This window comes from Talpa occidentalis, unplaced genomic scaffold (assembly GCF_014898055.3).
Source record: "Talpa occidentalis isolate TD23 unplaced genomic scaffold, MPIMG_talOcc4v2.1 talOcc4.12, whole genome shotgun sequence".
In the NCBI taxonomy this organism is placed as follows: domain Eukaryota; kingdom Metazoa; phylum Chordata; class Mammalia; order Eulipotyphla; family Talpidae; genus Talpa; species Talpa occidentalis.
The window spans coordinates 121,644-365,436 of record NW_023601212.1 but is presented as its reverse complement, the minus strand read 5'-3'; the positions used below and the strand labels follow the sequence as shown (position 1 = coordinate 365,436).

The following is a 243,793-nucleotide window of genomic DNA, read 5'->3' as shown; positions in this document are numbered from 1 at the left end:
GCCGGGCTCAGCCTGCTCATTCCTGCCCCGCACGAGAGGACTCCATTTGGCAAAAGCAGGGCTTTGAGGAACGTGCAAACAAACGTGTGAGGAGTTCTCGCGCGCCCCGGGGCTTCCAGAGACACGCTGAGCCGTCCGGCCCCCGTCCTCCTAAGCAGGCCTGGGGCAGGAGAGGCCAGGCCCGGGAGGGCAGCGTGGGCGTGACGGGGCGCGGTGCTGGGGGCCGCCCACACCCACGGGTGCTCCCCCGTCCTGGCAAGGAGGGGACAGCGGGGTGCAGGAGGGAAGGGGCCGCGTCCAGGAGGAAGCGCGTCCCCACAGAGGCCCTGAGGGAGGCTCGCACGTCCTGTGCCCGCCCCCTCGCTCTCCCCGGAGGCTGCAGCTCTGCGCCCACGGCTTTCCGTCCTCGCGTCACGAGCAGGGCTTCGACCCCAGACATTCGGTCGTTTTCTCCATGATTGATGCAAATGTGCTTCTCAGGTCAGAAAAACACCAAGGCCTCAAGAGCAGCCTTAGTGCGGTCACTTACTCCCAGGCCCCGGGGTCTGCGCGGAGAGGCGGCTGGAGGGGTGCGGGCTGAGCGGAGCCCCTGGGCCCTGCACCAGCGTCCCGGGCGCCTCCCCGGTCAGTTCTGGGGACGCGGGCCGGCGCCCAGGCAGCTGCGATGCAGCGGGTCCGAGCGAGGCCAGTCGTCACCTCTGCTCAGACTCAGGTTCAGGGGTGACCGTTGTAACCAAACGCCATGTTTTTTTTCTTTTGTGGCGCAGCTTTGACCCGGGGGTATAAATGGCCGTGCCCAAGTCACGTCGGCGGGACGAGGAGGCAGGGTCCGGCGTTTCTCTACCGTCACAGAGGCCGAGGCAGGCCGGCCCGGCAGGGACACGGCAGCGCCCGTCAGCTGCGCGGAAGGGCCCCTCGGCGCGAGCACCCCCGGGCCCGACACGCCCCCTCGGTCCACGCGCGGGCCCTGCTCGGCTTTCTTCTCTTTAAAACAACACCGCAGTGCAACCAACGACGGCGCTGCCGGCTGGGACAACACGAACGGCTCCGCGCCGGCGAGGCTGGCGGGGATCGGGCGGAAGGCGTCCAGCAGACCCTGCTTCCTCCAGGGAGCGAGTCCCGGCGACACCAGAGCCCCCACCCGCGGCGCCGTGGCCAGGCCGGCCCTCCCTTCCCTGGCGCCCGGCGCAAGGGCGGCCGCTGCAGCCCCACCGGGCCGCGGCCGCCAGGACCAAGCGCGCAGCCCCGCAGAGACCCGAGCCGCCGCCCGGCTCTCCCTCGGCGCCTTCCTCAGGGTCCAGCAGCGCCCACCCCGGCCCTGAGCGCGCCCAGAGGGGACGGTGAGCCAGACGCCGCCCCGCCCCGCCCCGCCCCGCCCCACCTGGACAGCGGCGGCCGCTTGACACGAGGGTTTTAAAGGCTTCGGCCAATCCTCTCGTTCCACGACACGTGTTTCTCTTTTCTTTCGCCTAAAAGACTGACTTTCCCCAATCGCAGCGACTGTCTTCACGGCCCCCTCGCCGGCTGGGAGTGACCCCACGGGGCCGGCCGCTGGGCTGCGCGGGCCCCGCCGGGGCGAGGCAGAGCGTCCGCCAGAGCACGCGCGGCTTGCCGCAGCCGCAGGCCCGTCTCCGGGCGGCCTGCCTGGACAGGGGCCCCCGAGTCCCGCGGGGCCGCCGTCCTCCCTCCACCCCGGCCCTGCCCCTCGCCTCCCGGGCTGACCTCACACCTGGGTCTGGTGCTGCGTCTCCAGGAAGGGCAGGTGGCAGCCGGGCTCGCTCCCACCCCCACTGTCACCCACGGCCAGCCCGGGCCCGTCCAGGCCGCAGCTGGAGGACACGTCCGGGGCCCAGGCGCCTCTGGGGTTGTGCAAGGACAGGGGGTCGCCGCTGGGGGGGCGGCCGGCTCCGGGGCCCTGGGCAGACTCCCTGCGAACGTGCTGAAGGGGCAGGTGGTGGGGTCGGGGGCGTCGTGGGGGCAGGGGTGGGGCGGCAGGTACTGGCTGGGGTGGAAGTGTGGCCGGCGGCGGCAGCCCGGGCTCAGCGGCCTGGCCAGGGCCAGGGCCTCGTCCTGGTCGGGGCCGTCCCTGGGCAGCGGCGGCGGCAGCTGGTCCTGGCTCAGGAAGTCCTCCTCGGGCGGCGGCGGGTACTCACTGTCCACGTCGTAGCCGCCCAGGTAGTACTCGCTGTCCAGCTCCCGCGCTGCCCCGGCCGCCGGCGTCCCCTCGGGGCCCTCGTAGTGCGGCGCCTCCTCGATGTCCGGCAGGCGGGCCCCCGGCATCCAGTCCGACGTGTCCCAGTGGTAGGCTGCGGGGCGGGGAGCACAGTGACCGGGGTGGCCAGCAGCCGACCCTGCAGCCCAGGCGCTGGCTTCCCGGGCAGGGTGGCGCCTGGGGCCGTGACCTCACACACCGCTGGCCACCCCAGGCCCCTCCCCGCCCCCCTCAGGCCACTCGCCACATGCGGAGCTTGTGGGCCACATGCGCGGGGAGGCCCTTGGGCGGGGGGGGGCGGGGGGAGCCGTGAGACGCGGCACATGCACAGCCCAGAGGAGAGCAGCTGGGGGGGCACAAAAGGAGCAAGCAGAACGCTACTCTGGGCCTGCCTGCCGGTCACCTCGGTTGTAGTTCTGTCCTTGATCCACGATGGACACTGTTCAGACACAAAGCGAGAGGCGAGGCTGACGGGGGCCGCGGGCAGGGCAAGAACCCCGGCCGGTGCCGGAGGATGGCAGGCGGCGGCCGCCCGCCCCGGGCCCGGCCTCCAGAGCCGCGGGGCCGCGGCCGGAAGGCGGTCAGCCTGCAGGCTGCAGCCCCACGTCCGGGGCCCGCCCCTTGGACCAGCCGCTCAGGAGCCCACGAGAGGCGGATTCCACGCTCCCCGCCGCCAGTGGGACGGACGTCTCTCGGCGGATTTTCAGAAGAGCCCGCCGTGCAGGCCGCCCGCCCGGAGCAGCATGCAGGGCCCTGGAGGCCGCCTGTGCCCGCCGCTGGCCGCGTCCACCCCACACTAAGCCACACGCTGGCACCCCGGGACCCTCCGTGGAGGCCATGGTGGGAGCAAGTACCTTCGTCCTCTATAGTGTCAACGACATTGCTGACAAGCTGAATGACAGTCACTATGGAGGCTTGTGGCCGGAAGAGAAGGCGGGAGGAGAGGACAGGTCAGGTGAGTGACACGTGGCGCCCACAGCGGCTCTCAGCCGCCGCCCCCCCCCCGCCCCGACGCCATGGCGCGGCCGCAGCACCGCAGCCCCCACGGCCTCGCAGGGACACCGGGCAGGCGGGGTCTCCAGCCCCGAGCCCTCAACAGCAGCAACGCCGGCCGGTCCTCCAGAAAGGCTCGCTGGGCAGACAGCTGGGCACCGTTCTGCCGGAATGTCGGGGACGTTCTTTGAGACACTGAGCTTCTCAGGGGCCGAGGCTTGGGGGAGAACACCCCCTGCCGCGCGGGACAGTGCCTGCTGTGGGCAGGGCCTCTGCAGCCCCTGACCTCCCGCCCATGGAGCCCCGCCAGCCCGCTCCTGGCACAGCGGCCTCAGCCTCACAGACCGCTGGACGGCCGGGCTGTCCACACGCCGCCTTGGGGCTCTGGGGGCCTCTGGGCTTGGCACTCGTCCGCGAGAACTGGACACTCCTGCTCGTGGGGCGGCCGGGCACGCCCTCCGGCAAAGAGCTAAGCGGGGCGCACGGGCAGCCGTAGGGGCTGCCTGGAGGGCAAACGCTCCGGCCTCTCCTGCGGTGGGAGGGAGGCAGGCCTGCACACGGGGCAGGCGTGTGGCCATTGTCCCCGGGAGCTGCCTGCAGCCACGGTGCACGACGCAGGCGCACGCCAGGGGCCAGAGTGCTGTGGGGGGCAGTTGCATGGAGGGGCCGTGGGGATCAGGCTCTGGGGGGGTGTGCACGCACAGAGGAGGTGGAGAGGCGCCCGCCGTCGTGTTGTGTCCCGGGGCAGAGCCGGCCCCTGTGGCATCACAGCCTACACTGACCACCCTGGCCCGCCACGCCCCCCCCCCCCCCCCAGGACGGGAGCCCAGGCCCGGCCTCACCGTTGTCATCTCCCGAGTCCGACTGGAAAGAGCTCAGGGACTGCACTTCCGAGCTGCTGCCCTTGTTGCTGCCTGAGAAGCACGTCCCGTCCCCGGGGTCCTCGGCCCCTCTGTCCTGGTGGACTGCAGGGATAGAGCAGAGTAGCCCAGTCACTGGGGCCCTCCTGGCCTGGCCCCAGGCACGTTGCTGCCAGGAGTAACCTCGCTGTACGGTTCTGGACCCGGCGACCCCCATCGGCGCCCTCGGCCCCGCGAGCTTTGAGCGGAGACTCCCGGATGGACGCTCAGGGCCTCAGCAACAGAGCCCAGACCTGCCTCCCGCCTCCGGGCGCCTTTCCCAGATCTCCCAGCCAGCCTTCCTGCCGGCGGACCCCGCAGGAGGGCCCACGGGAAGACGCCCGGCTGCCCGCCCTCCTGCGCATCTGGGGCTGGTCTCGGTCATCAGTCAGAGCTGGCTTTGGCCTCTGCCCTCGCTGCTGCCCAGCTGCCCTGCAGCACCAGCTCCCCTCCTCAGCTGGGATCCCCAACACGCCACCCGCCCCTCCCCGGTCCTGTAGGCGTCTGCCTGGACCAGACCACTCTCCTCCCGACCGCCCAGGGCACAGCCCGGGTGTGGGGACCGAGTGCGCTTGGGCGCCTGCAGCCGGCACGGGCCCCACCCCCGCTCCGGGGTTTAGCTTTCCCCAAGCCGGGCTTTTGCGGGGCACACTCCAGGAGAATGTCCGTAGGCCGGGGACTTGGCTGTCTCCCCAGCCCCTCCGTGCGCCCCACTCACTGTCGGGGCCCGCGTCCCAGCCGCCCTTGCGGATGGAGTCGCAGTCCGAGCGGCAGGGCGACACGGTGGGCAGGTTGGGCGCCACGCTGCACACCACCACGCCGCGGCGCGCCGGCAGGATGCGTGGCGACTCGGGGTGGAAGGTGGTCATCTCCTGGTGCTCGGCCCCCAGCGCGTCGGCGGCCTTGTCCAGGTTGCCCCTGGAGTCGCTCTGGAAGCAGGGCGTGTAGGCCATGGGGCGCACGGGCACCTGCGGGGGCTCCCCGGCGCGCAGGCCGCGGAAGGCTGCGCCGTTGGTCTTGCGCAGCAGCGCGGCGGCCGCGGGGTCCCGCACCAGCGCGATGTTGTTGCGCGAGTAGTGCTTGCGGAAGACCTTCCTGCGGAAGGCGGCGAACACCGCCACCAGCACCAGGATGACCAGCAGCACCGTGGCGAGGCCCACCAGCTCCTCCTTGCCCACGTAGGCCTGGCCGGCCCGGATGTCGGGCACGAGCACTGGCCGCAGCGCGCAGCGCGGGCCCACGAAGCCACGCGTGCAGTTGCAGGCGAAGGAACCGAACACGTTCACGCAGGCGCCCCCGTTCTCGCACTCCTCGCGCGCGCACTCGTCCACGTCGTCCTCGCACCTGCGGCAGACACGTGTGCTCAGCGCGGGGAGGGGTGTCCATGTGCCCCACGCCCAGGCCACCGCCAGGCACCAGCGCCCCCAGCACTGCCTCCCGTGCAGCCGTGGCCCTTACCTGAGGCCCGTGAGGCCCGCGCCGCAGCTGCAGGTGAAGGCGCCGCCCGCCACGTGGCAGGAGCCGCCGTTGCGGCATGGGTTGGGGAAGCAGGCCGTGACCTCCGCCTCGCAGTTCCTCCCGGTGAAGTGGGAGAGGCAGGCGCACTGGTAGCCTAGGGAGGGTGGCCCGTGAGCCCTGTGGGTCGTCCCCCCGGCCCCCCCACCGGCCTGTGCAGGGGCCACTCACCTCCCGACGGCAGGCCGCTGCAGCTGCCCCCGTGCTGGCATGGGCCGCGCGCGCAGGCGTCGGGGTAGAGCACGCAGCCCAGCCGGAGCTCGGTCAGGCCCACCACCTCGGCGAAGCTGCTGCGCTTGTTCTGCAGCGGCAGCTCGTGGCCGTTGAGCACCACGGCGTCCAGGCAACCCTGGAAGCCGCTCAGCACCGGTGCGGCCCGCGCCTCCGCCGCGCCGCCCACCTGCACCTGCGCCCCGAAGTACACGGCCGTGTCAGCGCGCAGCTTCTGGAAGTAGAGGGGCGCGCGGCGGCGCTCCACGTAGCTGTCGTCCAGGGACAGGCTGGTGGAGTTGCGGTTGAGCTCCAGGGACACCCAGTGCCAGCTGCCGTCGTTGACCGCGCGGCCCGAGATGCCCAGGATGCCCGGGCCCGTGCCGCAGTCCAGCTGGAACCACAGCTTGCCGTCCACGATCTGCAGAGGGGCACGCCACGTCAGGCGCCCGCGCAGGGTCCTGGCCCGCCCGGCCCGCCCGGGGCACCTCCTCTTGGCCAGCAGGGGTGACGGGGGAGCAGGGTAGCGGCTCAGGTCCACCTCCAGGTGGGGTGCGCCCCAGAGCCGCGTGCAGTGTGCTTTCACGGCGACAGGTGCTGTGGGCTGAGCACGAATCTGGGGGGTTTCTGAGGTTGGAGACAACCCTGCGTGGGCCATGCGGAATCTTCTCTGGCCGGGTCTCCAACAGGGTGGTCGGGCACAGGCGTGAGGCCCAAGGGCTGTGCCGTGGGCCCCGGCCAGCCCCGAGGGAGGTGCACACACGGGCCGCTGCCCCGGGTTGGGACCCCTCCACGTGCCGGACACAGGGCCCCAGCGCCCCGCCCCAGCGCCTGTTACCTTGAGGGTGAGGCAGGGGCCGGCGCGCGTGTGCATGACGACCCCGGAGCCCTGCAGGGTGCGCAGCCGCAGCGCCAGCCGGAAGGCCTCCTCCCTGCTGTCCTCCGAGAGCCGGTACTTGATGTAGCTGTTGCCCGCGAAGCTGAGCGACGAGTGTCCTGAAGGGGCCGGGGAGAGGACGGGCGGCTGCAAACACCCGCTGTGGGGGCAGCCACGCGCCAGGCGGGGTGGAGGGGGTCGTGGGGGGCGAGGCGGCGGACCAGGCCTGCGTGTGGGAAGGGGTCGGCGGCCAGCTCTGGGCTCAGGCTGAGCCGGGGCCGCCAGCGGGACCCTCCCCTCCCCGCAGCTGCGTCCGGGCGCCTGCAACGGGAGCGCCCTGGCTGCCACGGTCAGGACCCTGGGCCGGGTGCCTGGGCCCCGAAGCTCAGCAGAGTGCTGGGCCAGCGGCGGGCATGACCGTCTCTGATTCGCACTGAAAGCCCTGTCAGAGCCACCCTCGCTTCCTCCTACGAGGCCAGCTGCCGAGCCCCAGGACAGCCCCTCGCGGGCGCGGGCCCGAGAAGCACTGAGACGGGGCCGTCAGGGTCGCGGGTGGAGACATCCCACCCACGGAGTCCCCTCTGGGGCCACGGCTGCCTCTGCGTTCCGGGACCCGCCTGCGCCAGGGGCTCCGGACTGGTGGCTCAGCCCCCCGAGTGGCCTCTGCTCCGCGCTGTGGCTTCATGTGGCCATGGCAGCCCCAGAGCGGGCCAGGGAGCTGGATCCGCGACCCGAGCAGTGGCCCCTGCTCTCCCTGATGTGGCAGCCTCACCACGACCGGCCCCGGGAGCGCGGTCCCTGTCCTGGCAGCGCCCGGCACACCTCCCCAGCAGCCAGGCTCTCGCTGGGGCCCACTGGGAGGAAGTCGAGTGGACATGTGCTGTCGGGGCCAGCATCCTGACTCAGGCGAGGCGTGGACCCCGTCCGCACCTGAGCACTCGCCGAGCTTCCCCGGGGGACACTGGCACAGGAACGGCCGCGGGCTGGCCTCGTAGCCCACGCACTGCATGTCTCCCGGACACGGCTTCTCCACGCAGGGGTCGTCGGCGCCCGGACACAGTCCTCCTGCCACAGAGAGAGCCACGGTCAGTGCGAAGGGGGCAGGGCGTGGCCAGCCACGGAGCTGCTCCGGGCTGAAGCTGCAGCGGGAGTTGCCCCCTGACCAGGGCCGGGGAAGCTGCAGGGCTTCCCAGAGCGGGCGCGGCGAGGAGTGGAATGCCCCCCCGAAACTCAGGGTGGACTGATGTGGCTTAGAAGGGTGTGGGGTTCAGGGAGGGGGGCTGAGGCCCCTCCAGGAAAAGCTTCTCCAGAGTCCTGTCAGAATGAGCGTCCCTGGGGGGACCCTCCCACCCGCAGAGGCAGGTTCATCACGGAGACGGGCCGGACCCCTGGGCCGGAGGGTGGGAGGGCGGGTGAGCTCGCCCTGCGGGGCCTTCTCCGGGCTCGGCCTGTGGCTGCGTCAGGCCGGGGCTGCCTGGGGGCCGGGCTCCCTGCGCGCCCGCGCCTCCGCACTTCCCGCGGCTCCCACAGCCGTGGCCTCCCCCCTCCCCACCGGGTCTGCCCGCGAGCCCCCAGACTCAGCCTCCACCGCAGACGTCGCAAGGGGCAGCTGCTTCTGGAGAGGGAGACATTTCTGAGGAAAAGCCTGACCGGTCTGATGTGCTGGGCCGCGTGGCCCTTGCGTCCTAACCACCCCCCCCCCGCCCGGCCCCTGTCCTGGTCCCGGTGGCTGCGCCCTGCCAGCTGCAGGCGCCCGCGACGGGGAGGCTCCTCTCCGCCTGTCTGAGGCTCACACCCGAGAAGAAGGCCCAGAGGGAGGTCCCGGGAGCACCCGCGAGGAGGCGGCACTCAGGCCCCAGTGGGTGACCCGCACCCAGCGTGACATACTTCACGCGCAATCAGGCTGCTGCCGGGGGGTGAGTTTAGGTGGGCGAAGACCACAGAGAAAGGGGGTACCCCCGAGCAGCCTGCCGCCGGCTGCTCAGGCTCTCTTCACCCCTGGGTTAAAGCAAAAGCTGCAAGGCAGCTGGCGGCAGCCAGCCCCGGCTCCTGTTCCTCTGCTGGCCTCACGCAGACCCAGGTCCCCCCCCCCCAACCCCGCCCCACGCCGGCCCCGCGATCCCGCTGGGCGCACAGGAGCGGCGACGAGACAGGTGTGTCCTGGGTTTAACGACATTCGAGCGAGCCCGGCGGTGCTGCCGCCAGCGCTGGCCCCAGAGGCTGCTTTTCCTTTCCTCCAAACAGGCGTCCGGGCCGGGGTCTGCCTGCTGAGGCTCTGAACATCCTCTGGGGTCCCCCTGGTCCCCCTGCCAGAAGGCCCAGAGTGGGGCTCCAGCTCTGCTGTGTGTCCACTCAGCCACGCTTCGCTCCCTCGTGGCTCCAGAGAGCCTGAAGGCCGAGTGGCGCCCGGGTGGTGAGTGACCGCCCCCAGCTGGACATGGATGTGGGCAGAGTGGCTCCTCCCTGGGGAGGCGGCTGCCACGACAGAGCAGGCTCCCGCAGCCAAATGGGGTGAGGGCACCCGCGTCCCCATGCTGGGCGGGAAGCCAGGCTCCTCTGGGACGTCCAGGGCCTTGCCCCCGTGGCGTTTAGCTCATGGACTGTCACCGGGTCGTCCAGGCCTGAGTAGGCTGCTAGGTGAGCAAGACGGCCTTGCCTGGCGGTCTGGACGCGGCCTGCTCTCGGCGGCCGTCAGGGCCAAGCGCAGCTGGAGCGACCCCAGCCCAAGGAGCAGGCTGCACGCCCCGCTCCGGTGGCCACCCCAGCAGGTGGTGGGAGCTGGTCAGAGAGTGGACATGCTTGCGGAAGGTGAGGCGGGTAGCCGTCCTCTCGGGCCTCCCTTCCCCGCTGAATCCAGCGCTGCTCTCCCCGGGGGTGTGGATGTGCCCCCTCAAAGGGGGCGAGCAGCCCAGGCGGGCACCTCCAGCCCAGGCGGCCCAGGGCGTCGGCACCGTGGCTTCCGGGAGGGGTCGGGTCGCAGGACGAGAACCGGACCCCACAGAGCCAGGGCTCCCTGGGAGTGCGCACCTGACGGGGTCCCGAGGGTGCAGCGCTGCCCCCACGCCCCCTCCAGGAGGCCCTGCAGTCTGCCTCCTGCCCCGCCGGTGGGCTCGGGCGAGTCCTTGGACCTGGCCTGGGGCCCCTGGCACCCACGTCCCCGAAAGCTCTGCGCCATCCACAGAGGGCTGTCCCCCGCCCCACCCGCCCCTGCCCCTGGCTTCTCCCCGATTCTGCTGCAGACTCCCCTGCGGCAGACGCCAGGCAGAGCTCCCGCGGCCTTTCACTGGGGTGGCGCCCGGAGCGCGGGGATTAACGAGCTGGGTGGCCCCCGAGCCCTTGAGCCCGCCGTCCCTCTGGTAGCCCGCTCGCCGGCCTGGCCTGGGCACGTCAGTCTGGCCACAAGGAGGCCCAGGCGGCAGGGCGGCGGCTCACTCCACACACGCTGGGCGCCTGGTGGGGAAGGCGTACCCCGGGCTGCGTGCTCCGGGCCCACACCTGGCCACAGCGGGGCCATCGTGGAGCGACACCCAGGAGAGGCGGAGAGAGGCCGGGACACGCCGGTCTGTGAGGCACTGAGGTTCCTCTACCGCGCCTGCTCGCCCAGCGCTGCCGAGAAGCTTCCAGAGGGACGCGGCCAGGGCCCTGCCCTCCCCGAGAACATAAAGCCACGTTCTGCAAATGCCTCTCCCTGGACAGAGGCCTCCCAGCCACGCTCTCTCAGGTGGTACCAACGCCTTAGTCGAGGGCAGTGAACTCACGGCTCCCGGTCAGGGAGGGGCCGGCGGGGCCAGCAGAGGAGCTGTGCTCTCCCGGGGCCAGGCAGGTGGCCAGCAAAGGCCGGGGCTCTGGCACTCAGCTTGCGCTGGCCTGACCTCGGCTGCCCAGGAGACTCCGCCCCCACGGTGCTCCCGGGCCTCGGGCCTGTCCTCCAGGCAAGCAGACCTGCTGCCCCCGCCTGTGCACAGCCCCCCGCTGCCCCGCTGCTGTCCGGAGTCTGGCACCCCTCTGCGGCCGGCACCTTCAGTGGGGTGCGGAGCCCACATGCCCCCCACACTGCCTTGCCCCCCTGCCGCAGGCCGGGCCGAGACGCTGGGTCTGCTCCAGCTGGCCGTACTGCCCAGGGGCAGGGCCTCTCCCCGCCACTCCAAGGGGCCCGCAGGCCCTGAAGCCGCCCTGGCCTTGGCCCCGTCCGCCGGCTCTCGCTCCCCGCCCGCTCCCAGCCTACTTCTCATGCGGGGTGCAGCTCCACCCCAGCGCCCCCAGTGGCCTCCCTGGCTTCGGGGCTCCGCCTCTGCTGGGGCTCCGCGCGTGTCCGCCTGCCTGTGTGCTGGGAGCTGCCGGCTCAGGGCACGCTGTCCTGGCACCCCGCGCCTCCCTGCTCCCTCAGGGAGCCCCAAGGGCTCAGCGGGGGTGGGGGGCGGGCGCCCCAAGGCACGTGGGCGCACTCACCGTTGCAGGCACAGCGCGCGCTCCTGTGGAAGCGCGGGCACACGAAGCTGGTGCGTGCCGTGCTGTAGGTCAGCAGCGCGTGCGAGTCCAGCGACAGCGTCTGCTCGCAGTGCTGCTCCTGGCAGTCCAGCCCCGAGCAGTTCTTCTCCAGGATGGCGGCAATGCGCACGGTGCTCTCCAGGTGCCGCCGCGCGCCCGACAGCTTCTGGATCAGGTAGGCCGGCTTGTAGAAGTCGCGGGGGCGCCTCTCCACGGCGAACAGCATGTCCAGCTGGCGTGCGCCGGGCGCGGGCTGGATGCTGGCGATGCGCAGGCTGTCCTGCTTCTGCGTGAGCACCGCGGCCCGCAGCGCGCGCCGGAAGCCGTGCAGGTGCAGCCCCACGAAGTCCTCGGGGGACACGTCCTCCAGGCGCAGCGTGACCGTGTGCGGCAGCATCTCGCGCGCCAGCTGCTCCACGTGCACCACCACGCCCACCGGCACCTGGAAGCGGCCGTCGCTCACGGACACGTTCAGCACGTACTTGCCGCTGTCCAGGCCGCCCAGGGCCGTGATGCGCCCGTCGCGGCTGTCCACCTTGAACAGGCTCTTCTGCTCCGACGTTAGCGTGAAGGTGAGCGTGTCGTAGGCGTCCTGGTCGGCGGCGTGGACCTGGCCAATGACGCCCCCGGGGAAGTCGTCCTCCAGGGCCACGACGAAGACCTCCAGGGGCGTGGCCGTGGGCCTGTGCACGCTCTCCTGGATGACCCGCACGTGCACATAGGTGTGCGAGGCCTGCGGCGGCCGGCCCGAGTCCACGGCCTGAAACAGCCGGGGGAGAGGCAGGCTGAGGGCAGCCGAGGCGGCCCCACGGCCCCTCCGGCCCTGTCCAGCATCCAGTGGGGGTGATTTGCCACGCTGGCCAGTGCGGACACAGCGGGCGGGGGCAGGAGGACACAGGTGCCGCGGCCCTGGCCGGCAAGAAGTCTGTCTGGGATTCCTGGCGCTTCCCCGGGGGCCTTTCCATACCCTTGGGAAACCTCCTGGGGCGGCACGGTCTAGAGTGAAAACTGGCTCCCCCGGGGTACCACGGAGCCCCTTCTCCTCCCCGCCCCGGGGTTGGGCGGCCTCCCGATGAGACGGGGAGGGGCGCTGGGGAAGCCCGGGTGCACCCTGAGCTGCAGCCAGCCTCTGCGCCAGGTGGGGTAAGCGCCTGCGTCGCTGACCCCTGGAGTCCTTACACAAGACTGTGGCTGCTTTTGGGCAGTTCTCTGCGCCCCACTGGCCATCTGCCCCCCGTGATGGGCCCAGGGACCAGAGGGGCTGAGCGGACAGTCAGGAAGGAGACCTGGATGCCAGCTGGCCGGTCTCAGGAGAGGGTGAGCTGGGGTGTGGGGCAGAGGTCGCCGCCTCTCAGCCTCACCGGAGTCAGGTGAGAAAGAGGCCAGGAAGGCAAAGGGCGACAGACAGGCCTGTGCCCGAGAAGGGCTGAGTTCAGTCTGCGAAATGACCTTGGAAGGTCAGACCTGGAGGAGCAGCCAGACACCCCCTGGGGCACAGGCTGGTGGGGGGGGGGGCAGGAAGCCGGCAGGGGGCGTGCGGGGCGGGACTGGCAGCCGTTCTCACACTCCAGGTGAGGCCGACCAGGCTGCGGTCCGTCAGCCACTGTCCATCCCCCCAGGGGCAGCTGCCAGGAAAGTCTGGGTCCCAGTGAGGTTCCATTCATACAGAGCCAGGCCAGGGCTCGCCTGGGGTTTAGAGGGCGGTCAGAGGAGGGACGCGGCCTGGTGGGCACTGTAGTCAGGGACGGGTCAGAGGCTGAAGCCCGAGGGCGGCGTAGAGCAGGGAGGTGCCGGCTGGTGAGGCCCATGCTGGGTGAAGGCCGACTGACACGTGGCCAGGGGAGGAGGCCGTCTAGTGTCTACCAAATCCGGGCTGTGGAACCTGCTCCCTGGGGCCAGCGAGGCTGTGCTGGCCATGCAGCGCTCTGCGGGCTCCACCCGAGACAGGTGCCAGCCGTGCTCGGGCAGTGACCCTCAGGCCATGGTGCAGGGGCCACACGGGAGGGATGCAGGGCCGCACATGCAGGGCACAGGCACTGTCCCCACCCCAGGACATGGGTGCCCCGGGGGCCGGTGTGGCCGTGACAGCCCCTCAGCTTCTTGGAGGGGGCCTCGGCGCTGGCAGCTCAGCCTGGGCATCCGTGGGGCGCCTGCCGTGGCTCCGAGCCAGTCCACCACGCCTGCCCACAGGCTCCTGCTGGGTTCCCTCGAGGATGCTGGGACTCCAGGCCCTGGGGACCCAGCGGCCAGGATGCGGCAACTGCCGCTCTCCCCCAGGGACGTCCTCCCTGCCCCCGGCCCCCTCCGCCCGGGCGGCTTCTACGGGTGTGAAACAGCCTGAGCTGAAGCCCCGCCGGCCGCACCTGCACGCACAGCAGGAACTCGGGCGCCTGGGCCTGCCGGAACACCACGGCCGAGCGCAGCGTGCCCCGCGGGTCCACGGCGAAGGCCTGCTGCTCGTTCCCCGACAGGATGCCGAAGGAGAAGGGCGGCCCGTTGTGGAAGGAGTCCCTGTCGGCCACCACCAGCTGCACCACGCTGGTGCCCACCGGCTGGTTCTCCTGCGGGAGGGCGGAGGAAGGGGCGCTGTCACCTGAGTTGCGCTCACAAGGCCCCGGCCGCGGGCACGGCGCTGGGCCCGGGGAAGGCAGGGCCAGGGCGTCCCGAGGGCAGCAGGTGTTCCCTGGGGCTCCGCCGCGGACGTCCCGGAGGCCGGGGCCTGGTGTGCGCGGATTCCTCTGCGGCATTTCCAGGCGCCCGAGCCCACAGCTCTGCTGGGGCCGTGGAGGACTCTGTCGTCGAGGAGACGCCCGCTCCGCCACGCTTCTCGGGGGCAGAGACAGGTAGGGGCACCCTGGCTTGGGGGTGCTGCTCCGGGACCCCTGGGCCCCTGTTGTTGCCATGGAGACACAGGCCCGTCCTACTGCTTCCCGGGACCCGGAGACGCTGGGGGGGACGCTGTCTGAGGGGGACATGCAGCACAGACCTCAGAGAGACACAGCCTTGGCACCCCTTAGTTTGCCCCTGCTCTCAGTGGCCGTCTGGTCATCAAGATCGGGATCCCGGGCCTCTGGACACCAGGCCCCTGGAAGCTACAGCGGGAACTGGGTGGGCCCAGCCGGAACTGGACTGGGGCGGGCTGGAGAGGAGTGTGGGAGCCCAGTGCTGGGCAGCGTGGTCAGGCTGGTGGACGTGGCGTCACGTCCAGTGTGGAGCAGAAAACCGTTGTTTGGGGCTGGCAGACGGGGAGGGGAGGCTGAGAGCGGCCTGGAGGGGGGCCGGGGGGGCTGCGGGAATGCTCGCAGCTGGGCCAGGTTCACTTGCCTTCCCTCTGCCCATGAAGCCCCTGAACTCGGGGTTGATCCTGAGGCCAGAGTGGACCCGGCGGCTGGTTCTCCAGCGTCTCCGGGCCCCAGGTGAGGAGGGGTCCCCTCCTCTGTGTGCCCAGGAGGCGACCCTGCACTGGGCCCACCTGCTGCCCTTGGGCTTCCAGCTCTGGACACGCGGGTGAGATGCCCCGTGCCTAGAGCTGGGGCAGCTTTAGAATCAACTCGGAGGCAGGAAGAGGGTGCCCCTGACGGCAGGCCCGGCGGTCAGCGCTGTGCGGAAGGCTTGGGCTGACCTCCAGGGCTGGGGGCAGAGCTGTGTTTGCAGCGGACACAACTGCTTCCCAGGCCCTGCCACCCCTTCCCTGTGCCGTGGGGCCAGGGTGCGGGCACGACCTGGAGCGGCCCTCCTGGTGGGCGTCTGGCGGGGACCGTGGGTGAGTGGCGGCTCCGGCCCTGGCCCATAAGCGTCCAGCATGGGGCGGCAAGAGGCCGGGGTGGCTCACCTGGATCACGGCCGTGTAGTTGGTGGGTGTGAACACCGGCCCATTGTCGTTCACGTCGGAGATGTCGATGTTGACGGTGGTGGTGGCCGACATGGTGGGAAGGCCGCTGTCCACGGCCCGGACCAGCAGCGAGTATCCAGACACCTGCCGGGTCAGGGCTGGTCAGAGGGCAGCCTGCTCTGCACGGGTGACGGGCTCATGGGCTCGGGCTGGCCAGCACCCTCGGGGCCCCAGGCCAGGCCGCCTCGGCCACAAGCCAGGTTTGGGCCTTGTCCCGCCCGTGGCTGACCTGTGCCCTGCAGGTGTTGAGAGCTTTCTGGTCTCCACCCAGAGAGGCCAGTAGCACCTCTGCCCACTCGGGCCACCGTCCAGTGTCCCCTGGGGGGCCCGCCCAGCCCACTCCCTGCGCAGGCCATGCCCAAGCAGTGGCCGTCGCACAGGCCGGAGGGCACAGCCCCAGGGCCTTCTGCTCTCAGTGCTGACACGCGCTTCTTCTCTAGTCAGTGTACGCTGCAGACACGTGTTTTTGGTTCCAAAAGACAACGTTCAGGACCTGGTGGAAGTGGGCACGGGCCTCTGGCGCATACTCTCTGCTTTTTCTCTGAAGTCTCTGTGGCCAGACACTGGCCGCCCCAGGGGCAGCAGACCCACTCAGTGTCCAGCTCCCACCCGGTGCGGCGCGTGAGGCATTGAGACACCCCCCAGCCCCGCCCCACAGGACTGGCCTGACGCCAGGGAGGGGTGTCGGGGAGAGCCAGGCGCCTACCCGCTCCCGGTCCAGTTTCTTCTTGACCCTCACGAGTCCCAGGACAGGATCCACGGCAAACTCCTCGTCCCGATCACCACCCGCAATGGAGAAGCGGATCTGCGCGTTGGGCGGGCTGTCCGCATCCTCGGCGAGCAGCTGCCAGGGCAGAGCAGACGGGGCGGGGGTGACAGAGGCGGGCACGGTCCGCTCTCAGGGCCCAGCCGATGGCTGCAGAGCCCGCAGGACCCCGTGCCCAGGGCTGCCCGATCCTTCGGCGCATCTTTACAGCAGGCCGTCCGACGCCGACCGTCTGACGGTCTTCAGTGAGGACAGAGGCAGAACTGACGGCAGAGATGCCGCTGTGGCCTCCCGTGTCCACAGAGGGTCAGAGAGGCCACAGGTGGACACCGGGGAGGACCCCGCCCCCAGCAGACGGGCGCCCCCAGTCTGCCCCACCGTGGCAGTGCCGCAGCCTCCACGAGTAGGAGGTGGTGGACGCTGCCTCGAAAATACTCACGCCCCAGCGGGCTGCGGGCAGCTGGGAGGGGTGGGGGCTGCCTCAGGGTGGTGGGGTGCCGAGCACAGGGCTGCGCCTCACAGAGGCGCCTGCAGTCCTGGCGCCCGCGGCCTCTGAGGACATGCTCCTCCATGCTGGCCTTCGAGCTGCGCAGCCCCGGGCCGAGCTCGGCGAGGACGGCTCCTGTGGTGACCGTGTGTGACGTGCAAGCCCGCGTGTCACGTGTGCCAGGGCATGGGAGCCCGTGTGCTGCGGGTGCACCGTGCATACATGCAGATGTGCACAGGTGTGCACGCCACACAGCACACGGCATTGCGCATAAGTGCACACATCATGCGTGTCTGCGCATGTCTCACACGCACACTGATGAGCACACGTGCACCACCACACATGTCACACGGGCACACACGTGGCCTGCAGTGCCGGTATGTCACGTGTGCACAGGTCTGCAGGGCAGGTGTCTGTGCGTGTGCACAGTGCCACGTGTGTGTGCAAGTGTGACGGTGCCACAACACACCACGCATGCCCACAGCGTGTCATCCGCGTGCTCGCACATGTGCAGGCCCCCGCTCACGCCAGGCCCCTGGGACTCACCAGGACGACGGAGGCCCCGACTGCGGCGTCCTCGCTGACGACCGCGCTGTACACGTCCTGGCTGAAGGCGGGCGGGTTGTCGTTCACATCCGTGAGCTCGATGCTGACTGTGGCCAGGGCGCTGAGGGCCGGGGTGCCCCCGTCTTTGGCTTCTACCACCAGGTAAAACTTCTTGCAGGACTCATAGTCCAGGGCCTCAGAGACGGAGATGCCCCCTGGGAAGAGGAACGGGGGCTTTAGGTTTGGGGGGGCGCAGCGGCAGCGGGCGGGCCGGGGTGTCCCCACAGCGCCCTTCTGGGCATGCACCGCACTGCACATTGCCGGGGCCGCGGGGGCAGCTCCCAGGCCAGGCCCTCTCCCCCGACGGCGCCGGCCCGAGGCGAGGGCACACGCTCAGGCCCAGGCAGCGTCGCGCTGAGCCGGGGCCTCTCCTGAGCAGGGACCACCCTCGGGCTTGGCTTGCAGCTGGTCTTGTCATCGGTGCTCCTGTTCGGAGTGCCCCCCAGCGTTCCTGAGTGGACAGGATCCGGCTAGACAGACCCGTGGGGGCCCCGCACAGCCCCACCCACCCGCACGCGTGCGCCGGCTGCCCTTCCTGGCCAGGGGCGGGAGCCTGGAGCTGCTGGCCTCCCCCGAGGCTGCCTGGGTGAGGCCTGTGACTGGGGGAGCCCCAGGCACGTCCACACGCTCAGAGAGACACGAGGGTGGCCGGCCCCACCCCCGGTCATGTGCAGCCCCGTCTCCCCCCGGGGCCCAGGATCCTGCAGCCCCACACGGAGTCTGGGAGCCCAGGCTGGAGGGTCTTCCCAGCGAGGCCTGGGGGGCGGAGCGCCCAGGGCGGGGGAGGGCGGGGCGCGTCTCGGGGGTGGCCTCACCCACCTGTCCGCGGGTGGATCCCAAACTTGCCAAGCTCGTTCCCCGAGCGGACGAGGTAGGTGATCTCGGCGTTGGTGCCGATGTCTCTGCTGGCGGCAAAGACGGTGAGGACTGGGGTGCCCGGGGCCGTGTCCTCGGCCACGGCCGCCAGGTAGTCCCGCCGCTCGAACACGGGGGGGTTGTCGTTGACGTCCAGGACGGTGATGGCCAGGGTGGCCAGGGAGGACAGGGCGGGGCCGGGGCCCTGGTCGCTCGCCTGCACGCGGACGCTGTAGGAGGGCTGCAGCTCCCGGTCCAGCGGCCGCTCCAGGATCACCAGGCCGGACGCGCCGTCGATGGAGAAGACGCCGCCCGCCGAGTCGGCCAGCGAGTAGGTCACGCTCCGGTTGGCGCCTGCGGGGGACGGGCCTGAGTGGGGGGGCCGCGGGGGGGGGTCTGTGGGGGGCTGTGTGGGAGGCTTCATGGGGCACAGATCTGGGTTCAGGGCCACAGCAAATGTGAAGTGGCCCCGAGTGTCCAGGTGGTGGTTCAGGAGGCTGGAGGCCACGGAGCGTCCAGGCTGGAGCTGGACCAAGGCCCAGCACATGACGGACTCGGAGCCATGAGAAGGGAGAGGGTGCGGGTGGGGAGGGGAGAGCAAAACCCAGGGCTGGAGGCTGGGCCTGTCCATGGTTAAAGGACACACTTGGGTCCCCGACACCACTGACCCGAACACACTGCAGCAGGGCGCACTGGCTGGGGTGTCCGGCCGCAGCCCACACGCGGCGCAGTGGGCAGACGGGCTCACCGTCTCCGGCAGAGGGTCCCCTGAGCCCCGACGGCTGCGCAGGATCTGGGGAGCACTCCCGCAGCTGGAGCAGCCCCGCCCGGCCCCCCGGAGGCTCGTCCACGCAGGCCCCGGGGGAGGGGGGCTCCGGGCCTTGCCGGGGTCCAGCCTCTCCTGCGGGGGCGCCTCGCCGGCTGGCAGCACAAAACCTCACACCTACTCAACGTGCCGCTTCCCGTGAGCCAGGACTCCCCGCGGGCCGGCGAGGGTCCCACATGGCGCGCAGACCTCTCCTGTCTCCCCGCTGTTCCCCTCAGCATGTGTTTCAGTCAGCCTGCCTGTTCTGTGCCCTGCTCTATCTCTGGTGGATCCTCTCACCCTCCTGCGCATCTGGCCTGTATCCCGGTTCTTGTGTAAATAAATAAATCTTAAAAAAAAAACCACTGTCCGGCCCAGCCTCCTGCCAGCACGTGCTCCCCCTCAGGCCGGGGGGCTGTCCCAGGAGACGGCGACTTCGGGCTGCTGCAGGGGCCGGGGCGCACGGCTCATGTGGGGCCGGGGCTGGGTTTGCAGGAGGCTGCTCTTGGCAGCAGGGCCTGCCGGGCTGGTGCTCTGCAAGGGCCCTTCGCTGGACAGAGTCACAGGGAACCTCCCTCCCCTGCCGCGCCCTGTGGCACGCCTGCCCGCAGCCGCGTTCATGCTGCGCCAGGAGGCCGGGGCCCGTACACGTGAAGTGCTGGGGCTCCGGTGGCGTGAAGTGCCCGAGTCCCCTCCTTTGCTCCGTTCCTGACCCCTCTTTAGCCCCAGCTGCCCTGACGTCTGTGTCAATTCATCGTGCGTGCTTCCGCCAGCGCCTGCGCCCGGCAACGGCCTCTTCACACCGGCGTCGCGGGCGAGGGGCAGCACGTCCTCGCAGGGCCTCCGCGTCTACCAAGCGTGGCGTCAGTGTTCAGGTCAGCACACGCCGCGGCCAAAGGCTGAGGGGCAGGTGGGCTGCCCAGAGGGCAGCAGCAGCGGCAACAGCCTGGCACAAGCAGGACAGCGCAGCAGCGGGACGGTCCCGAGCCATGGCCCCAGGGGCTGCTCGCCCTTGGCGCCCCCGACGGGCCTTCTCCAGCCACCGCAGCTGTTTCTACTTCCTCAGAGCCCCACAGACCTGGAACGAGCCTGGGAGCCGCGTTCTGGTCTCTGGAGCCGACGCAGAGCCCCGGGAGGCCCTCGTAGCCGGCAGCGGCTGTCGGCCTATCTCCAGGCGGAGCAGGCAGGCGCGGCGCCACCAGAGGCCGGTCCCTGTCCCTGGACTTGTGAGGTCCTGCTTCCCCGCAGCCAGGCCGGCCGGCCAGGGTGGTGATTTCGGACCCGGCCAGGCTCCCGCCGCACCAGCTCCCTCCTCTCCTCGAGGCCCGCTGCCTGGTAGAGGGGCCGCAGGAGACGCCAGCTCCTTAAAGCTAGAATTCTAATTCAAGGCAAACTTGAAAAATCGCTTAAACCTTGAAACTTCATGTCTGGCTCAGTCCCCGCCTCAAAGTCGAGTCTGAATTACTGGGAGCCCCGTTCGTATGATCTCGTCCACACCCCCAAAGCTGCCAATGCGCCGAGACCGTTTCCTGACGCACCTTCGAGCAGGCGGGTCTGTGGGATCGGGTGGCACCGCGGGGACGGGCGTCCTCCTGGCTTCACCCAGCTCGGCCCTGCACAGCGTGTCCAGGGCTGCCCCTCGGCATCGGAGCCTGCCGACGAGGAGCCAGCAGGGCTCTCAGCAGCCACCGGTGTCTCGGGACAGTCACAGAGCCCCTGGGCCTGCGTGTTTTCAACTGATCATCGTGTTTTCACTTTTCCGTTACCCAGTATTTTCCTTCCAGCTCAGAATTAAACGACGACGACGAGTCCACAAAGACCCGTTTAGCACAACAGACGCCCCCGCCCCCTGCGGCGCTGGGAGGGAGCCCGTCCGTGCTCCCCGCGGCACCACGTGTGTCCTCGGGGCTGCCGACCTTACACCCGCCCCTCTGCCTCACCAAGCCTCGTGTGACGCGCGTTTGGACGCCAGCCTTATCAGTGACTTTGCATCCTCGTCCACCGTCCCCCACCCGCCTGCACAGTAAGGCCGGTCGTGGGAGCAGAGGCCTGGGCGCTCCGTGGGCTTTGCCCCGGGCACTGTGCCCTGAGGTGGGGGTGCAGTCTCGTGGGAGGAGGTGGGATCTTGTAAACGCAGCCACAAGAGCGATGCGCTGGGGCCCGAGGAGGGCGGCGGCTGCTTCCTCCTAAAGGCTGGGCCTCGGCAGCAACGACCCACCCACTCCCTGGTGACCTGGTTCCTCCGGTACGCTCTCAGGTCCCAGCACAGAAGGAGCCGCCCTCGTGTTCCCAGCGTGTTCCCAGCCGGGCCTGCCCAGCGACTCACCCAGGTCGGGGTCCACGGCCTGTACCCGGGCCACCAGCGCCTTGGGGGCCGTGTTCTCGTAGACGCAGGCCTCGTAGCGGGCGGCGGAGAAGACTGGGGGGTTGTCGTTCACATCCTGCAGGTGCAGGCTCAGCCGGGACTCGCAGGACCTGCCGCCCCCGTCGGTGGCCCTGGCGACCAGGCTGTACACGGGGACCCTCTCCCGGTCCAGGGGCGCCAGGGTCTTCAGCTCCCCTGCGGAGGCAAAGGAGGCGAGGTTGGCCGGGCCCCGCGGACATGGCTTCCGAGGAGCGCACGCGCCCGGCACACAGAGCCCTGCCCAGGCTGGACAGGACGCTTTGCTCAAGCACCCCTCCCCCCCCGGACACGGAGCCACGTCAGCCACGTGAGCGCCAGGGAGCCATGTGCAGGATTTTGGACGCGGCTACTCTCCAGCGCAGCCTCCAAGTCACCGAGGCCAACGCCAGGCCCTGGCCCTTCTTTCTGCCACGTGGAGGCCTCACTCAGCAGCTTGGGGCCAGCCGCATCCGGCTTTCTGCTGTGAGGATGGATGAGCTGAGAACTGACCTCTCCTGAGTCCCCGAGGGTCATTCACGCATCACCCGAGGCCCCAAGGGCAGGCCCCTGGGCTCCCAGACTGGCCTCCGGCTTTCAGAGGAAAACGCAGAGGTCTCCGGAGTCCCGGAGCCAGCGCCCACAGCGCTGGGGATGTGTGGCCGGAGGGGCCAGCGGAGGGACCGCACGTCTGTGGGTGTGGGGGGGGCTAGCAGCCAGGCTCGAGTGGCCTCTCTGGCCCCGCAGGCAGGCGGTGCAAAGCTGCGGCCGGGTCGGACTTGGGGACTGTCTGGGCTCAGAGGCTGCCGGCGCCCCCTGACCTTGCCACCGCCCCTCCCTGCTCCCCGCTGCCGGCTGGGCCCAAACCCCAGAGTCCTGGGGCTTTGCAGGGGGACACGCAAGGCCGGTACAGCCAGCTCCAGCTACCCCCAGACCCTTCTACCTCCAGGCCCTCCTTGCAGCCCCTGCGGCTCCACTCCCACGTCCTCTCCCCCTCCGGCCCCCGGGGCTGGGTTCTTGGCTCCTCCACGTCACTCGTGCTGTGGCCACGCTCAGCCACCGCCCCACAGCCACAGCTTCCCAGGCCTGCCCACCCTGATGTGTTCACAGACTGGTCTCCAGATGCGGGGCCACGGCACTGGGCTGCTGCGTCGGTCAGCCTGGGCTCCTGCAGCCGGGGCGTCTCCCGAGGGGCAGCTGACGGGGCTGGGGGCCCCTCAGCAGCTGTTGACATCCACTTGGCCCAAGGGGACCCTGGAGACGTGGGAGCTGCTCGCCTGTACCCCTGGGGGCCCCGGCGCAGAGCTGAGGTGGCTGCCTCTGCAGCACTTTCCTTGCAGCGGGTAGGGAGGCCACAGCAGAGCCCACATGCCGGCCCCGGCCCCGTGCCCAAGCCATGCCGGCAGGGACTCCGCTGAAGACTGGATGGAGGCTGTGACCGGGCGGGGAAGGGCCTCGTGCACCGCCTGCGAGGAACCCCTCCCCCCAGGGCCCTGGCACCGTCCCCTTGGGAGTGGCCGTGGCGTCCACACAGGGGCCACCCCACCTTACCAGTTTCTGGATCTAGAAAAAATTCATCGTTTCCAGGCCCGTGGAGCGAGTATCGGATCTCCCCGTTGGCCCCAGCGTCGGCGTCCCGGGCGCCCACCCGCAGGAGCACCTCGTCGGGGGCAATGTCTTCGGGGAAGGAAGCTGTGTACGTGACCTGGACGGGGCACCAGGTGGGCTGGTCACGGCGGGGCTGAGGGCCAGCGACACCTTCTGCGCGCCCAGCTGCCTCCCGCCCGCCCCCCCAGGCAGAGCACCGCCCTGCCCGCCACGCTGAGCGCCTAATGCACCCGGGGGCAGGCACAGCACGGAGACCGCCCCCCGCCCACCCGGAGTCTCGAGGGCCCTGGTCTGCTGGCCAGAGTCCTGGGCTCCTGGCTCTCAAAGGGCCAGACGAGCCCGGGCCAGGGAGAAGGGGTGGTGCCCCCCGCGGCTGCTCCCTCCATCACAGGCCGCGCGGGGGACGGGGGACGCAGCCGTCACGGGGCTCCAGGAAGGCCCCAGGCTTTGTGCGGCCAGTGGTTTCCGGAGCAGCAGGCGTCCGGCCCCACTGCGTGTGGCCAGCAGCCAAGCAGCCCGGGCAGAGCCGCAGCCGCCCTGGGGCAGGCCCTGGGCTCAGACACGCGTGTCCCGGCCGCGGTCCCAGGAGTCCCTGCCGGCCCGGGGGCGCCAGCCTCAGGCCACCGAGAGCAGCGGGAAGCCGTCCCCCCCACCTGGTCGCAGACGGGGCTGTTGTCGTTCACGTCGGTGACGGCCACCTCCACCGCGGCCCGGGAGACGAACAGCCCGTCGGTGGCGGTGACGTTGAGCAGGTAGAGGCCCTGCTCCTCTCTGTCCAGCGGCCGCTTCACGTACACCTTCCACTCGCCCTGCACCAGCCCCAGCGCGAAGCTCCCGCGCGGGTCCCCGCCTGCAGGGGCGGAGAGAGGCTGTGCCGGGAGGCCTCCCCGCCTCCCCGGCCCGCAGAGCCCCAAGCGGACGCCTCCTGCCGGGGCCCGGGCGCTCCCCACGGACCACCAGAGTCGTGCCGACAACACTCGGCCTCGAGCGGCCAGGCAGGGTGTCCTGTGTCCCCGACGCCTCGCTGGCTACTGACTCTTGACCAGGGCGCAGCGTCCGCTCGGCCTCTCCCACCGGCTGCGTCACCGGCCACGCCAGGACCGCGCTGGGGCTGGGACCCAGGGGCCCGAGGGTCACTCACTCGAGCCGCGTCTGCAGCCCAGCACTGTGGCCGGCTCAGGGCCGCTGGCAAAGAATCCGGAGAGCGAGCACACGGGGAAGGGCCGGGGCCGCGGACCCCACCCCGAGGGCTGAGCGCCGGGAGGAGATGAACGCAGACCCAGCCCGCCAGCGCTGGAGTCGCCAGGGCGGAGTCCAGAGAACACCCGCCCGCCCAGAACAGCCTCCCGGGATGTCCACAGCCCAAACCAGCAGGGAGAGGCCTGTCGGGCAGCTTGGGCCTGGGGGAAACCCCCTGGCCAGGACCCCCTTGTGTGATCGCTGCTTCAGCCCCGCGGGTCTGGCCTCTGTGAAATGCCAGGTGCACCCCCGGCCCGCAGTGGACGCTAAGCCCGATTGATCATCTGGGCCCACCCCGCCCACGGCCAGGTGGCCACTCTGCGGGCAGTGCCCACGGCCTCGGTGGGGGCCCTTGAAATTCTTGTCTGAGAATCAAAGTGTGAGAGAGTCAGCCGCCCTGGCACTAGCAGAGACCCTCGGGGGGCCGCCCCACCCGCGCCAGGCTCCGCCTCCACGCCCCCCCCGCGCCCCCCACCACTCTGTACCCCACACCACGACCCTGCCCCCGCCCAGCCCCGCCCCCAGGACCAGCCCCGCCCACCCCACCGCCCTGGGAACTGAACCTCCACAGGCAAGGGCCGGGCGGGTGCCGAAGGGGCACAGGGCGCAGGTGGAATGGGGGGCCAGAGCTGAGGCTGAAAGCATCAGGTCCCCTGAGGCCGAGGCCCCGCCCAGGCGCCTGCGTCATCCCTTCTCCCCTTGGAGAGAGTTGTCCCCACAGCGGGTCACACCGCAAGGAGGGTTCCCCAAAGCCGGCCCCGCGCCCCCAGCCACCCCCAGCTCAGCCCCTCCCACGGCCGGGACCTGCCCACGCGGGAGCCACCTGGGACCACAGTCTGTGTCCACTCCCAGGGCCTCGGGGCGCAGTGCAGGGCTCCGGGGGACGGGCCCTGGCTCAGGGATCAAGCTGGCCCTTGTGGGGACTTTTAAACCGCAACAAGCACTCTGAAAAAGGAATCTTAGCTACGTCACCCCAAAAGCCGCTGTCTCCTCACCGAGCAGAGAGGTCTCAAGGCCGGCGCTGGCGGGCGCCGTCACAGCAGCCGAGCAACCCCACACGCAGGCCCAGCCGGCAGTGCCCCGGCAGCGTCCACGCGGCCGGGGACACCGGCCCCAGGAGCACGCTGGCCCCTCCCCGGCAGCGGTGGCCGGGGCCGCTCACCTGTGATGTGGTAGCTGACTTGGCGGTTGGCGTCGGAGCTGTCCCTGTCCCGCGTGCTGAGCACGGCGACCACCTGGCCTGGGGGGTCGCTCTCCTTCACCTCCCCCCGGCACAGCTCCCGGGCGAAGACGGGCGGGTTGTCGTTGACGTCGGTCACCCGCACGGACACCGAGGCGGTGGAGGACAGCGAGAAGGCCTCCCCCAGGTCGGCGGCCACCACGGTGAAGGTGAAGGCGGGGCCGGCCTCATGGTCCAGGGCCTTCAGCGTGCTGATCCAGCCCGTGCTGCTGTCGATGGCGAACGCCTCCAGGGCGGCCGCGGGCTGCGCGTCCGCGAGCAGGGCGTAGGTGACCTGCCCGTTGGCACCCCCGTCCGGGTCGGCGGCCCGCACCTGCGCGAGCTGGGTGCCCGCGGGCATGCCCTCCATGACCACAGCCTCGTAGCGCGCGCTGTCAAAGACCGGCCTGTTGTCGTTCAGGTCCAGCACCCTGACGTCCACGTCCACGGTGACCACCACGTCCACTGTGTCCTGGGGGACGGTGGCCGCCACCTTGAAGTGGAAGGCTGGGGTGGCCTCGTGGTCAAGCCGCTGGTCGAGTTTGAGGGTGCCCGTGTCTGGCTCTATGACGAAGACGCCGCCCCCATTGTGCTCTGGCCGCTCCCCGTTGACGGTGCTGAACCTGGCGCTGTGGCCGGGCAGGATGCGCAGTGTGTCCACCGCGCTCCCGAGGGGGGCGTCCTCCGGCACGGAGAAGGAGTACTGGGGCTGGGGGAAGGAGGGCAGCGGCGTCTCTGGAGCCACGACGTGGACATAGACGGGCACGAGCGAGTGCCTGACCGGGACGCCCCCGTCCACCGCCCTGACGAAGAAAGACAGCACCGTGCTCCGCAGCTGCTGGAAGCTGCCCTTGGTGACCAGCCAGCCGCTGTCGGGGTCGATCTCCAGGAGGTCGGCCACGGAGACCGAGGCTTCGCTGTACAGGGAGTACGTGAGCCTGGCGTTGGCACCGTCATCGGGGTCTGTGGCCTGAACCTGGGCGACCAGGTGGCCACTGCCCACGTCTGCCCTGACGCTGGCCCGGTACTCCACGGCCGCGAACTGGGGCGCATTGTCGTTCTCGTCCAGCACGATCACCCGCACGGCGCAGAAGGCCACCCTCCCCCCACCATCCAGCGCCCTCAGGGGGATGCTGACGTCCGCCTCCAGGGGGTTTTCCCGGTCCAGCCGCTCGGTGGTCACGAGCTGCCCACTGCCATCCACCAGGAACCGGTCTCTGGCGAAGTCGCTGAGGATGGCATAGCTGAGCTGCCCGAAGGGGCCCGGGTCCTCATCTGTGGCGCGGACGAGGGCCACCTTGGTCCCCGGGGCCGCGTTTTCCCTCAGCTCGGCCACCTGCGTGGTCTGGGCGAAGGCCGGGCTGTGCAGGTTGGCCCCGAGCACCCTGACGTGCACCTGCGCGGTGCCGGCGAACAGCCCGTCGGACACGGACACGTTGAGGCTGTACAGGGGCTCCATGCGCTGCTTCCGGTGGCCAGACAGGGAGAGGACGCCGCTCCTGGCGTCCATCAGGAAGCCCGCCCGGTCGTTGCCAGACAAGATGCTGTACTCCAGCCGGTCGGCGTCGGAGCTGTCCGCGTCCCAGGCCTGCACGCGGGTCACGAAGTGGCCCCGGGGTGCCAGCTCGCTCACGTAGGCCTCGTAGACGAGCTGGTCAAACGCAGGTGCATTGTCGTTCACGTCCATGACGTGCACGTGCACCAGGACCTCGCTGCTCAGCGGAGGGACGCCGCCGTCGGCCGCCCGCACCTGCAGTGTGCAGTGTGGCAGCGCCTCGCGGTCCAGCGCCCGGGCCGTCAGGATCAGGCCGCTCGCGCCGTCCACGTGGAAGTGGTCGGAGCCGTTGTGCGAGGCCTGCACAATCTGGTAGTGCACAGCCCGGTTGTGGGCCGCGTCCGCGTCGCTGGCGGCCAGTTGCAGGACGGGCGTGCCCACCAGCGCCGCCTCGGACAGCGTGGCGTTGTACGCGGGCTGCGCGAAGACCGGTGGGTTGTCGTTCACGTCTCTCACCAGCACATCCACAGCCACCTCGGCCTTGGCGCCCGTGAGAGTGTCGCTGGCTCGCACCGTCAGTCTGTATGCGGGCATGACCTCATAGTCCAGGGGGCTGACCACCCGCAGGACGCCGGTGTCGAAGCCCAGACTGAACTGGCCGAGCGGGTCCCCGTCCACCAGGACGTACACGAGGCCCTGGCCCTCGGGGCTGCTAGCATTGACACTCAGCACCGGCGTGTCCAGGCCCACGTCCTCGTCCACGGACACGGTGTAGAAGGGCCGATCGAACACGGGCATGGCCTTGTTGACGACGGTGACGGGCAGCTCCACGGAGGTGGACAAGGAGGGCTCCCCGCCGTCGCTGGCCAGGATGGTGACGCCGTACTCAATGCTGGAGAGGTCGGCATCGAAGGCCTCCTTTAGGGTGACATCCCCCGAGTGGGGATTGATCTCAAAGTGGCCATAGTCGTCCTGCAGGACGTAGGTCACGGCTCCGTTTGCGCCCTTGTCTTTGTCGACGGCGGTCACCTGGTAGATGAGCGTCCCTGGTGCGGCGTCCACCTGCACGGCAGCGTAGTAGGGGAGGCCCACGAATACCGGCGGGTTGTCGTTGGCATCTTCCACGCTGACCCTGACCACCACCCGGGCCACGTGCAGGCGGCCCAGCTCGCGGCTGGCCTCCACCACCAGCTCGTAGGACTCCCGCTCCTCGCGATCAAGGGGGACACCTGTGGTCTGGATGACCCCCGAGGTGGGTTTTATCCTGAACTTGTTTCCGGGGTTCAAGATGCTGTACCGCAGGGGCTCGTTGAGGCGGCTCCCCACAGCAGTCACGACGGCGACCTTGGTCACGTTGGTGCTGTTCTCGGGGACAGAGGCGGAGTATAGGCTCTGCGTGAAGCGGAGGCCACTGTCCATGGCCTCCTTGACCAGGACTGTGACCGTGGCCATGCTGGAGAACTTCCCATCCGACACCCTGACCACCAGCACGTAGTGGTCCTTGGTCAGGCTGCTGTTGCTGACGGTGAGCACCCCGCTGTCGGCGTCCATCAGGAAGTGGCCCGAGCCGCCCTCTGCGAGGCTGTAGGTCAGCTCTAGGGGCACCTCGGAGTCAGGGTCTGTGGCGCTGACGGTCAGGACCTCCACACCCACGTAGGTGGGCAGGAGCAGGATGGCCTCGGGCGCGGCCTGGGTGAAGGCGGGCGGGCTGTCATTCTCGTCCGCCACCTCCACGCTCACCTCCGCAGGGCTCTCGGCGGCCAGCTGGGGGCTGCCGCTGTCCCGCACGTGCACGTGGAAGAGAAAGCGGGCGACACTCTCGTGGTCCAGGGGGGCGATGGTCCTCACGGCGCCGGTGCTGGCGTCTACGGCAAAGACCTCCCTGGCCGCGGGCTCCAGGATCTGGTACACGAGCAGAGCGTTGCGGCCGCTGTCGGCGTCGGAGGCGCGGATCACCAGGGGGCGGCCGTCCGGGCCCCCCACGACACTGCCCACCGGGGCGGCCTCGCTGAGGCGGCCTGAGAACCGCGCAGAGAGGAAGCCCGGGGCATTGTCATTCTCGTCCAGCACCTGGATGCTGACTGTGGCGTTGGCGGCCATCCCCGCCATGTTGGTGGCCTGCACGGTGAGCTGGTAGGAGGGCGTGTGCTCAAAGTCCAGGCCCTTCCGTGTGCTGATGACGCCTGAGTAGGGGTTTATGCTGAAGACCCCGCCCGCGTTCCCGTCCCTGACCTCGTAGACCAGGGTGGACAGGCTGGCAGCGGAGACCAGGACCACCGAGGTCCCGACGTCCACATTCTCGCTCACTTCGGCCTGGTAGTCCCTGGGCGTGAACCTGGGGCGGGCGTTGTCAGACATGGTGATGGACACACGCACGATGGTGGTGGCGGACATGGGCGGGGAGCCCCGGTCCGTGGCCCTGACTGACAGGACGAACTGCCCCATCGCCGCCATGTCCAGCTCCTTGGCGACGGAGATGATGCCCAGGACGGGCTCGATCTTGAATGTGCTTCCCGTGTTCCCTGCAACACAGAAGCCAATGGGGACGGGTTACCCGGGCCACCGACTCCCCCCGTGTGGCCACGGCTGGCCACAGCAGCTCCGTGTCACCCCACCTCGCCCCAGGTCACGCCAGAGCTCCGTCCAGAAGGTTTCGAAATAGCCGAAAGGACTTTCCAGCGAGAGTGCGGACTTCACATCAGTGCAGCCGGGGGCTGCTGCCGGGGCTTGTCCTCCTGCACAGGCGGCGGGAAGAGGGCGGGTGGGGCAGGCTCCACTGAGGCCGCAGGCAGGAACGTCCTGGCCTGGCTTCCAGCGGAGCCCAGGGGACGCTCTGATGACTGGAGGAGGGGCCGGCACGCCCGGGGCCTCCCGTGGGCACGCCACCGTCTGCAGGCTGTGGAGGCAGCGGGGGGGGGGGGGGTAGGGGGGTCGGGGGAGGCTGGGGACTTGCCCTTCGGCTCTTGGAGACCCTCCAGGTGGGCCTACGAGTGACCTGGTACAAGGACGGGTGCGGCGGCCTGGCTGGCAGGGGCACGGGCAGGGCCAGGGAGGCTGGCGGGAGGGCCGAGAGCAGCCGGGGGCCTCAGACGGGCCGCATGGTGGGCGGGACACCCACAGCAGGAAGCCGCCACCGTCGCGCTAGGCAGCGTCCCGTGACCTGGCAGGTGTTTGTTTTTGAAAAAGGCATTTTGCCCGCTCGGTTACCGTGGAACCAGAAGCAGTGGACTCTGGGGCCAAAATGTAAAACCACCCGCAAGACACCAGCTGCAGGCGGCATGAAACCCGAGAGCCGCCCGGCGGGGCAGCGGAGCCAGCACAGCCACAGAGCCCGAGCCCATGCAGGAGGCTGCCGGCTGCCGTCCAAAGCGGGGCTTTGTGGAAGGTTGCCGGCTCCTCATCTTCTGGTGGTTTTTTTTTTTAAAGATTTATTTATTTATTTGCACAAGAACCGGGGTACAGGCCAGATGCGAGGGAAGGTGAGAGGATTCACCAGGGACAGAGCGGGGAGCAGAGCAGGCAGAGGGACTGAAACACACTGCTGAGGGAGCAGCGGGCGGCAGGAGAGGTCTGCGCGCCATGCGGGACCCTTGCCGGCCGGCTGGGAATCAAACCCACGCTGCAGAGGCTGAGGGCAGCTTCACAGCACGGCGCTCAACCGCCTGCGCCACCAGTGAGGCCCTCATTTTCTGGCGTTTTTAGCCCCAAACCGTCATTCTAGCCTTCGTACTTTAATTCAACCCCTCGCAAAATCGCTTGCAGTGAAACCACGACAGGAGCCCCCAGCCTGGCACGGAGACAGGCGTTGGGTCAGATTCGACAGGCAGAATGTCGCAGAACGTTGTGGAAATATGTGAACTGAGTGTTCAAAAAGGACAGACCCAGGGCGGGAAGCAAGGCAGATGCTGGACAGCAGTGCCCGGCTCCAGCCAGCGTGGGCACTCCCTGTGGCCGGTGTCCCGGGCCGTCCCCCAGCTAGCCTGCGAGCCACCGTCTCGCCTTATCGGCGTTTGAGTCTTAGGTCATCTCAAATTTAACAGAACAGGAGCCTGCACTTCTTGTCCTCCAGGCTAAGTGGGCAGGTCAGAGGCCACGGCACGGGGCCATCTGCCCTGCCGCGAGTCTGCGCTGTCCAGGGCCGCCAGGGTGCAGGCTTGTCCAGCTGGCAGTGGCCACGGGTGGTGGTGGCTGCGGCTACCCTGGCTGTGGTCCAGCCTCTCGGCGCGCACCGCTTGTCTCAGCCCAGGAAACGGAGATTGAGCACAGCTGGAAGACGCGCTCCCAGCCCCCTCGGACACCACCGAGCCACCGCCCACCTGCTTCGATGCTGTACACCAGCTCGGCGTTCTCGCCCCGGTCTCTGTCCAGCGCCGTCACCTGCAGCACGGCCGAGCCGGGCGCAGCCGACTCGAACACAGACGCCTCGTACAGCGGGTGGGGGAAGCAAGGGCTGTGGTCGTTGGCGTCCTCCACGTGCACCGTCACGCGGGCCAGGCTCCTCCGGTACGGGAACTCCTGGTCCCGGACCTGGGCGAGCACAAGAAGCCGGGACAGGGCTGAGGCGGAAGAACACACACGCCGCCCCGTAGGGACCAGTGGCCGGGGCGAGGCCCAAGGCCCAGGCAGCGTGGACGCCGGACGCACCCCCGAGACAGGCCAGGACCATGCTTCGCGCCGGCTGACAAACCCCTGCCTGGTGCTGACGCTGCTTCCCGCCAAGCTACGGCTTCCTGGCCCAGCGCCTCCTCCCCAGCCAGCGGCAGGACGTCCACGGTCCGTCCCTGCCTCCCCCACGTGCCGGTCGGTGACAATGGCCCCACCCCCGCAGCGAGAGGCCAGGGGGCGATGCCGCTGCCCGCCAACCCCTGGCGACTCACTGAATGAGGGGCTGTCTCCAGGAGACTGCGGCCGGCCCCCCAACGCCGGGCCCTGGGCGGCGGGCAGCCGGGCCTACCATGACGGTCAGGAGGTGCCTGTCCTGGGCCTCGTGGTCCAGCCTCTCGGCTGTGGAGAGCACGCCGGAGCTGGGGTCGATGCGGAACTTGCGCATGCTGCTCGCGTCCAGGCTGCTGTGCACCGTGAAGCTCAGCCTGTGCTGCTCGTCCCTGTCCGTGGCCTCGAGCCGCAGGATCTCCGTGTCGGGAAGTGCGTCCTCGGAGATGGTCACGTCGTAGTGCGCCTGGGAGAACTCGGGGCCGTTGTCGTTGCTGTCCAGCACTCTGATGAGCACCTGCGGGACAGCGAGGGGTGACTGGCCCCGCCCAGGCGCTGGCCTCAGCCCCTCCCTTGTTCACCGAGGCCCCCACAGCCCGGCCGACCCACCCCAGGGGACAACGCCCAGGTCAGGCCAGGCTGCCTGACAAGTCCCCAGTGTATGCAGTCTCCCAGGGGTCCTCCCCTATGTCCATTACGGGGCCTGATCCTGCGGCAGTGACAGGTGGGGAAGAGGTGGCAGGGTCTGGCAGAGCACGTGGTTTTGATGACAGGTAAAGTGGGATGTCCCGAGCTGTTTTCTTTATTAAGCACTTTGTTCTGGAAACCTCCAGGCAGAGGTGAGCGCTGTGGACCGGCCTGCGTAGCCCGTCCTTGGCCGCTCCCACCTGCGCCTGTTACCCGGGATCCCCCGCGCCCCTGCAGCGTGTCTGGAACATGGGCCCTGAAAATGGGCCCCACCCAGAGCCCCCCGAGCCCAGCGCCCAGCCCCCAGCACACCCAGCACCCGGCGCCCAACTGTCAGCACTGTGCTGGCACCCTGACAGGAAGCAGCATTCCGTGGCACAGGTCCTCGTGTCTGTGCTGTTCTAGTGTGGACCAGCTGGCGCTCGGGTGCATGTGTCCGCGCACAGTGGGGGACGAGCAGGCCAGTGCGCCCCTCGTGCAGCACGCAGCACAGCAAACCAGGGGACGACGTAACAGGAAGATGAGCTTCAGGAGACCACGCGCGGGCCACGGCAGGGGTGGGCGGGCCTGGACACGGCGGGACACAGGAGCTTCGACAGCGTCCAGAGACAGCGGAAGAGCACGCTGCACGCCAGAGACACGTGGGAAGGTAACAAAGGGTGCAGCGGCCACGGGGCGGCGCTCGGCCCTGCTCACCCTGACGAGGAAAGCGGCCACTCCACACGCCGCGGGCCGGGTTCGACGCGAGCACTGGCTGCCTCGTCTGACCAGGCATGCAGGGGAGGCCATGCTGACTCAGCTGGGCGTCCTTCGGCATCTTCTGTCTCACAGACTCCTGCTCGGGCCCCGACTCCCTGGCACGAAGCCGCAGCGCTGCCTCCTCCGGTTCCCGCGGCCTCCGCCGTGGCCCTGAGCTCTCTCCGTGCCTCCGCCGCGCTCCTTGCAAGCCGGAGGGGCCTAGGCAGCTCACGAGACTCCAGTCCCCCCTCCCCCGGCTCCCTCCTCTCCGCCTCCTCGTCCTCGGCTGGCCCAGCCCTCTGCAGCCACACGCGTCCACCTGGGGCGTCCACCTGGGGCGTCCACCTGGGGCGCCCCCGTCCCCTTCGTCCTGACGCCACCAGTGGCCACATCGATCGTCACAAATTGCAAAACTGTGATTCCGTGACTGTCCCTCTCACTCGCTACTCCAGCAGCTCTAAGAGCCGCGCCTCTCCGACGACCCGGCCTCGGGAAGCTCCCCAGCGCCTCCAGGCTGACCACCTGCCCAGCGTCGCCAGTCAGTGCCCGCAGGCCAGGGCTCAGGTGTGCACACCCGGCGTCCCGCAGCTGCCCCGCACCGGCCGGCGTGTGCAGACCCTGCCTCGGCCTTGGGGGACTCTCCCAGGTGGCTCTCGGGGTCTGTGGACACCTCCGTGCTGGCCTTGGGTGACGTCCTGCCCTCTGGCTGCCATGGCGTGTTCCCAGGGCCCTGCACGCTTCCGCGGCCGTCCTGGATGTCCTGGATGGCCGTCTCTCCGAGGCCTCGCGTTCCCCTTGGCAGCAGCTCTGAGGCCGCCGCTGTGGCCCGCGCCCGGTGCGCTTCCGGGTCAGCCCGTTCCGGCCTCGGGCTGATCCCGCCTCAGCCTCGCGCTTCAAAGCTGTCCCTGAACCGCGCTCTTTCTCCACCCATCTTCGCTTCCGTATTCGGGCCTCCTGCCCTCGGTGCCGGCACCTGAGTCACCCATGGCTTTACCGGAAGTTCACGCCCCAAGCTCTCAGCAAACCACCGCCGAGTGGCAGCCACGACGGCCTCAGAGCATCAGCCTCACACTGCAGCTCTGTCTTCAGGGCCTCCTTCCGGCCGCTCACGCCCGGGCAGGCAGCCAAGTGGCCACACGGTTTGCCCACCCACTCCTGTTCAGGCTGTGGACGCGCCTTTTCAACATTTAGCTGGCTTTACATTATGTAAAGGCGCCAAAGCCGAGCTCCCAGAAAATATAAAGTCAAAGGAATCTAGTTTCCGTGTCCCGCGCTCCCTCCTGCGGGGAGTGTTGAGAGCTGGTGCCACGCCTGGCCCGTCCGCCCTGGGCCTTTCCTCCGACGCGCTAGTCCAAAGAACATCAAAATACCTAAGGATCGTGGCGAGGCTGCTCCTCAGCCAGGAGATGGCCCCACGGAGGACGTGTGGCCACGTGGGAGACGGTTTGGTCGTCGCAGCGGGGGGCCTGGCTCCATTGGGCGGAGGCGGATGGCGCCAATACCCACCGCAGACAGGCCAGCCCCGGGGGCATCGCTGCGCGGGGCCGCAGACCCGCGGCCGTGCAGATCGCAGCGTCTCTCCGGCTGAGGAGCCACGGGGTAAGCTGCCCCGGAGCTCCCAGCCTGGGACGGGCCTAGGCTCTGCTCCCCGGGAGAGTGCAGTAGAGGATGCCTGTCCCACCTCGGGGCCCAGGGCGGGGTGGCTGAGCTCTGGCTGTGGCCTGCGGGGGGAGCTCCTGCCCCCCCCCCCCCCCCCGTGTTTCTTGCCTCTTCCCATCACTCTGTGTCCACCGCGGCCGGGACCGTCTGCCCGCAGCGGCCGGCGGAGACCAGAGCGGGCGTTCCCCCAGGGCCGGCGCCCCCTTCCCACCGAGGCAGCGCGTCCTGGGCCGTGTCCTTCCCTGCGCGGTGCCCGGGGCTGGGACACCCTCTGGGCGTGCTCCTCTCGCTGTCCCGGGCCCGCTCGCGGCGTGAGAGGCCTTTACTTCCCGGCCAAGCATGTCAGGCCGCGCCCTGCAGAAGGCCCACGAGGCACTGGGGATGGGGAGAAGGGGGTGGCCGGGGTGCAGCTGCCTTCCTGGACTGCCGAGCGCTCTGGGCTCATCTTCAGGGTGGCGCTGCCCACACAGACGCACCTGCACTGTCCAGCCCCTCCTCCTCTCCTCCTCTCCTCCCCTCGCCCCTGCCCCGGGCTTCCCCAGGCAGTGCCGGTGCCGTCCCTGTCCTGCTGCTTAGGGGTCACTTAGGATCTCTGGGTGGGGTCCAGGCCTCCTGGCTCTCCCCCCAGCAGGGGGCTCCACCTTGCAGGCTGGGCAGGAGCCTGGAGGAGGCTGGAGGGTGTGGAACGGGCGGGTGTCAGCCTGGGTCGCCTCGGCCGTGTGGCCTGGGGACAGTCCCGGCTTGACTTAGCTCGTCAATGGGCCTCCAGCTCTGACTTCCCGTGACCACGGTGAGGCCGTGTAGATCGCCAGGCCTTCGCTCTGACCACACACAGGCCGCCCCCGCAGACTCGGGGGTGACTCCACTGTCACGGAGACAGAGCTCGGTAAGTGCCGGAGCTGGCGTCTGCGCTCCCGGCACGAACAGCCCCGCCGCACAGGCGGCAGGGCTTCCGCCACCACCGGAGGAACCTGTCTCCAGGGTGTTCCCGCCAGTGCTGTCTCGGACAGCGCTTCTGCGGCCCAGCCCCTCGGCTCACGGCACCGCCCCGCGCCCAGGGCTGCAGGTACCTGGGTGACGGCCACGCTGGTCCCGTCTGTGACCTCCACGGTCATGTTGTAGACAGACCGCAGCTCCGCGTCCAGGGGCTTGGCGATGACGATGGTGCCGGCGCCCTTCTCCACGTCAAAAGCGCTGTCAGAGTTGCCCCCTGGCGGTGTCACGAAACAACAGGGATTAGCGCGTCTAAGAAGTGGGTCTGGGACGCGGCGTCTCCCTGCAAAGGCGGCTCTCACACGCATGCGCACGTGTGCGCACGCACATGCACACGCTCACACACATGCACTCAAACACGCACGCCTGGCTTGGTTCCTCTTTCAGAACACAGCTCCCCACGCCCACTACCGCCACAGACGTGGAGCTGAACTGTGAGCCCCGGGGCTCTGGGGCAGCCCTGCCGGCCCACGGGGACGTGAGGCCTTTGCTGCTCCCAGGGGACGAGCGGCTGCCGAGCAGACGGCCGGCCCCCGCGGGCGAGGCGGAGAAGGCGCCTCCGCTCAGCCGGGTTGGTGGTGAACATCTGGCCGGGGCGTTCAGACTCCCTCAGCGGGAGGCCAGGAGCACGACCGCTTCAGAGCAGCAAGAAACATGGGGTTCCACGTGAAAAACTTTATCTGCAAGGACGCGTGTAGATTTTTTTGCGTGGTGATGGTGTGGTGACTGTTCTGCTCCCCAGCAGCAGAAAGTTGATGGGCTTACAGAAAAGCTGGGAGAGGAGCAGAAGCAGAGGTGACGTCGGCTCCTGCATCCAGACGCCAGGAAGCCCTGCTCCCCGCTCACACACGCGCCCCCGGCCGTGGGGTTCAGGCCACACGGGCCTCCTGCGGCCACGGTGCTGCCTCCGGGAATCAATGAGGTCTGTGACCCTTCCAGAACGAGAGGTGCTCGCAAAGGGAGGAGAACACAGCAGCAGTGCTGGAGCGGGTTTCATTAAACACCAGCCCACGCTCGCAGCTGTATTTACGTTAGTCTGAAATCTCACGATGTTGATTAATTTTGTTCCTGGACAGGGGCTTGATCTGACACCAGCACACGGTGACGCGTTCGCTGAATGTTGCATTTGGCTTCGCTCACAGTCAACAGCCTCTTCATCTCATTGTGCTGCGGGAAGAGCAAAGCTCCCGCGGGCTCTGCGCCGTCCACGCGAGCAGGGCGTCCAGGAAAGGATCCCTTGGCCCGCAGGACTAGAGTCTGGGGCCCAGGGATACGCTCAAAAGTCCCAATAAATGTCCTTAAAGAGAAGCCCTGGCCGCACACGGCTCGCGGGGTGTCCCGGCGGCGGCCACCACGCCAGGCGTAGCTGCTTGCTGAGAACAGAACTGCCCTTGACATTTAGCGCCAGTCGGAGATGCGGCGGCTCCAGCGCGGCTGGGACGAGCTGTTCTTTGAAAATTCCATCTAAAAAGAGATGCTCCTTCCGGCTAATAGCTCTGATGAGCTGAGGGCGCAGCACATGAACGCGTACAACCCTTTAGGGAACAGGCGGGAGGACCCCAGCCGGAGCCCGCCCAGCCCGCCCAGGGACCCGGGCGTCTCCGCAGCCCGAGGCGGACTCCGGTCTTAGCGCTCGCGGCAGCAGCTTGTGCCCTCAGGAGGCACGTCTGGAAGGGCCCGACGGGCGTGGGAGGGCCGTCACCTTGTCCAAACCCGCAGCAAGTGCAGGCGATGATCTGGGGGGAGAGGGCGTCTCTCCTCGGCTAGCGCAGGAAGTGAAAACTTGAAAGTCAAAGCAAAATAGAAATTACGCACGTCAGAAAGCCTGGCTGCCTCGTCGGGGTGTGCGGGACGCGGCGCCCCTTCCTGCCAGATGCCATTTCCCAGAGTCTTGCTGGTTGGCTTCATTTGTGTAGTTCGCGCCCATGGCCCAAATCCCCCACATCGTTGGGGGTGCCACTCGCCCGGCCGAGCGGCGTCTCACATGGGGGCGCCCCAGTCTCTGGGAGTCCCGGGTGCATTTCTGACGAGGGACACAGAACCTGGACCAGAAGTTCACCATCAAGCCGGCAGCCCGGGGTCCCCCTCAGCCTCGCCACGGCCTATGGGCACCCCCCCCCCACAGGGTGCACGTTCCGGGGCCTCTGAGCGAGACCCGGGGCAAGAACCCGTGGAGCCGTCCGGGCAGCGCCCACAGGACAGGAGTGGCCACTCAGAGCCAGCAGCGGACATGCAGAGCAGCAGCGCGGGGGCCAGTGTGGAGCAGCCAGGGCCGGCAGGCGAGCGGGTGCACAGTCACAGGCCACATCTCTGGCTGTGGGGACGGGCGGGCGTCAGCAGGCAGCAGGAGAGGCCCTGGGCACGTCCTGCTGCAGGGAGCCGGACTGTCCCCATAAACTCGCAAACAGGACGGGGCGCAAGCTCCAAGCAGGCTGGCGTGGGGGCTCCGTAAGCCCCTCGCCCTGAGCCGGGGCACGTCGGGGCGTGGGGGTGGGGCTCTGCGGGGGGTGCAGGGCAGGGGCCTCCATGCAAGGGGTGGGCTGAGCCCGGAGAGGGCCCTGTCTTGGATGAAGCAAGAGAGCTGGCTGAGGGAGCTGGGGGGCCCGGTGCCAGATGGGGAGCCCTCCAGGAGGCGCCCCCTCTAGAACCCAACGCAGGACTCCTCCTCAAGCAACCAACCCTCAGGCATGGCAGCTGCGCCCCAGGCTCCTGGGAGCCGCTCCTGGGGCGTCTGGTGGCTGTGGTGGAACCACGTGTGGGGACGCAGCCGGGGCTGCCGCAGAGGCCAGCCCGGACTGACCTGAGCCGTCTTGGCCAGCGGCCCCAGTGGGCAGGCACAGTCCCGGGACGGGTGAGCACCAGCAAACGGGGTCACGCCTGAGACCCTGGCCCTGCGGCTCCACAGCCACGGGTCGGACAGGCCAGGGGCTCCCGAGGAAGAAGTGGGGTGTGCGGGGCGGGACTCGACTCACGGAGGTGGCGGTTGCCGCACACCGAGGGGGCAGGGCGCGGGCACCCTTCCTGGCCGGTTCCCACAGGGAGGACGCCTGGTTGGGGGGGCGCACGACTGGCAGCCGTGACACTGGGGACGGGCTCCTGCCCCAGGGGAATCAAGTGCTTCGGGAGGCCACGTCGGCTGGAGGCAGCGACAGGTCAGATCGCGTGGGGTCTGGGCGCCTGGCCGGGGACTGAAACCACGGGGCCCGGCTGTGCTTGCGTTTGCAGCGGCCACGGGGCCTGCGTCCAGGGGAGCCCTGCCTGGGGGTGGCCCGCTGCTCAGCCCTCGGGTGCCAGGGTGCTCGCCTGGCCAGGCCTGCTCCCAGCGGCAGCACTGGGGAGGCGGAAGGGGACAAAAGCCTTGACCTGAGGAGTGGGAGTAGAGGGGACGCCCGGGGCGTGGCTGGGGCTCAGCAAGCGACTGGGGGTCAGGCGAGGGCTTGCTCGTGGGTGGGCAGTGCCAGGGTGTGGAGAAGGACACGCCCTGGGCCACGCCAGGCCAGCCGGTCGGCAGGAGACCGCGACGGGGTGAGGTGGGGCCCCTGCAGCCCCACTGCTCAGGGCCTTGCATCTGTTGGGACTTGTCCGTGCTCTCTCGGGTTAAAAGAAGTCACGGCTGCAGGCGCCAAGGGCCCGGGCCAGGGCCAGGGTGGGCCGTCGGGGTGCTGGGAGGGGCCGTGGCGGGAGACGGCTCTGGCTCCACCCGGGCTCGCGGGGCAGGAGAGGCCCCTCCACGCGCTCCGTGAGGAGGCTGTGGGCGTGGACTGCGGGGGTGGGGGACGCTGCCAGCCACCGAGAGGACGGGGTGAGACAGGCGCTTTCCTGCGGGGTCCCCGGGACCCTCTGTGGAAGCTCCGGGGGCGGGCGCTTTCCTGGCCTCACTGAGACAGATGGGGGACCTGCTGTCGCCCCGACCCAGCCATTGCGGGGTGGTCCTGCCTGTCCTGCCTAGGCTTCTCTGCGGCCTCCCTGCCCGTGCTGGAGCCTGGGTCACCTCTGGCCGCTGGGCCGCGGCACCCACTCCCCGGTGCCCCGGACAGACGGGCTTCTGCCCTCAGCATTCGGCCCTCCCTGCTGGGCCCTCGCTAGCCGCCGGCGCCCACTTGCTGTCATTCAAGGAGCTCACGGGCCGGCGGGGCGGCTGCTCTCCAGTTCCCGCCGCCTGAGAAGCCCCCCGCTGGCTCCCCACACACAGAGGCTCTGTTTCCTGCCCTTCTTGGTGCGGATGCGGCCGGGGACCTGCCTGGGCCGTCTGGCCTGGGGAGGTGCTGCTGCTGCCCAACAGAGGCCGAGAGCGGCTCTGACCTGTCTTGGCTGGGGAGGCCCAGCCAAGCGCAGCCCCTCACAGAAGGGACACGAGGGGCAAAGCCCACACACCGCAGAGCAGAGTTGAGCCCCCCCAAACCTGCCACCGCGCTGAAGGCTGCCTGGGCGGGAAGGCGGCCCCCAAGGTGGGGTGGCCGCGGCCGCAGGCAGGGGGGCCGTGGGGGCGCCGGGAAGGCCCGCCCCAGGCAGGCCGGTGGGCGGGCGGGCGGCGCGGAGCTGGCGCGGTACCTTCTGTGGAGCAGTTCTGCCCACAAGCTGTCTGCAGAACAGAGAACATCTCTCGGGCATGCTTGCCGCCTTGAAGCAGTCGGGAGCAGGAAAAAAAGAACAGAATGCAGAAAACAGGTGAAGAAAAGAGAGAAGTGAAGGACAGAGAGTCTCGTTCCGTGGACACACTCAGACACGAGGCTGGCGAGGGCGACACAGGTCACGGCACACGGACACCGGCCGCGGCGGCGGCAGCAGCGGGGAGCGTCCACCCATGCGGCTCTGCCCGGCGCGGCCCCGGGGGCAGCCGGGCCCTCTGCTGACTCCTTGGCGGGGAGGGTCCCCTGCCCTGGCTGCGCTGCCCGGGCCCCACCGGCCAGGCGGGCTTACCCACGATGTCGAACCACAGCGGGGCGCCGGCCGGCTGCGCGGACACCACGCCCACGATGTCGGCCACCCTGTCGCTCTCCATCACCGTGAAGTTGTAGAAGGGCTCCTCGAAGGCCAGGGGCAGGGGCGAGGGGGGCGGCCTCTTGATCCACTCAATGTGCAGGCGCGCGGTGGACGACTTCTGGGGGCGCCCGTTGTCCACCGCCTTGATCTGCCCAGAGAGAAGCTGGAGCCTCAGGGGCCAGGCCGCCCAGGGCCCCCGCAGCGTCCGTGCAGGGACACAGGGCCGGGGCCGGCTCTCGGCACCGCGCTCTGCCCGCAGGTCACGGAAGCAGACGCCAGGAGGCGGCCAGGATGGGGCGGGGACAGCGGGGCCGGGGCGCTCGGTCTGCCGCGGTGGGGGCCGGCTACGTCCACCTCCACGGAGGGGGGGCCCCCTCCCCGGCACAGGGCCCAGTCTGGGGGACGGGGCTCCTTGGAGGTGGAGCCAGTCTCTGTCCCGCGTCTCTGCTCGGGCTCTCGCCCCGCGGCGGGCAAAGGACCTGGCTCCTGGGGCACACACAGTCCGCTCTGGGCTCAGCGCCACTGCTCCCGGAGGGGGGCGGCGGGCAGTGCGGGAGGGGGCCGGAGGGGGCCCGGCGCTCACCGTGAGGATGTCGTAGCTGCCGGCCGTGAACTGCCTCCTGGAGGAGACCAGGCCGGTCTTGGGGTCGATGAAGAACCTGCCGTCCCCGTTGCCGTCCACGATGCTGTAGGAGATCTCGGCGTTGGCGCCCTCGTCCCGGTCGAAGGCGAAGGCCCTGTAGATGGGCTCGGCCCGCCTCCGGCGCTCCCGCTCGGGCAGCCGCACCTGGTACACCTTCTGCGGGAACTGCGGCCGGTTGTCGTTCTCGTCCAGGACCCGCACCAGCACCCAGGCGGTGGACTGCTTGGGGGAGGGCCCGCCGTCCGTCACGGTCACCTGGGGCAGAGGGCGCCAAGCGTGGGGAGGCCGCCCGGCGCCCGCCTCCCGCCTCCCGCCGCAGCCCCAGAGGCCGGAGCCAGGCCAGCCGGGGAGGCAGGGAGGAGGGCAGCTCCGCCTCCCACGCGCCCTGCACCCGGCCGCGACAGCTCCAGGGCGGCCCCACAGCCGCAGGACACGCTTCTCCTCCCTGCGCGTGGGAGGGCGGCAGACGCTCTCCTGAGGCCAGGAGGGAATGGCGGGGGCCGGCCGCCCGGCGGCTTGTGCACTCACAGGGCCTCCCTGCCCTCCGCAGCGCCTCTTGGCGGGTGGCGGGTGGCCCCACTCCCGCCGTCCCCAGTGTCCCCCGGAAAACCCAGGTGCCTACGTTTAATCCTAAACCATCTCCTGGACTGAGACCGTTGTCACCCCAAGACAGGCCCCGAAGCGGGAGCACGTGAAGGGGACTCGGCCTCACCAGGGCGAACAGCCGCGTGGCTGGGCCTGGCCTTGGCGCCCAAGGTCGGCGCCGCCTGCTGGGAGGGGCGGGGGGGGGGGAGGGTTGGGCGGGGGGACAAAGTGCGAGAAAACCAATGAGACGGTTTTCGCAAAACCGAGCCTCCATCTGGTGCAGTTTCCCGTTCCGGCCGCCCAGGAGGAGCCTAAGGCGGGTCCTCGCAGACCTTCTTGCTTCCTTTGGAAAATCAATCGCGTTCTCTTCCACGGCGACTTCCCAACCGGCCTGTTCCCCTACACAGACGAGGCACGCGGGGGCCGCCTGAACGGTGGCCGCGGCCTGCAGCGAACTCGGGCGCCCTGAGCCCGGAGAGCTGCGCCCTGGGCCATGCGTCCCCCGGGGCGATCCGAGTCACTCAGCACCTCATTTCTTGCTGCCCCCCACAGCCCTTCCCACGTGTACACACAGCTTACAGGTGCTCACCCCGCGGCCCAGCCCTGGCTCTCTGCAAAGACCCCACGGGCGAACCGGGCGGGCAGCGGTGGCTCCAGGCTGAGCCCCTGGCCAGTTCCCCACTCCAGGGGGCTCTGCAGAGAAGGTGCTGTGCTCTGCTGCACCCGGCTCCCCACGCCCAGCCCCAGCATCCACCCAGACCTGCAGGGGTGCTCCTGCGGCAGGCGGTGCTCCCCACTGCCCCCACCTGGCACAGCCCCAGATGCCAACAGATGTTGGTCAATCAACTTAAAGCTGCTTTACCCAAAACTTTTCCCAGGGCGGGACGGGAGCAAACTCCAGGTCCTCTGTCTCCTCCTCTGCAAGAAAGGACACTGATGTCGCGTCCTCCTGCCAAGACAGGTCCCCGAAGCGGGAGTGTCCCAGCTGCGGGACACTGTGGGCGATGCTGCTTCGTGAGGACGCTTGCCCCCCTCACCCCACTGCCCCCGCTGGCCCTGCACAAGGAAAGGCAGGGTCCTCCCTGGGACCGGCTATGCCCGGCAGGGGCTGTGGAGCTGCCCGGCCTGTCACTGCCCCTCCAGACACTCGTGTGCGCTGACCCCAGGTACTGGACCCCCGAGTCCTCAGGCTGCCCTTGGCGCGGGACCAGACGTTGGGAGAGGAGCTGGCTGGACGGGGAGGGACGCTGCCGAGGCGTGGAGGCCCTGGCGCCGCAGCACTTCTCGCGAGCTGCACGGGGCTCACCGCCCGCCCTGGGGCCCTGCCGAGCGCCAGCCGCCCGGCCCCGGCTCCTGCTCTCCAGACGGACAAGGCCGGCCGAGGGCTGTGCCCTACACCACCTCCTGGGGGACGGCTCCGTGGTCACTCAACCGTGCCCCGACGGGAACACCCTGCAGCCGTCCACCTGTAGCCCCCACCCCCCCGCCACGAGCCTGCCCTCAGCCGGCATCGCCTCTGGACGGCCTGCCCGGGCGGGATTCGGGGTCTGCGTCAGGGGAGCAATTATTTTTCGGGCTTTGTTTTTCTACTTCCAGCCGGTTATTTTAATTTCAAGTCGTAGCGAGGCTCCCAGATGGCCAATAAATTAGGATGAACGAGGCAGGCGCCCTGTTGGCGGAAAGAAACACCATTCGTCTGCCATTAACAGCCGTGGGGGCCGGCGCCCGTCGCGCACACCAGGGCCCTTGTTCTCTGCCGAGCCCCAGTGGGGGCCCCGGGGAGACCCGCCTCAGGATGCGGCGGCCCAAAGAAGCACTGCATCTTGGTTTCTAAATGTCTTCATTACTCTCCCTGGGCGAAGGGGAGCGGACGTCAGTTTTGGATAAAGATCAGCTCAGCAGAGCTGCCCACGTGCAGAAGGCCCCGTTCAGCCGTGACCTGTGTGATGGAGTGCAGGACGCACTCCGCCCCCGCCCTAGACCTGCGGCTCTTCCGTGCGGCCCCCAGGAGGCCAGCCGCACGCCTGTCCCGGCCGCACCGTCCCCTGCCCATGCCTGTGGGTCACCTGCCAGCCTGCCTCACGCTGGGGGCTCCTGGCGGGAGGCGGGTCCTGGGTCCTGGGTGGGCCCTCCCGTGGGCCCTCCCCTCTGGGCGCGGGCGGTGAAGGAAAGCTGTGTGCGGAGAACACGGCCGAGGACATGGATGTCCACACAGAAAGCCAGCAGCAAGGTAATTCAGCGTCGTGTCCAGCAGTTGCAGCTGACCACGCTCACCCAGCGCCAGGCCAGCCACGGGGGACCGTGTGGATGTCGGCACAGGGGCGGGACGTCGGTGGTCACGGTGCTGGGCATGTCGCTGGCTCTGAGGACACGGATGGCGGGAGGGACGCCGCCGCTGCACGCTGTCCCGCCTCTCAGAGGTGAGGGGGGCAGGTCACCACTGGCCGTGACGCTAAGCAGATTCAGAGATGCGGTAGCTGCAGAGAATGACTAGAACGTCGCCGTGCCTCTGGTTCAGTTCTGCTGGACGGCCCGAGGCTCCCGACCCCGTGATCGGGGATGTGCTTCTCAGCAATCGCTTGGCGCACACCTGCATGGGGGCAGAGGCTGGCGCACCCTGGCCGGCCGTGGGCAGGCACTGGGCTGGGCCAGGGTGGGGGGGTCAGCCCGGCGCCACTGCAGGGCTGAGCGGCACTTTCTGGGCCACTCCTTGGCCGCTGTGTCGGGACGGAGCAGGCTGCTCGCGAGGCCTCACCGGCTCCTCAGAGCAGCCCTGACCCCTGACCCAGCACGTGGGGAAGCCAGGCCGGAGCTCACGGGCCTGTGTCCGGAGCGGAGGCAGCACCCACTTCCCCACGGCCTGGCACATGCTCTCCATGCATGGCGGGTGGTGACTGGACACAGAGGCGTCCCTGTCTGTTTTCTGAAAGCTGCAATCAAACGCTCTCTGAGGGCCTCCCTGGTGGTGCAAGGGGTTGAGGCGCAACCTATGAGGCTGTCCGCAGCCTCTGCAGCACGAGTTCGATCCCCGGCCGGCCAGGGAGCTACCCACACGGCGTGGCAGACCTCTCCTGTCCCTGCTGCCCCCCTCAGCAGTGGATTTCAGTGGATCTGCCTGTTCTGCTCCCCGCTCTGTCTCTGGGGAGTCCTCTCACCCCCACCCTCCCCGCATGTCTGGTCTGTACCCCAGCTCTTGTATGCATAAGGAAAAATAAAGTAAATCTTAAAAAAACCCAAAACGCTCTCTCAGCAGAGGGCACCTTTTTGGAAAGGCGTAAGGGAAAAAAATAGCCGTCGGAGGAAAGGATTCCTGGTTAAGGCGCTTCCTTCCTCCCGAGCCGCCTCCTCCCAGGCGAAGGTCTGCGGCGCCAGCCCAGCTCTGCGGCGAGGGGCGGGCACGGGGGCCACCGAGCGGCCAAAACGGGCTCCAAGGGGCAGATCTAACCAAGGAAGTGGACCCGGTTCCCACCCCACGGCCAGCCCTCGGGGTCCCCAGGCAGCAACGTGCATGGGCCGTGTCCAGAGTCCGCAGTCCGCGAGGTGAGGCCAGGCCAGGCCCCGTGGGGGCCGGGGCCCAGGGGGAGGCGCAGGCTCAGGCTCCAGGTCCTGCCAGGTCTGGCCCACGCCAGGGGCCGAGGGACCACGACTCCCCACTACTCAGCACCCATGGCCGTGGGGCGGGGAGACACCCCTGGGCGGCCAGGCCGTGTCGCGCCCCTGCGCCGCCGACCACCACCGACCTCCGGCGTGTTCTTTGAATCGTGTCTCGCTGCCTGCCTTGCCGAGCCCGCGCGAGGACGAGATGGAGGAAGGGGCGGTTCTGAGGACTCACGCGGCGGCGCGCACGTCGGCAGGGCGGTTCTGCTCGTAACTCAGCGAACGCTTGAAGCACCAGGACGGGGCCAGACTCCCCGATTCCAGGACCCCCAGCGCTGTCCAGCCCCACGCCCCACAGCCCCGGGCCAGGCGCCGAGGCCGCCGGTTCCCGCCAGATCCGGGCTAGCTGCGACGCCATTCTCTGTAATTTTAACATCTACTCGTTTCTCTGCTTTCAACCAGAGCGACTTTATGGCCTTAATTGGGTGCTCCCGGCAATTTACTTGTTAAATCTTATCAATACCTCGGGTCCGGGCTTCTTGGGGCTTCTCCCTGAATGTTACATTATTCCAGATTTTATTTAGAAATCACTGTTGAGCCCGGTGTCTGGCAGCCCTGAAGGCGACCAAGAACATCCGGCTGCCTCTGAGGGCGCGCCCTGCAGGGAACAGCAGCTCCGCTCCCGGTCCAGCACAGGCGAGGGCCTCTTCCCTCGGAGACTCGGGCCCTCCTGACCGGCGTTTCCCGAGTCCGCCCCCCAGGGCCTTCCCAGGCACCCGCCCAGCCCCTTCGGGGCTTCCTGCGGGTCACCTGACGCCCTGGGGCCACGTGTCACACCGCGTCTGGCCTTGGGCGGTGAAGCCTTCCCCAGGGAGTCCGCTCTGGCTCCCATCTGCTGGGCTGGCTCCTGGGGCCGGCCCCCGAGGACGTCCGGAGCCGGCGCGGAGACAACTGGGCACGCTGAGTGGCACCGCTTGTGGCGCATCCTGCTGCGGTTCCTGGGCAGTCGGGATGCTTGTCCGACGTCTAGAGTTTGGCGTTTCTGTTCCTGGAAACATCTGGGCCCCGGGTGGTGAAGCCAACCCCCTCAGGAGTGAAGGCGGCAGCTAGAGATCCGGCTCCTCCTCCGCCTGCACCTCAAGGCAGAGGGGCTGAGTTTTCAGACTCGCTTGGACCCCTGAACAATCCGTGTGGCACCGGCGGACAGGAGGAGAGTCGGGGGCCTGGACCCGACCGCCCCGCAGACACGCACCCCCAACTGTCTGGACACGGCCCTCGTGGGGGCTGCAAGGCACGTGTCCCATCTGCTCCCGGAGCCACGTCTCACGGCGCTGGAGATCCCCGGAGCCTCTGCGCGGAGAGCGCGGTCCCGGCGCCCGGAGCCCCCAGCCCCGTGCTGGCGCGTCCACCCACATCTGTGTTTCCACAGTCCACCCAGGGGATGGCTGTCAGGTGGTGTTTGTGCTGAAATGTTAGACTGTGGGGTTCACCGGCATTTTTGCAGGAAGGTGCTTACAGGCCACTTTGCCTTGAGGGAGGAATCGTCGGGGAAGCCGAGCTGGGGGGAGACGCTGCGGCGTCTGATCTGACTTCCCGGATCACACGGCTGCTGCGCTGCGGGCTCTTCCAGCTGCTCCCAGACACGTGCCGGGGAGCTCCTCGCGCTGCATAATCTTCCCTCCCGGAGTGCAGCACCCGCCATCCCCGCTGCGTGGGGGCCACCATCTGCTCGAGGGCTGGGACATCTGCTAAGTGACTCCCTCCGCGTCTGCCTTCAGCGGGCCGGGGCAGAAGGCGGCCAGTGAGCGCCAACTGTGTGGCGGCGTGTGGACGCAGGGTCAGTGCAGACCTGACACCCTTGGGCACCTCACGGCCCACCTTCGTCCCCTGCAATGGGTCACACCCGGGGCGACCTGGGCAGGATGGAGCAGGGCCCGGTGCGTGGGGTCGCTGGCATGGAGGTGAACAGGACCGGCTCCCAGCCTGGCATGGCTGCCCGCCCCAGCCAGGCCAGTGGGCCGAGGCCACCAGGCACTGAGGAGGCTTCCTGGGGCCGCAGCCCTCGCCTAGGGCGGCCCCCTACATGGGAGGGCACGAAGGGCCCACACAGCGCTCCGGGGCGCAGAGTCCAGAGTCTCCTCCCCGAGCTCCCTGGTGCCATGCGCGGGCTCACTGGGGGCGGCCAGCCGGAGATGTGGCTGGGGCAGCACGGCACCCGCTTGGCCAAGCACCCACAGGACCCAGCAGGGAGACCCTCGCGGAGTCTCTGGCAGGAGCCCGCGTGCTCCCCCACTTCCGAGTCCTCAGAGGGCACATCGTGAAGGAACGCGGGTGGCACAAGACACGCCCACCCCTGTCCCGGGTTCTCCGCCGGCTCGGCCAGCGGCTCCGGTCGCCGTGGGTCGGCCCCACCGGGGTCTGGCAGGTAAGAGGGTTTAGTCCCGTGTCGGGAAAACGGGACTTTCTGAGGCGCGCACCTGCCGGCCCCCGCCACCCGCCCTTCGCATGCCGCCCTGCCGTCTGCTCCAGCACACTCGCCGCGGCCGACGCGCGCCTTGAACGATGAGCGTCTGTTCACATCCACTCTCCGCCAGCGGGGAGACAAAGGGGCCGACACGTCTCACGCGGGGGCTTCCCCGAGGACCAGCCAACCCGCTGCTTCGAGACCCGACCCGCAGACAGTGGGGTGTGCGGGCCCGGCTCCTGCACCTCCTCCCGCACCTCCATGTCCTCCACGTCCTCCACCTCCTCTGTGCCCAGTGTGGGGTGGGGGCGCCTCCTCTGCCCAGTGTGGGGTGGGGGCGCCTCCTCCGTGCCCAGTGCGGAGGTGGGGGCGCCTCCTCTGTGCCCAGGCACGAGCAGTGCAGCCTGGGGCTGCTGTGATGGCGCCGGTGGGTGGGGCAGAGGCGGGTTCAGGGCTGTGCTGCCCGCACCCCCCACCCAAGGAGGCCTGTGCCCGGCACCCTGGCAGGGCGGGGTCTGCTCGAGGGCGGCTGTGCCTCTCTGCGTCATTCCTGACACCCCTGGCCAGATGGGAAGGCGGCGGCCAGGGGCCAGCTGTGCTGTCTCCTAAGCGTGCCCACGCCCGGTCTGGCCTGCGGCCGGCTCGCACTCCTGGCTCTCCCTGGGCGCAGGGACGCTGCACGGCCAAGGAAGGCGCCTCGGAAACACGCGGCACCTCTGGGAGCCGGGGCCGGGGCTCGAGCTGGTCGGGGGGCCCCGGGGCGCGCAGGGCCTGTGAACTGGCGGAGCCGAGGCCAGCGCTGATGGAGCAGGACAGCAGCACGTGTGAGGGGGTGTATGCACGTGCGTGCGCACAGGGAACGTGGCCGGCGTTGAGTGTGTGAGAGCACAGATGTGAGTGGTGAGCGTGGCGCAGGCCGAGAGGATGGTCTGGGGGCTCATGGCAGACGCGGCAGTGGGGGGCGTCCTCGCCAGCTGCGGGGTGAGGGTGCCCGGGCCCGGCCACGGCCGCTGGGAGCCGCGGGAAGCACGGAGGTGGCCAGGGCAGGCACGGCCGCACGCGGGGACCGTCCCCCGGACCCGCCCAGGCACCCCTGGCCTGACGCAACCACAGGACTCCGCGCCCACAGGCTGAGCCCAGAGAAGGCCCCTCCGGGCGCGCTCACCCGCCCTCCCACCCGCGGCCCAGGCGTCCGGCCCGCCTCCGAGATGGACCCGCCCCTGCTGTAGGGGTCCCTGGGGCTCGCGCTGACAGGGCTCTGGAGCTCTTCCCGGAGGGCCCCCTCCCTGAACCCCACACCTCAGCAGAGGGCCAGGCCCGAGCGTGGGGAGAGTGCGTGTGAGCACGGCCGCCTGTGTTTTCGACTCAGAAGATTTATTCTTCTTACGTGACGGGACACAAAAGTCACAGCTTCTCGAAACTGCCCAAAAGCAAAACCTACACCTCTGTAGGCAGCAGATGTGGGAGCTCACCAACAGTGGGAGCCCCTCCCAGAACCCGGGGCGCAGGTCAGGGCGCGGGTGGCGCTTACCTCCAGGAAGTGCTCCGCCTGCTGCTCCCGGTCCAGCTTCCTTGAGGTCGTGGAGATCAGGCCTGTGTGGAGACCAGAACACATGGCTTTAGGGGCGCAGCTCCCCACGGCGGCGGGGGGGGTCCAGGCCCAGGGTCTGAGGGTTCCCAGCGTTCCCAGGGCAGGGAAGAGTCTCCCCGGCCTCTCCCTGGTCCTGCATCCAGGCTGCCCGCAAGCCCACTCCCCGCCCCCCGCCCTCCAGGAGCTCGCAGTGGCCTCCTCCGTGGCGGGGCGTCTGCCTCTTACCACCCGGTAAACGAACAGGCCGGAGGGGTCTCCGGGGACGTTTAATGTGCCCGCGACAGACACTGGCCGGGCCCCGTGATTCTGCCAACCCCCGGCTGCTCTCACGGCAAACAGCCCTGTGGCCTCGCCCGCCCGGCGGTTCCGTCCGGGGCACTGGCTGCGGCAGGTGAACCTGCCGTGTGTACTCGAGACAGAAGCTTCCTGAAATGCCCGGAGCCCGTGTGGAGCTGCCCATGCCCTCTTGGGGAGCCTCGGGGTTCAGGGGCTCCGGGGCTCACTCCGCTGGGGAGACTGAAGGGGCCGCCAGCGCGAGCCCCTCCCTGCGACACAGCGACAGCCCGTGGGCAACGCCGCACGCCCTCACCCGGCGACACGCGCGTCTCCTCCCACGAGGCGGGGCCTGGGAACCCCGGGCTCCGCAGAGACCCGCCCGTCATGCAGCGCCCTGTGCCTCTCGCTGGTGCCCCCTCGGCTCCCCGGCACCGGGTGGTGCTCTCCCCTGCCGTGTCAGCCGGGCCAGCAGGTGTCAGGAGAACCGGCCCTCCGGGAAGCCGCCGGGGGAGGGTCCGGCCGCTGGGTGTGGCCCTCAGCGCTTAGGTCAGGCCGGGGCCCGTCCGAGCCGCTGGGAGAACCTCCCAAGTGCCCTGACGGCTGCTCGGGGCTCAGCCCTCGGGCCCCGCCTGCAGCCGGTGTCCGCTTTGTTTCTCTCTGGCCTTTGCACTTTGTTTAACCAAACCACGCGACTGACCGAGGTCGGGGGGCTGCTGTGCCGGCGAGGGCACTCCGCCCGCTGTCGCCCAAAGGGCAGCAGAGGTGTCCACATGCACCCGGCCAGGTGGACGGTGGTCCGAGGGCTGCGCGGCCACGCTCGGGGCTCTGGGGACGGCCCAAGTCCTCCCAGGCGGGGGACGCCGGCCCCGAGCAGGGGGCCAGGGGAGCCTCAGCTGCGCCCACTGCCGGGGCCACGGCGGTTGCTGTGCCGTCTTGTCCAGAGAGAGGAGACACGGGGTGCTGGCAGGGTAGTGGGGAGCTCGCAGAGCGAGGGCGGGACCCTGCTGGGCGGCGGCCTCATGGGGCACCCCGCGGTGGCCTGGGCGACCAGTGCAGATGTGGCACCTGGGCGGCGGCCGCGTCCTCTGTGGCCGCCCCCGGCCGGCGGCTCCCGAGTTGCCCGAGTTGGAGGGCGGGCCTCGTCTCTCCCGCCTCCCGCCTCTCGGCTCTGCAGCGCGCCGCATGGGTGTGTAGACGGACACTCTAACTGCAATCAATTTAGAAAATGAGCCTGATCTTCAGATTCGGGGACCGAAGAGCAGCCCGACCCGGAGCCTAATCAGACCAACGCGTGGCTTTTAATGAGAAGCAAACAGGACCGGATGACCAGCCCCACCAGCCGGCAGACCTTCGGGCCCCCTCTAGAGCCGGGAGCTGCTGGCAACATCCGCCCAGCTGGCCCCGGCTCCCCAGGCCCCCTGCTGCCCGGGCCGGCCTTCCCCTGCGTGCGGCCCCGTCCACCCAGCGTGGCCGCGTCCACAGCACCCCCGCGACGCTGCCCTTCACACGGGTCCCTCCTGACTCTCAAAGGCCGCTTGTCCCCAAATCAGGAACTTGAGGTCAGATACCATCACGGTCACCCCCCTGGCAAGCCCCTGTCTGGGTACTGGATCACACTGACAACCGACAATCAGGCTGCCCCACCCCTGCCACGCCGTGTGCCTCATCAGCCTGGACGCCGTAGCCAGGGACTGTGCGCCGTGAATCGCGGCTCGAGCTCCAGCGTGCTCCAGCCTTCGGGAACCTGGCTGGGCCTCTTCTGCCAGAAACCCGCCTCCGTGGGCTCCTGGCGCCCCGCCACGGGCAGGGGCGGGCCACGGTGGGCGGGCCCCCCTGCAAGTTCACCCTGACTAATCGGCCGCTGAGGCCTTGTCCAGCACCCGGGAGGTCGGACATGAGCCTGTTTCCGCCCAGCTCCTCGCTCAGATCCAAGAGGGTCTAGCAAAGGGCAAAAGAGGGGCAGCCCGGCCTGCGGGACTTACAGCCTGGTGGGAAGCCAGCGCCGGGCGGCTGAGCCACGGGCAGGGCTGTGCCCACAGCAAGGCTGGCACGGGGGTGGGGGCGGCAGCAGGGGCCGGCATAGGGAGGGCGCAGCTGACCCCCTGACCCCCGCTGCCCCCTCAACCCTGGGTCTCAGTGGATCTGCCCATTCTGCTGCCCGCTCTCTCTCTCTGGGGAGTCCTCTCACCCCCGCACCTCTGCAGCCCCGCTCTTGTGTGCATAAACAAATAAATATATTTTTTTAAATACTACAACTTTAAAAAAAGAAAGGGGCCTCAGAGCAGCCTCAGGTGGGACAGCAGGAACGGGCGGAAGCCGGGCTCAGAGCCAGGAGGCAGGGTGGGCTACAGCAACCGGAAGGCCTTAGGGCTTCTGAGGAGAGCGCCATGCCCAGGGGCCAGCACGGCGGCGGCTTCTGAGGCCACCTGTCCTGCGTGAAAGCCTGCGGGCAGGAGGCTTGAGTCCAGACGACGCGCCCACCACCCATCTCGCCTCCTGCCACAGGGCGCCCATCCATAAAGAGCTTCTTCTCTGCTGAAATCCAAGCTGCTTCGTCTGCAGACGCGCTCACCGTGGGAACAGTCGGCTCCGCTTGGGCTCAGGACTCCAGCGTGCAGTCGGGGCGCTGGGCTGGCCCGATTCCCGGGCTGGGGACACCTGATCGGCCAGGACGCGGCCCTGTGGGCTGCTCGGCCAGCGCTTCCCCCAGGCACTCGGGCGCGGTCTCAGGCACCTAAATCGCGGGACATGCGGCATCCAGCGCCCGACGGGGGGGCAGCGGCCGCCGGCGGCCCACAGATGCAGCAGCTGCATCTTGTGAGATCTGACGTCCTCTGATGGAGAAGACCCCGGCCAAGGGGCCAGTTCTCAGAGCTGACCCCGTGGGGGCAGCCGCGCCCGGGACACCAGCCGCCCCCCAGGCCTGCCTCGTGCCCGCACAGCCCCACCTCACCAAAGTCCCCAAACCCCTGCAGACCCGCGTGCTGCAGGCAGCCGCTCCCCGGGCCCCAGCGTGTCCTGCAGATCGCGGCACCACGGGCCAGACAAGCCGGGGCCTTTACAGAGGCGCTTGGGGTACACAGGGGGTGGTGGGGAGCATGTGAAGATGTTCGCCCCCCAGAGCAGCGTCTCTCTGCCCTGCAACTTTTACTGGGAAGGGGGCAAGACCCGAGTCTTCAGAAGCACGGGCGGGCGGACCCTGCCCTGCCCCGGGGAAGTACAGCTTCCTCAGCTCAGCACCCAAACAACCCAGAAGAAATAATTACAGACAGCGCAGGGCTGCGAGCCGGTCGACCAGATGGTCCTTTGTATTTACGGCTTTCCTGGTGCATACAAATGCCTCGGGGATCCAATTAGCCTTCCCCGAAACTCAAACTGGGTAATTACTATCATTATCCCCTTTTCAAATAAATCTGAGGTCTAAACTGCAATTATGTTTCTTATCTTATGTTGGGTATTCACACGTTTCAAGAACTGTGCTTTGCCATCTTCTCGGGAAACTCCTGAAACCGACTCGAGTGGACCGGGCAGCACCGGGAGCCTTGGCAGGGCCAGTCTGTGCCTGCCGCCTCCCGCCCACCGGGGCGCTGCCTGGCCAGCGGAGAGCAGGTCCTGGGGGGCCGGGTGCTGGGGCAGCTGGGGGTGACTGAGGGAGCACAGCAACACGTCCTCTTCCCTGAGGTCCTGGACACTCACCCCCGAACGGCCTCCAGGTGCTTCTGTGAAGGAGGCAGCCGCAGGCGCAGGACAGAGGGCCTGGTGGCCCCATGAGGGCGTACTAGTGGCACGAGTGTCCTCCCTGCCTGGGCGACCGCCTAGGAGATGACCCAAGGGTGGCCCCTCCGGTCACCTGAAGACCAGCAGCCAAGTCCGACGGCACACAGGCCGCGGTGTGAACACCCAGAGAGCCACTCCCGGCCTGTCCAGCGTGGCCCCGTCCAAGCACCACTCAGCTCCGGCACCGGCTTCAGCAGATCCCACGCCATCGGCAGAAAGCCCCGCTGGTGTGAGTCTTGCTGCCTTTATCATTACTTCTTTACAGGACACCAATTTCCCCTTCACTGCCTGGCTCGGCTCTCGGAGACTGGTCAGTGTCCAAGGAGTCTTTGGGAGCGGCGAAAACACATTGTCCAGAAGCCAGCCCACGGCCAGGAGCAGCCGGGAGCAGCCGGGAGCAGCCGGGTGGAGCTGGGAGGAGCCGGAGCACCTCTTCTAAGTGCTGCTCAAACTTCTCAGGCCGTCTCGTCCTTGACGCAAGTCCTCTGAAAAGATGGGGTGACCTAGAGGAGCGGGAACTTCTGCAGGACCCAGGGGTGTGTGGGCCTCGGTGACCAGAGTGTGAGCACAGGCGGGGAGTTGGCCCCCGGCCGCCTTCTCCTGCGCCCCCGGGCGGGCGTCTCTGAAGGGCGAGGGCCGTGGGGCCTGCGCGGCTGGGGCCGGGTCCCTCGCGTGGCCAGCGCTTGCCGGGAGGTGAGAGCGAGGGCCGCTTCCCAGCGGAAGGCTGACTCTGCGTCGCAGACAGAACACTTCCCGCCGCCTCTCTGATTTCCCGCAACACGAGAGACTTCGTATCGAAGCCGCTCCAGTTCTATCCAGAGGGAATAATCGTCTCTGCTCGGCGCTGGCTGAGCTAAATCACAGCTCTGTGTCCTGAAAGACGGTCTGTCGGGACGAGGGAGCAGCAGGCGCCGGGAGCGCAAGCGGCAAACACGTGGCTGGAGGGGCCTCAAAGTCAACTGAAACAGCCTTTGAAAAATCACACCCTGGCGGAAGCCCGAGAACGCTCTCCGCCCCCTCCCTGGAGTTAAAGCTCCACGAGCCTCAGCAACGTGCCGTGACAGGCGACGCCCTCCTGACGCGCCCCTTGTTAGGCACATCTGAGGGTGCCACAGAGAGCCCCGCGGCGCCCAGGCCCAACCGCCCCGGGACGGCCCTCGCGCCGGGGACGGGGACAGGGTGGGGGGAGGTCTTGGACACCCTGCCGGGGAGCAGGCCAGCGGATGGGCAGCCTGAGCCTCACGCCGGCCGCGTGGGGGCCGGCTTCTGTGAATGCAGCATGGAGGACGCTGCGGGGCGCCGTGCCGACTCCGGGTGCAACGAGAGCACCCCCCCTCGCCCCCTGCCCCCGGCCTCCCGGCAGGTGTCGCTTCTCCAGGGTGGTTAATTGCTTGTGCAAGTCCCGACCGGGCACACAGGGAGGAGCCGCGAGCCGTGCTGCAGCGCACGGCCACCCGCAGGCTGGTGCCGGGGCTTGTGCTGCGGGGCGGGGGCGCCTGCAGAGGGAAGCGCTGGCCCCCCCTCCATGAGGGCACTCGGGCAGCTGGGTCTGGCCCCCATGCCCTAGGACGCAACTTGCAGGTTCTCAACTTCACACCAGGGCTGGGCGCCGGCAGTCAGGCCCGGGGCTTCCTGTGTGACCTGGAAGGGCTCCAGAGAGGCCGCCCGGCGGCTCCCGGCATGGGGCGGCCCAGGGCTGGGCGTGAGGACAGACAGGCGAGGGGGGAGGGCCCCGGCTCGGGCTGGCTGACGTGGGGTCTCGGCTGAGGTAGGCAGGAGGGCCACGGGGTCAGGCTGTGTGTGTGCATGAGCTCCGGCGTGTGCATGTGCATGGGTGTGCATGGGCGAGAATGTGTGTGCACGAGCGTGCAAACCCTCACACACTCCATTTCAGAAACTCCAGCCGCTAAGTCACTCCCTCAAGTAATTGCCCCCACGTGACATCATACGAGTTGCCATGGCAACTGCAGTGATGGGACATCCCCGCCTGGATCACACGGAGGAGAAGCTGCCGTCCAGAGGCCCGTCTCCAAGCAGCCGCCGCACCGTCGCCATGGCAACGGCACGTGGGGCACTGGGAGGCAGTGGCCACGCCGCAGGCCCAGACTCACGGGCCCTCCGAGGCCCTCCCAGGACGCGCCAGAGACCAGGGCAGGGGAGGCGCTTTCAGTCATGAGGCGGGGGGCGGGGTGGGGGGCAGAGGGGGCTTCCACTGCCCTGTGCGGGCCGCAGGGATGTGGTGACGCTGCCTGGGCCCTTGGCCTGCGCAGGCCGAGCTGGTGACCGTGGTGCCTTCAGGCTCGGCCCACAGAGCTGCTGGGGCACCCGGGGGGACACGTGCTCCTCGAGAGCCAGCAAGTCGGGTGGGAGCCGCAGATGGAGGAAAGACCTGCACCAGGGAAGGGAGGTCCTCAGGCCATTGCTGACCGGGGAAGGGGAGCGGGGCCGCCGAGAGGCCAAGCAGGTGTCCGTGACCATCCGGGGCTCAGACGCTCGGCACATGGCTCAGGCAGGAAGGGGCAAGGCCTGTGGGCAGCACTGGGGAGAGACACCCCCGTTGTGAGGGGCGGCCGGGGACCGGAAGCTGGCCTGAGCTGGAGCCGGCCTGGGGTGAGATCTGGGCCAGGTCCCCAGGTCTGCCCTTGCTCTGGTGGGGACGGTGCGAATGGGCATGGTGGGACACTGGGCAGCAGGCACAACGTGTGAGGGGTCGCGGGGGCGGCTGTGGGCGCCTGTGGGACCAGCTCTGCAGGTGTGCACCCCAGCCCCCTTCGGCGTCGGCACAGTGACCGCGTTCGAGGGCACAGGATCTTCACCCCGAGAATGCCAATGTCCCAGAGCTCAGGGGGTACGTCAGCGCTTGAGAAAGGCCGCCCAGCCCCGCAGCCCCGCCCACCTGCAGCCCCTGCAGGGCGCCCTGCCCCAACCCCCACGCGGGGCCTCCTCGCCGGAACCTTCTGTGGAGACTCTGGCCACGGACACGGCTGCCAGCGCGAGACTGGGCGGTGCCCTCAGGCCCGTGGCCAGCTCCCCACCGTGACAGGAGACATGTGCGGGGTCAGAGGCAGGACGGGGCGGCAGAATAGGATGTTTAAGGGTTCAAGCCAAAGACCAAAGCTAACAGGGGCTCGACTCTGAGTCCTGGGTTTGCCACGTTCTCCCCGAGTGTGTCCAGGCGAGGCCTGGGCAGAGCCGCAGCCCGTGGGCTAAGCGTGGGGCAGAGGGCGGGCAGTCTGGTGCCTTCGCGGTGACCTCGGAGGTTGGCCCAGGGTTCACCAGGGGCATATGCCTGGGCCGAGCCGCTGAGGAAGCTTCCGGAACAAGACACCCCGAGACTCCCAGACAAAAAGACTGAAGCTGCAATGGGAAAGGAAAAAGGGCGAGGACGGAAACGCTGGGGAGGGAGGTGCGAGACGCGGGGGTGGCGGGGGGACAGAGGCCCCGGCTCGGGCACACGCGCCCACCGAGCGCCAGCGTGTGAGGCTGCTCCCCCCCCAGGGCAGGGGCTCTGCCGGGAAGCCTCCGGGCCCTGGAATTACAGCGCTGAGGGGAAAGTGCCGAGACGTGTGTGGCCACGAGCTGCAGCGTCCCTGGGCGCCGGGGCCTGCGCGGGGTGACCGGCCTGGCCGCAGCGGCTCAGCCGCCTCGCAGCGCCCCAAAGCTGCCCCTAGGTCGGCGGGCCGGAGTCCAGGTTACATGAAGAAAAACGCTCAGAAGACGCTGGCCGAGATGCGCGTGCTCGGAACGGGGAGGAGGCGGCGCGAGGCGTCAGCTCAGCGATCGCTGGCGGTCTCAGACTCCGTAAGCAACTCTCCGCCTCAGCGGCCTGCGAGGAAGGACGCTCGAGCCCGCTGGTCTGAGTGGTTCAGTGTCGACTCTCCCGGCCCTGAGCCCACGGACGGAGATGCGAGCCGGAGCCCGGCCCACCCACGCAGCGGCTCACGTGGAAAGGCGGAGGGGCTCCTCCGGTCACGCACAGCCGCGCACACACTCACACATACATGTGCACACGCTCACACAGACTCACGCCGCAACCCACGCGCACTCACACAAGCACGCACACACAATATCACACTCTTGCAACCGCTTCGCTCACCAAAGGGCGGCCCGCCCCCTGCAGCCTGGCCCTGCTGCTGGGCCCCAGGCGGCTGTGGGTTATTTTAGCCCCACGCAAGCTCCGACGCAGCCCGACGTAGCTCCGACCCCCGTCAGCTATGCCGTCTTCTCTGTGCCTGCTCTCGCGAGCACTCACGCCCCCACACACGGCACAGTGCTTCCGCAGGCACGCCTGTCGGCACACCCCCACGCTGCACACGCAGTTGCCTGGGATTCCAACAGGCGGCGCCTGCAGGAAGCTGACCATTGCCCAGACGTCCGGCCTGGCCCAGCCTCTGGGGTACTGGGCGACGTCAGGGGAGTCCTGGAGAGCGGGTTTGTGCCGCGGAGCTGTGCGGAGCAGGAGGGACCCACCAGGCAGAGCTCCGAGGGCCAAGCCCGCCTTCGGCCACCCCTTCCGCGGTCCGGACATGAGCAGAAAGCGGGGGAGGCCCCAGGATGTGTGGCTGGGCAGGCCCCAGAGGCTGACGCCCCCCTTCCTTGCTGTGCCAAGGCTGCAGCCTCCGTGCCCACAGCCTGTCCCGCCCAGCCAGCTCCGCTGGGCCGCAGCCCTTCCCACGGACATGCTGTCCCTGGGTGCCGACCACTGCATCCAGCTGTCACCACGCACCCTGCAAGCTCACGTACCCCTCACCTGGCAGGTTCTCCACCCAGCTCCAAGCAAGTGCCGAGCAGCAGCAGCGTGGAGGTGGGAGCGGGGCTGGGGCACCAGGAGGCAGGTGAGTTGGCCGGGCGTGGCAGTGTCAGGGCCGTATGATAGGGTGTGGGCGCCTCCCACTTCACTCGGGTCCCCGCTGGAGATGGGGCAGGGCCCGGCGCTGGTGCACAGCCACGAGGCAGCGCCTCCACGGGCCTGCACAACCTCGCCTGCCGCGCCGTCCTGGAGCTCCTGCAGGAGTCCAGCTTTTCATTTCCTGAAGGCAGCGCAGGCTCACCCACGATGTCAGAGGTCACGGTGTATCATTTTAAGGTGAAGGGAAAGCTGAGCAAGCAACGGAAGGACCTTTGTTTACAAGACGATGCAGCGGGGACGCCTGGGCCGGGCCTCATCTGGACCAAGGAAGTGGCCGGGGGCGGCGGGGGCGGGTGCGGGAGCGACACCTTTCCCCATTTCCCAGGTAGGTCACACGCTGACGGTGTTTTTCACCAGATACTGAGACTCGTGTGCAATGAAAATATTATAATAACAACGCGCAGTCCGAGAAATACAAGGACCATTCTAATGACGGGGTGTTCAGGGGGACGCCAGACATCTGAATGGCGCATCTCACAGATAAATACATGTTTAAAATACAGTTCTGCTTGGTTAATTTGTTTGAAGAACGAGGAGCAAAACAGCAATTACCCCCTCATATACGCCAGAAATTCCTAAACATTTGCTTCAAAGCTGGTTTGAAAACGGGTGGGGGGAGGGGAAACGGATGAAGTTCCCCAAGGAGATAGAACACTCGGTTATTAACCGAATGTTACATTGAAATTACTCTAGAAGTTAATTCATTTTTAATGAAGTGCACGTAACTGCTGCCGTGTGTCCCGGCCTATGGGTGGTGGAGGCCGCCGTCAGCGGCCCGCCCCTGGGTCTGGCCGCGGCCGCCGCCCGCTACGTGGGCCACGAGGCCGGGACCAGGGCCGGGCAGCCGCCTCGCCAGGGAAGCTCAGCCTCCCCTCGGGCTGCCACCTGAGATTTCTGACCATCACCGGAGCGCGCATCGGCCGAAGTAGCCAGCAACTCCCTCCTGGAACCTTCCCTGGATGGGGCAGGCGTCCGACTGGACAGGCCAGAGCACTCGTGGCAGCCGCGTGGCCCGGCAGGCGGGAGGAAGCGCTGAACCCAGGAACCCAGGGTTCCCTGGCGCCCCCACGGCCCCTGCCTCACTGCTTCCTGGGGAAGAGGCGCCCGAGGACACGGCAGCCAGCGCGCGGGAGGACAGGGAAAGGGCCACAACGGGAGGACAGTGAGCAGCCTGAGAAGAGGAACAAGCGGGACCCAGAGCCCCAGAAGGGCCGAGACAGAAACAAGAGGGAGACACAGGAAGCAGAGATCAGAACAAGCCGGCGGAGAGCAAGGGAACGACGAGCTGCTTCTTGGAGACGGTAGACAGAATCCACCTCGCTCTAGCGAGGCGACCCCAGGAAAGGAGGAAGAAACACCCGTAAACGGAATTGGAAAGGAAGCAGGAAAAATGGCCAGAGAAAGCGTAGCAAGACAAGGGCCTCGCGGGCCTCCCTGGTGGCGCAGCGGTTGAGCATTCGGCTGCGAAGCTGCCTGCGGCCTCTGCAGCACCGGTTCGATCCCCGGCCACCAGGTGAGGGTCCCCCATGGCGCGCAGACCTCTCCTGTCGCCCGCTGCTCCCCTCAGCAGTGTCCTTCGGTCCTTCTGCCTGCTCTGCTCCCCGCTCTGCCTCTGGTGAATTCTCTCACCCTCCCGCGCTTCTGACTTACCCAGTGCTTGGATAAATAAATAAATGAATCTTTAAAAAAAAAAAAAAAGACAAGGGCCTCGCGAGATCACTACGAGCAGCACACACCAGTGAGGGTGACCCTGGAGACGCGCGTGTCCAGGTAAACACAACTTGTCAGGACTAGACCAGGAAGAAACAGAAGCGCTGAAACACTGATCACAATCGCGGAAATTGAAGTGGGAGTTAAAACTGTCCAACGTGCAGCGTCAGGTGGCTGTATATATAAATTCTACTAAAACTTTAAAGAATTCACACCCAACTTGCTCAAATTATTTCTAGAAGCCCCAGAGGAGAGAATGGTCCCCAACACATCTTGCCAGGTCAACATTACCCTAATTCCAACGCCAGATGAAGACAGTGCAAGAAAACTAAGACCAACATCCCTGAAGAACATCGACGCGAGAGCCTTCAACCAAACACTAGCAAACTGAATCCACAACATCCCAGAAGGACGAAGTGGGGTTTATGGCTGGGATGATGCGAGAAGGATTTAACGGTTGCTGATGAATCAGTGCATCCACCACATCAACAGAAAAAAACATAAAACTCCCATAATTGAAGCAGGGAAAGCATCTGAGGAGCCCTTTCTGGGCTGTGCTCGTGAGGGGTGCCAGCCACGGAGCTGGGGCGGTCATCAGGCCCTGGAGCCCAGAGCTGCCTGGGTGAGCTCAGGGCGTGGCCACCGCGGGGGTGGGGGGTGGGAAATCCCCGCACATGGTCCCACACACGGTTGGCAGTCAAGATGTGTCCCTGACAGTGACAGGCTGGCACCCATGCGGGAGGGGCTGGGAGGACCCGGGGCCATGGCGGCGAGCACAGACACTCTGCAGACGTGTCACTCTCTCCTCCCCAGTCCCAGCCTGACGCCCCTGGTGCAGACCCAGCAGACGCGCTCACTGCAGTCAGGCTGGGCGCGCAGCGGCCTCGGCGCTGACTCACAGGGCAGCAGAGCTGACCGCAACCCAGCACACTGGCCGTGCAGCTCAGCGCCGCCTTCTCCAAGCCGGACCCCGTGCTGTCTGCTCAGCGGCAGCGGCTGGGTCACCAGGCCGCTCTTCTCAGTTGACGCTCTCCAGGAGAGACCAGAACGGCGGCCGGGCCGCCAGGAAGCGCCGCCCTCAGGCGGGAAGCAAAGCAATTTGTGTTGGCTGAGTGTATTTCTCTCTCATGACAACCACAGCCCATTAAAAGCCTGTCAGGAAACAAGGAAGACACTTTGTGCTCAGTTGCCCACATCCCATGCTCAATTCCACAGACTTCAGCCTTCTGGGCACTGCAGCTGAAGGTGAGGCCAAGGAGACCCGGGCTGGCGTGGCCAGGCCTCTGCCCTTTCCTCTGACTCGCCTGCCCCACCCGGTCTTGTCCCTGCAGCCAAAGACGCCTCTTGGCTGTGGGACAGAGGCGCACAGGTCACCTGGTGGAGTTTACTCTGCGCCTCAGAACCAACCCTCGGAGGTGTCCACGTGCAGTCTTCCGAGGCCCCGCGTGGCCCAGGTGGACAGTGGCTGTTTCTGCAGCGCCCACACACCCCTGGACTGCGCGGGGCTCTGGCAGCAGCTGTGGCGGGCTGGGGGCACGGGGTGGGGTTGGCGCTTGCAGGCCAGGCCGCACCTTGGTCTCTTCCACTCGAACTGTCCACACCTTCCCGGGAGGCCGAGCTGGGTTCTGCCTCTCAGACCAGGCGGGGGGCCCTGCTGCGTGGACCAGTGTGTGCTCCCCAGGGAGGGCGCAAGAAATGCTGCCATTACTCAGGCTCATTAATTGCAATTAGCCGGGGCTCATTTTAATCTACGATTAATGGGGTTTATTAATTCCTGATTCTAGAAGCTTGACTATATTCCAAAATCTTAAATTCACTGACATTGAGAGCTAGTGAGCAGCGAGACGGCTGTTAACCTGGTCACCACCCTGGTTTACCCTTGGGCCCTGGGCTCCCTCGGCTGCTGCTCAGTGTCACGCCCTCTGCCAGCACGGCCCACGCCTCGGGCACCTCCCCATCCGGTGACTTCTCTTCCTGCCTCGGCTGCTCCACAGGCTGAGGATGTCCAGGCCCTGAAGACTGGGCCCCTGGCCCGCCGTGGCCCCGCAGCCACCTGGATGCACTGGACGGGGGGCTCCCGGCTCCAGACACAGCATGTCACCAGCTACCGCGAGGGGTTCAGAGGCTTAACTCGCGAGCGCTGAACTCCCAGGGCACAGCATGGAGACGCAGGCCGCTGTTGTCACGGTAGCCCAGTCAGCAGTTGGCTGCTCCACCCAGTCAGGTGGCAAAAGCACCTCCGTGCACCGTCCTGATCCTCCTGCCGTCCGCCAGCACCGGGGCGCAGGGCTGGGGTGGGGGATGCTGGGGAGTGAGGCTCGGCCAGGAGGCCGCGAGGGCAGGAGCGAAGCCCCTCGGGTGAGCAGCCGCCTCTGCGCCACAGCCTCCAGCTCGGGGCGCGCGGAGAGGACGGGCGGCCCCTGCGGACGCGTCAGGGCAGAGGAGCCGCCCCAGAGCGGCCGGGCCGAGGCGGCCAGGCCGGGGCCACGCGCGGGGCGGGAGGGGTGGCGGGGACGAGGCGGGAGGGCGCCTCCGCCCTGGGGGTCCGCTGCCTCCCCCAGCCCCGACTCCCCCGACGGCGGGCGGGCGGGCAGGCGGACAGCGCAGCGCGGGAAGGGGCGTCCGGGCCGCAGGGCGGGGAACAGCGGGGCGAGGGCGAGGGCGAGGCGGCGGCCGGGCGGGCAGCAATGTCCTCCGGGCTGACCGGACGGGAGGCGGCGGCCGGGGCAGCCCCGCGCCAGGGACCGCGCCGGGCAGGGGACGCGGCCGCCAGGGTCCGGCCGCCCCCACAGGCCCGGGGCTCTCCGCGCGGCCGCGGCGCCGCAGGGACCCGGGCACGGCGGGCCCAGCACCGGCCGGCGGGCGCGGGCGTGGCGGGCGGCCCGGGCTGCCGTCCTGCGCGGGGCGGCCAGGACACGGCACGGGCGGCGCCCCCGGGGCGGGCGGGCGGGCGGGCGGGCGGGGGGGCGCCTCGGCCCAGGGCGCGGGGAGACCCGACCCTCCCGTCCCGCCCGGCCTCGCCCTGGGGGCGCCCGGAAGGCGCGTGGCCGGGAGGGGCGGCGCCCGCGGGACCCGGCGGGACAGCGCCCCCCCCCCCCCGCCCCCCCCCCCCCCCGCCCGCCCCCGCCCGCCCCCGCCCGGGTGCGCACGCGCGTCCCGAGAAGGCCGGGGGGCGGGGCCCGAGGGGCGGGGCCCGAGGGAAGGGGCGGGGCCGGCGGGGCGGGGCCCGAGGGAAGGGGCGGGGCCGGCGGGGCGGGGCCCGAGGGGAAGGGGCGGGGCCGGGGGTTCAGCACCGCGGAGAGCGCCGCTGGGCCGGGCCGGGCCGCGGCTCTCGCGCTGGGGCGACCCGGCCGGCCCGGCGCCGAGGCCTGGAGGAGCGCGGCGGGCGTGCGCACCCAGCGCCCGGCCCCAGGACACTCCGCAGCGCGCGCGGACCGGCCGGCGCCCCGGGCACGGGCGGGAGGGCGCGGCGGGCGAGGAGGGAGCCGGGGCCTCCGGGCCGGGCTGAGCGCGGCTGTGACCGGCCCGCAGCCTCCGCAGCGGCGGGATCCGGGCGGCCGGCCAGGGAGACCCCGCGCCCCGCCGCTCCCCCAGCCTGCTCCCCGCTCTGCCCCCGGGAATCCGCTCACCGCCTGCGGCTCTGGCCTGTACCCCGGTTCTTGCATAAATGAAAACAAATCTTTAAAAAAAATAAAGGAGCGAATCCAGGCGAGGGACCGAGCGTGCCACATCCTCCCCCCCAGGCAGAACAGGAGCACAACCTGCGGAGGCCACTCCAGAACACCGGGGCCCTCCAGCGTGAGCGGACCGGCCGCAGCAGCCCACAGGCCACACCGCGACCCTGGCACCGGGCCAGCCCCGCGGAGCGGCCACCCTGACCCTGACGCTGGAGCCTCCGCCGTGCCCACCCAGCACAGGGTGCGCCCCACTGGTTCTGCGCAGCCCGAGCCAGCGTGTGCGGGGCCCCGCCCGGGTCTGCAGTGTTTCTTTGAAGTCTGCACAGAAGCAGCAGCCAGGCCTGGGAATGGGAGAGCGTGGATGTGACCGTGGACGAGAACGCGGGCTTTGTCTCAAGCTTTCTGCTCTGATCACAGGACAGAGAAAGTTTCTGGGTGACAGTGGGTGTTTCTTCCCAGGGTCCCAGGCCCACTGTGGCCACAGATGTGGGGGTCTGATCCCCGGTCTCCGCGGGCGGCGTCCCTGCAAGGTGCTTCCCTTGCCCACAGGGGCTGCAGGGCACGTGTGCGCATGGACAACCGGAGGGCGACGCGCTGTCTGTAATCAGCACTCGCGGCCGCGGGGCTGCCAGGCTGGCAGAGGGCAAGGCCAAGGAGGTGCTCCTGGGCAGGTCACGCCCAGAGCCAGGCGAGCAGGTGGGGACAGAGAGCAGGTGTGCGCCTGGATGAACGGCCGTTCCCTCCACTTCCCCAGGCCTCCCTGAGGCCCGAGTTAGGGCTCGAAATAAACATGCATGCCCCCAAGTCCTCTGTTTTGCTTCTTCCCTGCACAGATTCCACCCCACTTGGAACAATGCAGAGATGGTGACCTCTGGCATGGCGTCTCAGGGCCTTCCCCAGGGCCCTCTGGGCTGGGGCCGCTCCCCTGACAGCTGGGCAGCTTCATCTATGGTCTGCACATCAGCCTCCAGGCGCCACGGGTGGTGCCAGCCTTGTCACGTCCTCAAGGCCGGGGCCTGGGATGGAGGCCAGCGCCCGTCTTGCCGTGGACCAGACTCTGAGCCCTTGGGGCTAGCCCTGGGTCTCCTCCTCTGTCTCGCCGAGCCCCAGCACAGGAGGAGTGCCACGACGGCGTCCCCCCTCCAAGAGGAAAGTCGGAGCCCTCGCCAGATGCCAGCAGCCCCAGGGCCTCAGAAACGCTCGGGGCTCCCTGCGGGCGCCTTGGAAACCAAGACTGTTTTCTGTTTTTTTCTCTGTTTTCCTCTCTGCTTTCACTGTTCTGTTCCCCTTCTTATTTCTTTCCTTGGTGAAGTTTTATTAAGACATTGAAAGGATGTCATGGACCAAGTCAGATAGTGTTCAAAGAAATCAGTAGCTGCTACAGCAGCAAAAATGCCAACTGATCCTGGGGCTTCCGGGTCAAAGACTCTGCCTTCAGCTGTTGATCTGGAGAACAGCAGGTCGGGGGCCCAGGACTCTACTGGAGCCAGAGCTCGGCACCGTCAGAGTCGGCCTGGCCCTCTCTCACAGCACGGGAGGGACGTTCCTTATATTCTCTGAAGACAGAGACTGAACTCAGCCTTCAGTTTAAATCAGAAAACAGGTGTTTTGTCTTGTTTTCTCTGTGACAGTCTCATGTATCAGCATTCCAATGCCATTCTTGAATCTCACCACCTTCATTGGCGTATGCAAGTCATGACAAAAGAAGATACTCAAATCTCAATAAAATTAAATTTCCTTACACACGTTGCAATTAGTGTTTCCTATAAACATCACACGTTAATAGGAAAGAAAGAGTATCCCTTAGGTGATACCTAAGATGGGCTCGTGCGACGCAGGGCCTCCCAGGCGCTGAGAGGGTGGAAATCTGCACCAGAATTCTTACATTCAAGCCTGCACGCCGCTGGCTGCCAGCGAGGGGGTGGGCACTTTGTAATATTCACAACCCCTTAGATGCTGAATATTAAAATCTACTTTTGCGTTGTGGGGCTATTCCCAATCACACACACAAGCGCGGGTCCATCTGCCGGCTGCACGGTGTCTGCAGTTATCTATGCTTGAGTAATTACTGAAAATTAAATAATATCATAAGCAGTCAAATTAATTCCTGCGAGTCCAGGCGGGCAGGCTGTGGGAAGACAAAGCTCGCGCCCTGAGAACCAAAGACAGCCGCCCGGTCCGCGCTGAAACTCGCCCCACGCGCACGCGAGGCTCCCAAGCACGGCCCGGAGACAGATCCCCAAAGATGTGAGGCAGGCGGCCCCTGTGACGCGCCACTGAGCACAGCCAGGCTCGCGGGAGGCTTGGGCTCCGTCTGAGGATGCGTCACCGAGCGCGCGCCGGCGGGGCCCCGCGCCCACCCCCACACGGAGGCTGAGTGAGAGCACACAGACCCCGGCTCCCGACAAGGCCGGCTTCTCCCACGCGACGGTACCTTCTGAACCCCGCGGAACAGCATCTCACTGTTGAAGAGAAGCTCGGGCTCAGACGGCGTGAGCTCTGCCTGCGGCGGAGGACGCCCTCCCCTCTCTCCACTCCTTTCTTCCTAAAAACGAAGGCGAAGCTGTTTGGAAAGATCCCTGCGCGAGGGCGGGAGAGACAGGCCGTGCAAGCTTCTGGAGGCCCAGCCAGGACCACAAGCCGCTTGGGAAACGCAGGACGCCTGGACGCGGTGTCACGGCCCTGCTCTGTGGCCTCTGGCTCTGCGGGCTGACAGGTGGCCTGACCCCACGTGCTCCCGCGGCCCTCGGAGCACTTGCCGATTCAGCCGCTGGTGCCCGCGAGGCGACTGGAGCCATCCTCAGGCAGCTGCGCAGGGCTGAGGACGAGCGGAGACGCGGGGGTCTGCACACTGGGGACGGCGCCAGCGCGGGAGAGCAGCGTGGTACTGGCTGTGGCGGAGACTGGCCCTGGGCGCCCCGGGCCCCACACAGAGTCCACAGCCATCAGGGCCGCAGAGGGAGCTGCAAGTGGTCACCCGCCTGCATCGGCCCGCTCTGCCCGCCGGGGCCCTGCAGGTCGCACGCACCGTGCCGGGGCCTTGTCCAGCCCAGGGCCTTCCCGCGTGGGGCTACACCCTCGGGGCGGGGGTGACAGACATGTCAGCAGCTCCACACACTGTCCGGAGGACACCGGCTGCCCCCATGAACAGCCTTGCAGAAAGGGGCATTTTTTCACGTTTTGGAGCCTGTACATCGGGGAACAGAGCCAAGGGGCCGAGGACGGGCTCGCACAGGCTGCCCCACCAGGGCTGCCCGGCCGCTGTGCCCTGGCGGAGCACTCGGGGCAGTGGCCGGCAGGCCAAGGAGGCAAGGGGAGGCCCGTCTGTGAGGGTTTACGCTGAGCTCTCCAGATGTTGCAGGCGAGAGCTTCACACGGGGATGGCTGATTGCTGAGCGTTGCCTGCTGGAAAGCCGGCCCCATCCTTCCCCACTGAGAGACGGAGGGCACACCCCACACAGCGGCGTGTCCGTCCCCCACGCCGCTCACGCCACAACCTGACATAACGGAAGGGTGAGGTCTGGAGATGGAGGGTCACTACCGACCTATCCACCCATCCACACCTTGCCACCGCGGTCGGTTGGGGTGCAGACCCGGGGCTGGACGCGCGAGGCTCAGAGGCGGGCTCCCCGGGACGGGGTCCGGACACGGTCCAGTGCCAGCCGCCTTCATGGACGCAGGCGGAAGGCGCGCACAGCAGCCAAGGGTTCGAATCTCCTTGTAGACTCTTGGTTTTCCAGTCACTTGCTGTTCTCACTTCTGTGATGGCTCAGCTGTGGGAGGCAGAGCCCAGCCAGGGGCCCCTGGCAGCAGAGGGGAGCGGGGAGGAGCTGGGGGGGGAGCTAGGGGGAGCTGGGGGGGGAAGCTGGGGGGAGCAGGTGGGCGGAGCCGGGGAGGAGCCCGCCCCGCCCTCCATGCCTGCAGACAACACACAGAGGCTCAGAGGGAAGCCTTGTGGACACAGAGGGGCCATTGAAAATGAAAACGCAACCCCTTGTTCTACAACGGGGAAGACTGTGTGGATGCTGCAGCGAGCGGCAAGGGGGTGCTGCTGAGGCGCACCCCTCCCCGGCCTCAGGCCGCGCAGTCACAGACACCGGGAAGCCACCAGGACGCATTCAGAGGGCGCGCTGGCAAGTGCCAGACCTCGGTCCTCCAGACGCCGCCGGGTCCACCTGGAGACTCCCGAGGCGCGGCTCCGCACTGCAGGTCCCCACGAGCGCTCGCTTGGCTGGGGACTATCTGTCACGGCGGAGAAGTCTCTTATTTCTTTGTGTCCTGGGCACAGTTAGGACCCCAAATCCAGAGACGTACTGAGCCACAGAGGGGTGAGAGAACAAAGCAACCTGTTGCTCCCCAGCCACTGGGCCCAGCACGGCCTTGCGGAGAGCGGCCGCACCTCCCAGGCTGGAACCGCCCCGAGCCCCCCTGGCTGGGCTCAGCAGAGACCCTGGCACCCAGAGACGCCCTGGGCCCTAAGACACTCGACCCCGAGCCACAGAACTGCGTCTACAGCTGGTTTCCCAGCAGATACCCCTGCTTCCCGGCTCCCAGCCCACCATGTTCTCACAGCGAGACCAAGCGAAAGCGAGTGATCTGGCAAGTGCACACTCAGGACGACGGACGCCTCAGAGGACAGGAGATCTCGCAGAGAACAGAAACCAACCAAGTGGCTGGAGGAGACTCGGATTCCTCTCACCAGACTCAGGGGTGGGCAGCGGGACCCGCCTGCCAGCCAGCTCCATGTCCCTATGCATCCCTCCATGTCCCTGTGCATCCCTGTGTGTCCCCCACTCCCCCCTGCGCATCCCTCCACATCCTTGCATGTTCCTTTGCATCCGTCCATGTCCCTCCATGTCGCTCCGTGTTCCTCCATGCCCCTGCATCTCCCGTATGTCCCTCTGCATCCTGCGTGTCCCCCATGTGCCCCCGTGTGTCCCTGCACATCCCACCATGCCCCTCCTGCCCCCCGTGTGTGCCCCCTTAGCCATGGCCACTCCGCGAGTCCTCACGGGTGCACAGCCGCCTCCCTGCCCAAGCAAGCAGCCCGTTTATCCCGGCCAGAGGGCACCCCGCGGGCTCTGGTGCCCCCACCCTCTTCTCTTCGAGGCGGCGGCCGCGCGGTGGAGGCCGCTGAGGGGCTGCTCTCACGGGAGGGCCAGCGCGGGGTCCCGGAGAGGTCAGGGGCAGAGGGGCGCAGCCTGCACCGCGCGGGCGAGGGTGAGCCTGGCTCTGGCCTGCCGCCCCGTGCAATGTGCCGGATCCCACGCGGGCCGGTGAGCGCCGGGCCGGCCCGGGGGGCAGCGGCGCGGCCGGAGCGGCCGCCGGCAGGCCGGGGGCGCCTCACCTGTCCGGCCGTTGATGGCGAAGAAGTTCTGGGGGTTCCCGCTGGCGATGCGGTAGGCCAGCCGCCCGCGCGAGCTGGGGTCGGGGTCCTCGGCCTGGACCTGCACGACGGGCGCGTCCCGCGGCGAGTTCTCGGGCACGGCGGGCCGGTACAGCGGCTCCGAGGGCAGCGGCGCGTTGTCGTTGACGTCCTCGACCGCCAGGTACACCTCGACGCGGGCGTGCCGGGGCGCGGCGCCGCGGTCGGCCGCGTGCACGGTCAGCCAGTAGGCGGCGGCCGCCTCGCGGTCCAGCGCGTCGGCCGTGGAGATGACGCCTGCGGGAGACAGCGTGTGAGCGAGCGCGGGGCGCCGGGCGCCGAGAGCCGGGGCCGGGACGCCGCCCGGACGGCGGGGCGGGGGGCGGGGCGGGGGCGGGGCGGGGGCGGGGCGGGGGCGGGGCGGGGCGGGACGGCCGGGGCGGGGGCCTGGCCACGGGCGTGACGGGGCCCCGCCTGCCGGAGCCCCGGATTTGAGCGTCCCGGGAAGGGTCAGTCTCTCCCGAGGAGACGAGCGGGGCCAGCGAGCAAGGAGCCCTCGCACCCCAGGAGCCCCCCACGGCCCTGCTCTGTGTCCCTTCCCCCGCGCGGCCCGTCACGCCACACCCCCCCCACACACCACACACCTCACACACACCTCACACACATATACACGCCACACCCCACACACGCCACACACACACCTCACACACACGCCACACCACACTCACACACACCTCACACACCCCCACACACACCTCACACACACGCCACACCACACTCACACCTCACACACACCCCCCACACACACCTCACACACACGCCACACACACACCTCACACACACCCCACACACACCTCACACACACACCCCACACACACACCTCACACCTCACACACACCTCACACACACCTCACACACATATACACGCCACACCCCACACACGCCACACACACACCTCACACACACGCCACACCACACTCACACACACCTCACACACACCCCACACACACCTCACACACACGCCACACCACACACACACTCACACACACCCCCACACACACCTCACACACACACACCACACACACACCTCACACACACCCCACACACACCCTCACACACACCCCACACCACACCTCACACCTCACACACACCTCACACACACCTCACACACACACTCACACGCCACACCACCACACACACGCCACACCACACACACACCTCACACACACGCCACACCACACTCACACACACCTCACACACCCCCACACACACCTCACACACACGCCACACCACACTCACACCTCACACACACCCCCCACACACACCTCACACACACACCTCACACCTCACACACACCTCACACACACCTCACACACATATACACGCCACACCCCACACACGCCACACACACACCTCACACACACGCCACACCACACTCACACACACACCTCACACACCCCCACACACACACCTCACACACACGCCACACCACACACACACACCTCACACACACCCCACACACACCTCACACACACACCACACCACACACACACCTCACACACACCCCACACACACACCTCACACACACCCACACACACACCTCACACACACCCCACACACACCTCACACACACACCCCACACACACACCTCACACACACGCCACACCCCACACACACACCTCACACACACACTCCACACACACCTCACACACACGCCACACACACACGCCACACCACACACACACCTCACACACACCTCACACACACGCCACACCACACACGCCACACCCCACACACACACCTCACACACACGCCACACCACACACACACACCTCACACACACACTCCACACACACCTCACACACACGCCACACCACACACGCCACACCACACACACACCTCACACACACCTCACACACACGCCACACCCCACACACACACCTCACACACACCTCACACCACACACGCCACACCCCACACACCTCACACACACGCCACACCACACACACCACACCCCACACACACACCTCACACACACACCCCACACACACACCTCGCACAAACGCCACACACACAGCACACGCACCACAAAGTGCTGCTTCTCTTGTTGAACTGCGATCCCGTGTTCCCGAGCGGCTTCGCCCCCTCCCACCCCGTCGCGCGCAGAGGTCGCCGTGTTCATTCTGACGGAGCGATTATTAATTTGCACGCGTCAGAATCTGCTGCTAGATGGTGACGAGCCGGGGCGGGAGGAAACGTGGCAGCCCAGCCGGAGCGCGGGGTCAGGGGCAGCGCCGGGCACATGTCGGTTCCTGAACCCCATCAATCACGGACGGACGGAGCCGGAGCGCAGGGGGCGGGCAGAGGCGGGTCCACCGCACACGCACGGGGCACATGCTCCCCTCCCTCGTGCACACATGTAAACACACGTGCACACAGCAACCCACGGCAAACACGTGCACACACAGGCGCATCTGGGGATGGACCGCGCACACGCCAAGCCCCGCAGACACCCGCACCCTCGCTGCTCATGGCCCGGGGCCCCGGGAGCGCGAGCCGGCCTGTGGCTGGGGCCTCCCCTTCAGGGCGGCTGCCCGCCGCCACAGCCCCGGAGGACGGTCGGAACCCCCCTCGCTGAGAGCAGGTTAAAGCAGAGCCAGGTCAAGTCCCCCGAAGCAGCAGCCCCGGCCACGCCAGCTCCGGCCCGCGCCAGGCGTTCTGGTTCTGTTTGGGCTTGAGGGTCAGCAGCTGCTAAAAAACACACAGAGGACGCTTGTGTCCGGGTGCCTGCGGGCGGCGGGGAGTGGACCCGTCGGCCGGGGCGGGGGGGGTTCTGGATGAAGGCCCCAGCAGCGGCCTGTCTACCCCGACTGGGCGGGGGCAGAGGGCGAGGGAGGGTGGGGACCAGCCCTGTGGGGCGCGCGAGGGCCCCGCCTGGCTTCTGGGGCAGGGACGGGCGGCGGCGGGTGCAGCGGGTGTGGAGGCCGGCGCCCCCTGGGCTCCTGGGTCAGCGGGAGCTCGCAGCCCGGAGTGCAGCCGGCGTCCCCTGGGCTCCGGGGCCAGCCCCCTGGTCGGCGGGAGCTCGCAGCCCAGCCAGACAGTTCTGCCTCTGGCCTCCGCTCGAGGCCGCGTGGCCGGGGCAGCTGCTGTGCCAGTCTCCCAAGCGTGCCCCCCCGGCTCCCGTCAGGCAGACAGATGCACGTTCTGAGAGCCCGGGGACTCATGCCGACGAGCCCGGCCGGGCCCGGCCGCGGTGGAGGGACGGACGGGCACACGGAGGGCGGACGGGGGCTGCGGCGCAGGGCTGGGGGCGGCGAGGGCCTTCTTCGGACCCAGCAAGCTGATTCCAAGGCCACTTTCACTTCCAGCGTGATTGAAACGCGCGCGGTTTGGCCGTGAAGTGCGGGTACTCCCGGGTCTGACGCGCTGCGCCTCCGCGGGCGGCACGGGCACGTCTCCGACGCCGCGTCCCTGACCACGGCCCGGAGCCCAGAGAGGCGGGGCAGGCCCAGGCCCCCGCGCAGCGGCTTCCAGCCAGGTGCAGGCTGGATGCTTGGGGCGAGGGCTCAGCCCTCCGCGAGGGACCCACTTTCCTCCCTGGAGAGCGCGCGCTCCTCCCGTCTGTCCGCCCGGCGGGCACCCCGTGTCTTCCTGAGTCTGGGGCTCGCTCTTACTCCTCCCCGGGCTCGGCCTCGCCAGGCTCCACACCCCGGGCCCCTGCCCCTCCCGCCCTCCCCCCGGCGCCCACTCAAGATGCCCGTGTGTGTCGTCAGAGGCCCCTGGAACTGTCACTTCTGAACTTGCTTAGACACCATCACGCTGCAGGACCTGGGAGCGGCCCGGAGCGCCGAGCCCCTCGGGTGTTGGTGTTGGCCCCGCGGGGCGGCTGGCAGCCATATTGCGGGGCTGCGTGGTCAGTTCCTAGAGCGCCCGTGCGACCTCACAGAGCCCCGCTGCCAGCGGGGCGGTACCCCCTCCGCCCCACCCAGCACCCACAGCCCTGCCCCCACCCGCAGGCCGGGGCTGCCCCTCTGGCTGTCCACACTCCCAGACACGCCAGGGATGCGGCCCCCACACGCGGGAGGGTCTGGCTTGGCAGGGGACGCAGGAGCCGCGTGTCGGGCGTGGACTGAGAGGTGAGGCAGGAACGGCTGCGGGCGGCAGCTCCTCAGCTGGGGGCGCATGACACGAACCCCGTGGCTCGGAGGCGGGGCCTCCCGCCACAGCCCCTCTACCCGCCGGGCACCCCACGGCAGCACAGCCCGTACAAGGAGGGCAGCCCTCAGCGGGCCGGGGCGCAGATGCCCAGCCCCCCACTGTCCCCCAAGGAGAAGGTGCCGTGTCTTGGGACAAAGCGTGCCTGGCCGAGCAAGGGAAGGGATGTGACGGGGAAAGAACAAAAACCGTGGCGGGGGCAACGCGGGGCCAGGAATGGCCGATGGGGCTGGGTGGGGGGCAAGTCACCGTTAAACCCGCTCTGGAAGTGAAAATGCCGGCACCACCTCAGGCCGCGCAGCCCGGCAGAGGCTGTGGGGGCGTCGGCGTGGGACGTGGGGTGTGCAGGTGGAGGCCACTGTGGAATCCCTGGTCCCTTTCAAATTCTACCGAGTTACTCCAAATCAACAAAAATGAACCACCCCACAAAGGAGCGAGCCCCTCCCAAAGAGAAGACGGATCAGGGCGGCCTCTGCCCCGGAAGGGGCAGCGGCCACGCCGGGGTTCTCCACACTGACCCCCTCGGCAGGGGCAGCTCCCCCGGCCGCCCGGCTGTGGCCACGCAGGCCCCTCCCCGGAAACCCGTCCCTCCGGGGCAGCCCCTCCGCCCGCTGGCGTCCAGGCGAGTGTCCTCATTCCCGCTCCCTTCTTCACAGGAAACCCGCCCTCTGGATGCAGCCCGCGCCCCTGTGTCGCGGGGAGACCCGCCTGGGAACTCGCCGGAGCCGCTGAGAGGGCAGCTCTGGGGACACCGTTCCCAGAGTGAACCCCGGGACCCGCTCTCCGAGGCCAGCACCTCCAGAACACGACTTCACACCGTCAGTACTTTAAGGGAGACTCAGTAAAATACGAAATACATCCTTCCCCAAAGACAGCACTTCTGGAAACTTTCTGTTCAGGTGTGTTTGGAGAGAAATTATTTTTTTATGTCCAAAAGCAGCTCCTGAAAATGTCACAAGGCCAGGGAAGCACACATGTGCTCGGTTCCCAGCACGCGGCCACCTCCCCGCCACAGCAGGCCAAGCCACGGCCACTGGGGAGCTGTGCCACGCGGGCTTAGACTGCGGCCACGGCCGGAGGGGCCACGGAGGAATAAACACCAAACAGGAGCTTATTAATATGGGACAAACAGCTTTTCTAATTAATTCTGCAAAAAAAGAGCTGAACAAATGGAAAGAGAACCACCTCTCCTTGTCCAAACACAAAGAGAAAAGAAAGTGTTGCTCAGGTGTCCAGGCACCCGCCCCCGAGCCAGCCACGAGAGGAGCACAGTGAAACTCGAAGTGGCGCCAAGCTGCAACACTGAAGGTGAGACTTTACAAATAAACATGGGAGACCCACCAAGGACGGGTGGTTTCTTCTCTTGAAAGGCGTTGCTGTCGAGTCAGCAGCACCAGCGGGCCGGGGCGGCGTGAGACAGGAGACCGCGGTTAATGGAAAACGAGAAAGTTAGTGAACGGAGTCAACCCGGGTGTTCTAGGAGCGTGGCTGAGACCACGGCTCATGGGAGCCAAGAGCGGCAGCATGACGGAGCGTAAGAAGCCGCCGCCGTCTTCGAGGCTGTGCGCGATGGAGATCATTTAAATCAATTGCGTTACTGTTTCTTAGCAATTTGATAAAAAGGAAAAACAGCGTAATGGGAAGCAAGTGGTCCTCCGGGAGCGGGAGCCGCCGGCGGCGGCGCTCGAGTCTGCCTGCGCGGCCCGCGTGTGGAAACGGGACCGTGGGAGACGCCCGAGCCGGCCTGCCCGCGGCCTCGACTCTGCGCGACTGGAATTATCGGCGGGGTGAGTGAGGGGGGAGCGCGCCCTCCCCTCCAGGCCCGGGGCGGACGGCAACTTGCTCCAGCCACGTCCCCGGGGAGAGGTGAGGCCGCCCCCTGGAAATGGTGGCGCGGGGCAGCCGAGAGCGGGCGGGGTGCTCGCACCCCAAGACCCGGCCTGCCCGCCTCCCGCGAGATGCTCAGGACAAGCCCAGGTGGGGCAAGGCCCCCGCGCCCGGGAGGACGGTCGCAGCACCTGCTCGCTCGCCTGGCTCTGCTCCTGTCCACCTCTTCCTGCGGACGGGGCCAGGGAGCCGGGAAGCGGGGCCAGGCTGTCCCGGCTCCCGACGTGCTGAGAAGCGCCCCTCGGGCCAGGCCCAACAGAGCCGAAGACCAAGCTTGGGAGGGAGAGGGGGTGTGCGCAGCTCCCGGGGCCCCGCCTGCTTCCTGGGGGTCCTGCTGGGGCAGACCCAGTAGCTCTCCCTTCCTCTGCACCCCACACGTCCCTAATGCCCCCCAGTTTGGGGAGACAGCCTTTGAGACAGCAGCCACCCCTTCTCGGGGTGCGGCTCCCGATGAAATCTAATTTCCTCCCATGACGCCCGTCTCCAGTGCTGGCTTCCGAGTGGTGAGCGGGCCCCGGCCGCCCTCTTCCCCGGCTTCCGGGGGTCAGCGCCCTCTGCGGGCAGCAGCCGTGTCCACCGAAGTCATTTCCAAAACCAGGGGGCGGCCTGCGGTCTGGCCCTGTTGACCCAGAAGACACACACTCACACGCACACACACACACACACACACAGAGACACAAACATGGCACCCACAGCCCTAGGCCTGCTGGCTCCCTGCGAGCCCCGTGCATGTGCAGGCCCAGGGCAGGTCTCCGGACAAGAGCACGCCCAGCACACGCCTCTGACACGCCCGGCCCTGAGCACTGAAGATGCTGGTCGAGAGGCAGCATGAAACAGTGCCTGAGGAAGCCCTGGCGAGCTGCCCTGCCCACCCCATGCTCGCTGCCACCCCCAGGGAGCCTCCCAGCCCCACCAGAGCCCCACATGCTGGGCCCCAGGGGTTCCCCGCCTGCTTGTCCGCCTAAGCCCGTGCTCCCCAGGAGGCAGACGGTCCCCCGTCCTTCCACAAAGACCGGCCTGGCTGGTGAGTGCCAGGCCCTTGCTGGGGACCCTCCTGGCAGGAGCTGCTGCGGGAACAGCCAGGCCGCGCTCCCGTGGCACCCAGACCCCGTCACGCAGGTCCTCAGCAGCCCCCGGAGACACTCACGACTCCCGTCTTTTAAATGCAGCAAGGCATTTTCTTGAGGTGGGGACTCTGGTTTTACCAAATAAGAAACCAAGTTCCAGAGAGATGGAGTCACGTCCCGCCGCGCCGCCGAGCAGGGGCCACGGTCCCGCCTCCGCACAGTAGCAAGCAGTGTCCCTGGGGCGCAGGAAGTCCCTGGGGGGCTTTCTTTTCTGTTGCTTGTCTCTTTTCGGCTTATTCACATTTTCTAGCTTCATAATGACCCGTATAATCTTTTTAAGATTTATTATTTATTTGTGCATACAAGAGCTGGGGTGCAGGCCAGAGGTGCAGGGGTGAGAGGACTCCCCAGAGACAGAGCTGGGAGCAGAACAGGTGGATCCACTGAGACACTCTGCTGAGGGGAGCAGCGGGGAGACGGGAGAGGTCTGCTGCGCCTGTGGGTCGCTCCCTGGCTGGGATCCAACTCATGCTGCAGTGGCTGCCAATAGCTTGATAGCCTGAGACTAACCCCTGCGCCCCCAGGAAGGCCCGACCCAGATAACCGTAAACATAATTCACAACAGAAAGCAACTGGCTGACAGTGTGATGAAGACAGATGCTACATCAGACAGAAAAAATGGTAGAGACAAGGCCTCCCTGGTGGCGCAGGCGGTTGAGCGCAGCGCTGTGGAGCTGTCCTCAGTCTCTGCAGTGCCAGTTCGATCCCTGCCAGCAGCGGAGATACCTACATGGCACGGCAGACCCCTCCTGTCTCCCCACTGCTCCCCTCAGCAGTGTCCTCCGTCTGTCTGCCTGTTCTGCTCCCCACTCTCTGGTGAATCCTCTCATCCCCCACACATCTGGCTTATACTCCGGTTCCTGTGTAAAAAAATAAATCTTAAAAAAAAAATGTAGAGACAATAAAAGCCACACGTGTCCACTCGCAGCCTCTCTCTGGGGGCCCTCGGGGCCCCCTCCCCATGCGGAGGCCCCCAGCCGGGTGCCGCTCACGGGGAAGCGGTGCCCGAAGGTGTCATGGCTTCAGAAAGAGACAGGGCGAGGGGCGGGCAGGAAGGCCTGTGCTGGTGCTGCCTCCTAGCAGGCCTCTGCCACGTGACCTCCCAGGGAACGGCAGTCGGACTCTGTGGGTGCCGGGCTCCCCACGGGCCCTTTGCCAGCCACACGTCTGCCCTCCCCTGCTCCGGCATCTGCAGGAATCTGGGTCAGGCAGTCACGGGGCTGGGGCCTCCCACACCGTGGCATGGCCTGGTGAAAGGCAGCAGTTCTGTGCGAGCAGTTCCGGACGAGCCCCTGTGACCCGCCAGACACGGGCCCTGCGCCTCCTGGTCCAGTCGGATTCCGACTCTGCCGTGTCCACTGTGGGCACACAGCCTTGCTCTCCCGCCAGCCTGCTTTGAGTCCCACTCGAAAGCCTCTTACTCGCCCCCTAACTGCACATCCCGGCCCGTGTCCTGAAGAGTCAGCCTCTGAGGGACCCCGCGCCGGCCGCTTCTGTGCCTGCTCCAGGTTCCCAGAGGAGTCCCCTCCGGCAGGCCCGGGGCTTCAGGCCAGAGCTGGGAGGACCCAGACTCCCGCTAACCTCTTTTTGCTCGGAATAAACCTGCCAAGAACCCAGTCTCGTCATTCAAGTCACCCCCGGAACTCCCCTCTGCCGGGCACGGCCCAGCGCATCCCCGACACAGGCGCAGCCGCAGGAGGGCACGGCGGGCAGGCCTCCACTCTGGGCCGTCCTGGTTCCACGCAGGCCGGCGTCTCAGGGCAGGTTTCAGGGGCCACCTTTTCAAAACCCAAAAGCCAGCACCCACCAAAACCAACGCCTGCTCCTCCACGCCCTTGGCCTCCCCTGGCGTCCAGGGTCCACGCTGGCCTTCCCTCCCTCATGCCGCGCACTGCCGAGACAGCGCAGCGCTGTCCCCCGTGCTGACCGTCGCGCTCTGCACCCCATTCCCTCGTGAACGGCAGAGACCCCCTTGGTGAAGGCGTCCCCCCTTACACAGCCCTCACTGTGGGCCCCTGGGCAGAGGCCGCGGTGACCCTGGTGGGCAGCTCTTCCGTCTCCGCGGCCCCTTCCCGCCAGCTCGCTGGTCCCCGCGCTTCTGCGCAGGCGTCTCAGTGCAGCAGCCCCCCTGGCTTTCTCCTGTGCCCCTCCCTGTATGGGGCAGGACGCCTGGCCGCTAGGGGCCACAGGGGTGCTGCCTTCAGGTCAAGTTCAAATCTTCACCCCTGCCGCGCTCCTCTCTGCGTGCAGCTGCGGGCAGGCAGCCGCACTTCCGGACACGAGGCCGGGGGTCCCCGTGCTGCCGGCCGGCCCCCTCTCCCCCTGCCCTCCCGGCCCGCTGTCATGACCGAGGCCGGAGAGACCCGCCTAGTCTGCTGATCTGTGCGCCTGTCTCTGGCCATCACCACGCTGCTGCTTGGGAACAGTTTAAAACCGAACAAAATAGGTCTCCAAACTCTCAGACTTGCTTTAGCGAGTCGTGGCCTTCTATGGCTTCATGTCAACTTCAGTATTTTTTCCCGTTTCCCTGGACTACGCCGCTGGACCACTCGCAGGGACTCTAGGAAGCTGCTGTTGGCCTGGTCAGGACGGTCGTTCAGCTCCGGATCCCCCGGCCCTGTCCCCGGGGCTGCAGCCTCCACTGCACAGACCTCCCTTCCTCTGCTACCCCTTCCTGAGTATTTGCTTCCAGTTTGGGTGTGGCTGGGGTTCACCAGAGACAGAGCAGGGAACAGAACAGGCAGACTGACGAAATCCACTGCTGAGGGGAGCAGCAGGCGAGACAGGAGAGGTCTGCGCGCCATGCGGGACCCTCGCCGGCTGGCCAGGATCGAACCGGTGCTATGGCCGGGGCTCTTGTGTCTCTGGACGCGCACGGGGCAGACCCGTCGCCTCCCGGGGTGAGGGCCGCCTCCGCGGCTCCAGAGCCCAGGCCAGGACCAGGCCAGCAGCCAGGACAGAGCTGCGAGGCCAAGCGGCCATGCCAAGCCGGGAGGGCTGGGCGCTGGGCAGAGGCAGGGAGCTCAAAGACCTGCCTCCTGAGGTCTGGACCGGCCAGGGTGCCCCCAGACAGAAAGCCCCTCATCTTCTCAGCCCACAGACCCCCTTCTTGGCTTTCACCCTCCCGCTGCTGGCAAGCTGGTGACCAGGAGCTGCAGGTGAAGAGCCCCGGAGGAGACCAAGCTGCGGCACCTCCAGCAGACCTTCCCCACCCCAGCGCCCTCAGCGCCCCCAGCCACCCCGCCATCAGCGTCCCAGCACCCACCCGTGGCGAAGCGGTACTCTCTGGGTGGGGGCGGGCTGTGGCTATGTCGGCCGGGCGCCCCGAGAGTCTGCTCTGAGGTCTCCTGCAGGCCCCGCCGACCCACCCAGGCGCTGGAGGCCCACAGCCATGCCCGAGCATGGCCCTGGCTGGCGCTGCCACGGGGGCCTTAGCGGGTAAAGGCCCAGCGTGGGGCAGAGCTCAGTGGAGGGACTTCCTCCTGCCCCGACTCTGCCTGTCCAAGAGCCATTGGTTGGCTCTGCTGAGGGGTACCAGGTGACCCATCCCTGGCACTGACTCTTCCTCATGGAGGCCAAGGAGTCCCCAGCCCAGCCCACAGCTAGAGCCGCTGCACAGGGCCCTGACTCCGGGCGCGGCGTGTCGGCTGCTTCCACAGACCAAGCACAGCTCCTTGGGCCCCCCATGGACCAATGTGCACTGGGTCTCTGCAGACGCCCTCCCGTGGCCTGTGTCCACCGTGACCTCGATGCCAGGAACAAGGTGCCCGTGGGTGTTGAGACGACGGCCTGGCTGTGTCCTGGACGCCACAAAGCCCGACACCCCCGCCCTGTGGCAGACTTGGCCAGGGCAAAGGGTGAGGGGATGGGGTGAGGGGTGTGCTCTCTGCGGGCACCACGCAGGGCCGGGGCGCCAGGGTGGGGGGCAAGGGGTGGCCCTCGGGCTGATAAGCAGCAGGAACCATGGACTGACTGGGACTTCCCCACGTTTCAAAACGTTTCTCCAAAACTCCATTATGACAATTCAACCTTAATGCCCATTTCTTATAAAGCGCACTTGCGCCCCCCCGGCCGGGACGCACACACCGGGGTTGCGTGTGCCGGCCAGACCGCGGGACCCGAGACCTGCCCACCCCACCACCGGACTCACCAGAGTCCTCGTCGATGCTGAAGCGGCCCAGGCCGCTGCCGTCGCGGATGGAGTAGCGCAGCTCCCCGTCCCGGCCCGGGTCCTCGTCGCGGGCGGCCACCCGCAGCACGCTGCTGCCCACACGCGCGTCCTCCCGCACCGAGCCCAGCACCACGAAGTCCGGGAAGCGGGGCGCGTGCAGGTTCTCGTTGACGTCCACCACCTCCACCGCCACAAAGGACACGGAGGACAGGGACACGGGCCGGCCCTTGTCCTTGGCGCGCACCGTCAGGTTGTAGAACTGCTGCTTCTCGTAGTCCAGCTCCCGGCGCAGCCGCACGGCCCCGCTGGCCCTGTCCACCTCGAACCTCCCGCCCTCGTCGTTGACCAGCGAGTAGCGCACCTGCCCCCCGGGGCCCAGGTCCGGGTCGTGGGTCTCTAGCCAGGCCACGACCGTGCCCACCGGGAGGTCCTCCGGGACCTTGGCGCGGTAGCCACGGGGTACGAAGGCCGGGGCACAGTCGTTGACGTCGTCCAGCAGCACGCGCAGCGTGGCCACCGAGGACAGCTGCTGCCCACCGTCTGCCCTGTCCCTGGCTTCTATCCTCAGTGAGTAGCTGGCTCTGGACTCCCGGTCCAGCTGGTCGGCCACGTACACGACGCCGGTGGAGCTGTTGATGGCAAACTGCCGGGCGTCGGTCAGCAGGGAGTAGGTCACCTCCCCGTTGGCGCCCTGGTCCGGGTCCCGGGCCTCCACCTGGATGAGCTGCGTGCCGACGCCCGCACTCTCCGGCACGCTGGCCGCGTAGCCGTCCTGCAGGAACACGGGGCTGTTGTCATTCACATCCTCTACGGTGACGGTCAGCAGCCGCCACGCAGCCCTCTGCGGTGTCCCCAGGTCGTAGGCGGTGATGTTGAGGAGGTAGAGGTCCGTGCGCTCACGGTCCAGTGGCATCAGCACCGTCAGCTGCCCGGTGTCCATGTCGATGCTGAAGCAGCTGTCCGTGTTGCCATCGGCGATGGTGAACAGCACCTTCCCATTGAAGCCGGCGTCTGGGTCGGAGGCCCGGACCCTCAGGACGGCGGCGCCCACAGGCAGGTCCTCCCTGACCGCCAAGTCCGAGGGGAGCGATCTGTCGAAGCGGGGGCCCTCCCTGTTGGCAGCGTAGAAGTCCAGGAACCCGTCCCCCTGATGCAGCCGCCCATGGGCCTTGGCCTTCATGAGCAGCTTCTCCGCCAGCCTCTGCGCCACGCGGGTCTCTCTGCAGCTGAAGCTCTTGGAAGGCGCCTTCCCCTGCAGGACCGAGATGTTCACAGACGTGGGGTCCGCAAAGTGCTCCCCGTCGGTCGCTGTGATCCTGAGCGCGAAGTGGGCGTTGTGGGCGCCAGCGTCCACCAGGGACTTCTTCAGCTGTAGGACCCCAGAGTCCGGGTTCAGGTAGAAAAAGCCCAGCTCATTGCCAGAGAGGATCTGGTACTTGACCAGCTCGAGCTCGTCCACGTCGATGGCAGACACGGCAGTGACGTGGCCCCCTACCGGGAAGTCCTGGGCAATGGCCCCCTGGCAGGCCACCCTCTCAAAGAGTGGCCGGTTGTCATTGGCATTGCGAACGCGCACCGTGACGTTGACCTCGCGTTCGTGCCGGTAGGGCGCGCCCCAGTCTGAGGCCCGCACCACGAAGCGGTAGGTTTCCGGGCAGGACTCAAAGTCCAGCTCCTCAGTGGTGCTGACCAGGCCCGTGAACTGGTTGATGGCGAAAGGCAGCGGGCCAAGGCTGGCGATGCTGTAGGTGATGTAGCCGTTCTCCCCCTGGTCGCGGTCAGACGCGGAGACGGCCAGCACGCCCGTGCCCACCGGCACGCTCTCGTTCACGGCCACCTCGTACCAGGGCTGCTGGAACTCGGGCGCGTGGTCGTTGGCGTCCTCGACAGTCACGGCCACGAGCGCCCGCAGGGCCCCGCCCCGGCTGGTCACCTCCAGCTGGTAGAGGTCCTTGTGGGCGGCGCTGAGCGGCTGCGCTGTGACGATGAGGCCAGACCGTGCGTTGATGCTGAAGCTCCGGGCGTCCTCCCCGGGGGACAGCCTGTACTCGGTGCCTAGCGGCTCAGGGCGCAGTTTGACCACGGCCACCGCCACGCCCGGTGGGGCGAACTCACTGACGCGCACCTCGTACCGCTCCTTCTCGAAGCGAACGGGGGCCACGTTCCTGTGGGGGTTGGGCACGCGCAGCAGCGTGGCTGCCGACAGCCGTGGCGGCGAGCCCCGGTCCCTGGCCTGCAGGGTGAGGTTGCAGCCCAGGGGGAAGCTGGCCCAGTCCACCGGCCGCCGCTGCTTGACCCGGTACTCATGTGTCCACGTCTCGTCCCTGGCCAGGAAGAACTGGCCCAGCGGGTCCCCCGCCACTATGGACACGGACTCCACCTCCCCGTTGGCCCCCTCGTCGAGATCCTCTACGGTCACCAGCGCGTAGGTGGGCTCTGCATCCAGTGGGGAGGGGGCGAAGGCAGCCACGCGCAGCGTGGGGGCATGGGCGTTCACCCGCTCCACGTGCACGTGCAGCCTGGCGGTGCTGCTCACCCCGTTGTTGCCATAGAGCTTCATGCCCCGGTCCACGGCCAGCACCTCCAGGTCGTGCCGGGCCTGCTCGTCGTAGTTCAGCCGCCCACTCAGGGAGATGACGCCACTGGTGGGGTGCACAGAAAAGAGGTCGACCCTGTTTTTGAAATAGTAGTAGAACTCGCCGTTGGAGCCGATGTCTGCGTCCGTGGCAGTCACCTGGGCCACGCTGGCCCGCAGCGGCGTGCTCTCGGCTATGGTCACCGAGTACGTGGTGGGTGAAAACAGAGGCCTCAGGTCGTTCATGTCCAGCACCTGGACACTCACCTTGGTCCAGGCCTCCAGGTCCTCTCCTCTGACAGAGCCTTTGACCACCAGCAGGTAGTGGTCCTGCACTTCCCTGTTCAGGATCGCCGAGTTGCCGCCTTTCGTTCGGATCCTGAGGAAGCAGAAGTCTGCGATGAGCACCTCCTCTGCCTTGAAGAAGCCCTCCTCGTCCCCCGACACCACCCTGTACTTGACGTCCCAGGACCGGTCGGCCAGGGCGATGCCCATCCTGCCGGGGCTGCTGACATAGGTCCTGGCGGCCGAGTTCTCGTGCACAGTGGCATTATAAACGGGGTGCGTGAAGTGGAAGCCCAGGGGCCCGCTCCCCGGCAGCCCCTGGGATGCGGCGGCCAAGAGCTTGAGCAGCAGGACGATGAGGCAGGAGGGAGGAGGCCGGCGACCCGCAGGGAGTCCCATCGCTACGCCCATCTCGTCATGCCTGCGCCTGCCGGAGAAGCAGAGGGAGAGTTAACGGCTGCATTCTCGGCTCCCAAATAAGACACCACACGCAATGCAAACAGAGAAGAGCCCCGCCCTCCCCTCAGAGCCTGGTCTGGATGCTGAGCTCTGCGCCCCTGGGAGACAGTGCCTGGAGCGGGGCCGCTGAGGGAGCAGACAGCAGGCTCTGAGTGGGCGCTGACGCGCTCCCGGGGAAGCAGCCCACCCGGCCCTGCTGCCGCAGCCGTGGCTCCCGGGGCCCCCCAGCGACACCCGCACTGCGGCCGACGGAGCACACAGCCGGAGTAGGGGGCCTCGGGACGAACCTGCCAGTTGCCCACATCTCACGTGAGCGAGACGTGCTGTTCCCCTATCAGGCACCTCGCCAAGGTCAACGCGCTCTTCAGTGAAGAAACTGTAAAATGACTGAGTCTCAAGGGTACAGAGAACTTCTCTTTGAGACAACAGCAAAGTGGGATTCGGGGCGGGGCGCTCAGGGGACCGCAGGAGGGGAAAGGCCGAGCGGGAGCTCAGTGGTGAGTGGCCAGCAGGGAACAAGCTCACGCTGGATGCCTGGCCGAGGGCCAGGGCCGGGGGGCCGGGCCATGCACTGAGTGGCCAGCGGCGACTGCTCGTGCTGGGTGTGGACACTCCCACCCAAAGAGGGGAGACCCGGACCCCTACATCATACAGTGTTTACAAACGACGTTACCTCCAGGAAACAGCACATTTGTTAAATTCAGTTCCTCATCCACTTCAGCTTCATTGTACTGTGGATTTCGCCAAGCCAAAGTCCAGGAAGCTGGCGTCTCGCCCCTGCAGCATCAGCCGCGATCGAGGCACACAGCTGACTTCCGGCCACATCCAGCAGCGGCGGCTGCCCCAAGCCCAGCCCAGGTGCCCGCGGCTGGCGCCGGCACCGCCCTCCCCCGCGCCGGCTCAGGCCGCCACGGCCTTTGCTTTGTCCAGCGAATGGGCCAGCCAGCCTGCCCAGAGCGGACGAGTCACTGGGAGCAAAGAGGAGGCCTCCGCGGGAACAGGGCGAGCGGGCGCGTGTCCACTCCTGCGGGGACACTCAGGAGAGGCCGCCGCCCCCCGGGCCGGACTGACAGCGCCAGCAGCTCGCCCACCGCAGCGGACGTGGTGAGGTGCCGCGTGCTCTGCCTCCGGCGTCGCTCTGCCTCGGTTATCTGCACAGCCCCGCGCCTGCTACAGGGTTGGGGGTGTCTGCTCAGGCGCTTCACACACACACACACACACGGCACATGCATGCAGCACACACACAGTACATGCATGCAGCACACACACACACACGGCCCACGCACGGCACCCGCACGCGGCGCTCCCATCAGCTGCACTAACGAGACCTTCCTCCTGACTCCATTACCATAATTTGCAAACTAAAGTCAATGGAAACTCATTAAAATATTTGACATTATTCAATATTTGCTGTGTTTATCAGACAGCAGCGCCTTTCCTTCCCCAGTGCTAATGTTCTCACTAACACGTCTACACATTCTGGATGCGTAACGGCAACATTCAGATGACTCTACCCGAGCAGCCCCGCGGCGGCGAAGCGCTGTCTATGCACATTACCCTTCCTTCCTGGCAAACCCGGGCACCCCAGTCCCCCTTCTCCCCCCGCTGCCGCTGCCAACTGCACACCGTGTCCCAACAGCCGCCCAGGGGCAAGGAGCCGCCTCTGTGCTCCAGCGAGGCAGCCAGGCGGGCTCAAGGGCAGGCCTTGGGCGGCCTCCCGCGGGCAGCCCCGACACCGGCTTCCGAAGGTGGGCGGCGGGCAGCTCCCGGGCTCAGGCCACACCCGCAGCCTCAGTCCAGAAGGACACTGTCCTGTTGTTCAGGCCTTCGCTGCGCGTGACGCTTTGTGGCTCTCGCACGTGCAAGGACAGCGGCCAGAGGACCCGCAGGCCTGGACGTTCCAGAGGCACAGTGTGTCGTCCCGCCGTCCACGTGGGAGGCGCCGGGCACCAGTGGGCTCCGGGGGCCGCGGGAAGAGAGCCGCCCCCTCCGTGCTCCTCCCCACACCCCGGGCGGCCTGCGAGGCTCCTCCGCCGCGCAGGTGCAGCTTTCACGTGAACGCATGGGAACAAGTCTGTACTTTTTGCTTTTTCGGTGACAGCACAAAGTCACTTTAATGTCTGACTGTGGGGCGGGGCCCATTTCTGCGCCTGGGGATGGCGAGGTCCTGCCCTGCCAAGGGGACGCACCCCCCCCAGGCCAGCTCTGCTCGCTCTTCTCCTACCCGCCCCTCCCCCCAGCCAGCCACAGCCCCCGCGGCGACCTGCTCCCGCAGGCTGCACACGGCCCAGGGTGTGACAAAGGAGCTGGGCTCCGCGGCCGCCCTCTGGGACTGCCGGACAGACAAAGGGAGGCAGGAGCCCGGCAACGCCAGCGCAGCAGGAAGAATGTCGGGCCCTGCGCTAGGCTGGAGATAAACAGAGGCCTCTCCCCAGGCCCCTGCGCACCGGCCGCCGACGCTGGCCGAGCCTGCAGACGCTGCCGGCGGACCCAGATGCCACCGAGCACCCGGGCCCGAGGCTCACAAATGGGACTTTCGGGCAAATAAAGAGCACAGATGAGGTCTCAGAAAGCGCAGCCAAGGGCAGCTCCTCCCGCCCCCAGGTGGGACAGGGGCGCTTCCCGACGGCCTGTGGGGCCAGCATGTCCACCCGGCGGGTGCAGACGTGACCGGAGGAGCCACGGCTCCAGCGAGGGCCCCCGGCCCCCTGCGTCATGGTGGCCTGGGAGCGCGTCCAGCCAGGCTCTGCGGCCCTCACCGCGCATCCACGAGGGGCCTCCATGGGGCCATGCCAGCCAGCTGGACAAGGGGAGCCCGGGGTCCTGTCCTGGGTAGACGTGCATGGCCCTTGGCCACCAGGAAACGCCCAGGCCAGTCGTCCCACCAACCCAGCTCCCAGCGTGCAGCTCACGCCGACGCTCCGGTGGGGCCAGAGGAAGCGTGACGGGCTTTCCAAAGTGGGGGCCGTGCCTGGGGCACTTCCCCGCGCGGCCGCACTCAGGACCAGCCGACTCTCCCTCCGCGGGAAGGGGGGCCGAGAGGCGCCGCACGGGCCGGAGCCATGCTCCCCGCCAACTAAGCACGACCTGCTACCGGGCACGCGGACGCGACAAGAGTCCACCCCGTTATGGCCGCCCGCGCGGGAATGGCTGTGGAAAGACGCAGAAGCTCAGCCTGACAGCGTGACCCCGGCACCGCCCGGGTCAGGAGTCCGTGGGAGGACTCTGGAGAGGGCTAAGGCTGGGGCCAGCTCCATGCGGCCCACGCACGCACACGCACAGCACATGTGTGCACACACGGCACGCACAGCCCACACGGCAGACGCGTCACACAGCACACACATGCACACACGGTGCACACGCACAGCACGCACACACGCACAGCACACACAGCCCTCCTGAGAAGCGCCAGGGCCACACCAGAGGCCTTTGTGATGGTGATGCAGCGCAAACAACAAAATTTTATTTTCAAGCAAGAGAGTCCACCTGAGGTCAAGCAAAACCGCAGGCAAAACTGAAAGAACGTCCACGTAAGACACGCCACCCGCGTCTCCTCGGGTGAAACAACTCGGCTCACGGAGCAGTGCACACACATCCCCGCGCCCGCAGGTCTGGCGGAGGGCAGAGCGCTGCCTCCCTCTCTCCCGACTTCCCTCGCTCGGGAACCACGAATTCCAGGCCCCGAGAGCGGTGCGGCCACCGTTCCCCACGTGTCCAAAGGCCCCAGAGAGGCCGTCTGGTTAATTCCTCAGGCAGCAGCTGCCCAGTGCTCCACAGACCTCCCCGGACCGAGGTGGGGCTGATGGGCACAGGTGGCGGCCGGGGGGCCGATGAGCCCCCCGCAACACAAGGAGAGGGTGGGCGCAGAAGGTTGGGGCCACACACCGCTTCCTGCCCACTTCTCAGCTGGATTTGCAGCTGAGACGACAGATCGCGTCTTGCGGCGCGACTTGCCATGACCAAGCGCGGCAGTGGCTCACGCGGGACTCGAGGGGAGTCGGCGCCAGCCCCGCTTGCTCGCGTGAGTGTCTGGGGGCGGGATCGGCCACGGTACTGAGAGGCCGCGGTGACGGGAAAACAGACGAGCTGCTTTAAATCCAGGCGGCTAAGAAGCGTGTGTTTCATGCGCGTTTCTTCTACCACCTGCCCCCAGACGCGACTCGGCGCAGCCTTGCTCCCTCCAGCTAACCAGACGCTCGGCTGACAGGACCCCGCGGAGGGCCCGGGGCTTCCGAGCGGCCTCCCCCCGCGGCTGCTGTGCTCCGCGCCCGCTCCACACACCGGAGGCCCCAGGCCCCGCCCGCCGGCCTCCGCGACGCCCCTTCGCACACCATCGCCAGAGGCGCCCGAGGAGATCCTCTCTGCACGGCGTGCGACGAGGGGCTTGAAGGAAAGCATTTCACTGGAGAGCAATACATTATTAAAGATTTTATCATAAAGTTCATTTAATACAATTTTAATAATATTAATTATGTATGAAGACATACTGCAACCTTTCCCCATTTAATAAGTAATTTATGCTGTTTACTTTAAACTTACAAGAAAAATGACTTAAAACAAATTAAAATCTAAAATGGTGTCGTATCGGTTTTATCGGGGTGCAGCGGGTAGGAAGGCGCATTGGGGGGCAATGCCCACCGGATGTGTGACCCCGCAGCAAAAACGCCTGCATCAAACGCGCGGACGTTACTGGCTTTTAACGCTTCCAGGGTCTCAGGCTTTCATTCGCGACACACCTTGAGCAAAACCACAGCGCGCGGATGCGAGTGATTTCACTCTCTGCTGAGGGGGGGGGTTGGGGGGTGGAGCCGGGGCGAGGCCCAGGGTGGGGCAGGGGCGGGGGCTGGGACGGGGTGGGGAGCCCAGAGTGGGGGCCCAGGCAGGGCAGGGGGCAGAGGGGCTGGGGTGGGCCACGGGGGTGGGTGGGGCGGAGGCTGCTGTGAGCCGGCGAGAGCCGTGTCTGGGCAGCGCCGCCGTCTTTACGCTCCTGCTCCACCTGCTTGTGGGTCAACGTGACGCTTCTTTCTCTCTTGCCCTGCGGGCCGAGGCCGGCCCCCTGCACCCCCCCAGTTCCTGCTTCTCTTTTCTATCTGGACTTGCCTCCAGACGGCGGTGCCTCTCCTCAAAGTACACGCGAAGGCCGGGTCTGGAGCTGGCATAGGGGCTGGGGACCCCCAGGCTACCTCTCAGGCCCCACGGGCAGGCTCCTCCATCCCCCGTGGGAACCGGAGTCCTCCCGCCTCCCCCGTCCCTCAGGGCAAGCCCTGACGGCGTCTCCTGGGCACGACACCACTCGGGGGCAGAAACAAACTCAGAACCTAGTCACGGCTGAGGGGGTGCCCGGGGCATCACACGCGGGCCCTGGCCACGGGGCTTGAACTGCGAGGGCCGCTTACACACAAGCCGCCCCCTCTGCGGCCAGGCACTGTCTGTCGGCCCGAGAGGCCTGGGGCTGGAGCCCCACCTGTCAGGCGTGCCCGGGGCCACCCCAGCCCCCACCGTCAGACTCGACTGTCTCTGCTTGATCTGCGTCACTCTTAGGCCTGCTCTAATGGACTGACTGAATGTGCTCCCCCAAATTCCTGTGCTGAAGACCTAATCCCCAACGTGACTGTATTTGAAGACAGGGCCCGTGAGGAAGGGTGAAGGTTAAGTGGGGTCCTAAGGCTGGTGTCCTCACGGGGAGAGGAGGGGACCCCAGAGCTCTGGCTCCCCCCACGAGGACCCAGCGAGAAGGGGTCAGCTGTCGCGGGTCAGGAAGAGCCCTCCCCAGAAAGGAAGCAGTAGGCACTTTGCTCTGGATCCGCACCCCAGGGGGATGGTGAGGAAGGCCAAGGCCAAGTCCCGGCCACACTCAGTGGACACGGAGAACAGAGAAGGCGTGTGGCGCCACGGTCCAGGGCTTCTGAGGACTGCGGCCTCCGCCCACCGAGCAGACCTGGGGCCCTCCTCGCTCCACACAGCTAAGGTTTTAGCGGTGCTTTAGCAAATGTGCAGACTCCAAATTTGGATCCATCAGACAAAGCTTTAGACCGGCAAAGTGTGATGCCGTCTCCAGGTTTCATTCCAACCTTGGGGTCTATTAAGAAGTCGATGACGCAGTAACGTAACTTACTCATCAGTCAAGACCAGAAAACAGCCCTTGTTCTTGGGGACTGGGTCGAATGCAGTCACCCTGCGGGGGGCTTCACTCCCGAGACGGCCTACAACCTGCCTGAGGGTTGGAAGATGGACAGAAGCTGCCGCTGAGGCGACCCCACGGGGAGAGCAGAGGCAGAAACACAGCCGCGGGGCTGCCCGCAGAAAGCAGCTCAGGGCATGCGCACGCCCCTGGTTTGCTCCCAGAAATGCTACCCACCAACCCGTCACCGGCAGGTCAGCCGTGCACACCGTCTCTGGAAAGTGTCCAGCGGACACCCGCAGGGCGGCGACTGGCCCTTTGCTGGCGGGGGTGGCGTGGTTGGTTAACTTGCTCGTTTAGCGCATCTGACACATACAGAGCGTGGTAGGGACCGCAACCTCAGTAATAAAAAGACTCCAACAACATGTTGCAAAAACACCTAAGTACTATCATGGCACTTCAGCACACAGGGAAAAGCCTGCAGGTTGCTGTGGGATGGCGGTGGGAACAGGGGTCGGTCCTGGGTCAGGGTGAAGTCTGGAGAGGCTGGTCTGGGTGGGCGGGGAGGTAGCATCAGGGGTGGGAGGTAGGGGCGAGAGCACAGGTCGGCCGGGGGCCCCGACGCTGGGCGCACCTGCATTTATTTGCACGCACCTGGTCTCTGGAGGCCGACACCACACTTAAGCAAAGGCAACATTTGCTTATGCTTGTTCTCCAATGTGTCGACAACGCATTTGCAGGGTCAGGACAAGCGTCCATGCCACTAAGAACTGACCAGGATAGCAACCAGGACTGAAACTCAGATTCAGAGCTGACGACTGCAGGGTCACCTACCCTGTTTGAACTTTTCTCTGTTTAGGGTCGTTCCCTAGATCTTAGGGACTAAACTTTTCCCACACTCAGTCTAAAGTAGAGAAGGTACGCAAGACCCAAGTCCTGACAGGACATTAAATTGCAGGTCACCGGCCCGGCCCCTCTGGAGATGGAGCTCAGCGACCACAGGTGCTGCCTGGTGTCTGGGGAGCTATTTGGAAACAAACAGTCTTTATCCAAAAAGCAAGCTCCTCCTGCTCCCAGGGAGAGGCACGCCTGGCTGGCCCGGCTCCCACTCGGTCCTCCTGCCAGGTGAGCGGGCGGCGGGCACGGTCATGGCCGGGAGGCCACGACTGCCCTGCTCCAGATGTGCTGAGTGGGCTGAGGGCCCCATTCGCCTTTTACCCCGGCTGTCACCGCCTTTTACATCTACTGTCAAAAGATCTGCAAAAGCAGCCCGTGCGCTCAGCAGCAGCCAAAGGCTTTCTTGGTGCTCAGCAGGGGGCACCCGAGTCAGGCTTCCCTTGTGCAGGTTCAGTGAGAGGCGGGGAGGGGACGCTGCTGTGCCCTGCCCGCCAGGTGTGCTGAAAGACCTGGACGCACGTCAGAGCTTCCCGCCCAGCGGCCGCCGCTGGCCCCGCGCCCCTCCACACAGACACCCACACCGCCCCCGGGCCCCGAGAGGCCTGGCCAGCTGGCGTCGCTGAAGAGCGAGTAGGTTTGAGGCAAAGGGCAGTGCGGTTGAAAGCTTGGAAGAGAACCACCCACCAGGAAGACGCGCCTGGGTCTGTCTGTTTCACGGCTCTTGCTCATCTTTCTCTGCACGAGCCCTGTGTGGGGTCGAGGCTGGGAGGGGAGCTCTCGGGGCGTTGGTGAGTGGGCGTGGCTCTGGCCTCGCCTCTGACTGGGGAAGGAGGCAGATCCGCCGCCGGCACAGCAGAGAGGCCAGGACATCACCAGGGCCTGGGCACAGGCCAGTGCGGGCGCTGCTGGGGAACAGCCTCCAGGTCCCGGCTGCTCCCTACCCGAGTCCGGCAGCCCCGGTGGAAGGCACAGCCAGGCCGAGGAGCCGAGCTGCGTGCAGGCCGCTGAGCGCAGTACCCACGGCACCGCCTGCCCCTCTCCAAGCCCAGACGGCGGCCGGGCCGTGCAAGTGGACACGTCGACGTGTCCCTTCGGGGAAAAACGTTTCCCACCTGCTCTTTGGACAAATTTTATAAGCAAATAAATAAGTTGACGGAAGTTGGGTGTCGTAGCACGCACCCCCTCCAGTCGTGTCCGATATTACGTTTCTGACCCGAGGCCGAGATCTCCCGTCTCCGGGCTGGGGCGGGCGTCGGCAGCGGGACCCGGGTCTAGAGGCTTTCCGAAGCCTTCTTGCTGCCCAGGTCCTTGTGCCCGCATCTGGCTCCACGGCCGAGCTCTGAGCAGACGCGAGCGTGTCCTCTTCCCGCCCCGCTGCCGGCGCCCGCGCGGCTCTACCAGCCTTCCCCGCCCCACGTCCCGCCATTTCTCGCTGGCAGAGCCGCACCTGCCGACTTAAAATCGTTTCCACTCGGGCTAAACTCGGCAGAAACCCCTGAAAACGCTGAGTCCGCACGAAGGACATCTTTCACTTGGCAAACGAAAAGCTTTAAATGAAAAGAAAGGGGCGCCATGGAGTCAAACGTCAGTTGTTTTCCTTGGAAAGACATCAGCAGGCTCTCCAGCTATCGCCGAAAGTTGCCAAGATTTTTCCGTCACATAATCACAAAAAACTAGGGGGAGCTGACAGGACAGCCCCCGCGATCACGCTTCCCTGAGAGCCAGGGCACGGCGGGCCGAGCCGCGGGACAGAGCGCCAGTTCCGGCAGCAGCCCGCGCTGTCTCGTCAGAGCGCGGCGAGAAGCCGCACGGGATCCCCGCGGCAGCCCACAGTCCCGCAGGCCTGCTCTGGCTCCTGCAGCAAGCCCCCGGCCCAGCGCTGGCCAGCAGCCGGCCCCACCCTACCCCGTCTGAGACGCCGGCTGCCACGGTAACAAGGCAGCCCAGAGCGGAAACTTTGTGGGGAGAGGGCGTGGGGAAGAAGCAGGGTGGGCAGAGAAGGGGCTCGGCGGACAAGCGCCCTCCCCACGGTGCCAAGCCGCTTTGGTGTGAACGGTCCTGCCTGCAAGTTCCTGGGAGAGTCTGGCCTGCCTCTGCCTCCTGAGGGGAGAGGGCGTGTGTGTCCGTGTGCTGAGGGGCAGGGAGGGCACCCTCGGAAGCCAGGCCTGGACCTGGAGGGCAGGGCCAGAGAGGGGCTGGGGGTGACCACGTGTGCAAGGAGTGGGGACGATGGGCGCGGGACCGAGGCGCAGGCTGCTCCGGGGCAGCGGTCTTCCCGGCAGGCTTCCCAGCTCCACGAGCTGGGGCTGTGGGACACGACGCACAAGACCCGCTGACTGAAATAAGCAAGTGGACACAGAACGACTGGCGGGTCCTGCCCCAGCCCACGGGGCTCCTGGCTTCAGGCCCATCCAGCCTGTGTTCTCCCTTCCAGGCCGGGAAGTTTGGGCCCCGTGGGCTTCGAGTCCAGCAGACCCGGCCAACACCACGCTCGGCCGGCCCGGGCGTCGTCAATGCGAGATGGCCGTCTTCCAGCGTCTCCATGAACTAAGACGGCCTGAAGCTGGGCTGCTGCCCCATAGCCGCCCGCAGCAAGGTCTCCGGAAGGCCGGGTGACCGACCCGCGGGCCCGGGGTCTGAGGAGCCCAGCGAGGACAGCAGGCCCCGTCCTCAGGCTCCCAGGCTTCTGACCCACAGGCCTCTGGGTCATTTCGGCGGGTGATTTGCTCGGACACGTTCTGGGGCCTCCCCCATAACCACCTCGGTCCTTGCCACGACCCTCACAGCAAGTCCTCACACCAGGCGTTCCCTCTGCGTCTGCCTCACCTGCGCGTTCCAGCCTGGAGATGGAGCCACAACGAAACGCGCCAGATTCAGTCTGTCCCTGGAGGGGCCTTTCCGCGGGGGCTTCCAGCCCGGGCCCTGGAACAGCGCTGCTGCCCCACGCGCTCAGGCCATCCCACGCCTGCTCCCCGCTCACTCAAGAAACAGACCCCACCCGCTGGGGAGGCCGCGAAGGCAGTAAAATCCCGACCCCACCCGAGCGTTACCGCGGGTGGCCGGGAGCGTCCCAGAGGTGCCCCTGCCCTCTGTGGAGACTCCTGTCTGGCTTCAGGCGGCGGGAAAGGAAGGTCTGGAAAGTCGTGGAAGAGCTGGCCGCTGAGGCCCGCAGAAAGGGGTCCTGGAAGGAGCGAATTTCCATGAGAATAGGCCCCATTTGTAAGTTCCCAGAGAAGGAGGCCATTAGTGGCCACTTGATTCTGAGGACCCTGAGAGCTAGACTCAGACTGGGCGTCTGGTCTGAGCCACTTGCAGGCGCTGGCACGAGCACAGGGAAGAGAACCAACAAGCGGCGGCAGGTGGGGGGCGTGGACACGAGTCCGGAGCCCACGCTCCGGGCCGGGCTGGACGTCGCGTAAGGCAGGTTTCCACACGTGCCCACTCGCGGGCAGCCCTGGCCCCGCTGCCCTCCAGGCCAGCGCCCCGGGCAGGGCGTCTGCCCCTGCGTATGTCCTCAGCCTGCGGCTCCCCCGCAGGGACTGCTCTGTGAAGCGGCGACGGCCTTGCAGGGCGCGAGCCCAGCCACGCGGAGGCGGCCGGGGCGGGACACGTGTGGCCGCGAGGAAACCCATTCTGGCGACTGAAGTCAAACTGAGCCCCCGAACACGGAGTGACTTCTCCCCTCCCTGGAACCTCATCAACATGACACCGCCAGAAGATTAATCAGCTCTGTAGCTGTTAAATGATTAATAAAAACAGTGATTATAATAATAAATTCCAACTTGAGACTCTCATTCAAACGAGGCCACGAGGACGTCTGGGCGCGTCTGCCAGCGGGAGAGAAATGTCTGCGGACGCGGAGACCGTGATGCTGCAGCTTCTGAGCTACCAGCAGCCAGACGCTTCTCCACCAAGGGGTGATTTCTACTAACGCGTTTGGCACTTTTTTCTTATTTCCCCCGATTAAACTTCGCAGACACACAGACGCTGTGAAGCCTGAGGGCAGACAGGCAGAGGCGGAGCTCCTCAGCCACGGGGGGGGGGGGGGGGCTGGCCGCCATGCCCCCAGCTCCTCTCCCCACCGCAGACCCTGGGCTTGGAGGGCAGCGAAGGGCATTTTGAACCTTCTTTGAGAAACTTCCCATTGTTTCAAAATTTTTGCTGCGGTGACACTGCATCTCCGCACGCCAGCTCGCTCAGCCTGGCAAGCGGCCTGTTCCCCCACGGCGGGGAGGTGCCACCGCAGAGCTGGGCGCACCCAGAGACGGGGCGCGGCAGAGGGGAGGGCTCCAGGCGGACCCTGGGAGGACCCAGGCAGGGCTCGGGGCCAGTGTCTCCTGTCCTGGGAGCACCTTTCTCCTCCCCCACCCCCCTTTCCGGGAGACCTTCGGCCCGGGGGAGGGAAGAGGCAGCCTCCCTGTCCTCACGCCACTTGGGGCCAGACTGGGCGAGGCGGACAGCTGAGGACCTCCAGGGGGCCAGAGACAGGGCCGGCCCCAGCCCCGTCTCCGAGGAGAGGCTGGGCCTCCTGCCAGACTGGCCCGGAGCCAAGCGCAGGGCAGCACAGCCATCCGCTGCCCTCTCGTCCGGGGAGCCAGGGGCCCAGACCAGCTGCAGAGAGAAGACGCCAGGGTGGAAACTGAAAACTCACTTTAAACGCGAGGAGGTTGGTGGGCCAGAGACAAACTACACACTGGACAAGCCGCGCGTGCTGGGCAACACTGCGGGGCGGGTGCAGCGAGCAGCCAGACAGGCCCCTCCTGTGCCGTGTGCCCACGAGCTCAGGGCTCTGACCCGGACAAGCGGCGGGGGCTGTCTCAGGAGTCATGGCCCCCGCCAGCACCACAGAGGCCCAGAGCCCGAGCCCGGAGGCCTGCCCTGGCGCCTCCCACCCCACCTCCTTGCACGCCAGCCACAGGCTTGTCCTCCAGGTAGAGCTCATCGCCGGGGGCCAAGGCCAGGCTTGTGTCCGGCGTCTGCTGGACAGAATTGGACTAGAATCACGGCCAACCCACCTTGCTTGTGCATTCACATAAAGCAAAGTTCCACACGGCGGATGTCTGCAGAGCCGAGCGCCTGCCGCTCTCGAGACCACAAGCAAGGGCAGGACAGACAGCAGAGCTAAGGGTCAGGGACGCAAGGCCCCGGCGCTGGGGGAGCCCAGGGCCCGGTCTCCGTGAGCCGCCGTCTCCTCAGCGCGACCCTGGTCCAGAACCAGACGGCCTCTGGGCCTTCTCCACCTCGATGCCACATCCACGCGACCCATCCTCTCTCCCAAGGGCTCTCTCGGCGCAGCGGTGACCTCTGCGTCACGTGGTCACAGACAGCTCAGCTGCAGCCTCTGTCTGCCCAGGGCTCCGCGTCCCGGAGGCTCGACGGTCCCCAGCCCCAGTGCCACGGCCGCTGCCCCGCACGGCCACTTCGGGAAGAGCCGCCCTGTGCTTCCCAGCGGGCTGGCCCCTCCAGGCCGAGCACAGGAGGAAGGGCCGGGGGTGGGCAGCCCTCGCTCCAGCACGGCTCGGCCGCCCCCACAAGCTCGCTTCCTCCCCGAGTGCCGTGGCCGCTGGCTGAGACAGAAGGCCGGGGCGCCGAGAGCCAGGGGCTCGGGGAGGCTGGGAGGGAGGTTCCGGGACCAGGGGCTGCGGGAGTCTGAGCAACGCTGCCTCCTGGCGGGGACGTTTCCCACCAGACAGCACCGCCGGAGTCGTGGTCCACGCAGGCTGGGACGCGGTCGGGCAGGGGCGCGGGGCCGGAACCCGCCCTAAGCCCCTCCACCCCACACAGGCTCGTCCTCTAAGCACCTCACTGTGGATTTTAAACACCACTTAAATGATCTTCTCCCAAAAGAATTAAATTACCATTTACGGCCTATTCCTCTATTAAAAATTAATGAATTTACTAGTTCCCAGGATGGAGGCCTTCATTTGCTTCATAATGAAAAAAGCTTTGATCTGCAGCCCTCCAAGGCTGCAATTGTTTTTACTCTTCGGTTCTTCTCATTAAAAATAAATACCTCCATTCTCTAAGACGCACCTGCAAAGCACTAAAACACCCGTTTGAACAACGGGAGACCTATTTTCGTCTCCCCGCAAGAAGAACCCACTGTTTAAAGTGCTTCTGCGGGGGGACGCGCCTTCCTCCAGTACCCAGCTCGCTCTGCGCGACCGAGGCCCGATTGGAGGCCTGAGCTCATCAGTGTTTGCAGAGCAAGCGTGGAGGGCAAGGGCGGCGCCGGCTGGGCCGCGCGGGGATCGGGAGCCCCACACCCGCCTCTCAGGGGAGGGACCGACCCTCTGCTCCCAGCCCTTCCTCCAGTCCCATCAGGGGGGGTCTCGCTGGAGCTGCGGCCCCCACGCAGCAGCTGCCCCACATTCGCGACCTCCCACTGGCAGGGCCACTTCCCGCCCTCCAGGGACTCTCCCCCACACCTCAAAGTCCCGCCGCCCCTCCCTTTGCACCTGACCTGGCACCCCACGGCTTCCCACTCTCTCTGCTGCTCCCCAGAGCCCACCTGGGTTTGGGTCCCGGCCCACACCTCACTCCCTCCAAGAGGCCTCGCACACACACCACTGCAGTCACGTCTCTCAGCCCGTGGCGCTGCCCAGGCCCACGCTGAGCCCTGCCCCATGCATGTCCAGGAGGCCAAGAAGAGGCCAGGCAGCTACTCCCTGCTCTGTCCGCCGCACTTGGGGACGCCCAGTGCCATGTGCTCAGGAGCGGACGTCTGGCTGCCCCTGCTCACTGCGCAGACACTTACTCAACGAGGTCTGCATGCCAGGCCAGGCGGGCCCTGGAGAAGGCCTGTAGCCGGCCCGGCCTCCACCTCTGCTGTCACGTGGGAGCTGCGGCATCTGATGGTGATGACCAGAGCAGCAGCTGAAAGCAGAGCCGGAGGTCAGGAAGCCCCAGGTACCGGTCAGGACACGCTGATCCTCCAGGCCGCCGCCACGTGAGGCAACACCTGCAGGCCCTGCTCGGGCTGAGACCCAGGCCAGACATGGCACGGCCGAGGCACCTAAAGGCTCCGTCCGAGGATGCAGACGAAACCCTAACGCCAGCCCAGAAACCCTCAGTCCCGGTAACGACTCAGCCTCCGCTCAGGTGAGAGCCGGGGACGGGCTGCCCAGCCGAGGGACCAGCTCTGCTCCTCAGACAGAGCCGCGGGGGGCTGGGCGCGAGGACCCCAGTGGAGGAGACGCAAGCATCTGTCGGGGAAACGAGGGGCCCAGCGACACACCTCCCCGGGATCCCGTCTCACGGAGGCCGGGGGTGGGGGGGCGGCGGCCCGGCTTCCCCTCTGCCTGGCTGACCACAGCCTGTGACTGGGCCCCACGGCACTGCTGCGCCGGCTCCAGCTGGACCTCAGAACACTGTGGTCCAGCTCAGGCCTGCGGAGCCCAGGAGAGGCGGCCAGGCCCTTGGGGCCCAGGTTCGGGGCAGGCTCACCCTGCTCGCCGCCACGCTCACAGAAACTTGGAGACATCACAGGCCCTCAAGGAAATCAAGGCCGGTTATGACCCACGCCAAGGACGTCTACTGGCCACGAGGCCTCTCGTCCCCTCGTCACTGGACAGCACTCCCGACAGGGCTGGGAGGCGGCTCCATGTGCAGCGTGACCGGCAATGTCCAGGACTGCCCTCCAGGCGTCCCCCCTTGTCCTCTCCAGGGCCATCTGGCCTGTGAGACTCAGTTTTTGAGAACCGGCCTTTTCCCCGCTTTATTTCCTAGAAGCAGCTCCTTCACACAGGAACGGCTCGCTGGTTTACACAACAGTTCGGCAAAACCCTGGAGCGCGACGGGTCCCCTCGCAGGTGGTGCCCGCGGGCTCGGGGCAGTGGGCACAGGTGGGTCACTGAGCGGGCGCAGGTCATCTGTCTCAGGGGAGCCGGCCTGTCAGGCCATGGGTGGCTCTGGTGTGGGGCAGTCGCCGGCCCTGGAAGTGCCTCTCGCAGCGCTGCCCAGCAGATGACGGGGCCCCTGGCCTGGCCAGGCCCCAAAAGGCGTCTCCCGGCGGCGCAGCTCTGTGGGCCGAGCAGGCCCAGCGCGGGCTCCTGGGCAGGCGGCGGGAGGTGGGCATTTTCAACAGGGACCAGTAGGCCCCCCTCCCCCAACTGAAAAAAATGGGACGTGTGGTCCTGGCTGTGTCAAAATTCTGGTTGAAATGGATTTTCAGATCCACGCTCCGCTGTATCATTTGACCACATTACAACTGTTGACTCCTATGACAGCCTGCAATGCCAGCCCCGCCTCGGGCTGGCGGGAGGAGAACCAGGTCCCTCGCCTTGCGGTGTTAAACAATCCGCGTCAAAGGGAGCGTTTTCATTCAGGACTAATGGTCCCCTCAGATTCCAGCACGGGACCAGCAACAGCGCAGGCCTGGGTATGGCCGGAGCCGCCACACACGCCGGGGAGGTTGCGGCCACGTCCGGCCCCCGCCCGGGAGCAGCGGATTCCAGCCCCGCTTCCTCGCAGTTTAGGCGGGCAGGGGCTGTGAAGCTGGCAGTGCTGAAAATGAGAGGTTGTGGCGAGGGGCACAGTGCGCATCTGCCTCGGTCATGGCCATCAATGAGAGCACTTGGGGCGCCCCCACCCAGCACCCTGGAGAGCGCGGTGGGCCAGGCGCTAGGGGCTGGCGGTCCCGGCAGGCGTGGGGTTCCCGGTGGCAGCCTCCGGAGCGCGGGCGTGGGGGTCCTGGTGGCTCAGGCCCACAGCTCCTGGGGCGGGGAGTAGCAGGCGGAGGCCCAGGGCCCAGCAGGCGTCCGCGTTCCTGCTGCACCCCCGCTCTCCACTGCCATGCACGGAAACTCGCGGCGCGGGGGTCACCACTGCCGGACAGGCGGCGCGTGGACGCGTCTCCAGACCAGCCCTTGTCGACGCCCCTGGAGCTTGGCCCAGGGCCTGGTGCGGCCTCATGGAGCCCCTCCAGCCACCATGCACGCGTGGGTGCCACAGAATTCTGGGCAGCCTACACAAGCATTCTAGTTCCTGCAGGTTCAAAAAATGGGCAAAATGGGACTAAAAAGATAATTAAGGTCAATACGCTATAGTTTTGTCTCTAAACTGGTGAAGAGCCGTAATGAAATAAAGCTTCTCACTAATTATAAAGTATATTTAAAGGCTCAAACACACGTGCACTCTTGGCCAAGATGTTTTTTACACACAGTTCCGCAGAATCCGAAGATGTTAAGGTCAAAGGCAAACTTCAAGTGGCCAAGTAGATTCACGCTTCCAAAGTGCTCAAAAATCTGCGTCTAAATTAGATCTAACATTTGCTCTAGTTGATTGCAGCTGATTGCAATACAACTTAATTTCTCAGGAAATTCTATCAGTGATTTGGAATTGAAGGTTAGTGACTCTGCTGAACGGGGCTCGGGGGCTCCTGCGGGAGTTACGGAGCGGGGTTCATTGGCCCCCGGGAGGGCCACAGAGCTGCCAGGCGAGCGCGCAGCAAGCAGGAGGGGCGTCGTTCTGCCCTTTCAGACGCTGGGCCTCGGACACTAGCTGAGCGAGGGTCCCCAGCTCCAGGCGCTGCCCTAGTCAGTCAGCTGAGCTGAGGAGGTGCCGGCAACCCCGCTTCAGGGCCGGCTATCAGAAGCACAGGGGACTGGCGCCTGAAGCGCCTCACCTGTGGGGTCTGCTGGCGCCCAGGGACGTGGGCTCAGGAGTGGCTGGAGACACGCAGGTGCTCGCTTTTCCAGCTGATGCTTATCTCCCCAACAAAGACAGCGTGGTCGCCTTTAATGGGGGGGGGAGCCATTTCCTGTAACCACGTTCTAGATTGTCCATGGGAAGCAGACGGTGACGAAAGAACCCCAAAGGAAATCTACGACGCTAAGGGCCGGCGCCCGGCGGGTCGACGCGAGTGCCCGTAATCACAAAGGTCAGACGTGCCGAGTCATGATTTTCTAATTAGGAAGCCGAGCAACACCGTCATCATTCTCCGAGTTTCTGAGGACGGCAGACGTTTCACTACGGGTTCAAACATCCACCGTGCCCAGCTACGCACGTAACGTGCAACCTGCAGAGAGCAGACCCTGGAAACGTCGGCTTACTGCACTAGAAATGTTCTAATAAACAGTCACTCTACAAACCCACCCGCTTTGCATGCTAACGTACGTCAGCCTCGAGGAGTGATGATGACTAGAGAAGACGAGGGGATGAGGACATCCTATTTTGCTCTCTGTGAAGTAACAGGGTCCAAGAGGCTCGGAGCGCCTCAAAGGCATTAGTTTAATCCTCAGAAATCTATTCTGGCTACAGAGCCTTAGCGTTTCCCCTGATTTCGCCCCACAGGCCTTTCTGTCTCCTTCCTCACTCTCTTCCAAGGCCTCTGGCTTTCATTACATCTCACGGAGCCTGTGCAACAGCTTCATTTGCTGCCTTTAAATTATTTTGATAAAGCGATGATATTATACACTCATCACAGCCAGGACCTCCGGACACATCACAGATCACTATCGCCACCTCCCATTAACCGGCGGCGCAGTCGCTGGTGATTTCCTTTCATTGCACTTCAAGCCCTAAAACGCCCAAGGTCTTCGTAGTCTGTCCTGCACAATCCCAGCAGGCCGAGCTGTTACGGAATTTGGAAGCGGGGACGGCAGGAGGGGCAGAGATGAGGGGAAGGGCTTCACAGCACCATGACAAAGATGCTGAAGAAGCGATTTTATTTCCTCTCGAAGGAAACGACTTTAAGGGCAGGAGATAGGAGTTCTCTGGAACAGGGCTGGCATCACTTTATACAACACAGGGTGGGTGCGGGTGGCGTATAATTTGGGGAGACAGAGAATGGGAACATCAGACCCACAATTCCACAGATACTGCTGCTTAGAATGTGACTGGAAGTAGCTAAGGAAACAGAGGTTCAGCACGCAGGACAGGAGGTAAGCGCTGGTAAGGGGCACCCAGCCCAGGCGCTCGGCGTGGAGATCTGAGTCATGGGAAACCCGCCTGTGGAGGGGGGATGGGGCCGTGTCCCTCAGAAGGGCCGGACGGGGCGCGGGGCGTGCAGCTCATGGCTGAGCTGCCTTCGCAGGAGCCCAGCAGCCTCCTCGGCCATCGCGGCTACCAAAGGCTCTCCAAGGGCAGGGCTGCAAGCAGCGAAGGGCCTGCGGGCGCTTCCCACACCGCAGGCTCGCGGGCACGTTCAGCACTTGCCCAGTGGCACGCGCCTCTTCAATGGCCCTTCTTCCACGCAGCTGCCCGCGGCCCCCTCTCCACCCCTGCAGCCCACGAGGAGGCCTCACTTTCCTTCCTCAGGCCCACGCCGCGCTCTGCTCCACACTGTCCACTCGCATTGGCTGACCAAGTGCTCTCGCGAGCCGGCCTCCGCCCCAAACCATCCCTGGACACAAGCTCGATTTGCTCTTGGACCCGAAACCACACAAAACTCGGCTGACTCTGCTCATGAGGCTGTTTTCTCGGGAGCAAGAGGCCCTGGGCTAAATCTCGCCCTGCGCCTGCAGGGCCTGACCCAGACGCCGCCAGGCCGTGAGGCTGAGGGGCCGGGCCCGCGCCGTCCGGCAAAGCTGGAGCGGCTGGAACCCGGAGCCTCGGCTTCCAGCCCCGGACCTGGCTGGGCGAGCGGGGAGCCCTCGGAAGCAGCGGTGCGGCGTTGGGCTCGGAGCAGGACACGGTCTTCCGGCACAGCGTGGGCAGGAACAGCCGGCCTGAACCCGAATCCCAGGCCGCCCGGAGCCAGGACGCCCCCAACACGGCGGGAAAACCACTGGCTGAGTCTGCCCGTACAGAGGCCAGCCCCGCGGCCCCCTTCCCAGGCTGCCCTCCTCGCCTCCGCTCTCGTGGGGTCAAGCTCGGCCCCGAGCTCGGAGGTGGACCTGAGCACAGCGGCGTCTCCCGGCCGGGCCCCGTGCCCTGCAGCTGTGCTGCGCAGACATCACCCCGCCGCTCAGAAGGGCACAACACGGCGTCCAACCACGCCAGGGGCCCCGGGAGGGACTCTGGACGGAGGCCCCTGACCCAAGCAGGCAGAGCCTGATGCGGGGACTGGCCCGACAGACGATGGGAAGTGGCCGGCACGGGCGCACGCTGGATACGCTCAGACGCGGGGCTACCGGGCTGGACGCAGAAGGTGAGGGGGACAGGAAGCCAGGCTGACCCTTGGCCCTCAATCCGACGAGCCAGGTGGGTGGTGCTGCCGCTGGAGCCTGGGCAGCCTGCGGCCAAGGGGGCAGGGAAGGCGAGCGCCCTACAGCTCCTGCCTGGGGCGACGTACCCAGGAGGGTTGAGTCTCAGCAGGTGGATGGGCCCGCAGGCAAGGCAGGGCCCTGCAGAGGAGGAGGAAGAGCAAGTTCAAGGCCGAGAGGACCCTTCAGGTAGGGGCTGGTAGGAGGGCCTGGAACAGACGGGAAGAGCAGAGGCGAGAGTCCCCTCCCGCTCCGGCGTGGCAACCTCTGCATCGTTTCCACCTGTGACTTCGGCCGCAGACTCTTCGAGCAAATGAAAATGAAGAGCAGGAAGTTCTGTGGGGTCAAATGATACGACCCAGACTCATCTTCCCCGGGGTGTGGCTTACTCAGGACGGGGACGGTAAGTGAACAGCACAGTCTTCACGCCGCCCAGGTCCTGTGACGAGAGGGTGGGAGCTGCTCAGGGTGACCAGAGGCCAGGCCGCCCCCAGCTCAGCACCTGCGGACTCTCTTGGCCTGGCCACCCGAGAGTCCACCTCACGCGGGGAGACGGCTCCCGCGCCTGCTGGACACACGGCTGGACACACGGCTGGACACGCCAAGTGCCTCGCGACCCCGGGCGATGCAGCTGTGCCGCTCCCGCTCTGCAGTGGACCGGCGGGGCTGGGGCTGCCTCCCACCCGGCGGCCGGTGCTAGACACCTGAGAATACCCATTTTTAAATTCTTTCCTACAAAAAGAAAAGCGCTGAAATGGAAAAACTAATGGTTTCAAAGCATAGTCTCTCCTTACTGTAACCAAAGTCGCCCTCAAAAATACCTCCTCTTTTTCGCTCCCCTTCCTTAAAAGGGAGAAAATTGTAAGCTGAAACACCACTTACCGAGGGGTGTATTTTGTGCATATTTCTAAATGCCAGGAGTTTTCTGAGCCAAGAGGAACGTGTATTTTAGCCAACTCTCCCCGGACGCCGGGAGCACGCAGGACAGCAGTTGGGGGGCGCCTCCACGCCAGGCGCCGGCAGGGACAGACGCGCAGGGAGGCCCCACCAGGACGAGGTGAGCGACTCGCGGGACAGCCCGACCAGCTTCTGCGCAGAAACTGAACTTAGAAAAAATGGAGGAGAGGTTCGCGCACTATAACCTCAAGGGAAACGCTTTCACTTTTTAAAGAATTAAGCAGATGAATTCCTTGTTGACCTCCCTACAACTGCCGGTTCAAGTTTCCCAAGCAGGCCCCGCCCTCTGCGGTGGGAGCAGCGCGGGGAGGCTGTCGGGAGCAGCGGGCGGCAGGGCCGGTGAGGTGCCCAGTGAGGTGCCCGGTGTGAGGACACCACGGAGCTCGCAGAGGGGAGGTGCCCGCGACGGCCTCCTTGTCCTGACGTGGGCATGACGAGGGCCGAGTGGTCCCTGCCTGCCGTGGCCCTCCGGGAGGCTCTGCACGAGTCCAGCTGGGAATAAAGTGCCCTGGAGTGGGACCACGGCCGGAGCGCCTGCCCAGGCCGAGGACAGGCCAGTGTCCAGGGTGCTCGGACGTCACTTGTGATTGCGGGGCCCGGTCATCAAGGCGGAGCCCCAGCCCTGCGGTCGGTGGCTCGGAGGCCGAGCCTGTCTGCGCTGCTTTCCCTTCTTGGAAAACTCGTTGCATCTCTTCGGAAGAGGCGCGTGGAACTGGAGATAAATCTCTTTCCAGGTCAGAGACGGGCGGAAACACGACATATTGTGTCTCTTGTTTGTTTAATGGTGAAAAGTAGTCACGGGGCCATAACTGCAGTCGGGAGGGGCTCGAGGCTACGCTCCAACAGCAGGAAGACAAGCTGGAGAAGGCGGGGTTGGGGGGCGGAAAACACCCCCCCCCCCAGCGTTTCCATCCCACGTCTCCTGGCCCCGCTGGGCGCCCCAGGCCCAGCCCCCACGAGCACAGCATGATTCCTGGGGTTCCTCCTCTCCCCTAAACACATGCCTGCCCCCACCCCGTCTCCTCGCTGCTCCAGGCGGGGCCTGTGCCTCGCGCCCAGCCAGGGCCGGAGGGGAGGAGAGGGTGCGACACCAGGCAGGGCTGCTCCCGCCCTCGCCCTCGGAGCCGCCTCACCAGTCCTGCTGCTAGCCAGCGGGGCAGAAGGCGATGCGTTTTCTATCTTCAGGTAAACACAGGTTTCAGCCGCGGGGTAACTCAGAAATGGCTGGGCCCTCCATGGCAATCAGACTCCGCGCTGCCCCGGGAGGCCCGGCCAGCTGCGGGGTGGCAGGCGGGTCTGCCTGGCCTCTCTCGGTTTCCTGTTTCCTCGCCTCTCCCTGGATGTCCAGGAGACCCACAGAATGCTCGCGGCACTGAGCCCGGACGTTCTAGAAAGGTGTGTGGAGCGTCTGACTCAGAATCCACGAGATTAAGAGCTTAAGCTCGAGATGGAATAAACACGCACTAATCCTGGACAGCAGAGAGGGGGCCCCGCTGTCTCCACAGCCGCCCTGCAGAGACGTCAGCACTGCCAGGGCCCGCTTACGCTCCAAAAAGGAAAGATGAGACATCTCTGTCGCCACAGCAACCCGGCCTGCCCAGCACACGTGTCGGGGTGTGTGGTCACCTGGACACTGGTCCTGCCCCCAGGCACAGCGTGTCCTGGGCCCTTCCCCCACTCGAATCCCCCACCTGCAGAAGCACCTTCACTGGCTCTGCACCCTGGGGCCCCGAGGAGCCCGACCTGCCGCCAGGCTCAAAGTCTGAGTACGAGGGGCCATCAGGAGAGTCGCTGTCCCCGGCCTGGGGGAGGGGGGCGCAGGGGGACTGAGGGGCCGGCGGGGGGCGCTGTGGGGGGGTCTGACGCCGCTGTCCTGGAAGGGTGCCGCAAAGCCACCACCCACGCAGCTGCTGCTGTCCCTTTGCCGTGAGCGCGGAGTTCTCGTGATTCCTTCCCGTTAGCGAAGACCGGGCTGTGCAGGTCCCTTGAGAAAGCCAAGGGGTGTGACGCCTTCAAAAGCAGGGGTCGCCTGTCCGTGACCATTGGGCCCACACCACGGTGCGGAGGGAGACCTGGGAGCTGCGCCGCGAAGTCAGACGCTGGGACACGCGTGGTCATAGGTCCGGGCTCACTGGACGGGGGAGCCCAGCAGCAGCCCCGGGAGGGGCAGGCCCGGGAGGGCGCTAATGCCAGGAGGGCGCAGCAGAAAGGCGCCGAGCCAGGGGCGGCCGGGCCTCCCCCAGAGTACTCACCAGCGGCACCTGCCAGGGCCCAGGGCCGGAAGCAGCGCGTCCTGCGGCGAGCCCAGGTGCGAGCCTCTGGCCCTGCGGCAGCCTGTGCTCTGGACGCCCGAGCAAGTACCTCGACTCCCTCCTTACATTATCTGGCCCATACTGAGCCCCGCCTGCTCATACAGGACTAGGGAGACATCCACTGCGCGGGCAGGGGCTGGTCTGAACCCTACGGCTGGGGGCAGTCAAAGGGCCCAGGCGGGGCGCAGTGCTCGGGCATGGGGAGGGGAGGGGAGGAGGGGCCGCAGGCGCGCACTTACACGTCCTTAAAGGGCCTCCTGCGCAGGGGCCGCGGCATCGCCCCAGGCCATGGCCAGCTACACCCAGAGCTGTCGCCCTTGGCCCTGGCAGGGGCTGGTCCAGCTGGGGCTCATTTGCGCCCCGCGGCCCAGGGTTCTCATTCCTGAAGTGCTTTTCGGTGGCTTCTTTTCTGTGCCTCTCTTCTGACACGCACCTCTTCAGGGGGGTAAAGGGGCCCTGGCTCTGCCCCACCCCGGGAGTCCCTGCCCGGCGGCCTCGGAGCCCCTGGAGGCGGGAGCTCAGAGACTGGAAGGAAGTCGGCAGTGAGACCAGCCCGAGGAGTAAGTCTTGCTATCCTTACACCGTCTGTGGCAATTTCGTGCCTTGCCACTGTGGAGCCAGACGCACTGAGGCCCGTGTTCCTGCTCCTCCCGGAGGGCAGGGTCGCGGACTGGCACCTGCGCGCGAAAGGCCGCCGGGCACACACGTCCACTTCCAAGCCGCCAAGGCCAGAACACCCTGGCAGGAAGCCAGAGTCACACCCCAGGGGGGCGGGGCCCCAGGAGCGCAGCTGGGGCGGAGCCATCCCCGGGCCTGGGGCAGCTCCATCAGGTTTTCAGTGACGACCCGTCCCTCGCCCCTTCATGGCAGCTCCCGAAAGCGCAATCGTGGAGGCGCTGCAGGCCCACCCCACAGCTCTCCCCCACAGGCCCACCCCGCAGCTCCCCCCGCACCGTGCAGGAATGGGGCACCGCTGGCCTGGCCTGCCAGGTGCACGGCCACCCCCGCCTGCCGACACCCCACACCACCAGCCCGGCTGACTGCACGTCCGTGAGCCGCTCCTGTGTCGAGGGGAAGCCATGGCCAAGGTCGCGCGCTGTGGGCAGCGCGAGTCGCAAGGACGGAAGCGATGCTTCAGAGACGCGGGCCAGGCTCGGCGGGCGAGCCCCTCCCGAGACCGCAGGTGCAGGGCCGCCCCACACGCACGCGCGCACAGGCACACGCACACCCACACCACACACGCACCCCCTCACGCGTACTTGCACACCACTAACCCACGGAGGCCGGACGAGGCAGGGGCTACGGCCCTGGGGGCAAATGGAAGAGGCTGCAGGTTTCACACTTTTTGGTGTGATTTTTTAAAGGCAGCTTTTTCCTTCCTAAAACGTTGAGAGATGGAAAATCCATTAGGTAGGTATGTCCAGCCCCAGAGACCGAGGGAAGACTATCCCCACCGTCCCTGCAGCAGCTGCCCAGCGCGTCTCCCTGGGGGGCCGTGAGGCGTCGCCCGCACAGCACAGCAGCCCTCAGGTGGCGCCTGAGCCCAGCACCTCAGCAAAGCTGGAAAGGTGAGCGTTTGGACGAGGCCCAAGCGGAACTGCTCACGGCTCCGAAGCCAGCCCTGCTCTCTGCAGGGGCCCCAGGCGGGGCCTGGGCAGCTTCGTGCCTCCCTGGGCTAACCCGCCGCCGCTGCCAGCAGGCCGCCCCCCTCCCCAGCTTGCCTCTTGCTTTCTGAATTCTCCAAGACACGCTATTTCTGAGAGTGGGCACGAGATTTTTACTTGGAACTTCTCTAAACTTCTCTCTAGAAAAAGCAGGCGATGGGGCTTTTAAAACTGTGCCGAAGGCAGGCGGGTGAGGAGTGCAGGGCCCGGGCCTCTGGTCCGCCGGGCCAGGGGCCACTCACCAGGCACCACCCGCAGGGCGCGATGGTCTCCGCGCAGCTCCTGGGACCCCGGGCAGGCCCTTGGTAAGTGTCACTGCTCATAAAGGGCTTCGTGGTGGTGAGCCCAGGAGGAGCGGGCACCGGTGCTGAGAGAAGACTGACGTGATGCCCGTCAGACTCGGTTCATCTCTCTCTGCGCACCATCGCCTGTCTGTGGGCCCACCCATGCCATGGCCCGCTCGGCCACCAGGAAGGGCAAACACAGCCACGGGCTGTGGACTGGGGGCGGGAGGGAGGCGGCCGGGATATGGTGCGGGCATGGAGTGGACACTAACCCAAGCGAGTGAAGCGAGGCTGTGGCTGCAGGCCGGGAAGGGCCACGGCTGGGTGCCTGGTCCCGGGACCCGGACTCCACCGCAGCCCACGGGCACCTGCTGTTCCCTGGCCAGAGTCTGCTCAGCCGCGCCTGTCACGTCCGGGCCCCTGACTCCCGCCCAGAGAGCGTGCCCGGCTAATCGCTCATTTCCTTTTCCGCAACACCAGCCAGCTGCCGAGAGGGTGTCCAAATGCCAACCCGCCTCCTGCCCCCAGGCGCTCCCAGGAGCCCACACTGGTACCGGCTCTCGGGCTCGCCCCAGCTCCTCACGCAGTGTCAGAACCAAGAGATCTGGGCGTTTCACCGAGGAGAACGGCTCTCCTTCGCGCCTGCCAGAAGGGCGTCCCGGGCCAGGGCCTGCGTGCCAGCTCCTCCCAGCCCTCCCGCCCGGGGCTTCCCGCCTGGTGAACCCGCCTGGCCTGGCCACCTGCCAGGACACCTCCGGAGAGCCGACGTGGGCAACACTGGCTTAAAACTTGTCACTTAAAAAAGGAAAACTCCAGCAGAATCGAGGTTGCAGTGTTGCCCAGGAACAGATTTCCTCCACCCTAAAAGACAGCAGGGTTGCTGTGAAGGGAGGCTCAGGGAGCCGCAGACACGGAGAGGCCCTTCCGTTCCCAGCTGGGCCCGCCGCATTGCATGTCTGTGGACAGAGCAGCCACAAGGAGGTGAGCAGGAGGCGCAGGAGGCAGGGAAGAGACACGCCAAGCACACCGGGAGGTGCAGGCCCTGGGAGCCCTCGGCCTCATGGAGGAAGCGGAGGTCCTGGCGTGGGGCCTCAAGGGGCTGTCTTGTGCCCTCCACAAGATGGTCTGCCCCTGGGCACAGGCAGGGAGGCTGGGCTTCACAGGACAGAGAAACCCAGCAGGCTCGAGAAGGCCTGCAGGTCTCCATCACTGCCACGGGAGGGTGAGCCGCCTCGGGGCTGGCCTGGGCATGGGTCCCGATGAGGGCTGGAGAGCAGAGACGCAGGTGGGCAGGATGGGCCGCCAGCGGGAAGCCCAGGGTGACGGCCCAGGGACCGGTGCACAGGGGGGGCCAGGGAATTCTTGGATGCAGTGGACACAGGGATCCTGGGAAGCGTCCCCAGTGCTGCCTGAGTCCGGGGGACCCTGGTTTGGGGCACTGCTGGCCGTGGCGAGAGGCCCCAGCGCAGGCCCGGCGGGCGGCAGATCATGGCCCTGGCACAGACAAGGCGGCCCGGGCACAGCCGCTGGGCGTGTTCTCTCCCTTGCTGCCCTCAACCTCTGCCCCACGCGCGGTCCAGAACCCACACCCTGGCGGCTCCCCACACCCTCCGCAGCCCCAGAGCCTTGATTTTCCATGGAGAGGGAATTGCTGACTCACACGCAACCCCGGGCAGCCCAGGCACACTCTGAGCCGTGCCCTGTGAGGTACGTGTGTGTGAGGCGTCCACGGGGGCGGCCGGGAAGCCGAGTCGATGTGGGTAACAGCTCGGACCGCGTCCGCCAGCGCTCTGCCTGCGGGACAGCTCCCGGAGGACAGGCCCGCGCCGGCCCCGCCCCGCAGGGAGACACCGTGTCTCTTATTTATTTAACAGGAGGGAAATCACTTAAAATGATGAACTAAAGCTCAGGGGCCTTCCCCAGTGGATTGGTCTTTTTTAAATTGGATTTCTACTTGATTAACGCAGAACGGGAGCTCCGTGAGCACATCAGAGCAGGGAGAGGTAAGGAAGCTGGGACGGAAAGATGCTGGCTGCGGAAAATCCACATCAGATCATCATGAGGAAATTCTACTTCAATCATTTCATCGATCAGTCCCCACGGGTTTGAGAATTAAATAACTGCTTCTCTGCCTCAATGCGATGTTCTAGGTGTTCCTAGAGAAACAAGACAAACTGGCTTCTCAAAAGAGTAACAGCGAGTGGACCCCACAGGCCGGCAGTTCCGCTGTGTCCCCCTGGAGAACGCGCCCCGCCCCAGCCGATCGCGGGCCCCACGTGAGCGCCAGGGCAGGCGTGGGGCTGCGGCGACGGGGCTGGGCTGAGCAGTGGGCCGCGCGCAGTGAGTGGGCGCCGAGCAGCCGCGGCAAGCCTCATGCGTGGGGACAGAGACAGGGTCAGACCACCACGAACTTGAGCCAGCCCTGAGGGGACTGCAGACCGGGGCCAGGGTGAGGGCAGGGGGAGAGCATGATGGACGTGGGGCGGGTGTGTGGGGGAGGCTCCGAGGTGGGCACACAAGGGCGCAGCAGCAGGGGAAGGCCCCACGCCCCCCGCAGGCCAACAGGGCAGGGTCACCTCAGCAGAAGAGAATCACGCTGTGGCCGGATGAGCTGCGCATGGTTGGCCGTGCCTGCCAGGGTCGGGGGCCTAGGCCGTCGGCGCCCACACAGCTGGACTGGGAGGCCCAGTGTCCCCGAAACCCTGCTCTCTGGCTTACGGGCATTTCTGTGAGTCTGAACCCCTGAAGCCACCTCAGGAAGCAGGCGGTCCTGGCAGACAGCGCCACCCACCCGCATGCTGTCTCCTGCACGGGGCGGCCAGACCCGCACGCTGCAGACGCTGCCTGGAGCCCACCGCACCACCCGCCGCACCTGCCCGCCGCGTCCTCCAGGAGGCGCCAGCCAGTCCGGGGCTCGCGCTGGGCCTCTTGGCCTCACAGGCGGCCACTGACTCTTCCTTCAGAAGCCGCTCCTCTAGCAAGACGCCTCCACTGCGGCTTTGCCTCCTCACGCCTTGGGTGTGTTAACTGGCTGTCAGAATTCAGTTACTTCAGGGAGGAATGACTGAGTGTCTCCAGATAAACCGGCTCCGACAACCGCCCGGAGCATGGCTTCTGCTGCTGCCACTGGGCCGCCCCTGCAAGGGCCGCCCCTGGTGACCCGAGGGGACACGCGGTGCTGACGCTGCACAGAAGCGCAGGCGCCTCCATGAAAGCCCCACAGACTGCAAGGAAACCTCGGAGACTGAAAATAGAAAAGAAGCCCTTCGCTGCTCATAAACCAGCTTGTATTCATAAACGGGAAAAAATGAACGCTTCAGACCTCATCTGTGAAGCAAGAATCTAAGATGCATCTAGCTGCTTTGCATCATCGCCAAGCACCTCCGCGCTAGGAGCAGAAACGGTCCCTGCCAAGCCGCCCCTCAGCGGGTGCCGGCAACAGTGAACAGCGGACATCTAAGGCTCATCTGTGGCACAAAGAAGTTTTTTTTTTCAAAAATATTAACAAAACAGCATTTCCCACATTCAGAAAAGCTTGAAGCGGGAGCGGCCCAGAGCGCCAGCCCTGCTGTCGCCACTGCAGGACACGGGAAGGCCCATCAAGGCCGGACATGGATTCGCCCGCCCCGGACGGCACGCCCCAGTGGGGACACGGCTGTCCCGGCCCCTCCCGTCCAACCCGTCTCCCGGGGAGCTGCTCCCCTCAGCCCAGGCGGCTGCCCTGGGTGTTGAGAGGAGCTGCTTCCGGGGGCGCCGGCCCCACAGGCCGGGGTGCTTCGTTCCCGTTTATGAGGTGGGGGAGGGCGGTAGAAGGTCTTTGTGCAGCGACTCAAGCATCCATCTTCCCCAGAACTCTCAGTCCTCACACGCAAAAGCCAAGAAGCCTCTTAAAAGAAAGTGATTTATGAACTTGTAAAACCCAAGGAGTCAATCAATATGTAATGAAGTACAGAGAGAGAGAGAGCGGCGCAGGCAGGTGTGACAGTCCTCGGTCGATGGCAATAACTGACAAGAGCGGCTGAGAGGCCACTTCTGATGGGCTGCTGGGCACAGGTGGCCGCCGTCCCTCCCGCCCTTGCGCCCAGCCAGCGGCTCATGGGGCAGGCACGGCCCGCGGGATGGCCGGGCGTCCCTGGCTCATGAGGAAAATGCAGGAGCGCTTGCTTTTGGATGGCGAGTGAGAGTGTCCCCAGAAGCAGGGCGTGGCCACCCCCTGGCCATGTAAGATGTCCCGGGGGGCAGGCGCCACAAACTGGCCTGGAAGAGCAGGACAGGCAGGAAACTGACCGCACAGGGGCCCACCCCAAGCTCCCTTGAGGTCAGTCTCACAGGCTCCAACCATCCCTGCCGGTGGCGCTCTATGACGGGGTCTTGCGGGGCAGGAGAAGCGCCTCTCTCGGGGACGCAGCCCCACTCTCCCAGCGGGTGCTCCGGGCAAGGCCCGGGCCAGCAGACGCCCCGCGGAGACACCGCGGGTCAGGGAGCAGAGAAAGGGCCAAAGGCGTGTCCCTGAGAAGCGTGCGCGTCCCTGAGAAGCGTGCGCTTGGTGCAACATCTCGCTCCGGGGACATCTGCCAAGTCCCTGGGAAGAGTCAGACCCACCCTGGGACTGCCGTGTCTGACAAGCGTGTCCGGTCACCCCCACACAGTCACTCTGGGTCTCCCCTGCGCGCCCAGACCAGCCACGCCAGGGGTGGGCTGTGCTCTCTTGGACAGGCCTTCCCAGTATCTCGGCGTCTGCACAGCCCCGGGTCTGTGGGCTGTGGAGAACCCCTGCCCTGAAAGAGCACGGGAGCAGCTTCGCAAGGAGCCGGCAGCTCAGCTACGGCCGGCAGCTCAGGCTGCGGAGGCCCGTTCAGAGCGGGGAAGAGAAGGGAAGCAGATCGCAGCTCTGCAGCCACGCGAAAATAGAAACTTACCAGACGAGCAAATTTAAAAAGCCCTTTAACGCAGCCAGTCGCACTCCACGACGGCGCCTGGTTCTCCGTGCCTGGCGTCGGGGTCCTCCGGCGTCAGCAATTCGTAGCACGTCTGTACATCAGGTGACATCAAGCTGGAACTGCAGACAACGAGGTTGAAAACAAGTATGATGTGTATATTCACTGCACGGGCCCATGTTTTTATAGAAAATATTTGCAAGAAATGTTACAAATGCAAGCAAATAAAATATCTATCTAAAAACAGCCTTTTGGGCCTCCCTGGTGGCGCAGCGGTTGAGTGCTGGGCTGCGAAGCTGCCCGCAGCCTCTGCAGCGCCGGTTCGATCCCCGGCCGCATGGCGCGCAGACCTCTCCTGCCGCCCGCTGCTCCCCTCAGCAGTGGACTTCGGTCCTTCTGCCTGCTCTGCTACCCGCTCTGGCTCTGGCGGATTCTCTCACCCTCCCGCGCTTCTGACTGTACCCAGTGCTTGTATAAATAAATAAATCTTAAAAAAATAAAATAAAAACAGCCTTTTGCAGTGATAAACCACCCGAGACAGCAGCTGCAACTCCAAGTCACCTTGGCTCTGGGCGCACCCGGGAGCACTGGAACCTGGGCCGGGGCACTGGGCCTGGCCCCGGGGCTGAGCAGCAGGGGCAGCCCTGGAAGGAGCCGGGCCAGCGGCTCAGCAGCCAACAAAGAGTTAACAGTGGGCTCAGTAATGTGAGCCGCAAGTTTGGCCCAGGAATATCAAGTAGATACAGGGGCTGGAGTAGCTGCTAAAGGGATGACCTCCTTGAATCCCATTTGCATAGCAATGAGGTGTCACAAAGGCATTAAGGCTGAGACTGCAATGCTGCTTCTAATCCCTGCTTTATTTTGTTGTGACATGAAGCAAACTGCTTTTTAAAGTAAAACAGAAATGATTCCAGCGAGGTGGGGGCCGGGGCCGGGGCAAACAGAGGCGGATGATAACACGGGCTGGAAAATAGCTACGCAGGGGCTGCCGGGTCACTCTGTGAGCAAAACCAGCTGAAAGAACGAGAGTATTTGCTCCCAAGGACGGCTCCAAAGTGAGAGCAGGTAAGCTGCTGGTTGTCGTTAACTGCCACGTGGGGCTCGGGCCAAGAATAGTGCGCGTCTCCTCCAGCAGACACAACAGCGTCAACACAACAGCCGAGCTCACTCCCAGTGTATCTGTCACAGCCTCAGGCTGTTGTCTGTAAAGATGCAAAAACCTCCCATTACGGCTTGGGGTTAGTTTCTGTTTGGTTCCATCTCACTTTGTTCAAGGAACCACGTCACCGCAGCCAGCGCGGAGGGAGGCCTTCCCGGGCCTTCCTTCAAAGCCTGGAGGGAGTACCACGGCTGACGGCCAGGGCAAGGACGGGCGAGGACGGCAGCCTGTGGCCAGCCCCATGTCACCCCCACGCTCCAAGAGAAAGGGAAGTGCCTGCTGGCTCACCTGGCCGCCCCGCCCCCAGCTGCCGGCCCTGCAGACTCAGTCACGGGGCACTCAGGGGACCTGCTCCCACCGCCCCACCACCCGCAGCCTGGGAGTAACTGCCAGAGAGCCCAGGTTTCCCTGGTTTCTGTCAGACGAGCAAGGTGAGCCCTTAGCCGCGTGGTGCTCAGATCCCTGAGTGGCACAGAAACCACGAAGCTCGAGTTTGTCCCCAAACTGCGTGAGCCTGCTCTGGGCCATGAAGCCAGGGCTTCGAGGAGCCCCCTCCTCGAGGCAGGAGCCAGCGAAGACCCTGGACGGGGTCCTGGGACAGGTAGGGAAGCAGGGGCCTCAGCCGGAGGGCAACTGTGGTCCAAAGAGTCCCTCGTGCAGACCAGACCCCTAACCAGGCCACGCCAGTCTTACATTTTATCTCCCGCCATGTGGCTGAGAAACCAAAACGAGAGCGCAGCAGATTTCCCAGCTCTTGACCCGACCTGCTCCACACGGGCGCGACCACAGGGGCTGCTGCACCCTTAGGGGCACCCCCCCAGACCCAGGCCCTACAACGGTCAGGCAGCCCCACGAGCGACAGATGCTGGCCGGCCCTGGGCTCCTCTGCCTGTCAGCTTGCGGGCTTGTGTCCAAGGGGGCATCGCCGGTCACTGTGGTGCCTGGAGATGCTGGACTGGCTTCTGCCGACCAGGCTCAGGCCAGACGCAAGTCATGTGGCCTGCTGGCCGGTGTGTGAGGCTCGAGCCGCAAGGGCCTGTCTGTCCCACGGGACACTGCAGGCTCCCAGGATCACAGGGCTCTTCGGAGGAAAATTTCAGCCCTCGGGGAAACCTGACTGAGGCTGACACACTCCAGCTCTGCACTGAGACCTGCTGGGCAGGAGCAGAGGTTTGTGGGCCCTGCTGTCCACAGAGCTGGGTTCAAGTCCTGGCCCCTCACAAGGGCCTGTGCCCTCACCTGTGCCACCCTCCAGGGCACCGCCAACTGGGATGAGAGCACGTCCAGAGGCTGACGTGTGGACACATGTGGCCGTTTCTCCCCCCGCTGTCCACCAAACACCACCTGTAACTTCTCTCCAGGAGGCCAGGTTCCTCCGGCTGCCCACGCCGCCGCCCCTGCTCGCCTGCCTGCTGGAACGTGCTCTCAGAGCTCTGCCCGGGCGGGGCTGCAGGGCCAGGACACGGGAGCCTCCACCAGACGCCCGGCTCTGGGAAGCAGAGGGCTGCGGCTCGCCCTCCTCCAAGTCCTCCCAGCGCCCGCAAGGACACTGGCTCCTGTCCAGCCCTCATCAGGGTGTTAATAGCAACAAAAGCCATGAGTGAGGCCAAGAAAAGAAGTGAAGCCCCCAGGCCCCAGCAGAGTGGCCCGTGCAGAGCGCCCGGAGCCACCCCCAGGACCACGCTGGAGCGCTCTCGTTGTCTGCACGGCTGCCCATGCCCTCTCTGCGGCGGAGGTGACACAGTCGCTCCTGAGACTGGGCACCCGCAGGCGCCGCAGCCTGCCGGAACTTCGATGAAGCAAAGGATCAAAATGCCCTTTCATCTGAAGAGCGGCGCATCAGCTCTCCGCCGCTGTAATCACTCTCGATGACTTCCCCGCTCTTGATACGGATTTTTTTTTTTTTTTTTTTTTTGGCATAACAGAATCCGACTCCAATCAAGACACACAGCGCCCGGCCAGTGGGCATGATCCAGCCACACCACCCTGCAGGCCTCAGACAGCCCCTCCTCACTGCAGTCACAGGTCAGTGGGGCCGTGGCCCGCAGGCCCCAGGAACAACAGGGAAGATGCGGACCCACGTTTGCCTCCAAGCGAGAGCCCGAGAGTCTGGCGTCCAGTCGCCTGCTGGCCACAATAAGCAGCCGAGAAAGGACAGCAGGACGACCCACAGGCTGCCAGGCCCGAGTGCAGAAGTCCCCTGCCAAGCATGCCCTGGCCCAGCGGGCTCCCGCGGGCTCCCAAGCGCAGGTGCTTATGGGAAGCAGCACCGCACCCCTGGCCGGGCTGGGGCTCGTCTGCAGAGCTCACAGGGTGACAAAGGCCTAAGCCCCGGGTGCGTCCCATTCCACGTCCCACTCAAGAAGCAGAGTGGATCACTTTCCGCCACTCTGTAAGAGGGTGGTCCCAGGAAAGCGGCGGTTCCAGCAAGGGAGGGTGGAGCTGAGCAGGGGGAGGCTGGAGAGGAGCCTGGGGAAGGGAGGAAGCGGGACGGGCCCGCAGGAGCCTGGAGGAGGCGCACGGGGCAGAGACACTGAAGAGGCTGCGCTGGCTTCTCAGCCTGGACAGGCGCCAGGGACCTGGGCACGGGGCGGAGACGCCTGGACAGACGGGGGCGAGAGACGTGGGGAGGCTGACCGTGGCGGCCTCGACCTTCATCTTGATTTTGCTCTTTTCCTTCCAGACTGTCTGGCCCCTCCTGCCCCTGTCCTGTGGGTCCCCACCAGGAGGTGCCCGAGACGGGGAAGGTTCCGGGCCTCAGCGGCCCTGCTCTGGGCCAACCCTGTTCGACTGGACATTTACCCGCGAGGAAACAGATAACTCCGGGTGCTTCATTTCAATATGTTATTCTTTCCCGTTTTTTCTCCTTTCTGAGTTACACGTGAATTAAAGTCGGTTTCCATCAAAGGTCTTACACGTTTGCCTTAATACAACAAGTGACAAGATTTATTTAGAAGAGACAGCTCTGGGGTGCTAGGGTGTCCTCTCCCTGCCCTGTACAGCAGGACAGTCCAGACCTCTGACCCACACCGTGGCCACCCCCTTCCCGGCCAGTCCTCAGACTCCCGGGCCTGCGCGGAGAATGCCGGGCCGGGTCCCGCAGGACTGGCCTCCTACCCCACTGCCGCTGGCCAGACAGCAGCTCCGCGGCCCGCGACCAGCGAGACCCGGCGGCCTCTGCGGGCACACAGCCGGTGGAGCCACCGGGGCTCAGCCGCCCAGGCCTGGACTGGAAGGGCTCTCGGCCCTGAAACAGGCCGCCTTCCCCGCGCACCCTCCTGGGGGTCACGGTGAGCCTACGCCCAGCAAGCCTGGCTGGACCTCGGCGGCGGCCTCCACGCGTGTGCCGGAGGCACCCCATCCCTCTGTCAGGCCACAGAGGGTCCGTGAGGAGCCACAGCCCCGAGGGGTCGGCCGCCCAGGGCCTCGGGGCTGGCCTCCAGCGGTGGTCAGGCTCATCCCTCGTGCCGACGTCCATGTGTGCACGCGTGGGAGTGGCCCGGTGCAGCCAGCAGGGCCTTGCACAGCGCGGTCACGAGCCGGCGCCAGGGAGCCAAGAGTGGCCCGGCCGTGAGGAGGGCACCTGTCCGCCAAGCCAGGCCCGCGGAACCGGGCACCGCCCTGCGCGCAGACAGGCATGGACGCCAAGCAGCAGCTTGGCCGTGGGGACCTGCAGATGCGCAGGAGTCGCAGGCGACGACAGAGCCGCGGCGGGGTGAAGGGCACCGCGCCCGACGCCCCAGGCGAGGGGCTGCAGGGGCGGCTACGGGCGTGCCGGCCTCAGCCCAGCTCCCTGCGCTCTGCACTGGCCTGCTCTGCCCTTCCACCCTGGCCAGCCCGCCCCGCAGCCGCTGAAAGCAGCGGCCCAGCCCCGCGGGGAAGCACCGGCTGCCTCTGAGAAAGCTGATCCAGGAAAATGTAAAGTTAAAACACAGATACGTTAAGGAGAAACAAACTAGCGTTTGTAAAAGAATTTTTACCACAAGGTCTGCTTAAAGGAACAGTGAATTTTCCCTAATTGATGCATTTAAAATGTGATTTGCTTTGAAAAATGTGATTTACACCAGCTTAAAAACATACCCATTGTGTGCGGCAGCCCGGGCGCACTCCCTCTGATGGCTGTAATAAGCGCCCACGAGCTGCCGGAAGTGGCAGATCCCGTGAAGTGCCTGCCCCCCCCTTGGAGTGGAATGTGCCATCAATCCTGACGGAAGAGAGAATGCCAACCGAACAAACCGCGCCTGCTGAACACAGCCTGGGCGTGAAGTGATTCACGCAAATCATCGCACGTGAAGAACCTACGTTTGCAGAGGAAAAGAGGATCTAATTATTGGGTAACTCGGGGAGCTCCAGGAAATGGACCCGGCAAGCTGGTGTCTTGGCCTCATGTTTCCCGGCCTGGGGCCCGGATCGTGTGACCTCGGGGCGGCGACTGCACAGGAGGAATGTCCCCTGCTCGGCACAGGGACCTCCAAGGCCGTGACAGCACCTCCCCTCGAGAGCAGACGCTCTGACGTGGCTGCCCTCGCCAGTCCTTCCCGGCCCACCTTCCGGCGCCCCACCCCTTTGAGAAAGGGGTCCGGGGGGAGGGGCTGTATCTCCGCACATGTTTCAGGCGAGGCCAGCGAGGGCGGCGGGAGCGCGGTCCCCTGCGGCGTGGGCCAGGCATCCGGCCAGGGTGTCAGTGGCCTGCGAGATCAGGCGCGCGGCCCCAGACCCGGGGCTCCGCTGTGCCGCAGGGGAGCGAGGCCTCGTGACTGGGCGGCACCCTCAGAAGACGGGGGCTCCAGGAACCAGGCCACTGGCCGTGTTGTCACCAGATGGGCGGCCAAGTTTAGGCTGCAGACAGGTGGTGACGAGTCCTCCCGGATTGGGGACAGTGCTTCTCCTTCCCTCAGCTGCGCGCAACACCCCCAAGTTGTTTCTTTACCGACTGTGCTGCCTTCAAGCGTTTACAGCCACCACACGCATGGACTACATCCTGTAATAAGGACGTCAAAATAGAAATGCACCCCCGTCTCCAGGAGAATGGGGGCGCTTCCAAAGCAACATCTGGAGTCAGGCTTTAAGCCACGGAACCATCACCCATGTGTCGGGAAAGCCCCTGGAGAAGTGCAGGACAGTGGTGCCCCGGCCGGCAGGCGAGTGGACAAGGGCCACTGACCGCGAACAAGAAAGTCGTCTCAGGGGTCACTGCAGGGCTGCTGGGACAGAGACCGCCACGCCATGGCCCTCTGCAGAGGCCGTGGCCGGGCCATGGCCTGGGGACCGTGCGTGCCCACATGACGGAGGTGGAGGCCCACAAGAGGGCGGCCCGGCGGCCCAGCAGCTGCAAATGCTTCCAGAGCGAAGCCGGCCACCAGCGGAGCCTTTTTGTCAGCGAGTCCAGAGGCTGGCTCGCCGACTGAGGCCTCTAACACGGCGTCTGATGGCGTAGACTCCCCACCTGGACAGTTCTCAGCTACACTTCCCCACGGAACTGACATCCTGGCAGGCCCATGCAGGCCCAGGACACAGTGGCCAGAACCCCAGTCATCTCTGGGAAACCGTTACTGGGGAACATTTTTGTGCCCAGAGAGCCAGGTCCTGCTTCCTCCTGCTTCCTCTGACGTTGTCAGAGTCACCTGCAGCGGCCGGCGCTGAGGCGACCCTTTCGGTATGGGGAGGTTTGTCTGATGACACGCCCGGCCGGGGCTCCATCACACACCGACTCCGCCCTCCCCGGCACCAGCGCTTCAGTGCGTGCTGAGGCCCAAACCAGAGACCCCAAGGAAGCCTTAGAAACGGACCCCAGGTGTCCCAGATATTAATCATACTTAAAGAAAACCAACTCGTTTGTATTAGATGCTCAAGGTCTCAAAATAGACCAAGCTACCGCTACCCCTCCCGCTCCAAAAACACAGCCTCATTCTGTCTTTGAAGAAACCACACACGGAGCATCTTCCTGTTTAAAAAATGACATTTATACTGCCATTAAGCGCGTTCGTCGCTGACCCGTGTTATCTGGCGGGTGGTCGGAGGCTCACAAGTACTAAGCAATGGCTGACGATATCGAGCAGCATTAATAATGTGGGGTTGGGGCCTCCCTGGTGGCGCAGCGGTTGAGCGCTGGGTTGCGAAGCTGCCCGCAGCCTCTGCGGCGCCGGTTCGATCCCCGGCTGCTCCCCGGCCACCCGAGGAGGGTCCCCCATGGCGTGCAGACCTCTCCTGGCGCCCGCTGCTCCCCTCAGCAGTGTCCTTCGGGCCTTCTGCCTGCTCTGCTCCCCGCTCTGGCTCTGGTGAATCCTCTCACCCTCCCGCGCTTCTCACTGTACCCAGTGCTTGTATAAATAAAATAAAAAAAATAAATCTTTAAAAAAAAAAAATAATGTGGGGTTGGTTTCAAATGGGAAACACAGCAGCAGACCAGTTGCTGGTCTTGCGCAGCGCCGGAGAGGCTGCCGTTCTTACACTGCTGGGATTTAGTGTAGCTGCAGTCCTGAAGTTGCAATTAAACTTCAGTCAACTTTCACCGCAGCCGCGTTCAACGGCGGGGCTTACCTCTGGTGCCTCGGAAAAGAACAGTAGAGCACGAAGCCCCGCGCTGCTGCTGGCCCCTGCTCTGCAGGCACCAACGCCGGCGCGTCCCGACGCGCCTGGGTGAAAGCCCTCACCCTTCGCCGAGTTCCCGGAGCAGCGTGAGGCGACACACCCGCTGTCTGGCTTATTGCTTCATGTTGAAAGTCTGAAAGCCGAGCCCGGAAGGAGAGCGCACGCCAGAGCCCGCGCTAGGTTTAACCCGACGTCCTGACCGGGCCCAGGCGGGCCGCGAGGGCGGGAGCACGCCTAGTGCGTGTCCTGGGAGGAGCCGCTGCCCGGCCCGCGCCCTCCCTGCGGCCTGCGCGTCTCGGCCGTGGCTGGACTGCAAGCTCCTTGCGGACAGGACTCCTTTCCCCAAGTCACCTCTTGTAACGCAAATTTGGAATTAGGTGGAATGCAGACCGCAGAGCAGGAGTGTGGTGTGGGGAGAAGAGCTTCCGTGCTGGGGACCTGTGAACCTCTGCCTCTCGCTGGCAGCTCCTGGGCCGTGGCGTCCCGCCTGGAGACAGAGCCAAGGCCGAGCCCAGGACACCAGGCAGACCCTGGCTGTCAGCAGAAGGTGTCAGCCTCTGGGCCGCGGCAAGCGCCACACCGCGGCGGGCAGAAACCGCGGCTGCCCAGCCTCCTCCTCCAGGCCCGGCCACCCGGCAGGCGCCCCAGCCACCACAGGTGCCGCAGAGCCCTTTCGAATGGCCAGCGGAGGCCCAATGTCTCCCTGCCCTGGACGGGAGGGAGCTGTGGCCCAGGCACAGCCTCTTGACCTTGGCAGGCTCCTCGCCCTTGGCTCCCCAGCGAAAGCCACTGGTGGCTTTAAAAAGCCTGGCCCTGGGCCTCAGCCCAGGGATGGTGAGTGACTTGGACGGGATGAAACATGTGCATTAGTTGTTTAAAAGCTTCTAGGTGGTTCTCAAGTGCAGGCCATATCGAGTGTTTCCATTTTAGGATCACTTTTGAGACCTCCGGATGGCGTGAGGACCCTCCCGGAGTTAACTGTGGACTAGCAACAGAGAGCGCCAAGAGCAACCCGTGCGTGTTATAAAAAGAGCAAAAACCAACCATTCTTTGACAGACCTGCTAAAAGACAGCCCATTTGCACCATGACTTTGAAGATACCGCCAACAGGAGATTGTTGGACGTCCGGAGTTGGACGGGGGTCCCACAGCCCTCCCCAGTCACACGCACAGCCCTGGGAGGACGGGGCTCCACACCGTCCCTCAGACGCCCCAGGCTCCGCATTCACACACACCTGTGCGGCGGAGCGAGTCTTTTCACCACAGGGAGGCCTTGGTCACTGGGTTCTGAAACCTGCTCTCTCTCTGCGATCTCCCTGATTACCCCCTCAGTGTCCACCTGAGTCCTGGACAGGGCTGAGAGGAGCGCCGGCTGGGGGGCAGAGTCTCCGCCAGAGGCGGGCCAGGGCCAGCAGCGGGCGGGGCCGGCCTCCATGTGTCCTCAGCACCTCAGCCTGTCCACGCTGAGAAGGACCCTTTTTTTTTTTTTTTTTTAGAAATGGCATGTTTTCCTGAAATTGCTCTTGAAAGAAATTCGGGGTGAAGGCTTGCGTGTAATGAGAGAAGCGAGCTCATTGGGGCGTGCTGCTCCCACCTGGGCCAGCACTGCCGGGCTCGCCCCCCAGGAGAGAAGGGCCGCCTCAGGGCTGGCCTCGGCCGCAGCTATGGGGGCTCCGGCTCTGACCCTGCACGGGGGAGGGCAGGGGGAATCCTGAGCCCACAGGGAGGAGCCCCGCAAGAGACACCCCCACGCGTCGGGCCCCTTTCTTTTAATGCCCCCCCAGTGTTTCTCACGACCAATCAAGACGAGGGCTCGTCCCCAGTCGCCCCAGCAGTCAGTGGAAATGGATGCGGACAGCCCCGGAGCCCCTTCCCCCGCCCCGGGGAACAAGCGGACCCGGCCGGCCGCGGCCCGACCTCGCTGCAACGGCCCCTTTTTCCTCGGGGACACGACTCACGGGCCAGCTCCCAGCAGGCGTGTCGGAGCCCGCGGCGCAGGCCAGGCCGGAGGCCTCACCTTCCACCGCGCCCGGCCAGAGCCGGGGCTGCCCTCGGCCCACCGCGAACCACTTGGCTCCCGAGCAGCTCGGCGCCCCGGAACTGCCAGTCAGCAGGGGCTGGGGTCTATTTCAGAAAATCCCCAAACGACAGTCGGGAACAGAACAAATAAGCCGGGGGGAGGGCGGGGGGACGGAGCCCTGAGGCCAGCCCTGCCCAGGGAACGCGCCTGCCAACGCGCCCCTCCCCTCCGAGGGGGCCAGCCCGGCCCCGCCCAGGGGTCTCTGGGGGGCTCGGCCGAGACAGCGCGGGGGGGCCTCGCGGGAACCCGAGTCTGGCCGCAGCACCCACGTGCGCGCGGAGGCGGCGGAGCCCGCCTGGCCGGACACGGCCTGGCTCCCGCCGGCCCGCGCTGCCCACCGCGCCGGCCCCGCGGCCCAGGCCGGTGTCCGCGTCCCCTTTGTCTGGGCCCGGTTCTCTCCGCGGCCCTTTATTAATCTCGGGCTGCTCGGGGCTCGCGCAGTCTCCGGGCTTCGCAGAAGCGCGGTCCCCCCTCCTGCGCGCGGTCCCCCCTTCCTGCAGATCACCCGCGTCACCACCCGGGCAGCCTCCGCGGACGCCGCCGGGAGTCCTCCCGCCCGAAGGCGGCCCCGCGGCCCCGCCGGCCGGCCTCGCCCGCTCCCGGAACGCGCCTGGGGGGGGCGCGGGGCCGGGTCTCACTCCAGCGCGCGCGGTGGCCCTCCCGGCTCCCCCGGCACCCCGGCCCGGCCCGGCCCCGCGGCGGCAGCAGCGCCCGAAACCCCGGGCCTGGGGAGCCGGCGGAGGGCCGGGCCGGGCCGGGCGGGGGCGGGGGGATGGGTCTCCGGTCCGCCCGGTGCCTGCGGCCTCCCCAAGGACCCGCCATGGCACCGCGGCCGCCCAGCCCGTGGGCACTGCCCGCACCGCCCCCCCCGCCCCCCCCCCCCGCCGGGCCGGCCCCGCCCCCGTCTGCCGGCGCGGAGGCGGCGCGGGGCTCCCGAGCGGGGAGCGGGCGCGGGGGTGCGCTCCAGCTGGGGGGGGCGGCGACGGCGGGGGGGCGGCGGCGGGGGTGCGCTCCAGCTCGGGGGCGGCGGCGGGGGGGCGGCCAGAGGCGCTCGCGCCGCGGGGGCTGCAGGACCGAGCCCGGCTCCCGAGGCGACCCCCGCCGGCCCGGCCCCTCCGCGCGCTCGAGCCGGCCGCAGGCAGCCGCCGCGCGCACGCGGGCCCCCGCCCCCCGCGGCCCCCCGCGCCCCCCGAGGGCGGGCCGGGACTGGACAATGAAAGTTGCCTTCGGCGAAGCCCGCCGAGGCCCGCGCGGCCGGCCGGCGGGCTCGGGGCGGGGGGGACGCGGCCCCGGACACTGGCGCCTTCCCCGGCGGCCGCCCCTGCGCGCCGCGTCCGGGGCCACCGCAGCCCCCGGGCCCCCGGCGCCGCGCCCCTCCCGGGCGCCCCCAGGACCGGCGGGCCGGCGCCTCCCCCCGGAGACCAGCCTCCGCGGGGACCCCCGCCCCCGCCCCCGCCCTGCCCGCCCGCGCCCCGGGGAGCGCCCCCACGCCGTCCGCAGCCGAGTGCCCCGACCCCGGCGCAGCCCCCGCCCGGCCCCGCGGCGCCCGGCGCCTCCATCGGCATCTGCGCGGCCCGCGCGCCCGCGGCCTCCGCCCGCGCCCGCCGGCCCCGGTCCACCTGCCGCGGCGCCCGGCCTCGCGGCCCGCGCCCCCGCCTCGCGCCGGCCAACTTGGCCAACTCGCCGCCCGCCGCCCGCTCCCCGCGCCCGCCGCTCCCTGCGCCCGGCGGCGGCGGCGCGAGCCGAGCCCGCGCAACTTCGGGAGGCGAAAAGTTACCCCCGCGCCCCCGGCCCCCGCGCCCCCGGCCCCGCGCCCCCGGCCCCCGCGCCCCCGGCCCCCGCGCCCCGGCCCCGCGCCCCCCGCGCCCCCAGCCCCGCGCCCCCGGCCCCGCGCCCCCCGCGCCCCCGGCCCCCCGCGCCCCCGGCCCCCGCGCCCCCCGCGCCCCCGGACCCCGGCCCCCGCGCCCCCGGCCCCCGCGCCCCCGGCCCCGCGCCCCCCTCGCCCCCCGCGCCCCCGGCCCCCGGCCCCGCGCCTCCGGCCCCCGCCCCACGCGCCCCCGGCCCCGCGCCCCCGGCCCCCTCAGCCGCCGCGCCCCCGGCCCCGCGCCCGCGGAGGGCCGAGCCGGCGGCGCCCACCCGCAGCCACGCACCGTGCTCGCCGGCGCCGCTCCGCTCCAGCGGCCGCTGCCCGGTCCTCGCGCGCTGGCCGCTCCCGCCGCAGTGCCCGCGCCCGGCTCTGCCGCCGGCGCCGCGGAGCGCGCGGGGGTCGCCGCCGAGGGGGCGCGGGCGGCGGGCGCGGCCCCGATCCGCAGCCCCGCGCGAGCGCAGCGCGGCCTGCCGGGAGAGCGCGGCCCCCGCGTCTGCCGCGAGCCCCGCGCGGCCCTCCCGGCCGGCCCCCGCCCGCCCCGCGCCCCGCCCCGCCCCGCGCCGTCCCCTCCCCTCCCCTCCCCTCCCTCCCCTCCCTACCCCCTCGCGCGGGCCGGCGGGCGCCGGGCGCTGCGGGGAAGCCCGGCCGGCTCCGAGCGCGCGCGCGGGCGGGCGGGCGGGGCGGGGCGCGGCGAGGGGGGCGCTCGGCTGCGGGCGGCGCGCGCCTTCCCGCCGGAGAGCCCGGGCGGCGCGGCTGGGGAAACTGAGGCCCGGCGGCTCCCGGCGGTGGCGGCCGCGCCAGAGGGGCCTGTGGCCGGCGGCTCGTGAGGACGGAGCCAGCCGGAAGGCCGCGCCCCGACAGAGGCGCTCGCGGAGGGGCCCCTGAGGACTGCGGAGGCCGCGCGGCGGACCCCCTTCCTGGCCGCCCCCCTTTCGCTTCTGTCAGAACTGGGGGGGCTAAGGGGACCGGCGACTGGCGTCCCCGGCGTCGCCACCCGTCGGCGCCGCCCCGCAGTCCCGCCCCGCCCCACGCCACAGGCCGGCGCGCGCTGCCCCTCCTCGAAGCCGGGGCCCACGCGCGGCCCCCGCCGCCCCGCCCCGCGCACGCGTGGGGACCCCGCCCTCCCGGACTCGCGCGGGCCGGCTCGCGCCCCGGTCGGCCGACGGTCCGTCCGTGTGGCTCCGGGCCTCCCGGGCTCCTCCCCGGCCCCCGGCGGACGGTGCTCCGGGGCGCCCGCGTGGGCTCCGCGCCCCAGGCAGCCCGCGGGACAGGCCGCCCCTCAGACTGGTTGGAGGCGCCGCGCCCCGGGCCCAGCCTCCGGGCTCACAGGCCGCGGGCGAAGGGGCGCCGGGCGGGACGCGCGCGTGTCCCTTTCGCTCCGCGCGGCGCGAGGCTCCGTCTCCAGGTCGCCCCGGGCAGCCACAGCTCGTCACGGGGCGGCCCGTCCCGCCGCGGCCGGTGACTCCGGCTCGTCCGCGCCCGCGCCCAGGTGAGCGCCGCGGGCCCCACGCGCTTCTCCCGACGGCTCCGGGGGCGCGGGCCTGCGTTACACACCTAGAGCCGCTCTGCGCCACGCACGCTCCCCGCACAGACGCGCCCGCTCGCCGCGGCTGCGCCCGGAAGGCCCGGCGGGCAGAGCCCTCAGGACTGGGCTGCCGGCGGCGCCCGCAGGGCCGCGTCCGCTGTCTGCAGAGCGGAGCTGGGCACAACCGGAGCCCGAATGGACTCGGACGTCGCCAAACTCGTCGGAGCCCGCCGCCGAGGGGGGGGAGGCGGCCTCGCGACCACCGGGGACCCAGCCGCAGGGAGGACGAGGCCTGCGGAAGGCGAAGGGGCTGGAATGCGCCGACGGGCGCTGGCAGATTCCAGATGAAACGCGGCCGTCAGGGAATTAAACGCATAACTGCAGGAATTTTTTAGAACTTCAGACCAAAAAGATCCCGTGACCCGGGAACATTTTTCAGGGATGTACCTTAGAATTGCAGGGAGCTGATGCTAAAAGCCACACTGGCTTTGTCTTTAAATATTCTTTTGGGCCTCCCTGGTGGCACAAGGGGTGACGTCCCAGCACTGTGAAGCTGTCTCAGCCTCTGCAGCACGGGTTCGATCCCCAGCCAGGGAGCAACCCACAGGGCGCAGCAGACTCCTGTCTCCCCGCGGCTCCCCTCAGCAGTGTCCTTCGGTCCGTCTGCCTGTTCTGCTCCCCGCTCTGGCTCTGGGGAATCCTCTCACCCCCGCACCTCTGGTCTGCACCCCAGCTCTTTAACAACAAATAAATAAACATTCTCTTGAAATTCTCCACAGAGACTTCCGCCTGCCACCGCCCCCCAGTCTCCCCCAGGACCCCACCCTAGCTCACACCCCACCTTCCTTCGCTGCCCTGCCCTGGTGTGGGTCAACCCCAGCCCACGACTTTGAAACAGCCACCAGCCCAAATGGACAACACGGCTACGATTTTCACCGACAGTCGTCATTATTGGGGAAATTTCTTTAAACACCCAGGTCTTTGGCCATGACCCTCGCTCCGGCTACGCAGAGACTAACCGTAAGTGTGACTTCTGGCGCATCCCACACATCTGCAGCCACAGGCCCTGCAGTCCACCCCGTCCCCTCGTGCACGCACTCCTGCGTGGCGGCGCCTGCCGGGGCCAGCGCTGGGGAGAGGTCAGGGAGCAGGGAAGCGCCTGCTACGCATCAAACGGCAGCGGCAGGGTGACAGTGGGCACATCAAGCTGTGGGCTTGTACCTCCCTGGACTTCCTGCTTCATCCTCAGCTGACCGCGGCAGCGAGCACCCAGGACGCTCACAGCTGCGCCTGCTATGTCTGACACCACATGACAGTGGCAGACGCCATCGAGGGCCTAGGGCTTGATGGTTTCAGGATCCCATGTCATTACCTTCACCCAAAGTTTCCTACTTACTGTAATTAAACCTTCTCCTCAAGTATCCCAAGATGAGACCTTAATTTTTCACGAGCACGGACGCACTGCCCATCCCTGCAGCGCTCCGGGCACCGTCCTGAGGCCACCTCGCACCTTGCGGGTCTGGCAGGCGCCACGCGGACGCACTCCCGAGACAGCCTCCAAGTTTCAAGTGCTGCCCTAGACCCCGGCGCGGCTTGGGGTGCGTGAGGACCCCCAGGCTGAGGCCACACGCTGGAGCCGGTGCTGTTTGTGAGTGACCACAAGTCCCAGCCATGGGGAGCCCGGGCTCCCTGCTCAGCCTGACCCTGCTCGCTGGCTCCGTGCTTTGTCCTCAGCCTCTCTCGTCCCTTCAAACAGTCATGCGCGCACAGACAAGGCCTGTTTGCTGGAGCACCTCAGTCACTGACTAGCGCAGAAGAGAAAGTTCCGTAGGAATCCGCCCAAACTCAGAAATCCCAAAACCAAAGGGAAAGAGCCTTCCCACATGGCGGATGGGCCAGCCACAGCCGTGGCCTGACCACAACTGGACCAGCAGCACCGGTCAGAAACCCAGGACACGCACCTGTTTCAGCCACGGAAGCGTCTGCTTGCCTCGCTTTCAGACACCCCAGCTCACAAGTTCAGGCCCTCTGGGTCTCACCGGGCCAAATGTGAGCCAGGAATGTCAGCGCAGCTTTTTGCGAATGAGCTGGATCCAATTCTTCACACAACATCGTCACCGGGACCAGTTCCACGCGTCCCCAGGCTGCTGTGGCAGGAGCTGGAAAAACATCCCTATTTTCATATCTGACTAGTTTTTCACCCAAAAATAACCACTTACCAAATACAGTCGATTTTTCAGTGAAGGAAAAAAAAAAAACTACAGACGATGAAGAAGTAGCAAGTTCAAGGGGCTGATAATAGGATGCAGTTGTTTTCCTCATTTCAAAATCTGCCCCCATAAATTCAAACCAGATTTGTGGGGATTGAAAGCTCTTTCTCTGGCTCTAAATCAGGAGTCAATTTGCAACAAGCTGCTTCTCACCACACTCTCCGCTGGGTGGGTCAGGGCATGGTGGGTCGAGGAATCATTGACACCGAATCACCCGAGACCCGCCGTGAACGAGGGTGGGAGTTGGGGTGTCTTCCTGTGAAGACCCCAGGTGCGGCCCCCGGCCCCGTAAGGCTCACAGGCTCTCGCCTGCTCCGCCAGCCTGTGCCACCCGGGCCCCACCCAGTACCTCCTGCCGGTTGAGGAGTGTATGTTCCTGCCTCACCTCTGCGGCGGCGGCTCCCTCGCCTGGCTAGTCCTCCCTGGTCTGTGTCCATGTCTCTGGGCCTGGGAGTGTCTGGAGAACAGACTTCCTCTGTGCTTCTGAGGTGAGCCTTGCAGGGCGGGAGTGCAGCTCAGGGCCGGCCTGGGGATGAATGAGTACAACTCAGCCTGTTTGTTTGAGTTTTCTAGAAAGTGCAGAGACTGGCATCCCCATCGGGGCCCTATGCTATGTTAAGTTTTCTAGATGAGAGCTTGAATGGGGGCTTCTCGAAACGTGGCCCCAGCCGGCAGCATTGTCTGCCGGGAACTCCTTAGAAATACAGATTCCCAGGTCCGGGGCCAGCCCGGGAGCCAAAACTTCCCGAGGCAGAGCTCAGCCATTTGGATTTTAACCAGAACATTCGCCCTCCTGATGCTTGTTAAAACTTGAGAACTGCTGGCGAAATCGTCCTGCTCTTACACCCAGGAGCCTCTGAACCTGTGACAAGGCCAGACGCACCCCCCACACACACTTCAGCCCACATGGGGCCCAGCCCCTCGCCTCATTGGGCTGGCAAAAACCGCCAGTTTCTTCCCTGCGCCCACGAGAGGTGCTGGGCTTGAGGTGCTGGCGCTTTCATGCGCCATTCCCTGTGCCGGGGAGGCCCAGCAGGGGGTGAAACTCCCACACTGTCTGGCTGGGCCCTCAGGGTGAGTCTGTGGGGCCTTCGGGAGACGAGGTCCCTGGAGGACAGGGCCAATGCCACCCCGTCAGCCCGGCCCCGCTTCTGGGTTTCACACATGGTTCCCCTGCTCCCTGGGTGCTCCTGCAGGACAGGCGGTGCTGGAGCTCCGTGGCGTCAGCTGCCCTGCTGCAGTGGCCAGAGCGCAAGCGTGTGATCTGGGCTGTGCTGCTGGCCTCCCTGCCACCTCCACTGCCCATCCCCAGGCTGACCATTTGCACGGTCCAGGGCTGTGAACGGCCTGGTACAGCCATGGGCTCAATCCTGCTCCAGGTGGGTGTTCTGTACACATATGCTAACTTCACACGGGGTAAGGCGTGTCCGCGGCGCTGTAACTGCAGGGACTTGGCACCTTACACGCCACCCACCACCGCCACGCCGGCCCCCGCTAGCCTCCTCGTGCTGTCAGCGTCCAGGGTTGTTTCTGTTCTGTTTGGCTCCACCAAGAGTGACATCACGGTGCTTGTTCCGAGGGCGCCTCCAGGTCTCCCTGCTGGTCCAGAGGTTCCCTGTGGGGGTTGGGCGCCCTGAGGCAGGAGGGGCTGCTGGAAAGCGTCTCCACTTCCTTCAGGTTATACTGACTTTTACCATTAACTTTTTGTTTTGCTTTTTTTTCCCACTCAGGGTCATGAGTTATTTAGAGCCCTGGTGCCAATCACTTTATTTGCCTCTAGGACAAAATCCATAGCCTCTGCCCCTCTGAGTTTGCAGAACATCCCCTTCCTCGGGACATCCCTGTGCGCCCGTTTGGGGTGACAGCAGTGGCCCGGGGGGGGCCCTTAGGCGGCGCAGTCCTGGAGCACCCAGGGCCCACTGAGCTCGCCTCTGCAGACCCGCGTCCCCATTCCTGAGGTGCTGCGCTCCGACCAGTGCTTCTGGCCGGGAAGCTGCCACCTGGGTGTGGACAAACATCTTGGGGTTGTACCAGACAGTTTGTCTAGTTTTCCTTCAGTGGAAACAGCACCCTCTGAACACCCCGAGTAGTATGTGTGCGTTAGCCACTACAGTTGCGGGGTTTATAAGCCACAGCGAATTCAGGCAGCGTCGGGTCTTCATGAGTGTGAGCACAAGTGCTACTCACGGTGGAAGTGAGACGGTCTGGGCAAGGGCAATTTCGAGCCAGGAGGGTGAGTTGCCCCAAGGCCTGTTAGAACAGCTGGACTGAGCCTGGGCTGGCAAGCCCTGTCCACAGAAACTGGCCACGCTGACACTGGGCACCCGAGAGAAATGAGCATCAGATCCTGACCAAGGCTCACCTCACGGGCCTGGAGGGAGGAGACCCAGAGCCCGCGGCTCAGCTGGGCGTCGCCGTCAGCCTGGCCCAGTGCTGCGGCCTGAGCCAGCTCTGCTGCTGCTCCCGCTTGAACGTCCCCTCTTGACTCCCCCAGCAGCCAGGCTAATTCTCATTTTCCAGTACTGGTTCCCTCACACAGGAGCCTCGAATAAAGCCTGTCTGGTTTAACTGCAACTAGCACTTTCTGGCAAATTCCTTCCCTAGAGGGCAAAGGCCCCACTCTCTTGGGTCAGGGTGTGAAAGAGCTGATCTGACGACATCCTGCTAAATGCACCCTGAGGTGCTTGGTAAGAACCAAGTTAGTTTTGGCCAAGTGCATCACATGGCACCCCGGGGACCTGCTTTGCTCCAGAGCTCCCCGGGCCGCCCTCTCTAGTTGAATCTGATTCTCCTCCGCCCAGGGACAGCACACCCCTGAACGCGGGGAGGCACTGGCCTTGTCCAGGGTGCGTCCTTGGAGAGGTGTCTAGGCCCCACACCTGCTCTATTGTACAGAGAACAGATGTTCGACAGGCACCTCTGAGAGCCGCAGGGGTCCCCTCTGTGGAGCCGGGTCTGCGCCTCGGCACCCCGGCTGCCAGCAGGGCTCCCTGTAGCACTTGGAGCAGCTTCTTGGAGCAACTTGATTTCTCTGGGAACAAGAGCAGCCGCTGCTGGGAGACGGCTCAGTCCCAATCATTCTCTTAGCCCCGAAGGACTGGGAGATTGGACTGACTGAGGGCGTGAGCGCCCCCACTGCGCTCCCATAGAACACACAGCCTTCCCCGGGGGGGCCGGAGCACGGCCAGGGGCCGGGAGCCTGGGCAGGAGCAGCGTCGCTCAGCCGGACACTGTCATCCTAACGAGAAGCGGGTCGCTGCAGGTCTTGCTCTAACAAGGGCTGATCAACAACATCCCTCCTAGTTCTGACTGCGCAGTGCAATCCCCAGCGTGGCCTAGCGCACTGGCTCTCGCCGCTCCTGCCCCGTTGCAGTCACCAAGAAATCACATCAGCAGTGAGCTCCGGCCCAGCGGCCGCTCTCACGGCCATGGCTACTCTGTGGAGCCAGTTCGCAATCTTGCCGGAACCCTTGACTCCAGCCCGGCGTGAGGCGGCTGGGCCCTGCCCTTGTCTCCAAGCAGCTGTCCCAGGTGGCAGAGCCTGCCCTGCGTGGACCCAGCAGCACCTCCCGGCAGAAAGGGACACCTCGCCGCATCGAGAGACTTGTGCCAGCTCCTCCTCGGTCTAGTCAATGGCTCCATACGTGTGTTTAACAGATGCCACCTCGCTGCCTGACCTGACCCCGGTGCAGCGGGCGCCTGCGGTGGGCGCTCAGCACAGGCCCGTGGGAGGCACAGGGGTGCTGCTCTGGCCCGTTTTCTGGCTCTCAAAATGCACCAGGCGAGAGTTCTGCTCCTAACAAAGGCAGGCGATCACGAGGAGCCTTACCTCCCACCCGGAGGCTCGCGCACAAATGGAAGCTTTGGAATATCTGGAAAATGAGCCGGCTGCATGCTGAGGTGGTCAGGGGAGCCTGGTGAAGAGGTGCAATATGTGCAGAATCTTAAGGGATGGGAGGGATTCGGAGAGGTGGGCAGAGCAAATCGGGCATTGCCAACGACACCTAAAAAGGGAGGATGTAAAGGCAGAGATGCCTAAGACCTGCTCCAGCAACAGCCAGCGGCACGCCAAGGGCACGAGTGGAGAATCGTCCTAGGAAGGCCCGGAGCTGGGGCTGGCATGCGGGCAGGGTCTGACTTCCCATGGCAGCTGAGAGGCCGGAAGGTTTTCAGCTGAAGTGGTGAGTGTTTGGGGTCACTAAAGGGCACAGGTGGATCCACTTTGAAAAAGAAGGCGCCTAGCGGTGCGGAAGACGAAGTGGAGGTGGGCAGCGGAGAGAGGCCTCCGGGCTCAGCCGCGCGGCGTCCCGGCTTGGGCAGCTTCCAATGGCCGCGGCCGTCTTCGCCGCACACCTGGCAGAACCCCGAGCACCTGCTCTGCCAGGCACTGGCCCCGACAGTACCGGGGTTTACTGTGCTGGGAGCAAAATCCACAAATCCCCACGTGAGCCCCATCCGTCCCACGAGCAGGAGAGCGGGCGGCCGCGGGAGTGGGTGTGCCAGCCACCCATACGGGAGGCGCTCCGCGGGCAGCGGCTGCACTGGGCGCCCCCGGGAAGGAGACAAAGCAACAACACATGCCCCCAGAGCCAGCCGCAGCCGGGCCCTAACCCTAACCCTGGCTTGCCCTCGGGAAGCCTCTTCTTCCCCCAGCATGGCTGGACTATGACAAGGAGGCCCCTTCAGGCCTGCATGGAGGCATCCCGGTGCCCCAGCGCCCACCAGGGGCAGCTCCCGCCCTTCGCAGTGCTCCACCCCCTCCTCCACCGGACAAGGGGGTGAGCGGGGTGCCACCCCGCTGCTGGGCTCAGGCCAGCTCTCCCAATGCTTCTGTTCCCCTGCTGAGGCCTAATTTTCTGACTCATGGACACCAAACGGAGCCACAGGAACGTAAGGCGGGAAGGTCCCGACGGCCTCTGTAGGGCCGCCCTACAGGCGTAAAGCCCCATTCTTGGGAACACGGAGTGAAGGAGGCCGGGCTGATGCCCAAGACATTGGAGATGAGAGGAAAGTAGGTCTCCAGCCTCTGTGCTACAATTTTACATGAAATGTGTATTGTGTCAGGGAGAGTGACGTGGAGGGCAGAGGCTAAGCCGCCCATGTGGCCGTCTAGCTACACCCCCGCGCCACCCACACTGCACCCGTCTGTTCCCAAATAGACCTACTTGGCTACAAGGCCCAACCGAGCCCAAGTCCACATGACAGTTCATCCCAACCTTCGACCCTTCCCTCCACTCGCTCCTTCACCACACGGTATTTAGTTGCTGTCCCTCCACGCTGAGCTCAGTCTTGCTTTGACTGACCATGTGTGAACAGAAACGCCAGCCCTTGCTCGTTTCCCACTGTTCCCGCTCTTCTGCGGCTGGCATGAGAAGAACGTGGCCAGCTCGCCCTTCACGCAAGAACAGGGAGCCCTTGGAGCAGACCCTCCCCAGATGAACGCGGACCAGGCCAGCTGGCCCCCAGCTGACCCCCAGATGCACAACCAGTAATTAGTGATTACTATTTTAAGTCGCCGGGCTTGGAGTGATTAATTGCAGAGCAGGGGCTGCGTGATGCGATGCGCTTTGTGTCTGCATCCCAAGCGCGTTGTTCCATCGCTCAGATAACCGAGAAGGAACCCTTTTGCTCTCGCGTACTATCCTGCACGTGATACGAGATCAGTCATTTTGTGGAATGAATGATTCTTTTTTTAAAAATTATACTTACAGGCAACTCTGATTTACACGGCTGATTCACACGTTTTAGGAGTACAGGTTCACATCTCTAAAAATGAGTTTTTCCATGTCTCAGTCCACCATCAAAGCCCCAGGAACCCTCCACCATCGCCCACTGGCCACTCCCTCTTGCCTCTCGCTCCTTTATCCTGTCTTCCACACAGTTCCCTTTGGCGGAATTCTCTCCTCGTTCCCGCTCAGCTATTTAATTTCCTACTCAACGTGCAAACCCAACAGAAAGCTCACTCCCTCTGCGAAGCCTGATCCAAACACAGAGGGAGCGCTCACACTCTTCTGTGTCCCTTGCTCTCCTGTAGGAGTCATCACATTGTGGCCACCAATTCGGAGCCTTTCCTCCCCGGAGAGAGTGTGAACACCGGCAGGACAGAACCGCCCCAGGTGACTCTCACCCCACGCCTTCCATTTTTGCTCTGACTTCTGGCTGACGTAGAGCCTAGCTAAGCACCGGTGGGATGGCCATGGAGGTTAAAGGAGACTTTGTTGGGAATAAAGGCCTGAAAGGTAGTCAGGGCTTCCAGAAGGTGGCAAGAGGGCAGTGTTGTGTAGGAAGGGGGACATCCCAGGGGGCTGCAGAGGGGGCTGCAGGGAGGCTGCTGAGCTGTCTCTCAAGGGACACCCCACATAAGGGTGTCTGTTCTAGTCCTCACTCCAGCACCACTTATCAGTGCTGAGAGTTTATACTGTCGGGAAGTGTTAGAGGAACCATAAGGAGCAAACTCTGAGCCAGTCGTTGCCGCACTGAATGGAATCCACCCCTTGATGCCTTTCTGGCTCCCCCCCATCTCCGCAGACAGGATCTCAGGTCTGAGAACCGCAACTTCCGCCTCGCCATGGACCTGACTTTTGGAGGGGGGGGGGAGTGGGGCGGGGCAGCTGGGAGTTAAGGGTGGAGGTAAGCAGCCACATAGGTCCCCAGCGGCTAAACACATGCATGCCCTTGCTCTCTTATTTCCCAGCTTCCACTCAAACTCTGATCTCAGCTTGGACGGTGCTGTGGTAGGACAGACGGCAGCCAGCGTCTCTCGTTCTCTCTCTTCCCTTTCCTCTTGCTCCCCTCATAAATAAAACTTTTTAATTTCTCTCAGAATGTCTGCTTTTTGGTCTTCTCCTGAGTTCTTAAGCACATGGGCGAGGACACAAAACCCAGATCACTCCGCTCCCCAGGTATTCCTGTAATGAAAGAGCCTAGAGAGCAAGTTGCTCCTGCCACCCACTGAAGGAACTGTATAACCCTGCAGGCTAGAGTCTCCCAGCACCCGGGGACAGCTCCTCCCTCGCCTGGGGCTCTGTGCCCTCACAGGCCACAGTTGCTACAGCCCAGGAAAGCAGCTTGGGGGTGGTCAGCTAACGCCTCACAGCAGAGACAGAAACGTGTCTCCTTTCGTGGCGCACACATGTGAAGAGAACATTCTGACTCTCAGACCACACTCCTGTGGGATTCACCATGAATACGTGAAAAGCTTAAAGGGCAAAAAGACCTTTCCTGCAGCCCGCTGCTCCCCTCAGCAGTGTACTTCGGTCCTTCTGCCTGCTCTGCTCCCCGCTCTGACTCTGGTGAATCCTCTCACCCTCCCTTGCTTCTGACTGTACCCAGTGCTTGTATAAATAAATAAATAAATCTTTAAAAAAAAAAAAAGAAATCAAGGTTACAATGGAAGTAGACACATGTTCACTCAAGCAATCAGAGGGTTCTTCCTGGAACGACTCAAGTGCAGTAACTCTTGGTTAAATTTGACCAGGGCTCACAGTTTTTAACCGTGAGGTAAGACTCGCAGCACGCTGTTGGGCTTCAAGAGAACCTAAAAACATATTTACACATGCCAGCAACTGTGTGGCCTCATTGGATACCTGTCCCCTCACGTGAGGGAAAGCATCTTTCTGCGGGTGTCCAGACACACCACCGTTCTTTCGTCTTTAGATCGTCCCAACTTCCGTTATTAAAGCCTGTTAAGAAGCAACGTCTTGTTCTTGGAAACTGTCTTCAAACAAAGAAACGTTTTCCCAGAGCGACCGGTTTCTTCATGGATGCATTTATTTTTATTTAATGAAGAGACTTTCTGCAGCCAAATATAGACTCAGCAACAGGTCAGCAAGGGCCAGGCACTCAGCCCAGCCGTCCTGAAGGTGCAGCAGGCCTGCTCGGAAGGGCACCCCCACCCACATGACCTCAGAGGGACGAGCCCTCAGCCTCCAAGTCCTGGCAGACAGAGCTTTACCTCTGGTGGAGACAAATATATTTACCCCTGGAGGTTTAAGTTTTACTGTGTGTAAAAAAGAGAATGGGAGTTTTAGTGCTTTCCATAGCCAATTGCTCCTATTAACTTCTTTAAGTCACATATGAGGAAAATTAAAGAAAGGCCATATAAATAACCAAATTGTAAAACATGTATAATAAACACCTCTAAATCAGAAGGGGTCATGAAATAATATTTGAAGCCTATGCCAATACCATGCATGTAAAACACTTACAAACTAGCATCCATGGCGCTGCCTTGCCCCTCCACGCCCGGGGCACGGCCTGGAGCTCTCAGCAGGTAGGGTCACAGGCACCCCCTCCCTGATTCACAGGGCAGTCTCTGGGTCTCCTGTATGCACAGTAGGGGTGGTATGTCTCAATTTATTGCAGCCCAGAAGCTCCCCGTTTATAAACTGCCCTCATGGTCTTGGTCCAGAGTGAACGGGCCTCCTAGAAGCCTGATTCAGCCCATTGTGGCGACAAAGTCCATACTCCTCTTCCAAAATCCACCCTCGGCTCCAAGGGTTTTGTGCTACCCTCTTCTTCCCGGCCTCTGTGTGACAGCAAACATCCCTAGGGCTGGAGCTGCTGGAAGGCCAAAGCCAGAGGCAGTGTCTTTGAGGAGGACACCTCAGCAGGCTGGGCCCTCCCCCTCTGCGTCTGCGGGCAGCACAGGCTGCTGATAACAGAGCTTAAGCCTCGGGACCCACTGAGCCATGCCCCATGCCGGGTCCACCGGAGGGAGAGTGGGAGCAGGTCCCGACATTCGACAGGGCATGGGAGAGGAGGAAGGGGAGGGAGAAAGAGGCGCAGAAACTGGTCTATCAAGAAAAAAATCCCAAATCTTCTTAAAACAAAGGAACTAATAGCAGGAAAGCCCAAAGTCCACCAATGGAGGAGGGGTTTACACAGAACAAGCAACAGTAATAGAATCAGAATAAAGATTATATAATGAAATATGTGCAAAACCACACGATCCTAGGGGTCAATATACCTGGAATAACACTATAAAGGAGAACAAAGGACATGTACACGCAAAATTTGATCAAATAAAAGGAGAATAAAATTGGGAAAGGCTAAAATAGATAGAAAGTTTAAAGGTTTGTATCATTTCTCAAGCAGATTCTTAAGCACCAGCACGAATGAGCTCACCTCACATATGCACTGTCGTGCTCTTTTGCCTGTGTGATCCTCACACTACAAACAGATGAAGGAAAGCAAGCATGCCCGGGTATAGAGGCTAGATTGGGAGGTTCCAAAATGTGTCGAATATAAGTTTTGGGAAGAGGGACTGTTGGGGGGAAGGCTGTCTTGGGCAAACTCCACGCAGGCTTTGTGGACGCCACCCCCGCTCCATCACGACACTGGGAACTACACATCCCAGCATCCCCAAAGGGAAGTTGCGAGGACCTAAGGGCGGAGTTAAGCAGCCATTTTCTCTGTTTGTGAATAAAACCAGCCCTGTTAGGGGGTGGGCACTTGGCTCGTGCTCTCAGCCAGGCAAGTTTGGTCCCGGCAGGTCATTTGGGATTTCCAGGTCGGCGGAACGGCTGGGAAGCATTTAAGACGTTATCGCCCTCTTTTCTCCCTGAGTTGTCTATTTCCTCATTCCCCTTCCCTTGCAAATAAACCTTTTGTAACCTTTCGTGTGTGCCTGCAGTGTGAGTCCCTTTTAAGTGTGTGGGTGAGGACCACAGTCAGGCAACCCGTTTTAGAGCGGGGTTGCCCTGTAACATAACCAGCCCAGTCATTTGCAAAACTTCATCACCAAGTCATTGGTCTGAATCTAATGCAACATTACCTGGAGGTCCTAAAGGAAAAGAACTGTCAGTGCTGGTTTATATACTGTTGGGTAAATGGTTTTCTGGCTTTTCTGCCCTGCCACCATTAGGATTGTCCTGGGTGATGGGGCACCTGCAGTTGTTGCATTTTTTGTTTACTTCTGGGGGCCATGGGAGGAGTATTGAGATAGTCACCTAGAGAAGCAGAGGCAGGCGAGAGAAGGGGAGATAGAAAGCCAGAAGAGAGAGAGAGAAGCCCAGAGTGAAGACTTGCTGGGGTCCTGGAGGCCTCCTAGCCTCCTGGCCCCGTGGCACCCCTGCCTGCCGTGTACCTGATTGCTGCAAAGCATGTAAAGCTCAATAAAAGCCTGAGAAAGCCACCGAGGGCCCCAACACTTTCCTTTACCAGTCTGCTCCAAACATAGATAGCCTGCTCTGTGCCCAGATAAACTACAATATACCCAGGTAAACTGTCACTTATGAACAGGAGCAGAGGAGAGATGTTCTCATATAAAGAGTCTGAGTTCATCAGCCTCTGAATCTCATTAAAAAGATTCCAGAGAGAAGAGAAGGAAAACCAGAGGGAGGGAAGAAATGAAGACGAGAAACACCGGTGAGCACAGAAATTCATAAACCACTGGGAAATTTATGTTTTGATACAACCTTTTGTTTTGTTGTTTCTTACACTGAAATGAAAACTCTGGGTAACTAGGATAAGGAAGCAGTGACAGGTTGAGAAAGATCTTCCTTGAATAGCTAAAACAGAAAATACACCAAGGACTTCAGGTTGTTGAGGAAAGGAACAGAAATGCTAAGTAAAACAGAAGTATTCAGAAATATGTTAAGATTTTAAGAGTAAATAGTAAAGAACAAAGTTGTAATCGATGGCTTCCAAACCAATAGGATAATTTTGAAAAGGAGAGAGAAAAATATATAATTACAAAGAGAAAGCAGAATAGAAAAATGTAGGGTACATGGTTTGCAGGCTTTTCTGTCCTCTGCCATTAGGATTGCCCTGCCTGATGGGGCACCTGCATTTTGTTATATTGTTATAGTTGTGTTGTTTACTTCTGTGGGCCATGACTTCAGTATTGACATATTCAGCAGGAGAGAGAAGGGGAGAAAGGAGGCCAGGAGAGAGAAGCCCAGAGTAACGACTGCCCAGGGCTTGGAGGCCTGCCAGCCTCCTGGCCACTACTCCCCAGCACCCCTGCCTGCCATGAACCTGGTTGCTGTACTACATGTACAAGTTCAACAAGAGCCTGAGAAAGCCACCAAGGGCTCCAGAACTCTCCTTTACCCGTCTGGTATGCTCGAATCATATAAGAACCAGCACTGTGCCCATCCGGCCCCTACAGAAAACAACAAGAATGACAAAGAAAACACATGGTAATAAAAACTGCAAAGATGGGAGGAATAATTGCAATTTTATCAGGAACCACAACACAGATGGATAACTACAAATGTCTACCGCAAATGAGAAACTTAACACATCCAAAAACATATTCAAAGTAAAGTCCTGGTGGTCACATCCCCACCCAAAGTTGCACCCACCCTGCCTTCAATGTTACCCTGGCAACGTGGCCCCAGATACTCAGGCCAAACTTGGATATCCTCCAGGATTCCTCCTTCCATCTATCTCACCCACAGATCAGCCGCACACCCTTTGGGCTCTAGCTGAATCATATCTGAGTCTTTCTCACTTTCTACACTGCACCACGCTGAGCCATGTAAGAGACCACGCTTACAGCTCCTAGGCTGAAGCCGTGGACGGCCAGCACACTCACCTCAGCCATCATCCACCTCCTTCTGTCCCCAGCACCTGCTCACACCCCTGCCTGTTGATGTCTCTTCCCTCTGCCCAGAATGCTGCCCTCTAATGTCCTATGACTTACTCCCTCAGCTCCTCCCAGCCCCCATTCAAATGTTCCCTGTCAAAGAGGCTGCCAGTACCCACCCAATTTAAATCTGCACCCCTCATTTCCTGTAGCATTTATCAACTTTGAACATACTATAGAACTTTATTTATTTATGTATTAAATGTATCACTTATCTCTCTGCAGGGAACTTTAAGGGCAAGAGGGCAGGACAGCTTTTGTTTTATCCACAGACATCTCCTTGATGCTACAGCAATGCCCTCCTTGTTGGTGCTGGGTAGGTATTTGTGAATGAATGTGTGGATGGATGGGTGGATGGGTGGGTGACAGATGGGTGGACGGGTAGAAAGAATTGGATGGATGGATGGAGACACGTGCACATACACAGATGAACCTAAATAAAGCTGGTAGGAGTAATGTGGGGTCTGAAGCTCTATTACTGGGGTCAAACTGTGGTTCCATCACTTGGTAGTGGTGTGACCTCAGTCAACTTAATTAACCACCCCATGCCTCAGGCTCTTCATCTATACACTGGGAAATATTAATATCTATTTTATAGGTCTCTTAATAGGGTTAAATAATAAGGCAAAACATTTAAAATATCGTTTCTATTTATAATTGTTAAAAGGGAGAGTTTTTCTGGTTGAAGTGAAGAAAACCTGGCCCTTACCTCCAGGACCTTGTCAGAACAGTGGTTCTCTGAAGTCTGGTGAGGTGTCCTTGGGTTGGCCAAGGTGATCAAACAAGATCAGAATTCCAGTTACATTTATTATTATTATTTTAATTTTAAAAGGAAATTATCAAGCTGTCTTAATGGTGCCAGGAAGCTTCTCCCTGGTCTGTCACTTAGAGAGGAGGTGGAATTTGATCTGCATTCACTCCCATTCATGTGCCTGTGATGTCTGGTAAGTGGATTTACAAATATCTAACCTCACAAAATTTCTTTAAATTACCCCACCAAAGAAAGAGAGGGTGGAGTAATACTGACAACATAAACACAAGCGAACAGTAAAAAGTGGCATGGCAGACCGTTTTTCCTACCGGTCACTTTGGGAGGTAAACACAAAGCCCATCCCACTAGATCTGCTAAGAGGTCAATACAAATATAATATCAAGGTGACTATTTTAAATATTACTTCCTCTTAATGACAAAATTTACACCAAATATAAATGGAATCCTAAACTACTAGCAATGTGATCATCTGAAACCACTAGTTATCAAGATATCAACATCATTTATATAAAAATTAATATTTGTATTTTTAAAATGTTTGCATTTTTCTATATGATTTGTAATATATGTTTTTTAAAGATTTTTTTAAATACTTCTGCCTTCAATTATTATTATTATTTTTTAAGATTTATTTATTTATTTATACAAGCACTGGGTACAGTCAGAAGCGCGGGAGGGTGAGAGAATTCACCAGAGCCAGAGCGGGGAGCAGAACAGGCAGAGGGACCGAAGTACACTGCTGAGGGGAGCAGCGGGCGGTAGGAGAGGTCTGCGCCCCATGTGGGATCCTCCTCTGGTGGCCGTGGAGCAGTCAGGGATCGAACCAGAGCTGCAGAGGCTGCGGGCAGCTTCGCAACCCAGCGCTCAACCGCTGCGCCACCGGGGAGGCCCTGTATGTAATATATGTTAAATGTCGGAAAACCAGTAGTGTAAGTGACTTATAAATAGATATACGTGTGTGGGGACTCGGTGAGGCTGGAAGGATGCTGGTGTCCAGTGTACATGGGACACCAGTTAACGCCCAGGGTAGAGGGAAGAGACATCACCAGGCACGGCATCATTTGGCAAGGGGACTCACCTATAGGCCTGTCCACATCCGACTCCAGAACGGTAACCATTGACAGAGAGGTTTCAAGAGGCTTGTCCATCTCCATGGCATCTTATGCCCTCAAGGCTGTCTTTAAATCAGCCCCCTCCGTGGGAAATGTGGTTAGAGGTTCACGCCGAGGACGGGGGACAGAGAAGCACCTCCATCTGCCCAGGCCCAGCTCAGGGTCACCCTGCAGCACGTTGTCCGGATGACCTCCTTCAACAGAGAACCAACTGCTGGTCCCGGGAAGCAGGGAGCGTGTGGCTCTGAGGAGGCGCCAGATCAAGTCCACGGTGCAAACAGGAGCTGAACAGATTCCAAACAGGCCTTGATTCCAGAGTTCAGTGTCCCCTGGGGAAGCAGTAAGACAAGCAGGTTAAACAGAGCCCAGGCTGTAGAACCAGACAGGCTGAGCTTAAGCAACACCCACCACTCTGAGACCTTGACGGAGGTGCTTTTCCCGTATGACCATGAGCCCTCGCTTGGTCGACGATGTTAAAGCTGAGAGACCACTCTGAGGGCACCTGAGATGGTGATAGGCTGGCTCTTGGCAAACGCTGAGGGGCTGCAGGGTGAACAGGCCCAGGAGCATGAGGACAGGCGGCCAGCCTGCACCTGCACTGCAGCGGAGACACAGATGCACCCTCTCACCCACACGGCAGGATAAGGAGGCTCCTGACACTCAGGTGACAGACTGAGGAAACGAGCGGCGAGGAAGAGGACTCTGCAACGAGGCATGGGGACCTGGACAGGGACTGCAGCAGGTGAGAAAGAGCTCAGAGAAGCTCCTGGGGCAGGTGCTTTTAAAAGGAGGCTCCGAGCAGGAGAAAAGTCCCTTCCCTTGGGAAGAGAAAAGCAGGGTCCACGCTGGCCTGCACCTGGCCCGGACCACGGCCGGGGACAGGGCAGAGGCCCCGGCCCTGGGGAAGGGCCGCGACCACACGCCCCCGGAGGTGACCTGTCACACGGGTGTGACTCAGCCCTCCGCGCCCTGCTCCGCCAACCACCTGGGACACGGGCGTCGCTTGACATTGGAGCCGCAGCTGCTCATCTGCTGTACCAACGGGAGGAAAGCCCATCGCAAAGAGCCAATGGGGATGTGTTTGAAGCCCAGGCTGGGAGCCTGCCGGGAGGGCAGTGCTGGGAGGGCAGGCTGCTCCGTCCGCACTGGCCAGCAGCTGCCCGGCCCGCCAGGCCGCCCCACGGAGGAAGGTGACTGTAACAGGAACAGTCCCCACGGCCAGAGGCAAGAGGGAGACTCCAAGCCACCACCCACTTCAGTCTTCGGAGCACCCCATCCCGCCAGGGTGGGCCACAGCCCCGGGCGGTCCTGCCGCGCCCAGCCGTGGGACTCCGACCAGCGCCAGGCCAGGTCCTGGGTGCCTCTGCGCCCCACACCTGCCACTCCTCAGAGGCCCGGGTGGCACTGCCGGGCTGCTGACCCTGTTGCCATCGCTGGGAGGCTTGGAAGCCGGCAGAGGCCTTCAGCCTGCAGCGTCTGTCAGCCTGCGGGGTCAGTCAGCCTGCGGGGGTCAGTCAGCCTGCAGCGTCTGTCAGCCTGCGGGGTCAGTCAGCCTGCGGGGGTCAGTCAGCCTGCGGGGTCAGTCAGCCTGCGGGGGTCAGTCAGCCTGCGGGGGTCAGTCAGCCTGCGGGGGTCAGTCAGCCTGCGGGGTCAGTCAGCCTGCGGGGTCAGTCAGCCTGCGGGGGTCAGTCAGCCTGCGGGGGTCAGTCAGCCTGCGGGGTCAGTCAGCCTGCGGGGGTCAGTCAGCCTGCGGGGTCAGTCAGCCTGCGGGGTCAGTCAGCCTGCGGGGGTCAGTCAGCCTGCGGGGTCAGTCAGCCTGCGGGGTCAGTCAGCCTGCGGGGGTCAGTCAGCCTGCGGGGTCAGTCAGCCTGCGGGGGTCAGTCAGCCTGCGGGGTCAGTCAGCCTGCGGGGGTCAGTCAGCCTGCGGGTCAGTCAGCCTGTGGGGTCAGTCAGCCTGCGGGGTCAGTCAGCCTGCGGGGGTCAGTCAGCCTGCGGGGTCAGTCAGCCTGCGGGGGTCAGTCAGCCTGCGGGGTCAGTCAGCCTGCGGGGGTCAGTCAGCCTGCGGGGGTCAGTCAGCCTGCGGGGTCAGTCAGCCTGCGGGGTCAGTCAGCCTGCGGGGGTCAGTCAGCCTGCGGGGGTCAGTCAGCCTGCGGGGTCAGTCAGCCTGCGGGGGTCAGTCAGCCTGCGGGGTCAGTCAGCCTGCGGGGTCAGTCAGCCTGTGGGGTCAGTCAGCCTGCGGGGTCAGTCAGCCTGCGGGGTCAGTCAGCCTGCGGGGGTCAGTCAGCCTGCGGGGTCAGTCAGCCTGCGGGGGTCAGTCAGCCTGCGGGGTCAGTCAGCCTGCGGGGTCAGTCAGCCTGCGGGGTCAGTCAGCCTGCGGGGTCAGTCAGCCTGCGGGGGTCAGTCAGCCTGCGGGGTCAGTCAGCCTGCGGGGGTCAGTCAGCCTGCGGGGGTCAGTCAGCCTGCGGGTCAGTCAGCCTGTGGGGTCAGTCAGCCTGCGGGGTCAGTCAGCCTGCGGGGGTCAGTCAGCCTGCGGGGTCAGTCAGCCTGCGGGGGTCAGTCAGCCTGTGGGTCAGTCAGCCTGTGAGGTCAGTCAGCCTGCGGGGGTCAGTCAGCCTGCGGGGGTCAGTCAGCCTGCCGGGTGTGCTTTTCCCGTATTACCATGAGCCTGTGGCATGTGCCACAGCCGCCCCCGGCACCGCCGATCTTCATTGTCACCCTCGGCTAATCTTGCGGAGTCCCCCGAGAGCCACGCGGCCACCAGAGAGCTCCCGCGAGCGTCCACCACGGAGCACGGCCCCCCCAAACCCCCCAAACCCCCCAAACCCCCGCCCCCCTCGCCCCCGCCCCCGCTCGGGTCAGGGGAGGGGCGGAGGCCGCGGGCCCACCCCGGCGGCGGGTCCCTGCACAGCCCCAGCCCGTGTCCGGGTGGGTCGCCCGCCCCCTGAGAACGAGTCTCTCAGATGCAGGCGTAGAGGCGCGGCCCGGTGGCCCCTTCCCCTCCCCCAGACGCCCCGTTCCCCAAGACCCCCGCCCCCTCACCGGCAGCTCCGGGCGCGCGTGACGCCCCGGGGACACGACGGCCACGGGGAGGGTCTGGCAGGCGGGCGGCGGCGGGCGAGGCGGGGCAGCTCTGAGCCGGCGGGCGCGAGGCGGACACCGCGAGCCCCGGGCCTCCCGCCACGGCCTCCGGCGACACAGCGGGCGACAGGCCCCTCAGCTGAGGGGGACGGGCAGCCGGGCGGGCCCTCGGCGGGCCCCTCAGGGACCACACCTCAGCGCGGCCCTCAGGACGACACCTCAGCGCGGCCCCTCCGGCCCAGCACCTCAGCGCGGCCACCTCAGCGCGGCCCCTCAGGGTGAGCCCCTCAGGACGACACCTCAGCGCGGCCCCTCAGCGCCCACAGGCCTCGCGGCGGGGGGCGCGCGTCACTGTGGCAGCGCCGGCGCCTTCGCGGTCGCGCGGGCGGCGCAGGCGCGCTGAGGGACGGAGCTTTCCCTCAGACCCGGGAAGAGCGCGGCCGCGGGAGCCAGGCGCGTGGGGCGGGGCCCGTCACCCCCGTTATGCCCCTTTGACCCCTCCCGGCTTCAGTCAGCACCGGCGCGCCCCCGGGGCCTGCATCAATTCGCTGCCGTCTCTGGAGCGCGGGCCCCAGGCTGGCCACGAGCTCGCGGCCTCCCCGCGGCGGGGTCTGCTGTCCTCCCGTCTGTCCAGGTCGGAGCCCCTCGCTCCGCCCCCACAGACCCCTGAACCGCATCCCTGCAGCGAGGTCTTCTGGCTTCGGGAACCCCCTTAGGCTGTGACCCTGCGGCCCCGGGCCCGCGCTCGCAGAGGCCTCCTGCGGCTCCGGAGAGCCCGCGCGTTTTCTCGCTAATTGACGGAGTGTTTTTACCAGTGAGGATGCGACGTTCAGAGGTAAAAATGCGCCTGCCGTCGAGGGGGGGGGGGCAGTTAGAAGGGCAGCCTTGAGTCGCCCGCTCACGCCCTGCAGCCTGCGGTCTCAGCAGGACCACACTGAGAAGCCAGAGCGCCTGGAAAAACAATGCCAAGGCCGGAGCCCCTGAGCTGTGCCATATTGCCTGAGCTGAAACCCAGAATCCCGTCAGGGTCTTTTCTGAAAAGCTAAGTGTGTTTCAAATTAGGTGTAAACGCCACAGTTCCTTAGTCTTTACTGCCTGTTATCTCTTTATTAAAGAGCTAAATGTTTTAGTGTTTGGTACATTTTAAGTCAATAAAGAGAATGCATATCCTTCCTCGTCCTAATGCAAAAGTCCAAACAACTCCCCTGAGTTCTTGTCTGTACCAGTGAGGCCACCACAGCAAAACCAAAGTCTGTAAAATCAGTAAATGCTACCAAGGACCTTTCTCTTCGAGGCCCCACAACCTAGCGCAGGGTGACCGCTGTGACAGCAGACGTTGTGTGCATGCGACTGGACTCAGAACTCAGCTTCTCCTCGCTCCTCCCGGTCGCGCTCCTGGGCGGGTGCGGACGTGCCCTCGAGAGGCGTGTGGTTTGCTGAGGATAATGAGGTGAAATGTTGCAGAAAGAGAAGGTGAAGAGCTCAGAGAGCAAGGGGCGAGGAAGAAGTTATCCAAGGAACAGAGCTACCAGGCTTGAAATGTGACATCTCGTGAGTGAGGAGCCCAGGGCCAGTGACCAAAGTCAGCTAGTGTGCGGCCACCTTCTCTGTGTTGCTCCACCATCACCGTACTGTTCACAGGTCCTCATATCTTGGGGGTGCTCTGGGGCCTACTCCAAGGCCTGTGGGTGGGTTTGGGCAAAGAGAATCCTTGTCAGGAATGAGGGGGAGATGGGAGTAGGCCGGGGTGCTGCTCACTCTGGTCTCTGTGGAGCCTCTTCTGGCTGATTGAGCTCAAACCCAAGTGGCTGCCTCTGATAGCCCGAAGTTTCTGATAACTCACTCCTAGTACCAGCTCTCCCGGCTTCTAGGGTCTCCTCTTAATGGTGTTTCTGCCATTGGTGGTGCAAACACGATGGCTTTCAGAGGAAGCTGTACTTCAGAGTTTGAATTCTAGCTTTTCTGGAGCTGGAGACCTGTGCTAAGAACCTGTCCCGGGAGGGGGCAATCACAGGGAGCCCCTGAACCCTGAGAGACCCCTGTCCCGAGGGGCATCTCCCGTCCTCCACAAAGCACAGCTGCCAGCACTGTTTTGGGGATCACGTCTGTTTCTTACCTCCAGGAGAGGATGGAAGACCTCCCGGGAGATGTTCAGCACGTTGTCTGGAACAGACTTGGCATATGTAGCCTGTAGCCTGAGGCCCGTAGCCTGTCCAGAGCCCGTTTGGGGGAGGTGGGCCGAGCTGACGCTACGTTAGGCGCCTCAGAGGAACTATGGCCTGACGGCCCTGACCCCTCTCAGAGCCTCTGGGTGGGCAGTGCCCCTGCACCGCACCTGCTGACAAGCCTCAGAGCTGTTCAAAGCCATGAGATTCTGTGCACAGACAGTCGTGTCACCTGCCAGCAGAGACAGCCTCACGTCTTCCTGCGTGCATGCCGCTATTTCTTTGACTCGCAGCCCCATTATATGCTTTTCCTTTGTTCCTTCAGCCCATTGTTCAGCCTGTCAATAACTTTGGAACCTGAAACTGTGGCCTCGCCTGTGCTGCTGATCACAAAGCTCTCCTCATCTTAGTTTTCATTTTAAGTACTGAGCCCGATAGTTTCTGTAAACAAACAAAACAAAACAAAACAGCCCATTTCTTGTTAGGAGAAATTTCTAACATAGGAAGATGTGGAAACAGTGCAGTGAGCACCTTGGAGCACCGTGGAGCCTCCAGACTTCACTCCGGCCAGTCTCATGTCACGTCACCGCCTCTGAGTTATTCTACAGCACCCACACGGAGAGGCTTGAGGGTCACCCCGCTGTGCTGTGTGCTGTCCTCCGCCGGGAATGGAGGGTCTCACCACGAGTTCACATCCGCTGCGTGATGCAGCACCACGCACTTGGAATATGCTCCCATCGCTTTCCCTGGGGCCTGAAAGCTTGCGCCCCCACGTGACTGCAGGCCTCGTGTTTTATGAGAGATAGTTCCAGGGAAGATAGTGCTTTGTGCCCCCAAACAAGCTGAGGGTGTTCACCTTCTGCACCCCTGAGGGGTGGCCTCTGGTTCCACTCCCGCCCCAGCCTTTCCTGGCAGTGCCTGTCAGAGCCCCAAGGGCAGGAGCTTGAGTGGCCCACGAGCCGCCTGAGCCTGGGCCCTTGGGTGCTCCAGATGTGTGAGGGTGCCTGCGATGCGCCTTTGCAGATGCCCAAGGTTGAGCTGATCGCCACCTTCTGGGGCGGCTCCCATTTCTCCTGTGACCCGACAAAGCTAAAATAATGTCATGTCTTGCCTTTCCTTGGGGGGTTCTGTTTCGGAAATGCAGGTGTTGAGATTGTGTTATCATCTTGAGTTTCCTCACAGCTCTGAGAAAAGTCCTGCCAGCTACTGTGCACAGAGCCTGCCCAACTGAACGAGGGGCAGACCCAGAGGACCAGTCACGCAGCGGGCGGAGGTCTGAAGGACAAGCTTCCAAGAGCACGTGAGTGACCCACTGGCACGCAGGGAGACATGTGTGGTCACATCGTCCTGGCAGGGAAGTGAGACCCCACTCCCCCCAGTATGGTTTCCATCGAGAGGGCTGTTAATGGCGAGGATGTGGGGAGGAGGCGTCCCCACCGTGGCAGGGCAGGGTGCGAAGCAATGCCGCCCCTCTAGAGAGAGGCCTGGCCTTCCTCCAGAAGCCCAAATCAGAGCTCCCATCAGCCCAGTGACCCCACGCGGGTGTTCATCCCCAGAAGCGAGATGGTCGACTCAGTCAGAGGAGCCTGCTGTGTGGCAGGTGTGAAGCCTCCCCCGCCGCGAAGGGAGCTGTGCTCCTCTAGGGAAGACGGGCTCCCGCGGGTGCGCAGCGGGAACTGGGGTTGTGGGACGCAGAGTGGTCAGAGCGAGAGGGAATTCTGCAGACCTCACGGTCTAGGCAGTGTGAGAACACCTGGTGGCCCAGCCTGGTGAGCGGGGGAGGCGGCTTCCTCCTGGCATCTGCTGGGCCAGCCCCACCCCCTCCGCGGGGCAGCTCTGTGGGCAGCTGCAGCTTGACCCAGTTTGCGCTGTGTTGATTCCGCGGCCTTCACGCCTCTGCAGCAACCCGCGATGCAGCCCGTGTCCTAGCACCCGGGGAGCCCAAAGTGCCATAAAACACCCTGCCACAGTGAGGGTAAGCGTGGACGAGGGTGGGGTCATCACTGCAGCTCATTCTCCTAAAAATAAGGCAGAGAAACGCTTTCCCTGCGCGGTGCTCCTCCTGCAGGAGCTGGTCTGGGCAGCCACGCCCAGCCCTGCTGGCCCCTAAGCTATGGCATCTGGATGGTGGCTCCGGGCTCCCCGACACTGTGTTTTGGCTGCGAGGCTTGTGACTGGCACCCAGAGAAGTAGCTGTGGTGCTTGCTGCGAGGGAAAGTGTTTTCTCAGAGAGGCTGAAGGAACCAGGACTAACACATAAAATGCAAAATGTGATTAGTATCGAGAGTTGAAGTTGCAGGAGTCGTTTTCTAGAATAATAAAGAGATGGAATGAGGAGAAACAAAAGCTTGTTAATCAAATGGGACCAGTTCGATCCTATTTTAACCCTTTAGCACCCATCTGGGATCCAACCGGACAGCGGGGGGCTGTGTAGATGTGCCGGACACGCTGGTCACATCGTCCAGCCAGGGCTGTGTTGGGACAGGGTGCCGTGTCCCTGCCCCTCTTCTTGGTGCCCCTGCAGTGGCTGCGAGGCCCCTGTGGGGTGCACTGTGGGCAGGGGCTCAGGGCTGGCAGGAGGGCTTGGGGTGTGGGGGGCTTATGAGCTGGGGTTTCACTTGGAGCTCGTTGTCCATGAGTTCAGTGAAGCGTTGTATATCTGGGGGCCTTTCCCTGGAGCCTCTCCTCCTAGCTAAAAGTCACCCCCAAACCTTGACAGCAGGAAAGGGGGGCCAGCTGTAGGGTCCAGCGCTCAAGCAGCTGTTAGGTTTTACACAGTGATCCACATCTTAGAACGGGGTGTAGGGGGTGACGGGTGGTCAACACACATCTGATGACCGTTGTAGAACTCATTCCGCGGGTTTTCATGTCTGTCGTGTAACGCTGCAAAGGGGAACAGGCGCACCAGCTAGTTCATAATCAAGCTCCCAGCTGGCTGAACATGAAAATTACTGATTAACATACGCATGCGGGAGTCATGAGCCGGCGCAGGCGCTCTGGACAGAACCAGAGGGGGTCCGCCCGACTCCCACGAGCTCGGTTGTGCTCTGTGACCCGCGAGGCTACTGCCTCGGGCAGAGCGTGACGTCATCCAGCTTCACGTCGTCGTGTGATCTTCCTGCACAGAGTACCTGCGAAGTGACATTTGTGTCCTTGTCTGCACACCTCAGCTCCGTGCCTCCAAACCCTGGAAAAGACAGAAGGCAGCTTCAGAGTTACTTGTGACGTGGAGACTTGATGCTGAGTGGGCGAGATGCTCTAAGAAGTCCATAAAATAGGTGGTTCCTCAGCCCGAGGGAAGCGAGTGGGTCTGTCTAAGACAGGCGATGAGGTTAAGTCTGCGTTTCCTGACGGGGGGAGCCTCAGGCACCTCAAGTAGGCGCATCTGCAGCGGCTGAGCCCCCCTTGGAGCTGACGTGAGCGCAATGGGCTCCAGGGCCTTGGAGGCTGGTATTTGCAAGGGTGGCGCCCGTGCAGCCTCGCAGACAGCAGAAGCGTGACGAGACAGCGCTCCTATGGACTCCGCACACGCCGGGCCCAGCCTCCGCCGGCCGTCAGGAGGCCTCCCACCGAGGGCTGGGGCCACACGGCCTGAGGACGCGCGCCCGGTGGCCCAGCGGCAGCCCTAGAAGGTGGCGCTCCGTGTGCCCGTCGCTCTCTCAGAGACGCGTCCAGGGCCTCGGGGCAGCCTGGCGCTGGGCCCCGAGCCTGAGCTCTGACAGCTGCCGCAGCTGCTGCTCCTGTTGGATGGCTCCGAGGGACGCTTGGTTCTTCGTCCCCACGTGGCCCAGCTGAGGCTGCCCTGGGCCCAGTCCCCGCCCCGTGCGAGGCCCAGAGCCAGGCAGGGCCCAGGGCAGCGTCAGCATCCCTCTGGCTCACTCCCACATCCCAGGCGCCTACGAGTGAGCTTAGCGTCCGCTGAACGAGCGAAGCCTTTCTGTATGGAATTAAAAAGTCTTTCCTTTTTTAACATTCTGAGTGTTTTAAAACTTGGCAGGTGCCAGAGAGCGACGCAGGCATCCGCTGCGTGGGGGAACGTTCCTGTGTTCTGTGACCTCCCCCGGGAAGCCAAGGCGCGGGCTCGTGAAGACTATATTTAGGGCTCGCACAGCAAGTGTCTTGACTAAAAATGAGCAGAACAAGAGAGGGCGGGATTGGCCCGGGCTGGTCAGTGTGACCCAGCTGCAAGCACGTTCTCTTGCCTGTGTCTGCAGCGGGCGAGGGGCCGAGCAACATCTCCAGGCCCTGAGCCCTTCCCCAGAGCCCTGGCTGGGGTCCTGGGGGAGCCACCTGCTGGAGGGGACAGCGCTTGGCAGTGGGCGCTCAGGACCCCCCACCCTGTCATTCAGATGACGTGTGTCCCACATCACCAGCTGCCCAGGCCAGGGGCTCCGCTGCCTCTGCTTTCGCTGCACCTGGGGCCTCACGCTTGAGGGCAGGCTCACAGGGCCCTGGGTCAGCCGGGGTGGCCCCACTGCCTGGGTGAAGGGCTCCCTGGAGGTGCGGGGGCCCTGGGGCGGCCCTGACCTCCTCTGGGAACGGACATTTGGGGTGTAGCCGGCGTGACCCCCACTTTGGTCGAGGGGCTCTTGAAAGATCTGCTGCCCAGCACCGGCGCCGTCGAGAGGACGCGTCAGGGACGGACACAGCTGTGCGCAGGCCCCGGCTCCGCTGAGGTGCCCTCCTGGCAGACGCCAGGGCCAGTCAAGTTTGGGCTGTCCTCTCTCGCCCTCACCCCAGGTGCCCGCAGGTTCTGAGCCGCTGCGGGCCCCCGCACACAGGCGCCCCCCACCCCCACCGACAGCTGTCCCCAGCAGCCTCTGCCTTCCCCCCCACTCCCTTTCACAGCTGTACTGAAGGACCCATGAGCCGGTACCTTCACAAGGGAGCGCTCGCCCAGGGGCTGTTCTTATCCCTGGGCTGTGGCTGCCAGGCCTCCGGGTGGAGCTCGGCCTTGCCTGCTGCCTGCGGGCGTCTACGTGGCCGAGGGCCTGGGCAGCAGACGGCCCCCGCACGGAGCACTCTTCCGCTTTGGACGGCAGGTGCTACCCCACACGGCCTAGGCGTGGTGGCTCCCGGAGCAAGGACCGGCGCTCCCAGGACCTCCGGGAAGCTGCTCAGGGTTGGTTAAATGAAAGCTCTGGACATGGTTCATGTTTGTCTCTTTTGATAAAATTGCAAAGAGAAATAAGTTGTGGGCTCACGGGACTGCCTGGAGGGCGTTTACACAAAAATCATTCCCCACGGGGCCTCCTTGGTGGCGCAAGGGGTTAAGACACAACCTATGAAGCAATCTGCAGCCACTGCAGCACGAGTTCGATCCCTGGCCAGGGAGGTGACCCACATGGCGCGCAGACCTCTCCTGTCTCCCCGCTGCTCCTCTCAGCAGTGTACTTTGGTCCTTCTGCCTGTTCTGCTCCCCACTCTGTCTCTGGTGAATCCTCTCACCCTGCATGCCTCTGGCTTGTATGCATAAATAAATAAATCTTTAAAAAAAAAATCATCCCCCCACGATTGCTGGGATTTCCTGTTCTCAGCTACGTGGGGCTCAGAACACCGGCGCCTGGTGAAGTCATGGATTCCCTTTTGTAAGTAAGAGAATCTCCACAGTAGCAGGTTGCTCCTTCACTCGAGGCCTGCCTCGGCTGCTAATAGAGCTGGGATGGAACGGATTCGCCTGGTCCAGGGCCGAGGCCTCTAAAGGCCCTGCCGGGAGCAGGGTGGCGGCGTCAGGCACAGAAAGGCATGTCGTCAGCGTCAGGCACAGAAAGGCATGTCGTCAGCATCACGGTCACAGCAGCGAGACTCAGCAGGGACGCTGAAGGGAAGACCTTGTCACACCGTTTTCTTAGGATTTGAAAAAGCCGTGGCTCTCCCGCGGGTGAGGCTGTCGCCGAGGGGAGCCGCTCAGGGGGCCGGCCTCCCGGGTCTGCGTGGATGGAGGCCCCGGCTTATTTCAAGCAGCAGATGCCTTGAAAGTCCATGTGACTTATACCTGGAATCACTTTTTTAGGTCATCCATGAAACACTGCGAAGGGCGCTCGCACAGCATTCTAGCCAGCGTTTTCTGTGTGGAAGCTGAGACGCAGGACTGCATGGACCCGTCTGACTCAGCCACGTCCTCAGGGCACGCAGGCCCCGTGCGGAGATGCACGGCTGGGCTAACACGTGAAAGGCGAGGGCCCGGCTGGAGGCGCCCACCTCCCCTCCTGCCAGAACCAGGGGCAGCTTGGCCTCCTGGCGTGGCCGCGAGGGTCCTGCCCACGCTCAGCGGGGGCCAAAGGGCCGGGGTGTGTCCGGTGCCACCGGCGTCCAGCCCTGGGCGGGGGGTGTCTCTGAGCGATGTCCGCGGGGCCAGGGAAGCTTCTATCCATCGTGGTTTAAGTTGGTTTGGTGAAGAATCGCTAAGGCCTGGGGATCCCCGCACTCGTCTCATGTCGAGGTGTCGGGCGTTTTCTGCTGAGGCCTGTGGCTTTGCACGCCTGGGGCTTGTCGGCTCCCGACCCACCGCAGCGGCTATGTTCAGGGCCGCCTCCCGGTCTTCAGGGGGCGCACGGGGATGACAGACTCGGCGTCTGTTCCGCAAGAGCGTGCGTTTAGCGGGGGTTCCGGGCGTGAAGAACTGGCGGGATAGGTACGAGGTATAAAGCGCCAGGGGAGGTCGGGGAGCCGAGGCACAGAGAGCAGCGTGAGCAGCATCTCTCCCTGGGGTGGGTGACCGCGCCCTCCATCCCTAGAGGACAGAGGAGGGCCGCACCCAAGCCTCGGGGGACGCACAGACTTGCCCGGAGGCTCAAGTCCAGCTTGGGGACCGGGACAGCAGACTGGGGCGGGCAGAAGACAGACTTGCGGGAGCATCCAGAAGCCTGAGTGCCGCCCGGACGGGGAATCGGGCTCCATCACGGCCATCTGGCCGTCATCCCCGCAGAGGGAGAGCTGTGTTTGTGCACGGGGGCTCTGCGTGGCCCTCTGCTTGGAGGCCGGGTGGACTCACACACGGAGATCGTGCTGGGAGAATGAGTGGGAGCCAGATGACGGCGTGTGTGCTGAAACCGGCCTGCTGGCGGCGGGCGCTGCTTGGAAAGCTCGCGAGAGGGTAGCACGCTAGTAAGAGCTGCTTCAGCTCTGCCCTTTGTGCCGTGAGATTTCACAGAAACAGCCGCGCCCCCTGCTTCTGCGGAAGTATTTATCCAGGTCCAGCTGCTGGCCTCCAGGGAGCCTGGCCACGGCTTCCCCAGTAGCGCCTCTGAAAAGATCCCAAAGGGGCCTGCACAGGGGAGCCTGGGGAGGGTCACAGCTCACCTCCTGGGGACTCTGCCAAGGCCGGCCGGCCGCCCCTGTGCAGCCCGCGTCAGGGGTCCTGCCTCCTTTTCGCTTCCAGGCTATTTTCCTATGAGTTGTTGGGGCTGAGGGTAGATTTTTAAATACAAAGCTCTCCTTTTCCTCCAGGTGTGTGGGCCAGCCTCAGAGGCTATAGTGGGCTTCCTGGATAGCAGCCTTCCTGAGTGAGGAGCCAGGAGAGGGAGCTGCCAGCGCAGTCCCTTGAGGAGCAAGTGGGGTCTGCTCAGCCCTGAGGTCACGCGGGTCCTGCTGCCTGTGCAGATGGACGCCTCGGCCAGTGCAGGGGGAGGGCAGTGCTGGCTCTCACGGGGCACTTGGGGTGGGCAGGCTGGGGTGCATGAACAGCCTGAGTCCCCCAGCAAACAGGTCACTGAGGAGGGAGGCTGCTGAGGGTGGCCTGTGCAGCGCGTGGAGCAGGACGCCCCGAGGCTGCGTGCGGCATGGACAGCCCTGAGCATGGTCTTTGGGAAGGACCTGTGGACATCAACCCCTACCAGATACGTGGTTTGCAGTTTTTTCTCCCATTCTTTTTTTTTTTTTTTTTTTTTTTTTTTTTTATAGAGGCATGTTTTTTTTATTTATTTATTTGTTTGTTTGTTTGTTCTGTTTACACATGCACTGGGTACAGTCAGAAGCGCGGGAGGGTGAGAGAATTCACCAGAGCCAGAGTGGGGAGCAGAGCAGGCAGAAGGACCGAAGTACACTGCTGAGGGGAGCAGCGGGCGGCAGGAGAGGTCTGCGCGCCATGTGGGACCCTCCTCCGGTGGCCGGGGAGCAGCCGGGGATCGAACCGGCGCCGCAGAGGCCGCGGGCAGCTTCGCAACCCAGCGCTCAACCGCTGCGCCACCGGGGAGGCCCTTTTTCTCCCATTCTGAGGGCTGTCTTTCCAGTGTTCTGTCTCCTCTGCTGTTCAGAAACTCCTTAGCTTGATGCGTCCCTCTGGCTTGGTTAATCCTGGTGATGGTGCTTTCGTCTTATCTAAGAAGACATTTCCAAGACCGATTTCAAGGTGCTTAGCCTTGTTTTCTTGTAAGACTTTTATAGTTCAGGTCTTAGGTTTAAGCGTTTATTTCTTTTTTCACACAATTAAATTTATGTGGAGGGTCCAACTTCATTTTTTTGCATATTCATTTTCCCCAACATCTTATAGAAAAGACTGTCCTCTCCCAATTACATAATCCCGGTGCCCTTGTCCAAGATCAGCTGCTCACTCATGCGTGCATTCATTGCTGGGCTCTCTGTTTTGCGCCATGGGTCTATGTGTTTGTGCCAGTGCCATGCTGTTTTGATTAATATAGCTTCGCAATATAGCTTCAATCCAGGGAGTATGCTTGTCATCCCCGAGATCGCTTTGGCTACTTGCTGTCTTTTGTGGTTTTATACAAATTTTGGGGTAACTTATTTATTTCTCTGAAAAATGCCGTTGGAGTGTTGAAACGGGTTACATTCAGGCTGTGGCTTGCTCTGGGTGGTGCGGGCATCTTACAAGCAGAAACTCTTCCAATCCGAGGACATGCGATACCTTCCCATTTACTTGTGCTTTATTTTCTCTCATCAATGCCTTATGGTTGTCAACGTGCACGTCTGCCACGCCCTTGTTAAATCATTTCCTAAGTATTTTACAGTTGCAGATACTCTTGCCAATGGGGTTCCTTCCTTAATTACTCTTTCAGAGCGTCCATTGCAAGCGTGTGGAAACACGACTGATTTTTCCATGTCAATTTTGCATTTTGCAACTTAGCTGAATTTGTTCATTCAACGGTCGTGTTTTGGTGGAGTCTTTGGTGTTTTCGATGTCTAAGCCCTTGTTGTCTGCACAGGTGACTGTGCTTCCTGCTCTCTAATTTGCATGTGTGTTGTGGGTTTTCTCCCCTGACCGCCGTGTCTGGGACTTCTAGTCCTCTGTGGAATAGGACTCCAAGGTGGGCGTCCCTGTTCTCATTCCTGACCTTACGGGAAGGGCTTTTACCTTTTCACCGTGAAGTTTGATGCTAACTCTGTCCACACGTGGCTGCATTATCTTGAGCTGCAATCCTCTTATGTATTATTTCTTGAGAGTTTTAATTGTGAAGTAATGCTGACTTTTTCGAAATGGTTTTATTTTGGGATCGAATGCTGATGCTGAAGCGCAGAGTCTGGCACGTGTTGTCTGTGAGCCCTGTGCCGGCCTGGAGCAGAACCCCCTGCTGTGCAGCGCGGCCACCGTGGCCACCGTGGCCGTGAGGCTGCACTGCAGAGCCTGAACGTGACAGGCCCCGCCCCGACCCGCACGGTCCCTGCTCATAGGCGCTCGGCAAATGCTGGCCTGACGCTGAGCCGGCGGGGAGGGTTGGATTCCACTGTTAGCGCTGACGTTCAGGCAGCTTTAAAATCACTGTGAGACGAACTCTCCTCACAGCTGCCCCCCGGGGATTGTGTGAAATTCACGAGAGAGAGCGAGCCCTGCAGCTGACATGGGGCGGGTGGGCGGCGGGCGTCCCCGGCCTTCGCTTCTCCCCTGCCCTGAGTCCCTCTTCCCCGAGACTAACCCGCCCTGACCCCCCATCAGCCTGCTGCTCTGTCCGCCCAGATGCTCCCTTGTCTCAGCTGTCCGGTAGCCCTTCTCCTGCCCGCCTCACCTTGTCTCTCCTCTACTCAGCGCACCTCCACCCCCTGCCTGTAAAGTCCACTCCGGATGCCTGGCCCCCAGGACGCCCAGCCCCCGAAGCCCAGCCCCGACGCCTGCCCCTGGCCGCCTGCCCCGTGGTGTTCCAAAGGCAGCTGGCGGAGGCCGCGCTTCAGGCGGGTCTCAGGGCCAGCCCTCAACCCGCTGCGAGGGGAGGCGCTCCCTACTGGTTTGTCTTCTGTTCCCACCGAGAGAAAAGGGCTCTGAGCCTGCCCGGCTGCTGAAACACTGAACAGGAGCACAGCGGGCCTGGGTGCCGGGCGTGGCCCACAGGACCTGACATTCAGCCCTCTGTGGGGAGACGCAGCTGTGCGCAGGGGCTGTGGGGTGCGGGGCGGGACGGGGGCCAGCAGGACGGCACAGCTCCTGTCCACGGCTTCGAGGCCAGGAGCCAGACCGGGAGGGGATGAACCGAGGGCAGGCTCACAGGAGGCCGTCGGCGCCTCGTGAAAACGCGGGAAAGGGAGGAACTGTTCATCTGAGCCGCCTTTAAGTCTGAAAAAGGAAACATCCCTCAGGTCGGCCCCTCTAACAGGGTCGGCGGGGCCATGGCGACGTAAAACTAAAGCCAGTCAGACGCCCCCGGCGTTTTCCTTAGAAGAGATGCCAGGAAACGTGTGACGCTGCCAGGAGCGCCTGCAAGACCGAAATACCCCAGATGGTGAATTCCGGCCTGTCCTACGAAACGGCGGCTTCACTGCCTGCCCTGGAGCTCGGGGGCGCTGCCTTCGGATGCCTCCTGCTTCCCTGCTTTCTTACGTCCTTTGGTTTTGAGCGGCGGCTTCAAGCTGAAGGAGGCTCGGATGCGCAGGCACGTTGGCCTCTCCACGCTCTCCGGGCGGCTGGGGCTCTGCGGGCCCGTGCGTTGGCGGCGCCTCCCTGTGCCGGGGCCCGGCGGAGCTCAGCGCCGCTCTGCCGGGTGCGTGACTCCTGCACATGGCTCCCTTTCTCTGACCTCTGCACAGTCCCAGCGGGACTGGGCCTGACGCGGCCACCCGCTGGCGGCTGTGGGGACGCTGTGGGGCTCAGGCCCCCAGCCCGGGGCACTCGTGTGTGCCGGCCGGGCCGCGCTGCTGCCACAGCCACGTTTCCACACCTTTCCGCCTGCCTGGGCACACACGTGCCAGAGGAGGCAGGTAAGGATGCCCTGGGCCCTGGGCACACTCCCGCCCCACCCACCCAGGCCCTTCAGACGCCCTTCAGACACAGCCGAGCTGTGTCCAGCCCTTCGCCGTCTCCGACAGCACGTGGGCGCCACAGCCGTCGGTCCCCGCGTCCTCCACGGGGTGTGAACCTGCCCATTTTACAGGTGGGCAAACCGGGCTGAGTGTCCACGGCCGTCCCCCTGGCGCAGGCGTAAGGGGGCTCTGCCCGGTGCTGCCGCCCGGCCGTGGACACGCTGCCGTGTGACAGCGCATAGTCCTTGGCGCCGGGTGTCGGCCACGCTGCTCGGTCAGACGCCAGCACACACGCCCCGCGCCCCCCCCAACCCCCACTGCTCGGCCTGTGGGCGGGAACTGCGCTGGGGCCCTGGGGCGTCTCCACTCCACCCGGCTGCCAGGTCCCCGGGGTGACCCTTCCTTCTCAGCAAAGTGAAGCAGTGGGGTTCACCCAGCCCCGGGGCGCTGTTCCGACACACTGGATGGCTCTTGGGGGCTAGAGCTGGCGAGAGGACACTTGTCCGTTCCGGGCTAGCCCCTGTGAGAGGCTGGGGGGGCCAGGGTCCCGGGAGGGGCTTGGCGGCGGAGAGCTGCGAAATGTGCTTCCCGAACCAGGGAGCTGCGCCTCATGAAGACCTTCCAAGTGCTGAGCGGTCAAGAGGCTGCAGCTGAAAGGCTATTTCTGGCTTCTGTCGATCTCAGTGACCACAGGCTCCGCTGCCGGGGCCGTGCGGAGGCCTCAGGAGCTTGGCCGCCGGGCGCTGCCAGCAGGATGTGGCCGCGGAGCACTCAGCGGGAGCGAGCCTCTCAGGACGCTGCTTAAGAAGTAGATGCTGGTGTTTACAAATTTATACCCGTGTGTGTGTAGCTAAGAGCCCGGGCCGGGCGCTTGGTAGCAGTCAGATAAATGCTTCTGAACGGACAAAACCCACGGCGCTGCAGGCGGGTGGTCTTGCTGCAGCTGCCGGCGGGTCTGTGCTGCCGGACGCCGGCCTCCTCAGGGCTGCCCTGCAGGGAGGGCCGCCTCCCTCAGCATTGCCGACTTAGGGATGCTCCTTTGGTGAGGTCGGGGCTCACCCCAGCACCACAGAGCCGGGCCGGCAGGGCTGGGTCCCCTGTGCCGTGGGGCCTCCCCTGAGGTCCCGGGGCCCATCAGAGCTGGTTGGGATGAAACCTGTTCTGCGATTCCAGCTCAGGGCCCTTCCCTCTGCAGGAGCCCAGCACAGAGTAGGGGTTTCTCCTGGATTCCAGTAGGGCTCCCCGAACTTGGCGGGGAACCTGGGAATTCCAGTTAACGGCAACGTCTCATCCCGTGGCTTCTTCAGCAAGTGTTGACCCAGTGCGGTGTCTCTGCTCCACCCAGGTCCCCCAGGATGGCCTGTTTGCCAGTCTTGGGCCCACCGTGCCCGCTCCCGGGCGAGCCGCAGGCGGGGCAGAGGGTGTTGGCCCAAGTGGCTCTGCGTGGGTTTTCCCAAGGGGCTTGGAAAAGTCATCGAATCATTGGCAATTGTGTTTCTGCAGTTTGCAGCTGCTTGAAAAATTCCAGATTGATTTTCAGCTGAGCGACGCAGCCTCCATCCTAATAAGGTTCAAGTACTGGAAAAACACAGCGATGAGGCATTGATCAGTCGACAGCGCACTGCGCTCCGCCCCGGCGGCCCAGCTGGCCGCTCACCGCATTTGTCAAAGGTCCAGGCCCTTGTCCTTGCTGATGAGTCTCATCTGAACGCAGGGAGGGCGCTGGGCTCCGCCTCTACCGGGGCGACCGTTGGCCTCCGGCTTGGAGATCCAGAGCAGAGGACGCAGGGAGCGCCGGCCCTGGGGGAGAGCCCCAGTCCCCCCCAACCCTGCCCAGCCCAGCCTGGGGGGGGGGCTCGTCCCCAGGGAAATAACTCCGGCGGCATCCGAGTGAGCACGTCTCAGGCTGCAGGGCCCCCACAAGGCATGTCCCAGACAGGAGCTGCTCAAGGTGAACATAAATCACTGTGACAGGAGGCTCAGCGTGAGCCAGGCCCGGCGCCTGCCTGAGGTGAGGGGACCTCAGCGCTCTCGTGAGCAGCTCATCTCCTAAAGGGTCCGTCGGCGCCGCTGGCTACAGGCACCATCACTCCGCGGGGCTGATGGCCAGTGCGAGGCTGGCACGCAGCAGGCGATCGGCCACCAGCAGCGCCAGCCGCTCGGCTCTGGGCAGGCACAGCACGTTATGGGTCAGCCTGGCTCCCCAGGGCCTTTCACCTCGCACCGGGATTTAAGGGGATGGAGGAAGAGCAGGGTCCGTTCTCCCTGGGGTGGGGGGGCGGGGAGAAGCCTCCAGCACCGGCTCCCCCCTGCTGCAGGGTTCCCAGAGCGGGCCGGGCCAGGCCAGGCGCTCCCGGGCTCCACAGGTGCGTGTAGGCCGGTGCGCGGCGGCAGTGACCATGGGGTCCCTGCTCCTGCTGTCCCGAGCGCGCTGCTTCTTGTGCTGGGCCCCCGCGCCTCCCCAGCACCAGCCCTCTCCAGAGTGTGACCAGCACAGCCCCGCCAGAGCCCATCCTCGCACCCCGCCGCCCCCGCCCCGGGCCCCCTGAAGACCGCTGCAGGGCCTTGCCCGACGAGCCCGGGCTGCGGGTGGCCTGGGTGCTCGCGGCAGCTGGCAGAGGCCCTCCGGAAGGACAGCCCTGCGTGGCGCCACCGAGTGGCCACGAGTGGCCATTGGGCACTCAAGGGGCGTGGGTGGGAATGAACTCAAGGGGAGCTCTTGGGCGTGGAACTTTCAATGTGATGCTAATTAAATGTGAACCCAGGACCGGAGGCCACGCTTCTGGGGGGCAGCTGGGAGGCAGTGGCCGAGCTCCAACTGGTAAGGACCGAAGAGGCCAGGAGAGGCGCGCGGCAGGAAACGCTCCTTCCTCGAGTGCCGGGGAGTGCCGGGGTGGGAAAGTGGAGCCGAGACCGAAGTTTAAAGGAGACAGGGCTTGCTGCAGTGGGCGGCGGGGCCCAGGTGGACAGAACAGCAGGACCCCCCCGGGGTCCCAGGGTCGCAGCCGCGCCCATGACCGCCCTCGGAGCGCAGCGGCTCTGACAAGCCCCTGGCGAAAAGCAGCAGACACGTCCCTGACAGGCGAGGCCGAGACAGACGCCCTTGTCGAGCCTCCGCCCGGAGGTGGGTTGGGGGCTGGCCCTGCACACCGTGGCCCAGCACCGAACCCAGTTCAACACAGAGAGGAGCAGCTGGCCAGGGCTCGGGCATCACCGTCCAGGAGATGACATGATGGTTTCACTGTCTCGCAAGTGCAGGGTCAGATCAGCAAGAAACTAAATTTTTGGCCAATGTTTTCATGTGCCTCTTCTTTTCATTAACTGGCTTATCAGACAACCTCGGATCTGCTTGTTACTTCTTGTCGAGTGTCGTCTCTTCCTCGTGCTAAGTTATTGGTACGAGCTTGGGGTGGGAGCTGAATTAATTATTTTTATATTTCTCCTCTGCATGTCAAAACAGTTTCTATTGATTCCAGTGCTTATCATGTTTGCTTTCCTTTCATATTTTATGAATTTTTAATTTGATTTTCTCCATTCTTTAATAAGTAAATAGAACATAACAAGGAAGGGAAGAGGGGTGTTCACGCTGACCTGGCTGTGTACAGCTTCTCGCTGCAAACCTGGGGTGGTTGTGATTTTTTTTCTCACTGTAAATGAATATTCATGATTATACCTAATTTTTAAGCCTTCCCATTATATTAAAGAGGTTCGTCCTTGTTAAAGAAGCTGGGGGTCGCAGACGCCTGGACCCACTCCTGCTGGACTGGACACCGGGCTCTTTAGGGAGCTCGGCCCTGGCCCCTGACCTGGGCCCCTGTGCTGACCTCCGGTGCTCGCGCTCTTGGGGCCGTGCACAACGTTTGTCTTCAAAGCCTACAAAGCTCTGTGCGGTAGTGTGACGGCCAGCTTCAGGTGTCAGCTTGGCGAGGCCATGGAGCCCGGTTACTGGTCAGCAGCAGCCTGGACGTTCTGTGGAGGTGTTTGCAGACGTGACTGGCACCGACATCCAGCTGCTTTCAGTAAAGGTTGCCCTTGGCGTGTGGTGGGCCACCTTTAATCAGGTGAAGGTCTCCGAGCAAAGTGTTTTCCCAGTGAGGGTGGAATTTGGCCCTGACTGAAGCAGACACCCTAAGTCCCAGCCGGGCTGGCCTGTGGGTTTGGAGCTTCAGGCCTCACAACAGTGTGTGCTGTCCACACACACACACACCCTGCACACATGTGCATGTGCACTTGCCCATTCACACACACTGCACACATGCACATGCGCACTCTGCCTCCATTGGGCCGTGCTCTGGGGCCGTGCTCTGGTGCCCTGCCTGGAGAGGGCCGTCGCCAGCCCTGCGCTGGACACACAGCTGCCCCCAGGCCCGCCGGGGCCGACTGCTCCCGAGTCCTCTCTCCTGGCCTCGTCTCTGCGCGGGCGTGGGGGTGTGCTGCTGCCCCTGGGGTCTCCCCCCGCCGGTGATGCAGAGGGGCCTGCAGGCCGTGTGGTCTCCCAGCTGTGTGGAGGCACGAGACCATTTGGCGGTGAGGAGGGTGCAGGCTTGCCCTCCCTTGGCCTCCGGCCCGAGGGCCCTGGCGTGATAGCCAGTCGCCCACCCGTGGTGAGCTGGCCGGCGCCTCTGGCCCCCGTCACTGTGCCGGGCCCTCTGGGTGGCTGGGCCGGCCGAGCGTCCCCAGATGTGGGGTGAGCAGGTGGACATGCTCGCGGACGCCTCGTTCCCGCTCCCTTGAGGTCTGCGATGTCACCGTCCCCGGCCCCGCCCCAACCTTCAGCGACTGGTGAGGTAAAAATTAAGAGCAAGGAATTAATTGCTCGCGGCAATTAATTTTACATTAGTTAAATGTGAAATCAGTTTTTCACAGAGTGACTTTTTCTTAAATGAGGGGGCAGGTCGGTGGGCAGGTCGGGTCCACCCAGACCCGTCATGGTGGGCGCGTCCCAGGCAGGGCCTGGGGTCGGTGCTGCCCTGGCCTGGAGGCCTCCCTGCTGGCCACGCCTGGGACGGCGGTGCCCACTCGGGGCTTTGTCTGTGCGTGTGGGGTGGCTCCTCCCAGGCTGGCCCCACCGGTGAGGTGGCGTGAGCTGGGCTGCTGGCCCGTGGCCTCCTCACCCCCTGCCCGGCCCTGCCAGGGCCCGCGCCTCCTGCCTCCGCCCTCCGGCTTCCTCCCGCCGCATCCCGCGGGCCAGGCCCTGAGCGTCTCCTCTGCGCCCCGGGAGGCTCCAGGACGGGCAGCGAGCGTGGCTGCACGGGGGACCGGCCGCCGGGGGAGGGCACCGAGTGAGGCTGGACGCCGCCGCACAGGGGCCCGAGGGCGTGAGCCTCTCCGGGTCCCTGCGCTGGGGACGTGGCCGGGGTGAAACAGCGGCCGCAGCCGGCCTCGGAGGGCAGCAGCGCGCAGCTGGCCCCGAGGGGAGACCCCGCCTGGCCCGCTGGGGACGCCCGGCCTCTCGCGGACGCAGAAGCGCGGGTGGGAGATGCCGCACCGCTGCGTGTCGCTGCTCTCGTCCCCGTCTCAGGAAATTAAAGATCATTATTATTTGATCAAATTTAATTAAACGGAACCCACCGCCTCGGCGCCATGGGCTCCGTGCGGGCGTGCGGAGGCCGTGATTAAATTAAGTCGCAGCGACAGGCTCTCCTCAGAAAAGAAACGGCAGGAATTATCTGACCGAGAACCCGAGTCAATTAGCTGCCTTGGGTGTTTCACGACACGCGGCTGAAGCGAAGTGAGACCCGGGGGCGGATGCCGCGCCTGTGGCCAAGCCGTGGTCAGCAGCCCCAGGCCGGCAGCGCCCTGGGCCGGAGCCTGACACCCCCAGTCGCACAGGACGCTCCAGCCTCCGTGGGGCGTTTGGAGGCGACAGGGTGGCTGGAGCTCCCTGAGAGCGGAGCCTCTGGATGGCCGCCGGACGTGCCCTCGGGTGGGTGGGGGTCCCGGTGGGGGTCCCGCCCCTCCCCCGCCCCTTTCTGTGTGCAGGGACCTGGGTCAGTCCTGGCTCCGCTCCGCTCTGGGGTCTGGGGGCCGTGGGTGGGCTGGCGGGTGTCGTCGGGTTTGCAGCGGGACAGGCTCGCCGGGTCCTGGCCACTCCCGTCTGTGCCTCGGCTCGGGATTAAATGGAGCCTGCAACCTGCTCCGCGAGGCCCGCGGGTGTCCCTCCCCGGGGGCGGGAAGCCCCGCCTGGGCAGGCAAGGATGACGCAGAGCAGCTGTCTGGGAACCCTCACGTCCGGGCGGCCGACGCATACCAGCGGCCCTCGGCGCCTGGGGGTGAGCGTCACTCGTCTTGACGAGTGTGCATTTGTGACTGTTTGCCTTCTTGGGGCAATGCATATTTATGATTTTAATTATTGTTTTGGCTCAGAAAGTGTCTGTTTCTTAAAGATCAGCAGGACTCGGGAGATAGTTGATACCTGGGCTGTGAGTTCCCGGCTCTCTTATTAGACCATTAGTAATTAGAATAATGGACTGCGCGGGGCAAAGAGTTTAGCAAATGGACTTAAACGGCTACCAGCTGAAGAAACAACACCAGGCTCTCTCCGTTTTTATTTTTAAGTGCTCTTCACCCCCCAGGGCCTGCCGCACAGCCCCCCCACGCCCACCCTCCCTTCCTTACCGGCCAGCCCTGGTCTGCGGGGAGAGGTGGCTCTGGCAGGAGGAGGCCAAGCCCTCCCGGCTCCTCATGGGGCCACCCTGCCCCTTCCCGCCGCGGCCTCTCCCTGCTCTCTCCCTGAAGGTACGTGGTAAGTGCAGAGTGTGCGCTCCAGCAATCACGCTCTCTGGCTCAAGGGCGTAAAAATCCGCGTGTAGACGTCAACGGCAGCTTTATTCATAATGGTGAAGACTTGGGTGTCCTGAGAAGGTGAACGGGTAAGTCAACAGGGTGCGGCTGACCGTGGAATATTGCTCAGCGCTGAAAGGCAAGCCCTCGAGCCATGAGAACCTTCTATGCATTTTACTAAATGAAAGAACAAATCCACGGCGGGTGTATTCTGCGCAGCCCAGACCCGACTCTGGAAGAGAGCGCCGCGAAGCAGAGAAGGCCGGTGCTCCCCGGAGTGTGGGGAAGGTGCTGGCTCGGCGGAGCCCGGGGCGTCCAGGCAGTGCGGCTGCTCCAGCACACAGCCGCGGGCACGCTCTCTGCAAGCACCGGGCCTGGAGCGGCCGGACGGCGGCTGTGGCTCTGGCGATGCCCACATGTCTGCCGAGGCTCTTTATCGGAGGGCGTGTCCGCTGTGGCGGGGGTGGCAGCAGGGTCTGTGCTGTGCGAGGGCAGGGCCTGTGGGAAGGCCTGTGCCTTCTGCAGAGCCTTGCTTGCAAAATAACATCTGTGAAGATTCCGCCTCTCCCCAGCCTCTGCCCTGGGCCTCGCCGAGTTCCTCTCCCGCGCCCCGGTTCCTGCTAGCCTGGGTCTCCACCACTGGCTGGCTACTTGGTCCACCCTAGGCAGGAGGCGGCCTCCAGGCTGGAGGCTTAACCCCCTCCCTGACCCCACCGGCCAGCGAGGCCTGTGATCGTGGGCACCGGCTTCATGCCCAACACCAGCCCTGCCCCCACCTCACGCCCGCACTGGTGCCTTGCCCATCTTGTAGCTCTGCCGGCTGGGCCTGGGACGGCCCCTGCTCCCCACAGACCCCACGGCCCTTGGAGCTCCCCAGGCCCACGCGGCATCTCCACCCTGCTGGGCCTCCCGCCGCACATTTTGCTCCACTTAGCAACAACTCGGTGTGGCTTGCAAAGAATTCTTCAGGCAAATGAGCCCCCTGCCACCTCTGACCCTCTCACGCTCCCTTCTCTCGCCGCCTCTGCCCACGAGCCTCTGGCCTGCGGGCTCACACGGGCCTTGAGCCTGGCCTGCTGCCTCCCTCCTGCACCATCTCCCAGAACCTGGGGAGAGCTGGGCCCTCCCTCTCCCACTGCTGGGTGGGGCTTGGCCCTGCGGAGGTGCCCCACAGCTGCTCCTGGGGAGAGGCTCTGCCCGCCCAAACATTCACCTTCCGCAGCCAGCGGCCCCTCAGGAGCCGTGCCGACCCAGCTTCTCTGTGCGGAGAATCGCGCAGCCCCTGGCGGGCCCAGCCCTCCCGTGCCCCTCGGCCTCTCTCGTGAAATCTGAAGTTCTGCGGAAATCTGGGGAAAATGGCCCGCTCGTGCCTTCAGGTCTCAGCCGAGGTGGACATGATGCTCCGGGCGGACTCGGGGCTGAGCTGGGAGGGCTCGCCGGCGCGGGCGGCGGCCTGGAGCTGGGCCGGGAGAGCCGGGGGCATAGGGCGCTGCCTCCTGTACCCAGGGCACAGGGTTCCGCCTCCGTGGCCCCCGCGCTCCGGACCGGCTCCTTTCTGTTCATGTGGAGCCGGATTTTGTGCCACACAGAGTCACATTATAAATCCTAAATTACACTTCAAAGCGAGCTATTGTTTCAAAGTGAACCTTAGAATATGGGCGGTCTCTGAGCAGAAGAAAGATGAAACGGGCGGCTGCGATGAGGCGAGGCTCCCGGGCGCTGCCCCCCACCCCGGCCCGCACCCGCCCGGACCTCCGCGTAGTTCACGCTGTTCGTGAGTAACCCAGCGCGCCCTGGCCCTGCAGGAAGCAGAGGCAAGCGCCTGAGCCGAGCCCTCGGCGACCGCCTCCGGCCTGGGGCGGGAGGCAGATTTCAGGTGTAAGAGTGACCCCGTGGCTGCAGCTGGTGGGCACTGTGGGGTCCCTGTGGCGGCCAGGGGGCTGCGGGAAGCCCCCTTGGGTGCTATGCCGACAGCGGGAGGGGCGGGGACAGCTGCCCAGGGCACTAGGCTGCAGCTGAAGAGCACTGGTCAGCCCGCCGGCGGTCAGGTGCCTGCGGGCATCCGGCCAGTGGGATGGCAGGTGGGAGAGGAGGGCAGCAGGCGCTCCTGGCTCGGCCGTGGGCAGGGGCCACTCGGGCTGGGGCAGACGCAGCCCCGCCTCGCGGGAGACTCTGGGGCCACCTGCCACCGGATTGCAGGTGCCTGCATGCGGGGCTGGGCGGGGGCTGGGCAGGGCTGGGGGCAGGGGCGTGGCTGGGGGCTGGGGGGGCCCTACAGGGGTGGGGGGGCAGGGCAGAGGCCTCAGCAGGGCTAGACTGGGGGGCAGGGGTCTGACTCCTGGGAACGGGTCAGGAGAGCGGGTTCCTGGGAGCGCTCCCCGTGGGTCAGCCAGCTGAGCCTGGCAGGGCCGCCTCCCAGTGGCCACAGTGCTGAAGACGACCTGTGTGAATGCAGCAGCGTCCCCCCGGGAGCCTCGGCGCTGCCCAGCCGCTCCTTCCAGGCCCTGCTGTCTGCACAAGAAGGTGAAACAGGGCTGGACGAGCGCCTCAGGCCCAGGGCTCCACGGAGGGTGTGGCCAGCAGGGACCTGGAGTCCAGGGTGTGAGTCCTCCAGGGGTGGCCCTGCCCGACGGCCTGGGCCTGTGTGTGTGTCCAGATGCCCCAGCCCTCCATGGCAGTGTCCCCTGGCCGCCCCACCTTAGGCCTTCCTGAGCCACCGTCTTGCCCAGCAGACGATTCAGAAAGACTTGGTGTTCAGAAGTAGGAGCGCGCCTGTCTCGGGCCTGTCTCGGGCATTTGACGGTCAGCAGAGGTGCCCCTGGGAGGCTGGGCCTGGGCCTGGGTGCAGGCCCGGGGCTGCCGGCGGGACGGGCTGGTGGCAGCAGTTCCTTCATGAGACGCTGTGCCAAAGGCCCCCGTCACCCGTTTCTCAGGCCAAGCGTCCTGCTCAGCGCCCGCGCGGGCCCTCTGTGACGGTCTCCTTCAAGCACGTTTCCCGCAGGTGGTTTCCACGTGCCAGGAAACAGCCTGTTCCTTTATCCCGGGATAAAACTGCGCCTGGGATTAGAGGGGTCTGTGTCCAAAAAAACCCCAGGGTCCCTTCTCTTCCTGAGCCAGAGGAGCAAGCGGTCACTGTGTGTCCACCCGAGCCCGCCTCACGTGCAGCGGGCGGGCAGAGCGACCTCAGCTCCCGAAGGAGCTGAACACAGAGACACGACTCAAACGACACATTCAGGAAAAGAGAGAATTGCTGGCGTTTTGCTTCCTGAAATCTACCAGGACTTACTCGTGAGCCGAAGACGTGACTCCAGAGCAAGCGCACAGCTGAGCTGCCCTGGGGGTTGGCGTGGCCCCAACACACTTTCTCCTGCAGACCCCCCAACCTCAGGGCCAGGGCTGGCCGGACCCCCCAGGCCCCAGGGTCCAGGGCCAGCCAGAATCCCCGCGGCCCGGCTGGGCAGGTGTCCGCCCGCCCTTACCCCTCCTTACCCTCACCTGCTTACAGCTTTGTCAAGAGCTGCCTCATCCGGATGACCCAGGCGAAGCCCTGGCTTTTGTCTCTGCTCAGCTCCCCACGGCTGGGGGGCTAGGCTCCCCCCAGCCGCCCCCGCTTCATCCTCTCTAAGCAAACCAAGGCTGTAGCTGGGCCCTAAGAAGTTCGATTTTAAAGGAAATATTCTGTGCCATACTTCCTTTGTCTCTTGAAAGAACTATTTTATCATCACTTTCCTCTGATTTTCTGCTCCACAGGACACCTCCATTTCACAGCTGAACTCTGAGAAAACACAGAAAAATTAGCACATTTTTTTTGGATCCAGCTGATAACTACGCCAGCAGACCTCACCTCAGGTGCTAATGTGCTCTTCTCTCCTTGTTAATCAGCGCATCAGTCTTCTGTGCCACCGAGGCGGGGCCGCTGGAGAGCACGTCGGGTGCGCGGACCCTCCGGGGACTCTGCCTGCTGCCCGCCCCGCGTGGGGTCAGGCCGCCAGCCCCAGCCTCGTCCCCGGCAGTGGGTCAAGGGAGATGATCGCTTGTCTGCTGAGGGCTGCAGTGAGGGGCCGGCGTGGCTGTGGGCGGCGCTGGCGGGCAGGGCTGGTTTCTTCTTGTGGAGACGCAACTGTGGGTACCACTGAGTCAGGGGCGCTGGGAGTATTTGAGGGAGGCCCTGACCAAAGCTCACTCCTGAAATGTAAACCCTGGGGACCAGCGTCTGGCCGCGGACCAGCCCACAGCCTGGCTCTGGCCGTCCGCGGGGTGGGGTGAAGCCTTTGTACGCAGCCACTGCACTGAGTGTGGACCCCCCCAGCTGAGGGGGACCCGTATGAGACCTGGTTATGCCTGTGATCGTCGTGTGTCTTTAATTAATTAATTTCATGGGGTCTTGGCTTCCAGATGATGCTTTGCAAGCTCTGATAATAGACACTCAACAGTACCGTTGGGTGAGTGTGCTGTTAGATTTATTAATTACATTTAATAATTATTAATTCAGATTCCCCTGAGCAAGTCAAAATTCTGTTTGGCAGCGCTCCCAGCCGTGAACCTCTTCCGCTCTCACCTCCTGCTCCCCCTGCTCGCCCAGACGCGGGCTGTGGGGGCTGCGGGGCCTGCACTTTGCCCGCCCGGCACCAGAGCGCGCCCCAGCCGCCCCCCCACCCCGGCCAGCGCAAGTCCGTGTCCACCACCAGCTCATCGCTGCGGCCTCATCGGGCGCACCCCGAATCCGCGGTGATGGTCAGAGGAGGGGGCGCCGGGAGTGACCTGCTGGGGCCTGGGGCTGGCGCCGCCCTCTGTGCGCGGACACCCCGCAGCGCGGCCTCTCCAGCCCGCAGTGGCCTGGCCCGGGGTCCGAGCTGGAGCCGAGGGCGAGCGGGCGGGGAGGCGGCTGCACTTGCCTCCAGCTCCTTCCTCTTGCAAATGTTGAACCTGCCCGGGGTTTGTTCCCGGCTGCAGGCGGGAGTGGGAGGTCCTGCTCTGCCGCTCCTGCTCCCAGAGGCTCTCAGTTAGCAGGCGCGCGCTTGTCCGCTTTCCGGGCTCAGGCTGCCGGGTCGGCGGGAAGCAGCTCTCTCGGGCGGGCTTGGGCTGGGTGCTGTCCTCCGAGCGGCCTCCCTGTCCAGGCCGGGCTCGGCACTGAGTCCTGAGGCCACGGGGTGCCGCCGCACAGTCCAGGGCGCCCCATTGTCCACACGGCAGACGTGACATCAGCCACAGGCGTGTGCGTCCTGCTGTCAGTGGCCACCAGAAGAGACATCGCGGGGACGGCTCGAGCCAGGAGCATGAGGTGAACCCTTTCTGAAACCGCTTTCCGTCAGCAAAGGGCAGAGAATGCAAGTAGCTATGCTGCCCGTTATCCTGTGCTCTTCGAAACATTCCTGTCTGCCAAAGACGATTTTGCTCTTTCTTTTGATTAATGTCAGAGCATACTGTGTGTATTTCTGTTTTAGTGACAGGAATTCGGGGGGAAACAGATGCACGCACCACGAGGGCTAAGACGGCATCACAGGAGCTCGTGCTCGCGTGCCAATGGCCAGAACGCACCTGACTGCGCGCGGCTCCTCAATAACTGTTGAGCCCGGTCACCCGACCTTGCTCAGCGACCCTCGCACCATGGAGCCTGCGGGCGAGCGCCCGGGTTGCTGGGCTTCTTTCCAAGATGTTCCTCTTCCTTCCCGCCTTTCCCTGCACCCCTCGCTGGGCGGTGCACCCCACCCTCCGTGTGCTTCTGGGGCCTAGGCCCAGCGGACCCCAGTGGGTGTCCCTCAAGGTGCACCCCGCAGACCCCAGGGTGGGGGTCCAGTGTGGCTCCAAGTGCCTCTTGAGAGACCGATCTGTGACTGGTGTGCAGGTGGCAGCTACTTTTAGAAAAATACAGCTGCGTTTACAGAACATACTGTCATGTGGAAGGACCAGAACAAAGCTCCATTACGCCATCTCTGCAGTAACAGGAGTATATGAAGGAGCAGATTGAAAAAATGTGGGTGATTCAGGGTTTTCTCTAAATCTCCAGACGCCTGCTAGTTGAGGAAAAGTTTGTCTTGAAAGAATGTGTATGTTGGGGACCAATTCAGGGACGTGTGTGTGTGTGTGCGCGCGCGCATATGTGCGGCCCCAGACACTGGGAAATGATGAACGTACATTGAAACAGGGACGGGGATCTCGCAGGCCCGTGAGGCACCGGCTGGTTCCCACCCCAGCACGGTCAGCGACTTTCCAGCCGAGGCTGTAGCTCCTGGCGGCAGCTCCAAGTGCCTGGGCTGGACGGGCAGGGCTTCCCTGGCCTGACGGAGGGCCCGTCGCCTCGCAGACGCAGACAGCCCCTGCTGCCAGCGGGACCCTTGGGCTTGGGCCCTGGCATGAGTGATTGGGGCTCGCTCTGCAGAGAGCTGCGGGGAAGGCCGTGCGCCCTGCCCCGTGTCGGCCCCGCCCCTGCTCCATCCAGGGCTGCCCTCAGCTGTCCACGGGTGAGGCCACGCTCACTACGATCATTTAACATTTTAATTCTTGGAACGACACTCAGTTGCACAGAAGAAACTCTGGCAAATTGGAGAAAGGCCACAGCACAAAGGCTAGAACCTTCCGTGTCACCACCCGGTGCCTTCGTGGCTGCGGTTCTGCACCAGGCCTGCGTCCGCATGTGCTGGGCCATCACCTCGAGTCCTGACCCCAGCACGCATGCGGCCAGGCCCAGTGCACACGGGGAGGGACACGGCCCCTCAGCATGGGCTCTGTCCTTCCTGCCGGGGCTGCCGCGGTGACCGGGCTGTGCCTGCAAGGGGACAGCGCTCTCTCTGGGTCCTACACGGCTGCCCACACGTCTCTGCTGCCTGAGCCTCTGCCCCTGCCCCTGGAGCCTGCCAAGGCCACGCCAGCCGCAGCGCTGCGTCCGTGAGCGCTGCACGGGGCCTCGGGCCCACGCCTCTCACTCCTCACGCTCTCCTCCGGGAACGAGGCTGTGCCGGAGCAAACCTTCTGTCCATGAGTGTCCGCTTCCTCCCAGTGAGAGAGGCTCAGCCCGGGGACACGCTGGCTGGGGTCTCGGGGCACCTCCTCCATTGCCTGGTGGGCAGGATGGCACTCGCCGAGCCCAGGGTGGGGCGGGACATGCCTCCGGGCGGGTCAGGACGCTCTTCTCAAGGGAGACTGCCCTGCTCTCTGGCTGGGATCGAGGCTGCTCTGGATCAGCCACGCGGCTCCCAGCCAGGCCAGGGGCAGAGAAGCCTTCCAGCGCGTGAGGCTGGGCCCTCAGGCATGGCCAGGCTGACCCGGCCCTGTCCAAGCAACATGAGGAACTGAGTGAACAGGCCCGAGGGCAGCACCTCCCTGGATGTCCCTGCTGGCGCCCTGGGGCGGGGGCGGGGAGCAGGTGGCCTCCGGCACAGGGTGTGGAAGGCGGGTTTGTCAGCCATTTCTGCAAGCTGATCCCTGCGCGAGCTCTTCTCGCCGGCTCTTCCCTGTAACTGCGCTATCAAAACGCTGTGGCCTCTGAGCTTTTCTGACAGAGTGGCCTATAACTGGAATTGCTTTCCTAAAGGCACCACAGAATCGATAATCCCCCATTTTAATTAAGTGACCATGACAGCCAGCAGCTCTCACCAGGAAGGGACAGAAACCGCGCGGAAGGCGGGAGCCAGGAGAATGGGGAGAGACACGCCTAGAAGGGCAGCAGGGCAGGAGCAGGGGAGGGTGTGAGACGAGTCAAGGCCCGAGGGGGCAAGGGAGGACGACCGGGCGCTCTCTGTCCACCCCCAGGGAACGCCGAGCCAGGCGGGCAGAGGTGGGCGCGCTCGCGGGAGCCGCCAGGGCTAATCCGACTTGCGGGGGCCAGGGCTGGCGCAGCGGGGCCTGCGCCTGGACAGCAGCCGAGGGGCGCCCTGGCAAGAAGGGGCCTCTGGGAGCTCAGGCCCCATCCAGGCAGGGAAGCCGCAGGGTTGCAGCGTGTGCAGGGGGAGCCCCCCTCACTGCCTGAGTGTGGGTGCGGGAACCTCTCGGCGGAGTTGATGTCCGTCACCACAGCTCCGAGGGCCCGCGTAGCCCGCCTGTGCGGCGTTTCCTAGATGCTCGTTAAGTAAGAGTGTAAGGAACAAGCTCAGGGACCTGGGGGGGTTCAGACGTTTCACCCAGATGCGAGGTGGACAGGTCTGCCAAGAGCGCAGCTCTTTACTCTCTCCCTGGGCTCCGGCAGCCCCGGGTTCCAGCCTGGGGCCGGAGGACGGGCACCCAGAATGGGCGGGGGGCAGAGAGGGCGGGCCAGCGGCGCGGGGAGGGTCCCTCTCCGTCTCGCTCGGTGGTTTGGTTGATTTTAGAAACACTGTAGTCGGCAACAACAAATGGCATGCAGAAGAACTGAATCTGGCATTTGCTAAAGCACAATTTAAAGATATCGCAGCAAAAGCATAACTGAAAATAGTTCCAGGCCTCGGAGAGACAGCAGCCTGCGTGCTCATGGTGATCAGTTTCTCCCGCGCCCGGTTCCGAGGGAACAGTCTGCCCGAGGCCGGGGCTGGTGGCATCAGCTCCGCAGGCGGCGGCTGGGCTGCGACACTCCCCACTCCACTCCTGCCCCAGGCGGGGACGGGGTGAAGGATGATCTCACTGTCCCCCAGCCCAAGAGGGGGTGACCTCTCTGGTGCCTGATGTTTACGCTTCACTGAAGGACTCTTCTAGAACCTTCTTCACCATCGTAGTAGGATTTTCTGATGAACGCGGTGCAGTCCTGGGTCCTGTGCCAGCCCCACTTGCAGTATTCTGACTTGCGTTTTTCATCCTCAAAGTAGATGCATGTGATTTGTCTCCCAGCGATTAGATACCAATTTAAGTTAGAAGCTCCTTGCTTTTTAGATTTCTATGAATCAATTATAATTATCTTAATAAATGATCAGAGAGTAAAGACATGACTCAGAGATGCAGGAACAGGCTACAGTTGCTAGACGGATCTTCAGACCAGCATTTCCCCAGGTTCTGGGCGTGAGATTCCTGCTCTGGGCCCCCAGGAGTCAGGCACAGGCCGGGAGCAGCTGCGGGGACGAGGGACCTGCGGGATGGGGCGGGGCCCCTAGGGGTTGGGGGGCCTGTGGGGCCTCCTGCCCGCTGTGGGCGCTGCTCGCCGCCTCCTCTGTGCTCCGACCCAAGCCCTCGGCTCCCACTTGACAACGAGGCAGTTTCCAAGGGCCCTGCGTGGCGCCTGGTCTGGCCGGGCCGTGGGGCTCACCCGGGCGCCAGCCGGGCCCCAGGCGGGCTCTCCTTCTTCTCATTGGGGCGGACCCCGGGGTTGGCCAGGGAGAGAGGTCCTCCTCCCACGTACAGAGTCGCGGGCCGCACCCCGGAGGCCGGTGTCCCGTGGCCTTGGCGGTCTTGCATAAGGAGCGCGTCACAGCGGCGAGCGGGTGGGCTCTCGGGTCCCTGCTGCCGCACAGCCCCAGGATGCTGGGGAGACGGGGGCGGGGCAGGCAGTGTGGCCGGCGGGAGCCCCTCTTTGCCTCGCTGAGAGCAGGACGCCTGCAGCAGCCAGGCAGGGTGGGTGCGCACCCGGGGCCGACAGAGTCCTGCTCTCCCAGCTGGAGACACCTCTTCGTCCAGCCTGAGCTCCGGAGCAGCAGGCAGAGCTGGTAGCCACAGAAACCAACATAAAAGAGAAAAAACATGAAGTTAATTCTAATAATGCATTTTTTTTAGAGTATACTGTAGGTATCTTTTTTTTTTTTTTTTTTAAGATTTGTTTATTTATTTATACAGCTCTGGGTACAGTCAGAAGCGCGGGAGGGTGAGAGGATTCACCAGAGCCAGAGCGGGGAGCAGAGCAGGCAGAAGGACCGAAGGACACTGCTGAGGGGAGCGGCGGGCGGCAGGAGAGGTCTGCGCGCCCTGGGGGACCCTCGCCGGCAGCCAGGGATGGAACCGGCGCTGCAGAGGCTGCGGGCAGCTTCGCAACCCAGTGCTCAACCGCTGCGCCACCGGGGAGGCCCTAATAACACATTTTCTTAAGCCAACACGTACAGCTGTCCTCTTTGGACGCGCCGCAGGACAGGATCCATGGGCCCTCCTGCGCGCTTCAAAACACGAGTCTGCAGCACCTGTGGCACCCGTGGGGCATTTTGTCTCGGGGAGTCAGATTTCACGGCTCCGTGACCACAGCTGGATGGTGGTCGCGGTTGGGCAGCCTGGCGGGGGGCTGCTCATGCCCCCTAAACCAACCCTAACCCTGCCTTCAGGGCGGTACTGACCAGGAAACACCGGCGCGGCCAGCAGCGGGCCTCTCCGCTGTGCAAAGATGCATCTCGTCTGGGGTCCCGCGGTCCGCAGGTCTGGCCACTGTGAGCCTGGCTTCATGGCCTGGCGGTGGGTCCAGCGTCCAGCCCACACCCCCCAGGGCGCCCTTCAGTGACCATCTGAGCAAATAAGCAAATACACAGGGCGCCAGAGGGGGCGTTCTGTTGGCACACAGCAGCCGTGAGGAGCGGTGAGGCTGTGAGGCCTCTGGGTGCTGCTCGGGCGGGGTCCCCAGCACTCGGAGGGTGGGCTCTGCGCAGCTGAGCACCCTGGCTGGGCTGTGGGTGCTGCTGGGAGTCTGGACGCTGCTGGTCTCTGCCGGAAGGCCGTGCCCTGCTGTCCAGCGTCCTCTGGGGAAGAGGGGGCAGGAGCCGCAAGTGGAGGCCGCAGCAGCGATGAACTTCCCTTGTGATGAGAGTTTTGTTTTCCGACTCGGCTCAAGGAAGACTGGCCGCAGGGAACTGGTCCCGCACAGTCATCAGGAGCCGCTGGGTCCCGTGCGTCCTCCTGCACGGAGGTCTGGGGCCGGCAGTCGAGAGGCGGGTGGCAGGAGCACCTGCCCCTGAGGGCCCGTGGGCCGGGCGGGGCAGGGGCCCGAGGCTGCCCACTGGTTGGCTCAGGCGCAGCTTCTGTGACATGTGCTGAGCCTTGTGTTTGCAGAATGAGTGCGTGAGCTCTGGCATGGTCAGGGCTGAGCGGAGTGACATCTCCTCCAGCAGGTCTGAGGGGTCCAGGAGCCTGGTGTGCAGGGAGAGGGTGGGTGGCCTCGGCATCCACGCGGGCTCTCTCTGGCTCGCCCTGTTTCCCCTGACAGGTGCCTGCAGGCGAGGAGCAGCCGGGAATGGGCAGGAGCAGCCTCTGGGGGGCGGGGTGTGCCTTTAAGGCGATCTGAAGGTGCAAACCCCCACTTCCCAGACCAGAGATAAAGTCACACATTTCCCTGTGGCACCGAAAAGTCACTGTGAACACAGCAGCGATGTCACTTCAAGCCACCTGGTGCTCGTGCTCAGGTGCCAACTGTCTTGTCTACAGACAGGGGTTGGGGAGTTGCCTGGGCAGGCACAGCCGCCTGAGGCCTCTGACGAGAGGGGTGATCTCTTCTTGGGGCTGACAGGCCTGCTTGCAGGGCCACGAGGGTGTATGGGGGGGCCCTCCCTGGACTGAGGGGCGCCCAGGGCAGGGAAGGCCTAGGGCAGGGAGGAGGTGGGGCGTGGCCTGCCTCCCTGGTGCTGGCCAACGCGGATGGAGTCAGTGCGCAGAATGCTTGGGGGCAGGAGTGCCAGAGGGGCAACAGGCCAGCCCGGGAATCGGGTGGGGCCACAGCCACGCTGTACAAGGTCACGCTAGGCCCCTCCCTGTGACCTGCAGGGCTCCCCAGGTGCCTGGCGGGGCTCTGGCTCTGGGCAGGGCCAGTGCAGCCCGGGATGTGTGGGTGGGGGCTCCCTGGTGGCAATGCCCACTCTGGGACTGTCTGGGTCACTGTGGCCAGTCGGCTCTGCCCCAGGGACACTCCCCTCCGAGCCCCCCACTCCCCAAGAAGCAGAGCCCCCTGCCGGCCCTCTGGCCCCCAGAGCTGCCCGGCACTTCAGGACCCGCACCTCCCCACCTTTGGGTGCCCTGCCCGGGCTTGTCAGGAAGAGCCACAGCCGGTCCTGCTTAGGGAGCCTGGTACCAGGGCACAGCCCGGTCAGCTGTGGGACGCTCCCGGCGTCCTCCATGCAAGACCAGCTGTGGCCAGCGGTGTGGCAACAGGGCAACGTGGGCAAACAGCGATGTCTCTGGACGGTGCAGCCATAAATATTAATTAGGAAGAGAAACGAGACGGCAACGAGGAAATAGTTTCCGTTAATTATTCTGGCCCGTTTTCAAGTTTGTCACAGTTTATCTGAGTCCCTTTTCCCGAGCTCTGGAACAATCTGCTGAGGCTGAGTGAGCAGCGAGGGCTCGGGGAGGCCCTCCTGACCCGTCCGGTCTGGGCTGTGGGGGCCGCAGGGCCACACCGCTGCCCCTGGTCTGGCCAGACGACGCCTGTGGGCAGCCCGTCGGGGTCCTAGCACCCCCGGATCCAGCTGGGCGCTTTTTCCCAGCAACGTGATGTAGAACTTCCCGGGGTTGTGTGGGCCAAGGCTGGCGGCTCTGAGTGGACTGAGAGGGGTTGTGTGGCCAGCAGCGGCCTCTTGGCTCCCAGTGCGCGTCCTGGGCCGCCCCACGTCCTCAGCCCACCGAGGCAGGGCCAGCTCTCCCCCCCGCAGCACGTGGGCGCCAGAGCAGCCCGGAGCCGGCCTTGCAGAGCCTGGAGAGGCCCTGGAGAGGCCCTGGCGGGCCTGACTCTCCCCCTTTCCGCTGTCCGTGGCAAACACGCTGTGTGGCCTGAGCTGGGAGTCGGGAAACGCGCCCTTGGACTCCCACGGCCATGCACCGCCCAGTGGCAGGGGGAGGCCGTGGCTCGGGCCTCCTGCCCCGGGTGGGTGCCTCTGGGAGCCAGGGTGGCCGGCAGCGCTGCCGCGACAGAGTCCGCCGGGGAGAGGGGCAGGGGGCGGGGGGAGGTGCAGGGAATGACGACGTGATGTTACTCAGATGATTGGGGTTTTCTGGGGGAGAATAACAAAGACCTGTAGCTTACGCCCCTCACCAGGATAAGGTACCAGTGTTGTTAGGCTTCAAAATGTGTAGACGGACCAGAAATCATTACAGATGGAGATTTATGTGGCGCTGTGGGAAAGAACTTTCCAGGAACTACATCAAAGTCAGAACCAGAGGCAGAAAGACAGTGATGGATGGAGCTGGCTGCCGAAATGCCAAGGCCTCAAGAGGCCTCGGTGACAAAAAAGCACATTAGAGGGAATGATGACGCGGGGTGACTATTTTTAATGAACAGGAGAAAGAAAAGGTTAATGTGCTTCTCACGCGACAGAGCGTTTACAAGCATTTGACCTGAAAGCACACCTCGAGCGGCGGGCCGAGGACACACATGCACGGTTCACCCCGGGCCAGAGGTGTGGGCTCACTCGTAATAACAGGCGCCGTGAGCTGTGATTATTCACCCACCAAAGCAGAGATATTTTAAAGTGATAAGCGGGAGGCTGAGGCGGTGGGGTCAGAAATCACATCCAGCCGGGAGGCGCGGGATCAGGGAGATTCTGCCACGGCGGCCTGGAGACGTGCATGGGGCTCGAGAGCCCCTCAGCCCCTCACACACGTGCACACACAGACACATATGCACATGCATGCGCACACACATATGTACAGACACACATGCACAGTCAATGCAACACATGCGCGCACACAGAGACACATGTATGTGTACACACACGCACGCACGCACCTTATACACACAGACGTGTGTGTTTGTACATGTACACTGGCACACATGAAAGTGCACACATGTGTGCACATGTACACATGTACATACAACATACACACAGTTACATACACACATGCACACACTCGTACACCCACACATGTACACACATACACATGCATCCACGCACTGCACACAGAGACACGTGCATGTCTGCACACGTACACACAGACACACACACGTACACGCACGCGTGCACACACACTGCCGAGGGAGCGCCTGTTTCATTCCCGGCTCCTGCCGGAGCCCCAGGCTGCCTGTCCTGAGCGGTGTGCTCACGAGCGCGGGGGTGTCTGCAGGACGATGAGGACACCGAGAAATTGAAATCGGGTCATGAAAAGGCGAGAGAGGACGCTCTGGGAGCAGCTGGGGCAGGCGGCGAGTGACCCCTGCACGGTGCAGGGTGCGGAAGCCGGAGCGGGGCGGAGTCAGGTGTGCCCTCTGGCAATGTCCAGGGCAGCGGGCGCCTGGGGCAGGCCATCCCCGAAGGCCACTCGGGCCCACACGCAGACGCAGGCAGGCTCTCCGTGCCCTCTTGGGCGTGACGCAGCCCGGAAAGGGCTCTGTCAGACGAGCCCTGGCAGACGAGGCCCGTGCTCCGACGTCAAGTCGGCCTTGACCTTTCAAGGGTGCCTGGCCCCAGCCCCAGCCCAGGCTTCAGCGCAGGGACTGTCCCGGGGCTGCCCAGTTCTGCTGCATGTGCCAGGCCACTCGGGGGTCTTCTTCCACCAGCTGCTTTTTGATTGTCATTTTTCACACTCATTTTGCAAGCACTGACGTGCAAATTAGATAGTAATTGGGAGATAAAAATAACATGCAATTCCCGAGGTCCCTGCGCAGAAACTCCCAGGCAAGACGCCGCCGGCCCCATCCGCACGGAACCTGCGGGTCCCTGGGGTGACCCCAAGTCCCCACGCAGGGCTCCCGCGAGGTCCCAGGGCCAGCAGGGAGGAAGCTGGGGGTGGCCGGTCAGAGGACGCCCTCGTCGGCGTCACAGCTTTGCCTGCACAGCGGGGCTGCCCGGCACACAGGCCACTGCCCGCTGCCCACCCGTCCTCCACCCGCCCTGTGTGCTGGCCCTTCGTGCTCGCTGCAGCGGGCCTGTGACTAGCGCGGCCGTGAGTGGGCAGGGCCGCACCGGTCTCTTTGGATTAATGGTTTTGTACTTTTTTGGTCGATCCCCCGCCGTGGGAGAACGAGAAACACGGAATTTACAGCTTGAATTCTGGGGCAGCAAGGGCAGCAGCGTAGGCCCCGCCCGCTTCACGGCGGTCGCGTCCTGCCCTCTGACACCCCTCGCCTGGGTGCAGCCACACAGCAGCCCTGTCCCGGGAGTGCCCCAGCTTTGCACACCCTGGTGTGGACAGCCCTGTGGGCAGGCACTGACCGGAGGTGGGGCCTGAGAGGCTGTGCTACCTCCTGCGCCCCCTCCAAACCCTCCATGTCCACAAACTGTCTCTCCACCAGGACCCAGGGCCAGGCGCAGCCGCGGCGGGCCTAGACTGCGGGGAGCCCCGTGCAGGTGGCCCCCAGCCCCAGAGCCGCAGCGGGCACAGCAAGAGGCCCACCCGCAGGGACCCAGCCTGGGGGACCCCCAGTGCATTCGCTGATCTGCAGGGAAGCTCGCTTTTCTTCAATACCCGTTACACGCCCTACGTCCCCCGAAGCTTGAGGAGGACTCGGGTGCTTGGGTGTTCTCTTTTGATAAGAAAACAAAATAAACAGGTGTGAACCAACCCCAATAAATAATACAGGAGACTTAAAAAAAGAAGAAAACAGACTTCGAGGCAGTGAGTCCCTAAGGAAAGGCCTAGACCGGCGCGGACACCCTGTCGGCCAACGGGCAGGCCGACTCCTGCAGGGAAGGCTGCCCAGGGCCCGGCGCTCCTGTTTCGGGGCCAAGGGGGAGGCTCCCGGAGGAAGCGGGGCAGGGCACAGCCATGGATACAGGCCCCGGGCTGCGGCCACACGACCGGCGCTCTCTGGACACCACGGCCCCGCTGCCTGGGCTCCCCGCTCCGGGGCCTGAAGGCCAGAAGGTTGGCGTCATCACCCAGGGCACAGCACCCTGAGGGGTGGAGAGGCACCCACACCGGCCGGCCAAGGCCAAGGCTGCCCCTGGGCGGCGGGTCAGGGTCCCCCAAGCACCGCAGCCGGGGGCATCTGAAGGAGGACTGGCCGGCCGGGGCAGGGGCCTGCAGGGACATGGGATGGGCCGGGGAACCCACCCGGCTGTGGGGATGACGGCTGCCCGGGGCCTTGGCGCGCAGGGACGCGGAGACCTGGGCTGGCCGGCGCTGGGCTCTGCCTGTGCGGCAGCTCCTGCCTAGCCTGCCTGTTTCCATGCTACGGGGGAGGCTAGGGGCGGGGGGGGGGACCAGGGGTGGGTTGGGGTGGAGTGGGGGGGAACAGGGGTGGGCTGGGGCGGGGCTGGGGTAACGGTCAGCCGGGCTGGGCTGGGCTGGGCTCCGGGTCCGGTGCTGACCTGCTGTGTGTCTGCAGGGCGCGGGCTGCTGGTGGTGGCGTCAGAGGGCGCCGGAGGCCTCCCAGCCGCATGGCCTGGCCTCCTCCTCTGCCCCACTGGCCCATGCCTGGGGGCGGCCCCGGGTAGGGTCGCGGGTGGGGTCAGCCTCCTTTGGGGGCAGTGGGGTGGGCGCAAGAGAGCGAGTGAGCGGTGTGGGCGCCTGGCCGAGCCCCTGGGCAGAGCTGCGGCGTGCACTGACTGCACCCCGAGGCGGGGCCGCCTGCCGCAGCCGGGACAGGAGACGACAGCTCCACGTCCTCTCTGCGTGGCCGGGTCAGGGCCTTGGGTTGGGGCAGCCTCCGAGCCCGGCAGGGGGACTGAGAGCGCCCCACTCCCTGGCCGGGCCCTGGGGGCTGCGGGAGGAGGAGGCTGGGTGGCAGGAGCCCTCCTCCTGCGCCCCTTTGGGCTGAAGCCCAGGCCTCACCCCGCCCCACATTGCTGAGCCGCAGGGGACGCGGGCACACACTGGGGGAGCCAGGCGGCCTGGGACTCAGCCCGAGGGCGGACGGCTCAGTGTGTGTGTGGGGGGGGAGGGCGGGGTGTGGGGGGAGAGTTGCTTTCCAGCTGCCCTTGGTGCCGCTGCTGGTCCTGTTCTCTGTCAGGGCAGGAGTGCGGGTTAAGGCTGGGCACGGCCCTGCGGCCACTTTCCCGGGGTTTGCGTGGTGACCCCACGGTGCTGCACAGTGTCTGCCGGGCTCCCCGGCCTCGCTCTGCAGACCTCAGCTGCCAGGACGCGGCCGCCCTGCCCGCACCCGGGGTGGCCGTGATGGGCTCTGCCCGCACCCTGCGGTGGCTCTGGAAAGGCCCGCATGCGGCCATATGGCGCTGAGAACACCGCAGTCCATCTCGGCTCGTTTGCCAGATGTTGTCCTCGCCCGGCAGTGATTCGCAAGCCCCGTGATGCTTTTGCAAAATGAATCTTGCTAAACTGGAGCGTGTCTGTGTCACACCGTCTTGCTGCTACCGCCCGGGGCTGCAGACCTTCCACAGACCCGGCCTGCGGGCTGCTCGCGGGCGGTGCTCCCGCTGCCCCGTCGTGGCCGCGGCCCAGGCCTCCGTGGGTGTCGGTGTAAGGGACACTGCCGGGCACCAGGTGCCGCCCAGCAGGCGGCAGGGACTGGCCGGCGCGTCCGGGCTGACCCCAGCTGCTTCCCCAAGGAGAAGGCCAGGACAGCCCATCAGCCCTGCCACAGCCGGCTCCTTGTCCACGCTGCCCCTCGGCTGGGAGCAGAGACTTCCTCAGGCATTTCTGCTTTAATCCTGTTGGCAATTCCGTCCACGGAGCCTGCCCAGGGGAGCATGGCTGCTGTTCCTGGGACTCCCGTTTTCACGCCCGGATGTGAATTTCTCGCGACAGCCCCGGCACGTGCCCCTCCATTCACAGGTGCCGCACGGGCTCTTGGGGTGACCCCAGGAGAGGCACGGGGCACGGCGGGGTGGGCAGTCATTGCCGCCCCTGCGGGAGCAGCCAGAGCGCAGCCGGCAGGCGGAGTCAGGTCCCGCCAAGGCTCAGCGGGCTGGGCAGCTCTCCCTCGGCCCGCCCGCTCCCTGCCCTTCCTGCCCTGCGCCCCGTTGGTGGCCAGTAGGTCCCTCCTCCCGTGGCAGTGACTGTGCAGGCGGAGTCCAGGGCACGCAAGGGTCTGCTGGGCAGCGCTGGGCCAGCTGGAAACGTGTGTGTGGCAAAGACTCACAAACCCGATGCACTCCCTGCCCTTCCAGCCACCAGAGCGGGGCCGGGGGTGGGGGGAGGGTGTGGTGGACCCGAGAAACTAAGGTCGAACTGGGAAACCGGTCCCCCAAGCTGCCCCGCCAGGGAGCCACCTCGCCTCTATGCCAGGAGGCCGTGGCGCCCGGGGCGGGTCAGGGCAGAGCAGATCACAGACACGGCCGGGGCGACCCGAAGGCCTGACGGACAATGGTACAGGGAGACCTGGCGTTCAGCCTCGGCCGGGCCGGCCGGGACGCAGACGTTGGCCCGGGGGCCCCCATGCTGGTGGCAACACTGCAGTACCTGGAGCCTTGCATGTGCAAGAGATAAAGGGAAAAGGTGGGATTTGCACTCACACGTGATCAGAAAGCCTGGAGCGCACGCTCACCGCTGACGGAGCCGCAGAGGACGAGTGTCCCCGAGAACCGCAGAAAGCTGAGACCGAAAGGTCACGAACCTGCTGTCACGACTCAGCAAGCCCCGGCGGCAGCAGCAGCAGCAGCAGCAGCAGCAGCTAGCGAGGGTGTCGCTTCTCAGGGCGCCGCTGCAAGGAAAGGGCAGCAAGTTACAGCGCTGGGGAGAAGGCACGGAAGTGCAGGCAGGAGCTGCTGGCAACAAAGCAGGAAACAGACACAGCACAGGGGACCCCGCAGGCCGGCTGGGGGGAGCCTCGCGGGTCTGTGCAGACTCAGGGCCCGGGCCCTGGCCGCGTCCTCCTGGGCTGCGGGCTTCTGTGGAGACAGCTCACGCGGGAGCGTGGCAGGCCCCTCGCAGCTGCCGAGTCTGAGCCGACCCAGCGCGTCCCCCGGGGCCCTCGCTTCCGGGACGACGCCGGGCACACGGAGGCCGCCAGGATGCGGCACGTTGGCTCACAGTCGCTGTCGCTGTGAACGCGGCCCGCGCTCGTGCCCGCTTCTCAAGTGGGCTCTGGTTTACTCTAAAAATACGGTTGCTATTTTCACTCAGCGATAGGATCCACGCTCAAAACAAAGTGGCGTAAGTCACTTGGTCTCCGGGCAGCCCGAGAGGCCGCGCTCGTGGCTCGCTCAGCTTTTCTGCGGGTGTCCGAAGTGGCAGCCTCAGTCCCGTGGCCCCAGGCGGGAGGCCCAGGAGGGCCAGGCCTGGCTTCCACCGCAGGCTCAGTCAGAACGGCTGCTTAGGGACCACGGGCAGCTCTCCCCATGTCAAGACGCCACAAAACATGCTTTTTAAAATTTCAGTTGAGCCGTAGAAAATCGGTCAAAAGCACGATGACTGATTTCAAAGTGAAAGGTCCCAACAGGGGCTCCTGATAACAATAACAAGAAAAAGGTGCTTTCCTCCATGCTAGAACATTCCATGTATGATGCTCTGGTGCATCCTCGAGGCTCACACACCTCGAAGTGAGCAGAGACAGCCGAGCAGCTGAGCAGGGACGGTGGGACGGTCCAGGAAGATCGCCCAGGGCCTCCCCAGCGTGCGCAGCCGAGCAGAGCAGCCTTGGGGATCAGCGCCCAACGGGCCAGTGACTTCCTCGCTGTCCTGCTCCCGAGGTCCGGTTCTGAACAAGCCTGCCGTGCCTGGCCAGCCCGGACACTCCTCCCCGAGCAGCCATCTTGAGTTAACTGTGTTCTTTCAGCCATAAAAATTGAAGGAAAGAGAAACTAAAGCAAAGGAAATTAGAAGGAGAATACATTTAGTGGAAAAACATTGAAGCTATTTTTGTAGTTTCCAGTAGATTTTCTCAGGAAACTGAGCAAGAGAAGAGCTCCCGTGGGGCAAAGGGACAGAAGGGGCCAGTGAGCAGACTGCGAGCTGGGCCCAGGGCTCTGCTCAGACGCCGGTGCACCCTCGCCTGCCTGTGCACCCTCGCCTGCCTGTGCACCCTTGCCTGCCTGTGCACCCTTGCCTGCCTGTGCACCCTTGCCTGCCTGTGCACCCTCGCCCTGTGCACCCTGCCTGCCTGTGCACCCTTGCCTGCCTGTGCCTCGCCGGCCTGTGCACCCTCGCTGCCTGTGCCTGTGCACCCTCGTCTGCCTGTGCACCCCTGCCTGCCTGTGCACCCTTGCCTGCCTGTGCACCCTCGCCTGCCTGTGCACCCTTGCCTGCCTGTGCACCCTCGCCTGCCTGTGCACCCTCGCCGGCCTGTGCACCCTTGCCAGCCTGTGCACCCTCGTCTGCCTGTGCACCCTTGCCTGCCGGTGCACCCTCGCCTGCCTGTGCACCCTCGCCTGCCTGTGCACCCTTGCCTGCCTGTGCACCCTTGCCTGCCTGTGCACCCTCGCCGGCCTGTGCACCCTTGCTGGCCTGTGCACCCTTGCCAGCCTGTGCACCCTCGTCTGCCTGTGCACCCTCGCCGGCCCTCTCCTACCCCATGCCCGCTTCCTTGAGTTTTAGACCCAGATTCTCTGATGCTTCTGTGTTTCTGTCAAGGACCAGGAGGGGATATTCTGATTTGGATTGTGGGGCACAAAAAATCTGTCAGTCTTTCTGTCCCTCAGTGTCCTTTCTTCAGAGGAAGTGTCCCTGCCTCAGAGAGGGCTTCTCTGACCCCCGTTAAGATAGCCTGTGACCCCAGGTCTTGCAGTAATGACCTATATGGGTCATTTAAAGAAAATTAATCCTGCTGAGCCTCAGTTTCTCCACCTGCTAAATTAAAAAACAGTGTCTTTCCACCCAGGAGGGGACGTGAAGACACCGGGATCGCGGGGTCCTGCTGACTCACTGCGGCAGGTACCGTGAAGCTGTTCTGTGCGGGAGTTCCAGGTTGGATCTTGCAGCCCCAGCCCCACCCTGACCCCAGACCCTGGGGAAGGGTGGGGCCTGCCTGCGCTGTGTCCTGCACACGAGAGTCAATGCTGTGGAGTGGAGGGAAGTTGATTCCCTGGGGTTCAGTCTTGTTTCTGCTGGGGGGTGGTCGGCCCAGCTCTGCCCGGTGCCCTGCACTGGATGACCTGCCTTCCTGACCGGGGTTGGCTCTGGCATCCTTAAAGGAAGATAAATCTCAACAGAATATTTAAAGTCCGTGTGACCGGGCCCAGTGGCCCTGATACCCCATAAACTCTCCTTTCTCTTCTAGGGGATCCGAGGGAGACTGGGCCCTCAGACTGGATCAGGGAGACTCCCCATTCTCAGCGCAGAATGACGTTCCACTGGTCCCCGCCTGGCCCGAGCTGACAGCTGCCCAGGACCGGGCATCCCCGCACAGGCATGTGTAGAGGGAGCAGCGCCAGACCAGGTCACTGTGGAGCCTGGGAAACTCTCAGCTGTTTGAAAACTGCCACTGCACCCGCGGAGAGAGGCACTTTAAATAGCTGTCTAATAAGAGCGGATCAATCATCTGACAACTGAAGACAAGCTCGGGATGTCATCGACCTTCCTGGTGGATCAATAACAAACTGACTTAAAAACAGTCTAAGTTACAGGGGCCTCCCTGGTAGCGCAAAGGGTTAAGATGCAGCACTAGCAAGGTGTCCGCAGCCTCTGCAGCATGAGTTCAATCCCCGGCCAGGGAGCTACCCACATGGCACAGCAGACCTCTCCCGTCTCCCGGCTGCTCCCTCAGCAGTGGATTTCAGTGGATCTGCCTGTTCTGTTCCCCACTCTGTCTCTGGGGAGCCCTCTCACTTCCCCCCACCCCCCTCACCTCTGGCCTGCACCCCAGTTCTTGTATGCATAAATAAATAAATCTTAAAAAAAAAAAAAAAAAAACAACCCAGTCTGAGTTACAGAGAGAGCCAGGCGGCCCGTGGCAGTGTGCTTGCTACGCAGAGACTGCTTCAGAGTTTGAAATGAGCACTTGGCCCAGCAGAGTGGGGCAGAGTCAACATCGTAAATATTTTCATGCCTTGCATTTGGCGCTAAGGAATATTTACAAGCAAACAATGATGTCTAGGATAAAAGGATTTGCACTGAGAAACTTTCTTTTTAAAAAAATCTCTGAGCTTGTACATTTGCTGGGGACGTGGAGAAATGAGCTTCCACGTTTGATCTAGGTTGAGATTGGTAAGGCGTCGGTCTTAGCAGTTTTAAGGGGTGCAGAGCCAGTGACGCGGCCCCGCTGCAGAAGGATGTGCTCCAGGCCTGAACCCCACCCGGCTGCCCCCTCCGCGGGCTGAAAGCTGCAAGCGTCTCTCGTTGGCACAATTGTAGGCAAGTTTTTAGCAAACGATCTGTTCCCTGAGCTTCACTATGGTGTTTGCAGAGCTGCCCCCAGGCTTGGTCCGACGGGCTGGTGAATGCACCCGGGCCCTCCCTGCCAGGCGTGGGGGCCGCAGCCCAGAAGGGTGCACCCTGCTTTCTCCTCCTCACGGCCCCTGCCCAGTCGGCCCCCTGTGCCTGGGCAGCCCTGCGAGCGCTGGGGAACCCCTGGCCCCACCACCATGGGAAAGGCTCAGACACCCCTTCTCCTGCCTCCTTCGGTGCTTGCTGCTGTGGCCTCTGGGAGGCTGTGGAGAGGCTGTCGGGGAGGCTGTGGGGTGGCTGTCGGGGAGGGCTGGGCTCTTGTCTTCACTATCCTTTTTTTTCCAACTGCGTTAAGGTTGGTTTACGTCTCCTGTTTCAGAGGTAAAAACTCGCCCCCTCAGGCACTGTCCCTGGCCAAGCCCGCCAGCTGCCCCCAGCCCACGTGCCCACAGGGGTCTGGACCCTGGCGGCCCCCTTGGCGGCCAGCCCCCTGGGGTGTGTCCTTCCCTTGGGCCTGCCAACCTCTGCTTGCAGGTGGAGCTGGCAGCACGGCCAGGAGCAGGTACTGCGGGCACCCCATGGACACAGAGGCCCTGTTCTGCCTGTGGCCTCACCCTGAGGCCGCCCCTGCAGAAAACGTGGACCCTCCTTTCGGGGTCTCCTGAGGGGCTGTCCCGAGGGGTCCAGGCCATGCCCAGTGTGCAGAAGCTGGGCTGTTCTGTGTTTCGCTTGAGCTGCGGGCTGCACAGCTCCTCGGGCACCCTGATTCTCCCGGACTCCGACGTAGCCCCGATTATTCTCCTTCCCACTTGCAGGTGGGAGGGCCGGGCAGGGAGGATGGAGGGTCCAGCCTGGAGACACCCCTCAGGGTGCTGCGCGGCCCCCCTTCGTCCCATGGGTCCTGCCCTCTCCCGCGAGCATCTCTGGGGGCCTGAGCCGGGCACCCCACGTCCCTCTCCTCTTGTGGAATTTTCTTATTTTTATCTGTCAGTGACCTTGGCGTGGACGCTTTATGCATAAAACATTTCATGAATAATTGATGGGATGTGTAGGTAAATCCCTGAGCTACCCACGGAGGCAGAGCAGTTTCGTTATTTCTCAAGTCTGAGGAAGATTGCTTCTTCGGTGGAGACCCCTCCATGGGGTGCGCGTGTCTGCATGGCCGTGCGGGCCTGGGGCGCCACTGGAGAGCTTGGGGTGCTGCATGGGGGGGCCTGGGAGAGAGAGCCTGGGGTGCCGCATGGGAAGTTCTGGACTGCCACCAGGGGGGCCTGGGGCGCTTGTGGGGGTGCTGGGGCGCTCGGGGGGACTTGGGGCGCCGCATCAAGTGCTGCTGTGCCACACACGTGAACACAGCTTCAGGCCCACCCCGCGCTGCTGCAACCCAAAAGTCACGAGGCCGTCGAGGCGGGCTATGAGCCTGGTGGGCTTCCTGGCTCCAGCACCCTCTGTCGGCAGATTGGGTGGGTGGGGCTGCAGCGACGCGGGTGTGCGGGCAGGCTCCAGAGCGCAGGGCTGGCCGCGGGTGCGCGTGCATGCAGCTTCCATCCAGTTGCTTGGGGACCCTGCAAGTGACCAGCTCTCCGCGGTCCAGGGGCCATTTGAAAATCCAGGCAGGGCCGTGGCCTCTCAGGAGCCCCATGCATCGCTTTGTTCCCGCTGAACAAAACAAACGGGGAAGCAAAAGCTTCTCCCAGATGAGGTGCTGAATTTCAACGAGGGTTTTTGAGCACAGGTTTGCACGATGCTGAGTGGTTCTCCGTGTGGCTGCGCCTTCCCCAAGCACAGCGTGGACAAGCACCCGAGGACTCACAGCGTGGACAAGCACCCGAGGCCGGCCGGCCCTGCATCCATGCTGCCCCACACCCCCGCTGGGGCCGGCTGTTCTCTGCGGACCAGGGGTGAGCAGTGCTGGGCGGCCGGTGCCGGCTGGCCTCGCTCTCAGCGTGGCCTGGTGCACTTTCGATCCCCGTTTCAGTGTGAGCCTGCTCATTCTGTGAACTTACAGAAATTTGTGATTTTATCCTACATTTTATTACTGTGCACGCTGCTCCAGAGAACACTTGTCTATCTTTTATTCTGCGTTTTCCCTTTGCCTACGTAACTGGAAGGGTTATTGGTAAATCAAAGCAAAGATATCAACATTTAAGACTGACGATCATGTTATAAATTGTTTATCTTCGAAGCTATGAACTTATGCGCCTCTAGAGATACAGGAAACTGCCCGGGTCACAGGATCCTCACCCCACATAATGTTGGGTGCCGTGTATCATAACTAGTGCCTCATGTTACGGAAAAATTCCTGCCAATAAGATCAACAAAAATGGCACTTTATACTATTTTTTTATTTCTCAGATTACTGGATTCCTCCTCTTTGTTCCTTTTTGGTGACTAGCGTGTGTGCTTCACCCAGTATCCACTAAAGTATCCATGATTTTCTTTGATTTCATGAATAATTAACGCCTCGCAAGCCGGCCCTGGCGTCTCCATGTTCTGCACCCCCCACAGGCTGGCTGCACGAGGCTGCGTGTTCATGGCGCCCGGCTGGGCCAGCAGCGTGCAGGACGAGGCCGGGCCGCGGGCGCTGTGGGCCAGAGTGGGCACCTCCGGGCCGGCGCTGGGGGTGGCTACGCTTGGCCGCGTCCCTCCCTGGCTCGTCCTCCCTGTCAGGCCAGTGTCTTTGTGGGGTGTTGGGGGCCTGGGGCATGTTCTTCGTGTTTGAATAAGCCTCCGTCTCTGCCTACGCTGCACAAGATCTCTGCCCGGCAGAGATCCCCGGGCATGAGGCCGAGTGGCCCAGCGGCCTGGCTTTGGGACCCTGCCGGGGAGGGCGCTCTGGGCGGCGGGTGCAGGCAGGAGCCTCAGAGGCAGGCATGTCTGTCTCCCGCACCCACCGAGGCCGCTGGCGCCTTTGCTGGCTGCAGCCCCCCCTTCCTGGTGGTCAGCCTGGCGGCTCCCCGGCACTCGGGCAGTGGTGCAGCTGCGGAGCCGGCGAGTGTCTCTGGGGCTGAGACCTCCTCTCCGCAGGAGCCCTCGGGCCTGGGCGCCTCTTGGGTTTGCTGGGAGCGCCCGGTGTGCTGTCAGGCTGTGGCTTCCCAGGGACAGGCCTCGTCCTCCCCCAGCCCCAGCTTCTCTCCCCACTCCACGTCCTGCACAGGGCCTGGAGGAGGCACCTGTGGGCGGAAGTGACTCTCCCGGGCCACGCAAAACAGGAGCAGAGAGGGGTAGCAGCGCCCTTTGGCAAGAAGCCCTGCGGTGTGGACGCGGCACATGCAGGCGCCTGCGTCCTGTGTCCAGCCAGGCGTGCCCTCAGCCCGCCCGTCATCTGTGGCCATCCACCCGTCCTCTCTGTCCATCCACCCACCCTCTGTCCACCGTCTGTCCCTGGCGGAGTTCGGCAAGCTTTGTATCTGGAGCAGATGACAAATGAAACCATCTGATTCTCTCGAGCTAATAAGCTTCCTACTGGTTAGTTCATTAGGAAGGTAGTGAGTTTGGAAAATTCCTTTACATTCCCCTTTTAAAAATCATTAAAAAATGATTAGTGATGCCTTTAAGAAAAAAGTAAATCAGGTTTTTAATCATGCTATAGGATTGATGTATTCAAGCTTCTGCCTGAAAGTAACATGCGCTCAATTCGAGGAACCATTTGGGTAATAACTCACACTGTGAGAAGGAGCACTAGGTTAATTAGACACTTTTTCTACAGCTCTGTAATTGCTTCATTCATTTTAATTTTGCATCCCCAGGTAAGCTCCTGGCGGCAGAGCCATGGCCGCCTACTGTGTGCCAGGAATCACCCGCACATCTCAGGCGTCCCCCAGAAGCCCGCCCCATGCGGGCCGGCGGCCCCAGACGCAGGCGGCCCTGGACGCAGGCCGCCCTGGGAGGCAGAGCAGGGACACGGCCGCTCCCACTGCCCCTCCCGCGCCCCCGCCTGGCCCTGCCGGCCCTGGGCCCCCGCTACAGGAACGCAGCCAGTGTTAAATATGTGTATTTTCTCAGGCAGAAATTTGCTTTTAATTTTTTATCTTTCAGGGCCACCCTGGTGGTACAAGGGGCTAAGCACAGCACTATGAAGCTGTCCACAGCCTCTGCAGCACGGGTTCCATCCCCAGCCGGGGAGCAACCCACAGGGCACAGCAGACCCCTCCTGCCTTGCTGCTGCTCCCCTCAGCAGTGGATTTCAGTGGATCTGCCTGTTCTGCTCCCCACTCTGCCTCTGGTGAATCCTCTCACCCCCCCCCCCACACACCTCTGGCCTGTACTCCAGTTCTTGTATGCATAAATAAATAAATCTTAAAAAAAAATTTATCTTTCACAAATGAATAGATGGAGCACATTTACCCAGAACTCTGATGCTATGTGCCCTGAAATCTTCCTTCATCCCAAATACCAAATCCTCCTTCAACCCAAATCCACAGCCTGGCATCTGTGTCTGAGTCCAGGTCAAGGGTGAGTAGGGGTGCGGGGCTGACTACCCTTGGGGTGCAGGGCCTCCAGGCAGAGCCGACCGGAGCCCCTGTGGATGACTGTCCCTGTAGCCCGGCATGCGAGGCTGGGACCGCATGTCTCAGGTCCTCACTTGGGAGCGGTGCCCCAGTGAGAGCAGGGAACAGGGCCCAGGCGCAGCTCACAGCTGCCGTGGATTTGGCCGCGCAGAGAGGAGGTTGGGAGCTCTTGACGAGACGGCAGCACAGCCTCCCTGGGTTGGAGGGGGCAGGACAGAAGAGCAGGCGGTGACCTTGACCTTGAGACCAGGAGGTGGCCAGCCAGGCCCTGTGGGGTCACAGCTTTAGACACGGGCCCAGCATGGACATGGCCTGGAAGGTTGTTGGGTCAGGCTGCCTCGGCTCCCCATGGCGCTGAGTGGACCCCCGAGGTGCAGAGAGCGCCCACTGCTGCTGTGGGTGCAGGAGATGCCATGCCCGCCAGGGTCGCCGGCAGAGCCAAGGGAGCTGTCCCCTCCCAAACTAGCTGGTGAGCAGAGGGGGTCTGCTGTCGGGAGAGGACCGTGTATTAGTAAAAGAGCAAACCCTCCGCTTACAGGGAAGCAGTTTATTAACCCGGTGCCAGGCGAACAGAGCAAATGGGGAGCCCAATTAGCAAATTTAGCACCTAATAAAGCTGAAAGGCTACCTGGGCGCACACAATAACAGTCAGTAACTAGCTCCTCGCAGGACTGAGCAGCTACCAGACTAGCGGGCCCTTTTCCACGCCAAAGGAGAAACTCTGTGCACTAGACGTGGGTGCCCACGAGGGACCGGCCAGGGGGCATGGCCAGGGCGCGGGTGCCAGTTCGGGTCCGCCCCCACGGAGCGGTCACTCCAGAGAAGAGCAGGGCTGTGGGGTGACCCCCAACCCGCGCGGTGGCGGCTCATGCTGAGAACTTGTGTTTTGAACAGAAAGTTGATAAATTGTTCCTCATTCCTCAGTTTTATTTTCAATTCAACTGAAAAAGAACAAGCCTCTGTGTTTTGGTTTAAGAGACAGAAATAGTCTGGAGGGACTTTACACGCCGTCTTCTCCGTGGGATGAAGGGAAGATGGATCCGCAGAGCCTCCCCTCCAGAGCTGTGGGAGACGCCTTGACAGCAGCACCTGCCCCAGCCACACCCTTGACCTTGAGGGCACTGAGGGCGTCTGGGTCCAGGCCGCCCGTGGAGAAGGTGACCATAGCCCTGCCTGGACTCACCTGTGCGGACTGGGCCTCGCATACTCGGGGTGCTGGGTCTGGGCAGCACCTCGCAGGGCAGCTGTGGGGGGGCGTGCCCGTGAACTCGCCGCACACATGCCCACTCGCCCCCCACCCGGACCCCCATCCCCCGCCATTTTGTGCCTGTTGTAAAATTTCCTCCATCCCTGCCAACTTCATGTCAGAAACGGATCAGAGAGTGAAACCAGAGGACACAAGAGATGAGAGAATCATTTCTGGAACCCCTGGAAGGCGCCGAGAAGGCAGCCCAGGCCAGAGGGCGGGTGTGGGGTGTGGGGGGGTAGATAGGGCACTGGGGGGAAGATAGGGGGCCCATCCGCTCCCGGGGGCACCATCTGCTCCTGGACGCCTGCTGAGCTGGGAGGAGCTCAGAGTCTCAGTGGGAAGGAAATTGGGGAGCAGTGTAGCCACAGTGAGCGCAGAGGGAGGTTCAGTAACGTAATCTGCACGGTGGGATGACAATATTTTCTCTCTAATCTTAGGACAGGTGCCGCCACCATCCAAGATTGTACACAATTAAAAAATAACACATCCCAGTCTTTTTTTTAATTTTAATTTTTATTTATACAAGCACTGGGTACAGTCAGAAGCGCAGGAGGATAAGAGGAGTCACCAGAGCCTGAGCAGGGAGCAGAACAGGCAGACTGATGAAGTACACTGCTGAGGGGAGCAGCGGGCGGCAGGAGAGGTCTGCTCGCCATGTGGGACCCTCCCCAGCGGCCGGGGCTGTGCAGAGGCTGCGGGCAGCTTCACAGCGCGGCCCTCAACCGCCTGCGCCACGAGGGGAGGCCCACATGTCCCAGTCTTAAACTCGCCCAAAGTGACTCAAAGTCTAAGAGCTCAAAGCCTAAAACTAAGATTTCAACCCCAGACAGCAGAGCCAGGCCCCTTGTGACAGGCCCCCCAGGTGCCGTGGTGGACACCAAGCAGCCTCCCGGGGTTCCATTCCCTCCTGCTCCCCTTACTTAGTCCTGTGCCGCCGCCGCTGGCAGGCTCACTGCCTTCGGAAGGGCGATTATGGCAGAATAAACAGGCAATAAAATAGGAAGAAACAGAAAAAGATGCCGACGACCTACTGAACTGCAGTGGATGAGGACGGGCAAGGCCAGGCTGAGGGGGAGCCCTCTGTATGGGGCCCTTTGTTATGGGGGGCCGCTGAGACGGGGCCTCTGTGGTGGGTGCGGGCAGTGTCCCCTCTGACAGCGTGCAGAGTCCGGGAGGGGGAGTCCCATAATGTCAGACGGAGGCCAGGCTCACTGACCTTGAAACTGGGGGGCAGACAAACAGAAGCCAAAGGAGGCTGGATTTCGGGTGCACAGGTGGGGCCCTCTTTGTGTAAGCAAATCTCAAGTACTGCAGGGACACACATGTACCAAAAAGTTGTTTATCTGAAATTCAAATTTAACTGGGTGTCTTTTATTATTTGCTAAATTAGCAGCCCTATTTATAACTCGTGGTAGCTGGCTGGAATTTTAACACGTGATATGGAAATCTATTATTTTAAGAAAGAACTTCAGAAGGAGAATGCTGTTATTTATTTGCATTTCAAAAGGTCCCTGGCTGCCGGCAGGGAGGAGGCCCACAGGGTGGGAGGGCAGCTCGGGGCCTGGCAGCGGGCGGCAGGGCGGGCTCCCCAGGTCAGGGACCCCAGCACTTTGGTGTCAGAGGCACAGAATTTGTGGAGCCGAGGAGAAGAGAGGACTAGGTGTGACCCCAGATTCCACAGGGGCAGGTGGGGCAGCAAGGGCACACTCTGGAGACACCCGGAGGAGACATGGCGGCCTGGAGGAGGAAGGGATGCCCCTCCGCAGGGTCCCGGGTAGGGTGGGGGCTGGGGGGACAGAGTTGAGCTCCGTGGGGGACGGGTGGGTGGGTTGGAGGAGCCCAGAGGTGCTGTGAGGTGCCTGGGGTGCAGGCGGTGTGCAAGCAGAGGGCCGGCTCGCTCATGGACTCTGCTGTGGCTGGGTCTCAGGGAAAGTAAGAGTCTGTCCCCAAAATGGAGTGGTAAGGGGAGGGGTGAGGGGCGGCGAGGCCCGCTGTGATGGAGCAAAGTGCAGACCTGTGTGCTGAGCAGGGCCCCGGGGCAGCAGGACCTCACCAGGGCGGCCCTACGGGGCCAGCGGCGCCCCTCGGCTCTGCATCCTGCTAAAGGCGCTGCCAAGTGATAACCGACCGCACCGCCCAGCGCATCTCACGTACCAAGTGTCACCGTCAGCCGGAACTCCCGCGCCTGCAGTGCGGCTCCCGGCTTCCAAGTCGCAGGCAGGCGACCCCCGCCCTGGCCCAGAGCCCGCCCCGGCCGGCCACCCTCCCCAGGACCTGTGGCTGGCAGTTGCGTGTGGGTGTTCAGGGCTGGGACTCCCGACCGGCCGGCGCGAGGGGGAGTGTCCCAGCCCAAATTTTCTGTTTCTGTTGATGAGGTCACAGCAGAGCGTCCCGGGATTGGTGACCTGTAGTATTCCCTGGGTATCAGTTATTAAAAGGCTACTAATGCTTTGGGCTTTTAAAATTAAAGAACTTCTAACAAGTCAACTATAAATAACTAGTCTAACATCAATGCAATAAATTAAAATGGGCACAATATGTCCCAGGGTCTCTTATTTTTAACTAAAAGGAAATTGAGCAAAGAGAAAAACACTCACCACGCGTGCTGCTGGCGTCCCCGTGTCTCCTCCCCGCTCAGGCCCGCTCCAGGCAGGGCCTCCCGCTCACCTCACCAGCTGACCCAGGAGTGCAGGCTGCCCGCTGCCGCCTCGCCCGTGGCCTGGGCCCCCTCACTTCCTTAGGAGAGACTCAGAGCATGCCCTGGCGCCCCCTGAGCCTGGACCCCACAGACATAGAGGGTCCCCGGTTACAGAATCCTGGTCCTCGAGGAGGCTCTGGGGTCCTGCGTTGCACAAGCCGCCCGCCCCAGCACCAGCAGCGGCACCGCACGGCTGTGATTTCAGGCTGGTGTGTCTCACACGCACATTTTACTGCCTCAACTAATAATGCTTACTGTGAACTTTCAGGTCCTGTGGGTCAAAATTCCACCGACAAAAGGAAAATGTCTACTTAGAATAGAAATTCCATGAGCCTGCTCCATTCTCATCCTACCTGTCCAGTCCCTGGCTTCTGTCTGTGCCCACCCGGCCTCCCGGCAGCGGGAGCAGGACCCGCTCCCGGGCCTGACCTGTCCCCGCCCGGCTAGTGTCTGCCCCACAGGCCGCTGAGCCGGGCTTGAACTCACGCCATCCCCTTGCTGCCCACCCCTCCCGGCCTGCTGGGCCCTGAGCAGCCTCAGCTTCCACCTGCGGCCCGGCCCCCTGGCCCCGGGGGCTGTAGATGAACTGGCATTTGAAGTCAAATGGGGTGTGGCTGACATTCATTCTCTAGCCTGAGGCCTCCCGGGGGGTGATCTGCGGCCCCTTTCACCTGAACACACGGCGCCTTCCTCTTTCTCCCCCCTCCCCGCCGCATGGGGGTCGGGAAGTTCTGGGCTCGCCTCACCTGGGGGCCCGGGGGGGCCTCCTACTTGCCGGGAGCTGACCCGGGTGGGAGCTGAGGGTGCACCAGCCCTGGGGCTCGCAGAGAGCAGGGCCACGATGGGACCGCAGGCGGCCCTGGGGTGCGGAGGGGGGCTCAGGGGTGCATTTCAGGCGGCTCTGAGCCCCACCTCCTTTGTTGGCCGGACCTTCCGCGCCATGTGGGCTGACACTGGTGGGCAAAGTCAAGCGTCTGCTCCGGGCGAGGGCCGCGGGGTACGGCGTGGGTGCGGTGCAGAAGGCCATCCCAAGCCCCCGGAACCCGGGCCAGCACTGGGACAGGCAGCTCGGCCGCAGCAGGTGCCCGGGCCAGTGACCCCACTGAGAGCTCCGGGCAGTGAGCTCAGGGGGCGGAAACTGGGGCTCCCTGAAGCTGCGGGGGAGAGAGGGCACCCCCGTGCTCAGCTTGAGGGAGACACAGGCTCTCCAGGCCCTGCCCGTTATCCTGGGCTCTAATCTGGGGGCCGGACTTCACCTGTGGGTTTTGTGCGCAGTGGGCCAGGGCCTGAGCTGGTCTGACCCGGGACTGAGGGGCACGGGCCTGGAGCGCGGCTGCAAATGTGAACGGCAGAATCCTCTAACCAGAGAGGCTGGGCCAGCCTCCGGGGCAGACGGGGCATTTGCTGGTCACCATCGGGGTGGGGGGTGGGCGGCCAGTGGACCCCACGCCACTCTGCCCAGAAGCTCCGGGGTGCTCACCTGTTCAACCTGAGGATGTGACAGACACACCCACTCACACAGGAGTTTGCACGCACCTGTGTCACACCTGTCGGCCCACATTTTCTGTCTATCTTACTTAGATATTTAAAGGCACTGGACCAACTAAAATTGGTAAGATTTAAATTAATATACATACTTGAAAATCAAATATAAACTATAGACCCCCTTTCCAGAAAAAGATAGCACAAAACCAGGGACTCCAGCACAAAACCAGGGACTCCGCAGAGGGTGAGAGTTCCTCCGCGGAGGCGGGGAGGCCCCGGGGCGAGGGTGAGCTCGCCAGCTGCGGGGCAGTTGAGGCCTGGCCAGAGGAAGTCCGGGGGGTGGGAGAGGAAGCGCCACATGCATCAGAATCAGGGTCCTCGAACAGCTGACTTTTATTTTAAAGTAAATATTTAATTTTTCAAAACCTGAGGAACCATAAAGTGTTTTCCCATCAGAAACACGACTTCTGTTCAACTTGGGTGTTCTGTGCTCCTGGGCCTGCGTTCCTGTTCTATTTAAGGTTCCAGAGAAGGATATTTCTGGAATTCTCACCAGAGTCTGCTCTCAGAGGCGGGCAGCAGCTCCCAGAGTTGGGCTGAGCCTCCAGACGTGCAGCAGCTGCGGATGTGGCGCGGGCGGGCGGCTGGCCCCTCCTCCGGGAGGGAGGCAGTGATGGCAGCTAAGGCAGTGGAATGATTGATCTGGAGGCAGCTTAGGGGCGATTTGCACCCAACTCTGCAAAGGGTAACCCGTGTCTGACCACGTCACTCACACACTGAGCAGGGCAGCCTGCCCTGGAGTCCCCTCTGATCACAGGTCCCCTCCCACTTCAGGGGCAGGGACGCCCCACAGGGGCCTAGGCCAGAGATCGTATGTGCTTCCTGCCATTCCCACACGCGCCTGGAGTTGCAGGTGAGTCTTAGTTCATGTGCCCTTGGACTGAGCGCCTCCAGGACGTGGATGCCCCCCGAGCCAGAAGCAGGACCTGCGTGGACTGTCGTCTGAGCACGGCCGCCCCACACGTCAGGTGATGACAGGAGGTGTGTCCCCGAGTCGGCAGGTCGCTGGCACTCTTGGAGACCGAGCGGCGGCCCAGACGTCAGGCTGAGCAGGCTGAACTCACCCTGTTCCTCTGCTGAGTGCAACGAAGCTCGTGGGTGTCCACAGAGGAGGACCGCGGGTGGGGAGGCGCTCAGGCCAGCCTGGAACAGCACGGCCCAGGCCCCAGGGCGTGGGACCCCAGCTCTCCCGTGTGAGCGAGTCCACTCTGGAGCCTCCGCTGGCCTTGCAGAGACGAGGCCTTGCTCTGGGGCTGGGGTGTCAGGAGAAACGCTGGGACTTTCGGTTAGTGAGACTCGCGGGGCACCAGGAGCCGCAGTCCCCAGCAGCGAGCAGTGTGGAGCCGAGTGGACCCTGGGTTTCCACCTCCTGGCAGGAGCAGGATGGTGCTCACCCTCCTCCGACCGAGCAGCACAGAGAGAGGCAGTCCACAGCAGGTTCATGTTCAGAGCCCTGGGGCAGGGCCCTGGAGAGTCTGCGCGGCCTCTGAGCCGTGGGTCCTGTGCACTGGCCTGCCCCGGGGGAAAAGCTACCCTTGGGGAGCCCCATCGACAGCCCCACGCGGAGGACGAACGGCCACGCTGGCGGGAGGTGAGTGTCAGCGGCCCGGGCGCCGGCGGCGGCGAAGGGCTGGGTGTCTGGGAAGCGGCCCTGGGCGAGGAGCCACGAGGAACCGGGCACGGAGCGTGCTGCCACCCGCAGGCACGGGAGACGGGGGTGTCAGGCTCCTCCTTGAAACTGTGAAGTCTGCACTTTCCTGAAGCGGAGCAGCATCCTAAAATGTTAACGAAGCTACAGTTTCAGTAAAGAGGCTGCTTGGCTTGCTCCAGACAGTCCGCGGGGCTCCCCTGATGTGGAAAAAGAGCAAAGTCAACTCAGACGCCAGGCAGGTGGGGCTCCCCTGACCCCGGCCGGCGTCCACCCAGGGGCTCCCGAGGCTCCTGAGGTGGCCTCGGATGCTTCCCAGAAAGGGTGCGACCCTCTGGGCGAGTCAAAAAACAGCCTAACGTGGCCCAGAAGCTCCTTGTTTGGTGGGAAGGGAGGGGCCTCTAGCCACCAGGGACTGGCGGTGGGGAGGGCTCCCTGTGCACCCGGAGAGCCGGGGGCCGTTTCCCCCAGGGCCGGCGGAAGGTGGACGCTGCTCCCTGAGCGCTGATGCCAGCCTTCCTCCCTGGGCTCCGGGTGCTTCATTCCCAGCGGCTTGGGGGAGTGTGAGTCCCGCCCGCCCTGGCTGGGCCGGGCCGCAGTGCACAGGGGCAGGGGCCGGGTCCCCCGGCGGTGGTCGTGGTCATGTGGGGCGAGGGGCACTGACCACGCAGCCCGGGCCGGCAGGGGAGGCCGCGGGCTCCCGGGGGTGGGTGACTGGGGGCCCCCAGGACTGGCTCTCCGTGCCTGCACCCGCTTCACCCTCTCAGGTCCGGGTGGTGCAGGGAGCCCATGTGTGAACAGGTGTGGGGCGACCGGCCTGAACCCGGGTGAAGCCTCAGTGGAAGCCGCCTCTTGCTGACCCTGGACTCTTCTCCCCTACCGCTGTGGACACTGGACACCCTCAGAGACGGCCGGGTGCACCTGCCAGCCTGGGGGTCTCACTCATGCCATGTTCCTCTCCACGGGCCTGCGGTGGGCGGCCCAACCCTAGGGGACTCCAGGCAGAGACCCCACCTCCTCAGGGGCCCCCAGGACTCCCCTCTGTCCTCCCTGCCCGGAGGGTGCGTCTCTGCATGTGTTTTAACTCACCTCTTCCTCACACAGTCTTTGCAGACACATCTCTGTTTCCATTTTATGGGGAAAAAAAACCGAGACAAAGAAAAGTGATCTTTTTTTAATAATATATTTTATACCTAAAAGTCTAGGAGAATCTGGTCTAAAGTTCTTTGAGTTAATAAAGAAATTTTCAAGGTGACTGGGAACAAAGCCTTTTTAAATTGAGTAAAACTCAAGAAAAAAAGACAGAAAAATCTATTCACAAGAGTAACAAAGACAATATAAATTTAAGAATAAGTGAACCGGGAAAGGTAGACAAAGGAAATTGAATAATAAAACAATGCCTTATGTTTCTGAATGGGGATTTTAAATGCCATTTCTCTCAAAAACTACCTGATAGAGTTAGCAAATTAGCAATTAGCAAATTGCCAATTAGCAAACAACAGATTTTCTGGTGGCAATGCACCATCTCTGAAATGATAAAGTGATTTCAGAATTCATGTGGAAGAATAAGTGCTTAAGAACAACCCAGAAAATTATAAAAAGCAGGAAGGAGAAATAGGAGGGAGTTTGCTTTGCGTATAGAAGAAATGTTATAAATGCACCACAGTCAAGATTTTAACACAACGACGCGAGATCAGCAAAGCAACAACAGCAGTGACCTGCGCAAAATAACAATTAAGACTCTGGAGACAAATCTAATGTATTTGAGTATTTAGGATAGGATTGGTGTGTATTTAGTATGTGATTAATATTTCGATTCAGGGAGGAAATGAGAGTTCAAAGAAAACCAATGGACAGAACTGGAAGAATCTGAAAAACGGATTTCCAACATAGAGGAGATGCAAGAAAGTGCTGACAGATTAATAAGGAGGGCAGTAACTCAAGAGTGGACGAAGGCCCTGAGGACGATTCGGAGGAGAGAGAGAGGGCACGCATTCCTCCCTGCTCACACAGGCGAGTGTTCAGGGCGTGCAAATTAATGCAAAAAAAGGAAAGGCAAGGAAAACTAAGATTATTATTTCTTTTGTATCTATGGATTTCTTCAAAATACGTAAGTTTCCTTTTCAAGGAGATTCTGAAAGTCGGACTCCTAAATCCCAGCGCAGCGTCTGTTCCAAGTATCTGTCACCGTCAGTAACCTGGGTCCCTGCCCCGGTATCGATGGAAATCGTGTCTGATTACACGCACGGGAGTCGGGCAGAATGAATTCTACTGTCTTGTTCGACGTCTTGTTCAGAATTAATAGAAAGAAAAATCAATCGGGCAGTGTTGGCTCCAAGCCACAGGTCGTGTGTCCCGCCCGGAGGCGGCTGCCAGCTCAGCAGCTGGGTGGGGCTGGCGTTGCGGGCGGGGGCTGCAGGGACAGCCGCGGTTCCGCAGACGTGACAGGCGGAGAGAGACGGGACTGACATTGCACAGGAGTGAGAGAGCCTGGCGGGTCCTGCCTGTACTCCCCAGGCTGAGGAGATGCCGCTGCCGAGGGGGCGCCGGCCCTGGGCAGCCCAGCTCATGTCCCTGCTGCCCGCGAGCGAGGGGACAGAGAGCTTGGTTGCGAGGAGTGAGCTCTGCCGGCCACCAGGGAAGCCCTGGGGGTCATGCCAAGTCCCAACGCGAGCGCGGGGCTGGCAGGCCCCTCCCTGCAGCCTTGCAAGCCCCGAGTGGATGCCCAGCCCTCCGGAGCTGCGGGGCCTGCAGCTGGTCATGGGCGTGGCAGCCCCACTCCACGCTGCCATGGCCCGGGGCCCCTCACTCGCGCCGCAGCCTCCAGCTCACTTGTGGGCTCTGGTTTCTCTGACTCCAAGGCCCTCTCAAGCTGCTCGTCCCTGAGACACGGTGCTGACCCCACGTGGCCCCGGCACCCCAGCCCCTGTCCCGCAGTGTCTGGCTGCCGCGGCGACAGTCCTCAGGGAGGGCTGCTTGACCTCCTGTCTGAGCATCTACTCAGACAGCCCCTGCTCCAGGCCTGCAGGGTCTGGGCGAGCGCTCGGCCCAGTCCATCTGTCTCCACCGCTGCCCACAGCCCGGAGTCCCACCGCCGGCTGATTCCTACTCCTCCAGCCGATGAGCCAGAGAGCGCCACCGCCGGGATGCTTTCTCTAGCGCCAGGCCCAGGTCCCTGTTCCTGGAGCCTCCCCGGAACCTCCCCTGGCTGCGGTCCAGCTGTCTGTCCATCTGCTCATCTGGCCAGTCGACCCGGCCTGCAACTCTGGCCTCAGCCGCACGGGCCACGCCCTGCTGTGCGGGCTCTGTGTGCTGGCCACGGCCTCTTCCCCGTGGCAAAATCCCAGCGCTTTGTCTCCAGCAAGGACGAGCCTGGCTTTGGTGGGCAAAATTCCTGAGTGTCCCCATCAAGACGCACAGTAGGGCACGAAGCAGAGCCCTGGGCTACCTGACGCAGCCCTCGCCCACCTCCGTGTGTATCGGTGGCAGCTCTGCTGCTGGCCGGTCACCCGCAGCCGGCGGACGCGGCTGGTCGCGCTGAAGCAGGTGCCGCTGTCACGAGCAGGAGCCCCGCCGCCACGGGGCGGAGACACAGGTGGGCGCGACTCAGGGGGGCCGGGGAGGAGTCGGGGTGCTGGCGGGAGCAGGGGCAGACACGGAAGCCGGGAGGGAGGTTGGGCTGAGACTCCGTGAGCTGAGAGAGGAGAGGAGAGAAGTGAAGTGACGCGGCCCGGGGACCCGCGTCCGGGCTCGGGGATATCCGCGGCGCTTCCCTCCGCCCGACGGCCTCGCGCTGCCGCTCGTCTCGCCCCGCCGGCCGCCCGCGCTGGGTGACTGACGCGGGGCTTCCTCCGTCGCCGAGTTCGGGCCCGTTTATTCCCCGTTCCTTCCTTCCCCTGCTCATTTTAGTTATTCACTCAGATTATGGGTCATGTTTAAAACCCACGACGCGTGTCGACGCGCCCTGCCGCGGGGGCCGGCGGCGGCCCGAGGCCCGGTCGAGGCGGGGGCGGCCGGGCCGAGGCGCCCCTCGGAGGGAGGCCGGGCCCGGCCGCCACGGCCCCGCGGCCCCGCCCGGCAGCGGGTCAGGCGCGGGTCAGGAGCGGGTCAGGCGCGGGTCAGGAGCGGGTCAGGCGCGGGTCAGGAGCGGGTCAGGAGTGGGTCAGGAGCGGGTCAGGAGCGGGTCAGGAGCGGGTCAGGCGCGGGTCAGGCGCGGGTCAGGAGCGGGTCAGGCGCGGGTCAGGAGCGGGTCAGGCGCGGGTCAGGCGCGGGTCAGGAGCGGGTCAGGAGCGGGTCAGGCGCGGGTCAGGAGCGGGTCAGGAGCGGGTCAGGCGCGGGTCAGGAGCGGGTCCGGCAGCGGGTCAGGAGCGGGTCAGGCGCGGGTCAGGAGCGGGTCCGGCAGCGGGTCAGGCGCGGGTCAGGAGTGGGTCCCGCAGCGGGTCAGGCGCGGGTCACCCGCCAGCCCGCGCGCGGGGAGGCGGCCGCGGGGGCCGCTGGGGGAGCCGCGGGGCCGGCCCGCCGTGCCCCGACCGCGCCGGGTTTCGCAGGCCCGGACTCCGCCGGAGAAACGGGGCTTGGGGCCCGACAGGCCGCGCCGCCCACGGGCTGAGTCCGGGAGCGCCGGCGCCCCCCTCCGGCCGCCCCGGCGCGGGCCGACGCCTGCTCCCCGCGGGCCCCACCGCGGCCCACAGCCGGGGCCTCGGTCCGCGCCCAGGAAAGGCCCCGCCCCCCGGCGCGCAGGCCTTGACCCCGCAGGCCTGGGCGCGGGCTCCGTCCTCCAATCAGCGCGCGATGGCGGGGGCGGGGGCCGGGGCCAATCGTGGCGCCCTCCGTGCTCGTCCAATCACAAGCGGAGGCCGAGGCGCCCGGCGTGGGTGGCCAATCACCGCCCGGCCTGCTGGCGCCGGAGGCAGGCCCAGGCCTCGCTTTGGCGGGAAAAGTGGTGGAGGCGCGCTCGCCTGCGCTTGACAGGGCGACCGGCCGGGTGGAGAGCGGTCGCCGGGCCCCGTGAGGAGAGCGGCCGCCGGGCCCCGTGAGGAGAGCGCAGCCGCCGGGCCCCATGAGGAGAGTGGCCGCCGGGCCGGCCCCGTGAGGAGAGTGGCCGCCGGGCCCCGTGAGGAGAGCGGCCGCTGGGCCCCGTGAGGAGAGAGCGGCTGCCGGGCCCCGTGAGGGGAGAGCGGCCGCCGGGCCCCGTGAGGAGAGTGGCCGCCGGGCCCCGTGAGGAGAGCGGCCGCTGGGCCCGTGAGGAGAGAGCGGCTGCCGGGCCCCGTGAGGAGAGCGCAGCCGCCGGGCCCCATGAGGAGTGTGGCCGCCGGGCCCCGTGAGGAGAGTGGCCGCCAGGCCCCGTGAGGAGAGCGGCCGCTGGGCCCCGTGAGGAGAGAGCGGCCGCCAGGCCCCGTGAGGAGAGCGGCCGCTGGGCCCCGTGAGGAGAGCGCGGCCGCCGGGCCCCCTGAGGAGAGCGGCCGCCGGGCCCCGTGAGGAGAGAGCGGCGTCCTTGCCCCGGCCGCTGGCGCGGACCGCATGTCCCGCGGAGCGGGCCTCCAGGTGAGAACACCGCGTTTCGGCGGGAACCCCCCGGCCTCCACGCGCGGGAGCGCCGCCGTCGGGCCGGTCCCGTCTCCCGCACCTCAGGGGCGCGCCGGGGCCGCCCAGGCCCGCGCGTGTAGACGCCGCCCGCGCGGAGGCCACTCCCGAGGCCAGTCGGGGCCGGGCCGGGCCGGGCCGGCGAGGGTGGGGGCGGCCGCCCGCGGGCGCGGCTGGCTGGGCCCGCCGGGGCGGAGGAGGGGCGGGCGCCCTCGGGTCGGGCGCTGGGGAGGGGGGCGGGCGGCCCCGCGGGGTGTGGGGCGGACGCCCTGCCCGGCCGCACAGCCCTGCTCCCCTGCCCGCGGGCCTCGGGTCCCTGCGTTGTGCTTTGGTGGCCGCGCTCGCTGCGGGGGGGATTTCCTGGGTGGCTAAAATTAATGTTGGTGTTTTTCCTGTTTGCCTGAGAAAAATACGTACTGGGTCTTTCTTCGCCATATTTTGCTTTTGAACATTTATTATGAGCGCCTTTGCTGTTGACACGCGCCCTTTATGACCGCGCCTTTAACGTCGGCTGCTGTTTTTGTTCGGGATCGTTACAGGCTGTTTCCCGGAGAGGCGGGTTTCCTCAGTGACCGCGACTTCTGTCCAGTTTCTTAAGTTTTCCCGAGTCACTGCTGACTCTATTCTCTGGGTAGCAAAATGAAGTAGTGACGTGTGCATTTAAATTCCTTTCGAAGGTGGAGAACTCAGGCGCACTGCTCAGAGGTGGGAAGCGTAGGCTGATCAGTGATGGCACCGCCAGGCTTTTAAAATCCCAGTGCCCCTCGGACCCCCCGATGGAGCCAGAAACCCGAGGCGGAATCTAGGCATCCGCGTTTCTCAAACACAGAAAGCTCCCCAGGGGTTCCACTCTCCCCCGGGGTGAAAGCCGGCGCTGCGCCCCCTCTCCTCCTCCAGCAAACGCCGCCCCCCCAGCCTGTTGGGGTCAGTGCTGTCAACACCGGGAGTCGCTTCCTCTCAGGGCCCGGCGGGCTCAGGGTCTGGGCGGCTTCAGCATCGCGAAGGTGCCGTGGGTTACTCGGCTGAGGGAGGACCCAGGAGGGGCTACTCGCCGTGAGCACCTTGGAATGGAAAGCCGGGCGCCCCTCGGTAGTCTACCAGCGTTCTCATGTGCCCTCTCCAACAGCGTGTGTGGGGCCGTGGTCTGTGGTGTGTGGTATGTTGTGTGTGTGTATGGTGTGGGAGTGTGCGTGCTCTGTGGTGTGTGTGTGGTGTGTGTCGGGTCTGTGTGGTGTGGTCTGTGTGATGTGTGTGTGTGGTGTATGCATGTTTGTATGACAACACTAGAATATTCTTTATTAGAGCAATTCAAATGTGTTGCTGCAAGTTTTAGAAACAGATACAGTTTTGTTTTTCATAGAATATGTCTAGAAATTTTCTTATAGCATGTCTTCATTACTGCTTCTATGCTGAATTTTCTGATTTCTTCCTCAGGAACAAATTATAAATGTGCTGCATGTTGAGTTTCCAAAATGTGAATTTCCCAAGAGAAAAGGAAATATAGATCCATGAAAAGCTGTGTGTACGGGGTTCTTAGCAGATTTATTTGTCATGGCCACAGACTGGGAACAAACTACAGAAACAAAGTACACACAGAGGAAAAATTCAGAGGCAGAGGCCAGTGGACACATCTTTAAAATGCTGAAAGTAGATTCCATCTGAAATGCTAGATAGGCAGGCTGTGGCCCACCTCAGAATACCCGTGGGGTATTCGCTCCTTTAACGTATCCGTTTTCCTGAATTATTTTTAGGTGGCGCGCATGCGCTTGTGTGTGTGTGAGTGTGTGTGTGTGTGTGTGTGTGTGTGTGTGTGAGAGAGAGAGAGAGAGAGAGAGAGAGAGAGAGAGCGAGAGAAGGGAGACCACTGAGAATTGCCAAATTGATAATATGATGTAAGAGCAAGTGCTGAAAGCCCTGAAGATTATTTTGGAAAACAAAGAGTGGCTTATCTCTGGATGTCCCCAAATAGGGCTTGGGGGAGACTTGCCGATCCTGTTGTGGAAGTATTTCTGCCCTGAATATGATATTCACCCCAAGTGCGGTGTTTTGTCCATAGGTGATGCCATAAGCAAAGGCAGCAGTAGCATAAAAATGTCCGGGGCGAGGGCGAGCCTCTCTGCCGTGTAGCATGAAAGTCACAGCAGGGCTCTCTATCCTACCCTGGCTTCCTCTAATTAAAAGGCAGTTTCACTCAAGCCAATTTGAAATGTGCCTTCCCGCAACTATTTTTAATCGATCTTTTTATAATCTCTGAATAGGAAATGAATGTGTTTTACATGAGGGGAGGTGGACTTCAGAGTTAGACAGTTTTAAGCCTTAATTGTGCTGTTGCTGTATGTGTGAATTTGCCACGTATGTGACTTAATTTTTCTAGGTCTTATTCTCTCTCGTAAAACAGGAACCTGGATTTAGGACTGTGTGACACTTAAGACAAATAGTATATCTTTTCTGGAAGAGATTGGGCCTTTTTTTCCTATGTAAAAATGACAGTACTTCTATTTGAAGTATTTCTCTCAGTGTGTTTTCTATAAACTACAGATTTCACGTCCCATATCCATTGTCTGTGTCACCGATTCCATGTTATTCCCTGCATCCCTCGATGTGGCCTGCCCTGCATAATATATAGCTTTTCAAAGACGGGCTGTTCAGAATTGAGAGTATCAGCAAATGCGGATCTGGCATGTAGTAGTAAGAATAACTGGTAGTGTTTTATTGTGAATTTAAAACACCTCGAGCACAGTCTGGTTTTGGCAGACCTTCAGACACTTAATCCCTCTTCCTTGCACATGGCCGCTTGGGCCTCGTCCCCTGTCTGCAGCCAGCGCCTTCCCAGCCCAGCGTCCAGGGCTTCAATGTGGCCAGCACCCACCTCCTCTCCCAAGCGGTGCTTGTGCTGACAGCTCCTTCTCGAAATCCTCATCCCCTCGGGTCCATTTCAGTGACCGCCCCTTTCCTTACAAAATGCAGACTGAAAATTGGGCAGTAAGAGGCTCTGGTCTTCATAGCCAGGAGGCACGATGTATATTTAATAACATTTTCCTGGAATAATTATAAGTTACAGAAAACTTGGAAGAGCATAATCACACACACAAACTGCCTGTGCTCCGTACTCAAATCCAACTGTTGTTAACATTCACCATACAGCATGTTCTTCTGAACCAGGTGAGACTATATTGCTTACATAGTGTCCTTATTCCCCAAACCCTTCAGATATTATTTCCTGAGACTGTGGTGTTCTCTTACATCATCACAGAAGTTATTCACTTCTTCAAAGTTAGCACGGATACAGTCACTTCCCTTAAGCCCCCATTCAGCCAATACTGTTCTCTGTAGCTCCCCCCATTGTGCTTCATGGCCACGTCCCTTTAGATGGCTTCATTGGGGACATGAGTTGTTCTTTCTGACATGGACAGTTGTGAAGAATAAAGACACCCTTCACCTTCATTTATTAATTTGGCAATAATTTTAGATTTGCAGGAAAGTTGCAAAACAGTACATAGATTTCCCATGTAAAGTCCAACTAGCTTCCCCTAATGTAAACATCTTATTACCATGATGCAGTTGTCGCCACTAATAAGTTATTGTTGGGACAGTTCTGTTACCTCTATTCGAGACTTTATTCAGTTTTCAGCAGTTTTGTCACCTCTGCCCTCTTTCTGTCCAGGACACACGCGGCAGTCATCATCACGTCTCCCTAGTTACTTTGGCATGTGGTATTTTTTCAGGCTTTCTTGTTTTTCATGATCCTCATGGCTTTAAGGTATTGGTGAGGTGTTTCGTATAGTGTCACTTAACTTCAGCGTGTCTGGCATTTTCCTGTGACAGACTGGGGTTTGGGTTGGGGGAGGAACACCGGAGAAGCGTGGTGAGGTACGTCCATCGCATCACCTCAGGGAGGACACACACACACGCCACCACTTGGTCAGGGTCTCCTCTGACATGACTGCTCTTTCATTTCCATGTTCCACCGGGGCCGGCATCTGGCTGAGCCCCAGCTCCACTGAAGAGGAGGGGAGTTCAGTGCCGCCTCTGCCGCTTCATGCACATGGGAATATCTTCTCCCTCTCCCCATTTATTCATTCATTTTTTCATTTCTGTCCATGTTTATTCATGAGTTTATTTTATCCTTTGGCTTATCGTCCAGTTCCGTCTGCCACTCCACCCATCTCCCCCATCGCTGTCTGTTCTCTCGCTGATGCCGCTCTGCTGGCCTTATGAGCCCTTGTAGGTGTTTATGTGCCCTTTGAGATGATTTTCTCCCCTTATAAGATGCCCAGGCTGATAGTGTGTTTTCCCAGGCCTAGTGCCAGACTAGTCATTGCTTCAAGGGATCTTCGCTGCTCTTATTGGGTAGTGATATTCAGAAACCAAGGCCTGGTTGTGACTGTGCTTGTCCATGGGCTGTCACTGCCCCTGGCTTTCCAGACAACAGAGCTGGGGGTCCCATGTGCCACTCGTCGCTGTGCCTGATTCTCTGTAACGTGGCTAGACACACACACACACCAGCTAAGTAATAGACACGATGTATGCCAGTATGCCCCGCAGTATGTGTGTTATGGCGTGTAGTACGTGAATACTATATACATGTAAGTAATGCTTGATATGTAGTGTACTATATGATAGATACATGTTCTAGATGTATAGTACTGTTATATAATAGTATATAGCTCTAAGTATTTTATGAATTTATAATTCTGTTATGTATATTATAAAGATGTTATGTTGATATTCTTAACTCTGGCTCTGATCTAGCCTTAGGGCTCCTCCTAGTCTTTCTTCCTTGCTTATTTGTAACTTTTTTCTCTCACAGTGAAGAATGTAGCTATCCGTGTATAGATTATTAAAGTGTGAGATCAGCATCAGAAGTAAAAGAAGATACATGTCCAATCCCATAACTTCAAAATCTTCAAAACTATACATTCAGTGTCAGATTATTAAGTGCTTGTTTTAATTTATATCTTATCAGAGTAGCATAGTAAGGTATATTTGTATTCACTTTCAGTCAGAATGCAAAGTAAGTGTCCTCCAAACTTGCCATAAATGAAGTGATACTTAACCTTCACTTAATTTAACTCGTATATGCCAGTGTTTTAATGCTGGGGACCAGGGAAGCAACATAATTTACACACACACACACACACACACACACACACACACACACACACACACACACACACACACACACACACACACACACACACACACACACAGTGTCCAAAGCCCAACATGTTTAAAATGTTACCCATTTAATCTTAGCCTTTACTTGGGAACAGTTTATTTCACATAGAAAACATTGTAACTTGTTATCTGACTTCATGTAGATAGAACTCAGGTTAGAAGAGATATTTAGTTGAATGAAAAACATTGATAAAGGAGTCATAACAGTGGGATCCACAAACTGACATTCTTTGCGCAAATTCAACAACACAAGAGAGAATGAGTGAAATGTGCCAGATGAAAATTAGCAACACAAACCAAGATAAGTGGACAGCACATGTCTTCAGAGCCTTGGGGAGAACCGCCGGTATTGGGGTGTGGGAAGCTGCAGGGATCACATCTAGGTCGAGAGCAGCAGCTCCTCTTGCCTGCCTGGGATTGCCAGAAGTAATATTTGCCAGACTTTCAAAGAAAAGGCAAGAATCTAGAGTTTTATATTTAACCTTCCAATATGAAAATATTTCCCAGTTATTTCTCAAAATTTTATTGAATTTCCAGTCCAGCCATAACTAAGTAACTAGTCCCAGACTAGTTCCCCTGCCATAAACATCTATAGAACTGGGGAAAATACACAAAACAACTGTTGTCAGGCACAGGACAGGAAACACAAAACTCAGTCTTTCTAACAGGAAACTTGTATGGACCAAAAAAAATTTTACATTCTGCTCTGCAAGAAGTGCCTCTTGTGCCCCAGCAGGGCTGCCTCAGAGGCTGAAGCCAGCGAGACAGAGGCTTTGCTGCGAGGAGCCCTGGGGTGAGGAGCAAAGGGAATCTCTGAGAAGCTGGAGCCTTGTGGAGTTTGTGAGCTGCCGGTAGGAGGGCAGCAGCCTGGAAGAGGCAGAGATGATAACCCGCCTGCACCCTGACTCTACATGGCTGTTCCAGATGAGAGTCCAGATGCCTCTGGCCCCTGCATCTGCCCCTACACAGGCAGCTCTGGCTTCACTGACTTAACCATTGAGGGGACTTCTTTGAAGTCACGAATGCTGCTTCTCTTTCATCACTAACTGAGAACATTAGCAAGCCACTTCTTTTAGTAAATTGGAAATGCTGGAAATTAACTAGCTGTCTTCTTTTCTGAAGAACAGTGAATAATGTCTTCCTTCTGTGCCTGTGACTTACCTGTGTAAACTGAGGCCCGACCTGTGAAGATGGGTCAGTCACTCAGGACATCTGGCCCTTGCTTTGGCTCTGAATAACCTCTTTCTTGACTTCTCTTGTACACTGTGAGTTCGCTTTGCCATGGCGACTATTGTTGCTATACTTGTGAACATGCTCTCTAGTCATGCTGACTCTGCTCTTGGAAACGCTTTCTCCAGTGGCACAGTGATCCAGAAGCCAAGCATGGGTGGCAGGGATCAGGGACAGTGGAATGTGCAGGGAACAGGGCAGCCCATAGTGTGGGGTGTCCCACTGGCCCTCCTGACCACTGGCAGCCAGCACAGAGCCTGTGGGGCTTAACCAGAGGATGGGTCATGTAGGCTGAGAAGGAAACAGAAATACCATGTCAATGCTTCAAAGTGCTGGAGACGTCGTTTTTCTGGTTTGTTCAGAGCGAGGAGACCTTGTTACCACACATGACGTCTTGTTGCAGAACCACAAAGACCTTCGTAGAAATAAGGATTATGTCTTAATGGAGGTCCTATTCTATGCCTGCCTAAGCAATGCCTCAGCTCAAATGCTGCAAGGAAAACAGGGGAGGGAAATCTGGGAGATGACATCATCATAAGCTAAAGGCACTTGATAAACACCTTGGCCTTTCAACATAGTTATCCAAATACCTCATGAAATGAAGTCCAAGAAAGTTCAAGGGGGCCTGTCAGTGATTGGATTATCTATTTGAGCAAAATAAATATCCCTCAAGGAAATTAATGAAATTCAAAGTCTCTAAAATGTCCCGCTAACCATGTCCAGTACACCATAAAGATTACTAGTACTTTAATAAAAAAGAAAATGGAACTCACTGAAGGAAAATTCAGTCACATGATAGCCTGGGATGGCTCCAGTCCCCTGGCTGAGAATAGACTGGGAAGTGGCTGGTAGAACAGGAGTCAAAGAACCAAAGAATAGTATGTTCACAAGTTTGAAGCTAAATTATACCTTAATGCGTGGACAGGTAGGAAATCTTCAGCAGATAAAAAGAAATATAAAAATGAACCAAATGCCTATTCAGAAGCTAAAAATTATAGTAAGTTGAATTTTTGGTGATGGCTGAGCATAGTCACATGCATCTGAGGAGATATGACCCCATACTTCTGAAGCGTACAAGTTTTTTAAACCAGTATTACTTCAAGAAAAAAAGAAATTCTGAAATAAAAAAGGATGAGATTAACAGAAGGTTGAGGATGACAAAAAAAAATCAGTAAATTTGAAGGTAGGCCAATAAAAATTATCTAATAAATGGAGTTTCAAAGTCCTGTGAACATTATTAAATGTTCAAATGCTGTAACCCATGTACAACTATAATTTTAAAAAGAAAAAGTGGCAAGTGAAGAATCAATTTTGAAGAAATAATTTCTCAAACTCTTCAAGTTTAATGAAAAATTTTGACTTACAAATCCTAAGACTCTTTTTTTTTTCAAATCCTAAGACTCTTAATAAAAAATCCAAATAAAAAAAAAATCACACATAAGCACATAAAAATTAAACTGTTAAAGCTCGAATATAAAGCTAAAACCCTTAAGATACACACTATATAGGCATTATATAGGAAATTACTAAAAGTGTGGTTGCTTTCTCCTCCGAAATACTGTAAGTGCAAAGAGAGAGGAACAATATTTTTAAGGTGTTGCAAGAAGTCATGACCTGGTAAGGTACAACATGCCTACCGAACATGCCCTCCTCCAGCGTAAGAACACTAAGATCTGTTTTTCAGCACAAAGGGCCTTCTGTTAGAAGGAAACTTGTGTATACAAGTAGGAGAGAACAGCGAAAATATTAAACAATTGGATAAACATAAAAACTTTTTTGTCATGTATTTTCTACAAAGACAACATACTGTTTAAAACAAATAATAGCAGTAAAATGCAAGTTTGTAACATATATAGACATTAAAACAGGACAGTAGTAGAGCAAAGAGGGATTGATGGCCAAGTGGAAAGTGACTCTTGTGAGATTAGAGCATTTGTGAAGTGAAATTAGGATCTCGAGAACTCTGAAATGTCAGGTATGCAGTGAGGCCGGGGGAGGAGATGGCACAGAGGGTGGGCAAGTGGACTGGTAAAGTGCTGAATCTCCAGTACATGCTGGTGGGTCAGGGTGAGTGCTTCTGATCCCAGAGCAGCCACTATGTTTTTTGTTGTTTTTTTTTTTCCTGCAATAAAATAGAAACTAATAAGCTGGGAGAATAAAATCCAGTGATAACAATGATCACAGGGACTATAACGCTTTGCAATGAAAGGACACATACTTTCAGGTAAAAATAAAGATTTCAGTGTATCTTACAGTAAGGAAGCTTTTGACATTTAAAGATAGACTTTTTTTTTAGATTTATTTATTTATACAAGAACTGGGGTACAGGACAGATGCGTGGGAGGGTGAGAGGATTCACCAGAGACAGAGTGGGGAGCAGAACAGGCAGACTGACGAAATACACTGCTGAGGGGAGCAGTGGGCGAGACAGGAGAGGTCTGTGGAACCCTCGCTGGCCGGTCGGCCGGCCGGGATCAAACCAGAGCTTCAGAGGCTGTGGACAGCTCCACAGTGCTGTGCTCAGCCGCCTGCACCACCAGGGGAGGCCCTAAAGATAGAAAATTTAAAGGATAGAGAATATGTGAAAATACATTCCAATAAATAAACAAATGCAGAAAACCTGGCATGGCTCTATTTGTACTAGAAAAAGATCTCAATACAAGGCACTGCAGGAAATAAAGAGGGACATTTCATTATAGTACAAGATGAAATTTGTCAGGAAGATACAAAGTCACAAAATTCACAAAGCAAAAACTGACAGAAAGAAGAGGAGAAACAAATCAATCCTCAGCTGTAGGGGAGGACTGTAATAACCTTCTCTCTGTCATTGATGGATGAAGTTGAAGAAGAAACAGGATACAGAAGGACTAGTGCAGCCCATCAGTTATGTGTGCCTACGTTTACACGACTTTAAACTCTAACTCTGTATTATTTGAAATGTACATATATCACTTATTTGGCCATCATTTTTATAATGAATTTTTGAAAGATTAAAACCCATCCTCTGAGAATATAATAAAGCTAGGAATAACATATCTAGAAATGAACAAGAAAAGTAATTAAATAACAGTTCTAAATGACCTAACTACAGCGAACTTTAGAAACAATTTTTACCTGAATATGTCTAAATTGGTGGGAGGCAGCCAATGGAGTGTATCCAGGAAACTTTGTAGCTTTAATTCCTATATTGGAAGTGAAAATAAAGAGTTAAACTTAGTTGTTTAATTTTCCACTTTACAAAGCTAGAAAAGGAAGAGTAAATTAAACTAAAACACATAGAAGGAAAGATTATATCAGGATCAGAGAATAAAGTTAATAAATATATGACAAACAACAGAGCATCTCACAAAGCTAAAATTAGTGATTTGAAAAGATTCAGAGAATTGACTAACAAGATTGATCAGGAATAAAGAGAAAAATTCAATGTTTTCAGTGTTAGATTCCATGAAATAATAAAGAAATAGTCTTTAAACTTCGTATTCTCAGAGAACGAGGCGTAGTTGTAGACTTTCACGGTCCCATCATCTACGATGATGCAGCATCAACAAATCTGTGTAAAATCAGGCCTGAGCGCCCAAGAGATGGTGCCGTCAGGCTTGCGGTGGGCCGGGAAGGCTGGGATCGTGACTTGATCTTTGATCATGATCTTTGTTATTCTGTTTTCTTAAAAAAGGTGTCCAGGTGGCTGAAATATGTGAACATATTAAGATGGAATAAATAAGAAAAATGTGAGAGGAAAACAGACACAGCAGAAGGGGCTGCCGACGTCTGTTAAGGGCAGCTGCTGTGGCTGAGAAGTTGCCAGGAGTTGGCCTGAGTAGGTGGTCTCTGCACAGGACTCGTAAACTGGAAATAGTATTTACGTTGGCGTAGTTGGACAGTAGTCTCCAGGGATAGTCCCAGTGCAGTCCAGTCCCTGGCTGGTGACCACGGGCACAGTTTAGGATAGACCTTTGGGGACGTTTAAGAACCAGATGGACTAAACAAGGTATCGTCAGGTCTGACTTTTCCAAACCTTGGAAAAGTGCAGACTCAGGACAGACCTGACACAGCGGAGGCTGGTGGAGCTGGAGCTGGCTGTGGGCCCGAACCGGGGTTAAGTCTGATGTCGCTCTGTAAAGGCTGTTGTCAGCCTGAAGCCCATGTAGACTGGCTGACCAGCAGTTGAGGAGCCAAGCAGTTGGGAGCCTGGACACTGGAAACTTAGAAAAGACGGGCGTTAGAAACTTAGAAAGACGGGTCGTGTTGTTCCTCATGGCCTCCAATTTCAGCGCCATGGGTCCTGCAGGACGAACTGTGATCTTTGCCCTGAGCTGGGCACACACTCAGCCCCGGGTGTGGAGAAGCTCAAGGGAAGGCTCTGGCCGATCCTCAGTAGGTGTCCTCGAGAGGGGAGGCCAGGAGGGTACAGCCTGCCCACACTTGGGGCTCTCCTCCACCATCAGAGCTGATGGGGCTGGGTCTTGGCATCCTGAGAGACTCCTCTCCTGCTGCCCCCAAGGAGCAGACCTGGAGCTCCAACGGCAACTCCCTAGAAGTTCAGCCCTAATGGCCGCACAAGTCGGGTCCTGCACTGACTTTCAAGAATAACACTTCACTGAGAAAAATCCTCAGGACATAGTTCAGGGTAAACTGTCTCACAGATTTTAATAAAAATGAATGCTTTCTACTAATAATTTTCATTGAGCCTGAGCAGCTCGGATTACTTGGCTTCTTATCTGCAAGTACTGCTTCTGCATAATCTTCTAAGCATGGCAGCTGGTAATAATAACTCTCCTGTCCTTTGAGAAACCCATGTTACTTATTGGTGAAATGACAGCTCCTTCCCAGGAACAGAATCCTTCCCAGGAACGATTACTTTGCATTCAGTAAGTTGTGATCCTTCTTCTCATTTCTCTCCATGAGCCTCAAGTGGAGACAAAAGAGCTGAGACTTTAAGTAGAATCTGGTTATGAATCCTATTTTTACAACTTTAGTAAATTGTTCCCCTTGTATAAACCTCGGCATTTCATCTGTAAGGTGAAGGCCCTGCGCGTGCCTGCTGCGGTAACGATTGCTAAGACCCTGGGTGAGCGTCAGATCAGTGCCAGCTGCACCATGTTTAATAATCTTAGAAGGATTGGAAACAGACCGGAGCTACAGTGTCCTGTATTAAGGAATGCCCAAATCAGAAGTCACTGATAATACTGGCTTTTTTCTAGACCTTGAAAGGTCTAAATCCTGGAGGGTATGTTCTAAAGATCAGAATTCTCGTGACCAGAAGTTAATACATCAGTGACCATCTGATGCATCTTCCGTGTGGTCAACATATGCCCACGTGTGTCGATGGGCATGTGAAGCTTCGCTTGTCTGCTCCTGGAGTCAGTTTATCTCAGGTAACATGGTAGAAAGCTGAGCTGGGGCTTTTTCTACCTGTGTGACAAGGACATGTCTATCATTAGCGAGAAGGTGATCTCCCAGAACTGAGGGGCCTGAGCTCTCAGTCTACACAGCAGCTGTTCCCGGCATGTACCGGGCTACTGAAGAGAGCATATCCTGGGACTTCAGATAGCAGTGTTGGGGGCACAGGCACGCCCCGCAAGCAGCGCCCCCTTGGAGATGGTCACTGCAGAGGCGCTCTCCCGGGGGTGCGCGCTGGCTTCCCCTACAGTCCTTTGAAGACATCACTACTTTCTGCAAGGACTGAGATATGTGAAGGGCCCTTGAGTCACCAGGAAAAGGCTCTAGTGAGTCCCAGAAAGTCCTTCTACTGGCCCAGGCATCTCGGTGATGTGAGTTGTGTTGGGAGCGGCTGTGCTCAGTCCCCAGGACCATCTCCTCACTGCCAAGGCTGTGCACAGTCGTCGGTGAGAACTGAAATTCGCCGGGTACCCTCGTGTTTGTTTATGGGTCATAAACGTGAGCCTTGAGCTGGTCTGTAGCTGTCTGCCTCACCGGAGCTGGGTCTCTCAAGATTAATTTCCAAATGATTGTCAAAAACATAATTTTACGAAGCCTTGAGGAGCACAGAAGTACAAAGAATGGAGCTTTATTTCAACTGCTTTCACGGTCTCATGTGGGACTCACAAGGATGTGTGAATTAAGCCAGGGGCCCAGGTGACAGGATAAGAGATTCATCCAGAAAAGAAAAATGGCTTCCTGAAGGTCCCATGGCTAATACCTGCCAAGGCAGGGACTTGAGCCTGAACCACGGAGTCCCAGACCTCTCTTTTCACCAGTGTCCTGGCCAAGCAGCGCTGGAGAGCGCTTTCACTGTCACTGATTCATCAGTGTTCTGGCCATGTGGGGTTATTTTCAAGTATTAGTATTCCTTACGCACACACACTTTAAAATTCCAAGCAGAAGTGGTATGAGGTTTAAAAAAACAAAGGAAAGGATGTTTGTTCAACTGTTTGATCCAGATTTCTTATTTTGCAATAGAAATGTGGTTTTAGGGAGCTGCAAATGAATTAAATGTGTGTGTATTAAATTCTTTTTTAAGTGTTTGCAGAGGTAAAATTAATTTTTTTTTAAGATTTATTTATTTATACAAGAACCAGGGTACCAGCCAGAGGTGTGGGAAGGTGAGAGGATTCACCAGAGACAGAGAGGGGAAGGGAACAGGCAAGCTGACTGAAATACACTGCTGAGGGGAGCAGCGGGCAAGACAGGAGAGGTCTGCTGCGCCATGCAGGTATTTCCCTGGCCTGCCGGGAATCGAACCCGCGCTGCAGAGGCTGCGGACAGCTTCACAGCGCTGCGCTCAACCCGCTGCAGCACCAGGGAGGCCCGAGATAAAATTTTTTTTTTTTTAATTGAGGCATGTTATTTATTTATTTATTTGTTTGTTTGTTTGTTTTGTTTATACATGCACTGGGTACAGTCAGAAGCGCGGGAGGGTGAGAGAATTCACCAGAGCCAGAGCGGGGAGCAGAGCAGGCAGAAGGACCGAAGGACACTGCTGAGGGGAGCAGCGGGCGGCAGGAGAGGTCTGCGCGCCCTGTGGGACCCTCCTCCGGAGGCCGGAGAGCAGCTGGGGATCGAACCGGCGCCGCAGAGGCTGCGGGCAGCTTCGCAGCCCAGCGCTCAACCGCTGCGCCCCCGGGGAGGCCCGAGATAAAATTATTTTTAAGGAAATTTTTCATAGCCTTTTTGTAAAGCAAATAGTCTTCTTCCACACTTTAAATACCATAAAATGTGCCTTTCAAAGTAATTTAATAAATGTGATAATCTAGAATTTTTTTGGTATATTCCCAAATAAATCAAATTATGATTATCACCTTGAATCTCAACCTGTGATCAACACCTCCTGTAAGAGGGGTGACGTAAGTTCAGATTGAGGTGTTTTTCCATGATGGTTCTAGAGAAGCCGCACAGCCCAGAGAGACTTAGCCTTGCCCTTCTCCAGAGCCTTTACAAAGGCAGGGTGCTTTCCCTACACCCCTGAAACATCCCCTAGGCTTTCTCCTCCTCCTCTTGAAGCATCCCTCTCCCTCCTCATTGCAGGATGAGCTATTTGTGCGATTCCTTACTATTTTGCTGGAAGGCTACAGGACAGTCTGTCCACTCCACGCGTGTCCCTGTTCTTAGCACAATGCCCGAGACTGAGCCAAGGGAAAAAAACAATTGTCCAGTGAAGAGCCAGGCTTCGTGGTGCACAGCATCATGTCGTGTCTCTAAAGCAGACAGATCTGTCCTTGCAGCTGCATCTTCAGGAAAATATGCCCTGACGTTGTTGGCGAGACTGTCTCTGGTTTTTTAAAGACTGGGGGTAATTTCACTTAGTCCTTTGTTCTAAACTGTATTTGCCAATACTTTGATGGTTATCATATATATTTTTATTAGGAGGAGAGAGTTCTAAAAAAAAAATCTGAATCGTGAGAGAGGGCAACAGAGAATCACAGTAATGTGTGGAAGAGTTTGTTGGCTAAAGGGAATATTAACTTAGAGCTTCATATTGACAATGCAAAAAAATGTTACCCTTCTAAGAAGTCTTAAAACTTAGCAACCAGTTGAAAGACTTCTAGATACAAAGTGACATCGAAATCACAAACAACTGATGAGAATCCTCAAGGACATGTTGGATAAAGTATAGAAATGCAAAGATCCATATGAAATAACAGCATAAAATTAGTTGAAGGTTAACTCCAAAATATTTTTAAAAATTATTGTTAAATAAGAAAAACACAAATCTCTGCATAAATAAGCAAGCAAAGAGCTCTTGGTTGACTGGAGGGACTCTTTCTAAAAGAGGAAATGCAAGTGACTAATAAGCAGATGAGACTGTTGATACTAGGAATCAAACTCGAATTAAAATATCAATGAGATTCCATTTTTATATCATCACACTTGCAAAAGTTTTCAAAATACATTTACTGCTGGCAAGATGGTGGTTGTTTGTGTCACAAATTAGATCAACTGCTTCGGAAAGCAATGCTGTGTGTCGGGAGCTCTGACTCCGCCTTCTCCTTGGAGCAGCTTGTCCTGAGGGACGTGGGCTGGAACAGGTGCTCCAGGAGCATCACTGGGGGTCAGCTGGGACGTCGCCAGCTGTTGTGTGTAGGCCCTCGTGCGTTTAGGTGAATCATTACTGCACAGGTATGGAAGTGATTTTATAAAAATAATGATAGAAAAGGTCCATATTTTAATGAAGCTAAAAAAAGCAATTCAAAACTTAGTCATTATATAATACTCCGTATTCTGTTGACCCACAACATGATAGAAATATGTTCGAGAAATATATCAGATTTCCCAGTGGCTGAGGTTGCACGTGGTGGTGCTGACGGTGCAGGAAGGCACACCTGTAAGCCAGACTCGCCATGTGGCGTGTGGTCCTGATCCTCATAAAAAGCCACCCACTGCTGCCGCTTCCTCCTCCTGCAGGAAGAGACTCATCCAAGGTCACCCCGCCAGTCCTGGGAGACAGATGACCCGCTGCCCTCAGGTTTCAAAAATGACACAAGTTTGCTTTTGAGGAGCATTTTAAAACAACTATTTAGTAACGTTTTAGGGAATGGGGTTGTATGAAAAAGCATATCCTGGTACAGAATGAGTGAGTTGACAACTCGTGACACAAATAATAAAAATGATGAAATTCCATTGCTGATAATACCAGTTGTTAGACCCACCCCTGGGAGAAGGCAAGAAGGGAGAAAAGCCTAAATGTGCAAAAGATGGTTCTGGTTACATCCCGTGTGGTAACTGAAAGAGTCTCCAGAGGACCAGGAGTGAGGATCCTCTAGGTAGGAGGGTGGTGCTAAACTGACGGAGCAGGACATTGGCCTCATACAGCACGTGCAAGGATCGCACACAAACTGAGGGTGGATGACATAACCAAAGCAACACAGAACTGGGACACGCTTACTGATCACAACTCTGCGAACTAGGCCCCCCAATAGTGAGGGCGGGTGCAGCTCACAGTGTACAGTGTGTGGAGAAAGAGAAACTTGAGTTTTCATCTTTTCCCGTGATCCCGATTGCTCAGAGACTGTGTAACACAGTGGAAGTTGACGTTTTGAATTACTAAAATGCAGACTTAGAATCGAGCTGACTTTAGTTCAAGTGCAAACTGCTGCTGCACGGGCAGTTTCCAGGAAGGCGCGTGGCCTCCTGCTGGCTCCGCGGGCCTGTCGGCCGCTTCGCTGTGGCCAAGGAAAGGAATGCGGATCCCCGTGGAAGAAGACGCAGCTTCTCTCATGAATCAGAAGTCAGAATCTCTCATGAATCAGGTCGCTGTGCTTTTTAAGCACATCGTCCAGTTTGAGTCTATAAAATGCTGAAAGGATCATAATGGACGCTCTAAAGTGAATTGCAGTCGTGGGGCTCATCGTGAGTAAGAATGAGTGCATGGCGGGGGGCGGGGAGCAAATCATCCCTCCCTCCGTCCAGTTCCTTGGAACTGAGTCAGTTCCACTCCCGGCCGCCAAGTGAACAGACTCTCCGGAGAATATTTTGGGTCATCAAATAGTCAAAGCTCTTTAAATGTATTGCTCAGTTTCTGCATAGTTCTTCCTGAAATCCTCCCCCGCCCCCCTTCTCTCAGGCGCGACTTTGCTTTGCCCTTGCACCTCCTAGCACACGTGCGGCGAAGGTGGTGAGGGAAGCATGGTTGTGGGTTGTTGTGCCCTTTGTTTCCTTGGACGGCAGCCGCCTCTGGGAGACAGGCGGTCCCAGCGGCTTCCTGCAGGCTAGCGCGTGGCTTGCCCGGAGCACACGCCATCCAGACTTTTTGAGACCTCTGAGAATTCTGGAAATCACACAGAAATCTACTTGCTCCTCGCGTCTGAAGCACGCGCGTTTCTGTTCTCAAAGGATGCAAAGCTGTCCTCGCCCTCGCCAGCCTCAACGTGGGCTCTCGGGGTGCATGACCAGAGAAGGCGCTCCCCAGATGGCAACAGCGCGGACCCTCCAGGAGAGGCGTGGGCACCTCTGGGCGCTGCGGCCCTGCCTCAGCCAGGCGGCTCAGCCCACGGGAGGTGGTTCTTGCCGCTGGGCCTGGAGCCTGAGGCCAAAGCCCCGGCAGATGCACTTCCTTCCAGGACGCGGCGGGTCTCCGAGGCCTCCCTGGACGCAATGGCCGCCTTCACGGCGCATCTCCCTTGCCCCGGCTCGGCGCTGAATACCGGCTCCCCAGCGCTCCCTTTCCCCGGATCCGCTTTGCGGAGGCTCCCACCGGATCCGCCACCCCTGGGGTCCTGGGGTCGGGGCTTTACTGTGTAACCTCTGGGGGGCACAGTTAAGCCCCTCACCCTCAGAGACACTCGCCTGCTTGGTGGGCGTGGGAGCGTGGCCCTGGAGAACTTGGCAAATGTGTTTCTGCTGTCCGGTTTATGTCCCCGGACCCGTGAGCATCTTCAGAGCAAAACCCCGTCTCATTCCTGCTTGAATTGTCCTTGGCATGGAGACCGCATGTCGCTGGTGCCCCCGAGGCATTGCTCGCGAGGGGTAAGGCAGCGTCTGAGGGGGACCGTGGGGGAGGCTGGTGGGCTCCGCTCAGTGGATCCCCGTCCGCTGAGTGCATCAGTGGCAGCCTCAGCGCCTCAGGCGATCAGATAAAAAAGGTGCCACGGATGGTTCAGGCTGGAGGTCTAGGTGGCCTGCGCCCTGCCCGGCCCTGCCCTGCCCGGCCCTGCCCGGGCTGCGAGACTGCGCTGCCTCTTCCTCAGGCTGCCTCTGTGCCCGCTTTGGCTGTGCGGCTTTCTGTGCCGGCTTTCGTGTGGTTTTCTTCCTATTTGTTGTGCTTTCGTTGAAGTTCCCGAGTCCGCAGCTTCACAGCGGTCGCGTTTCTGGAGCCCAGCGGCCGTGTCTGCTCACGCCGTCCCGCGCCCTGCGCCTCTGCCTTTGTGTTTTCTGAAGAACATAACCCGGCCGGCTCCGCCCCGCGCCCTCTCCCGACACCCGCTGCTGGTCTGCGTTTCTGCAAGCTCAGTTTGGATTTTTCAAGAGAATATTCACGTCTCCGTCTTTCCTGTCATTTCTGGAACAAGCGGAAGTGGCGGTGGCAGCCGCTGTGGTAACGTTGTGATGCTGTTTCCACCCATCCCGACTGCGTGGTCGGGGGTAGGCTCCGATGGACTTCTCTCCTCATTACGGGGTGTTCCCTTCCTTCCGTGCACCCCGATGATTTCACTTGATGCTAAATATTGTAAATTTTAACAGTTGGGGTGCTGAGTTTTTTGTACCCCGCAAATTTTCTTGAACCTTTTTTCCTGGGATGCGGTTCAGCTGCGTTGAAACGGTTTGCTCTCGGTCTTGCTTTCAGGTTTTAGGGAGAACCAGAGGGACGTTTACCTAGGGCACGTCCTGCCCCCAACCAGGGCGGCCTCTCTGAGGGCCCAGCGGGGTGGTCTCTGGGGTTCAAGAACAGGCTCCAGCGCCTGGCTCTGTCTGGGTGACTCCTCGGGCCTGGGACAGTGCGGGCACCGCCGGGCATGCCCGCTCGGCTCTCTACAGCACCGCCACTCGTCTGTGGGGCTCAGTGCTGGTTCTTCCGGGGGCGTGTCGGGGTGTCCTGGCCTGTAGCATCTGAGGTGATTTTAAGAGTGAGGGACTTTTCTTCCCGGTTGGGTTGGGTGAGGGGTGAGAGGACTGGGGGCTGAGGATGCCGCCCTCATTTCCGCCTATTGGAACCTTGGCCCTGCCAGGGCAGGGTGCTCTGTGTGCGGGCTCTGTCAAGACCTTAATCCTGCATGTCATTTCCTGCACCATAAACTTTGGAGCTTGGGATGAGATTGGCTTGGGATGAGAAAGTAAAACCCCCTGGGCTAGGAACCACTGTCCGTGGCTCCCCAGAGCAGACGCGGGTTGCGCTGGGGAGGGGCAGGCGGGAGCTGAGCATCCCTCATTTGAGAGAAGGGGGTGCTCTCAGCAGCATCTGTCGTCGTCGGGGCTCCCCAAGAGGAGGACGGGAGAGGGGCCCACCAAGACGCCAGGCCCATGGGCCCCCTCCCCGTGGTGGGGACCAGGCGGCTGTCTCACGTGCACCCTGGTGCCCCCCCGGCCCCTCCTAGCGCAGGCCCACGAGGCCGCCCTGGTCCCGGCCTGGCCCTACATGCAGCTCCCCCTGCAGCGCCCCTGCGCCCAGCCCTACCTGGGAGCAGGTAGCACCCCTCTGGCTGCGTGACCCCAGTTCTCTGGCACTTGTTCAGGATTGTTTTGTGACACAGGATATTGTACGTTTTGAAAAGTAAAGTATATTCCTGTAAGCCAGTTTTTCCTCAAAAAAGCCCAAAGAAACAATAGGCTGTCTCGTGTGGGTGTGATCTGCAGGCGGCAGAGCCCGGCTGGGGGCATGGCCCCTCCTCCCTCCCAACCCCCTAACCCCCCTTCTCTTTCCCCACTGCTCTTCTGCCCCCCGCCCCGCCCATGGGCTCCTTTGCCCCCCACCCCCGCAGGCTCCTCTGCTGGGCCGCTGCTCGAGAGGACAGTGTGAAGGGGCCACTCATATGCTGCTCTGTCTGTCTGTCTGACAGTCTGAGTTCTTTTTGAGGCTCTGGTGGTGAGTGCGGGCACACGCAGGCCTCTCGTGGCGGCCTCTCCTCCTGACGCTCGCGCTGGCGCCAGAGATTCTCCACGTCTGCGCACCTGGTGTTGGCTCGGCCGCCCTGCCCTGCAGTGTCGCGTCCATCGTGTGTTCATTTTAGTATTTTAATACTCACCCACTTAAAGGATATATATTTAAGGTACGTGTGAAGCAGCACGCGCACACGCACAAACTTAAAACACCGCGCTTGCGTGTTTCATGCCGGTGCCTTGTCCACTCCCACGCGGACGTCGTCTTCACTGTCGTTTCAAACACTTAGCGCTTCAAACACGGCCTAAAACTCTCTTTTCTCCTCGTGTCCTCTCTGGTTTTAGTTTTATTTTCTCGTTCCTGACCTCTACTTGATCATTGCTAAGGTATTACGTTTCAGTTTATCTATTGGTTTTTTACTATATTTTTGCTTACCTTGTCCCCGACTGAAGGCTTACAGTGTACACATTAGATTTCCACGGGTGTTACATAGGCGTTAAGGTGTAGGTGCCTCCCCGCCCTCACGTCTCCGAACTCCCCTGTGCCATGGTCACTGCACGTGTGCCACCTGCACCGCTGGGTATGACCAGAAACCCTGGTGCGTCCCATGTGAGCGCGTACACATTTCAGAGATCTGGCCCCCGGGCCACAGTGGCTGGTGGCGCCTCACCGAGGGTCTGTCACCCCCGTTCTGTATAGAATCCTGTGGGCTCTGAGAAGTCACTTTTGTTGTTGGCATCGCTGGGCCTCGTCTGGTGCTGCCCCGGCGGCCGTGATGGCGGTCCTGCCCCCACATGCCTGCGCCTCGCATGGCCACTGCCGTGATGGCAAAGCCCCTTGGCCTGGGCTGGTGTGCTCCGCGACAAGTGGGACCAGCAGGCCAGCGACACACGCCTGTGCCAGCCGGTCACATGGCCTTAGCACAGCATCGAGCTGCACACGCCAGTTTGCAGGGGTTCAAAGGCCAAAATGGCCGTCGTGTGCGGGCCTCACCGGTGGAGGACGAGGAGAGGAGAGCCCGCGAGCACCCCGGCGCCTGACCCGGGGATGACTGGGTGTGCGTGTGTGCGTGTGTGCGCGCGTGTGTGTGTGTGGCGCGGAAGAGGCAGTCTAATTCCATAGACCTCAGTGAGCTTTTGGAATGCAAATTTTAGCTGTCAAATCTTAATTAAAAAGTACCAGTCAGCACTATTTAAAAATTGGAAGAGAACTAAGTGGTGGGTGCTGGAAACGGTGCCGCTCGCCTTCTAAATGGAGAGGTAGGCTGACAGGCGTGTAATTATCGCGCGTCAGCAGGGGCAGGAAGCGCGGCTCCGCACGGAGAGGAGCTTCTGCACTTCCAAGGCCGGGAAAGGCTCTTCAGCAGAGCTCATTATAGCTCCCGCATTTCTAAAGAGAACCTGCTTTTTTGTATTGAACTTCCCTGAACCTCAGAAACCAGCGACGTTTGCAGGGAGTTATGCTTCATTCTCAGGGGTTAATGCTAATTCAAAGCTTTGGGCCCTCTGTCACCCGGGGCCTCTGTCACCTGGGACCTCTGTCACCCGAGGTCTCTGTCACCCAGGACCCCTGTCACCTGGGGCTTTTGTCACACGGGGCCTCTGTCACCTGGCCCTGAGGCCCGCGGATGCCCTGGGGTCACAGCCCCCACTCTGCTGGCTCACCCTGTAGGAGAGGGGCGTCCACAGCTGCCTTTGCAAGGAAGAGATTCCAGTCCTTCCTTCTTTCCTGTGAGAGTGTTCTGGGCAGCGATGTGGTCAGGAGTACAGTGGACTCCCACTCACTGCCTGGCCTGGAGCGCAGAGGACTGTCCTCCCGTCCCCCGGGAAGCGAGCACTCGCTGGTGAGGCTGCTGGTGAGTAGCGTCTCTGGGAGAAACCAGTCGCCGTGGGGCAGTGCCCGGGAGGGGGCTCGCCACAGCTGCCTCTGGCCCTCGAGGAGGGCTGGGCCTCTGGGGCGGACGGGTTGGACGCTGGGGAGAGCAGCGAGGAGTGTGTGGGTGTGGCCTCATGGGCCCCGGGGGGGTGGGGGTGGGGGCGGCCACACCCGCTGGCTGGGGGTGCTGGCCGGGAGATGCCACTTTGCCCGGCTCCTGGGCCAGGCACTGGCCCCAAGAGCAGTGAGCGTGGTGGGAGTTGGGGGAGGTCCAGGCCCTGAGTGCAGTCCCTGTCCCTCTCCTTCCCGGAGCTGGGAACTGGCCCTGGAGCTGTCTCCGCTACTCAGGAGCCCCCAGGCAATCAGGTGCTCCCCGATCTGCACCTCCAGGGCATCTCTCCACTTTGTTCTCCTTCCTCTCAGCAACGCCCTTCCTCTGCCTGGCAGGTGTTGGGCCCCATGCGCTTCACCCGTCCATCACCCTACAAATACAGGCAAACCTCACTCCGTGCATGTGACCCCAAACCCTGCATTTCCCCTGCGTCTCACTGTCACCCCCTCTCGCTCCACATGTTTGCGGTGTTTCCAGCCTGAGTCCTGCTGGTGCTCCCCAGCTCTCGGCTTCGCGTGATGGAAACCAGCTGCTCCTTCTTGGAGCAGCCCCACCTGCTGCTGCAGGCACCTGGTGGTGGGGAGGGAGGAGCCGACAGCAGCAGCAACCGGGAGCCCACGAGGGCCTGGAGCCGCCCTGTTGGCTGGTTCCTGCGCCCAGAACAGCCCCTGCCCCGCCCCAGCTGCACCACCCCAGGGAACCATCTTTGACTTGTCGCAGTTTCTCCTTAAGGCAGGATCATTTCTTTACACTCTGTTACCTGCAAGCTGACTGCGCGCCTGTCACCACTCTCCAGGCCTCCAGGCCCTCAGTCAGAGGCAGCCCCTGGAGAGTCCCCACGTGTCCCTGCGTCTCTGCGTGTCCCCGCACCTCACTTATGTGTCTGTCTCCTGATCCCCTGTTCCAGCTGCTCTGGCATCAATGCTCTCCCCTTGGCACCAGCCCGTCAGCCCTGGGTCTGCCTCGCTGTGTCCTCGTCTGGAACCAGCTTCTGCCGGGAGCCCATGAGCCTCCCACCTCCTGTCTCGTGCCCTTGGGGCCCCTCCCCACTTCTTTCTCTGGATCACTGGCCCCAGCTCGGGCGCTGCCACTGGCCTGTTGCCTGCCCATCGCTGCCCCCGTGCCTCTGAGGTGGCGGCTCTGCCCTGCCCACGTCCCTGAACCGGCCACCTTGAGAGCCCGACGGCCACGCCTGGGAGAATTAATGGCCTGGCCTGTCTCGGGAGCAGGGCGACTCTCCTCTCCCTTCCTCCCCCTCCCCTCCCCTCCCCCCCTCCCCCCTGTAGCTCAGTCTGATGTGGATCCTCCTGGAGCCTCGAGCTCACTGCGCAAAGCGTCCGCCCTGGGTGCCGGGCTTCCCATCTGCCGTCCAGCCTGGCCATGAGTGCCAGGGCCTGCTCAGCTCTCCTGCCTGACCCCTGACCCCGACTGGCTTTGCCCGGGGCGGGTCCCTGCCTGGGCCTGACGGTGCCAAGCCCCAGCTGCCCCAAGGAAATGCTCTGTCTGCCAGCGTAGCCGTGCGCTCACCGGGAGCCGTCTCGTTGGTCATCGGTCACTTGGTCGTCTGTTCAGGCCTCGATGGACTTTTTTCCCCTGGTAATTCTGTAGCTCCTGGAAGCTGAGGGAAATGAAATGGAAATACCCCAAGATTGGGACCAGAAATGTTTGGCGTACGGCGCACCTCCCAGCTACAGAGCTGTTTATGGTTCTTCTCCGGAAATCCTCAAGAAGCCAGGAAGGCCCAGTTCTATTCAGACAAGTTGTGGGTGTCCAGTACGTGTGTCGATGGGTGGCAAGAAGTTTCTCGAGTGCTGCTGACAGCTGGAAATTGTTGGCTCTGATACTCCTTCGTTTATTTAAAAGTTCATATTAGGTCAGAAATGGTACAAAAGTTAACTTCCGTCAAAAGCATTGCATATTACAGCCAGTAAGAGTCTGAGAAAGTCATTTGCCAGTAGTAATGTTTTCCAAAAGGCGGATATGTTGGAGAATTTTGCAAAATAGTGCTGAAGGAATTGTTGTTTTGTAAGTAACAATTAGCAAGGAATTATTAATTTCATTATTTATATAAAGTTAAAGTTAGGTTATTTGGATCTAAGACAGGTGCCCCTCACATGTAGACTCCTGAGGCTTCTCTCCTACAGCGCAGTAGGCCGGAGGGGAAAGACTGAGCCAGAAGCGCCGGCTCCCAAAATTAAAGCGCTGTTGATGGAGAATTGATTCTTTTTTTTTTTTTTTAAGATTTATTTATTTATTTCTACAAGCACTGGGTACAGTCAGAAGCATGGGAGGGTGAGAGAATTCACCAGAGCCAGAGCAGGGAACAGCACAGGCAGACTGACAAAATACACTGCTGAGGGGAGCAGCGGGCGGCAGGAGAGGTCTGCGCACCATGTGGGCCCCTTGCCGGTGGCCGGGGATTGAACCTGCGCTGTAGAGGCTGCGGGCAGCTTCTCAGCCCAGCGCTCAACCGTTGCGCCACCAGGGGAGGCCTGAGAATTGATTTCTGAATCAGGTTTAAGGGTAACAGTTCAAACTGACTAGCAACTTGGAAAAGTAAAGGTCAATCTAATGTTTCAAGTTTTCATTGTCAAATCAGAGCTGTTTCACTACTGATTTGTCAGTCACGCCAGAATGCCTCAACAGAAGAGACTGATGTGGACAGAGAACCCGACCAAAGCCGGAGCCAGGGCGCTTATGCCGGCTGGCATGGATTTCAGAGCGGCCGGCCCAGCCCCTGGGGTGGGGGAAGTGGCTGACATTTGTGAAACTACTTAGGAGCACGTTGGAAACATCATTAAGACCTGGACGGCGGCCAGCCCGAGGAAAAGCAGACACCAGAGACTCGGAGGAGAGGAGTCATCAGAGTGATGGGATACGTGTGACGTCAGCTCAGTCTCCTCCGTGAGACCAGAGCTGGGGGGAGATCCTGGGCAGAGGACCCTGTCACAGGCCGCAGACTGGTGGTGAGCCTGAGGGGGCGGGCGGAGGGGACAGCCTGGTCAGGGGCCGGGCTTGGTGGGGGCAGGGCTGCTGCTCCCCCTGCTCCCCCAGGCTCTGTGGGAGGTGGTGATAGATGCGAGGGCTGAGGGCCGCCCGAGGCCCCGTCGGGGGCGCTGCGCTCTGGCAGGGGTCAGGTTTACGCTCCATCTTTATTAGTCATCTCCGGGGGATCAGGCGCCTGCTAATGAAATTTGCAGATAGCACTAAATGTTGAGATGTTGCCAGCACAGTTAACAAAGGAGAAATAAATATAAATGGACTTCAGGTGCTATTTATCACTTATTTGGATTTAATCAAAATTGTTCCCAGGATACATTTATAAGCGATCTCACAAATTACATTTTAGAGCAAGAAAAGCTGCCGCTGGGGGGGTCGCCCTGTCTGCCGGGGAAGGGAAGAGGGTGTCGGTGGCTGAGCAGCCCCTGCCGGACCGCGAGTGTCTCAGCTTTGGAAAGCTTGGGCTCTTGGAGCTGGAGCCTCGAGGGGATTCGGTGGCCCGTGTGCCCCGCCGTGTGTGCCCAGGTGGTGCTGCGTCCCGGGCCCCACAGGGGCAGTGCTCACCCCTTGGCCGTGGGGACAGGAGTCGGGTGCGCCGCGCTGTCGCCACGGCTGTGACAGCCTCGTTCTCTCTATAAAGGAGATGGAGAGGAGCGTCCGGGGCCACAGAAAACCAGCGCCCGGAGGCCGGCCGCGTCCTGGCCCCGTGTCCGCTCCGTCCCGCCTGGGAGTTTCGGTTCTCGGTGCTTCTCTTTGTGGCGACATCCAGCGCGCTCTGGTGCCGGAAGCCAGCTCCAGCGAAATGTCGTGTCCGTCCCGGCAAGGACGAGGCGGCGTCGGCGACGTGGAGGGATGAGGGGAAGAGGAAATGAGGAGACACAAAGACACTTGATGGGGTGCGAGTGTCCCCTGCTGAGGGTCTCAGCGGCTCTTTCTGTATGCATCAGAAATCGCCATGTGATCACCACATCATGCGATCATGTGATTTTACTTTCACATTGTCTCAGAACTTATTTTTGATCGTCAATCAGTGACAGCCCTTTCTTAATTTCCCCAGTCTGTGATGAACTCGGTCACTTGGTTACATATTTCCCAGGCGAGGCATGTCATTCAGGAGATGGGAACGGCGCTACACACGGCGTGATGGATGCGGTCAAGCCAGGTGGCTGCAGCGAGGCTAAGCGGGCACTGAACGATCGAGGGCGGCTTCCTATTTTCTACATAGAACCGAGGGGTCCCGGGGCCACGGGAACAGTCAGTGGGGTGTTTTTCTCGGGCTACTTCATCTCTGGGGCGCCTCAGGGCTTTCTCTAGTGGGGACTTTTACCGGGCTCAGTTCCATCCGTTCCATCAAGCGTGGTTTGTTGAAGAACTCAGCGTTACTCACAGTAACAGGATTATACATCGGAGGACGCGGAGAATTACTGGGAATCGTTTCATGTCAGAAAGTGCTTTTCTCAAACCACTGAGGTGTGCGTCGCCGGCACGCCTGCCAGCACTCATTGTGTTATTTTGAAGCGTATAGACAATTGCCATGGTTTCAACAACGGCCACCACAAATGAAAGGAAGTAGCAGGAGCCAGCTTTCGAGCTTTCTGACTTTTCAGAAATCTGCCCCTTGCCCGGACCTTTGTCAGACAGCATGAGTAGCATGGCCCGCGCCAATCTGGGGCCCGGCTCCTGGACGTCCAGGCTCTGGTGCCCTGTGCCCGCCTGCCGCGTCCTGGAACTTGGGCTGCGTCTATGTGCCAAGGCTCTCCCACGCACCCCTGCCGCGCCCCTGCCCTCCCTGCCCCTGTTCTCCCTCTGTGCAGCCCACCCCGGCCCACCAGCTGCGTCCCCTTGGCCCAGAGACGTGAGCGCCTGCTGGCCGGCGCCTGTGCTCAGGCCCCAGGACGGAAGGCGCCCGGGCTCCCCGGCGATGCTCGACTGACGGCCACGCACCGCCTCCTCAGACCCGTCTCACGCTTTCTCCTGTCGTCTTGAGCGCCTTCTAGAAAGGCTTTTCATTCTCGGCCGGGCAGTGAGCTGCTTCTTTTGTGGAGACACTGGCAGCAGGCAGAAGGCAGTGCCCCACCATGCCCGGCCTCCGGCCCGGCCTGTCCCACAGCAGCGGCTGCGGCCGGCACACCCGAAGCCAGGACAGTCCACGGCGTGATGTCCTGTCCACGTGGAGACCAGAATCCACACAGATCTCTGGGCGCCAGGTCCCAGGTGCCGTTGGGAGAAGGAAGGGGCCTCGGAGTCGCGCCTTCATCCTCGCTGGCCAGGCTGGGCGGCTCCGAGCGGGGCCGGAGACCGGCATGAGTCCTGACGCCGGAGCAACCGGGCCGCTGCCCCGCTCTCTGGACCACCCCATCAGCCCCATCTATGAGAACTTTTTGAATAGTCAACTTGAATCTTTTTAATGGTTACTTAATTAACAGGAATTAGAACTTTAGTAATATGACAATTAAACTGTCAAGATGGAGAGAAGTGTCACAGCTAAATCTTCTGTGCTTCTTAATTTAAGAAAAGGTGTCATCATCTCATCAGACGTGAGAGGATCTGGAAGCGTGTTCCCGGGAAATGCTCCCCAGACCCATCTAGCCCTTCTCGGAGGACTTGCTGGCTGGGCGGCCGTGAGGGGAGGAGCCGCAGGCACAGCCACCTCGAGGGAGACATGCCCCACCCCACCATGGGCTCGGCCACCCGCTTTGGCCCAGGAGCTGGCCAGGGAGCCCTGACCCCCTGGACAGTGAACGGGGCCTTCTCGCTCCCCTCCAGCCCCCTTGAGTGGACGACGTGGCCGCAGCGTCCAGGCTGGGAGCAGCTCCTGGGAATCCCCGCCTTCCTGAGAGCCCCAAGGGTCACGTCCGTCACGGAACAAGGACGTCCACTCTGGTGCCAGCCTGCGGGAAGCAGAGATGGCGGTGAGCGCGCGTGGCCACCTCAAGTGGCCTTAACTCTGCAGCAAATCGGGCATCGGTCCTAATGGATAGGGGCTGACAAAAGGGCTGGGCCGGGGGGTAGGTGGCTGGCCCCACGAGCTTCCACTGGCCTGCGTGTGTCCTGCAGGAGGGGTGAGGCACGAGGCCGGGGCGGGGCCTGTGCCCCAGGAAAGGGAGTCCAGGGCATGGGGAGGGTTGAAGACGTGGGATGCCCCCGACTTGTTCCTTCTCACGACTGTGTGGAAGAATGAACAGATGAAGCCACCCACCTGCCTGCAGCCATCTACGGCTTCCGCAGAGTCCCTGATGGTGACTATCGGTCCCTTGATGGTGACTCTGATGTTCTCCAGACACCTTCCTCCCGCCCTCCCCTGCTGTCAGCTCCCGGTCTTCAGGGACCCTCCACTGGCCCCGGGCTGTGCTCAGGAGCTGTGTTCTGCTCCTGTTTCATTCCCATCCAACACGTGCTCCTAGCTCTGTCCTCGGTCGGGATCCTCACTTTATTCACACCTGTCCTTCCACTTTAGAGAGCTCCTTTGTGCCGGTCCCTTGAACCCTTTATCAGGTAAGCCCGTGTCATTAAGCGCCCCCTCCCAGTTCCCACTCTTCTCTTAAAACGTCATGTTTCTGGCCCTGGTGGTCGCCAGGATGGGGGGCCCGCAGGGATGGAAGCTGCAGGAACTCCTGACTGGGAGGCTTTCAGGCTCCCCTTTTGGGCAGAGGTGGGTGCTGCCCATCTGCCTGCTCGCTGCGGGTGGCCTGCGGGACAGCTGGTGAGAGCTGTTTCTGTGCTGGCCACAACCCGCGGGCTGCCCAGGCCGGCCCCTGGCCACCAGCACCAGGTGACAGAAGGGCACCAGCCACGAGAGAGTGCGCACCAGCCTGTCCCGGGTAGACCCGGCCTCTGGGGCTGGCCAGAAGAAAGCGGGTGTCCATGTGGCCTGCTCTTGGCTGCGATGCCTCCTGAGCCCGTGGGGCATGCGGTGTCCTCACGCCCCTTGGGTCCGCGTCTCTGTGTTCCCGCGCCCTCCTGTCCTCAACAGGTGGTGGTTTCATTAAGGAAAGTAAATTCATTTTTCTTTGCAACTTTTACAGCTCAGGGAACAGCAGTAGATATTAATCATGTTCTATGTGACCACACTCAGCTACACATTTTAAATTCAATTTCAGTAAACGAGTAACCATTTATTTAAAAACCATTTCAGCTCTAACTGCATGTACAGCCTCGCTTCTCTGTCATGAATTAATCACCCACATGATAACTGCCGTGGAAGCGACGGACACACTCAGACACCTCTGAAGCCTGTCGCTCAGCGGGCATCTCACGGCACGTACGAGGGGACGCGCGCTGAGCAGAAAGTCCGTGATTTGGCCTGAGAGGCCCTTCAGAGGGGGCGAGTGGGCAGGCAGAGCTCCCGGCGGGAAGACACGCAGCCTAGGCACAGAGGGTGGCAAATGCATTGCAAGAGATTGGGCGCTTTCTTCTTGAAACATCTGGGGAAGCTTTTGTAGGATGAGCGAGGGAAGCAGGAGAAATTCCTTAGTTCCCTGGCTTGTCACTGCTTAGCTTGAAGGTGCTGAAGTGAGACAGAGGCCATTGGGCAGCCGGTCAGCGTCTGGCCAGGAGACCGGCTGGCTGTTGGCAAGGGGAGAGGCCTCCAATCAGCCTCCAAAACCCACAGACCAGTGGGAGTGGGACTCCCGTGTGAGCCCGAGAGAGAAACCGGCAGACACGAGAGCTGCCGGCCTTCCGTCTCCTCTCTGCAGGGAGCCGCGCGCCTGACCCAGGCATGGGAGCAGAAGTGGCCTCCTGCATCGTGCTCCCTCCATCTGGGATTCAGATACATTGAGTTCGTTTTGGCTCTTCCTGCCCACTCCCCTCGGCCAGCCTTCCCAGCACCTGCCCTTGGCTGCACGCCGAGTCCTCAGTCCCAAGAGGAGGCTGTGGTGTCCGCCGCCTGCGGGGCCCAGTGCTCAGGGCGGCAGCAGGCCCGCACGCTCGCCTGCGTAGCACGGCTTCTCTGAGCCCGAGTCTCCTCCCGTGCTCCCGGACGCCGGGCCTGAACAGTTCACTCAGAGCCGCCGCCCGCTGCTTCATCCACTCGAGTGAGGCTGAGGCAGGGAGAGGGGCCTGGCCGTCTCCCTGAGCCTCTCCCTCGTGGGCACGAGGCTGTTCTCTCGCCTTTCCGCACGCGCGGGGACGGACGTGCTGGTCTTAAACCCAACTGTCCACCCAGTGCGATAAACCTGAGGACCCGAGCAGACCCAGGCAGGGCGGGAGTCTTAAAATATTCAAGAGCTGCCTGCTTACGTTTTCACGTACCCACCCGGAGAGGCGTGCTGCGGACGCCTGTGCTCTAAAATGAAGTCACGTCCGCAGAAAACTGTCAGGGAGCGCCGCAATCAAAGAGTAACCACGGAAAGATCTGGTAAGTGTGAGCGCCCCTGGGGGCTTCTGGGCGCTGGCGCGAGCCTTGTGTCAGGTCCAATTTAATTAGCGGCTTGATGGGCTCTGGGAACGTGTGAATCGTGTGGGAAGCTTGCAAATGAGGCCGATTGGAGATCCAGCACCCCAGGAAAACAGATAGATTGATCAGGACGGAAGCAGGGAAGGGCTGGAGAACAAAGAAAGGAAATGGAAATGCGGGTGGGCGGGGAGTCCAGCCCCATCCGAACCCGAACCCGGGAGGGCGCACTGTGGGGGTTGCCAGAGGCGTCGCGGGTGTTCCTCGGGGGCTTCTGCAGAAGCCCGGTCATCCCACGCCCGCGGGCGAATTCCTGAGGTGCAAGTCACGTCCCCGAGGTTCGCAGACCTGCAGTGCCGTTCACGTGGTCCTAGTTGTGCAGCGACCCATGGTGCCTGCTGCAGGGGTGTCTGTCCCCCAGGGAGCCCCAGACCCTGGGCTGCCTGAATCTGGGCCCGGCTCCTCTCGCGCCCTTCCCTGGCCCGCCCCCCCCCCCCCCCCCCCCCCCCCCCAGCTGCTGGGCCGTGGACGGGCAGGCCTCGTGCTGGGTGCCCTTCGCCTGCTGAGCAGCGATGGTCTGGGGACTTGGCGCCGTGGCTGCTGGCTGGGCATTTCCCTGGGGCCGTGGCGCCTGGGCTGTCTCCCGGGTATCTCCCCACTGGTTGCCCATGTGCCTCTCCATTGAGCGCCTGCCACGTCCCGGCGTTAAGGGGCCCTGCCGTGTGCGTGAGTGGCCACAGCTCTTCTGGGCTCCCTGGCTGACCCCTACTGAGCGAGGCCTCTGCCCCCTGCGGGTCACGTGCGCGTGGGTACACGCGGTGGTCTCTCAGCGCGGAGCTCGAGGCTGGTCCTGGGCCTGTGTGAGCGGATGTGGCCGTGGGCGGCGCCGTCTCCCCTCCTTGCTTATGAGCCCCCCGTGTGAACGCACTGTTCTGTGCGGGTGGACTGGACACTACCGGGCGGGCACCAGGGCCTGCTCTGCACCCACCGCTGCTGGCCCCACCAGCCAGTCCCGCGCCGTGGTGCTGACCACCAACCCTGAGCTCCCACTGCGCGGCTCAGATCCCAGACCCATGGGGAGCCCGGGCTGCAGGACGGCGGCTGTCCACTTGCCTGGACAGCAGGGCGTCCCGCAGCCCCTCCGGCCTCCACACTGTGACAGAGGGAAGCCGGGCGCAAAGACGGATGGTCCCGCCCAGCCAGGGCTCGCCACGAGGACAGACGGACAAAGGGCGCCTGCCTGGGCCCCAGCAAGGGCCTCTCGGGTTGCCCGTGTAGCCACAGGCTGAGCCTGGCGGGGGAGAGGCGCGTAGGCTCCGGTGTCTCTGAGGCCCAGGTGGCCAGTCCTGGTCTGTGCCGCCGCGCTTCCTCCCTGTCCCGCCTCCGCTGCCCTGGAGTCACATTTCCTTCCTTTTGGAGGCAAGTCAGAGCAAGCCAGAGTGACCTGGCTTTGGGCAAACAGGCTTTGGCTGCAGTGTCTGCAGAAATCCCCGCGTGGCCTCCGACCGGCTGGCCCTCAGGTGCAGCCCCCTGGGGCCTCCCACACTCGCTGGCCGCCGCGTGCCCCCAGCCTCTGCAGCCAGGAAACAGCCAATGGGCGTTTCCTTTTTTTCCTCCTTGAAAGCTGGTCGACTCCAGCCTTGTTTCAGGGGAACCCAAGGAGCGCGCTCTGTCTCCCCGGCCAGCCAGCAAGGCGGCCCTCGCGCCTCTTCGAGGTCTCTGGGGAGCTCGGGCATCTGAGTCTCGCTGCACAGACCACAGGGCGCAGACACCGCCAGGGGGGCCGGGCCCAGGGGCAGCAGCTGGTCTCCAAGTCCAGAGGTGGGCACAGGAGAGGCTGGAGCTGTGGGGACGAGAGGAGGCTGCGGGCCTGTGCGTCACCGCCGTGGGCGTGCTTGGGGCCCAAGCTGGCTGAGCACGCTGGGATCCTCCACCGCTGAGCTCTGACCGAGAACCAGAAGCTGCTGCGAGCGTTAACACACACGCCCACTCGGCTTCCTGTGTCACCCGGGGGTGCCCCTCGCCTGAGCTGGCTGGGTCCTCGTCCAGTCACGTGCGCGGCTGCTTGTTCTGCCCTTGGGGCCGCCTCGGGCGACTCCTGGGGCTGGGCCTTCTTGGACCCGCTGATCACCAGACCCGGAGCGGGTCCCCTGGAGACTCTGAAGTTGAAGAGGGGATCTCTGACCCTCCAGGGCTCCGGTTGCTGTGCCCCGGTGCCCGCCCACATTCCCCGGACAGGCTGTCCCGGGGCAGCCCCCTCCGCGGAAGAGCACCCCGCGGTGCAGCTGCTGCACCCCCCACCTTTACCAGGTCAGCGTAGAGTGGCCAGATGACCAGAGTACGGTGGCCTGTCGGTGTGAGCCGAGCCTGGCAGCTGCAGGGGTGGACGGGCCCTGAGCTGCGGTCCTCCCAGCGGGTGCAGCCGGCTGGCTGGGTGCGGCAGGGGAGCGTGAGGACAGGATGAGGCGGCGTGTCTGCAGGGCAGGCACGTCCAGCGCTTTGAGCAGTGCAGCCGCAGGTCAGCTCTGGAAGGTGCGCAACGTTCCCCAGCTCGCTCAGTGTTCAGGCGCGTGTGTGGAGCGGCCGTGCCCCATCTCAGTCACTTCTGGTCTCCTCTCTGCCACTCTCTGCATCTGTGGAGGGAGTGACAAGGAGCTGGTGCAGCTTGGGTCTGCGCGAGCACAGCGAGAGAGCGTCCCTGGTGTGGCGGCTGGTGGGCAGTGCCTGGGGACATGCGTCCCGGCCTCTAGGGCTCGGACTTCCGGTCCTGCCGGGCTCACCCCTGTGTTGGGGACCCCGAGCTCTTCCCGTCTGCGGGACACACATCCACTCGGACGAAGTGACACGGGCCACGTGACTCCGGCACTGGGTGACCAGTGCCTGAGATATGCCTGGTCTGGTACAGGGCGCCAGGCCCCCAGGGGCTTGCCCCGCTGAGGGGCATAGTTCCTGGACGGGTTGGTCCAGCGGTGGTGCAGGGTGGAACTTTCCATACAGTTTACAGAAGAGCTGGGAGCCAGGAGCGGGTTGTCCTGGACCGACTGCTCAGCCGGGAACGCCCGTGTGCTTCGTGCAGGGCCGCATCCTGGGCTCTCTGCGCTCTGGCTTGCCCTGGCCCACTGTGGTGCGCTCAGGCGGGGCCTGGGGATGCCCGTGGGTGTCAGCTGAAGCCAGAGTCTATGGAGGCCAAGGCTGACAGAAGACTGACGGCCTCTTGGCCACACTCACCATGCCCTGACAGCGCCACGTCCCAGGGGCCGGGATAGGCACAGGCTCTCCGGGCCCATCTGATGGGCACCGGGGTGGGGTCACCGTGGCCTCCCCAGATGGGGCCAGGCGAGCGTACGTGGCTCGCAGGTACCGGCTGCCGCTCACTACCTCACGTGGACGCTGAAGCCGGCGGCCTCAGCACAGCCTCCTGTGGGGCAGCTTGGCGGGGTCTCCGCTACCCCCTGTGCTGAGCCCACGTGTGGCCTCACGGCAGGTGGTGTCCGGGCCACGCTTCTGATGCTGAAGCAGGGACTCATAGAGGCCAGGGGCCTGCCCGCAGCCTGGCAGGTAACTGGCACAGCTCTGACTGCCCCCAAGTCCTAGACAGCCACAGCCTGTTCCTCAGCCCCAGCCTGAGCGGCCCTTCCTCTTGGGAGCTCCCTCCTGCCGGCCGAGCGCCTCCCGGCTGGACCTCAGCAGAGCAGACATCCGCCCAGGCCCACGGTCCCGCCTAGCCCGGAGGCCGCCCCCTGCCCGGCAGCCCTTCCCGGCGCCGCTGGAAACAAACGGGCGAGCGAGGCTGGAGTCCTGGGCGCGTGACTCGTGTTCCTGAGCGCGGAGCTCATTAGAATTCACAAAGAAAGGCCAAGTGGAGCCACCAACCCCCGTGGACGCCGCCAGGGCGCAGGCCGTGGCTTTGAGCCGTCACCCGACGTGAGCATATGGTTTGCGTCTCCCCAGAGCCACGGGCAGCTGGCGGCACCTTCATGGATAATGGATCAAGGCTGCGTGCCAGCAGGCAGCTCCTGCTCCTCCAGGCCGCTTCGCCCAGGCATGCCCAACAGGCTGCGAGCTGACCGGCTGCCGGCCCGTGGACAGGTGGCCATGGGCAGCGGTGCCTCCTGTGTCCCTGGCCGCGTCCGCCCCACCTGCCTGGAGGAAGAGCCGCGCCGAGCATTGGTTTGGGCGGCTGCTGAGACTGAGCAGGGGCATGTGTTGAGCCCTGGCCCACCTCTGTGTGTCGGCGCTCACCCGCTTCGCTACGGCAGCCTCGAGGAAGGGCCCCGGGTGTTGGGTGATCGGGAGGTGGCAGGGCTGTGGTGCCAGCATCTCTGCGCTCCCGCGGTGCCCACAGTGGGCCGTAGTGTCGTCTGCTGGCGCCAGCCTCTCTGGGCAGCTCCTTGCGAGCTACGCCCCTGTGGGCATCCAGGCCCAGAGCCCCCGTCCTGAGAGACTTCTGGCCTCGCTCCAGCTACGTGGTGGCTACTGGCCTGGGATCTCCTGCCGCCTTGCCTCCCGCCTCACCCGCTCCACGCCCCTGCGGAGCTGCCTGAGCGCGCTGCACCCCGTCTGCTGCCCTGGTGTCCATCCGTCCTTCACATCACCCGGGTCCCTGGGGACTGACGGTCACCCCGTCCCTGTCTGGTGTCTCCGCTGGCTCTTCTCCTGATGGGCGAACCTGCCTGTTCCATCCCGGGTCTTTGTTTATGATCTGAGGGGTTTCGCTTCCGTCTGGCCCTGAGTCCTCTGTACGAAGGGGTGTCCACAGCCGTGGCCGACACCGCACGTTCTCTGAGTGGGTGCGAGCGAATGGACACGCTCTGGCTGCTCGTGACCAGCGTGGGGCTGGGGGGCGGGCGCTGCCGGGGCCGTGGTAGTGGTGCGCCGGGGGAGGGTGTGGGTGACGACCGCCAGACAGTAGGCCCTACCTGGCTATCCCAGCCTGCCCGGCCCTGCCCGGCCCGCCTGGTGATGAGCTGCCACGTGTGGGAGGACAGGGGACAATAGACGCCTCTTCCTATGTGAAAGAGGCAAAGGCTGTCCCCGGCGGCTCCAGCTCTGTAGTGCTCTGGGAAGGGGGAAACTAGAGCAAGACCAGGAAGGTGTCAGGGGTGGCCAGGATGGGGCCGGGGGCTGGGGGGCTGCCTGGCCTCGCTCGCCCTGTGACCACGTCTAGTGTGAGCCCTGCCCCGAGGGCCGGCCCTTCCTGCCACTCTCGCGGCTTATTTGGAAACGTTGCCAGAGCCCTTTTTATTTTTTTATTAAGATTTATTTATTTGAGGGGGGGCATCCCTGGTGGCGCAGGGGTTAAAGACAATACTATCAAGCTATTGAGCTATCGCCAGTCTCTGCAGCACGAGTTCGATCCCAGGCTGGCCAGGAAGCGGACCCACAGGGCGCAGCAGACCTCTCCTGTCTCCCCGCTGCTCCCCTCAGCAGTGTGCTTCAGTGGATCTGCCTATTCTGCTCCCCGCTCTGTCTCTGGTGAGGATTCACCCCCACCCCCTGCCCTCTGGCCTGTACCCCAGTTCTTATATCTGTCACCTCCCTGGCCGGGCATCAAACTCGTGCTGCAGAGGCTGAGGACAGCTTCACAGGTTGTGTCTAACCCCTTGCGCCACCAGGGAGGCCCTCCTGGGCCCTGTTTATAAACAACAGAAATGAGATTTTTTTTAGCCAAGAGAAGCTTTAAGCAAGGTTTAGTTCTTCATTGAAGAGTCATTCGACCCCTCCCCACCCCCCCCACCCCCGTTTGGGAAGTGTCAGCAGCCGCCAGCTGCGCGGGGCGGCCGAGCCGCTCCTGGGAGGGGACACTGGGCCACTCGGCTGGGTCGCCCATGCGAGCGGCCGGGCCTTCTCCGGGTCTGGGCTCGGGGAATCTGCTGGAGACGGCCAGGAGGCCGCAGAGGAGGCCTTTCCTCCTGGGCGGGCTTGAGAAGGGAGCGCTTTATTTGGTCTTTAAAGACGGCGTAGTCGTGATGATGGCACCCCTGTGCGGCTGCTGTGAGGGCTGAATCAGCCCCGCGTCAGCTCCGCGGGAGACCCAGCCCCCGCTCCGGGCCCAGCCTGCGCCTGTGCTTGAGCAGACGCCCAGAGACCTCAGCGTCCTCACTGCTGCCGCCGGGCCGGGTCTCAGGTGTCCGGCCACTTCACAACAGATCCTCGATGGTTTTCCGCTGGCCAAGCGTCCCCTGGACCAATTGAAAGAAGCAGATGGCGGCAGAACACGCCTGAGCGCTGGTGAGGCCCTTTCCTGCAGGTACGAGGTTCAGCCCGGGACGTGGAGGGAGCAACTGTAGGGGTGTTTGTTCGGGGGCCGCCGCGAGGCTCTCCCTCACCCGCCGAGCTCTGTACCCCAGCCGCTGGCGGCCGGGGCGGCCCGTGGGGACCAGCCGAGGCGCCCAAACCTCGTGGGCACTGCGTGGGGCGCTGGGTGTGTGGGAGCGGAGGGCCCGTCCCGTGTGGGTCAGCAGGGAGGACGCGGTGCCAGCCTGCTCCTGTGGGCGTCCATGGCGCTGCCTTCTGTGGGTTCCCTTGACCGTTCGTCCCGCTTCGCCCGCGTCTGCGCGGGGCCCTCTGGTACCGGGGCGTCTGCTGCCACGGCCTCCCCTGTGTGAAGGGGCGCGGTGCACGGGCCTGGAAGCCTCTGCTCGGCGCAGCTGCGCCCACAGCCACCCCCCTCGACCTCGCCAGAGCAGTTCAAAGCCTCCTCCCCGCTTTGCCTTTAATTCAATTACCGCGCGAGGCGGGCGAGCGCCTTTCAAGCGCCTGAGAAAGAGGCTGTCTGGGGCCGCGGGGACAATGGTCCTGCCTGTTACGAGGCCTGAGAACGCGCTGATACACAGCTTTGTTCCAGCCCAAGGCTGACAAGCACTTGGACTGCTCTTCAGATAACATGGGCTCAGGTGGCCTGAGACGGGCGCCCCGAGCGCCCAGGGCCACACGAGAGGTGGTGTCAGCACACGGCTGCCGCCTCTGCCGCGACGAGCACCGGCTTTCCCTCTGCCGTGACCTGCTTTGCTTTGCTGTCCCGTGTGAACGGGGTGGGGGGCGGCCCACCGTCGTACTCGTGACGCTGTAACGGCCGCGCAAGGGTGAACAGTGTGGACCGAGGGGCTTCGGGCCTAGACGCCGGCAACGACTGCTCTGGGCCACGGGGCGCCCAGACCCACGGGCCTCCCCGCCTGCCTCCCGGGCCCAGTCGCTGCGCTGGAGGGATGCTGGGATGAGGCTGCGCTGCCCTCTCGCCTCCCTGCTTGGTGTCCCGGCAGGGCCTTCAGCAGGCGAGGTGCCGGTGGCTGCTGGTGCCCACGAGGTGGGAAGAGTGCAGAGGAGGCCGAGGGGCGGCCTTGGGTACAGAGGCTGGGCCAGGCAGGCACACAGAGGAAGGGTGTGTGTTTGTGTGTGACTAGGTCCCGGAGGGAAGTACCAACGTGGGTAAACCGTGCGGCACGTGGTTTTGGAGAAGGGAGGGAATGAAGGGGGAAGCGAACCATCACGGGACAGGTAGATGCCTCAGCCAGCCAGGCACAGAGTGCTTGTGTGTGTGTGTGTGTGTGTGTGTGTGTGTGTGTGTGTGTGTCCGTCCGTCCGTGCACAACCCATGCGCATGTCTGCGTGGACGTCGTGTGGCACCCACAGTCTCAGCGACCCGGGCGAGGACTGCTCGTGTGTCTCTGGCCACGAGCGCAGCCGCCCGCTCTCCCGGTCAGTGACTGTCCGCCTGCTTGTTGCCCACACTGCATGCTCAGCAGTGACCGGAACGCTGTCAGGGACCAGGTGCAGCAGGGCCTGCTGGTGAGACCCAGGCCCCACCTACTTTTTCAAACAGCAGCGAAGACTGGTCTCCGCGTCTCTCTCTCATGTGCTCCACGTCGGTCTACACGTGCATGTCCTCTTGCTCATCGGCCCACCAGGAATAAACTACTGTCTGTTCCTTTTAGGAAAATCCCCCAGCCCAACCCTGACCAAGCCAGATGTTCCAGGGGTGCCGTGGGAGGCCCAGACAGGGCCGGGTGGGTCAAGGTCACCACGCCCCTAGGTGGCTTCGTTTTATCCGCGGGGAGGGGGGTGTTGCTTATAAATCTGTGGTGACTTCTTTGGATTTGAGTGCGCGCACTGCCTGTAACCGCGGTGACATTTCTGGGCAGAGAGGGGCTATAAATCATAACAGTGGGACGTTTCCCCGGGCGGGAGATTCTGGGAAAACAGGTGTCTGGCGTGGAAAGCGATACGCTGGGAGTCGGAGCCTAATGTATTCCCTGGGTCAGGTTCAAAGACGTGCTCCCTCGACGCTCTCGGCTCGGCGGGCGCCTCGTGCCAGCTGCTCGTAGTTCTCAGGGACAGCGGGGGTGGGAGCAGCTGCTCCCCGACCAAGCAAGCTCTTCCCGGGACTCCGCCCCTCGCCTCCGTGTCGCCTCCGTGTTTGGTCTGCATCGCCCTGGCCTTTGGGGGACTCCGCGGGAGCTGGCCGCGCTCGCACCGCCGTCCATGGGGGAGCGGCCGGCTCAGGCCCACTGTGCTGCTGAGGGGCAGCCCGGCGTGGACAGGAGCGTGGGGACCTGCCCGGCCGCGGCTTCCTTTGCGGGCGACCCGGGCCTGCGAGCGGCAGAACTGTGGAGCCCGCCGCCTCACAACGCCCGGAGCCAAGGCCCGCCCGGCTGCCGCCCAGGCGCGTGGGATGCGGCAGCGACAGCTTTGCCTGCATGCTCGCGGCTGGCCTGAGCCGGTGCGGAGCCAGCCTGGCGACGCTCCCCGGGGCCTGCAGGGGGTCTGGGTCCCCCAAATCCAGAAGCCTGTCCCCGGGGAATGCTGACAGAACCACTGGGCGCAGGCCCAGCTCCCCGGTTTTCCAGACTCACGTCCAAAACATACACTGAGAGTGCAAAAGCCCAGCGCTAAGAAAACAAGCATCTCGCTTGAAAATGGCCGGAAAGAGACACACGCAGGGTGAGGACAGTGCATGGAAGGGCGCTCGGCCTCACCGGGCCCCGCCCCCGCGGGCTGCTGAGTCGTGACCACCCTGTCGGCCGCCGGCGGTTCCGGGACTTTGGGGTCCCACCGGCTTCTGGAGGAGGCGCCTCCGGGAGACGTTTGTCAGTTTACAGAAAGCGAGTCGCGCTTGGTCTCAGGACGCAGCGTCCTGCTCCTGGGCGTTGACTCAGCCTGCTTGAAACAGTTCCAAGCACCGCAGACGACCCGGTCACCGGTCGCCCGTGAAAGGGAGAGCCGCTCGGAGGCTCCGGAACGGAAGCCGTCTGTGCCCGTGGGGGGCGCCGGGGAGGCCTCGCCCAGCCTGACCAGCCCCCCGACCACCCGGCCCGACGTCGCGGGAGGCAAACGCTTCCAGGTGGACGTGGCGCTTGCAGTGCTGGGAGGGGAGGTGGTGGGCTGATGAAGCCCGAGACCCACTGGCCCTAGGGGCACCGAGTGGGCACTGGGCGCCCTGCCTGGAGCATCCGGCCTGTGTGGCCGCAGCCAGCAGGGGTCAGCGATGGCCTGGACAGCCTGCAGTGGGTCCTGGGTGTGACCTGTGGAGACCCCAGCCGGGTGGCCCCGGGAAGAGCGTCACACTGCGTGAGCGGCGCCTGCTGGGCGCCTGGGGGCCAAGGAAAGCCCCGTGGGCCCTGCCCGGGC

General features: G+C 63.2%; 1 protein-coding gene and 1 long non-coding RNA gene across 2 annotated transcripts; one reads left to right on the top strand and one right to left on the bottom strand.

Moving 5' to 3' along the window:
• Window positions 1-1,710: 1,710 nt before the first annotated feature.
• FAT3 (FAT atypical cadherin 3) lies at window positions 1,711-124,965 on the bottom strand. Its single transcript, XM_037504725.1, is given in 30 exon segments — window positions 1,711-1,881; window positions 1,884-2,306; window positions 2,616-2,651; window positions 3,067-3,126; window positions 4,048-4,170; window positions 4,823-5,448; window positions 5,563-5,716; window positions 5,791-6,250; window positions 6,668-6,825; window positions 7,637-7,771; window positions 11,156-11,954; window positions 13,558-13,755; window positions 15,027-15,170; window positions 15,793-15,930; window positions 16,886-17,100; window positions 17,765-18,154; window positions 20,932-21,165; window positions 22,537-22,690; window positions 23,247-23,443; window positions 24,995-29,068; window positions 30,863-31,073; window positions 31,501-31,776; window positions 35,414-35,553; window positions 40,257-40,467; window positions 40,903-41,217; window positions 49,140-49,201; window positions 68,896-69,210; window positions 80,293-83,600; window positions 112,933-113,072; window positions 124,930-124,965. Coding segments are annotated over 28 exon segments (13,698 nt in total). The 5' UTR covers window positions 83,585-83,600; window positions 112,933-113,072; window positions 124,930-124,965; the 3' UTR covers window positions 1,711-1,723.
• A 20,659-nt stretch (window positions 124,966-145,624) lies between these two features.
• On the top strand, window positions 145,625-169,057 carry LOC119240383 (uncharacterized). The gene is made up of 3 exons (XR_005124125.2): window positions 145,625-145,831; window positions 148,344-148,461; window positions 168,879-169,057. It is a non-coding gene; the product is annotated as an uncharacterized LOC119240383 (long non-coding RNA).
• The last annotated feature ends 74,736 nt before the right edge of the window (window positions 169,058-243,793 follow it).